The 288,358-nt window shown below is 32.1% G+C and overlaps 1 protein-coding gene across 2 annotated transcripts; it reads right to left on the minus strand.

The window, feature by feature from the left end:
* Positions 1–60,629: 60,629 nt before the first annotated feature.
* LOC101962167 (cadherin-10) lies at positions 60,630–221,652 on the minus strand. 2 transcript variants are annotated; one of them, XM_078016916.1, is made up of 12 exons: positions 221,248–221,652; positions 163,536–163,889; positions 112,083–112,377; positions 109,724–109,843; positions 109,167–109,334; positions 91,356–91,543; positions 89,314–89,567; positions 85,264–85,400; positions 73,281–73,402; positions 68,241–68,349; positions 64,985–65,236; positions 60,630–61,681 (listed from the first exon to the last, which is right to left on the minus strand). In XM_078016916.1, exons 2-12 carry the CDS (start codon positions 163,764–163,766, stop codon positions 61,197–61,199), a joined length of 2,361 nt encoding a protein of 786 aa, XP_077873042.1. In that variant the 5' UTR covers positions 163,767–163,889; positions 221,248–221,652; the 3' UTR covers positions 60,630–61,196. The 2 variants fall into 2 exon arrangements, with proteins under 2 accessions (XP_077873042.1, XP_077873039.1); XM_078016913.1 differs by having other exon boundaries at positions 60,630–61,687; positions 221,248–221,651.
* Between the last annotated feature and the right edge of the window lie 66,706 nt (positions 221,653–288,358).

The raw sequence follows: 288,358 nt of genomic DNA on the forward strand, positions 1-288,358 counted from the left end.
AGATTTTAGTGCCTCCTTGTTATTTATCTTTAAAAAGAATTACAGTAAAGTCCAGTTAATATTAACTTTCACATTGTGAATAAAAATAAAATGTAGATGGCTTCCCACATTTGCAAACAGCAAACCTTACTATTTTTAGGACCAAAGAAAGCATTTCATATAAAGAAGTCTGTTTGCAGTTTTGGCTGACAACTTGACTTGTCTCAAATGCAGAGAAAAAGATAATATAAATGTGAAGTGTTTAAATGCAAGGTTTTGCTTCCCAATTTGTCAGAGCTCCCACTAATAAAAATGCAAGATTCTAGAAAGAAGATGAGACGAATTATTGCTCAAAATTGACCTGCAAATGTATTCTGATATGAAAAGAAAAAAAAAAAAACTCCTTAAAATTTTATCACCTGCACATTCTTTGCCTTAGGTTTATATCAGAGTAACTCATCTTATTTCATTAGATACAGAAACTATCTTCTCTTATTGGTTCAAAAGCATAAAACACATTTGCTTTTCATGGATCATAAAAGGTCAAGATTTTATGAAAATTATTCATGTCAATAAGTCAATGAGCTTTAAAAATAATAAACTCTTTTTCATAGGTAACTTCTTTCTCTGATCCATGATTAAATCCATGGATGTAGCATGCTATATAAATTTCAAATTCAACACATTATTTTTCAAACACACCTCTATTTGTTTAAAATACTGTAAAATAATATGTAGCTAGAGACCAAGATAACTTCAGGGAGTAGATAAAAATTGGTTTTAACACATATTAACCCCAGTTCAAGCATTCAGAGTTTATGATGTTTGTCAAGTGCTGAGATTAAATTACTCCAGGGATTATTAGTTTCAAAGTTGTAAGTGAAGTACATGCATTTTTTTCTTTGTTGATCAAACACAAATATTTATTAAATATTTTCAATAATAAAAATAAAAATAATACAAATATAAATTTGGCTTTGAAGGGGATTGTTTTAATCAGTTTTTTCGATAATGTGACTAAAACACCCCACCCAATCAACACAATTATAGAGGAGGAAGAGTTTATTTGAGTGCTCATGGTTTCAGAGGTCTTAGTCCAAAGAAGGCTGGCTCTGTTCCTCAGGGCTTCAGGTGAAGCTGAACATCATGGTGGAAGAGCGGGGTGGAAGAAAGCAGCTCACATCATGGTGACCAGGAGGCAGAGAGAAACTACACTTGTCAAATACAAATATATACGCAAATATACAAATATATATGCAAAGTCACGCACCAATTCCCACATCCTCCAGCCACACCTGGTAGGTACCACTTAGTTCATCCCTTTTAAGGGGTTAAATCACTGATTGGGTTAAGACCCTTAGAACCATTTCTCCTCTGAACCTTCTTGCTTTGTATAACATGTGAGCTTTTGAAGGCCACCACAGCTAAGGCATAAAAGGGATATTGGAATTCTGGTCCCTCATCTCTCTGCTCTTTGCTTCTTGGCTGTCAAGAGATGAGCAGCTTTGCTCTGCCACCTGTGTCTACATGATATATTGCCTCATCTCAGGCCTCAGAGCAACTGGGCCAAGCAGCCATGTACCAAAAACTTGGAAACCACTATCCAAAATAAATCTTTCTTCCTTTAAGTTAATTTTGTCTGGTATTGTTTTTGAACAGTGATGGAAAACCAACAAACATAATTACAAGTTCTATTTTCCTACCACTGATAGAAGATAGTTCATCCATGATCTCTTCCAGTTTGCAACAAAGATAATCTTTCCTTCAGTTTCCAATAGCATATTCCTTATTCTCATCTTAGATCTCAACAAAAGCAACTTTAATATTCATAGTTTAGGTAATGTACTTATCAGAAAGATTGTTGATAATGGTATAAAGATAAAGAGGATGATGCTATGATTAATTTGCTATTAATTTGATTTTTGTCTTAGGCAGTACTTTGGAATTACAACATTTGAATCAAATGTGTGCCTAGATTTGTAGGTATATGTAATATTTATTAAAGTAAATCCTAACCATGGAGCTTGTCTCTGGGTCCAACACTTCAAGGTGTGAAGACTCTTCAACTGAAAGAAAGCACTGGTTTGCTCTTCTAAATTTCAAGTTACAGTTTGTGAATTCATTCCCCAAGTAACTCAGTGACATCTATCACATAAACATAGAACAACTTTTTCACCATACTTTGTTTGATAAAGTACAATTCTCCCTTTCTGCTAAAGGAAACTGTGCTCCTAGTTGATCATAGGAAAAAAAAAAAAAAGTTTATGATGCCAGTACCTAACTCCTTGCACTAGCAGCAAATGGAAGTCCACACACCAGAATTCAGCATAATACTGATGAATAGCTCTCTACCACTTCATGGTAAACATTAGTCAAATTCAGCAGAGATATTAATACTTAATAACTATTTCATCAGAGGCCCCATCACTCAGAAGAGACGCTACTTCTAATTAACTATATGTCTCTACTAATGCAGATCATCTGGAAGTCCCCTATACATCATACTAACATACAGAAGAATTTTTTAATCTCATGAATCTGGATATGTGTTTTATCGAAATATGGATTTCCTGGACAGATTAATAAGGAAACACATATACTTAATTTTGACACATTTACTGAAATTTTATCATTAAGAAACTATTAGTGATTCTTTTTTTATAGTCTTGTGTTTATATTAGTTGATACTTTTAATTTGTTAGAAATTTTATAATGTATTAAAAAGGAAACTTTGCTATGAAGAATATTTTTAGTTTGATACCATCCCATGTATTGACTCTTAATTTTATCTCTTGTGCTTTAAGAGTCTTATTGAGGAAGTTGATTCCTAAGCTGACATCTTGGAGAGTTGGGCCTACTTTTTCTTCTAGTTAGGCCCAGAGTCTCTGGTCTAATATCTAAGTCCTTGATCCACTTTGAGTTAAGTTTTGCAGGGTGAGAGATAGGGGAGTCATTTCATTTTGCTACATATGGATTTCCAGTTTGCTCAGCACCATTTGTTGAAGATGCTATCTTTTCTCCATAACATGTTTATGGAACTTTTGTCTACTCTAAGATAATGCTATTCTTCACAGAATAGGAAACAATGAAGAATATGAACAGAGAGCCTACAGAATGGGAGATGATCTTTACCACTAACACTTCAGACAGAGCATTAATCTCCAGGATATATGAAAATATCAAAAAACCTTATAACCACACACAAAAAAACCCAAATAACCCGACCCATAAATGTATACTAAGTAACTGAACAGACACTTAACAGAAGAAAAACAAACGGTCAAAAAATATACAAAAAAAGTTCAACATCTCTAACAATTGGAGAAAGACAAATCGAAACTACACTAATATGAAATCTCACCCCACTCACAATGACAATTATCAAGAATACAATTAACAATAAACATTGGAGAGGATATGAGAAAAGAGTTTCACTTATAAATTGCTGCTGGGACCACAAATGGTGCAATCACCCTAGAAAGCAGTATAAGGATTTCTTAGAAAAGTTACAATGGAACCATCATTTGACACTATTATTCTACTCTTCGGTTTATACCAAATAGACTTACTATTAGCATACTTCACAGCCACTTTAACGTTTATAGCAGCTCAATTCCCAATAGCCAACTTTTGGAACCAACCTAAGTGCCCTACAACAGATGAATGGATAAAGAAAATGTGAGATGTATACCTATGTAATATTACCCGCTATAAAGAAGAGTGAAATTATTGCATTTGCCAGTAAATGGATGGAACTGAAGAATATCATGCTAAGTGAAATAAGCTAGTACCAAAAAACCAAAGGCAGAATATTATCTCTGACTCAATGCTAACCCACAACAAGGGACGGGAAGTTTGGAAGTTCATTAAACTAAACAAAGAGGAATGAAGGGAAGGGAGAGAGTATGAGAATAGGAAAGACAGTAGAATGAATCAGACATATCTTTCCTATCCTCATGCATAAATACATGAGCAATGTAAATCTACATCATGAACAACCACAATAATAGGATCCTAGTTGGAACAAGTTATACTTATTCTAGGTGTGTATAATATTTCAAAACATACTTTACTGTCATATAAAAAATAACAAAGTAAAGCAGAAAATTTAATATGTAATTTTAAAGCTACATGAATCTATATGATTTTCTTGGACTTTTCCAAAAAATAATTCTCAGATATTGCTTCAAATTAACTCAATTTTATGTGACCAGTGAAATTTGCATTCTCTTTCATTTGAATATGAAAATATTAATAGGACTGATATACTTTGTTTTCCAAGATGACATTATATTTCTTTAGTTAATTTTACTAAGTCCATTAAATATTTTGCATAGAAAATGTTAGCAATCTACTGTTAGAAGTAGGCAATATTCTTAAGTAAATAAAAGAAAAAAATCTCTTCTTTTTTTATCCTTTGCTCTTTTTAAGTAAGTTATCACACAGCAATGAAGACACAAATGCCATGATATGTTCTAAAAGCAATAAATGAGTTTTTAGGGCAGAAATTGAGTTTTTTTATTGTAAGTAAAGGAATTTATTTGGCCCATTTAATTTGCTTAAAACTCCATGTCAAATTGCAATTTACTAATATAATATACAAATAACACTTAGGTGTTTCTAGCATTTTCTTATTGTTAAAGGCAGAGACACAGAGGACATGTCAAAAATCTGGATTCTAATTTCTATAACACAAAACACCATCTATTTTAAAAATTTATATAAATTACTGTTGTGCTATGGCACTGAATGCTAGTTAAGTGGAATTTGAAAGAATTACACATCTCCCAAAATTTTCCAGAGAGCAATTTGTTCTTAGAATATTCTGTGGTTATTCTACATAATTCTGTTGTACTCTAGCATGTAACAAATATGTGGCATTTATGCAATGTGTAGAACTTTTTTTCTTCTTCAATAATTCTAACAGTGCTTTGGTGCGTTTCTGCTCTTGTCACTGCTAGTGTCCTTCCAGGATGTTTTTATTTTATTTTATTATTTTTGCAGTATTGGAGACTGAACCTGGTGGTACTCTACTGCTGGTTTACATACTCAGCCCCTACCTTATTATATTTTATCATTATTATTTTTACTTTTAATTTGAGACAAGGCCTTGCTAAGTTGCTCAGGTTATCCTTCAACTTTCTGTCCCCCTGACTATCCTCCCAGGTAGGTGGGATGACAGGCATGTGCTAAGACACCTGGCCCAAGAAGTTTTCACCCACTTGAAACATTTTAAAGTTAAGAGCAGCCTGTTCACAGGAGAGTTTTATTCCACCCATCCAAGGTTAGTTGAACATCCCAGAATCTACAAATTTTCTGCCAGAGGAGATGGAGGAAGGGAGAAAGTGGGCAGGAAAGATAGTGAAATAAGATAGTCATTATTACCCTAGATACAAGTATAACTGCACATTTGGTGCAAGGCTACATCAAGTACAATCGGAAACATGAAAAGTTGTGCTATAATTGTGTACAATGAATCAAAATGCATTCTGCTGTCATATATACCTACTTTAAAAACAAAGTATAATTAATTTATAAGTTGGTATGTGTTCCTCTCATTCTGCTAAATTTAGGTTCTTTTCGTTACATTGTATGTTTCTACAGATTTTTTCCAAAAATATTAATTGAAAAAGTTTTCATTTTTATTTCTAATTTTATGGCCTTTAATTTCTTATTTATCTTTTTATTGCAAAGGCTAATGATATCCAAAGCCATGCTGATTAGAAATGATAAAAATATGCTTTCCTAACTTGTTCCTAAGATAAGATTATAATTTTATTTAAATTGGTGTTAGCTACAGATGTTTTTAATACATCATAATTTTTTTCTGTATTTCTAGTTTTCTATGAGTTTTAATTATGAAAAACATTTAAATTTTTTTCAAATGCTATTTCTGCATTATTTTTAAATGGTGTTGTTTCTGTTGATGCCTAATTGGTTTAATAAATTTGTTGTGAATTTTCAAAAATAAAAAAAGGGATCATGACATTTTTCTGTATGAATTTTTAAAATATGTTAGTACATGTTGATGTGTTTGAAACTTTCTTGGCTAATGCAAATTTATCACTCAAAGATACTATGGTATAATCATTATTTTGCTTACTGTGCATGCCTTTTCCTGTTTCTAAATAAATTTTTAATGTCATTCAGGAATATTATTTGGTTTCCCAAGTATAATTTAATATACTTTAGCATGATCTTTCAAGGTGACAATAATTAAAATTGATTGATTTTGTCAATGGAGTCAAATGATCAATTCTTAAATGATTTAAGGTCAGCACCAGTCCTGCCCATGAGCCTACACTGGGAAACCCAAAGTCATAAAAAGCTAAGACTGACATTATCTCAGAAAAATATTTCCTCAGCATCTCTGCCACCTGTCTTTGTGTCTTGTTATCCACTTTACCCTTCTACCATCTGTCTTGCCACCTATGTGACCTATAATTAAGAACTTTGAAGAAAATCCGTCTAAGTTATGATTGGACACAGTCTTTTCTGGCCTTCAAAATGTAAGATTGTTTGTCTTTATGCTATTAGTCAAGATTTCTCCTGCAGGGGAGCATGAAGAAGACTGTCATGTGCACAGAATAACCCTACCTACTTGATGACCACTAATTATACATTTCGTTTTTTAAGAGCCACAGTTTAATGACAGCCAAACATCTGCTTCATTAAGAAAGATGAAAACATGTTTTACCAAATGAATAATCTAGTGGAGCTATTTCCGTAAGTATATTCGCCTACTGGGGATATGACATAATTTTGAATATTTTTCCACATGATTTTCTTAGAGGATAAAAATCTTATTTTATTTAAAAATACACAATGCATTGTTTTATTAGTATATTTTAATGTACAATAAATATTCAGGTCATACAAATGTGTATTTTGGAAGTTAAACAAGAATGAGTCATTTAAAACTCTGCTAAAGAAGATCAATTTTACATTGTGAATAATATAGTAAAATTTCATAGATTTTATTTTGATATCTGTATTCCAAATGCCAGATGTTTGATAATGATAAATCCTGTGAGAGAAAGAACTTTTCTCACTTTATTTTTAATAATTTCAAAATTTATTCAACTCACAGATTTGTTCAAAATATTGCAAATAGCTTCTTGAATTTCCATATTTTCTGCTTCTTAAGACAACACATGGCTACTTGGAGTACATTTATGCCAAATCATACTATATCATATGGAAGCATAAAGTTGAACATCACATAGTAAAAGGGAGATAATTTTTTTTATATTATTTCTAAAATTTTGAGTAAGCTCACACTTCATAAAGTCCTGCCATCTTTAGAAATGGCATGCTGTTTTTAATAGACTACCATCTGAAGGGGGAGAAAACTTAAGTAAAAGTACTTAAGAGCTGCTGAAAGTCTCAGCAGTTCTCAGCCTTGTCCTTGAACACTTGTGTAGACAGGAAACACTCAGGAATAGTTGTCATTGTTAGAAGGATTTTACCAAGCAGGTAATCAAAATTTTTCTCAGCTCCCATTGTAATGCAAAAGTTTCAAATTCTCCTTCAGATTACAGTTCAGCAATGTGAATAGCAATGTTACTTCCCAGAATATGTGTTTCTCTTTCTACAACCCCTGAAATGACAAGAATTATTTAACCCCTTTAACCTCCTTGTAATATTCTCAGACCTTTATTTTTATCATAATATATTGGCTTGCATATTATATGAAATAAAAAATATATACCACTGTAAGTCTTTACTACTGAGCATCAGAGTGGAGAAAATTTTCTGAGAAACAGACATTCAGATATGGTTTGATTATTTAACTGTCTGTGCCTAATTCTTCTGTTTTTATTTTATTTTTAATACACTGGCATTATTATAATTATATTAATCGTGTCATTTGTGCATATAATTAAGCTATATAATCCTAATATATATTCAAGGTGTACAGTAAATTATTTGTTTAATACAAGATTTTTATTTGTCAAGTTAACTATAACTTCTTATGACATTTATGTATGTACACATACAAGCATGAACATAAGCATATACATGCATGCACACATACGCATATATACAAAGATACATGCAGTGCACGTGATCTGTAATCACATTTAAGCTGGATAATTCTTGAATGACCAAAACCAATTAAATGTATTCCCTTTCACTAGAAGGAAACAAGCATAATGATATGTGCATCTTCTTTATTGTTTATGATTTCTCACTCCCTTTGGATAGACCAAGTAGCAAAAATGAAATGGGCATTTGAGACTTTCAAAGGCCAGCTGCTGCTGTTGGCATGTATTTGAAGCCAATGGCTAATCTTCAAGTACAGTGCTGGTTTTGCTAAATCCTGAATCCGATTTTATCCTGACAACCTAAGTTTCTGAGCCAAATTCAGGGAGAAGCTCTTCAATTCCTGAATCTCTTATTTGAGAGCAATGTTAGGACAAACAGATGCAATGTAGAATGGGGGGGAAAAAATCATTTACCCTTCAATTCTGAAGGATACATTATGGTTTGATCATGTCAATAATTTTAAAGGAAAAATATGGATATAAAGTTATGTTGTATATTAGGATAAGTTATGTTTTTACTCTTATTATTTTTATAAAGGAGCCATAAATACTTGAAATCAAATATACTATAACATTACTTTAAAACATTTCCTCTATATACTTCCTGATGACTTGGCATTTATTACACTTTGTTTTTGTTGTTTGTGTCATTTTATATTAGCTTTCAAATGGAATAATTCAATACCTGTAATGTAAAGTTTTATCATAGATAGTGAAAAAAGGTATTTATACAGTTATGAACTAACATGTTCAATTTTAGTCATAATTATAATTAGACTTTACTTCATAATTTTTCTGAATTTTGGAAAACATACATTTATCAATGTCCAAATGAAAGCTACAAATTGGACAATTTACTGACTATTTAATGAAATAAACTGTTCAAACTGATGGCTTTGGGAATTGAACAGCAATCAATGTGGTGATTATGTTAGATGGGTTCACAAAATACCTGCCAATTCACTTCTTTTGAGGATTGACTGTTGTTGCCAAAACAGATTAAGGAATGTGATTTGTGTATTATGACCAGTATATGTGTGTTTGTGCATGCCACATGAAGTGTGTATGCATATGAATACACTATACATATATGCAAATTTATGTCCATTTTAGTGTCTATTGTAAAACTCTACCTATATAATTGTTCCATATGTAAGAGTTTAGACTGCATCTGAGTGGAGGGGAAGGATCTAAGACATATAAAACATACAATGTGTGTGTGTGTGTATGTGTATTTCACAATATGTATGACTTTATATGATGAACATATAACAAAAATCTGTGCTCATTTTTTAATATTAATATCTCAATGCATCTGATTATAATATTAAATTTTTATTTCTCACATGAGAATATATTGTGAAATAAATTTGTATAAATAAATCTGAATAAATGTTTTCTTTATTGATTATGGTTTAAAACATAATAGAATAGAAATAAGAGTACTTAAGCTTCATGACCATTATAGTAGAAGTATTTCATTTAGTAGCACAAAGCATATACAGGTTAAGTATTTTTTATTCACAATGTTTAAATTAGTAGTAGTTCAGATTTCATATTCCTTTTTCTCCCCTTAATTTTGAAATTGGATTAGTGTTAGGGTTAGGGTCAGCCTTTACCAGTGAAATATTCCTAATCTAAAAATCTGAAATCCAATACATTTTGAATGTCATGTAGGTGTTCAGAAATTGTCAATTTGGGGAGCAATTTGGATTTTTGATTTTCAGATTAGGGATGCTCAGTCTGTAATTATGATGATTGATGATGATATCGCTATTTTTAGTACAATTTACCCATAACCATATAGAACATAAATGGAAAGAAAGACATAATATATCATTATTTCATCTGATTTAATTTGATGTATGTAATTCCTGTACAGATTCATGAAGAGAGTTAGAAATTTCATGAACTATCCTTCCCAAATCCTGCCATCATTCTTAGCAGCTATATTATTCACATGTTCGAATCAACCAAAATCATGGACAGTCACTTCCCTAATCTGCTTATTTATTTTCACTCAATCTCCTTGGCCTCTCCTAATGGTACATTACAAAACCACCCTTAGAATTGGCTCACGCTCTCTTTTTCTTTCAAATGAAGAACAATCAGAAATTATTTGCCCTTTTGAGAGTTGAGTACATCATAATGTTCTAGTTTTCTTTTTCTTTACATAATTAATTCTATTGTTTATAATTAATACATGTTACTTAATATGTTTGAGCTCTTTTTTCTCCTTGATTTGTCTCAGACATTTATTTGGCAAATCATCAACTTTGGCTCTATCCTCCATGATTTATGCTTGTCTACACGCAAATTTTGGGGAAAAATAACCAGATGAACTGAATTAATGAAGTTATTTTAAAATAAAGAGTACCTAAGTCCAACACTCATAATTTAAAAGAATACAAATGCAGAAAATTTTCTATTTAAAAATCACAATAATAATATACTTCATAGGGATATATGAGATTCACATTAGATAATTGTATCTAAATTGAGTATGATCATTAGATCAAAACAGCAGCAGGCAGTATACAAGTTTAAGAGTAAGCCATAGAAGTTATTCATGAGTGCTAGGAAGACACACATAACACCTTAAAAAATAGCATGAAAACATTGAATACAAAGTGTTCATGCATGGAAGTACCCAACAATTCAAAATCACTAATGTTTGCTCTTTTATCTACAAATTCTGTGTAATGTCAGTCACCGAATGTTTATATTTTTACGAAAATTAACATATAAATTCAAAAAGGTTTTGTTTTAGAACAGTGGAAAATTGTTGGATTATCCTAGGGGTTAAAAACTTCAGAAAGTCACATTTTGAACAATTAACATAGTCTCAAAATGTGTTACTGGTAAGGAAATAAGCTAAATAAAGATAAACAGAATCTAATACAGAGGCTAATACAACATAATATTCAGTCAAGCCCTCATTAATTTGCATTCTAATTTATCATGCAGGTACTGTTTCTTTACCATAGCACATTATCACTGGATAGAAAACGGACCATGTACTTCTTTCTTTTTGCCCACTTTATATCTAATCCCTTGTTGTTCCCCTAATGCAGTGGATATCATGTCCTTGATTGTGTATGAAAACTTCAGTCATATTTCATAGCTGGTGCATGTGTGCTTCATTTACAAAAAAACCTTGCCACATTGCTTGCTGATTCTTGACCTTTCTCTCTATTCATTATCAGTGTTTAATTTGATGTGCATTGCTGTGTGTCGATTTAGTTCAGTGCTGCTGCTCACTACATTCCATGCATTGGTCCTGCTAGTAATGTAGTGATGTAATTATAAGTGGTTCTCAAATCCTCATGTTTACCAAAACTTACTATAGTTACTTTTTTAATCAGTATTTTCACTGCTGTGACCAAAAGACCTGAGAAGAATAATTTTACAGAAGAAAAAGTTCATTTGACATTCATGGTTTTAGAGTTCTCAGCACAGAGGAAACCCACTCCATTACTGTGCCCCAGTGAGGCAGAGGATTCAGGTAGAATGACTAGACAGAGGAAAACATTCAGAAAATGGCACCCAGATGGAGTTCTGTTTATCGAAAAATATAAACCTCAATATCATGCCCCCAGTGACCTACCTCCTGCAGCCACACCCTGGCTGTTTACAGTTCTCTCCATTAAGGAATTAATGCACTCATTATGTTAAAGCTCTCATAATCCAGTCATTCATTTTGCCTTCTTGAATTTTATCTCACACATGAGCATTTGGGGACACCTCATATCTAAACCATAACATTACTAAACTTCACGTCTTCTGTTTCTTCTGTAGAAATTCAACTTATATGTGTATATCGGATATCAATCTAGGCTGAGGTTTGTATTATGCTCATACTTTATTTAAGTACTGCCAAATTACTTCATGGTTCATTGGCAAATTGTATGCTCACCAGAGGTGTGTGATGTTCTCTACTTTCCATATTTCCATCACAGTTTGGTGTTACTTAACTTAATTTTCAGACAATTTTTTTATCATGAAGTTTTTAAAAATTTTTCATTACTTGGATTAATTATGAGTTTAAGCAGTTTTGTGTTCTTTGTAAATGATGTGATCACATCTATTGATCCAACTTATCACTGATGATGTACAATTATGAAATCTGTTAATTACATCATGTTATGCATAGGAAATATAAACTATATCTAATTTGAAATATTAAAATTGTGAAAATAGTAATTTTATTTGTTTAATGGATTGTATATGGTACTAATAAATTATTTATTATGCCACTTATGAATTCTGACCATATTTGTAGTCATATGTCTACTAGTTTAATTTATCCTCTTGAATTGGAAGTTTACATTTGAGAATCTAAATTGTATGACTTTGGTTGTAAAATAACAATTATAAAATTATTATTATAATTTTAATTATAAAATTATAAAACTAATAATAATAGCTTATATTTATTGAACTTACTATATTCCAGACAGTAATCTACTTATTTCCCATGTTAAAAACTTAATAAATCTTCTTAAAAATGCTATAATCAAAATACCTCCAGAACAACATAGTGCTGCATGACATTCAAGAAATACTCCAAGGACTTATAAATAACAGACTGTGAGCCAATGATTAAAGGCTGGCAATCTGATGCAAATCTGTGCCCTTACTTATGTCCTGTATTAGTTATTCTAAAGCATCATATTGATGATGTTTGTTATGGTTTACATATGAGGCATCCCCCCAAAGCACATGTGTGTGGCAATGCAAGAAATTTTGGAGGTGAAATGATTGTTTTATCAAAGGATTAACCTAATCAATGCATTAATCCACTGGGTGGTATCTGTGGGCAGGTGAGGTATGACTGGAGGAAGACTTCACTGTGGGCATCCCTTTAGAGTATTTATTTTGTCCCTGGTGAGCAAAGCTCTCTGTGCTTCCTGAACGGCTTTCCTTCTCTACACCACTCTGCCATGATGTTCTGCCTCACCTTAGGTGGAGAACAATAGGTTATTTATGTATGGACTAAGAACTATGAAATTATGAGCACCAAAGAAATTTTGTTTTTGCTAGCATTTATATGATTAACAACTATTATTCTTAGTAGAATGAGATGGGATCTCAATGTAGTTTTGAGCCAAGAAGCTTTGCATATGTCCTCACAAGTGTTCTCTGAGGCATCTCAGCTTACTTTTAAGAGTAAATAGGAACAAGATTGGTTCTGACTAAATTGTTGTTAAACACCTGGCAGGAGACCGGCAAAGCACAGTCCTACACAGATATTTTTAAGGAAAACAAATAGGTACTTTTTTTTAAAATGCAACTTAAGATGTATACTTGTGGCAGCCCTACCAACAGTAAGTAAAGCTAGAGGTTATATAGGAAAGGTACTTTTGTGGGAGTGCCTATTAATAACAATCACAAAAGACTCTAGAATCACAAGTTTCTCCAGTGAATTTGAACCTGAACTCATAGGCCTATAAATCTTACTAATCTTCTACGTTGATTAAACTTGAGCAATCTTTCACTGATGTGATTTTGAGTTACTATCTTCTTGGTTTTCAGAGACTGGCTTTCTAATTCTAATTGCTTTTTTTGTGAATTGTTTATGAAAAGTGATGTCTTTTTTTTGTCTTTTTTATTGTTGTCTGAGAATAACCACTGCCCTATGTATGCCTTGTCCACCTGCCGTCTGCTACTGTGGACCTCTGGACTGCTATGATGTTGAATACCCTTGGCTATCCGTGCTGCACATGATAGAGAACAAGGACTTTGAGTTATTTCCCCCAACCCCATACTCTTTAAACAGGAAGCCACTTGAAGATAATAACATCGTCCATTTTTTCAAAGAAATAGAATGTAGAAATTGATAGTGGGAAAATGTAACAGAGGTCCACTTTATGCTTTGAATATATAGCCCTTACTGCTCTGCAACTGCAACTTATTTTTTAAATAGACATGATTCTCTCCCGTCCTCTCTCCTGGCTCCTCCCTAATCTCTCTCCTTCCCTAATCTCAGGGGAAATAAGGTTACTTTTTTTTTTTTTTCACATTGTAGGTGGATTTATCCATCCTTGAAAACACACCCACCATAGGAACAAAATAATCCAGACTTTGGGGATGATTCTGATTCGAGAAAAACTCAGCAATGACTATTTCCAAAATTAACAAGTGAATTACAACTCCAACAGAGAATATGTAGACTATCCCCTTATCCCCTTTGAATCATCTCTATAAAAGCCTCCTCTTGATGATGGGGAGAATGATAGCCTCTGGGACCTGAGTCACCACCTGTGTTTCTGTTTTGCTTGCAAAGTAAAAAATCTTCTTTTCTTTTTACTTAAAAAAAAAAAGAAAAAAGAAAAACGTGGGCAGTATAATCTGCACATTATGAAAATATTAAGGATCTTCTCAAGCTAACAGTGATGTTTTTGCTTTATAAGACATTTTTTCTTATTTTAAAACACTAGCAGTGCTCAAGTTGAAAATAGCAATAATGGCAGACATACTTTTATAAATTATTTTTTCCAACTTTAAAAAAAATGTATTTTAAGAATTCTACCAATTTTCATTCTTTAAAACATTGTAGTGTATGTTTAAAGGTTAAACTATCCCTTCTGGATTTATAGTCTTTTTTTAAAATCACACATATGAATTGAAATTTGTTAAAATGCTTTTCTGACTTTATTGAGATTACTTTCTTTATTTTAAAGAGAGAATTTTTTAGTATTCATTTTTTAGTTTTCAGTGGATACAACGTCTTTTATTTTATTTTTATGTGGTGCTGAGGATCGAACCCAGTGCCCTGCGCATGCTAAGTGAGCCCATTACCACTTGAGCCACATCCCCAGCCCTATTGAGATTATTTTCAACCCAATATTCCATTAATGCTACTAAATTCATAACAGATTACAAATGGCATAATGTCATTATGCCATTATGCTCAGGATTAGAACAAAGCTTTGCAGTGCATAGAAAGGTTTCCTCTGATTTACTAGCATCCCAAACACACTCAGGTACCCATGTCTCCTGGAGTGGCATATTTTTCTTTCATGCCTTCTACTTTTGCAGGGTTTGCACCAAGATTTTTTGGCAGTGTTCCCAATCCATGTATGACTTTCATTTCAATAACATCCTTATTTAGGGGGAAAGCAGCCAGCATCTTGATCTAGTTCTTTATTCCCGCCCCACAAATTTGAAATTTGTTAAGTTAGACATTTAAAATCTGTAGGGTAAATAATAGCTTCCTAATAATTGATGCTAAAGGAATTGACACTGAATATTGACTATAAACTTATATCAACTTTCATGATATAAAAAGTTCACAGAAATTAAAAATGGATCATGAAAAACCAAAAAGTATTATAATAAATTAGTACTGCATGTTGTTATAACTGAGAAAGATTTTACAAACAATGCTCCCAAATATTGTCAATATTAGAAATAGTATTCCAGAACAAAGAACATGTATAATGATAAAAATAGATATTGGGAAAAATTACTTGCTATAAATTTTATACTAACAAAGGATTACTAGCTAGATGAAAAGGAAGAAAGAAAATGTGCAATGAGTGATTATTAGTAAATACATAGTCATACTTAGAACCCCTCAAACGATAGATTATAGAAACATTAGATAGACTGAACTAAGTTACCTTGACTTAAATACTTAAAAAATGCCTTAAATATATAAAAACAGCCAAAATATAAGAAAGCAAAGAAGAAAAGTGTCATTTTAAATTATTTAAGTGTGATCTCTGCATTAGTATTAATTTTAAAACTTAGAAACTTATTGGATTTTAATCAACAGATTTAACAAGCCGAAAAGTAGAAACACCTAAAGCTGTGTTGCATATTATACTACAGAGAGAAGGAAATACATTAAAGGAATATACTGAATCAGTATGTTTGATTGGGTACTGGAGTTAACAAGGAAGAGAATGGAAAGAATAAGTAATAGAATACTTAGTCCTAACCATAGCTCACCTGTTCACAGAGTATATTATCAGCCAGTTGGATGTAATATGCAAACTATATATTGTAACCAAAGAGCTATATATAAGAAAACCATTGTATTCCCGTGTATCAGCAACACACACTTGAAATGTGTACTAAAAATACTACTTAGAGTAATTCTCATAAATATATTTAACATAAGTTTGTCGGTGAGCAAACATAGGAAGAGAGGGGTAATTTTTCTATAATTAGAATGAGTTAAAGGCAGCCTGAAGCACTTTTTATATAACTTTCCAGAAGAAATAATGTGTATTCAATGAGGCAAATTGTATGGATAAGAAAATAGAAGTTTAGATGGGAGTCAGGTTTTGAGTGGCTTATTTTAACAGGTTATAGAAATAAATTATTCTCCTGTCAATGCTGCATTAATGAAACTTGGAAAATTGATAATATAACACAAGCAAAGTTATATTTCAGGAAGAAGCATATGCTAGTGGATGGACTGAATCTGAGAGTCTAAAGACAGAGAGACCCATTCAAGCATATCTTCACTGTATCATTTTAAGTTTAATAGATATTAAAGCTTTCCACTAAAATTACTTCTCTAATCCATAACCATTTAAGCAAGGCTGCTCTTAGAATATGTATCATGACAGTGTTTTCCTTTAGCATATTTATTATTAGTGTAGCCTATAAAGTTCTTCATACATCTTCTTAAAATGGCAATAACTACTACAAAAATTCTCTGCATATCTTATTAATTTTGCAATAACCATTAAGACTGTACAACATATATCTGAGTAATATGGCAATAACCGTTAACTTATTTTAATACTAATAAAACATATAAACATGCCACCGTAATATACATTGCTAAATTCATGCACATTCATTGGTTGATGTCTTTAATAGTGTAATGGAAAAGAAGATAAGTGGTAGAGTGGAAAGACATAGTCTGAACTTAATTCCTGTCTCTTCAATTTTCTAATTGGAAACCTGAGTGAGTAATTTCTCCACCTTTGAATTTAGTTTTCAGGTCTTTATAAATATGACTGGTGATGACAACCATACAGTGTATTGAGGGATTAGGTGAGTCATTTACCTGAGATATCTATCCCAGTTATCAGCCTATTATAGGTCTCAAATGATATGAGTTGCCAACTAGTTTTCCTTAACACCACATAATAAAATTAAAGGAGAAAAACATATGATAGAAATGACTCTGATTCTGTCTATGTGTAGCAGGGGTAGTTCTGCAGGCTGAATAATGAAAAATATTAAAATGAGAATTGAAGAAATTAATTATTCATGTCCAATATGTTTAAATAATTGAAAACATACCAATGACTGACTAAAGCTTTTAGCAGTTATTATAAGTCATCACTAATATCATGGCAAGTTAAATGAAATCCCTAAAAGTAAAATCTACAAAATGACACAAACATCAAGAGAAATTGTAATTATTCCTACCTATATTATTCAATAAACTATAAATCAGCTTTGCAAAATATTTGAATTTTGCATTAATTCACTATTTATATTGGGAATTACCTTTGAATTCCACAGAAACTGTAAGAGATTATAATAAAGTGACTTTTAAAAGAAGATATTTTAGATTTTTAAGTCAGGTTAGGTTTCTTCCTTTAATTCACATAATAAATTGACTGACATCTTGTGTGGTGTGTGTGTGTGTGTGTGTGTGTGTGTATGTACATGAATGTGTGTGTGTGTGTGTGCACATTTCCATTCATAAGCTAAGAAGAATGCAATTGGAAGACAAGAAAACTACTACTACTACTGATGAGATATGATGGCATTCTGGAATAGAAACAATGAAAATAATGATAATTGACTTGATACTGATTTGTGCTCTAACCACAAGCTCAGAATAAGGGGAAGGATGTGAGATGAAATCTAGTCCTCAGCTCACCAAGTCCATGTCATTACTGTTGCAGTCTGGAACAAGTTTACATTCCCACAGGCATTTATATGCCAGGAAGTTCTCTGATACTCTTGCAGATTGCAAGACAGACATCATTAACTTTCCTAAAATAAGTGTTACATTGTGTCAGTTGGGTTTCTACAGAAGAAGTCTCCAGGAAAAGACATAGCATTCAGGAGATTTGTTGTTGGAGGGGTGCAGAAAGGGGAAGACAGTTGTGGAAAGTAATCCAGATGGCCTACCATCCTCCTCTGCTTCTCTAAACTTTAGACTGACTTATTTCTTCCTCTTGGCTGTTAGCCATGGCAGAATCAAGATGTTCTAGCCACAGAGTTTACTTTTCTCCCTTACCTTAGAGCATTTACTTTAGAAAATATAATTGGTTATGAAAATGTTCTTTTTTTCTGCCCCTTTGAGATATAAATTGTTTAAATACTCTTTTGCCAGCCAGTTTTATAACCCAGGAATCTTTCAACAAAGGACCTGGGAATCCATCACTTTGAAATGTAAACATAAAAGAATATATTATCTCTGTCTGCTTGTCTAGGTGGCAGGGTAGGAATAAAACTTCTAGTCAGTGTTTGATCCCAAACTACTTCTTTCTCCTTACTTTACCTTTCCTTAAGAGCAATTAACAAACATAGATGACCATGATTTCCTGCCTAAGTTGTCCCTAAGTGAAATCCTGCTTCTCTCAGTATGGAGCTTACCCTAATTGCTCTTGGCATTCTCAGCATGGACAGTTTATAGTGTGATCATGGACCATGGCCCAAACATAACTGTCTAGCAGAGGATCAGCAATCACTACAGATTCCAGATTATGAGACTCGGTACGTAGAGCATTTTTCATGACCTTCAGAGTTCATACTGTTCATGCCTCTATGCAGGTTCAGGAAGCACCTCCCATGTAGCTCCCATGGGCCTTTGTTTTTTTGGAGAGGAAAGTTAGCAGAGGAGGAGGAATTACACAGAACCGTCTTCCCCATTGTATAATTGGTCTTTCCTTGTCACTGGTAAGTATCCTGACTTTCTTGTATTCATTCAAATCCTCCTATACTGAACCTCTTATCTCCCCAGATCTGGATGGATTATCTGGTGTTATAACCTAAGGCTCCACTCCTGAAAGTTAACAATCACACTCTTTGCTGACCAGAGTTGATAAACATGTCCTTTCACCACTATAATGAGACAGAATTAGTATGGAACATGCATGTAGATCATCTGAGAGGTGCATATATTGCTTCTTGCCCCATTATATAAATGCAGTTGAACATTCTCTTTTATTCAAGTGTTTTTGCCTGATGGTCTCTCATCACAAGATTCCAAAGTGCATTGGCCGCAACTACTGTTTGTGGTATAATGGGATCCTTGCTGTTGTCTCCTTTAAAAACAGGATCTCTAATCTTGTAGAGATCAAAGTTCAGATGCAAAAAATGCAAAATACCCCCATGAATCATTTAGATTTATGGTTAATGCAACCACTGATATTTGTACCCTTTTTTTCTAGGACCCATGAGTTCTTAAAGGTGCCACAGTGACATAGTAAAGTTTGTAATTTAACAATTCTACTACATCTTAAAGGATGGCTCCATGTCTTTTTATAGTCTAGAGCTTAAACTGTGCCTTTAGAAGGCTGCTTAATTGCCTATGAGTCAGGTTTCTGCTGATGGTGTTTGAATTGACCAGTGGAAGTTATTCCTTAGTTCCTTTGCTGGGAAGTGATTCCTCAAGTCAGATTCTATTATACATGGTCTTGCATGAGTGGAGATTGGGCGTTTCCTAAGCCCTCAGGCATTGTGGCCACTTTCTGTCCTGTAGGAAGGTTATGCAAACCTATCCTTGTCAGAACAAACCCATGGCTTGTCCAAGTCAGAAGGAGCCCAGTGTAGCTAAGTGTTCAGAACTGGCAGGGAACAGTTCCATGTCAAGGGCTCAGAGTTGTTATCCCTTGTTTTAAAGAGGTGTTATTTTCATGTTTTAATTTTCTTTTTATCTCACACTGATGAGATGACCATATATCTCAAATATAACTCTACTTAATACTTTAGCATGTTAAATTCAGCAATGCAAAAAGCTTACTAAAATGTTTGCTTTAGGGTAGATGCCCATATCAACACAGCAAGATGAATAAAGAGTCCAAAATTAAAAGTGTTACCACTTTGAAACACATTTTTAACATAACACTCTTTTACTTTTTTCCCCTTCAATATTCTATTTCAACCAAATTAGATGTTACATGCTTTCTATTAAAAGATTCACTAATGTTTATCTAAGGAAGAACTGTGCTCTACATACGGAATCATGCTAGAAACTTTGTAATGTGTCAAATATTTTGTTTGTTTTGACTGTAAATTCAACACTTTAACTTAAAAAGATAAAAAAGACATGTTTAGAAATTTTAATATTACAGATTTTAATTGGATATGAGCACCATTATAATAAACAATAGAATATATTTTTTTGTTAAATTAAGCTACAGTAAATGTGAATATGATTTACCTGTTTAGTAAATTTATTAAATTATGAGATATGACCAGAAAAGTGCACTTGTCGTATTATTCTGGCTTTTACAAAATGAACTTCCCTGTAACCAGCACTCAGACCTAGAAACAACATCACCAACCTCCCAGAGCTCTTCTTATTTTTCTTCATGATCACTCTTTTATCCAGAAAACCTTATCATTACTTTTGATTAAATAATATAGTTTAGTTATACATAGTTTTTGAACATCGGAAAAATAAAGTACTATGCTTTATGTATGCTTCAGTGTAGCTTATCTGCTCAATATTATATCTGAGAGATTCTTCTGAGGTTTTGTATATACTTTTTCAAACAGGTAAATGTGCATTTTATTCATTTATTCCATAGTTTATGGACATTGGTTAATGTCCAGTGGGTAGCACTATTAACAATAGGCTAGGACAGATATGGTGGTGCACCTGTAATCCCAGAGACTCTGGAGACTGAGTCAGGAGGATCCCAAGGCCAGTGTGGGTAACTAAGTGATACCCTGTCTCAAAATAAAAAAAAAAATTAGAAGGGCTGGAGATATAGCTAAATGGTAGAGCTTCTCTGGGTTCAATACATAGTACAGAAAAAAAAAAGAAAGGCTACCGTATTTAGAACAAATGTTATTAAGTGAACATATATCCAAAATTTGAATTAGAATTGCTGAAATGTATGTTCAATTTTAGAAGATACTCCCTACTGCTGTATAGGGGATATAAGAAGTTCATTTATATTCTCAAAAAAAAAAAAATGAATTTTTGTTTTTTATGTTTCTCTACTGTACATCTGTTTTCTGCTTATTTCATTAGGTTCTTATATTTAATTATATATTTATACTGTTTTGGAATTAGATTTACTTATTCTACTTTTATGAAAAAGAATATTAGTTCATTGATTTTTAATCTTTCCCCCTTTTTAATATATTCCTTTATAACTATAATCTTTCAAATAAGCACCACTTTAACTGCAACCTCAAACTGTGTTATGTTGTGCAGTTATGATCACACCATTCAAATTATTTTCAAATCTCTTATGATTTATTTTTGAGTTAACAATTACTTAGAACTCACTCACTTTTATTTTTTAAAGTAGCAAATAATTACTAAATGTGTAGTGTTTACATGACATTCTCTAAGTAACTTTACATTTTTGAAGTACATTGAATATTAATCAATGATATGATTGTTCAATATTTCATTTTCACCAGAAAGTAATTGTACTATATAATCTATTTTGTAGTGTTTTATATCAGAAATATAGCTGAAATTTACTAATATTGTTCAAATATTCTTAACAGTTAATGAGGGTTAATGCCTTGTATTATTAATATAGATTAGCTTATTTTCCTTTTTTATGCTATTGAATAGCTTATATTGTTATCCTGTTGTCATATTACTTAATCCAAGTATTTTTCTTATAAATTTAAAATTAATATATCTTTTGGATTGTCCTTTTTATGATTATATGGAAAAAATGAAGGCTCATTTGGTTCAGACTGGTGAAAACTGTTCATTTTAAATATGATGATAATACTACTGATGTAAACTCTAAAAGATTTATTTATGCAAACCCAGTCTTAGATCCAGTATATCACCAGTGTAATTTATAATATTAAAAATTAGAGCAAGTGCTATACCTCAGTTGTCAAACACTTGTCTGGCATGTGTGGAGTTCTAGGTTCAATCTCAACACTACATGCACACACACACACACACACACACACATGCAGCAAAGAAATCCATTATGACATAAAACTTTTTAAGAAAATTTAAAATGAAATAAACTTTGAATATTTTATCATTGAACAGCAAATTAAAGCACTAATTGACTTTCCACCTCCTAAAATATGTCCCAAGTCTACTACTCAATTATTTTGATAACTGGATTCATATCAATTCCCATCAAAACCCTTTATTGGAGGTCCATTGGACCTGATACATATCACAAAAAAGTACTGTTGTCTTATACACAACAGTAATTGAAATATTACTTAAATAATGGTATATATAACTAAAACACAATAGTTCATACGTGATTTGAATACAGTTTTGTAATAGACCATGTTTGTAAATAGGTCAACATGTAATTCTGTGGTAAATTGTACCTTACTTGAAAGGGATTTAAAGGAAGATTTAATAATATATGTTTAAAATAAACTCAAACATATGAAAACAATTTTCAGGTATGAAGTTTGAAAGAAAACTCTAGATTTGAAATTAATGAACATTTGATCTTTCTAATTACCTTAAAAGATGATAATGATATTCTACCAATGTAATAATATTCTGTATAGTCTTCTTAGAAAATTGAGCATTTTATTAATAGAATAGTATTAAAATCAATTGAGGTAACAAGTAAAATTAAAGGAAAAAAATCTATTTGCTTTGTTGCTACTTTAAATAAAAATTTATAATCATATATCAGAATAGCAAAAGTTTCTGTGACAATTTTCATATTTGAAGATGTATTTGAAGAGTTTAACTTTCATATATTTACTTTAGACAGAAGTATAGTCAGATTGCTGTTATGACATTCATTCTTAATATTATTAATTTGAAAACCATTTCTGATATTCCTGTTTGTGTTCTACATGTTGAGAATGATTTAATATTTCAAGAGAATTTTGATTATTGTTTATTCTGCTCACTCAGTTCTTATATTTTCATAGTTGGAAATTAATTGTGTAAGTTGTGTTAGATCAGTTGTGGTTGAGGAACAGAAAAGTTAAGTAGTGGACAGAGGAAAACAATGTAAAACTATAGGGAATAAATGGATCACATATATTTTCTTCAGAGGTATACATTAGTTTTTATTCATATTACAAAATCTCAGTACTTCAATACACTATCACAGGTCTTAAATTTTTGACACTGAACTATAATTTCTTCATCCAATCTTATACAGGAATGGCAGCAAGGTTAGGTTAATAAAGTGATTCAAGACCAATGCCAAGTGCATGTCTTGTGAGACTTATATTCTCCATCAAGAGAATCACAGAAGCATGGAGCATAGTGATATATATAAGGGTGGCGCCAAACTTCTGCAGTTGAATGTAGATATATTGAGTTATGCACTTAAAGCAATTGCCTTCAGTCATCTCTTGGTAAGCAGTCACATATGAGATGTGTGCATTTGAAATGAAAGTGCTTGGTGTAAATTTAAATCAAATCCAAAGTCTGACATTTACCTCATTTTGGTTTAACAGGAAAGGAGTATATTTAAGATTGAGAAACAAATTTAAATACTCAATATAAATTTTAAAAGACTTAAAAATTCTGTCACAGAATTCTCAGTTAGGCTCACTTATAGAAAAATTAGTTGATTATATATATATATACACACACACCACACACACACACACACACACACACACACACACGGGATAATAGAAAACTTGGTTCATGGACTGAGTAAGATTAATATGTGAAGATAAATTACAAGGCAGTAATTTGATTATTTAATTATATGAGACAATCAAGAAAGAGAATCATGATCATAAAGAAATATACTCAATATAATGAGGTCCATCAATATGAATGACACTAAAGACAGAGCAGATGCACAGAGGAGACATAACAATGTGATATATAAATAAATAAAATCATTGAGTCTTACAACTATCAAGTACAAGATGCAGACTGCTGCTCATCATGCATTGCAGAGAATTTAGGATTTGAAAGGGATTTACTAGACTTTAAATTACATATAGTGACTCTTTCCATTTAAAATGTCTCCGGTTTCTTTTGACAGTTAAAGCAGAACAAAGAAGAGCAGCAAGACAGAAGAAATAGAAATAATAATTTAGAATTTCATTTGACTATGGAATGTTTTTGAGGAATGTGGTATGTGAGGAATTTTCCCTAACCCTGAAAATAGGCCAATAGGAGTGATAAATAAAATTCACATTCTGAAAAAACACAGACAGTTGAGATTCTTATTGTGTGCATTGCCTAAAGAAGAAATTACAGTTAACATTCAACAAATGCACACCCAGCTTCTTCAGGGAAAATGCTTTCATGGTAGGGCATTCATCCTCCTGGTGAATGTGGCTGGGGACAAAGGAGATGGTAATGACCAATAGTCAGATTTGGTCAGATTTTTTTACATTTTATTTTTAATTGACATAAAATAATTGACGGTCAACACTAAGATTGCTTCTCTAGTTACTATGTAATGATATAAATTTAATTTTAAGATGTTAATTGATAATACAAGATTTGCAACAATCTGAGAAAATCAACACAGCTTAATTTTATCTGAATTTTCTTTTCTTTTTGTTGGGTTTTTTAGCCCTCATCTCCTCCGGACCAGCTGGAGAAGTGGGAAAAGGAAGCCCCCACCAAGAAGAGCCAAGAAAGGTAAAGGTTGACTGGCCGCCCACACCCAGCCCTCCCTACCTGGAGGACAATCAGAGGTGCCAGGGAGAACAGTCAAAGCAGGATCCTCATTTAATAAGGAAGTACACACAGTTATTTATATACTGCACAGGAGGCAATCAGGGTAAAGGTCAGAGGGGTGGAGCAAGTTCACATGTACCCCCATCCCATAGTCTGTAAGGGAAGGCACAAGCTGTCCACAAGGGTGGGAAGAGTCCTGGACCTATCCTGAGGTGGTCCGCCTCCTTCATCACCACCCACAGTACCGCCTCCTGGCTGATCCCCAGGAGCGGTCCAAGACACTTGTGCAGCCTCAAGACCAGGAAGCTGGCAGCCACGCCCTACATCTTTTCTTTTCTTTCTTTCTTTCTTTCTTTTTTTTTTTTTTCTAAATAGAAAGAACATATTTGCCTTACTACAAAAGTAGAGGTCTGGCCTTCTTTTATTATTGACAAATATTGTCCTACAAAAGTAGGTGGTTAGCTCTGATTACCTTATTTTCCCAAAATAACTATTAGGAACAAAGACATTTCTGGATTGAAAGGGAATTTTTGAAATATTTAAAATAAGATTCTCCTTTTAGTCATCTCCAAAAGGCAATTACTTTGGCTTTCTATCAGTGGCTTTCGAGTCACAAACACAGTGTATATGTGTTTTTCCTTCTGTGATTATTAAAAATGAATAAATGTAAGAACTTATATTAAAAATGTGAGACCTGGGGCGGGGTTGTGGCTCAGTGGTAGAGCACTTGCCTAGCATGAGTGAGGCACTAAGGTTGATCCCCAGCACTACATAAAATTAAATAAATAAAATAAAGATACTGTGGATACCACCTATTAACTTGAAGAATCCTTGCTTCCCAGAAAGCTGAAGTATAACTCCAGAGAAGCACACAGAGGAAAGTGTAGAGCGGAAAGTGAAAAAGCTTTATTAAAGGATAGCAGAAAGGACTTTCCCTGGAGGAAGAAGGGAACCCATAAGGCAAATCTGTGAGATGGGGAGGTCTCATTCCTTTTATGTCTAAGGTCTTCCTTTGTCCTCCTACATTCCTTTCCTTTATCTTGCTTATTTGCTTCTATTCTGCACGTGCTGAGGGATGCCAATGGGAAGGCAAAAGGTGAAAAACCAATGGGCTGATGGGCCCAGGCCTTGGGAACATTAACATTTCAATCTCCCAGGTATAATTTATGAGTTTTCAGGCTCAGATCAGACTCTGTTTTCTTTATTAGATTGGACTCCAGTTTTCTCTATTAGACTCAATATCAGACCCAATTTAGCTAGCTACACTAACTACCTATGTTTAAATCTGGCTTCATTGTGTCCATCTACAACTAAAAAAAATAAAATAAAATAAAAAATAAAAAAAAAGTGAGACCTGATATATAAGAAATCTCACTGATGGATATCAACAGATATCTGCCCCTACCCCAAACCTTTAAGTGAACTCAGGATTAAAATTCTCATGGTACTAAGAGGACATTCAGCATAGAATTTAAGAGGGTAGACAACTTTAACTGTCTTACCATTTACTGTAATATTGATTTTTTTAAAAAATTATCACTGTAAATTGCAGGATAAAGCAAATAAGTAATGCTTATCATAAAGAAACAATATTCTCAGAATAAGAAAAAAAAAGACGTAAATATAACATCAATGAAGTAAAAATCCTGAAATTTTCCAATAAATTTGGAATATCAAAACAAACAAACAAAAATGTGAGACCTGTAAAGTGAGTCTTCCACAGTTTCACAGAATCTGGCAGAGAATGTAAGATTCTGGGTCACAGAAAGGATTTTACTATTCACAGAATAGTAGGCAGCATGATTTTACAGTCCCACTGGGGCAACAGGGAACCAGGCCCAGCTAGATGCTGTGCACACAGTGGGTTTGCAAAACAGCTGAGGAGCTCTAAGCTAAGGAAACAACCTTCTTGTTAGGGAGCTGCAAGCTAATCTACCCACACTTTGCAAAGAGGGTGTTTGGGGGAGATCATCTTTGTAACACTCCTTGGAAAAAGTGTCTGCTCTCTATCTCCCTAAAATGACACAATTTCTTTCTTCCAAGGCTCTTTGTTGTACAGAGGGTATCACAAGACAGGTAAAAATATAATGCAAAATAACTTCCAAAAACAAATATATGTCAACATTTTGAGAATCAACTAAGACAAAGAAAGCAGGAATAAAAAAATATATAAAATAAAATAGAGAAGGAAAGGATAAGACATAAGGTAGTTAGTGTATTCTCACAGCAGGTTTCTTCCTATCATGTGCCTGTTTCTTAAAAGTGCTCTTGCTTCTTCTGTGTCAGCGTGTCTGAGGATGTTTCTTCTGTACTGTTGACTTTATTTATCAAGCATGTTTTCCATAGATAGCACTAATTACCACTGGAATACTTTGCAACTAGTATATGCAAACTACTGGTGCATATATTATAATCTAAGGAAACACTATCAATTGCTTTTCAATGGTCTTTTATTTTCCTTAAAGAAACAGAACACAGCAGCAGGTAGATACCTATATCCATTAAAGGATACACAGAATAAAATGGAAGGCAAATGCAATAAATGCTACAGAAGTTAAGTTTTCATTAAATCACACATTTCATCACTTTTCCAAAAGACTTTACCTTTCACAAAAATCCAAAACAAGCTTCTGTTTGTTTGTTTTACAATCACTGACATTACCTATTTTTATTGGCTTGAGCTGACTATAGATTTGCAGCCTCAAACAAAATATATGTTCTGTTTAACCTTCATCAGTCTTATAGTAACTTTTCCCATGGTGCCCCAAAATAGATTTCCTGAAATTTATAGCCACTATATTTTTGGTATATAGGAACTTGCTCAGTGTATAATATCTCAAACAGTATTTCCTATCACCTAACAGTGCAAATCTAAAGTTAAAACGAAACTGTTGTTCCAATCATGCAAGACCTCTAAGGCAGCTCATGACTATTTGAAATCTCCTCTTCCTAAATGTTTCTCCTCTCCATGGCTAGCATTTCATAATTATAGTCTTCTTGCTTTTTAAAAAATGGACTTCACAGTCAGGAAAAGGTTAAGGTGTCCTTTATATTCTTGAACAAGTTTTGGTGAAGAACATATTGCATTGCATTTATTTTAACATTTGTACTTTTGGCCTTAAGTAAAAATCTATTATATTCAATAAATTCTACTATCCACTAGTATTTCTATATGCATGCTTATTTCTTTCCTTCTGTTAGTAATGAATGGTTCCTATTTTGTCTTCCTCCTTGCTCTCTTGACTCTCATAATAGTTGAAGACAAAGTATTTTGTTTCAATCCTGAAAATAAATATTGATATAATTAATTTTCACTTGATTGACTTCATTATCAATAAAATATCTAATTATATCATTCACATGGTCTATTTGTAAGATATCAGATCTTTTGCTTTCTGCACTCTCAATTTGATTTTTAGTATTATTATTGTTAAAATCAGTATATTATTATATATTATTATTATTTTAGTTTTGTTAGTGGTAGAGTGTGCCAGGTTTTGACACCTCAGGATGGAACCTAAAGACTGAAAAGTAAATTTCCAGGCTCATCCTCTTTTTATCTTTGTCATCATGTAATCCTCCAATTTTACTGTCCATCACTATCAACAAAACGTGCATATTTAAGCCTCTATGATGCAATCAGGAGTTTACCATCACTTTAATTTTATTTAAATATATGTGTGGGTTGCTCATCTATCATTTCACATTTATTAAATTCTTAAAATTTTCAGCAACAGAAAAAAATGCAATTCTTACAATGTGATTGTTTTAAAAATAGTATTTTTATTAAAAATAAAATTTAGTAATAGAAAAAATAGTGATACAAAAACTATTTTAAACTATCATATTGTTTTCTATGGTAGCATTGGCTGATGAGGACCTCACAAACATTCAATGTCATTCACTTAACTGGATGTAACTACACACAAGCAATGTCCAGTGGTCCTTTATTTATGTACCATAAAAGTGCTTTGATACCAATATCAACTGAAACTGGCTTTGCTTTTGATAAATGTCACAGAGAAGTAATGCCTTTCTCTACATATTTTATTTTCTCAAATCACTTTTTTCTTATTATACAAATATGAGATGCTCTTTGGAAAGACTTCAAAAGAAGAGAGAATTTGACACAAAACCTAAGTGTACAAAATACTTCCCATAAAGATAGAATTTTGATATTAGAAACTGCATGTACTTTATATTGCACATATGTTGTGTATATAGATACATATGTATATATATATGTGTGTATTATATATTTGTGTGTATATACATATATATATGATTTATATGTATTCATGTATCTTTTTTTTTTGCAGTTTTTCTATAATTTGACTTAATAGTTGCATGGTATTCCACTTAAGAAATTTTCCACAAAATGTTTTGGCTTTTCAAATATTATTATTATTTCTATTTTTTTCTATTAAAAATATTACCAAAATAAATATTTTGTTGATTAAATACATTAAAAATAAAATTATTTATATTAATTAGTAACATTTAATGCTTTGGTATATATATATATGTATATTATATATATATATAATATATGTATATATTACATATATTGCATAATATTTAAATCAGGTTAGACATATTTCTCTTCAAACATTTATCATTTTTTATGGTGAAAACTTTCAAAATCTATCTTCTAGATTTCTGAAATGCAGAATACATTATCAATATCCACACTATGAAATAATATAGCAGAGAGATTTTACTTTTATCTAACTGTATTTTAGTATCCACTTATCAATGTTTCTTCATCTCTACCTTTTCCTTAAATTCCTGGCTTCTGCTAAACACCATTGTACTCTATTCTTTTATGAGTTTTTTTTTTCTTTTTTTTTTTTTTCCAGTACCACAAAACTGATTTCATACAGTACTTATTTTTCTTTGTCTGGCTGATTTCACTTAATGTAAGGCTCTCCAGTTGCACATGTTGTCCCAAGTGACTGGAATTAATTCTTTTTCATGTCTTAATAGAATCCACTGTGTGTATTGGCCATATATTTTAAAACTATTTTTAATTGTAGATAAACATAATACTTTTATTTCTTTTTATGCAGTGCTGAGGATAGAATTCAGTGCCTCATGTGTGCTAGGCAAGCACTCTACCACTGAGCCACAATACACGCCCCCACATTTTCTTTTTCCATATATATGTTGTTAGTAACTTAGGTTGTTTCCATTTTTTTATCTATTATGGAAAGTGCTGCAATGAACATATAATACAGATGTTTCTTTGTTATACTCCATGTATGTATGATATGTCAAAATGTACTCTGCTCTCATGTATATCTAAAAAGAACAATTTTTTTTTTTAAGAAGTGTGGAGGGAGATGTCTCTTTCACATACTAATTTTGTTTCCTTTGGATGTATAACTAGTAGTATAATTGCTGAAACATATGGAAGCTCCTTTTTAAATTTTTTTGAATACACTTTGTATGATTTTCCATAAAGCCTGTACTAACTTATATTTGCATAAATACACCAATCCTTACCAGCACTTGTTAGTTATTTTTTTTTCTTTTTTTTTACAATAACCATTCTTACTGAAGTGAGGTGATAAGCAATAAATATATCTTTAACTTTAGTCTTTCTTTTACTTTGTTATTACTGAGTGAAACAGTAGAAAATAACTTAAGACTCAATCTTCCAGCCACAGGTTCAAAATTTCCACTTTGGCTGAGAGTGTTGGTAAATGCATGTAATTCCAGTGGCTCAGAAGGCTGAGGCAGGCAGATTGTGAGGACCAATTCAGCTTAAGCAATTTAGCAAGGCTCTAATCAATTTAGTGAGACCCTATGCAACTTAGCAAAACCCTATCTCTAAATAAAATATTAAAAAATGTGTGGGGATATATCTTAGTGGTTAAGCACCCTGGGTTTAATCCCCAGTGCCAAAACAAACAAACAAAAACAAACAAACCAAAAATACTTTTGTGCTCATTTTATTTGTTTGCTTTACTTAGACAAGTTCTTTAATTAACACAAAGAATCTTTCTGCTATTAAGGTAGAACTGTAAGTGTGGTTTTGGTTTGTAGGTTTGTTTTATGGTGCTGAAGATAAAACCCAGAACCTCTGCATTCTGGGAAAGCACTTTACCACTGAACTATGCTCCCAGCACAGAATCCTCAGTTTTAATGTCAGAAATGGAATAAAGATTCTGAATCCTAGATTGGGTCTAGTAATGCTTCAGTGGAGGTCCTGCTTCTTCAAATCACCCAGGTGACAAGCAAGCCATCTCCTCCAGGATGTGCTGTGGTTACACAGTAATAATCATAATCACACTATGATTCTTTTTTTTTTAATTTTTTTTATTGGTTGTTCACAACATTACAAAGCTCTTGACATATCATATTTCATACATTAGATTGAAGTGGGTTATGAACTCCCAATTTTACCCCAAATGCAGATTGCAGAATCACGTCGGTTACACATCCATGATTCTGAAGTCCTCACTGCCAACACACACTTAACAGCTGCATGCATCCCAAGAAAGGTTGTTGCACTGTTTCTAAGAATAACTCCAAAAGAGCATGTGTAGGGAAATGGCCAATTACTTGAGGATACTACTTGTTTTCTGTTAAACAGGTCCATAAGACTCTGATTGAAAAGATCTGAATAACCTGACTCCACATCTTTGTTCTTCAGCTGTATTGAAGAATTGTCTTGAATGTCAAATTTAACACCATCTTTTGTCTCTGAAGCTGGAAATAAAGCTCAGTTGAGACTTTGCCTTTCCCTAAGAAAAAGGACTTTGAGCCTTGTTATCTTATCAGGAATCCTTGAACATTTATTGGTTCAGCCTCAACATCCTGCAGAATCTTTAATGATGTTTCATACATCAACATATCTGAGTAATTTATATTTTATTCTTCATCCAACAAAAGTATTATCTCCTCCAAATATAGTCTTCATATTTTCCTGAAAATCTAGCAGGTTATGTTTTCCCAAACTCAAGTTAAGAAAGTCATTTCTTGGGAATATTCACCACTGCTGTATTTTCCTGAGTTTTCACCATTAATATTTCAATTTATACTCTGGAATAACATATGATTTTATAAAGCCTATAAATAGCATTGTTAATAATGTTAACCACATTAATGTATTTTCCAAGGACTTTGATAAGATTGATAGAGTTAATACCCATGTCAGCTCTTACAATGTGAAAATCTTATTCTCAATTTACATATAGAAAATAGAAATCCAGAAACCATATGTCTTCTGTTACAGAAATTCTAAAGAAAATAAACTGGACCCTGGACTCTTAATTAACACTTAGGGAAAAAAAGAATATTTTCCTGCCAGCACTCCATAGAGCTTCAATTATCAATTATTCCTCAAATTTTTATTTTGACTAATCAGAGGTTAAAAATTATTAGCAGTTTATTTGCTTCAAATCTCAAACTACTATATACATCCATGCAAAATAAATATTGTTTTTCACATATAAAAGTTTCTAGTTTGTAGCACATGGATAAATAAGCAAGGTTGTCATATTTCACATGCTGATATTCCACCTATTAATAATCTGTATTTCATACTTCTATAATTGTTACAGAGTCCCTGCTTTTGTAGAAATTCATTTTCATTTTTCTTTGGAATAATGAAGAATTTACACAGAAGTTCATTAGTTTCAAAATTTCACGCTTATATAATATAATTGAGTCATGGTAATTAATGGGATACTTGTTTTTGCCTGAAGATAGAATTTTCATTTTTTCTTCCTTTTTTGACTCTGGGTCAGAGATATAAAACTAAGTGAAAATTTGTATAATTATGCAGTGGATTTCAAAAGTTCTAAAATGTCTATTGAATTTAAGGTATAAAAGAGGATTTTTCTTTTTCTTTTCTTAAGGAAAATATAAAGCATTTGGGGCTATAATTAATCTAGATATAATTAATCAAGATATTACATTTTATATCATTTAGCTTAACTTACAATTTATTATCAACATTCTTAGCTTGTATTCTATAAAATAATTAAATATTTATTTTAAGAACTATATTTCTGGTATTTAAAAAAAATAAAACAAATTGACATCATCTCTTCTCATTTTATTCATATGTTATTCAGTCAAATAATATTTTTTTTCATCAGATATTCAGCTAGGTAATTGAGTAAAAGGATAAATACGTCATGTCCTTGTATTAAGTTTGTTTAATACAGATTTGGATAAAGAGGCAAAAATAGTCATACTTTAGTAATGCAGAGAAGGAGAACCATTCTCTCTTCAGATGGATTGCTTTTCAGCAGGAACCTAGTGTTTCAAACTGTTTGCAAGATTACTAAGCAGGAGAAATAAGGACAGGAAGGATCACACACAGAGAGACAGATCTGAATGTATGTAAATTATCCAAGCAAATGTGAATACATATATGTATATATATGTATGTGTGTATGTGTGTGTGTGTGTATATATATATATATATATATATATATATATATATATATATATATTTTACTTACGTTTATTCAGCCCCCGCCCTTTCTCCCTTCCTCCCTCAGAGATATAAGGGCAACGTCTTCATGACAAAATCTAAGGTTTAACCCAACAATAGGCTAGCCAAGTTGACCCATATAATGAACCATCACAATAGGGTTGGTGACAGAGATTGGAGATGATTAACTGATATTATGTGAAATGTTGGAGAGGCAGTGGGAAAGGGATCCGGCAGTCAAGCACCTGAGTATCTGAATCCATACTCAATGGGTCACCCATGTGCCAGTTCACCTCCCACTAGAAGCAAATAAGGAGAAGAAAGAACCCCCTGGGGAAGTTATGTCTGTGTGTGAAAGATGAGAAAGAGGAGGGGTATAAAGTTGCTTGCTATAGTATATTCTGAACCAATGGATGGTAGTATTGGTTTAGTTTTGGTGCCACAGGACATGAAGCAAAGGTGAACATGTGGTTTCTTGAAGTAAAAATATTTGATTAAAAAAATCATAGCTTTTTCCAATTCATTCTGCAAGTTTGATATAGACAAGTGCCTTCTTTGGAAGGCAGATTCTGTGAGTTTCCTTGGTTATTTAATTGTGTTTCCCTGTGATTTTATAGGACACACTCTACTAATAGTGTCCCACAGCACAGTGAAACATGTCTTACCTAGGCTTGCACACTCAAGTTAACAAGAGTCCTGCTTCCCAGCACTAGGCAAGAAGTTATTATTATAAATAGAAATTAGTCTTCTCATTTTATTAGTAAGAATCTTGTGCATTAGACTCGCCAGGAGTTTTGAAAAAATTACAGCAGATTTATGTATCCTCTTAAATATCTAGATTGAGGATGAAACAATGAGGTGGACCTCTGTCAGATTCTATTGGATTAAATACAATTGTCTTTATAAAATGTTGCTGTCCCTGGGGCCAGTCATGGGTCTTTTTCACTGACATGACTCACTGTTGACTCTGAAATGTGCTTCATTCTTATGCATATATATTCAGGTGGTTGGATAGGCTAAAGAAAATGGCAACAATACATACTAGTGGTTACAGGGTAATTTGAACCAAACACAAAATCAAGAACTAAAAGAAGGAAAATAATCACTATGTAATACATTGCTAAATAAAGTAATCTTTCCCCCAAAAAACTTTATTTTCTCTCACATTGAAATAGGCAAAGTAATTAGCCTTTTTAATTTCTTTTTACTTGACATCTGGTCCAGGTGTTCTTTCAGTTTCTTTATTCCAGGAAAAACAAGTGACTTACTTATATCATTTTGATATGATTATATTTTTAATAATATAAAATATTATTAATAGAAAAGTGACTCTAATTATAATCACTAAAATGTAATAATACTCTGATTAAACTACAATGTACATGAATTTATGTATTATTTTGAAAGAAAATCAATTTCACATAAAAGTTGATTTATATATTTATTTTTTTCAGTGGGTGTGGATACCAGGGATTGAACTCAGAGACATTCAACCACTAAGCTACATCCTTAGCCCTATTTTGTACTTTCTTTAGAGACTGGGTCTTACTGAGTTGCTTAGCCTCTCACTTTTGCTCAGGTTGACTTTGAACTCACAATCCTGTCTCAGCTTCTGGAGCTGCTGGGATTACAGGACTGCATCATCATGCCCAGTTTACATATTTATTTTTGAGGCTCTGAAATTCCATCTTTGTATCTCCAGGTCACATCATAACTAGATCATATTCTTTCTGGCATACATAGGTGTCCAGTAAAATTGTGGAGGCAGTTTGCATACCTGGTACACACCCTTGTGACAGATCACAAGGTCTCTCCTCTGCTTTAGAGCTGCTTTTGTAGTTGTGTTTGTATCTGTATGAGGTTTCTTCATATCAAAAATAAATATATGAACTGGGAGCCAGAGTAATAAAAAATCATTGGTTTGATTTATAGGATTATCTTCTATAAAGGAATTTATTTTGAATAAGGTCAAATATGGATAATCCAAAAAAGAAAAAGTTCTCCCTAATTTTAGTTAAAAATTTATTCTGCTGTAAATAATAAAAATACACAGATTAATTTGTAATGCTCACCTTAAAAGAAGCATATGAAATAAGAGGGCTTCATTTAGGTGAAAAGGGGTTTTATATTTAAAATAGTATAGAACTAAATAGTATAGAACTAATTCTAATGTTGAAACCTTTATTGATCTATTTACATTTGACCTCATCAAATACAGAAGAAGTGTACATTTCTTTATTCATTTTTCCCTTTAATGATCCTCTGTGCCTCATGAGATTTCTTCATTTTAAATTTCTAATAAAAATAAATTAATTCAATAAGTCTATGAAATATAAAATACATTTATTCACACCAAAACCTCACATTTTGTTTTTTTTTATTTTCTGTAAATTATGTGAATATATTAAAAGTTATAATTGGATTATTTTCTCATTTAATGTTATTGGTATCTTTTATTAAATTATTCTGTTATTAAAATGTATGTGCCTATTTGGAATAGGAGTCTCAGACCGAAACTCCTCTTAGTTTTAGACATTCAGTAAGGTTGTATTAATCTCCAGAGGAATGTTTTCCTTTCAAGTGTGACTTGGAAGCTTCTAAGATGCCAGCCTCTCTTTACACTGCCTAGTAATTTCAGGCAATGTAAGATGATTCATATACTGTGATAATGCTGCCCTCCTTTTCTTTTCTTGTTCTTTGTACATAATTTAACAAGCATTTAGTGAGTGCCCACTAGGTGTCAGGCAATCTCTTAACAATTTCAGAAGAACAATCTGAAACTTTCATATATGTGTAAGAAACTTAACAAGATATAATACAGTATGAGAAACAGGTGATTTTTTTCTATAAATCTTAAAAAGTTTGAATTATCCAGCATTCTGACAACTGTCTTGTTGGAGCTAATTTCACATTCGATTATAACATTATTTTTTAAAATGACTTCAATTAATGAATTTGCATTCATTAATTAATTCAATTAATGAATTTGTTTTGTGGTTTGTTTTGTTCTGGGGTTTGAAACCAGTACTGCAAGCATGCTTGGCAAGCACCCTTCCAATGAGCCAAACCTCCAGCCCCAGTTAATTGCTGTCTTAAGACTCATTTCTAGAATATGTTGCCTTTTGCATACTGAAGAAAATATCTAACACAAGCTTTTAAGCAACTATTCTTTCATTCATTTCTAAGACATTGTCTGAATATCTATTGTATGGTAGTTCCCATGCACCTCTTCTGTGAACAAAACACAAATGAGATGTCTATCCTAGAGGAAATTTGATTAGCTTTTCAAGAAAGAAATTAATCTAAGAAATTAAAGCTAAAATGTGAATGCTATATATTCAATCTTTAAAACAAAATTTAAGTGCCAATATAAAACTTAAAATTCCTTTTTTTCATCTTTGATCAATAGTCACATAAAAATGAACTATGGCAAGACTTTGCTTATTTTAAGTAAGCATATATACTCTTAAAGATTTTAAAATTCAAGAAAATTTTGTTGGAAGTCTTGATATTGTATTGCAAAGGAGGTCCATATTCATGTCTTATATAATTAAAATTATTTTGAAAACACTTAGGCACACCCTTCTCTGAAAAAAATATTACTTAGAAGCTATGAAGTAGAAACAAGTACTTATATTGCGATTTACTAATTCTCTCCACTAGAAGAAGATAATGCTTTCAAACTTAAACAACATAATATTCATAATGAAACTTTCCATAAATTTGGAAATAAAATTTAATCTCCAAGTTCATGGTTTGACTCTTTTTACACATTAAATACCCAAGGACAATTCTCTAAATATTTTTATTGTTTATTCTAAAATTTAATATTGTGTGTCTTGCTTCTATTTAATTCTGTTGGTTTATTGGCTTACTGACATTATAAAAGTTTTTAGTAACTTTTGGTGCTTTTTAAAATTTGCTATAATTATCATTTGGAAATCCTATCCCAGTTCCAATTTGCCTTGTTGTGGTCCATTCCCAAATATTACAGAAAATGATCAGTATGTACTGCTGAGAGTAATTTCTTCTGGGGATGAGATGTTTCCTCCCTCCTTGAAACAGTTAGGGCCAAAGAACATTTCTCTATCTCTTCATTCCAAAAGCTGCCACTTCTCCACCCTAAGATTTAGTGCTGCTACTGGTGGTTTGAGTGTAAATGGGAGCAACTCAAATGGCCTAATTGTTTCAATTTATTTCCTCCATTATTCAACTTGACAACAAATGTTTCCAAATTCAACATTGCATCTTGCATCCCTGGACTCAGCCTGGTACACTCTGATGCTGTTACCTCTTCTGCAGCAAGAATTTTCTCTATGTCTTCTCTGAACTTTTTCTTCTGGCCTGTGATTTCAGCTGTCTGCTGTCCAAATTATCAGGTTCTCCTTACTGTCACCAGAGACTTCACTTTCACTGTGTGTGTGGTATTATCAATTTTTTTTTTTAAAAAATATTGTATTCCATTTGTTAATCCTATGTATTCACACTTTAGTAACTTCTTCCAATTTTAACAATCCACGCTGTACTCTGCACATTACATTTTTATTTTGTTCAGTTTTCAATTTAGTAAAATAATAATTTAGCTTACTTTGAAATATTCCTTCTTTTCTTGAATCTCTGCTTCATTTCTTTGAGGAATGGTAACAAACATTCCCCCAATGTATTCATGTAAAATTTAGTAATCTTTATTCCTCTTTTTCCTCTACTTCTCAAGTTTGCAATATACATTGAAATTTTTATCTTTTTTTAAAATAAAGATAAGAATAGTGTCCTCCATACTACAAAAAGTCTTGAAGACTCTTCAAAAAACCAAGAATGGAACTACCATATGACCTAGCAATCCCTCTTCTTGATATATATTCAAAAGATGTAAAATCATCATACTACATGGATATTGTTCTATTAATGTTCATTTCAGTGCAATTCACAATACTCAAGCCATAGAACCAATCTCCATACCCATCAACACACAAACAGATAAATAAAATGTGGTATAAATTGTGTCATTTGCTGGTAAATGGATACAAATAAAGAACATCATGCTAAGTGAAATAAAATAGAAAGTCAATTCTCTCATATGCAGAAGCTAGACCAGAATAAAGGTGGGGGGTGGAGTGGGTGAGGTCTTAAACATATTTTATAACACCTGTGAAATAGATCCTAAATGAGAACAAATTTAGAAAAAGAAGGTGAAGTGTCCTTCCAAAGGCAGACTCAACCTTGAAATGGCTGTGATACACCAGGTGCTGTAATACATGAAGGACCTCAGAAAGCTGAGAAAAAGGAGAATCAAGTTCAAAACCAGCCTCAGCTGGACTTGTTTAGCAAGTCCCTAAGCAATTTAGCAATACCTTTGTATAATAAATAAATAAATAAACAAACAAATAAATAAATAATAAAAAAGGTACATCTCTGATTTTAATCCTTACTATTAAAAAAAAAAAAAGATGTGAAAAGATATGGTATAAGACGGTGACTAATATCAAATACCAGACCAAGATTATTCAGGAAAAACATGTTACAGGATGGAAAAATGTGGATGTTTCTGCTGTCGCTTGGTATTCTACCACACTAATGTATGCTCTATACCAATGAACCAAAATTATAATTTACAGCGTCCTTTGTGAGAGTCCTCATCACCTTATCATGAAGCTCTTGTCTGACTGCTGTACTGGGAAAAGAGACTTCCTCCCCTCAACACTGAAATATTATTTGGCAGATTGAAACCTGTGGAGGGCCCCAACACACAGTGATTCCTGTGGTACATAGGAATGAAATGATTTTGGAAATCAGCCAGGGTCAGGATTTTGGCCAAAGAAAAAAAGTATCTGGTTTCACTTTTATATTATCTTTGAAAGTCTAAACTCTGAACAAAATTCTTAAGAGAATTGAGAACAGCACATTTTAATGTCCAGGAATCAGTTGATATGGATGTAATCTTTAGTGGTTAGGTATTGACTAGAATTATTCAAGAAGCAGAAATAGTAGAAGACTAAAACCCCAAATAAGTACAATGCATGTGCATTTTGATCGTGGTTAATAGAATAAACATAGAAGAAAATATATTAATTATTGGGATAATTGCTGTGTTTTATCTACCAATATTTTTTAACTTGAAGATCAAGTGAAGTAATGCACATTATTGTACTCTTAAGTAACATATTATACAAGATAATGCATCATCATTCATCTTAGAATACAGTATCTTCTAAATGTACTTTAAAATCAAAAGAAATGTGTTTTTAACTCAGTTAATGTTTCGTGTTGGAAGATATTGATATAGGGAAAAGCCCCAGGAAAGATTTTATTTAGTATGTCAATTCAAATGTAATCATTCACTTGCATTTTATATTTCCCACATTATTCAGGTGTTTTTGGACATTATTGCTATCAAACAAAAGTAATGTTCTTATTACCTCTGTTGATAACTGGCCTTAGGAAATGGAGGATTCAATGAAAATCTTCAAGAGGGCTAACGTGTTACAATTTTTAACTTTCTACTCTGAAAAAATAGTATCATTAAATTTAAAATTGTATTTGCATGTTTAGGTGTTTGACAAGTTAATAGTGAGACTTTAATTATTATTGTGTTTTTCTCATTGAACCCAATAAAATCACCAGGAAAAGGATCTTTGTTAAGAAGGTGCATTATTCATTTCTGTTTTAGCAGGCAAAAGTATTTAGACACCCTGGTTCCTCAAAGACTCAAATTTAGAGTTTGGCCTTTATAGTATTGTGGTATTTATTACTTTAGAATTTCAAATATTTAGATAAATTTATATGGAATGTAGACCTTAATTATATTGATTTTACATCATTTAATCGTGTGTGTGTGTGTGTGTGTGTAACTTATTTTAAAAGATTGTTAAATATAACAGGTAATAGCATAAATTCAGGTGTTAAATTTCTAGTGCCAAATCTTATTTTGACAAATTATTTTCTGTGTGACCTTGGGTAAATAAATCATACCTCTCTCCCTAAGATCTTTTGGAAATTAAATGAATTCACATTTGTAAATTACTTAAAATAGTTCATTCAACTTTCAAAACAATCAGTACAATTCTCTATTTTAGCCAAATGTTGAATACAATCCATTAGATCATCTTTATAAATGTGGAAATAACATTTTACAAAATTCAAAACCCACATATGAAGTAGGTATGAAAAGAAATGCCTTTTATATTATGAATGACATTCTCAAAAAGGCAATGATAGCATCACAGTTGGTAAACCATGAATTCCCAAATACGGCTACAATGCAAGGAAATCTGCTCTCACTACTTCTTTTTGACATTGTGTTAAATTTCCTTAGACAATGCAAAAGAGAAAAAAAAATGCATTCAGATAAGATAATACAAGTGGAAGAAATGATTTACAGTAGAGTGGGTAGAGAGAGAAAAGGGGAGGGGAGGGGAGGGGGGATAGTAGAGAATAGGATAGACAGCAGAATACATCAGTCACTAGAACGGCAATATGTAAATCAATGGAAGGGTAACTGATGTGATACAACAATCTGTATACGGGGTAAAATTGGGAGTTCATAACCCACTTGAATCAAACTGTGAAATATGATATATTAAGAACAATGTAATGTTTTGAGTGACCAACAATAAAAAAAAGAATGAAAGACAATTATCTCTTTTAGATAAAACATTAGTGTTTGTTATCAAACAGTAGTTTCTAAGAAAGCAAACCTAAAGATACTAACTAGTGACTTTAACAAGGTAGTAGATTCAAATCAATATAAATATTAGTCACATTTTAGCATACTATCAATCTGTAATTTAATAGTTCCATTTTTCAAACAATACCATTGTCTTAATAAGCCTTTTCTTCTGCTGACAAGAATAAATTTAGAGGAGGAAAAATGGTTTGGGGCTCATAATTTCAGAAGTAACAGTCCATACAGCCAGCTGCATTCCTTGAGGTCTGAGGAGAGGCAGAACATCATGGCAAAAGTGTGTGGTGAAGGAAAGAAGCTGGGAACACAGAACCCAGGAAGCACAGAACTCTGCTTACCAAGAAGAAAATATGTACTCCAAAGGCATGCTCCTCAATGATCCTGCCTATCTATAGTTACCACTCAGTTAATCCCTATCTTGGGATTAATGCACTGAGAAGGTTAAGGCTCTAACAAATCAATATTTTACCTCTAAACTTTCTTTTTCCATTGCCTCACACAGGAGCTTTTGGAAGCTGCCTATTATCTAAATCAAAACTCCATTCACATCAAACTTAAAAACATATTTACAATAAATGTGGTATGTTCACTCCAATTAAAAATACAAAACAATCAAAGAATTAAAGAAGGTATAAATAAATTGAGATCATGTCAGAGATTACAAATTTTACTCTTGTAAATATATATGTAAAATTTTCCTCCAATAATATACAATGTCATGATTGTCATTGTTTCTTGTAGAGATTGACAAGTTGATCCTCAAATGCACATAGAAATGCAAAGAACCAAGACAGCAGACTTTCAGTACTTGGTTTTAATATTTTAATACTCTAGTTTTATAAATCAACTGTAGGTATATAGGAGTACATGAGTGGACAAGGCAGAATGCAGAGTACATAAACAGACATAAACATACACAATCAAATAATTCTTGACAAAAATATTAGTTGGGAAAGGCTTATTTTCTCCAACAAATGCTGCTAAAACATCTGACTGCCTCTTAGGGGAAAGACCTATCTATATCCTTATCTATGTCTTTATACCTGAAGGTTCTACTAAGAAGTCTTTTGTTCTTGTTTTTAATTATAATAACTATGCTCTCTAAGTAGATAACGACTTCCTAGGTAAAACATAAAAATCATCAAATATCGGGCTGGGGTTGTGGCTCAGTGGTAGAGTGCTTGCCTGGCATGTGTGAGGCACTGGGTTTGATTCTCAGCACCACCCATAATTAAATAAATTAAATAAAGGTCCATCAACAACTAAAAACCTCTTAAAAAATCATAAAATAAGTGAAAACTCAGACTTTATGAATATTGTGCATTTTGCTTCTCAAAATATATTATTGAGAAAAAAGGGCAAGTTACACATCAACAGAAAACACTTAGTAGAAGTACAGTTGTCCAGGTACTTGTAGTCACAATGTGGTGTATATGCAGTACCTGTATACTACTACCCAGCAAAAAGGAGAGCACCAATTATAAAATGTGAAAAGACTTTGAATCACGTGAAAGTATCCTCATAATCATTCATCATCAGAAAAATGTTAATTAAAACTACTAAGAAAAGTTCCTTTATGTTCCCTTTAATAACTAAAATTAAATTTTTAGTAATAAATATTAGCCAGCACATGGAAAAACTGTATCTTATGCAATATTACTGAGAGTATAACAAATTTCAATCACTACAAAACACAAATTGTTAGTTTCTCATAAATTAAAAAGACCTATGTCATGACTCATCAATTCCAAACCAAAGAAAATATAACTCAGTTGACTATACCCTAAGGAATATTCAGAAAACTTTTTTTATTTACAGTAAGCAAAAGTGAAAAATGATATTATGTCATTATGACAAAATGTCCATTAACAAAAAACAGAACAATTTTTTTTTCATATGTATAATTTATATTCAGTGGCAAAAGAAACAAATAAATAACTTGTGCTTGCAATAATATGGATGGATTTCAAAGATTTTTTGGTACATGAGAAAAGCCAGCTACAGGATGATATGTATTTCATGGTTCAATTTATATTAATTGCTAGACAGACAGAACTAATTGATGGTAATAGAAATAAGAAATGTGTTTTGAACTGGGTACTGTGGAATATGAATTACTGAAATGAAATGTTAGGAATACACTGCAGTAAAAAGCTAAGTGGGGCTGGAATTATGTTTTGCACATATTTCATAAAACAAAAGATTCATACCTATATTAAAACTTAAAATATATTCTACTCTAATTTAATCATGTGTGTATGTGTGTGTAACTTATTAAAGTAAAATAACAAATCCAATCTATGCATGCAACTCTATGACAAAAATCTACTGCACATATTACATGTAAAACGATGTACATAGTATCTATATAAATATTTTGATATATAATTACATATGTATATATAATGGTATTTTAAATATATGTGTGTATATAGGCATATTTGTGTGAAATTGTGTATATATATATTCACATATTTTTGTTGATATGTACATGTATGAGACATATATATATCTCACCCTCTAAGGATATATCAATAATTGTTAAAAAAATATGTCATTATTTGCATTTTAAGGCCTGGATATTCTTTCATTATTTAACTGCATGTTGAAGATATTATTTACATATTTAAATATCATACCTGTCTAATATCAGTCCTGTCTAATTATACAATATGTACATATATAATTTTGAGGTTTATTATACTTAAAAATATTATTTTGCAAAGCATTTTCTCTTTGCTTTTAATTATAATGGTAGTATATTGGGAATTTTTCCTTCCTTATATGATAATCCTAAAATATTCTTAGTAATTATAGTTTAATCATAAACTTGTTTAAAAACTTGTTCTTTAGATATATCTTTGCTTGTTTTTAATCTTCTTTATACAAAACAAATATTTGCCCATTTTTCCTCATCATATTATTTTTCTATAATTTTGAATCCAGTTTTGTTAAATAAGCAAAAAGTTATGAGTCAAGACATAAGATAATAGAACTTTAAAGATCTGAGAATTCAATCTTTTGATGAAAAGACAAACACATTTGGCTCCCAGAGGCCACCCTGAACCCACAAGTGGAAGTGCTGAAGGAACAGGTTTTAGCAATTATTAATGAATAGTGAAGTATATATTGGAATGTGCTGTGTGGGGTCCATGGAGGGGGGAAAAAGAGGAATAGGACTCAAAATTAGGGAATTAATGCTTGGAGAGCAAAGATGAGAAAGCACACATTAGCAATAAAGAACAGGTAGGGAAATTACATTATTTGTACCATGCTCCTTTGCATATTGAACAAACATGGCCTTTGCCTACTTGTTGGCTCACTGAGGACCAGGCAGCATAGCTGATATCATTTAGCAAAGAAAACCAGAGAGCACTGGAGGTCATATGGATAAGCAGGAACTTGCAATGTGTAAAGAAAGGCACCTCACTGTGTTCCTTCTGATTACTGCTAATCTGTCTCCTAGCACCATGTATGGGATACTTGTCAATTATGATGGACAACTTCAGGCTAAAGATTTTGTAATGCCTTTGTATTTTGTTTGATTTTGTCTGCATTTTTTCCCGCCTGGCCAAGATCTTACTGCTGTAGCAGCTTGTTCTGTCTCTGCGACCTGCGGTTGCAGCTGTACATCCTGCACTTCCTGGCGTTCTCTTGGGGAGTCTACAGATAGAAAGGGGTTGGTCCGTGGGAGGTGACAAAGCCGCCCACTCCCCGGGGCACCATTCTGTTCCTGGATTGCCCTGTACACCTTGGCTTCCGGGCCCGGGGCAGGCCCCTGTTCCCGTTTCCCGGCTGCTATGGCTATCTGAGCATAAATCCCAGGATCATAATTAATTTGCTGATTTATGACAGCATATTGTCCCGAGCCTGTTAACATTTCTATGTTATGCTGTGGGAAGCCAGCGTCCTGATTGACTCGGGCTAGCTCGTGACACCTCTCTTGATTTTCACTTTTCCACAACAAAAAATCCCCTCCGGACAACACAGCCCTGCAAAGCTGTGGCCAATCACTGTTATTGAGAAAGCCTCCTGTCAGAAACCAAGGACAAGCCTGGGCTATAGTTTCAATGAATTCGGTTGCTGTCTTGGTTTTTATTCCTGTTCCTTGTTTGCTTAACAGTTCTTTAACTTCTCTGGCCAGACGAAGTTTCGCTGTTGAGTTACCCATGGTACGTACCCTGTCTCTTTATCTTTGATCCAATCCTCCCCCTTCTACCTTAGAAGGTGAGCCTCGTCCGCCTACCCCTGCTTTCCGGATCCTGGTGGAGACCTCCAGATGCCGCGTCCGGCTAAGGGGAACCGAGTCCAGCGAGGGACATCGAGGTTAAAAAAAAAAAAAAAAAAGAACACAGGACACCAAGGTTCTTCATCCAGGAGGAGGTGTGTGTGTGCTTTATTATCAAAGTTTGTTCCCTTATATACTTTCTATAACTGCAGTGGAAATTTAGCCAAAACAGGGGAGAAATAACACCTGCTACTCTTGGGTTACCGTGACCGTCCCTTATCAGGAAGCTCCGAGAAGGCCAAAATGTTCCCAAAAAGGCACATATGTCTGAGGCAGATAAGCATGAAACCGCAAGCCTGCATCACGACCCTGTGAGATGGCCACTTTGACATGCAGAACAAGGAACTGGGGGCTGGGCCCCGGGGGCCAGGGAAGGCCTGCTACCAGCAAGAAGTCATTCTGAGTTACCAGTAAACTTGTGCAAGTAAAATCAGTGAGATCATGCTCTTCTTCCATCACAAATAAATAAATAATAAATAAAATATAAAAAAATGTTTTCAGTCTGCTCCATGTAGCTCATTTAAAAGTCAAAAAACACTTTATGGATAATGATGAGCATGTTTAAATAAACTGAAAATAAATTGGATACATTGTGGTGTATAAGTGACAGTTATAGCATGTATTTTTAAATGAAATATTTGTGAGCTAGGCTTTTCAGATAGACATATAGGTAATAAATGTGAAAACGTTAACTCCATGAAGATGTAGATGTCTGATACTCAGACAGTCCTATTGCAGATAGTATATTATATTATAGGTAACCAATAAGCATTTTTAAAATTAACATAGATACATGCTATTTATTAAAATCATAATAGAAAATACATATCACATGATATTTTTTCAGTAAGTTTAAAGAACTTTGAAAGCAGTGCAGTAAATTTATCTAAAAGTTCAAAAGATGAAACTTACACTTATATCCCTCCTTGCACCCTAATTAGACATTATTAGCTGGAATAAGTAGAACCCATGAGCCTAGAAAATGAGCACATGGCATATGAGGAAGAAAATCACAATGAAAAACCTGAAGTAATGTAAACCACCTACAAAAGAGATTCAGAACTAATATGTCGGTGAATATTATGTGTTTGTGTGTATTCAAGTGTCTGTGTATATATGTGTGGAATTATGGAAAGAAAAACTGGTGTTTGGAATATGATGCAAGCAGTTTTAGAAATAAAAAGTAATTGACAATATCAGGTACAAGAGGCAATTGCTCAAATAGAGATCATGTAGTACAAAGCTATGCTACTTAAAGAGCAAAGTGAGACTGGAAACTAAGAAAGAAATAATTATATTTCTGCATGTTATTTTCTTTAATAAATTGAAATATGAATTTCTGTATAAAATATTGTGTTTTCCTAATTGATTGGGTCTGATATATTCTCAGAAAAATTTTATTTCATTCTAAAATAATATATTTTTGTTTCTCTGACATTTTAATTTTAGCTAGTCTTCACTCTTGACAAATACCTAAGAGCAGAAGAAATACACAGTTTCTGTAATAGGCATGGTCACCTAGAAAACATTAATTACCCTATTTATCTGTCTTTATCATTGTATTACAGTATGACGTAAAGAAATCCATGGCAGATATACTTCATCAGAAAGACTTTCAGCTTTTTAATTGTAAAGAATTATATATGTAAAACTTTAAAGGACCATACTTTATGTGCTTGAATCAATCTCTCTCTCTCTCTCTCTCTCTCTCTCTATATATATATATATATATATATATATATATATTTTTTTTTTTTTTTTTTTGAGAAATCATAAAGCCAATGAGTTTTGAAACACATGGGCATACACACACACACACACACACACACACACATACACACACACAAACATACATACAAATTTTATATTTCACCTCTACTAGGAAAGAGATAGTATCTTTGAAATGTTATTAATTACACTGATGAAGATCTGTGGGTATAAACAGCAAAGGTAGATATGTGGAGAAAAAATACTTAAGAGAATCCTTGGGTGGGGAGAAGAAGAAGAAAAGGAAAATTTCAAAAAGTTATAAAATAAATTTTCATTGTATTTTCAGCTAGAGTGATTTCAATACAAAATGTCAAAATACTGGACTCCTACCCAGAATTTGGTAGTTCACAGAATGAAAGATAGGAATGTAGCTTTAAAGAGAATAGGACCAGAATTGGGAGACACTGAGAAACATTTTTTTCGAAGAATGTTCTAGTCAGTTTGTCATTGCTGTGACCAAAATACCTGTCAAGAACAACTTAGAGGATAGAAGAAAAAAAAATGTTTTGGCTCAGTTTCAAAGTTTCACTTCATGATTGGCCAACTTCATTGCTCTGAGCCCGAGATGAGCAGAGCATCATAGCAGAGGGCACTGTAGAGAAAAGCTACTCAGTTTATGGGAAGCAGAGAGAGAGAGAGCGAGCAAGGGGAAAGGGTTAAAGGGAAGATAAACCATTCCAGTGTATTCATTGGTCCACTTTCTCCAGCCATAACTCTGCAGCCTACATTAGCACTCAGTTCATTCAAACTAGGAAGGACTGATTAGATTATAGCTCCCACAATCTAATCCTTTCACCTCGGAATATTCCTGAATTAACATAGTAACTTTTGGGGGGACATATCATATTCAAACCAGAGCAAAGCAAAAAATCTGAAAAGTAAACAAGGGTAAAAAGAAATAAAGAGAGAGGGGATAAAGCATCCTACAGATTAAAAAAAAAAAAGTAAAACAAAACTCACTTAACCCCTCACTTTCACCTTCTGCAGTAAACATCAACAAGATCACCAATTAAATAATATAAAAATCACTTGAATAGCAGAAGTGGGTGTTTTTGGATTTGGATACCTGAGAAGGCAGAATAATGGGCCTGAAAGATATTAACATACTACTTTCTAAAAATTATGCACATTTCCTTATATGATAAAAGTGAGTCAAGGATAAAATGGAGTAAGCACTACAAGTCAGCAGACCTAAACATAGAGATTATGCCAAACTTTCCCATAGGTGTGATCAAGGGTCTTTTGCAATGGAAGAACGAAGCAGAAGAAGAAATATCTGGTGTGAGGTAAGACAGACTCAATGCACCACAGATGGATTTGAAGGGATAGTATGGAGTAATGACTTAAGATTGCAATGCAAATGGAGAGGAAGTATCAGGTATGATATAAGCCAGACTAAGTGCACCACAGATGGATTTGATGGTATAGTAGGGAGTAATGACTAAGAAATGCAAATGGAATATAGAAACAGAACAAAGAATGGCAACAGATTCTCCCCTGAAGCTGCCAAAAAGTAATTTAACTGGTGTTCACCTTGATTTTACCCAGTGAGAGTTGTGTCAGACTTCTGAATTACTGAACTGTAAGTAAATAAGCTTTTACTGTTTTAAGCTAAGGAATTTGTGGTAGACTTCAGCACGAGGCACAGAAAACTAATAAAACTATTTACCTGTTATGCCCAAGGTTAGAAAATATACAAACTTTAAATAGATCTCTGATATAAAAGAAATGAAAAGCAAAGTATTACAGCAGGTAATTATTATATAGAAAATACACAAACACATAAACAAAAAAGTATATTTTATTGGTACTACTTGAAGTAAATATTGAAGATAAATAATTGAAGATTTTAAAAAGTAATAAAAAATTCCATAATGTCAGATATCCAGAAAATAGGAATAAATATCCAAAATAGGAATAAATGCAAATAGATATGATTATACATTGGTAAATAAAGAAAATATCAGGAAAAAAGTATAACATAAAATTGGTAAGTGAAAAGAAATTAGAATTAAATCTGAGAACAGATTTAGTAAATAAGACTAAACAAATGACAACAAAAAACCCCACAAATTTATATAAATAAGGAGAATTTTTAAAAAACAAAGAAAAAGAAAGAATATGTAAAACTCTTACGCTAGAATTTTTTAGAAATGATTTCCAAATATTAAGTAAGTTATTTCCCACCATGTTCCTTGAGAAACTTAGGCTATGTGAGATATAATTTAATTAAAGTTATAGAATTGGAGACAATGAAAAAAATTCTGGAAACTCTAAGCAAAAATCATATTACTTAAAAGTTTGTAAAATTAGGCCAGCTTAAGATTATTCAAATAGTATATACAAAAATAAGAAATCAGGCAATAGTAATTTTTAAAAATTCTGGAAACAGTGGATGCCATGGTTTACTATTTAGCAATATTTTCAATTAAGTCTGAAAGTTTCAAAAATACATTTTGAAAATGGAAAAACCCAAAGACTTCCTGTGAGTGTGTCTTTACTTTTTTAGTAGAATAGAATCTTCATCCAAACATGAGCTAACTGGCAAAAGCTGAAAAAAATTTAAAAGAATAGGAATCAGTATATTTAATAGCATAACTGGGAATAAAACAAGAGTCCACTGCCCATAATTTTCTATCCCTGTCTCTGTCTCTCTCTTTCTCTCTCTATCTAGATAGTAGAAAGACAAAAATATAAAAAGAGGCAGAGTCTCTGAGATTTATTATAAAAACAGCTTTGTTTAATTACATAGGCTGGGAATTCCCACCATCTACCTAATGTAAAAGGATACCCCAGGATGCAATTTATGTAATTTACCTTGAATCTGAAGGTTTAAGAAATAAGAGAAATGTTTGAGGATAAGGGAAAGATGGATATATCAGCTGAAATAAGAACAAATCATCTTTTCTCTGGCTTTTTCTCTTTAGGCCCTCAGTGAGTTGCATAATGCTCACCCACACTGGAGAGAGTGATCTTCACTCATCTTACCCATTAAAATGCTTATCTCTTTTAAAAACTCCTTCAAAGAGGCATCTAGACACAGACTTTACCAGGTCTGTGCATGCCTTAGCCCAGTCAGGTTGACACATAAAATTAAACCACAGCACATACATATTATATTTTTTTGACAACATAGAAAAGTTGGAGGTAAATTATAGAAGTGAAACAAAAGAGGAAGTCAATAAATTTTGTATATGTAGTAGGTGAGGGCCCAAAGATACTGCTAAAGTCAATATTCCAGCAAGTAAAGTGTTCTACAAAACAAACAAAGGTATTCAGTATAACAAAATAATAAACATTTCTAGCTGCTAAGTATATTTTAAATGGAAAACAATACACTGCATGTGAAAATTTAAACCAATGCTTACTATAAACACAGTAACATATGTAACACACATACATTCATATATATATATATATATATATACACATGTATATGCTGTGATATTTATAGAAATACATGTATAATTGTATACATTAATTATAACAATATGATCAGAGACTAAAGAAATATTTCTTATCAATAAATGTGAATGGATGTATTTGGCTCAAATGAATTCATAATTCTTTTGTTTCATTAACAAAATTTTATATTTTTTTCATTCACTGCAGAATAATTTATAAAACTCAAAGAGTTTACTATCATAAAACCATTTTATTACAAGCAAAGGATGCCCTCCTGTAACAACCTAAATCTCAGGTGTAAGATATTTTAGTTTACAAATCCTTGAGAAACTCATTAGATTCATGCCTGAAACAACTGGCTGCATCATACAAAGTTCCTTACCAGGGGACAGACTACTTTCTCATGAGGAGGTCTCTAATGGTGAGCTGGTCATGGACACAATCTAATTCTACAGATGACCTTGATAATTACATCCATCACCCCCCAAACTGCATAGTCTCTCTTGAGATTTGATACAAATCAATAATCTAATTATTTTTCTTAAAAAAAATTGCTAACACAGTGATACCTCCTTCTATGAAACAACTGCCAAAGCATGGTTAAAAAGTACTATTTTTAATTAATAAAGCCCAAGTATTGGTCACTACCTGTTAGCTTTAGGAATGAGCATATCATCAATTCAGACTTGCTAATAGTAACCCACACTAGCAATTCTGTGTATCAAAGACACACTAAATCAAGGTTATTAAGGCTTCCAACAACGTCATAGGAAAAATAGTCCTGTACATGAAAATGATAAGAAAGAAGTTGCCAACTTGATAACAGGAAAATCTGAGTTAAAAATTAAGTGAAAAAAAGTAATATAATACTAAAAGGAATTACAATGCAGATATATCAGCTATGATTGTCTATATAGAAAAGAGTAATTGCTCAATACAAAAAGTATAGGAAATGAAAAGAAAAATACAAACATAATATGATAGAAGACTTTAATATGCCAATAATATACAAGTCTTAATGATAATACAGTTCAAGTATACTAAAAATAAGGATTTAAATCATAGAAAAAAACACAATTTATAAAAATCTTAACTTTAGTGTCTAATTATACAAGATACACAGGAAATAAATATTGTTATTCTAGCATTGTAATTTTTACTCATTTTAATATAAAACTATAAATCAAAAACTATAGGTCAAAAGCAGAACTATAGATTCATAAGAGCAATGTTAATACTTATAAGCTATTAAAAATGGGCATTGGTTGTTATGCAGCATTATTATTGGCAAAGCATAACTAACACTTCCCCCTAAGTCTTGATACACACTGTTGAGAGGTATCTTGAAACACTAAGCATGGACATAAAATCAATCACCATCCTGATGAGATATGAGCCCAGAGAAGTTTGGATATTATTTTAAATAATAAACATGAAACTCCTCATCACATTGTCTGGTCTAAGAATAAAATTTACTACATTGAAATTATTATATTATTGTGTATATTAAAATTCTAAGATACACTCTGGTAAAGGGATGCTTAATTGGTGAGGGGCAAATGTTAACTGCTTAATAAAACAAATAATGAAAATAAAAGCATTATTTGTCAGTATTTTTTCTCATTAATACATAATTACTTTTACTTCAAATTGCCAAAAGTTTCTAAATTTATCCAGACTCATTATGGCTTTTACTTTTTCCAATGAGATGCAATTAAAACTATATTTGGAAAATCACATTTATTCTAATTATACTCATCATATATTTCTGAGAGAAAAGAAATTGTCTAGTAGATTTTTTAAAGCCAGTTGATGATGATTATATTATAGGGGTGTTGGCTCTATGTATGGTTAAAATTCTTTTTTACACAAAAACTTCATTTGCCTTATCAGCACTGCTGATATAAATGTTTTTACTATCACTACTACCATGGATATCTATAAATATATATCTATATATATCTATATTTATCTATAGCTATATAGAGAGAGATATATATTTCAGTCTTTCTACTAGATATTATGAGTGTAAGAGTTTTAGCCTTAAAACTAAGACTTTTGTTTCCCAGCTTTATTTTAAACTAGGAGTAGAACTTTGTATAATTTTATTTAACCTGACTGTTCTTGGATTTTCCCCACAGATAAAAGGCAGAGAACAATAGTGATTACCTCAGAGTCATTTATTACAATTAAATGTATTAATGTATGTGAAATAATTAGTAATCCTGGCATACAGGAGGCAAATAAAAGTCATTATCAGCATCATGTATATCTTCTTATTCTTTTCTAGTATCTTACAAAAGATAGTCATAAAACTCTATATATCAGTTTTCCATGTAAGCACAAAAATATTGTTTTTTATATATGTTATAAATATTTTACTCTACCACTGCAAAGATGCTTTGTTTTGTTCTAAATGATTTGGAGAATATCCTTGTGTTTGTGTGTATTTTTCCTGCATTTTTAACAAAATTGAAATATTTATACTAAAAAACATATCAAAATTGATTGTGCTAAATATTCTATATTAGAAATGGACAAGGATTTCAATGTGATAGGAGAGTGAAGGCATAAAATATTTTTCTTAAAATAACTTAAGTCATCCAGTTTTACACTAAAGATACTCCTAAATTAATGTTAACTATTTCTATTCCTATCCAAAAAATAAAACTTATTAAAGAGTACATCAAGTTTGTGTTTTCTTTCATGCAATCATCTTCATGCTGTCTGCTCAGGCTATCAGTTTTGGGAAGATGATGTAAGAAAGTTTCGATATATAGTTGGCATAATTGTGCATAGATGCTGTCAAGAATTCCTAGTCAGAGACTGTCATCTTAAAAGGTTACTGTGACATTTCTAGAATATGCTTTTTCAAATATGAATGAAACATGCTGCCTTTTTGGTTGAAGGTGGGGAAGGTATGAAACCTGACATTTTCCACAGTGCCAAAATTAGAAAACAAATTTTTTTGGAATGCCAACATTAATCAATCACTCAACAAGAATTTATGTAATACCTATTTAGATGCCCAAGGCACTATGGGAACTATGGTTTTATCAAATTTAAGCACTTAACCAAATGTAACGTAAAAATCTAAGAATTTTCTTAATCTAAATTATATAGACCCATCAACAGAGTGTAACACACATACATTGGAACTACTGATGTCAATAAAGCCTTTGAATGCTCACAGTAACTGCAAATGAAGCCAAGTTATGACTAAAAGAAATGTAGCTCCTTGAGGAAATAGAAATATGAAATTTAATTATGTATTCAAGTGATGATAATTTCTCACTTTTGAATTTACTGTGCTAAAATCCTACTTTTCTAAAAGAAAATTAGAACATTCCAAAAGTAGAAACAATCATTGACTTTGGCTTTTGTTTGTTTGTTTTTGTTTTTTTTAAGATGCACTGATGTTAACAAAATCACTAAGGAGCAATTCATTTAAGATGAATCATTATTTATCAAAATAAAGGCAAATTGTAATAGTGGCACAGATTGTACATATTGTGAACAAAACTCATTTAAAATCCTTTTGATTGTAAAATAGAGACAAAGAATATAACATAGCAAGAGTCTTTGGCTTGCTTCTAATTATTTTACATTGTGTAGGAGGTTTGCTCAGATAAATTCGGGAATGAAGTAGCTGTGTTATCCTTCCTGTGGAGTTGTAAATGTCATGTTCCAAATTGAGGATAATTCCACAGCTGGAAAAAATTTCACAAATGGTCTACCACTTCTGTTGTGCTCTTGTTAATCTTTAATCCTTTCTTATATAAATCCTTTAATTAAAAACTATCCATTGAATTAACTCATGGATGCTTTAGAGTAGTTCTCTTAATGAATGGAAAATATGATTTTTGTTTGCCCCTTTTACTATTTTTTGTTGTTGCTGTTGTCATTCTTATTTCTTATATTTGTGAAAAGTAACTTTTTCCATCTTGGTTTCATTTATCAGTAACAAAATCTGCAAATAATTAGAAAATATGGCAAGGAGGTAAGTACTATATATTAAGACTTAAAGAATTAATGAGATTTTTCAGGAGGTCCATGTGTAAATTGTAATATGCATAAAAAGAGTCTGAAAAGTATGAAATAAATATAATTTTCCAGAATTTACAAAATTTACATAAAATTTTACTTACTTTATAGGAGCTGGAATTCAAAATATATTATTTCATTTTACTTTATTTTTAAATCAACACCATGTCTTTTGGCTTCACGCTCATTCTTATCAATTATCTCACCTCACTTCCTTGATTTTGCTGTAGATTCATGAAGTTAGTCTCCAAAGTTTGTGGATCATGAATTTGAGAACTGCCATTGGATATTAATACTTGGTATATCTTGATAATATCAAAAAGTGAGACTTATTAAAAATGTAAATTTAACCCTTATGACCTGGAAATAATAAGCAAAACACCAATATAAAAAGAAAATAACCTCAAATAGGAAAGTTTTTTCTAGAAAAGTTTTTCTTGTGATCTAACATCATGGCATTATAGTCTTTTTCAAAACTTTCTGTAAGGAATAGTTCCCCTTTAACTCAGTCTTTCCAAAGTATTAGACTATGAAGTTCCCACAAACTGTGACCCAGACTCAAACTTATCAGAACAGAATCTGAAAAGAATTGCTAGTACATATTTTAGCTTATTTTAATTCCTATTACCATAGTCAGTGGCTTTTCACAAATATCCCAAACCTATTTGTAATAAAATTTCATTGAAAATAGTATTTTGTCTTTCTCATAACTTCTCTAAACTAATAAATCAAAATTCTTATTTCCTGATTATTATTTAACGGTGATCTAACACAGCTAGATTCTAGAAGAAAAATTGTTACCAAAAAATAAACAAAGAAATCCTTAAAACACTTCCTATAACTTTTAGCAGTTCACTACCTGAGGATCAAAATATTATAAGCATATAATACATATATGCACATATTTAAAAATAAATATAGTAAATGAATGAGTGAAAGTAAATAAAATGAGTAATGAATCTAATAGTAAATATATTTTAATTTGTCCAAAAAATGTTTATTGAGCACCTAGTCAGATGTAAGTGGGACATAATAATGAAGAAAACTTAGACAACCATGCTATCATGAATTTTACCATTCTGTTTGGGAGAGACAGAAAATATCATAGAATACAATAAGTCATTAAAATGTTAAGAATGTTGAAGTGTTAGGAAGAAAACAAATACATGGTTGAGAGACAGGCTGGGGAAATACTATACATTTAATTTGAAATAAACTGGATCAGGTGACCTCAATAGGAACAAACTTTTTTATTATTATTATTAGTTACACATGACAGTACAATGATCAACCTTTTTGATCAAGAACTTAAAAAAGGCGAGGAAATAAGAGGAGGAAGAAGAAGCTGTCACTGTAAACACACAGAGGTAGGAAATAATTATAGAGCTGCTGGAGTGGAGCAAATGTGAGGAAAAAAAAGAAAAAAAGAAAAAGAGTCACAGGGAAGAATTGAGGCCATTGTTAGAATTTTGTACTCAACTTTGACTAAAATAGTTTATGAGAAAGCAACAGCCACTGAGTACATTCACTGTGAACAAGTCTTCTGACCTCATTTCTGACAGTAGTGTGTACCTGGACCAAAATGAGAGTCCACCTAGCAAGATATTTGATTTGAATATTAGACAACCAAGTTGTTGCCTTGCACCAGGAAGTTGCAAGATTCTTTACATATTCTAATCAGTTTTACTGTCAATGTGACCAAAAGACCTGACAAGGACAATGTAGAGGAGGAAAAGTTTATGTTGGGCCACAGTTTCAGAGGTTCAGTGCATATGCCCAGGGAGGTGAGGCAGAACATCACAGCAGAAGGGCAAGCAAAGGAAAGCAGCTCAGAACATGGCAACCAGGAAGCAGAGAGAGTGCTGAGCTTCCTTCACCAAGGACAAAATATATACTCCAAGGGCACAACCTTCTGACCACACCCTACCAGCCTATAGTTACCATTCAGTTAATCCATATAAGTGGATTAACCCACTATTTAAATCATGCCTGTCATAATACAATCATTCCACCTCTGAAATCTAATAATTTCACATTGTCTTACACATGAACTTTGGATGACACCACATATCTGAACTATTAACAGTGTATTTTAAAAATAAAACAAATCCAACCACGTGAATGTGAGATTTGTCAGAATAGGTAGGATCGAGAATTACTCCAATAACTTGATTGAGCATTTCACTGGAAAAACAACATTGCCAATCACAGGTGAAGCAGACAGCAATTAGAGAAGGTTTGATATGGATTTCATGGGAATTAGATGGCTCATCTCTGAATATGTTAAGTAATTGATGCTACTAATAAGTAGAAATAGTATTTGAAATTTCCAGAAAATTTTAGTCTTGTAAACTAGGTGATTTTGAGCATTAAAATGATGTTTATAAACATAGCAATGAGGGAAAAACCCACAGGTAATTTTAAGTTGAGTTCAAACTGTTTGTTCAAAACAAAAGTGTTTTCAGTTGGGCAAATTTATTAATCTTTTATAGGAATTCAGAATTAAATGTATAGGTAAGGAGGCTTCAGTGAAATCTTTGAGAAACAGAACAATACAAACTTTTTAAAAAAAATTCTTCAGAAAAATCACTGATTTCTTTTTTTACAAGACTGGATGGATTGCTAGGCAAAACTATATTTGAAGGAAGGAAAGAAATTTGGCATGTGTTACCTTGGCAATTGTCCAAGTGTATAATTTCAAGTCCCAACTGCAAGGAGAGCACAGCAGTACTTAGCCAATCTATTAATTCATTTAAAAGGAATAATATGGATATATTCACACTATATAACTTATTGTAATGATTAAACTCTTTTAAGTGTGTGGCAAAAACTAACAAGAGTGATGCTTAATGCTTAGGAATACTGAAAAAAATGGTAACAGACTAAATAAAGTCTATTTACATTTTAAGAGTCTCCAGTAAAAGAATCATTGACACATGTAAGGAAGTTGATTGGATTAAATAAATAAGGCCCCAATTCTACCTTGAATAACCATAATGGATGAGATGCTTTGATAGTGACTAGATATATATTTAGTGAGTAACTATCATGTGCTACATACTCAGCACTATCTACTGAGAGATCAGTTGAGGGGAAGACAGCTACCACCCTTACATTAGAGGTCCTCACAACACATTTATTCATTTTATTTCTTACTTATCATTCTGCATATTGTCTTGTTATTGTGAACATATGTAACATGGTTATACTTACTTGCCTAGAGGCAAGGTCCATAATTCAGCCATTTGTTCTATTAAAAAGTTTTGAAAATTTATTAGCTTTGTATATGATTTTATTCTTCAAATAAACTTCAGAGGTAAGTATTGATCATGATTAATAAAGGAGTTCTGAATGATTGCAGGCATCACTCTATCCTATCATCCCTTTATGTATTCATTGGATCAAAAGACCTATAATAAATGAGAAATGATTCATGTTCTTATAAATATGTCTAGTGAAAATTATTTAATAAATATCTGAGTTTATGTGTTTGTCTATATGTATTTGTAAACTTCACAATGTGAATGAAATCATTGAACATTTTATGGAATTAATTTTATTGTTTTCATAGTTTATATGTACATATCTATGAATATACTATTGATATAAATTACAGACAGTTAAGTACATATATTGATACCTGAACTGAGATAAGAAGACATCCTTAATCCTCAATCCTAAATCTAAATTTATTTTATTTTAGAATATATAGCAAATAGATATATCTGTATATATAGAGAGAAAGAGATAACTCAATCTAAGACTGAATATAAAATTATATAAGTCTTTGGTAATTTGTTGAAAGTAAAAAAATGAGAACTCAGTTATCATTACTAATGATCAAAAGATTTATAAGCCAATATTTTTTTTACTTATCTGAATATTTAATTATGAAAAAGGACAAAATTATTTATTATTATGTGTTTAGAAATTTTGATTATAGGAAAATCTAGGTGTTTTGTCATAAAATCAGAGTTTTTCAATAACAATTTTACCATATTTTCATTTTCATTCATAGAAGAATGTTTATATGAGTTGTTTTTACATATCTAGGAGTTAAAACATTTGTTGATTTTAATAGATGCTCAATAAATAATTGACAAATGAGCATATAAATGGATAAATAAATGAGTATCCCACATTGGTTCAGTGAAATCAATAGTCTGTGATACTGAAGACAGTTGCCCTAATCCCCACCCAAAACAAAATTTGGAAACAGAATAAGCTATACCTTGTGTGTTCCTTTGGTAGCAAATAATTCTAGAAGAACAAATAATTCTAGAAGAACAAATAATTCTAGAAGAACAATAATTCTAGAAGAATAATTCTAGAAGAACAATTAAGAAAAATTAAACAGGTTAATATAGGCATACATTTTGAATTTCAGGGTTACCAAGAAATCTCACACCTTTACCATACTACCTTCATTGCCAACAAATATTAGTTCGGAGAGTATTTTTGGAAAATTGGTTTGGATTGTCACAATCCTTGAATTGTTAAAAAAAAAATGTATGTCAAAATAAATGACAAGTAAATGTCGCTTTTAAATTATTTGAGCATAGATAATTAAATCCTTTAATTAAGAATGTCAATTACCAACATCCAATATTAATAAAAACAACTAATGCTGGAAACATTAAAACTAATGTTTAAACAAAATTGTATTTTGAATCATAATATAAAATGCTCATAAGATTCTTTTCCATTGTTAACCAAATTTTTAAAAATGGATCCACTTCTAACATTTTACTGCTTTACAAGTAGTGCAAGTGCCGTAAGAAGTATTCTTTTTAAAATATATTTTTTAGTTGTTAGTGGAGATAATACTTTTATTTTATTTTATTTTTTATCTGGTGCTGAGGGTGGAACCCGAGTGCCTCATGTATGCTAGGCAAGTACTCTACCACCGTGCCATATCCCCAGCCCCAATTTTATTTTTAATGAACTCTTTTTCTAGGGGGTTTAGAGAATTTTTCTTCCTTTCAGTTCAACATATAAAACTTTTTTTTTGTTGTTGTTGTTTCTTAAACTTTATATTTTTGGTAGCCATCTTCAGTATATCATTAATGGGCTCTAGAACTTGAGGGAGTGTGCCAAATTAGATCTTACTATATAGTGTGATGTGTATTTGGTCTTAAATGTGGCTGTAATTTTAATTAGACCACCTGGCTTGTTTATCTTTCATTATCTTTTCATTATCTTTCATTATTACTATGCAAACCTAAGTATCTGTGGTCAGAGTGATGTGGGGCAACCTGGGAGTTAGAAAATACTAGTGTTCAAAAAGAGTGAAATCACTAATTCTGCACTAAGGACATGTCAATATCATACCTTGACTTACTCCAAAACCATAGCATTTTCACTAATTAACACACAAATCTTTGGTATTGTTTACAGTATACTCAACACGGAACATAACTTTGCTTAGATCCAATAAAGTATTCTACTTATAAATAAATTATGTTGTGGAGATTGAGAAACAAAGAATCAGTTAGTGGTAACTAAACTCCATGATTCTCAGAAACTTTGGATTGGCACTAACTGCCAATGTATTTATCTAAAAAAATCCTCCCTCCCTTTTCTTTGCTATTGAATCATTCATTGACAGAAAAACAGACTTTGTTACACATAAATGTGTAATGCATTTTTGGAAAGTTGACATAATTGCAACGATGTATCTTAATGGAACATTCAGCATTATTACTGTCATTACTAGCCATTTTCAAAGTCACCATGGGAGGTAAATATATTTTCCATTAAAACATGATTTCAGTCTGAGATCTGTCTGAACTATTATTGCCTATAAACCTCAATAGCACAGATGTCATACAAAAATGAGAAAAATGTTTTATTCCTTTCTCAATTATTTCAGGAAATATGAACAAGATGAAATTATTGCATTGCTTGGTGTTTTTAGTACAAGGATGACAATATTTTAAAGTTGTTTGAATGGTACATTGAAATGATATATAAATTAAAATTTTAATATTAAGATTTTTTTCACATATTATAACACAACAAGACTCACTAGGAGAGATAAATCTTGACTAAGTTATATTAAATTGGTTACCATTTTCAATATTAATACTTTGTCTTCTTACCTGTATTTAATATAATTTTCTACCAAGATATTTAGTTCATGGAAAACTTGTTTTCTTCCTAGGGAGGGAAAAAAGAAGCTGGAGACAAAGTAGTTGTAAAAACTGGTTTATTTTTTTAAAAATAAATACAAAAATATAAATATAAAACATTAGCAGATAGAATTTGATGAAATGAAATTGCACAAATGTTTGTATACCAGGTTGCATATCACACCTACTAACACCACATGTACATTTTTTCTCTTTAAATTTAATGTACAGAACAGGATATATCTTAAAATTTGTCTGCACCTTTTCAAAAGCTTCATTTGCGAGGGCAGAACATGTACCTAACAGAAGCGGCTCATTTCTGAGGTTGCTTAAGGGAGAACTATCCTGTTCATGTTTCTGAATTTTTTTTTTTTTTTTTAATTTACTAAGATGGACAACACTGAATTTCCATAGCTTTGGCTCTTGGAAGTGATTAAATAAAATGTCGCATATATTCTATGAGACATCCTACAGGAAAGAATTAATGCAATTAATGAACAAATTAAGAAATAAATGGGAAAGAATTGTGCTGAGTGGCAGGAAACGTCTCCTGGTTATCAAATATGGAGAAGTGGAGACAGTGTCCTTCACGTCGCTTCCTCCTATTGAGCAGAACAGAAATGCAGGTTAGGAGTCTTTGTCACTGTCCCCACCGCCGTACATCTCCGCCAGCTTGTTAAACCTGGGGCCCCACTCCCGGAGGTAATCATAATTCTGGTCTCCTTCGGTGGTGCCTGACTCCAGGGAGCTCAGCGACTCCGCCACCGAGTCGTTGCCCTCATAGGCGTAGGTGGCCAGGGAGTCGTAGGGTGGCGCGGTGGGGTCCAGGTCGTGCTCCTTGAGCCTCTCGGCGATGAAATCCCGCACATCCGTGTTGTCAGGCGCCGTGGGAGTCCTGCGGGGGATAAAGAGCGCTTCTGGCATGATGTCTCGCCGCAGCTTCTTTTCCTCGATCGCTGCAGGATTCCTCAGCGTGCCAATGTCAAAGGCCTGGGTGTCCTCCTCGCCACCACCTTCGTCATTGTAGCTCACGATGTTGTCCCTGATGTCCTCCTTGGATAAGATCAGGGGTTCCTTCTTCCGCTGTCTCTTTAGAGCTGCAAACAGTACTACTATAACTTGAAAAAAAAAAAAGGGGGAGAGACATAAGAAGCCCATTCAGAATGCTATCAAGCAAGTGGGAACAGGAAAAGGGAGCATGCGTTATTTAGATATTTTTTTTTACTTCCCCATTTTTTTTCTTGCACGTTCAATTTTTTTTTTTTTTTTTTTTTGGTTTGGGGAAGCAGAAAAGGGTTTAGTCAAGGTAGGTGATGTTCAAAAGCGGTGTTTCTGACTTATTGTTAAGGCACTGTGGAATCTTCCTTAAGTACAGTGCATATTTTTTTTTTCTGTTTTTCTAAGAAGTGTTAGTTTGTGTAATAAATAGTAAGATAGATGTCATACAAACATTAGAAAAGTTGAACTAAGCTTCATGTAAGATCCAAGTGGCTAAAATATTCATTTTAGCATTTTCACATCCTTACCATTCTTAATAAGGTATAGGATATTGATTCTGTTAAATAACTGTGTTGATTGATTTATATAGCTTTGTGTCTTACATTATTAAAAGAAGGCCTACATTATAGGAAATAAGACCCAGATGTTTAGACATAACATGGGTTTAGAGGTTTATGATGCTTTCCTTAGAAATATATATCTTGTAAGAGAACTTCCCCAAATTGTTAGATGAAAGTACAACAAGTATATTCAAGTCACTACACTGGATTAACTCCAAATCAATGCATGGACCTTGGCCAGATACATTTTTATTTATTGTATCAAGATATTCTATGTTCTGTTTCCTTATTTATTAACATGGAATTCTCAGACTATTGGTCTTCAAATCTGTGACAGGGCAAAAAAGAAACTCTTCTAATTCTACCAAAAGGAGTTTTAATCCACTGCTAAGTAATCTTGGCCTTAAAATTATATATAAAAAAATAGCCCTTGATGAAGACAGAAAGCTGTTTATTATTCAGCTCTTTGGGAAAAATTAATTTTATTTTGCTTAAACTCATGTATTCATGCACCCATAAAATGTATGAAGTAAAGTTTTGAAACTCAGATTGATTATTATGAACAAAATGATTTTACTGAGTTAAAAAGCTTCTAATAATAAAAATTTAGTAATATTGATTCCAAGTCCAAGTTCATTTCCTTGCTTCTTGGAATGTCAGATATAGTGTTTTCAATAAGGTCAGAGGGATACCCAAAACAATAGTTTGAAGCTAATGCATCTGGAGAATAAATTTAATCTCATTCTTAACTCAAAAGCAGTTAAAAAGCAATTTACTCTAGGTTATAAAATCAAGAATCATTATTTTAGAGACAAGTAAATCAAATAAAGGGAGAGTTTTGACATTTTTTCAGTGAACACATAGACAGTGAGGCCTCAACCCAGCCATTATGAGAAAAACACATGGACAAAAACTCCAAATTTCACTGGAAAATTGTACACACAATCACCAAAAAGCAAGGTGCTTTGGTTCAAAGTCTCACAAATTGATGGCCTTGGAGAATACTTTAAATATTTCGAACATTCATTTTTATTGTCTATAAAGTGAAGATAACCATACATACTGCATACATTGTTTCATCAAATGAAAGATAAAAGTGTTTTTCATTATATTGTTGTTTACACTGTTTGATAAGATCAACTCAATAAAAGCTTGCTACTCTTGATGTTATTCTTACTGGAGATTTTATATTTAATACATATTTCAGCAGAATGACTGAATATAATTTACATATAAATTATAAAGTCCTCAAATAAATAGATTATTCATATTTGATTTTTTGATTTAATTAGTATAAAGTCTGCTTCTTGACTTCTCTTAGTATGTTTAGGAATACAGAAAAGTCAAATTATAAAAATAAACTTTTATCAATTCTCCCATATTCTGTTAAGTGAAATCATTTATTATTTTTGTTATATATGAAAATACCTTATAACTAAATATAAAAAAACTTATTTATTTATTTATGTTTTGGCATCGGGGAGTGGGCCTAAGGATGCTTTTTATCACTGAGTTACATCCCCAATCCTTTTCCTTTTCTATTTTGAGACAGGCTCTCACTAAGTTGCCAAGCTTCTCTTTAAATTGCTTAGACTGTCCTGGAATTGTGATTTTATGCTCAACCTTCTTAATTGTTGGGATTATAGGAATGCACCACCATTCCAGTCAATAATACATATTTTTAAATGTGCACATTTTCATTTCCTAAACTACATGTAAATCTAATGTAAAGTCTAATGTGGTGGTACACACCTATAATCCCAGTAAGACACTCGGAGACTTAGTGAGAACCTGTCTGGGGGAGGTGGGGAGAAGTGGGGGATGCGGGGGATGGATCTCATTGTTAGAACACTCCTGGCATCAATTGCCAGTAAAAAACAAAACTAAAAAAAAAAAAAAAAAGAAAGTTATGTAGAATTGATCATTCCATTAATTTAGTGATTTATTTCATATGTATAATTTACCTTTGAGATATTTAATCACAGAGCTCTTGTATATACTATGAAAAAAAGGAAAAAAATGAATCTTCTATGAAGGATTAGCTATATTACGGAATTTACACATATTTTTAATATTCTTTGTGGTTGCAATGTCTTTGTTATTGGTCCTAACTTCACATAAAAAGGTGCTGTCTTTTTATAACAGTAAAAACTGTTACAATAAATTATTGTAAAGATTATTTTAGAATTTGAAATGAAGGCTTAATTATTAAATTAGCTTTAATGTAAGTATGAAAATTTGATAATAAGTATAGTTATACTGGTGAGAAGTCCTATACTAGATCAAATTTGTGAATTGTGTTTCTAACAGAATGTATCTTAAACCTTATCATTGTTGTTTTACTCCTACTGATATTTGCTGATATCTAACTTTCAGAGTTGAGGTTAAAATCTTATCATACTCTTCCAGCTTCTACCCTCCTCCTGAATTAGAGTTTGGCAGATGATCCAAAATGAAACAACACCATAGAGTTACTACAGGGCTCAGGAGAGCAGTGACGGGCCAGCTATAAACTAATTGGAGGTATCAATCATTGATGTTTTTTTTCAAGAATTGCAATCACCTATCTCTCAACTTTCTAAAATCTAACAAAGCTATTCTGCCCTCAACCCTTCTTTTTTTTTTTGTCATTACTTATTTCATATACTGTAATGACAGTATTAAAGCTGCATTTTTTACATTTTGATTCACATCTGAATGATGAAAAGTCTCACTGCTTCTAAATTCTGGCTGGATATCCTAAAACTTTGGTGTAAGTTTGGGCAAGGGACCATTCTGATAGCAATATTCCTTGTTTAAAATCATACTACAGTAAGCATCCTAGAAGATGATTCAATTTTCTTTAAAGTTTCTTACCCAGCAGAATAATGATGCAGAGGAGAATGGCGATCAAGGCCCCAGTGCTGAGACCAGCAGGGAGGAGCAGGGCTTCTGCATTGCAGGACTGCATGTTGCCTTGGCTATCACAGGCACATACTCTGATGGTCAGTGTGCCTGTACTGCTCTGAATTGGGTAATCATTGTCTGAGATCACCACAGGCAAGAGATAGGTACTTATTTCATGTCTATTGAATCCATTTTTTCGAGTTAAAATTCTGGCAGTGTTATCTAAAATAAATTTTAAAACATTACAAATGTTTGTTTCATATAGTAAACTGATAACTCATGGTGATAGCCAGGATTGTATATATAAATAAAACTCTCTTCATAAAAAATATAAAACCATTATAAAGTTTTCTATTACATATGTACAGTGCCATTAAACAAGACAAATAAGATAGTTCAAAGAATCTAACATTATGGATTGATTATTAACTAGCTTTTCAAAAATTATCCCATAGTATTTTCAAAATGGTGAGTTTGTATAAGTAAATATCAAGTTTACATAGATGAGAAGTTTTTTTTACTGTTTTCTGAAAATCTGCTTTAAAACAAAATATTATTTTCTTTCATTTATTCATTTACACAAATACAGCATATCTCAATCCAATATTCATGAAGAAAATAGGATTGGATACATTGTAAGCATTGTTACATTGTTTAAAGCAATAAAATAGTCAAAATCCATGAAGAATCTCAATACATACCCAGCAGCATGCAAATTATTTAACATTTCTGAGCATTGATTTCCACTCATTCAAACAAACACATAACTTAAAGCATGTATATAACTGAAAGTAATAACAGAAAGCCTGAGCTAACTCTTAGAAGTGCCTAATAAAGTTCCAGACTGAAGTAAAGATTTAATAAAGACAAATATCCCACTACCTAGCATATTATACTACTGACTTTTTCTTTACCTGGTAATTCACCTAGTATTCTCACATGGAATTTGTGGAGTTAAAAAGAAAAAAGACTTCTATCCCCAAACAAGTAGTATTTAAAAAATAATTGGTATGATAGTTTCTATCCTGGTTGTTTGCCAGAGAAGTTAGTTTTGTTTAGTCAATCCTGCAGAGTTGTTTAAAATGCCAATATAGGGAGGGAGTTAGTGAGCTGCTAAATCAAACAAACAGGAGAGAAAAAAAAATAGTGGTAATCTGTTGTAGGTACAGTGGTTGAATACAAAATAATCTATTCCTTAATTATGAGTTGGAACTTAATGATACCAGTTAACTACATAAGCTGGGAAAGTAGACTAACAAAAAAACATGCACATAAACAAATTTTAAAATTTATCTTTCAATAACTATTTTTCCCCTGAAATACCCTAAGATAATATGAGCATACATATGGTACTTTTAGAATCTTGCTTGCCTAATTTTTAATTTTTTAAAACAAATGTTTGAACCTTAGTTTTGTAACTGTTTTGACAGGTTGAGGGGCCAAATAAAGTTTGACTCATTTCAAATTATTTTATAGTATATTTAGAAATTCATGATATAATTTTTGACCTATGATAGAATAAATAAAATTAATTTTAAACAGGAATAACATAGAAATAAAGGAGTTTAAGGCAAATATTAATAAATACAAGGCTAGAAAATTAACACTAAGGTGTTATATATGTTATTTCAATTTTTTTAAAAAAAACTTCACCCAGTATCACAGCATCATTAATTTTATATGATTAGGTTAAATATTCTGGTTTATATTCTGTGGGCTTATTTCCTGCTTTGAGTACCGTATATAGATTGAAGAACTCTTGGTAATATTTGTCAAAAATTAATTAAGGCTGGTCTTGTGTGGTTTCCCCAATAACTTTGAAATGTCATGCTAAGACAATACTATTTCATGTCTATATCACTTTTTAATAACCAGTGCTCAGTTTCACTGGAGCAGGGAGAAAATTAAAATACAACTAGAAGCAGGTAGTGTCAATTCAATACTGTAAATTCAGTACTAGGGACAGCTCCAGTCTAAATTCAATGTTTGATTACTGTCATGTATAACAACAACAACAACAAAACTCAATGTATCTGTTGCCAGGTTCAGCAAATTAAAAAGTAGGATGTTGTTTATCTCTAATTCAGACTTAATCTCTAATTCATATTTCATATGAATGTCTACAATTCATATTTAGAAATTAAATATTCATTCTGCATTTTGACTGCCACCTTCATGTTAATTTTTTTTCAACTTGATAACTTTAGGTGTTTGGAGTGATAGAAAACACAAGCATTTTAATAAATTCATATTTAATAAAAAACAGATGTTGACAATAGATACCCCCCTTTTTCATTTGGATTTTGCTAAGATTCTACCAGATGAAATAGCTTGAATAAAGGTTGGTACAACATAAAATGACCTATTATCTTAAATTATTTGCTGGTACTTTGAAAACTACCTAGATTCTGATTCTGCCAACACACATCATGCATTGTGAAGAAAGCACTACATACATGCCAATGTGGTTATGAGGCTTATTTAAAAATACACAAATTTTCAGCCATTCTAAAACTCATGTCTTTTAGCAAACAGAAGCTTGCATAGTTAGCTTAACATAAAATACAATAAGTCAATAAGTCGAGTAGAGATCTGACAACATAATTTTGTTTAACTAGAATGACTCCAATGACATATTTATCAGGGAACAGAGCTGTTCAACTTTTAAACAATCATAACTATTCTGTATAATGTGTTTTATTTTTATGAGACTATGAGAAAAATTAATTTCTGAAAAATAAAATTTGTATACTATAAGGACAACAGCATATCTTGCAATGCCTTTGCACCATGTTTTCTAAAGGTCTAGTGAGGCTACATCAAATTCTTACTCTTCCTTTATGCCTTCTTGGCTTCAATAAACCTGCTGCTATTCAATATCATCAGAGTTTGCATAACACTTTCACTGAGTTACTTATTTCTCCATTCATATTTTCTATACATTTTCTTAGGCAAAGTGATTATTTCTAGCCTTTCTAATCATTTCAACATCAATCTCATTGTTCATATCTACACAGACACTTCTCTCATGTAGTTTATTAAATGAAAGAGAGCTAACATTTTCAAACAAGACATTATCATGAAATATCATTAACTATCAGATAAAAACAAAATTTCATAATGCAGATCAATAAACTGATAGATCACGTATATTATAATGGTTACTTTAGAAGAAATTTTCAGTTAATGTCATGTTATATCATAATGAACAAGTTCTAAAACTTACCTTCATTATCCTGTACTGTGAAGTTTGGATTGACAGCAGCTAAACTGAAGAAAAATTTCTGACCACCTAAAGGGTCATCTTTGTCTACTGCACTTATAGTCTGTATTAGCTGTAGGAGAAAGAAATATTATATAGTCATAAAACATACACATGTATAATCTGCTTTTGTAATACATAATTTTTAAAAATTTGCTTTGTAGAAAAATTTAAAAGAATTTATTTTGTTCATGGTGAATAAATCTTAATGATCATTTTCTTTTTAATGATATTTCTCTTCTACCTCTCAGTCCCACTTATTTCTCTCTCATAAATATTGTCTTTTCCTTCAAAATGGTAAATTGTAAGATATTATATTTTTTTGAGGGTTTGTATATTTAAATGTAAAACCAGTATGTTATTTCACATAAATCTAAACATTGATTGGGAAGAGTTGATCTGATGTAGGAAAAATTGTGGAAATAAAAATATTGCTTTGCTCCTCCCCAAAGTTAGGTGCAACATAATAAAAGAAAATAGATACTTCATACATAATGTTGAATATAAATTTTACAAAGAAAAATTTATATATTATTTTCTACTATAATAGCAATAGTTTGCTTCATTTGCACTTTAAATACAATTATATATTTTTAAATTCAAGATAGGTATTATATGGGGAAATGCTAATTCATTTTAATATAAGAGTTAATAAAAAACTGTGATAACAGTGGAAAATTTAACAGTTTATACATAATCATATCATTGTTTTTGATTGATATGATTGATACTATATAAATATATAATATATGTAACAGTTATGTATTTGGGTCGGTATATGATTTCTTTATTCTTTAAGTTACATATGAAATAATTTTTTGTTTTTAAAAAATATTTAAATTATTATCAGGGTTTCAAAAGTTGCTTCATCTGCATATTGATGTCTATTTATGCCTGTAAAAATCATCAAATATGCTTAATTAAAAGGAATATGCTTTTTAATGCATCAATTCATATTAACTTTGTGTGAATAGTTGGTAGAAATATTTGTTGCTGAAATTTTCTTGATTTAATTAGGGATTTCAAGTTTAAAACATTAAACAAAACAAGAAATAAATGAAGAGATCATTATAACCATTCTTATTTTCTTTCAAAGTTTGCTACATCAACAGAAATGTGAAAATTTCAAGTATTAACTTTTAAAATTGTCATTTTACTCATTTATCAAAAATGACACAAGAATTTAATTAAGACATGCAAAATATGTTTATTATCTAGAAATAAGCAACAAAAATTTTTAAAAACTAAATTAGTTTAAAACAATTTAAAAATATATTTGACTAAATCTTATTTATAATAAGATTAAATAGAAGACAGACTTATAAAATATAAAAATGGTATAGGAGTTAATTAAAGATAAAAATATAAAAAGGTATTAAAACTATTCAAGAATTGTTAATTCATTTACCAAAGAATTTCTTAACTGATTTGTATCTATCAAATATACTTAAAAGATTTATTTTTAAAATTTTGATCCATAAGAGTAAATTGAAGAGAAATAAATGAAATAACATATCTTGAAAGACAGTAGAGTAGTTCAAATTCCAAATCTCAAAGATTTCTATATGAATACACCTATAAACACAAGAAAGAGCTAATTTCTTTAGAATAAAAACTACAATGTCTCAAAATAAACATGATTGTAACTGTTATTACAAATAAAATTGCAGTTCATTTTTATCCTCAAAATAATAAAATAATACCTTTCTGAAGACATATATCCACATCTTTATATATATGTAAACCATAAAGTTTTATATAAAATGCTCAATGATATTTTAATGAAAAAGTCAATTCATTGATTTAAAAGTCAGTGGTTAATTGATATACTTTGTTATGAAAGGAGTAATTCCAATTCATATTAAAGTTACAAAAAACAGAATCACATTTTCCAGAATCCCTATCATTTTATAATAAATTTTATGACTCTAAGACTTCTCTGTTGCAAATAGAGGTACTGCTTCATAAGAATGTTTTTTTTTTTAGACATACTTGGCTTTAGTGTTTAACCCCTTTATTTTCAAAATTTACCTTTCAATTTAACCTCACTTTCTATTCCAATCATACATTCAAAATCACGAAACTATTTTTTGGGTAAGTGTGCCATAAAGACTTGCAATCAATATCAGAAGTTCACAACAAGAAGTAGATAAAACTTTTCTGATGGCTCTCTATATGAAGACTCAATATTTTATTTCTTCTGGAATCCAATTGCAATGAAACAATTTATCACACTTAGGAAACAAATGAACACAAGCTGGTGATATCCAATATTCATTTTGAGCTATGGAAAAGAGTTATAGGTAACTCTTTCTTAGCTTTTCTTCTTGGCAATAATATAATTGTTTATATTATCATTGTATTTTTACATTTGATATAAGCATTAAGAATGTTTCAGGGATCATACTACAACCAAATGTGGAATAATGAGTGGATTTTAATGTATTTAAAATTAAATAAGTAGTTATTATGATTTAATGTTTTAGCTAGGAGTTTTTGTTGACGAAAAAACTTTCTTTTATTCTGGAAAACTTCAATCTTTTAGCTGTTAGGAAGTAACTAAATATTGTCCTATAAAAAATACGTGAAGCGATTTTTGGTTTGATAAAGTCTTGGTTGCTATCTTGTTTGATATTTGCTGTCAGTCGTATTAGCTTTAATAAGGTGCTTAGTGAACAGTAAATATAAACAGCAACCCTCCCTAGAGAGATTCCTTGGGAAAGGTTCTTTGTGATTAACATGTTATTTTCTTCATCTAGACTTGGAAAATTATTAAATACATTTTACCGCCTGCAGGAGTGAAGGTAAGTGAGGGAAACCGAAGGGAAGTAAAAGACCTATTGTTCCTTCCTTCAAGGTCCTGTCTCTCTGAGGTAGAAAGGTGAGAATTTAAGTAACCCTGTTAGGCGGGAGAGGACTAACTTCTAATACTTCATCAGTTGCAAACTGCATCCTATCTAAGAAAGTCTTGTATGCTTACACCAAGGCAGAGCTAAGGCCAGGAAATAAGGAGGAGAAGGGAGTGGCAATTAGTTTTATTTCTGTCTTATCAATTTGTCTGCACACCAAATGAATGGAATTATTCCCCATGTTGTTTTTCTAAGTGCTACTTAAAGAGCACTTAATTCGCAGGAGTATTGGGTGGACTGAGATTCTCTATAAATAACTGCAGCATTCCCAGACATCCTAATCCTCCTTTCCTAGGAGGAGGGGAGGCCAAGCTAATGAGTGATTATCATAAAAGGCACAGAGAAGAAGTTAATCAAATAATCACTTTAAGTTTGCAAGCTTGGATGTCAGAACCTAGAATTCTATCATTTATTATAACATTTTTGTATAAGCAGAACTAGTTTTCAGCCAATGAGAACACGGTGGCATATCACAAACTGGTCATATTAACAATAACTAGTGTGGAAGACTTGTACATGCAGTCAATTAGACAAGAATTATTAATCATGTTCTTTCTACCAGGATAGTCAAGGTAGGCTAACTGCTTTTTATTAAAATCATCTTTCATTGGATTATTTTTCTTCATTATGCCAACTAGGTTTTACACGTACAGAAATTCTGGAGCATTACTGAGCCAACTATAGTTAAAAAGAGAAAAGGCACTGGAAAATAAACACAATTCTTTATTTTGTATATTTTGAATACATTTGTAAGTCTGCATTTATAATAATTGAAATGCTCTGAAAAGATATCTCTTGAAAATCAAAAGGAATAATCATAGAGGGAGCAATGAATGCAGTAGTAGCAAAATGGGTAATTTATCTCTTAGAGAAAATATTTTAACTTATCTCATGCTGAGCCTGCCAAGCAGAGGACTATTTTGAATGGTATTTTAGGGTGGACACTGTTTCATTAAGAAGTTGGAAGTAGCTAAGTTATTTAAATATTCCCAATTAAACACTTCTATAATATTTTAAAGTTTAAAAAAAGGAATCCAATTGCAGCCATTTTACCATTTCTCACAATAGACAGGCTATTGAATTCCTGTTAGTATATTCAAAAGGAAGTATTCGAGTTATTCCACAATATAATTTGCATAAAAATGTAACAAGGACATTGATGTTTATAAAAGCATCAAACGATGTCAAAACACAATACAGAATCATGATGGCTTCTCTTTCTCTAATAAAATACATTGGATTCCCAATTATTATTTATAACATGCAGCTTCCTTCTGTGAAGATAGCACTCAAAGCAATTAAGAACAGTCTTTTCAGCCATATATTCTGGAGCTTTTTAAACAACAAAATGAGTCCACTGAGGAAAAGATTTAAATAATTATAAACAAAGCTGATGTAGGGAGAATGCTTTAAAGGACTAAAACTGAGTCATTAAGCACTTTACATGTTGGTGTAATGATGAAAACCAATGTATAAGCAAATTCTGCTGCCCTACTTCAAAATATATTTGCACATTTATCTGAATATTGATGGAATGCTTCAAAGATTCCATGCATTTGTTTCTGGGTTTTCACAAACTTTCATTCCCATTTCTCTAGCAATTTCAATATTTACCTAATGGTACAGCAGAGGATTCTAGTTTGCTCATGTTTTTGAGGGCTTTAAAAGTTGAAGTTGTGGGGCTGGGGATGTGGCTCAAGCGGTAGCGCGCTCACCTGACAGGCGCGGGGCGCTGAGTTCGATCCTCAGCACCACATAAAAATAAAAAATAAAGACGCTGTGTCCACCGAAAAATAAAAAATAAATAGATATTAAAAAATTCTCTCTCTCTCTTTCTCTCTGAAGTTGTTTCTATACATTTGTGTGCAAATGATAATGTCTTTTCTTTTACACCAGAACTTTAGGAAGGAATTAAGAAACCTGGTACACTGCTATTTTAGATACTCTCAATTTTAAAAACATGTCACCGTTTGAAAATATTGCAGGGAGTATATGTGAGTGTTCCTATCCCTTTTTCATTCATCCCAGTCAAGTTTGTGAAAATAAAACATTTAACACAGAACCGTCCTGTGTTTTCAATCTTCCAGTTGCTCACCTGTCCTGGTCTGGCATTTTCACATACAAAAGTGTCATAGAACACAGCAAATTGTGGGGCATTGTCATTAACATCCAAAATTCTCACAAAAACAGCTACACGAGTTGTCTCTTTGGGATTGTCTAGAAAAAATATAGGAGAATTTTGTTTAGGAATGCATGTTTGTGCACCAGATTTAATTTATATAGGCATCTTATGGATATTTAAGTGCTCACATACCAATAAACATTTCATTCGTTCTCCTAACATAATGAGCAAATGCAATGAAGAAATTTACTGCAGAGCCTAATTAAGTAGTCATGAATTCAGTTAATATTGAGCACAAGGGGATTATTTTTACTTTGTAAAAAAATTAACAGTAAAACCTAGTATAATTAAGCTCATATCTGTCTTTACTGTCCAAATATACAAGATATGAATAAATGTCTTTTACATAATTTTTACATATAACTTATTTAATCTTTAACATTTTTTTGAGATGAAGAACTATTTTTAAATAAATTAGTTACTTACCCAAGATCAATAAATTCTTGTTCTACTAAAAACCTATTTTTTGACCATGATAATTAAAATGTATTCTAATAGCAACATTCAAATTGCTTCTTGGAAATTATAATATATGGCTACTAATTCTACAATGTGATAGAATATTTACCCTGGGATATAAAGTTTCAGACATTTTATTTATATAGTCATGAATGATACCATTTCAAGAGCCATGACTTGATTTTCAATAACAATTTATTGGTTCTAAATTATCTCTACAAACAAATGGCAAGCTAATAATGATGTCATTACTACAAATGCTAAAATAAAAAGCATCAAAATTTCCAAATAAAGTGATACAGTTAAAATATTTTGATTTGTAAAGGAAATAGAAAATGTTCCTTATTTACCTTAGCTTGAGTAACAAACCTATAATAGTCACAATTGCATCATCTTCATTGTAGATTTTTCTAAGCAGTTTTATTGATATCTGAGTGTTTTAACATTTTAAAATCATGTTATAGTTATTCAGACTTCAATACAAATACCACAATCTTTAGATAAAATCCAACTTCTTTGAAAACTTTGACAAAGTAGAGGAACAATATTAGAAAATAGATAGAAATGTTGAAGAAACATCTGCAATTCCATGTCCCTTCCAGCACCACTGAAAACAGTAAAGAAATCGATACAACCTAAGTGTCCGTCAACTGATTAATGGATAAAGAAAATGTGATACATATACACAATGGAATATTATTTGATTCTGAAAAAGAATAAATTGCTGTCTTTGGCAACAATCTGGAAGAAACTGGAGATTGATGCATTTAGTGAAATAAGCCAGACACAAAAAGACAAGTACTTCATGATTTCACTCATATGTAAAATCTCAAAAAGTGGAATGCATAAAAGTTGAGAGCAGAATGATAGTTACCAGAGGCTGTAAAAAGTAGAGAAGTGAGAAAAATAAGAAAAAGTTGATCAATGGATACAAAGTTATAGTTACAAAGTAGTAAGAAATTCTGGTGTGCTTATGTTCAGGAGGGGCAATACAGATAACAACAATGTGCTATATATTTTAGAAACCCAGAAGAAAGGATTTGGGAAGTTTCCATCATAAAGAAATTATAAATATTTGAGGAGAAGCATATGTCTAATCTGATTAAACACCATGCCATATGTGTGTGTATATATGAATATGTATATATTTTGTGTATATAAAATATTAAGTGGAATCCCACTAATATGTACATTTTTTGTTTTTAATGTATCAGTTAAAACTAAATTTAAAAGAAGAAAAGGGAAAACTAGCTTTATAAAAGCCCAAAGAGTATATTTAACAATCTTATTAAGTGATATAAACCAAAAAGAGCTATGGATATTATCAAATGCCCTTACAAAATTTGTCTGACTTCCTAATTTTAACTAAATAATTTTCAGATACAAAAATACTGTTATATGCAAATAGAGTATATATTACTGCTGAAAAGAATTCTTCTTCCAGCTATGTGTAATTGTATTGTTATTAACATAATAATTTCAGCTTTTTAAAAATAATGTGTAAGAACTGATTTCTTAGCAGGCATATTTACAAGACTGAAGTAGTAAAAAGAAAGGCAAATAGTATTCTAAATCTATCTGAAGTATATTCAACTTCTGTTCCTCTTTCCAAGAGGGAATTTAAAAATGCATCTCCTTGACACTCCTCTTAATTCTTAGCTCTGACTTCTTAATCCACATATATTCTGTTGACAGTTTCTAATTTCCTGTTTGTAATATATGGCTGCATGCCCTCCACCTTTTCCTGCATCAGGTGGCTGAGAGTTCATACCCTGGAGGTAAACTGAGCTTCTTTTATATCCAAGTCCACTCATGTTCACACATTGTGACTTTGCCCAATGCCTTATTACTCAGTATGTGTAAAAACACAGGGCTTCTGATCTCACATAGTTATTTGGAAAATTAGGTGTGATAAAGCAGGAAAAGTTCTTGTCAGAGCATCAGTTTGATGACTAGTATTTCAAACATGAACATCATCTTTATTACCAATATAATGTATTCATGGCTATTTTATAAGAGTTTGTGCAATCTTTCTCCATGTAATGCATTCACACATTAAAAACCTGTTAACAAGCTTTCTCACAATTCACATGGGTCTGAAGAGATCCCCACTGGGAAGAAGAAGAGGGAAAAAGAAAATAAACAGAAAAATATTTTCCATTGTATCTGCACTTTTATCTGTCTTATACTATTCATAAGACCCAGAGGCAGAGTACTCACCAAAAATGGACCCCTGACTCCACAGTTACCTGTTGCTATGAAGAAGAGTGAAAATGCACACTTCTTCCATTTTTCTAGAACATGCTCTTTAATCTACTGCTACAGTAAGTGGGCATAAACAAAATGTGTATTTTCAATATAAAGTGTGACATAAAAGTAACTCTTGTTGGTAGCAATTCAGTCACTAGCTATGTCAAAGAAGATAAGAAGAAAAAAGAAAGTTTCAAACCTCAAAAATGGCTTTGTTAGACTTTCCTCTAACACAATATGTAGATTCTTTAGCCTCTTTCCAAATAGCCCAAGGATCTTCAAATCAAAAGCTAAAGCCACAGGGATGAATGTCTTTGTAAAGCATTGAGTCTGGCATCACCTACTAAAAAAGCAATGTGTGTGTGTGTGTGTGTGTGTGTGTGTGTGTGTGTGTATGTATATATATATATATATATATATATATATATATATATATATATTTGCTGGTAAATGCCATGGCTTATGTATAAATAAACAAACAAACAAAGCATTCTGAGAATGCAGAATCATACAGAAGAGCTGCTGGTATATATTTACCACTTGAGTCTCCCTCAGAGTCCTTCAGGGAAGCAGGAGAGTAGTACAATGTACCAGCAACAAAGGATCTTAAAATGTGTGTGCTGAGGTGAGACTATGCCTAGAATTCCAAAAGCTTTTGCAAATCTCTAAATAGAGAAGTCTTCAATTATTGTCTAGATACCCCAGATTTTCAAAAAATGGAACTGTTGCACATGCTTAGGACACAACTTTTTTTTACTAATACAGAATGGAGTCCTTCCTTCCTATACCAAGCTCATTGTCCTCAGAGTGTATTGAAATAATTATAGCTAAATTTTCTTGAAGGAACTCTTTGGCCGCTACATAAATGTGTTCTGAAACTTTAAGTTTATTATTCAGACCCTGACTGTGTCCTTAATTTTAGATTTTTTTTCATTCTCTGCATGGCATTTTAAAATATTTTTTAAAGACAAAAAGGGAAATTATGCCATGGAATAATGCACTAAATAATTACTTGCAGTAGATAGCACTTGCCACATGATGTGATACATTGCACTGGAATGTAGAATTAAACTGTTTGAGGCAGGGCCTGGAAACACATTGGTAAGAAGTACATTTGTATGTCATTCTGTCCTGCTCCAGGCAAGGTGTGTGACACACTTAGCATAAAACCAGTGTTTAAAGTCTCGTAAAAACAATTCTCTATATGCAGTTTCCCTTTCACTCTCATTGCTTAATTTAATTCCCAGAATAGCATAATGGGACCCTGACTGGTGTTAGTTTGGCAGGTAGGTATTTCAAACAGTTGTGCCACAGACTGAATTCATTTAGTGGCAAAAAATAGGTTCAGTTCTTAAGAAGAGGTAATTGGCTTAGCTTTTTACTGAATCATAATTACTTCAACTAGCTTTAGAAGTTAAATTTCTCACAGTATCTGAAATGGAAAGTTCAATTCCAAGCTCATTGGGCCTGAGAAAGTATCTTAAAATGAGCAGAGCACAAGCAACCTTACTTTTGGAATGACCAGAATCATTTTGGACACAATCAACTCTCAGGATGAAGACAGAGAAATGACAGCTTTCATAAAGGAAAACTCCAACAATTGTTAGTATTAACAGGTATCACTCTCTACATCTCATTGTAATGAAACTGGATTTTTTAGGGTTGGTCTGTATTTCAGAGACATATTAGAAAGATAAACTAAATCTATTACTTTAGCTTGAAGCTTTGAATGATTGCTGATGATCTGCCTAGCCTAGTTACATTCTTCAGAGGCACTTGGTGATTCAGACCTGATGTTTTGCCTTCCAAAGTCTGGAATGGTTACTTCAAATAACTTGACCTTGATGCCTATTTGAAGATTCAGCTTAGTATTTCAGATGTGGAAATTACCAGCTTCCTGTCTGACCATGACTTAACTCCTGATGAATATTTATTTTTAAAGCAGTTTGAATCTCTCTGCTTCATGTTTGTCTCAGTATGTAATCAGAAATGGAGCAGGTTTGCGGCACCTGAATATGGGATCTCACCTGTTTACCAGGACCTCCCATCTTAAAGAACCCCATACTAGACTCAAGAAGCTAATGTTGAATTTCTTAATACTTTTTGAATAGGCGATTTGACATTTCAACTTGAAAATGAGTTCCATAAATGATGCTGGCCATCCTGTGTACAGGCAACACCTTTTGCAACTAAAGAAAGAGGGGTTTTGAATCCTTGATCTCTGTTTAGAGTTTGAAGAAATTTTGTAAATTATTTGTAGAATTATTAGAGCTAGAACTGGAATAACCTGTTTTAAGTTCCAAATTACTAACTCTAGCATTATTTCAGAAAGTTTCAAAAATCTCCAGAGTTTTAGTTTCTTCTCATTTAAATGATGCTAATTTAATGTATTAGCAAGATGAAATGTAATTTAAAATTCTTAGAATCATAACCCATACCTGGTTTATCATAGATTCACAATAATAGTGTTGATGAAAATAATTAACATCTCAGTTGTTTCCTCAAAAGAGAAAATTTGCAGTACCCATTTTACTTGAATGTTATTAGTTAATAATAAATGTTAGATTTACAGATACTTTAGAGTAGCAGAATATGCTAACCCAAAATATATCATTTTGCTATAAGGATTACATTGACCTAAAGACATTAAGAAAAAAAAAAGAAAAAAAGTAAGAAAGAAAGAAAAAGAGAAAATCAAGGTTGAGGATATAGCTCAGGGGTAGAGCACTTGCCTAGCATGTGAAAGGCCCTGGATTCAATCCCCAGGACTGTAATATAAGATAACATAAAATACAATAGCATAAATAGAATGTACAAGAAGGATACTCTGAACCTTTCCTTTTTTTTTTTCCCTGAAAGCAGAAGAAGAAACTCTTATATGAAAAGTATTCTTACATATCATGAAGACAGTGACATTCTTAATATTGAGGAGGACAGGCAATTGAAACAGAGAAAATTCTGTACAAAAACAAAGAAAAATAAACACTCTGTAAATATTTAGTTATTTTTTCACTATTGCCTCTTTTTGTTCATCCTAGTTCAAAAGTATTCAGGCTTTGCAACTTTTTTTGGTTCCTCAATTCCTTAAAAATGTTCCTTATTACATAAATCTTAAATAAATGTGTGTGCCTTTCTCCTCTTAATCTGCCATAATATCAATTTAATTTTCAGATGTGGTAAAAAATTCTAAGACAGCATAAATGCAATTTTGCTTCTTTTACAATACCTATAGTCATCCCTCAGCATATATCTAAAAGAAATACTGAAAAAAATAGGTTTTTGAGGAATCAATTTAAGATTTCAATTAAAACTATAACTCGTAGACCTGCCTGTGAGGGACCCAGGCTCACAGGGGAGCCAGTCTACGCCTCCCTTGGCGAGGCAGACACTCACCAGAGCCTAGCCTCTGACTCAGGACTGACCCTTCCCACCGGCAGACTAGTGTGCCTCAGGTGCAGGACCACCCCTTCCAACCAGCTGACTACCATGGGAGGCCAAGCCTAGTGGCCCAGATCCACCCACACCAGCCTTTGAGAGACCCAGGCTCACAGCTGGCCTGGTACTCTCCCCCACACCTTCCAGGCAGGCCAGACACCTGCCAGAGCCTAGCCTCTGGCGTAGGACCTCCTCTTCTGACAAGTAGACTGCTAGGGAGGTTAAGCCCAGAGGCCCAGATTCAACCACTCTAACTTGCACAGATCCAGGATGCAGTAGCATTCATTGAGGGACACCAGCAGGGTCTGGAAGCCCAACATCAAGGTGAGGTACAGACAATCTGCATAGGTACTAAAAGAATATAGGGAACAACTGTCATATCTCAAATCCACACTGCAAGAAAGGAAGACACACAGACAACATGAAAAAAAACAAGTGAGGAAAGTGTCCCAAACAAACCAGACACTATAATAACAGAACTCATGGACAGCAAAGTTAATGAAATGTCAGAGATGGAGTTCAGAAGGTCTATAGTTAAAATATCTGTGAATTAAAGAATAACCTAAATGAGCAAATACAGGAAAAAATCCATCACTCCAACAATGAGATAAGAGAGCAAATACAGGTATCAAAAGATTACTTCTAGAGAAAAATTCTGGAAAAAAAAAACAGTCAAAAATCCTTGAAATGAAGGCTATAATAAATCAAATAAAAAACTCAGTAGAAAGCATAGCCAACAGACTAGATCACTTGGAAGAAAGAATATCAGATAATGGAGACAAATTATACAATCTGGAAAATAAAGTTGATCACACAGTGAAGATAGTTAGAAACCATAAACAGAACATCCAATAATTATGGGACAGCATGAAAAGACCAAATCTAAGAGTTATGGGGATAGAGGAAGGTACAGAGTTTCAAACCAAAGGAATGCACAATCTTGTCAATGAGATAATATCAGAAAATTTTCCAAGCATGAAGATCAAATTTAAAAAACAAATACAAGATGCTTACAGGACACCAAATGAACAAAAATACAATCAATCTACACCAAGGTACATTGTAATGAAAATACCTGGGATATAGAATAAGGATAGAATCTTAAAAGCTGCAAGAGAGAGGAATCAGATCACACACAGTGGGAGACAAATTCGAATATCAGCAAATTTTTCAACCCAGACCCTCAAGGCCAGGAGACCATGGAACAACATATACCAAGCTCTGAAAGAAAATGGATGCCAACCAAGAATCTTATATCTAGCAAAACTAAGCTTTAGAGTGGATGATGAAATAAAAATCTTCCATGATAAACTAAAAGTTAAAAGAGTTTACAACTAGAAAGCCTGCACTACAGAACATCCACAGCAAAATATTCCAAGAAGAGGAAATGAAAAACAATGATGAAAATCAGTAGAGCGAGGGATTACACTAAAGGAAAATCTAATCAGAGGAGATTCCAAGTCGCATTAAATACAAAAAACAAAAATGTTTGGGAATACGAATCATGTGTCAATAATAATACTGAATGTTAATGGCCTAAACTCACCAATCAAAAGACATAGATTAGCAGAGTGGATTAAAAAAAGAAAAAGAAAGACCCGACAATATGCTGCCTCCAAGACACTCATCTCCTAGAAAAAGACATCCACAGACTGAAGTTGAATGGTTGGAGAAAAACAGATCCACAGACTGAAGTTGAATGGTTGGGAAAATCATAACACTTACATGGACCGTGGAAGCAAGCAGGGGTTTCCATCCTTATATCAAATAAAGTAGACTTCAAGCTGAAGTCAATCAAAAAGGATAAAGAAGGACACTATATACTGCTCACGGGAACCATATACCAACAAGAATTAACAATTATAAATATATATGCCCCAAACAATGAAGCATCTACATTCATCGAACAAATTCTTCTCAAGTTTAAAAGTCAAATAGATCACAACACAATAATTTTGGGTGACTTTAACACACCTCTTTCATCACTAGATAGATCTTCCAAACAAAAGCTGAACAAAGAAACTATGGAACTCAATAATACATTCAATAACTTAGACTTAACTGACATATATAGAATATTTCATCCTTCAACGAGAGAATACACTTCTTCTCAGCAGCACACGAATCATTCTCTAAAATAGACCATATACTATGCCACAAAGGAACTCTTAGCAAATATATAAAAGTAGAGCTACTACCCTGCATTTTGTCAGATCATAATGGAATGAAATTAGAAATCAATGATTAAATAAGAAATAAAATCCACTCCAACACCTGGAGACTAAATAATATGCTACTGAATGAACAGTGAGCTACAGAAGACACCAAGGAGGAGATTTAAAAAAATTTAGAGGTGAATGAGAATACAGATACAACATATCAAAATCTCTGGGACACTATGAAAGCAGTTCGAAGAGGAAAGTTCATTGCATGGAGTTCATTTCTTAAAATAAGAAAACGTCAACAAATAAATGACTTAACATACATCTCAAAGCCCTAGAAAAAGAAGAACAAATCAACATCAAAAGCAGCAGAAGATAGGAAATAATTAAAATCAGAGCTGAAATGAATGAAATTGAAACAAAAGAAACAATTGAAAAAATTGACAAGAACAAAAAGTTGGTTGTTTGGAAAAATAAATAAAACTGATACACCCTTAGCCATGCTAACAAAGAGAAGGAGAGAGAAAACCCAAATCAGTAACATACATGATAAAAAAGAAAATATCACAACAGACACTAAAGAAATATAGCAGACAATTAGAAATTATTTTGAAAACTTGCACTCCAATAAAATAGAAAATTTCGAAGGCATTGACAAATTTCTAGAGTCATATAATTTGTCCAAATTGAATCAGGATGATACACAGAATTTAAACAGCTCAATTTCAAGTGATGAAATAGCAGACACCATCACAAGTCTACCAATCAAGAAAAGCCCAAGACTGGACAGATACACAGCCAAGTTCTATATAAGACCTTTAAAGAAAAACTAATACCAATACTCTTCAATTCATTTCAGGAAATAGAAAAAGAGGCAGCACTTCAAAACTTATTGTATGATGGCAATATCACTCTGATTCCAAAACCAGGCAAAGACATATCAACAAAAGAAAACTTCAGACCAATATCTCTAATGAATACAGATGCAAAAATTCTAAATAAAATTCTGGCAAATCGAATTCAAAAACATATCAAAAAGATCATGCACGGTGATCAAGTGGGATTCATCCAGGGATGCAAGGTTAGTTCAACACACGAAAATCAATAAATGTAATTCATCACATCAATAGAATGAAAGATAAGAATCATATGATCATCTCAATAGACTCAGAAAAAGCATTTGACAAAATATAGCACATGTTTATGTTCAAAACAGTAGAAAAACTAGGGATAACAAGAACATATCTCAATATCCTAAAGGCTATCTATGCTAAGCCCCAGGACAACATCATTCTAAATGAAGAGAAATTGAAGGCATTCCCTCTAAAAACTAGAACAAGACAGGGATGCCCCCTTTCATCACTTCTATTTAACATAGTTCTTGAAACACTGGCCAGAGCAATTAAACAGATGAAAGAAATTAAAGGGATACACATAGGAAAAGAAGAACTCAAATTGGCACTATTTGCTGATGATGTGATTCTGTACCTAGAAGACCCTAAAAGTTCAACCAGAAAACTTCTAGAATCAGTAAATGAATTCAACAAAGTATCAGGATATAAAATCAATGCCCATAAATCAAAGTCATTTCTGTATATCAGTGACAAATCCTCAGAAAGGGAAATGAAGAAAACTACTCCATTCTCAGTAGCCTCAAAAACTTGGGAATGAATTTAATGAAAGAGGTAAAAGATCCATATAATGAAAATTATAGAACCCTAAAGAATGAAGTCAAAGAAGACCTTAGAAGATGGAAAGATCTACCTTGCTCTTAGATAGACAGAATTAATATTATCAAGATGACCATCCTTCCAAAAGCACTCTACAGATTTACTGCAATTCTGATCAAAATCCCCAAGACATTCTTCATAGAAATAGAAAAAGCAGTTATAAAATTCATCTGGAAAATAAAAAGCCCAGAATAGCTAAAGCAATCCTTAGCAGGAAGAGTGAAGCAGGTAGCATCACTACCAGACCTTAAACTATATAGGACAGAGAAATAGTAACAAAAACAGCATGGTATTGGCACCAAAACAGACTGGTAGACCAATAGTACAGAATAGAGGACACAGAGACTAACCCACAAAATTACAATTATCTTATATTAGACAAAGGTGCCAACAACATGCATTGGAGAAAAGATAGCCTCTTGAACAAATGGTACTGGGAAAACTGAAAATCCATATGCAACAAAATGAAATTAAACCCCTATCTCACACCATGCACGAAACTCAAGTCAAAATGGATCAAGGATTTAGGAATACAACCAGAGACTCTGCATTTAAGAAAAAGTAGGTCCTAATCTTCATCATGCAGGATTAGGCCCCAGCTTTCTTAATAAGACTGCTGTGGCACAAGAATTAAAATCAAGAATCAATAAATGGGATGGATTCAAACTAAAAGTGTATTCTCGGCAAAAGAAACAATCTGTGAGGTGAATAGAGAGACTACATCTTGGGAGCAAATCTTTATCCCTCACACATCAGATAGATCACTAATCTCTAGGGTATATAAAGAACTCAAAGAGTGAAACATCAAAAAAACCCCAAATAACCCAATCAATAAATGGGCCAAGGAGCTGAATAGACACTTCTCAGAAGAAGATATACAATCAATTAACAAATGTAAGAAAAAATGTTCATCATCTCTAGCAATTAGAGAAATGCAAATCAAAACCACTTTAAGATTTGATCTCACTCCAGTCAGAATGGTAGCTATTATGAAGACACACAACAATTAGTTCTATGAGGATGTGGGAAAAAAATGTACACTCATACACTGCTGGTGGGACTGCAAATTGGTACATATGGAAAGCAGTATGGAGAATCTTTGGACAATTGGAAATGTAACCTCTATTTGACCCAGCTATCCCTCTCCTTGGTCTGTATCCAAAGGACTTAAAAACATCATACTATAGGGACACAGCCACATCAATGTTTACAGCAGCACAATTCACAATAGCTAAACTGTGGAACTAACTAGATGCCCTTTAATAGAGGAATGGATAAAAATGGAATATTATTCAGCAATAAAAGTGAATAAAATCATGGCATTTGCAGGTAAATTGATGGAATTAGAGAAGGTAATGCTAAGTGAAATTTGCCAATCCCAAACAATCAAACACTGAAAGTTTTATTTGATATAAGGAGGCTGATTCATAGTACGGTAGGAAGAGGGAGCATGAGAGGTACAGATGAACTCTAGAGAGGGCAGAGTGGTTGGAAGGGAAGGGAGGGGGCATGGGGTTATAAATGATAGTGCAATGTGATGAACATTATTATCCAAAGTAACATGTATGAAGACATGAATTGGTGTGAATATACTTTGTATACAACCAGAGATATGAAAAATCATGCTATATATGTTTAATAAGAATTATAATGCATTCTGTAGTCATATATAAATAAATTTTAAAAATAAATAAAATAAATATAAATTTCTTAGAATAACAACAAAAACTATAATTTGTATAAGCAATGAATGAATTATTTTAGTATATAATTAAATCTATAAATATGTTAAATATACAAAACTAAATTATACAGAATTATAAACATAAATATGCATTATAGACATAAAAGTCATCTTACTGATTTCAGCAGCTATGACAGTAAGATTGTGCCATTGAGATAGTTCACGGTCAAGTGGTTTTGATGTGTAAAGTGATCCATTTCCAGAATGTATGTTAAAGATTCGATCGAGGTCAGTATGGCGATCCAAAGAAAATCTGAACATAGAGGGCAAAGAAAAGTACAGGGCAGTGTTATTGAAGTGTTACAGGAGAAAATGGTAAAATTCAAAGACACACATATTACTAATAATTATTGGAAGAAACACAGTACTGATCTAAAACATAGTTTCATGAGTTAATCACAGAAAAACACTCACTCTCTCCAAGCATGAATTGGCACTTGGTTCTGCATTGAAATGCTAGTCTTCTAAAATCTCTGCTCTTAAAATCATTGTCTATTTTCATGTGAACTAACATTGATATATTTGACCACAACATAGTATACATTATATGTGGTTACATTGTTTTATTTAGTAGTGGAGAATTACTGTAGGAATCCATTGCAACAGATCAATCCCAGAAGCTCAGATTTTCCTTAATGACAAAATTGGAGATAACAGTAGGTTCATCAAACCGGTTGGGTGTTTTGGAGCTTCAGGGTATGATATATGCATAGCTTCAGTTTCTAACCACATGTATTATAAAATGTATAACTTTAAAATAGTACAATTCCAGATGAGAAATCTTCATACATCTGTATTAAAATAGGCAGCAATTGGTTATTTTGGTATTGTATTGTATATCATTCTGAAACCTAATACCAGGTTTATCAATCTTAATGATGTCATTTTGATAAATCCCATTTTTAAAAAGTCATACTACATGTTTTAGCCTTCACAAATAAAGCAAATAATTTTATCCCTATATCTAGAACAATCCCCAAATTCCACCCAGATTTACAAAATTAATTTACTATTGAAAGACCCAACATAAAATTTATCTCCTCCTTATAGTCTTCCGTGATCACCTAAATTTCAAGCATCTAACTGCTTCCTATGGAAAGTAACTGTACAATTATATCTGTCACTTATTTCATGTATTTGAAATTTGTTTCATTCCAAATCTAAAACAGAAATTTAAACTTGAAAACAATGTGCCTACTGACCACTATCATAATATATCTACTACTGTAACTTGAGTAGGCAGTTAGTGAGTATTATTTGATTCTCATATTCTTCTCCAATAGAATGAAAACTCCTTGAATAATATGTTGATATCTCATATGGTTATCTACAAATATTTATCCAATGTAAGAAAGAATGACAGAATTATTAGGAATTTTGGCAATTAAAAGTTCCCTTATTTATATAGAAATGTGATGTGAAGTTGCAATATGTTCATTAATAGAAACCTTTTGTTATCATGTACCATGATTTTGCCAAACACAGTTTTTGTGTTTTTCTTAATTAGTTTTTTTGCAGTTCAGTTTAAAAAAGTAATAATAAGATTTAGAGTATTATGTGATATTATCTTGAAGATGCAGAGAAACTACAGCCCTTCTTTTTCAAATATTATTCAAAATGTTAAGGTCTATAGACAGAGAAATGTTAGAGTTCGTAAACAAGTCTGGATGGTGCCTGGCAAAATGTCAGAGGGAGTGGTTTGAGAAGTAACAAAAGTGAGCCATTAAGTGTGGAGATTCCTGATTGGTTGACTGATGTATCTAGTTTATGCTAATTAAGATAAGCTGTGCAAAATGTATAAATAGCTTCATTGTCCTACAGTAAACGGCTCCTATTCCTGCTGTATCAACGTGCACAAGTTATTCGTCACCCCCCCGCACAAAATATAATTTTATGTTCTGATTCTTAATCACCAAATTATGTGTTAACTTTCATTTTTATTTTAAAATCATTTCCAAGATACATGTTTTCAGTAAAACTTTTTGATTACTGCATTAGCATTAAGAATATATGACATAATTTGTAACATGTCCAGGATGATACATAAATACATTAAACTTGCAAGGATATTTTATTTCTTTGAATATATTAAATTGTCCTTTTATATCCACTGGGGATTAGAATCAATGGACATTCTCCTTTAAATCATTTCTAGATTGTTTATAATACCTAATATAAGGTAAATGCCATATCCTACACAAGTAATTGTTGTGCTATACTATTTAGGAAATAATGACAAGAAAAATGTCTTCATACTTTCAGTACAAACAATATTTTTTCCAAAAATTTTCCTTTGATTTTGGTTGAATTGGCAGATGCAGAACCTGTAGAATATATAAATGTACTACATATATGTGCATATATATCCACAATATTTCTATTTATTTGATTATTTACATAGTATATCACATGTATACATTGTATCCACTTGTTCTACAAAAATAATAAGATATAAAAGTATGCCTTCCTACTTTCTACAACAAGGTAATATAAAGCCATACCTATTGGCATTGTATATTCTATACATGAATGGACTCTTCCTAATCCTTTGATTTGTGTTTTCATTAAACATTATATTTATTGTGTTTTTAAGTATTTACATATAGATTTTAGTATAAAATAGCCATCAATCTATGTGAGGATGGAATGTATATTTCACTTTGTGGAGATATATCTTTATATCAGTACTTAACAATAGTCAACTTAATTTTGTCTCATCAAAACTCTGATGTATCATTTTTTAAAAGAACCCTTTTGAAATCAAGGGCCCAGAGCAGAGATGACTGATGTTAGTTAGAATTTCTGCCAAGGAAATGCTTGGTAAGTATTTAAGGGGTAAAATTAAACATGTATATTTATTATTTTAAAGCTTAAAAAAATTTCAGGGAATGCAGCCACTTAGATGAAGACAAATGGACTGGAGGGGTGATATTCATAGGGAAGTCCTGCTGGCAGATGGGAGTAATATGTGAATATTATGTACAGTTTTCTTCTGCGGCATGTAAACTGTGATGCTGCACATCAACCCAAGAAATAGTATTTATGCATAATTATATAATTAAGTAAAATAAAACATACATTTGTCACTCTATATAGTATGACTTCACTTGAAAGTTGGCAGAATTTATAGAATTTTCAAAGTAAGTCTGACCAGAGTCAGGTGAATGAGTTATAAGTACATACAGAAATTGTACAGCAAACCTTTAAACTCATACTTTACTAGCTCATGTGGAAGCAAAATCAACCTGCTGAGAATTAAGGAAACAAATGAAATCCAGAACACATGATGGACTAACAGATTAAAGTAAGCGTTCACTTTGATGATGAATATTAGGTATATCTGTGTTTCCTTGCTATATCAGTGCAAATGTCAATGCAAACTTTGAGTCTTTCTCATTTTTATGTGTCTATCACATCTCAGGTGTTTTGATTGCCACAATAAAGAAAAATGTTGAGTGACTGATATTTCTGGAATGTCCTTGCATTTTTTGAGACAGCTAAACAACAACAACAACAAAGCCAAAAACCAAGAACAATGCAAAAATTCCCTTCTTTGATGACTAGAGTATAAGTACAATTTGTAAAAATTATGACAAAACTGAATTATAGCACAATAATATTATTTTTAACTGTTTATATTTATCTCACATACAAATATCATGGCTTGGTTGCATCGTGAATGTGCATCTAAAAAAGTATTCTTGAGCCCAGGCGCAGTGATGTACATTTGTAATCCTAGTGGGAGGCTGACACAGGAAGAGTTCAAAGCCAGCTTCAGCAAAAGTGAGTTACTAAGCAACTCATTGAGACCCTGTCTCTAAATAAAATACAAAATAGGCTGGGGATATGGCAGTGGTTGAGTGCCTCTGAGTACAATCCTCAGTACCTCCTTTCCCCCAGAAAAAAACAAACACTTTAAGGAGACAAACAGATGATTCAAGCCAGACTTCAGTCTATGTGATAAGAATAAGCTATAACCCTTGTGCACACCTGCTCCTAGATATTTAAAGCCAATTTACGTTAAACATTGGGCTCACCAAATTTATGTATAACTTACAGAAAAACTCCTGTAGTATTTTATTGCATTAAATGTTTCAAATAGAATTTCATAATCTCTATGTGAATTTCAATTTCTTCTGTTTCATCTCAAACACAGGCATAATTACCTAATGGGGCTGGAAGCAGAGTCTGGATCCCTTGCCATTACAGTCCCGATTATTGTGCCCACTTCGATATCTTCATGAACCTCAAAGAGGTAGGAGGACCTGCTGAAAACAGGAGGTTCATCTACATCTTCTATAGAGATTTTCACAATTGTGGTATCTTTGAATGGTCCTAGATAATAAAATCGTGGGTCCACATGGGTATTTTCTGCTTCAACCTTCAGAGTGTAAAGTCTCCGGCTCTCATAGTCAAGTGGCTGTAAAAAGACACATGTCATTCAATTAAAGTGAGGGGAATTGTATGACATGCTCATTTCAAGTTACAGAATGATCTTTAAAATCCAGGTTGAATGCATTTGATTTGCTTATTAATAAATTTAGAAAGTAGCACAGATAATTATATAATCCTTAAATATTGTTTAGGATTCAATTTTTACTTTTTATATATTCAAAATGTAACACTTTGGAACTTAAGAAAATGAGATTTTAAACCTTGCAAAAAATTGGGCTAGATGTTCAAACCTATCTCATAGGTAGTGATTCCCTACAAAAAAAAAAAAAATGGACTGGCAGATTATGTATATGTTGGCATGCATACATGTGTGTGTTGAGGTATTGGGTACTAGTAAATTTTTCTAAGCAAAAAAAGTGAAGCTGGGTGTGGTGGCATACACCTCTAATCCCAGAAGCTTAGGAGGCTGAGGCAGGAGGACTGTGAGTTCAAAGTCAGCCTCAGCAAAAGTGAGGTGCTAAGCAACTCAGTGATACCTTATCTCTAAATAAAATACCAAATAAGGCTAGGAGAGGCTGTGGATATAGCTCAGTTAGTGGAGTGCTAGGGTTGTGGCTCAGTGGCTGAGTACCCTTGAGTTCAATCCCCAGTACCAAAAAATTTTTTAAATTTTAAATTTATAAAATCTTGGTGATAAATTTCCATACTTGCTTGAAAGAGTCAAAATAAAGAAAATCTCAGGAATAAGAAAGGACAATATCCTGTACAACCACAAGAATGAGAAGTTATACTTCATGTATATATAACACGTCAAAATACATTCTACTGTCATGTATAAGTAAAAATAACACATAAAAAAAGAGAGCACAGATTTAATAGCAAGTTGGCATGAGGATGCATTAATAAACAAAAAATGGGGCTTTAAATATCAATATAGTTTAACTGTCACAAATAAAGAACTATGTCTCTCACCTCACATTCACTCTGAAAGATAAGTTTTATTAACAGAGAAGACATTGCTGAATCAGACTTCCTCCATTTTCTTTTTCATTTTTAGATGCACAAGATTCTGTTTGCATGAGTGCTACATTCTGGTCATGAAAAATAAGGAAGTTGCTTTGCCCTTTTCTGGTCACTGTTTAATGAAGGTTGTGTACCTCCTGCCTTGCTATGCACTTTCAGGATAGTTTTCTTATTAACCAGTGCCTCAGTGGTTACTTGATGCTTGGCATTTCATTATAATTTTTTTTTTAATTTTCCCTACATTTTCTCACAAGATGGCACTGATCCTACAATAACGTAACTGGTTACCTTTAAATTGTATCACTGAACATATGTTAGCAGAAAAGTTTAATTTACATAGCATAAGGGGAAATGTGAACAATTGAATTATATTCCAATCCATTCTGTTTTTATTAGCATCTCTAGTTATTGCTTCATGAATCTGGATGGTGTACTACATTTTATGCTTCCAACTATAATGATATATTGCTCTTATTAGCTATTAAGCATTTTCTTAAGAAAATAATGTTATTATCGTGGTCTTTTATTAATATGACTTGAAAATATAATCACACATACATTAACTTCTTAAATTTTGTAAAATCTCAAGACTCATGTTTCAATCAATAGAAACACAGTGTACATATCTAAGAAGCTTTTGGCTTTATATCCTTCTTACTTAAGTAAACTATGAATTACATTCAAGCATGGCAGTAATATATCTTTTAATGGATAATGCATGAGTGAAAAGTACATAATGAAACCTCAACTCTCTAAACACACAATGCTTATTTCTGCTGATGTAGAGCACCTTTTTCACGGTTATGATGCCTTCCTGGGTGTCCTTCTCAGTTATAATGTCAAACATATCAGTCCCATCACCATCAATAATTCGGTATTCTACTTCAGCATTTTTTCCAGTGTCAGCATCGGTTGCTTTCACACTTCCAACAGCTGTGCCGACTGGGGAAGATTCAAGAACCCGAAGATGAATGGTGTCTGCAGAGAATAAGAAGAGATGAATAGAGAGATTTCTGAACAGAATTTTCAGAAGTAAAATGTATATGAGAATCCTGTAAATCTTAAACTCTACATTAGATGTTGATTGATTCATTCTTTGAGTATACCAATTATGGTTAACATTCTATTAAAGTCTAGGAGCATGAGGGCTTTGACTTGTGTGTGTGTTAAAATGAATACTGAGAACCAACCTCTAATAGTATCAGGAGTTCTGGTTTTGAAAATAAGCATGTTGTCTTTTTTTTCATTTGCTTTGAGTGCAGTTATATATCTATGTGTGTTTATACAATCACAATAAATCACAGAATATACCAGTGACTATTTTTATTTAATTAATTTTGCTATGTTGTATTTGGTGATTTTCTTCTCTTCCTTTAGCTATAAGTCAGAATGGTCCAAAATTCCAGTGAAATCAGCTGTAACAGGTAGGAATCTTATTTCCATTTGTGACAACAAAAAACAAAGGAAAGTCTATGGCAGAAATATCAAGATGCCCTTCTCAGAGTCAGAGAAAAAAAAAAAAAAAACACTAAAATCTGACAAACTCTCCTTCCTTCCAGAGCAAAACAAGAATTTATCTAAGCCCTTGGTATACCTGGATGTGCTTCCAGCTTGAACAACCTCTACTGCTAATAAGATTTATGTTTAGCACCTGGTCATAAACTACATTTTTCTGACGGGTTAATCGACTGGAAGCACAGTTCTGATTATTGCGCCTTCTTGCTCATAAACCTTAAGTAATTCTCCTTAATATACATAATAAAGTTCAGACCTCTTGTCTAGCCATGTTATTGCCTGCGTATATCTTTCCTAACATATTTGGCTTTTGTTCACTTTCATGAAAGATTTGCATCCAACTAGAGCCTTTAGTTTTTTTCTGACCCCTACTTTCTTTCCAACATCATTCTAGGTATTTTTCTCATGCTATTTCCCTCAAGTAAAATCCTCTCCCCATTACCCAAATATATTTAAAATGCAGTTTGTCAGAAGAAAATAGCACTTTCATGGGCTAAGTGCTTCAGGAATGGTGTTATGCCAAGGGGTCGGGGGCAGGGCGCGGCTCAGAAGAAATAAACCTGCTGACAGCATGATTTTAGAAATCTAGCCTCTAGAGCTGTGAGATGATAAATTTCCTTTTCTTTAGGCCACCCAGTCTATGGAATTTCTGTGGCAGATGTAACCACCTAATACAGGCATATACATTCACTCAGTTTTAAAAGTAATTTTCTAGGAGAACATTGTGAAAACTCAGTTTTCAGTTTTCATCACATACCAGTCGGTCTCAGAGGGTATTTTCTTACTTTTTTCTCTGTCTGTCTCTGGTATCACACTATGGAAAGTCAGTAAACTCATTTCTTGACTACTATCCTACTGCCTCTCCAGACCTTTTTCATCACTTCACTTTGGAACACCTGAGCCCTGGGTATTTGGATGGTTCCCTTGATCATGTCCTTCAAGTACTTGTCCAACTATGACCTTCTCAGAAACATTCCACTAGTAACCTAATTGCAAATAGACTGGTCAGAAGCAGTAATCCCAGTCGTGCTTCTTACCTCTTTCCATTGCCAGGCACTATACTATCTACATATGTACTTATGTATGCCACAAGGACATAAAACAGGCTGGTTGTGTTTTTTCACCAATGTTTTCCCTCTGAATATTGTAAGCACTATATGATGATTGCTCCCATTTTACTTAAGGTACAAAAGATCCATAGGCTGACTTTCCCTAATTTTTCTCTTTCATTCTCTCCCTTAATTTATACTTACCAGTAACATCTGTCTCCTTGAGGTTTTCGGACATGTTTTTCTTACTTCAGTTTAATGCATTTTCCCTCCTCATAAAAAAATTACCCATTTAAATCTGTAGAACTGCTTATTGTTTGTTTGATATATGCCTGTATCATCTATCTTCTAGTGCAGAACTAGAACTCTAGCCTTCTTACTTCAAGAACTTTCTTTAAAAAATTAAATGTCATACAATCAGTACATCAACAAATCAATTTATTAAAATACAGAAAATGTCCTTTCTGAAATGCAAAAATGGTCACAATACAGAAAGAATACAAAAATGATCACTACAATACATAAAGAACTCATTATGAAGGTCAACTATTTAACTTCATTTTTGAAAGCCTAGAATCTGATCTCTGCTAAAAACCTTAGTATTTTTATTATCTATTTTCAAATCTACAGTACATAAGAAATGCAGCCAAGCTAATGTGTTCTCAACTAAGTATCAGTTAACCATACCCCAAATTACAAATATATGATATGTTTAGAAAACAAATATAAATAATATGAATGATTTGACTTATATGTACATAAAACTGAATGACACCCATTTTGAGATTACATATTATTTTTAAGCAGATATGCACTTATTGCAATATGATCAAGGACTAGTTTATTAGGCAAGTTTGAGTAAATTTTTTAAAACAGTATTTATTAAACTCTTTGACTATGCCACACACTAGACATTAGCACAAAATGATAAATTAAAATCTTTATATTCTTGAAAAAAACTTGAAAGAAAAATATCAAAATTAACTTATGAATGTTCAAATTAAGAAGAAAAAACAAGTTGAGGGGAAAATCCTATAATTGAAGAAGTAATGAAGTAAAATGTGGTGCACAGAAAATACTACCAAAAGAAGATAATTTATCAATTTGTATATTTATAAAAAAATAAAGACAAGATGAAATTAAATTAATAGTTTAAGCATGAAACATAGGAAAATGACATAAACACAAAGCTAAAGAAATAGGAGATAGTAAAAAAAATATAGAAACTAATAACGTTGATACATATAAAAGGAAGAGATTAAAAATATAAAACATTGTTTCTTATATTTTAATAAAAACAATGTTTTATATTCCTTTTTATATTTATTTTCTTTTTCTTCCTTTTCCTTATGGAAAAGGAAGAAAAAGAAAAACCTATTATTAAAAATTTAACAGAAAAAGACTACAACTGTAAAAGATTGGAAAATTAGAAAATATTAGAAACATTGATATGTTGAAAAATGAATACAAATAATTTAAACTATACCAAGCCCTACTAATGAAGAAATAAAGGATGATTTTAAAATCATCTACCCTTCACACACAAATAGCTCATTTTTCAAAGAACGGAAAATTCATGGACCAGAAAATTCTAGTTTTATGCAAAGTCTTCCAGAGAACAGAAAGGAAAGACTGTTTTCTAACTCATTATATGAGATCAGTATAACCCTGGTAAAGAAAGCAAATGATAAGTGTTTTGGTGGGTAATATAGTATGGTCAAAATTCCAAGTCTACCAAATGTAAATACTCAGTCCATTTTTTATATTTCATAATCTCAATTTTAAAGTTCAATTTATGCCAAATATTTTTCTAATCACTTTTCCATTGTTATGCCGGATTTGTGGGACCCCGATAGACCTCCAGGAGCTGAATCGGATGCAATCACACAAAAGTCTTTATCCAAAGCTGGAGCCTGGACTCACAACTGTTCCCGATGCAGCGGTCCCAGGGAGTGAGTCCTGGTCCTTTGTTCAGTGAGATTTTATAGGTTTTGGGGGACTACTCTATGCGTCACAACATCACACAGCAAATCATTCCATACTGCGGGAAAATCAAACAACAATTCTTAACATTGATTAGCACATTCAATGGTGGGAACAAATTGGGTAGGGGTGATTGGTTAGTACAATAGGGGGATTCCTTTTAACTGATTGGTTTAGGCCATGAGGGTTGTACCTGCTAAACTACCTGGTTTCCCAACATGTTATCAACCACCATAAACTACTTGGGGGTCATCTGGCATTCCAGGTATTTTCCCTGTCTCATGCTGATTGGAGGTTGCTAGGGGGGGTTGCTATGGGTCCTCACTTAGCTTAATGAGTCAGGGACACCTGGCACCACAGACCTCTCCTGTTATTTACAGACAAACAACTCAGCAGGGTGGGTATGTGCCTAGGAGTGTTCTGTGGGTTTTTCCAAGGACAAGGATCACGCCCCCTTCCTTGGACAGGCTTTGCTCTGAGGTAGAGGCTGGTTTCTCAAAAATGGAGTCACATTAGTTTCTCACTATTAAATTTCTTACTCTTTGAATTTCATCATCTTTTCCATTAGTCTTTAGGAGATCTCATTTTGCTTTTGGTTATCATATCTCCTTACTGATTTCCAGTGTGTGAGTTCAGGCTTTGTTTTCACTCCGTTGATACTTTACAGGAACACTAGTCAGTTCTTTCAGAATATCTTCAAATTGGGTTTGTCTGATATTTTCTCATGAGTAGATTAAGGCTATGCACCTTTGTGAGATACATCACAAAAGGGATGTGTTCTTAGTATGTCATAACTTGTCAGGGAGTACTTGCTGTCGATTTTTCTTAGGACTGATGAAGTTAACCTTGGTCACCTGGCTAAAGTGTTTCTGCCAGGTAATTAATGTCATCAAAATTGATGATAAAATTATTTTTAACCATGACTACTTGCTCTAGCCTCTATGTTTTCTTTTATATTTTCATGTTAGCTTGGATTTCTTTGTATTCTTAGACATATCCTTAGATTCTGAAAGTTGGTCTGCTGTGAACTTGCTGTTATAGCTCTGGTGAAGCATCAAAAATTATTTATCATTTTATTTAATTTCTTGATTTGTACAGGACAATATCCATTACAAGGTGTATATTTCATTTTGATTATAATTAGTGATATTCCTGTTAATTTCTAGTACCTTCTGAGACTTAAATAGGATAATGTACGTGCTCCATTGGTTCACACTAAGGGGAACCCAAGTTTTAGAACTGTATTGTTATAATTGCAATGATGATCTCTCAATATTCTTCCTCAGTAATTTGTTGGAAAGTGTATATGTGCATAAAGGTGTATGCATATATGTGAATACATATATTTGTTTTTTCCTAAGATATTAATTAAAATATTTTCAAGGTGTTCTGTACTTTTCTGAAAAACTACAATTGAGATGGAGCCTTCATCAAAATAAAAACTTTGGTCTTCTGTCAAATAATCTAAATAGACTTATTAAAAATACATATGTTGCTGGGCACAGTGGCACAAGCCTATAGTAGGTCAGGAATTTGAGGCAGAAGGATCGCAAGCCAGCCTCAGCAATTTAACAAGGCCTAAGCAACTTAATGAGACCCTGTCTGAAATAAATAATAAAAAGGGCTCCAGATGTAGCACAGTGGTTAAGTACTCATGGGTTCAATTCCCAGTACCAAAAAGGAAAAAAAAATCATATGTTGTACACACATCACAGTTGGTTTCATGGCACATCAATTTCAGTAGTTAATTCATTCAAAATACTTTTATTCAGTGTCCTACATATATACTTTAATAATGCTTATTTTTTAGAATTACTCAGAAACCATTCTTAGGGCAAGATTTATTGAGTATTTTTCAAAATTAAAAAGTGTTTCTCTATATTTTAAATGCATGGAAGAATGATTTATTCATACTTTATTTATTTGCATGTCCTGTGTGTTGAATACAAGTATCTCAGTTTGTCAAGCTCACTGAAATTGATTTAATTGAGAGCCAGTCTGTTCTCCCTACAAGAGTATTTACCACATACTGCATGCAGCAGAGGAGAGCTGGAAAAGGGGCAAAGATTGTTACTTACACAGTGACTAAGGCAAAGGAGCACCTGTCACCCATCTTAAGTTTAATTTCTCCTTAAAGACATCTATTTGCATGCTTCTTATTTTTTATCTTACAGTTGATGGATCTTTAATTATGTGGTATGCTTTCCTATCAATTCCAATTTATAGTTGTTTTAAATTCATTCTCAGGTGTCAGATTGAATCATCTGCTTCTCTTTTAAAGTTGAGGGCAAATAAATAATTCTTCCTGGTAAGTATGCTCTGGCCAAGGCAAGAATGTGAGGAGACAGGTAATTGCCATTTCTGTAAAGCATACAAAGAATTGTAATAAGCAAGTAAAAATCTAGACAGTGATGTTGCAAAGAAGGTTTCCTGAAAACTGAACAAAATATATGGCTACTTAAATAAACATGCTTTTGCACAGCACCTGAATTGTCATTATTAAAGATTTCAAAAGATTTTGAGTTATTTCTGTGTTGTTGTTTTCTGCTTCTGACATTTGAGACTGATATTTCAAGTCACTTGTTCTACCACACATTTGATCAATAGGACTTTTCACTAGAATATTAAAAACATTACAGATTGGTGCACCAGAATTGAAATCATCGATAGCTCAATGTGGGACAGACATAAGACAGGCAAAGTAAGAAATGTGACACAGACTTCCTTAAGAGCCACACAAGAAGTGGCAGAAATGAGCTAGAGGGAAAGCCAGGCAAATTTTCACCTTCAGTTTTTCAATTTAGCCCCAAATAGCTACTGTTTTGTTTTGTTGATTAAAAAACAATGAGGTTCAAAGATCTGTAATTTGTCTTTATCCTTTGTTCTCTGCCCTTGCTGCTATTCACATTTACATAAGAGTGCTTTGCTTTTCCAGAGTTGAGATAAAAAAGCACCACACATGTGAATCAACAAAATAATTTAACATTAGTTTTATTTTTTATTTGCTTTGTGTGCAATCTTATGGTAACATCTCTGTGCTGCATAATAATCTCAAACAATACTTGCTTTAAGAAAAATGACACAATTATGCATGTTTATAAACCATTCCATTGTATAATGTTTAAAAGATGTTTTTTAATGAGCTTAACAGGAAGAAATTAAAAACTAGATAAAGCTCCTTGGAGGCAACTGCAGAGTAGTTAAGGAAATTACGCAATGCTAAATGGGCATTTAGGAGAAAGCAGAGGAGAATTGAAAGTCACACTAGAGACTGAGGAAGTGCTAAGACTTTGGAATTAAAGATACTCATCAGAGGAAAGAGAGAAACCTATATTTGTGAACCCTGGAGACCTTATCACAAACTTAGCTTTGGGCATTTAAGTTAAATTGGAGCAAATAGAGATTCTTCATAATATCTTAGTTTCCTGTTTATGCCATCGAGGAAAGTAGCATGACAAAGCTTTCAGATAGGCTGCCAGTGATCCCCATAGTTTTTAGAATTTATCTTTATACATTTCTTTGAAATTGTCTCTGAGTTAATTGGCATCAACAGTTATGGAGAATTGCAATGTGTACAAACATAAAAAGTATATAGGTTTGGGGAAGGTTATGATAAACCTTAAGTTAATCATTCATAGATATAGTACTATTCAGTCTTCTGATAATATGTCTCACCTGAAATTTTAAGTGCATTAAAAATTCTTGAACAGGGCTGGGGATGTGGCTCAAGCGGTAGCGCGCTCGCCTGGCATGCGTGCGGCCAGGGTTCGATCCTCAGCACCACATACCAACAAAGATGTTGTGTCCGCCGAGAACTAAAGAATAAATATTAAAAATTCTCTCTCTCTCTCTCTCCTCTCTCTCCTCTCTCACTCTTTCTTTAAAAAAAAAAATTCTTGAACAACAGCATAATTTTGCATACTTCACTTTTTTTTAAATACACACACCACACACACACACACACACACACACACACAATCTTGGGGTATTGTTCAAGTTTGTTCTAGAGAGTATCACAATACAGAAAGATTTTGAATCACAATACACAAAATGCCAAGTTGATTGGTGTAGGTCAAGTTTCCTTTCGAATAACTGGAGCAAGTGAGTTTTTACATATTTCTATATATCTGATTTCTCTTGGACTCATATGATTTTATCACATGTATATTTGGGGAAATAGTATATTTCCCCACGTTTGGTCACCCTAAACCTTTAGCCAAGATTGGTCACCTCTGTGTTCACTTGTGTGTCACATACATAGCTCGGTAGTCATTTTTTACTAGTTATAGATATTTATAACCCACTGTCTTTCTTTAGCTCTCTCAATTCAAAATGTTCAAATTGAATTGAAATCTCTTTCTCTTCAAACAAACTTGTCTGGTAGAAAGCGTGAAAGTATCTTTGTATTGATATTTTACCTTTTATCCCACGAATCTTTTATCGACCTGGTTTCTAAGTCCTGTGGATCAACTCCTTAAATACACTGTAATCTCAAATCCCTCCTCTCCTCAGCATTAGTTCAGACTCTCATCAATTCTTGCCTTTCCTGTCCAAGTAGCATGCTTCACTGCTACCAAAACAATTAGTCAAAAAGAAGAACTATGCCTGATGCTTTGAAAATAGTAAGGATCTCTTAGATAATATATACAGTGCTTTATATCCAGCCCTCCTCCTGATACTAACACTGCTTGCACTTCATTTCTTTCACAATCCCTGCTTTGAACCCTGGGGCCCCACCATGCTAAATCATACACCTTTCACTGAATACCAATGGTGTTCACTCTGTTCTAGCAACAAAACAAAACAAAAAAGAAATATTCTTTGCCTCAGTGCCAATTTTTTTTTGTTGTTGTTTATTTTAGAGGGAGTTTTAGATAATTTTCTCTTTACTGATGGTTTTACATGTGAGAGGGCACATCATTTGTGATACAGCAGTCTTTGATAGCTTGATCTTCATAGAGTTAAATTGGAGCAATCTTCATAGATAATCTCTACTTACATGTTTATTCATGTTTTGTATATATATGTGGTGTATACATTTGTATTTTCACTTATACACATAGTATATATATAATATATGCATGCAAAAGCATCAAGATTGTAAGATAAATTACAAAGTGACATCATAAACTCTGTGTGTGTGTGTGTATGTGTGTGTAAGAGAGAGAGAGAGAGAATCAATCTCTATACTCTATCCAAATGCAGATTATTGTGGGTCTACCCTGCTTCTTAATACTTGCTTTATGATTATTATAAACTATTATTATTTCCCAGCATAGTTCTTGACACACACTAGGAATTTAATCAATGTTTATTAAATCGACAAATTCTTAATAATATTATTTCTGTGTAATTCTTGCAAACTACAGGCATTGGGGTGAAGAGGGAAAAAATCCAACAAATATTTGACATTATTTTCATGGTCGCAGTAAAAAAATCACACTATATCTAACTAAATAAATTATAGAACAGTGCTGTGAAACATGAGTATATTTATTTTTTCTAGAAAATAAGAAGGGCAAAAGAGACATTTTACATTTCATTTTCTTTTCAAGCTGAAGCGTCTTCCTTGGGACATACCTGACAGTTACTCTAGTAGAAAAGTGCTTGCTAACTTTAAAATATGCAGATCAGCCTGGGGCCTACATTATCTTTGGATCCCCAGTAGAGGGGAGGTTGACTCTATTTACAAAGAGAAAACCAGCAGTTATTAAATCAAATCTCTTTTGTACCAGGCAGGGATTATGGTAGTCTCAGAGCTCCCTGAATATACATGCCGTAAATTCCTATGCATATTATATAAAATTTCCTTGAAAGAACTTGTCTAGTGAAAACTTGATTATGCATCTGCCCAAGCAGTATAGAGAACTCAGGAAAAGGACCAGTCATGTTTGGTCTTTAAGTATGATTTCATGCTCTTGTACCAAAATGCTTAGATGTTGAAGAATTCAGTGTGTCCTCCTTGAAGCTGACCCTATAATCCAGATGTGTAAAGTGAATCATATAATTAACTAAAAGTGGAATGCAAGAAGGAGGAACGATTTTTTAATGTACTATTTTCTTTATATACTGCTTAGAAGTACAGAATTGAGAGCCAAATTATGTCAGTCTTCAGGCTGTTCCTTCTATCCCAACTGCATAATTATGAATAAGTGACTTCAGTTTATAAATTTCTATTGTTTTAACTAATAAAAGGAGGGAGAAAATTATAATAGTCTTCCTCATACAGATGTTGTGAAGATTAAATGAGAATGTTTGTGTTATATTTTATACTATTTAGTACATGCTATAAAAATATCTATTATTTTATAATGTTGTTCTATCTTGTTTATTTTGAGCAAAACATATAATCCATACTTACAAGAAACTAATGGGATAATATAAGTCATCAATCAAGAACATCAACATCATACTAAATGGAAAAACTAAAAGCATTTCCTCTAAAATCAAGAACAAGACAATGCTGTCCACTCTCACCATTCCTATTCAATATAGTTCTTGAAACATTAGCCAGAGCATGCAAGAAAGAAAAGGAAATCTTAGGGATAAAACTAAATAAGAAGTCAAACTATCTATGTTTGCCAATGATATGATTCCATAAGATTCAAAAAACTCTACCAGAAGACTTTCACAGTTTATAAATGAGGTTAGCAACATAGCAGGATATAAGATCAATACCCATAAGTCAATAGCTCCCCTATACTCCAATACTGATTGAGTTGAAGAAGAAATCAGAAAAAACATCTCATTCACAATGACCAAAAAAATAATTTAATACTTGGGAATTAACCTAACCAAGGAGAAAAAGTAGCTCTACAATGAAAATTATAGAACACTGAAGAAAGAAAATGGAGACAATCTTAGAAGATAAAAAGACATCCCATGTTTTTGAATAGGCAGGAGCATTATTGTCAAAGTGGTCATTCTGCCAAAAGCATTGTACAGCTTTAATCCAATCCCCATCAATATACCACTGACATTCTTCACAGAATTAGAAGAAACAATTCTTAAATTCATTTGGAAGAATAAGAGATCCAGAATAGCCAAAGCAATACTAAACAGGAAAAGAGAAGCAGGAAGAATCACAATATCTGACCAATATCTAATCTGAAACATACTACAAAGAGGTAGTAACAAAAACAGCATGGTATTGACATCAAAATAAACATAAAGACCAATAGAATAGAATAGAAGACACAGAGACAAATCTACATACCAATAGGTCATCTAATATTTGACCAAGGTGCCAAAAATATAACTTGGAGAAAAGATAGCTTTTTTAACAAATGGTGCTGGGAAAACTGGATAGTTATATGTAGAAAAATAAAACTAGACACTGCAAAAAACTCAGATTGAAATGTATTAGATTAAGAAAATAGCCTGGAAGCTTTAACACTACTAGAAGAAAACATAAGGGTCAACACTATACCATATTGGTGCTGACACCTATCCCTAAAGTGTAAGAAATAAAACCAAGAACCCATAAGTGGGATGTCATTAAATTAAAAAGCTTTACCACAGCAAAGGAAATGATTAATAGTATGAAAAGGGAGACTATAGAGTGGGAGAAAATCTTGGCCAGCTACTCCTCCTCCAGTAGGGGATTAATATCCAGAATATACAATGAACTAAAAAAATGACCCAATCAATAAATGGGCAAAAAAAAAAAAAAAAACTAAACAGAAACTTCTCAAAAGAAGGAACACAAATAGCCGACAAATACATGAAAAAAATGTTCAAGATCTGTAGCAATCATGGAAATGCAAATTAAAAGTACACTAATATTTTGCATCATTCCAGTCAGATTGGCAATAATCAAGACTACAAAGAATAATAAATGCTGATAAGATTTTGGGGGAAAAGACACACTTATTCATTGTGGGTGGGACTGCAGACCAGTACAACCATTCTGGAAAGTAGTATGGACGATCCTTAAAAAATTAGGGATGGAGCCACTATGTGGGACCCAGCTATCCCACTCCTTTGTATTGCCCCCAAAGGTCTAACATTGACATACTGTAGCAAAACAATATTTATAGCAGCACAATTCACAATAGCTAATTTATGAAATCAACCCAGGTGCCCATCAATAGATGAATAGAATAAGAAATTATTTCACACACACACACACACACACACACACACACAGGTTTTTTTCTACCGTAGAAAATAATGAAATTATGTCATTTGCTGGTAAATGGATGGATGGAGACTATCAGGCAAAGTGAAATAAGCCAAAATCAGAAACTGAAAATTGAATGTTCTCTCTCATATGTGAAAGCTAGAGTAAAATAAAGGAAAGAGGGAAGGAAGGACAGGATATTATATAGAACCAATCAAATACAAATTTATACACAAACAAAATGTAAGTCAAGCAGAGAAAGGTGAGTCAGAGAGGGGAGAGAAAATGGGAGGGCAAAAGAGGAGGAAAAAAGTGGGGGATCATAACTGAAATTGATTTCCATGCATTGATAAATTTGTCAGGATTAACCCAACTGCTATGTATAACTATAAAGCTGTAATAAAAAAAAGAACATCCAAATAAAAAGAACAAAAAGCATATATAAATATGAAATTGTTTCCAGACCTCAGTGATTCTGAATTGTTTTTTACTCTTTCTTTTAAATAGCTATAGTTGTGTGTAATCTTTAGTGATAATCGAAGGGAAATATGAAGAGACAGCGTTTTCTTTTTTGTTGTTGTTTTATTGGGTACTAGGGATTGAACTCAGAGGCACTGTGACCACTGAGCCAACTCCCCAACCTTATTTTTTATTTTATTTTGAGACAGGGTCTCGCTAAAGTTGCTCAGGACCTCACTAAGTTGCAGAGGCTGGCTTTGAACTTGCACTCCTCCTGCCTCAGCCTACCAAGCTGATTACAGGCACATGCTACCGTGCCCAGCTAAGGGATGGTTTTGAAATATGCAGAAGATGAGTCTTGTTAAATTAATGTTCAATCCCAAAGCTCATCCATCACCTATAACTTATTTTAACAAAAACTTTCCTGTGAGAAATTTTGCATTAGTTTTCAGGTCATTAATAAATGGTGGACAACAACTGATTTTTGTTACTATTCTCAATAGTTCATGGGAAAAAACATATAACAGACAGTAATAAATTCACTATTCTGAGTACACTTTGGATAGATCTGGATGCTATATAATAAATACCATATCAGATTCTCATTAATTTGACATGTATTTTATATATTATATATATACATATTAATAATATATAATATATCATATTAATTTGACATATATCTAATATACCACAAATGAGGGTTTCTCATTCATTGCATGATCTTTGGTTTATAATTTAAAAGTTTTCCCCTTCATAAAATCTCAGCTAACCTGACATTACATAAATTTACTTGCTATTGGTTTGTGATTTCTCAACCTAAGTTGTACGAAAAAAGTTCTGTGAGTAAATGCTAGGACAGCAGACCCATCCTTAGCTAGGATGTAAAGTAATCTGTTCCCTTTGTATTTTGTTTCAGTGTTGTGTAAATAGCTGTAGCCTCTGAAAATTTTGCAAGGGTTTGCATCCCATTTGTGGGTCAGGTCTGTATGTTTTATCTGAGTCTCAGATGCTAGTCTTGTATACCAAATCGTGTCTCCGGAATCCTATTGCTATCTTGACACTTGCAGTTCCTTCAAAAACTGGAGCCAAATCTTAGACACTAACTAGGTGAATGAAAACCTGACCACCGGTTTAACTGCTTTTGCAAACTCTTTTTCTCTAGAAGAGGGGCTTCCTTTCTGGTGTTTTTGTTTTGTTTTGCTTGAAAGAAATTGACAGTAGAGTCCTGCAGCTGTTCTCTGCAACATTTAAGTAAGGATGCTGGCCCTAGCATGCTCACTATAGATGAGATATCCCTCACATAATGAATGACTCTCGACTCAAAATCGAATTATTTTCCCAGGGATGTTTTTATTAAAAATAAATAAATGAAATGTAATTTTGAAAAAAATCCTGTTGTCCAGTTGCTTTTGCCAAAATATAATGATCTAGTTACAGTAATTTAATATTTGCTTAGATTATTTCCATAAAGCCTATTTGGTTTTATTGTGATTTTAGGAAATACATATAGGAAGTGAACAAAATGGGATGGATAGGCCTAAAATATCCAAATGGGGATGCATTACAGATATATTTAAGGTATGGACATATAATATCTTTCTAACTTTTGCAAAATGAAATAGCAAAACTCATGGAACATTGAATATTTGACTAATTTGCCCTGTAGTCCTCATTAAAGATAGTGTTAAGCAGTTATTTATGAGACAAGCACATTTACTTTATTGTGAAACTCATGATTATATATCTTTCTAGGTTTGAGGTGTTTTTATTTAATATTTGGCCATAAATAAATGGCAGCTTGGCATCAGAACAAGAAAAACACTAAAATTTGAAAACTGAGATATAATCCTTGATATTTACCCTTTTCCTTCTCAAGAGGACATCCATGTATTGAAATACTATTATATGCTATGAGAATTACTGAAGCCATTTTATTTATCTGACCTTATTAATTATTTGCAACATTATTATGAGTAACAAGTGATTTATATACAGGGATTGAGGTTCAGGAAAATCAAATTGCCTAATTTTATGCACTTTCAGTTTTTAAACTTATTGAGGCAACCTTAGAAAAAAATTTTGAGTCACATGAATTAATTGCTATTCATTTAACATATTTTAAAATGTCAACCTAAATATTATTGATAAGTTGGCTTAAATAATTGTCTTTTGTATTATAAGGATTCTTAGCAGCCTTCCCAGCATCCATCCACTAGATGTCAGTAGGACCCACCAGGTAACACAAAAAAAATTTGTCAAGATATTGACAATTGACATCTTGCAGGCAAAATTGCCCTAAACTGAGAACCACTGTTATAAATTCACACAATAAAGTAAACAAACAAATGAGTCAGGATATCTTAGCTTGCATGGGTCCCTGTCCCTTCCAAATGACAGAAGTATTTATGCAGCATATTGAGAAATATTAAATTTGGATGATTCAACTTTATTGAAAGCTTAAGTTTTGATCTACTTTTATAATATTTAAAGATGAAGATGCTAAAAGAGCAGCACTTGCACAGATCAACATTATTAGACACTAAATAAATAAACTAAGTGCTAGACAGTGAGTCAATGCCTCAGTTATTTATTTAGTCTTACATCAGGCCACAAAGTATATACTAGTGTCCAGTGTAACTAATGACACTGGAAAACTGCAGTTCATCAAGGTGAAAATGCTCCTAGAAGTACGAGATCACTGAGTCTCATGCAGGTTGATCACAGGGTCTGCTCCTGAACTGCAAATATGGCAGGTTACAATCAAATCACTCAAACTCTTGTACTATGCATTGAAAATGCAGTTCATCTGAATTAAAATTTGATGACAGTGGAATATATTTGACCCAAGTATAAGACTTGGAGGGGTAAAAGAATGGAAAAATATCTAACTGTGTCCTATATTGATGACATATATAAAGGACAATATTGGGTTAAAAAATATATAGTTAGGGTGGGATTGTGGCTCAGCAGGAGAACGCTCGCCTAGCACAGGTGGGACCCGGGTTCGATCCTCAGCAACACATACAAATAAAATGCATTGTGTTGTGTCCATACACACCAAAAATAAATTTTAAAAAATACATATATATAATTAAAATAAATTCCTCCTGTCTTCCTTATTTTTTTAACATGGCTGATAGAAAATTTACATTTACACATGTAGCACACATTCTACATTTACATTATATTGTTAGTAGACAGCATTGTTTTCTCTCTTTATTATACCCACTCTTAGTTTCAAAGTTAGTATGAGATTTCTATGATACATTACACATGAAAGATTACATAAACAGAACTAACTTTGTGTATCTAATAAAATGATATTAGAAATTAAAATCAAGTTTCTTGAATGTTAGATGATTTAGGCTATCAAATGACATTCTAATTGCCATGACTGAGTGTTCCCAACAGTCAGATACAGTTGCAAATGTTTGTAATATAAAAGATAATTTAGCAAATAAAAATCACTAAATTATGTTTCCATCCATATTTTAAAATAATGAGTCAGGAAGCAGGATGTGCTAAAATCCCTTTAAATATATTGTGCTTCACATTTAGAATTGAACATTGATGTCAACACATCTCTGTCATAACTATCACTTTGGCCTTAACATCTTTAACCACTCATTTTCTTCTCATTTATATAATTGAGATCATAACACTGATCTGAATGAGTTGTTCTGATTAAATAAGGTAGGTCAATAAATAATATGGCACAGTGTCCTATAAAAAGGCCATTTAGAAAATGCAAAAATTATTGCAGTTTTTTCCTTTCATTATTATTAGCATCTTAATGATTATTATTGCCACTATTACTACAGCAGGGTTTATATATTGTGCCTAAGAGATGGCAATCAAAAATTTCAAGTTAATAAAATAAAAGAAAATATTTATTAAATGGATGAATAAAGGACTCACAGCAATTGAAAACATAATCAAGTGTATTTTCATTGATCATTACTGCCTATAAAATGTCTAATTTTCTTCATTTAATTAGAATCTGTATATTTGCTTATCAAATGTGCCATTAGTGAATGGACTGCATTTTAGACTACTGAGAATTTAAGAATATAGTACTAATCCAAATGATTATTAACTACTGATAAAATACATTTTTTTCCAAAATACTTTGCTCATTGTACATTGTGAAATTAATTAGTTATGGCTTATTCTCTTCAATTTGCATGTTCATTCTCCTGGTAAAAGGCTCAAGCTAAGAAGTGGCCAGGAATACATTTGTAATCTAAAATTTGTTTTATTTATTTTTTAATTGGTGCATATTAATTATACAGAATGGTGGGTTTTAATATGGTATGTTCATACATACTTTAAAACAAAATATGATCAATTTCACTCCCCAATACCTTACTCGCCCTCCCCTCCTCCCTCCCTCAGTCCTTCTTTCTCCATCTTAATGATCTTGTATATTTACAGTGTTCTTTTTTTTCCCTGTTATGAAATTTCTTTTAAATTGTTTATATCTTTAAATCTGTTTTATAGAATTATGTGTATTTATTATCAGTTTGCTTTTTCTTGTAAATTGACAAAGATAATGTGGAGATGAAACCTGATTTCTTGAAAATAGAGTACATGGATGCCTTCCTCATTGTTCTGGGCTCAACCTTATGTGTGATGGGCACTTGCATCAAACACCCAGCAAGTAGTCGCCATGGGTACAGAGGCAGACAATTGGTCTTCTGAAGAAGGTTCTATCTGAACTTAACATTCCTTCACATAAGTAATTGTAGGCAATATAATTCAAAAAATACACTACTAATAATCACATTTTGATTTAAAAAAAAACAGACAAAAGAATAAAATGCTTTCAAATCATCAAACAGTGCTGGGGCTATAGCTCAGTAAATAAATAAATAAAATAAAGGCATGCTGTCCATCTAGAACTACAAAAGTAAATAAATAAATAAATAGCAAAAAAAAAACACAGTGAATTCTTACACTATCATTCATTCTGAGTAATAGTCTTCAAAGATACAAATATCAGAAAAAAGCCATTGCATTTTATATTTTAATATTTTATTAGGAAAATATTTAAACCAAAACACTAACTGAAATTGGAGATATATTTAGAAGTAAATATTCGGCAAATGATGAGAAATTAGATTATCGCTAGAATTTGATTTTTACGTCTCATTTCTAACAACATTAAATTCCATCTTGAAGTACAGGCTCTTTTATAATAGAAAAAAATTAATTTGGTCTTAGGTGTGTCCATTGAGACTCATTATAAAATATGCCTGAAATATTTCATTTTATTTTGAATAACAGTGAACTCATCAACATATAGTTTTAGTTCATTTGCATAGGACAATTTCAAGTGTTTCAAATAAAATTGATAGTTCCTTTTTTATTTTTTCTTTTAACTCTATTTTTTTTATTTTTCTAAAACTTTAAAAAAAAATTCTAAAACTTTCTGCAGAATGAACATAAATGACCATTAAAGGCCACTTACTCTGTGGGAAGCGAGGTGGATTGTCATTGACGTCTGTCAGTGTGATGTTCACTGTGGTGGTCCCAGACAAACCTCCCATCTGGCCACCCATGTCTTTGGCTTGGATGACCACCTGGTATTGTTCTCTGTTTTCTCTGTTCATATTTGGTAAAGCAGTTCTGATGATACCTTGAAGAAAATACAAATACTTTCATTATTCTAACAGGATTTTCAGTTATTATTTGATTCAGCTCACAAGTAGTATTTTTAGACTAGTGAAGTTTTAGAAGATATTCTTTTGATATTGATTTCTATTAATTGTAAAAATAATTCCATATAAATATTTTCTAGCAGTACCCTGTGTATTCTAGAGTCATCTGAATCCATGTGTAAAAACACCAAAACAATTACATTTCCATTAGCACATTTGATATTTTAACATTGAGTTTTGTCATCTTTAATTGAGGCATCCTCAGACTTTCCTTAGTATTAATGCTTTGTTCTCATTCTCCCCTCTCTGTACTAATAAAGATCACAAAGATGGTTAAATGAACGAACACTAATTCATTATTCCTGACCTGTTTCCGGCTCCACAGAGAAATAGGGCTGCCCTTGAAGTATGCTGTAAATGACTCTGGCGCTGTTCCCATAGGAAGGGTCATCGGCATCTGTAGCTGTGACTTGCACCACAGAAGTACCTGAAGTATCCAAACTCAGCTTAGTTCTGCACAGTACCAGAAGGAGGAGCAAAAGCACTCGTTTTCATTGAAGACTTCATTGACGTTTGTCTTTAATAATGACCTCTTAATGAAACTTTTACATGTAATTTGGATGAAAATCAAATATATGTGTATGTGTGTGTATTTCATGAACTACTAAAATAAAGTTCATATTTACAAGGGCTTTATAGTAAGGTGATAAAATATAAATATTTGATTTTTATATTTATATGGTGTTACTGCAGTTCAACTTTAAGTTCAACTGCATAATGTATATTTAATCAATAGTATTTTTATGTATGAAATAGATAATGCTGCAGTTTTTCAAATGTCAACAAATATGATCATTTTTCAAATTCTCAGTTTTGATATTTAAATTTATTTTCATATAATAGATTTGTTTTTTTGTAAAGGGCATATCTAAGCACAAAGGAATAAGTCTGTTCTCTTCCTCACCCCTGCACTAATTAACTCTAAAAATAATTAACATCTGATCTAGAATACATCTTTATGAATATATTAAATTCTAAACTTAGAAACAATCTAAGATGATCCTAATTTTCATGAACTACTAAATTCTAATAAAGTTCATGATATTTATAAGGGCTTTAGAGTTAGGTGATTGTCCCAAGCCCTTGGAATTTAGTAAGTAAACATTAAATAACAATCCAGACCAAATCTTTTGAGAATTGCAGTTTAAAACTTTCCTATTTAGATTGTTGCATGTAAAAAAAAAATTCATCATAGCAGTCACATCAGTTTAAAAAATGCACATACATTTGAAAAGTGTGTATTTGTATTAAATTCAAATGTGTGTCTCTCCAAAAATATTATCTGAATTTCGTGGTGCTTTTAATTCTTTGTCATCCTCTATCTAATTAAAAATGACAATATTAGCATTATTCTCCTACAAATATATTTATTTTTATTTAAATTGAAAAAGTAAAATCCACTTTCTTGAATATTACCCTTTTCATGACTTCTGTTTTATAAGTTTCAAAATTCAGCCTTGTAATTCTCTACCAGCAAATGATTAATTGTGTGTTTTCAAGTGGGGGTTTATTTCAATTTGAGATTCATATCAGCAGTTTTAAATATATTGTATATTTTTATATACATGTATATTTTATATATACAAATACATATATGTATGTGTATGTATACATATATGTTATAATAAATGAGTATCCTTATACATAGTAAGAAATAAATCAGTAATTGAATTCCATCATTTGGTATATATAAACTAAATAAACTCTTTTGGTATTCATATCTAATATACATAGCTAAAATTCTATATTGCATTAATAGTAATATTTTTCTTGTGTGTATGTAGTTCTGGAATTAAACTTAAGGCCTTGTGAATGCTAGCCAAATGGTCCTCTACTGTGCCATAAACCCCAATCTTTATATTTATTCTGAGACAGGTTTTCAGTAAGCTACCTAGGCTGGCCTCAGGATTAGAATCCTCTTGCCTCCACCTCTCTAGTGACTGGCTTCACATGTGTGAACCACTGCACCAGGCAATAGTATTCTTAAAATCATTGGCCACCTATATCTGCAGGTTCTTTATTTTAGGACTCAATTTTCCTGGGTTCAAAAATATTTTAAAAAAATGTACATCTACTGAATATGAGTAGAAGTTTTTCCTGTAATAGTCTCTATCCAATGTAGTATAGCTACTATTTCTATAGCATTTTCATTGCTGTAGGTATTATAAATAATCTAGAAATTATTTAAAATACATGTGTGGATGGGCATTCATTGTATGCAAATACTGTGCCATTTTATATGAGGAAATTGAGCATCCAAGAATTTCAGTATCTGTGGGAAGCCCTGAAGCAGCCTTTGTGGAAAGAAAGAGATGACTATAATTATATCCTAGGACAGAATTTTACACAACTGGTATACAAATCCATGTGACAAAAAATTGATATTTTCACATTTTTCTATTGAAAGTCAATTTTTAATTAATTTTTAAAAGAAGATCATATATATATATATATATATATATATATATATAAAAGATTTACAAATTCACAAGCACTGTGAAATGCATTAATTTCTTTTTTCCTTATTTTCTAACTGAAATAATGTTAAACATGTAGTCTTGATAAGGAATATAAAATTTTTTTCAGTTAATTTATCCTAATATTTTAAGTATTTCTTGAAATTTTTCATGTTTTGAATATCTTCATAATGCTGTAAATGAACTTACCTACAACAGACATTTCAGGAACACTAGCTGTGTAAATTTCTTCTGGAAATGTTGGTTCATTGTCATTGATGTCATGGATTTTTATCACAAATTCAGATTCTGGCTCCACTGGCCGCAGAGTTCTTCTGTTAATTGCTTGCGCACGTAGAGTGTAAAAGGCCTTTTCCTCCCTATCAATTCTTCTTGTGGCATGAATATCACCTGTTTTTTCATCAATAATAAAAAGAGTTCCAGCTCCATCTCCAGATAAAATATATTTGAGTGATCCATCTCCTTTATCTTGGTCTGAATGAAGCTATGGGAAATAAAAATGAGCATATCCATGATAACGTTTAAAGGCCAATAATGCTGAAAGAATTCAAAGAAGGTCCTTCAAATCCCATCACAGAATAATGGGGTCAGTAATCTTACTTCTGGAAATGAGAGTTGAATAGGCTTGATAACACTCATTTGTATGCTTTAAGCAACAGGAATGGTCTTTTATGTATCATTGTGATTTTTTTTTATAAATGGGAAAAAGTAATAAAATGAACCAAATCCCTTCTTCCCTTTACTTGGTAAATAACCATTTTCATGGGCAAATAAATCTGATTGAGACAGCAACCATCAATCTTGATGTGTTGTTGTAAACATAGTTCTCTCAATCTTTTGCTGTATGGAAAAGTCTTTAACTCTCATATTTTGCAGGAATTTCACCTTCTACAAACTTATTATCAGTCACTGTATTTCTATCAGGGAATTAGAAATATTTTAGGATTTGTAAGATAGACAAAGCTGAAAAAGCATAGTATATACTTTAGGAAAAAATATACATCATTTTTGGTTCAAACAAAAGACAGTGACTATCTCATAAATGTTTTTAGGTCTCATAGCACAAGTTCAAATAGAAATCTACATAAAACACAGAATATATATGTTGTAAGTCAAATTAAAAATTATTTGATCCTTATTACTGAAAAAAATAGGAAACTATAAAATAAAATATGTTCTGGCTTCTTGCCTTATCAAATCTATCTTCTTAAAATCCTTAAATGACAAGACAATGCAGGGCAAGTCTCTTTCTTGCTCCCTTGCCTATGTCCAAAGAAAAGCACACTCAATCTTTCAAAATTAATTCACATCAAAGAGCTTTGCATGAATCCACATGGACATCCCATTCCAGTGCCATCACAGTGAGTACAAATGCAAACCCAGGAATCTGTGTGTCATGGAAAAGTTCTGTATATACTGCTTTTCACCAGATACCCACTCATAAGATCAGCCCTCAGACTTATGGATACAGGTATCAGTGAGTAAATTTGGTCTTAAGAAGACCTGGAGAGGAGATACCCATAGAACCTAAAGGAAGCCCAAGGATGTTTAAGCAGGTAGTAATGTGTCCCTCATGCATTGTGGATTATAAAAAAGGATATGGATTCTAGTGAGTGTGTCTCTTGCCTTCCACTGGATTTGTGTCCTTAAGGGAGGAGGTTGGCCATAGGAAGGACGAAGTTTGGCTTTGAAAACCACAAGGATTGTAAGGTTTTCTTCAGTTGTAGCACTCAATCAGTAAACATTTTTATGTTAGGATTACAATTTTATTATTTGAAACAAAATATTACAGTTCAAATTTTTATTATTTGCCTTAAGAAATATTTAATAAATTGTAGATTTTTCTTAATTTCTAATATTATCACTATCAACAAAAGTAGTTTGATTTTTAATGATTATCGCTAATTTGTATTTACCTATCAACTCTTGAAAAATATTTTTATTTCTCTTATTTCAGGATTGATAACTCATTATTACAAATATAATGCAAGACAGAAAACCCAAAAGGCATATTCACTGTAGAGACAAAGATAAAGAAATCAGAGAACAAAATTTTAAATACATTTTTAGCTATTCATAAACAGTAAAGTAGGGGTGGAAAACTCAGGAAATATCTACTTTTAACTGAAAAGCTCTCAGAAGTAACATATGATTGTGTTGTCCAGGGAACCACTCTCAAAAAGTCACAAGATTGATGCTTTTTAGTAAATGAAAATGCACATAGTTGCTGGGAAACTTTTCAATTTTACGCATGTACCACACAGTGGCAATTTTCCATATGGCAGATCTAGGCATTGCACATTTCTTTTCTGCCTGGAAATCAAAATAATTCAAGAAAAGAGCATTGATAATATCAATATCCATCATTTGAATGGATAACTTTATGGTTTGCAGTAGAGAGTTCTGATTTTTTTTATTCATTCACTAATTTGAATGGATAAATATTTGTTTATTATCAGAAGAGTCAGGTACATCTAAAAGAAATCAAAAATTTCATTCTAGTTCAATGAAAGATTCAACAAGGTGTGGATGGATATTCACAGGACAGCTACCAAATTAGCCTACAGGAATAATGGAGGATTTGTTAAGTATACACACCCAAACTACCCAATAAAGAATGAGAAGACATTTGAACTGGGAAAAGTTTTTCCATTTTACAAATTTTACATCTTAGAAAAGAGGCTGAATATAGAAGATAGATTTTGGTCAAGGATATAAAGCAAGATACGAAACTGATTAAAATCAGTTCAACTATTCTCATCAACTAAACATATTTATAAAGCTGCTCATATGGTGAGATATCAATTTCTATAATGCTGAATTTTAGAATATAAATCACAGCAGGATTTTTACCTTTACTTATATTATACTACAGAGAGTAAAAATTAGATCCTATAATTGGATCACATACTGTGGGAGTTTCCATTGGATTAGAAAATTGTACATGTAGCAGGGAATCAAAGAGATGAGGATTGTAAGTCAGACTGTGACATTAAAAATTGGAAAATGAAGGATGTCTACTTTCTCCAACAGAAATATAACTAAGATAAGCAAATAGTTATAATTGTAACTGTCTCATTAATTTTCCCTATGTATTTGTGTTTTATTATTAAGAAACTATAGACATAATAATTTTTTAAACTATATGATATTGAAGTAATGATAATTTGTATTTAAAGAAAACTTTGCTTCCAGAGGGACACAAGTAAACTCTATTATATTAGTTAAGAGTAATAAATAATTTTTTTTTTTTAAAAAAAGAGTAAAACATGAACTGGATGTTGTGATGCACAGCTGTAATCCCAGCTACCAGGGAAGTTAAGGCAGGAAGATTTGCAATTTGAGACCACCTTTAACAACTTAGTCAGACACTGTCTCAAAATAAAAATTAAAAAGGGCTGGGGATGTAAATCACTGGAAGAGTGGTGTTCCTGCATTAAATTTCAAGTACCGCAAAAAAAAAAAAAAAAAAAAAAAAAAAAAAAAAAAAAAAAAGAAAAAGAAAGCAAAGAAATTTTTAAAAAAAAGAAACAAAGAAAAGAAAAAGAAAAACAAATATTGGGACTCAGCACATAGCTCAGTGGTAGAGCTTTTGGCTAGCATGTTATGTGTGAGGCACTGGGTTCAAGCATTAGCACCACCTAAAAATAAATAAATAAAATAAAAGTATTGTGTCCATTTACAACTAAAAACAAACAAAAAGAAAATAAAGATTAAAATGACCTTATTTACCGTCTTGATATTAACCTCTGTTTAATGATAGAAGGGTTTTTAAAAAATTGAGAAATGTATAAGAAAAAAACTAAAATTGACATCTGTTATACTGAGTCAGAGAGATGAATTCCTATACTCCCGAGATTGGAGAAAATGCCTCTTCTCAAAGATGAAACCCATGGGTTGTTAAAGGCAACTCCTTGCAGGTACACTGAATGCTGATGCTTTCCTAGCAGATACAGGAAGAGACAAATGGGCAATCCTTCTCCTCTATTTTTACATATCTCCTTAGTTTTCCAATCATCTTTTCTGAGCATACTCTATTCACATGTGCACTGGCATTGTTTCCTTCTGTCATTCTGTGTATGTGTGATACAGTTTATTTCCTGTTCTGCCTCATTTACTAAGTTCAGACAATAATTAATTATTATAATTGTAACCCTGTAATTATTCTTCCCTTTTTTATTTGGATGTGAAGCCTCAGTGCTTGAATTTGTTAAACATTTAATTGAATAAGATCACTTATTTTTATTGCAGAGAAGAGGCATCAATGGAACATGTGTTGAAAAACTTATAGCATCTACTTACAGAGAAATGACTTTTATAAGAACTTGTCTTGTACTATTTTATTATATAAGACTAAGTTTTCTTTAAACAGGGAAAAAATATTAGATTATTATGGCTTTAGTTTCTCAGTAACACCTGTTTTCTGGTGTGAAACATTTGTGCCACAAATCTTTAAGAATTTTATGTTAATACTGACCTTTTCTTTCCTTGAGGAAAGCCTATTAAAAATTCACAACCTGCTGGGTTACTTGTAAATTCACAAGCAGATAAAGGACATGGCAAGATACATGACAACTAATGAAAATAGAACAACTGGTACTGCACTGCACATTTAAAAGTCATCTTCCTATGCCTTAACTTTATGCTTAATATGTTTAATTATAACATCATTATGTTTGTTTATATTGAGTAGTTGTAATATTTAAAACTAAGCAATCCATTTATATTAAAGAATTATTTGAAATATAAATGATTAATAAATGCCCGGTAATTTGAAATATGGCACATTTCTGATACTTTTTATAACATTTATAATAAAACAGTCATTTGAGATATTTACATAAAATAAAGCTTATAAATTAAAGGAACTCTGGATTACCCAGCTTAGGAACTAGAGAGTCAATTGTTTATTGCATTGAAGTTAAATTAAGAGTAAACTCCAGGATGGGTTCATGTTGGAGGATCCTTGTTTCACAGTGTTCAGTCTGCTATAATCAGCACCATAGACACATAGCTTCTATACAACAGGAATTTATATTCACAGTTCTGGAGGCTGGAAAGGGTCAGCAGATTCAGGGTCTGCTGCCACCTTCTCTTAGATACCTTCTGGCTGTGCCCTCCATGGCAGAAGGAACCAGGAGTCTGCCTGAGGTTGCTTTTATAAGAGCACTGTACCGATCTTATTCCTGAAGGCTTTTCCACCTGCACATCCTAACCACCACCCAAAGGCCCATCTGATACCATCACCTTGGAGGTTAGGGATTCAAAATGTGAATTTAGGGTGAAACAAATATTCAGACCATAGCAAATCTTTTACCTCTTGATAGCAGTTCATTTTTTTTCCTGTTCATTCATAAAATAAGGAAATATCACTAAAACAATAAAAGGATCTATCTTCAGAGTACATAGAAGTTTAACATGTTACTAAAAGAATCCATAAAGGCTTTTACCTCATTTTTCCACTTTTGGCTAGAAAAAATATTGAAAAAATTTAAAAGTGAAAATAAATACCAAGCCAGTCATGGTGGCACATGCCAGGGGTTTAGGAAGCTGTGGCAGGAGGATCACAGGTTCAAAGCCAGTCTAATCAGTTTAGAGATGCTATAAGCAATCTGGTTAAACCCTGTATCAAAAATAAAAGGGGATGAGGATGTGGCTCAGTGATTAAGTGTCTTTGAGTTTAATCCTTGGTAGGAAAGAAAAGAAAGACAAGATAAGAAAAGAAAAGAAAAAATTGAGAGAGAGAGAAAGAGAGAGAGTGAGAGGCAGGGGAGGTTGGGAGAGGAAGGGAGGGAGAGGGAAAAGGAAAGGAAAAGAAAAGAAAAAAAATACTAGTACTTCCTGTAAAAGTCAGATGACTAGTTCTGAGAAACTTCTTATATTGTTTATATTGTGAGATTCTTTCTTATTCAGAATATTAAGACCATTTTAGATATTGGTAATTGTTAGTATTTGACTCCAGTCCAAAATCTGAGAAATAATTGTATAGATAAGTAGAATCACATTTGTAATGTTTATAGTACTTCGAAAGATGAATTTTGATAAAAGAATCAAGAGAACTATAACATATGTTCTCTGAATTTAACAATTTCTGTTCATTTTCATGTTCATTGTTGTAAAAATATCAGATATTGTTGAATAGTTTCTGATATACAATGAGCATTTTATGATTGATTTTCTTTCAAATAGCTTAGATATTTTATTGTTGCTGAAAAGAAATCTAGAATGTAGCAGATACCCTTTGTGATTCTGGTGGTATCAACATTAGCATACTGCTCTTACTGGTCCAGTGAATTATATCTTATGAAAAGTAAGGCATTGACTCAAATAATCAGATTCAATAAAAAAATACCAGTGAAGGTAGCCTAGAATCAGGAAGCAGCTGAAAGCACATTAATGCCAGCAAACACAATCTGGTCAAAAGTAAATAAATAGTTAATCTTTTTTGGGAGATGGGGAAGTAAAATATGGGCAGGGTGGTTGGCCTTGCAAATATGAGCCCCTGACCGGTGACCCTAATCTGGATGGTCAAGGAAGTTTGGGAGTTCTTTCTGAAGCCATTAAGAATTCCTCAAGACCCTTCAAGAAATCAGTTTTCATATCAGTGAGTGCTGTACAATTCTAGAAGGTACTACCTTTTAGAAAAGCAGTTAACTAGCCAGGGATGATGCTGCATGCCTGTAATCCCAACAACTTGGGAGGATGAGGGAGGAGTTATCACAAATTCAAAGTCAGCTTTAGCAACTTAGGGAGGCTCTAAGCAACTTAGCAAGACCCTTTCTCAAAATAAAATAAAAAAAATAAAACAAAAGGGCTGTGATGTGGCTCAGTGGTTAAATATACCTGAGGTAAATTCCCAGTACCAAAGAAAAGAAAAGAAAGTTTAGTAAACTTACATCTTGAAGTATATCAATTAGGTTTTTTTTTTCTAGTACAGAAAAACAGTGAGACAACATCAAAAGCATTGATTTTTTTCATAGACATTTATAGGCATTATCTACTTCAGAGGCCCACAATTAAAAAAAAAAAAAACATTTTACAAGGCAAAAACATCAGTGTCATGTATAATATACAGTAGACATATTATTTCTAACTTGTAAGATTATCCTTTGTAAATAGAGTTACAAAGGAAATATCTTAGAGAAAGTTTGTATTATTTAAGAAGTTAGTATCTTCCTTCTTATACTTTTGAAAATGAGCAAATTATGCAAACTATTCCTTTGTGGTCCGAAAATACAGGTGAACATTGATACCTTATTTTCCCACAGTTTAGAAAAGTCATAACAATTGTGGATTTACAATACAAACATAAAATATGTATATATTTGAATATATATGACTTTTTTGTTGGGGGACTGGTACTAGGGAATTAACCCAGAGGCACTTTACCAATGAGTTGCAAGCCCAGCCCTCTTTTTTTTTTTTTTTTTGAGACAGGAGCTCACTAAGTTATCCAAGCCCTTGTTAAGTTGCTGAGGCTGTCCTCAAACCTGCAATCCTCCTGTCTCAGCCTCCCAAGACACTAGGATTACAGATGTGTGTCACTATGCCTGACTTCACTTTTTATTAATTATGTGAAAAGAGATTAAAGAATAATTAGTAAAGGAAGATCATGTCAATTCTATGAACTGTGAAAGCAACTGAGAAATTTTCTGTCCACCTCTTCACAAAAAAATGTGTGATAACAGAAGGTATGAAAGGAAAGTGAGAGCTAGGAATGAATACCAATGGAAGGAGTTTATTTAAATATTTCTTGAACCAAAATGTACTACACCAAATTGAAGATAATGGTGAAAATTCTGCACGTGATATTTTATGATTTCAAGAGAATTGAAGACTTGGCTACAAAGGGTGTTTTGAAGGGGTTGCTAATCCCATAGAGATCCTTCGTCTAGGGAGGAGAACTAGAAAGAGGAGTTTGGATGTTTATATTCATATTTTTAAAATAATTATTGAAATGAGAATTATTTTAAGATTCAATAAATGTTATTGTAGAAAAAGCGTAATTATATGTATGTGGTATGTGTGGGTGAAAAATACAAAAACAATACTGAATGCATTATCTGGTAGGTGCACAGATCCTCTGAAATATAGGGCATTAGGTTAAAAAGGAAAAACTTATTCTAAATTAACTTTCTGTGTTTTCCTAATCAAAAAAATAGAGAGATCAAGTTATGAGGCTGTCATCAATAAAGCAGGCTGCTTCTCTCTGGCTGAGACATCTGCACCATTACCAGATAGGAAGACAAGTTCCCCAGAACTACTAGAAGTCATGTGTCCATAACTTCTCCATTTATCCATTGTGCAAAATTCTTACTCAGCCTTCAAGGTTATAACTGTGATCCTACACAAATTGATTTTTAAAGTATATTTAAAAATTGTGTCTCTTTCCTTCTGCCTGAATTATAATTTTAGTATATATAAATATGCATAAATTCTCTATATTTTATTCATAACTACATATATAAATTATGTGTATACATATATGTATATAAATACATGCAAAAACTTTCAAAACACAAGTGACAATTTTGAGATATTATTTCTGTAAGTCATCCTGAAAGAAAACATATATTTATTTTTAGGACAGAAACCAAGCCTTCTATTCTTTTGGACTCTTAATAATAAATACAGTATAGAATACACCATTACCTCTTACTAGAAGGAAATGAATATTCTAATCAAATGCCACACAAATGTTTCTTTCTTTCTTTTTTTTTTTCAAACTATAAGGGCCCATTTTGTGTAGGGTTTGTTGGTTTGTTTGCTTTTTTGTACTGTGGCTTGAACTCCAAGGTGCTTTACCCTTGAGCTACATCATCAGTCCTTTTATATTTTATTTGGAAGCAGCATCTCACTAGGTTGCTTGGGATCTTGCTAAATGTCTGAGGCTGGCCTTGACTTCTCCTGCCTCAGCCTTCCATGCCACTGGGATTAGAGGTCTGCACAACTACACCTAGACCATTTTGTACTATTTCTTAAAAATCCTCAATATTTTGGATGAGTGGAAAAGTTAGATGTTGAAAAGTGGGGATCAACAATTGCCTTATGATGAAGGTGGATCTGTACAATAAGAAAATCTTATTCTTCATATTGAAGAATATTGAGGTTATAAGTTAGACAGGAGCTCAAATCAACTATGAATATGAATCAATGGGAATATGATAGATACATGGATTACCAAGGAACATATTTAATTTTTGTAGGAATAAAAATGCAAATATAGGGCTGGGAAATATAGCTCAGTTGATAGAGTGCTTGCCTCGAATGCATAAGGCCCTTGGTTCGATCAATCCCCAGAACCACCACACACACACACACACACACACACACACACAAAAGAATGCAAATCTAGCCAGGTGTAGTGGTTCACAACTGTAGTAATCCCAGTAGCTTTCGAGGCTGAGGCAGAAAGATTCAGAGTTTGAAGCCAGCCTCAGCAAAAACAAGGTGCAAAGCAACTGAGACAAACCCTGTCTCTAAACAAAATACAAAAATAGGGCTCTGGATGTTGATCAGTGATTGATTGCCCCTGAATTCAATCCTCAGTGCCACTCCCCACCCCAAAAGGATGCAAATTTAAATTTTCTCTGAAACTGTCAGGGTATCATACACATCTCTGATTTATCTTATGAATAGCATTACTCAGGTTAGTAATAGCAGGCTCACTTTCCCACTGGTGACATGTGCATTAGCCAGATAGATTAAGAAACAATCCTATGCTATGGCCCCATCACTGTATACACAACAAGAACTGGAACCTGAGAGGGGAAAAGTGTGCAGAGGTAACTAGGGATCACCACCAGCTTTCTATACTGGAAAACTGGCCATTCTTGCTATAGGTTTGAAGTGAAGACCTATGGTTGACCAAAGAAGAGGGTATTTCTGGGAATTAGAGACCCAGAGCTTACATAGCATCAAAGGGCAAACACTGTTGAAGCAAGGGACTTCAAGCACATTATCATTCTTCAGCAAAAGACTTAAGATGTGTTGAATTATGAGTCTGGAGGGAGGCTTAAGAATAAGGCTGAAAGCTTCAGAAAGCAGAGCACAACTGTCCATATTGCTAGAGATTAATGGCTATTAGGTTCAAAACAAAACAACATATAAAAGTAGGAAATAGGTGAGAGTGGAGAGTCCTCCAAGGAATGGTAAATTGAACTGACGATTTATATGTTTTTCTCTAAAGGCATTCAATTTCAGTGCTTCTTAAAGTTTAAAAATACAGACTTGGTCCCTTGGCAAATGTACACTGCCAGGAAGAGAAAGCAGGAGATAACACTCTTCATGCAAAGCTGAAATGGCAAAACAGACAGCCGATCTACTTTTGGAGAATTTGTCAATCATTGATGACAATGAGAGCAAGAGAGAGAGAGAAATTGGTTCATGCAATTGTGGGCACAGGCAATTCTGAGATCTGTAAGGAAGGATGGAATTTTTAAAATTCTAGTAAGACTTGATTTTGAAATCTCAAGTCAGAAACCCATAGGACAGGGTAGCAAGATGAAACTCAAGCTGCATTTCTGTTAGAATCTTGAGAAGTCTTCTTTGGGATCCCTCTGTCTTTGATTTTAAGCCCTTTAACTAATTGGATGAGTCCCAGACACATTGTGGAGGTTAATCTACATATGTAATGTTTACTGATTAAAATTGTTAATCCTATTTAAAAATATCTTAACAGCAATAGTAAGACAAATATTTGACCACACAATTGGGCACCCTATCTTTATCAAGATGACACATAAAATTAATGATCACAGGTGATAATCAAATAATTTGAGAAAAACCTTCCCAGTAATAGTACTAATCCTTGTCCTAAAACAAGTGTGTCATTTCCATCCTCTGAACAAATCATGGCTCTCCAATTCAGTTAACTGTGATTATCAAGCTACTCATTCAAACCAAAAACCTAGGGCTGGGGACATAGCTCAGTTGGTAGAGCACTTGTCTCACATGCACAAAGCCTTGGGTTCCATTGCAGCATCCCCCCCACCAAAAAAAAATAAGTCTAAGCAAAGTGAAATCCTAGGAGTCACTGACTCTTCCCCCTTGCTCTACCCTCTTATTCCATAAGCAAAACCCTTCAGTTGCTTCTCATAATCTCTACTGTTGCTATTTGAATGCCAGTCTCCATTGTTTGCCACTGAAGCTCTCCAAACTGGTCACTCCACTTCTATTTTTGTCCTTCCAGGATTACTCTCTACCTCCTAGCCAAAGAGATCATCTTTCAGTGTAAAACAGTGCATGCCACTACTCTGCTCAAAATCCATCAATGGATTTCCAGCATATTTAGAGCATTATCTAAAGCTCATAGCTTAATTTATAATTAATTATAAGTAACTTATAATTATTTATAATTAATTCATAATCATGTAGCCTCTGCCTGTCACTTTGACTTCATACTCCTTTCAACCAACTATACTCAAATTGGCCTGTTTCTTGAATATACCTTTGCTATTTTTATGAATGAGATCACCTCTTCACTTATTTTTTGTACACTATTCAATTTTCTTCTATTGTGCATTCATATCTTCCTTCCCTCTCTGTTCTTCTTGATCTGCTTGACATATTCTCAATTTTAAGGGTTTCTTTATACATTCTGATTTAACAATTTATAGTTATGTCATTAGAAATGACTTCTTCAAGTTTGAGATTTTTATTTTATCATTGATAATAGTTTCCTTTGCCCTAGGATAATGTTTAATTTTAATGCAGTCAAATTTATCAATCATTCATTATATGACTATTATTCTTTGTATCTCTTTAAAGAAATATTTTCCTAACTCAAAATCATATATATTGAGCCATATAATTCTCTCTTTTAATGTTTTATAAGTTTTCCTTTTGACATTGGATTCACTTTTTACCTTCTGAATGTGTGTGTGATGTATGCCTATGATGTTATACATATCACAAAGACCTATTTGTATTTCTAATCAGCATTCAAAAAAGATTTTTCTTAAGCCATTAATTCTTAACTGTAACTAGATCATCAATGTATTTTTGTCTGTTTTAGATCCTTGCATTTTGCTCCATTTGTCCATTGGCACTGCTGTGGTTTGAATGTGTCTCCCCTGCACCACTCCAATAAGCATTTGGTGAGAGCTGAATCACCAGTGCAGCAGTCTTGGCATATGAGGACTAATGAGAGCAGATTAGGCCGTCAGAGCTCTGCCTTAATGAGAAAGTTAATGCTGTTGTTACAAGAGTGGCTTCCTTATCATGGAAATAGGTTTAAATAAAATGACAAGTTTGGTCCTCTCTTGCTTTCTCATCCTCTCATCTTCCACTATGAGACAATGCAGCAAAATTGTTCTTGTCAGATGCCAACTCTTTGTCACTGACCTTGGCATTCTCCAGATACGTGAGAAATATTTTTTTCCCTTACTCAGTTTCTGGTATTTTGATAAAGCAGCACAAAACAAACTAAATTATTACAGGCATGATTATTTCATTAAAAACACTCTCAGTTTGTTTTAATAATTATTGATATCTGTTCAAATAAATAACAATTCCTATCTAGTTTTTAAAAATGTCTTGACATTCATGGTTTATACCATATAGATTTTTAAATCAGTATGTAACATTCTGCTATAATGGCAAAACAATCACTATAGAATAAGAGAGTTATTGCTTACAATTACACTCAACCACAGGCTTTTCTATAACTGCCTATGTTTTTGCCTAGACAGTGAGGTCAACCAGGTTTCATCTTTTTCAAGACACATTCCCCAGAGTCTGCTGACATGATCCAAAAGGGAATTTGTGAGATTCAAACTGTGTTTATCTCTGTCACCCTGTGATAGTTCTTCACCACTGCCCTGTGTCTTTCCAACTCCAGTATGTTATATCCTTATTTTTTTTTTTGCTTATTTTTATTTTTTCATTTTGATGTGATAAATACTGAGTATATGTGCACTTATTCTCTTGGGCAGAAACCTGAAGCCTGGATATTGTTTTTCTTGAATGAACAACTTCTTTATCTTCATTTTCACATTACAGTAAAAAAAAATAAGCTATAGTTACCAGGCGTATGGTCGCACGCCTGTACTCCCAGTGGCTCAGGAGGCTGAGAAGGAAAGATCTCAAGTTCAAAGCCAGCCTCAACAAAAGCAAGGCACTAAGCAACTGAGTGAGAACCTGTCTCTAAACAAAATACAAAATAGGGCTGGGGATGTGGTTCAGTGGTTGACTACCCCTGAGATCAATCCCCTGTACCAAAAAAAAAAAAAAAAGTTATGCTCATTCTGACTTCTCATCTTTTGTATAAAACTCATGGGTTTATTTCCTTCTAAAAGTTTGCAGAAATTTTTGTTTATCCAGATTTCCGAAAGTTTATAGTATTAAAACTGCAACACACTCACCAAGTCCTTTCAGTCAGCAGCCTCACACCTTTCAGTTCTGGGACATTCTAATAAAATTTTTTATTAGTGTCCCTCTCCTACCTTTTTAACATTCAACATATTTGGACATTCTATTTATTCAGACATCAATCTTCATCATTTTTCCTTTAATTCCATTATCCCTTGGCTTCTATTTTTATCTTTGTCTTCATGTTTTATTCCCTTGTCTGTGTTTCTTACATTTCTCTCCAAGTCATATATTGAGAATTTTATTTCCAAAGGCATATTCTTCATCTATGATACTTCATTTTTAATTGCGTATATGTAATGCACAGTATTTTCCATAGGGGTATCCAACAATCTTTTCACCTTATATCCTCTTTTAATAACTTATCACTCCCTAATCAAGAGAAAGGATTTTATATCCTTTCTATGGTTTCCACATCAAGAACACAATTGCTCTCCCTCTGAATCTCTTGTAACGAACAGAATATACCTAAGGGGATGCTTCAAGACTTCTCATGCTGGATGAGAAAAGATGGAGAACCTTTTGCCTTGTGAACTGGATTTCTTGCACTATTACACTGAGCAGTTATTATGTGATTATTTGAGTTGCTCTGATGCCAGCATGCTATGAGGAGCACCAACTAGCTCTTACTGAATCCATATAAGGACAGGGAGCAAGAGCAAGAATGAAGGGGAGAAAAAGAAAAAGAGATAGATATCAGTTATCTGTCAGATACTCCAGCTGCTAGGCCACTCATGGAGTGCACCTTCATGAAAAACTCAGGTTGAATCGTCCAGTCAATTTCTTCCTGTTGTCCTGAATCATAGGCATGATGACAGCTACTAAAATTACTACTGTTGTGCTAAATCATTAAATTTAGTGGGGTTGGTCAACAAATATATATAGTACTTACATTGAATATTTTCATACATGTGGAATTGACCTTTTAATTTTTTTGCATGTTCTCTAATTCCTTCAAATTATTTTTCTCCCCATTTGTTTCCTTTCTTTGATTTTTTGTAATGGTTTTTCTTAAAAATTTTGGGTTGATAGTTTCACTAAGGTAAACAAAGCAATGTTCAAATTTTTATCTTGTAAAATTTTAGAAATTGTTCCAATTTATTCTTTTCTTTTTTCTCATTTTTGTGTACTGAGTATTTTACTTCTTTCTTTTTTAAAAAAAAGTATTACACGTTTTTTAATCATTCTATTGTTGTTGTTTATTTTTTAAAGATTGGGTTCAACAGTAGGTAGTCGCACTTAATATATCACCTCCAGGGAGATATATGATTGACTATTTTGTTTATGTCATTAGTAGATTTGGAAATCTGGGGAGATAGAGATGCAAACCCAATCAATACAGTTGATTACTGTGGAGAAAGTAAATTCAATAAACACTGAGTTCAAATTAAAGGTGAAAATAATGCCACTTCAACCTCAGCATTCTTCTGTAGTACTCTCATCACAGTGCACTTCTGCTGAAGTGATGGGGGTATCTAGCATGCTGACCCTGTATTAATTCCCAATAAATTCTTCATAATTTTTTGTCCGGTTATCATATGTTCCTTGTGCTTCTAATGTATACTTATGTTATTTTCTTCTTTTGTAAATAAGAAAGAAAGAGTTAAGAGTAATTAGGCAACCGTGTTAAAACATACACTTTTGAGAAAAAATAGTGCAATTGTTAAATTGAATCGTAGTCTATAATTGCTCAAAAAATAATTGTGATTTGATTTACAGTAATAAATAATAAATAACTGTATGTTCATTTTTATATTTCACTGTTGAAGCTCCAAAATCTATAAAATATAGTTATTTTATATATTAGTCCCACAAGGCCTTTTTATAAGAATTAATTAAATCAACATTATAGTCTAAATTCCATCCTTCCTGAAAAATTCATTACATGTCCTTTTACCACTAATGATCAGACAAAATTTTTGATTGAACTAACCATTATGTGTAATTACTTGGAAGTTTTTGTAAAAAATTTAGTGACTAGAAAATTACAAGAATTAATACAATTTAATTAAATATTTAATATAACTATTAAAAATTAGCCCATTTCTTTCTTATTCCTGCCATTATGTAATAAAGAAAAATTAATTGAGCATAATTTATTTATAACACTGTGGTAACTCTTACATATTCACTTAGATACTAGAGTTGTTCAGAAATATTTTTACATATACTACCAATCAATTGAAATGATTCAAACCAAATAATTAAATTATGTTCTGAAGATTATTTTCATAATTTTTATTTAAAAAATAATGAGAAAATAAATTTGGAGATATTCTTCTTTTCAAGATTTCCTAAACAATATCACTTCATCTTCCTAAATTCTATGAAAGATGGCTTTCTATTGTTATACCATATTCTGCAACTTTGATCAAAGATAAAAAGATTATTAAAATTAATTTCTTTTTTATTTTGCATTTACTTCCAATTCTTTAGACTCTTTTTTATTTACATCTGACATTACTATAAAAATTTCTAGTTGAAATTTTCTGGGTTTTGTTTCCATTACTTATAATTTACTTTTTTGCCAGTTAAGAAAGTTGTATTGTTTTTCTTTATTTTCATGCTCTTAATTTAAATAATCATCGTTCTTTCCTACTTATTACATTTTCCTGTGTTTTAGTAAAACAGAACCAATTGCTAGCTGAAAAAATGAGTTCAATTCATTTCCATATAATTTCATGCATAATTTGATTGGCGATTCCCAGCCCCTTGCACATAAAAATAAAGACAACACACCATTAAAATTCCATAACTTAATTTCATATTTCAGCTCAATTGTTTGCTTGTATCCTTTAGTCATAGTCAAGGGAACAAAAGTGATATGAATTCATAGTGCTTATTTCTAGTCATTGAAAAAAAAAGGCCTGAGGTTAACAATAAGTATCTCTGTCTAATATGAGAACAAATAACTCCTTTAGCATCTGTGACAATCAATGCTGTTCCAATGAAATCCTCCCTGATGAATTTAACAATTATTTAAAAATTGGTATAGTCACTTAACAAAATAAGATGAATGGAATGGATTAAAGATGCAAGTAATGGTGCATATATATCAGTTCTCTCAAGCAAGAACTAAATTTAATGGTTTTTAACCCCTTTGAGTTATCATCCCAACAATTTTATATTCTGCATAAAACTTTTAACAGCTCCCAGAATTCAAGTTTTTTGAAATGAGAGAAAAAGTAAAAACGTAAAATGTTTTTTTGTGTGTGTTATAAATTTATGTGACATTAAATAAAATAGGAATAGGAAAAAGAGAAAAAGGTGAACTCTATTTTTAAATTGAGTGTAACAGAGTAAGTACAGTGTGCACCAAAGATCATTTAAATGCTGAAAACTTGTAGAACTCTAAGTAGTGTTAAAATTTATTTATATTTCTAGGCAAACTTTCTGTAATTAAGGGCATTTAATGCAATCACTATATTTTTCATTACAGGATGTTTGTCTATAAAATTTTAGTAGTCTATTATTATAAACTACAATCAAGATTCTCAATTTTCTAGGATATTCATAAACTTAAATATTCTCAAACTCTCATTTAGGATAAGAAGCAATCCCACGAATAAAAAGAATTTATAAGAAATTAAAGTAATAGTATCTATTAGGATAAAATTATTAAAGATAATTATTACATTAGTTACTATAATTAGTTATTTTAGAAAACAAGATTTATTTAGATGACCATACTTTTTTTTTACCACACTCTGTTAAACTGACAAAAGGCATATGTATACACTCAAAAGGCAAAAATTTCATTACCCATTCACATGCAAATGAAAAATGTCAGAGTTAAGAAAAGGAGATGTATGACTAAAAATCAAAGATAAAAAGAAACACAGTAGGACAGGTAAATACAAACACACACACATATGAATATATAATAAAGAATAACATCTCTCCAGATTATTACAACGTATTTAAGTCTTGATCAACTGAAACATAAACTAGGTAAGAATCAGTGCATTTCACGTCGTGAAGTCTTACTGTCTGTTTCACATTGACTGCCACCATGAATTCTGGCATCTAAAATCAAAACTTTAATGTGGGTTGGAGTTGTGGCTCAGTAGTAGAGCATTTGCCTCCCATGTGTGAAGCACTGGGTTTAATTCTCAGCAACACATATAAATAAATGAATAAAATAAAGGTTTAACAACAACTAAAAAAACAACAATTAAAAAAACTTTAATGTGCTTCATAATCCATATTATTTTCACAAGAGTCTTATCCAATCTCATTCAGCATACAACTTTTAAAATTTTTATATATTCAGTGACTTTAAAAATCTTATTCTTAAACTCAAACATTTTCCTTGGGTAATGTGATGGTGGTGGGGGGATGTGTAGTTTGAATTATTTATTTTAATGTATCTCTTCAGTAGTATATAATTCTTATCAAAATATGCACACAATTTTGTGTATTTTAAATTAGCACACACAGATAAATATGCTGTTCAAAAATAGGTACCATAGGAATTAATAGGATGCTAACATTTTACTCTTCTGGTAAATGAATCATCCCAACTTTCCTTTTTAGACAATATGCCACAGCCAATTTTAGCCATGTTGAAATTTTAGCATATATTAAAATTTAATACTTATTTCTGACATTAAATCTGTGCAAGCAATGTATATCTAGACACATGGAGAAACATTCTAAATTAATTATCTTTGTTTTTATAAAATAAAAAATGTAGTTTCAATATGTGTAAGTTGAACTTAGATCGATATTCATCAACAGCACTTTGTTCAGACAGTATATTATTGCACTCATTCACAAGGAAGGACTCATTTCATCTTGAGACATCTTTATTTGAGAAGAAAATTCAAAAGTTTTCTGACCACTTGAAAATATATCATGGGTAGGAAAGAGAAAAATAGGCTATTCCAATACAGTGAAGTTTTGGTTAAAATATTATTATCCAAAGTAGCCAGGCTCAGCCCATGCCTATGATCACATGGATTGGGGAGGCTGAAGAAGAAGATTTCCTAGGTTGAAGCTAGCCTGTGTAACTTAGTGAGACCCTGTCTCAAATAAAACAAAAAGAGCACGGACATAGCTCAGTAGTAAAGTACCCCCTGGTTCAATCACTAGTACCACCCCCCAAAAAAATAAATGAATAATTACCCAAAACATGCATTTTTGCAAGGCAATAAAAAAGTAGTATTAGTAACTGATAACTGTGTCATAAAAAAGTGCTTTCCAAATTTATACTTTAAAATCTAAGTCTAGTTATCATAAGAAAGAAATGTTACAGTCTAGTTACCCTATTCAATAAATGGTAAATGTGCATTTTCTTTTGGAAATGTTTAACTAATTAAAGTTCCAAAAAAATCAGTTTATTACACAGGCCAGATTTCAGTTGCTCTGTATTTCTACTGGCTAGAAAACTAATTAAATGTGTGGTCATACTTTCTGTACTTCAATGTGTACTCTTTAATATTTGCTACTTTTATACTGCTTTTAAGTAACATCAGTTTTCAGTATTTTATTTCTAAATCTGTGAATATCTCAATATTTTTGTCTTGCCTTTAACTTCAAAAACTTTAGGTAACATGTCTTTAGCTTTTTTGATTAAATCAAAATGAACTAATGATATTTTGTTCAGAAATATTTCCAGTTCTTTGCATGTGTGTATGTTTTTCAATATTCTATTCATTTCATTCAGTTTGCATATTTCTGGCATATTAAAGATGCTGGCAGGAAAAATATGCTTGGGAAGAAAATCTACCACCAACATAGTACATGCCCAACATATAATTATCACTAATGCTGCCACTTCCAATTCTGACTATGTTTTTAGATTCTTCTTTTCATTTTTATAATTAAAATTGCATTTAATTAAATATGCTGTTTGATAATAATTATTGTATTTTCTCATGGAAGTTTTAATAGGGCTGCACATTTGGGTAGGGCTTGATAAATTCTAAAGAGTTTGCATATTGATCACCTAATTTTGATTTCTGGAATTATGATTTGCATGAATGGATACCATTATTTCATTTATAAACATGGAAACTGAGACTCTGAAAGATTAGGTCATATTTTCAAGAAATTCCATGCTGGAGTTAAAACTCCAGGGTTTTTTTCCCCTATAAATGTCTGTCTGTACATTTTTTGAGTAAAACAATTTCAGTCTGAGAAATTATTGCTGATGGATTTTTGTACTCAATCAGAACCCTGCCCACAAAACAAAACAAAATAATGCAGTAACTCTGTGATGCTTTGCATATAAGTATTAATATGTTCTTACACTATAGAGGCATATATAATTCAAGTTTCTAAATTATGTAGTTTTGATTTGATTCCTAGCTGTGTTGTTTATTAACTAAATGGCTAGATATGATAACTGACTTTCCTAAGTTAGTTTCCTCCTGTGGAATGACAATATCTATCTTGCAATAGTGTTGAGAAGATTTAAACACAGCACCTAAATAGTAACTGGCACAGATGAAGGGAACAGAATGTGGTCCCTTGTATTATTTTAATTATGTTATAAAATATCACATATTTTATTTTTAAGTATAATGCCCAAATATCAATGTGTATTATACATAGAAAAAAATGTGAATGGTACAGCATGTGTATGAGGTTTGAAAGCAGTAAAATCTAGGAGATTAACAGAAATTTCATATTCTGTATTAATTTCTGCAGAAACATGCTTGGTATGAATTTTTAATTATTTCATAATCAAGATAAATTAAAAAATTAAAAACAATCATATGAGGATATGACTATACACATTTCTAACTGTGTTACCGTTAAACTACTCTGGACTTAATTCAAAGGTCATTTTCCTTGTGATTAGCTCAAAATGAGCCATCATTTGTGATCCATTTGCATTCATCCATTCCCTTATTACTCTCTGTAGTAACTCTTCAAGTCTCCTCCAAACTTTAGAAGTACTCAATTTCCTACAGTTAGGTGAACATTACGGACTGTGCCTATGCTCTTAAAGAAAATGTCCCTGTAGTGTATAAGAACAGATGCCATAAGTTGACTAAAAATTACCACATTTGAAGATTAAATGTATATTATTTGGAATCATGAGAATTAAAATAAACATAAAATTACAGCATAAAGCAATAGTAAAATCAGATCATTTCCAAGACATTCTGAAAAAGCTAAAGCTTGGAGAAAAACCACAATTTTATAAAGGAGCCATGAGACAATGATCCTAGAAATTAATTAGAGATAGCAATTCATAATGTTAGATAAGGCCACCCCCTATTTCTATTCCAATGTGGATCATGCAAAGAAACTAAAATTATAAAGCAAAAAACAAACAAATGATCCTGGTCTAACATATCAGAATCTTTCTAAGTAGAGCCAATAATATATATATATACACACACACACATTAGCACCAGTAGTAATCCAATGTTATAAAAAGAGGAAATGGAAAACAGAAACCCAGAAGAGATCATGTGAGGACATGACAAAAACTAGCTACCTGTACGCCAATGAGAGATCACAGAAGAAACCCATCCTTCTGACAGACATCTTGATCTTGGACTTGTGGCCATCAGAACTGGGAGAAATAAAGTTCTGTTCTTTAAGCCTCCCCATCTGTTGTATTTTGTTATGGCAGCCCTAGAAAACTCACACAATGAGAACACGTTTCTCTATAAAATGCTATGACCCAGGAAAGAAGCTACATGCAAATCCATCCTTAGGGAATTTTTGATGGCTTTGTCTATCTCAAGTCACCTCATCTCAGTTACTGAAAAAAATACATTCATAATATGCATCTATAGTTTTATCCAATCCCAACTCTTCCATAATACCAATCATAACGCACTTTTGAACACATTTTCCTTTGCTAGTGAAATCATCAAGATCTGTTGCCATTCTCTGTCATTTCAACTTTAATATTTTCAGGACCATATGCTACAAACCATATCCTGGGGCTCCAGTGTAGACGGAAAAGTTAAAATACCAATGCTTTCCTCAAAATTTCTTCACAAAGTGATATTTTGACATTATTTTTAAATTTTTTTAAGTTGTTGATGGACCTTTATTTTATTTTTCTTTATATGCAGTTTTGAGAGTCGAATTCAATTCCTCGCACATGCCACACAAGAGAGCTACGGCTGAGCCCCAGCCCTAGCCTCAGCCCTTTTTGGTATTCTTATAATTCTGATCAATCTAAAGTCAAAGTTTCACTACTGTAGGTCTCTGAAGACATCATGAAGCTTCACATTCTACATGTATGCATGAACAATCACCTTCTGATCATCTATAAAACTCCTAATAGTCCTTTGAAAATCAAAAGAAGCTTTACCTCCTCCATGAAGTCCTTTGAAAAACATTTTCACCCCTAATGTTGACTGGCCCGAAATGCTGTAATTATTTACAAAAGCGCCTGTCTCCTTCATTAGACTATAATATTCTGATACCAAGATTTGTACTCATATTTGAACTGCAAATGCCCTTGCAGAGCCCGCAGTATATGATATTTGTAAATATATACTGAATAAAGGAATGCCACCAGTAAATCCATGTGGTATAAATCAGTTATTACTATGGGTCACTCCTGGAACTGTAGCTAAATAACCAGTGCTCCCCAACAATTTGAATGAATCTCACAGACAATACATTTGCACATATGAATATGTAACAATGGGGCTGGGGTAGAACACTTGCAATGTGAGGTGCTGGGTTTGATCCTCAGCACCACATATAAATAAATAAATTAAATAAAGTTATTGTGTTCATCTACAACTAATTTTTAAAAATGTAACAATAAATTTTAATGTTTTATAAAACCATAATATACCAATAAAAATAAAAAAAAACTAAAAGAAACTAGGATATTATATATATATATTACATTATATATTTATCAACTATAATATATATATTATAGTTGATAAAAAGAAGAGCAAGATTAATGAAAACTTAGAAAAAAGAGAAAAAAACAAGAAAATACAATACATAGAAGTTAAAAAATATGCTTATCAAACTATATTCACAAATTTTATATAACCATGATAAATGCAAATTATCACTCCATAATTTGAAAACACTGCTCTTTAGATACTGATTTACAAAATTTAAATAGAGATACATTATCATTCAGTCTGATGGTTATTATCTTTTATATAGCTTATGTTTTTCATTCTTTATTTTTGTCATCTATGTTAATATCATTTTGGAAGAGGACCACCATTTGACCCAGTTATCCCACTCCTTGCTATATACCCAATGGACTGGAAATTAGTATACAATAGTGAAACAGCCACATCAAGTTTTATAACAGCACAATTCACAATTGCTAAGCTATGGAACTATCATAAGTGTCCTTCAAATGATGAATGAATAAATAAATTATGTTATATATAAAAAATAAAATATTACTCATCCATTAAAAAAAGAATGACTTTGTGATATTTGCCAGTAAATGGATAGATCTGGAAACTGTCATGTTAATGAAATAAGCCAGTCTCAAAAAACTAAAGGCTGAATGTTCTCTCCGATATGTGGATGCTAAACCTAACAAGGTCAAGGAGGGGAAGAATAGAAGTATAGGAAATTAGACAAAGGGGAAGGAAGGGAAAGGAAAAGGATAGGAATAAGAAAGACAGTACAATGTATCTGATATAACTTTCTTATGTACATATATAAATATACCATAGTGAAACTCCATGTTATGTACAACTATAAGAATTGGATCCTAATTAGAATAAGTTACACTCCATGTGTATATGTTAAAATACACTCTTTGTGTGTATCTAAAAAAAAGAACAAATGAAAAAGAAAAAAATAGCAGAAGTAATGATGTTTTTAATTTAATCTTATTCAAATGCACCATTTGATTCATGACTAAACCAGAACCCAAAAAATTAAATGATTTTTTCCATTTCCATTCATATAATTGATGGCAGAGAATGGCATGCAAGAGTGTTATTATATAACTCACAAAAAAAGCATCTGCAAGGATGTTGAATTTGTATATTTATAAGCAATTTTAAAACATGAGTTTGCATTTATTCTATAAAGATTTCTGTAGTTAACATCATATGTGATTTAGAAAGAAAAAAGGGGTTTCCTCCACACTCAAAATCAAAGCCAAAAGACAAACTCATCTATCTCACCATTTTCTTTAACACAGTACCCCAAATACTCATACTTTCAATGAGTACATACAAATATACTATCAAGCATACTAACTGAAAAGAAAACAAAAGGAAAATCTTTTAAAATATATTTGAAAGTCAAAATAATAGGATGTTGTAATGAAGTAAAAACCCATTTTATCCTAAACGATTTGACTCTCAAATAATCTGCCCATTTAGTTGGTATGTTTGTTTAGGATATTTGAGTCTGGAACTGTTTGTCAGTATTCCTTAATGAAGATTTAGACAATCGTAGTAATTACAGATGAACTAAACTTCAAGATCTGCCTCGATTTTGTTCTCATGTTTCCTTATATTTAAATATGGGGTGGGCATTTTGGTGGGATTATCAAAAAAGTGGTGTTATGTTCTTTTTTCACCTTGATAATGAGCACTAAGTATCATTTTCTGTCTTTACATATTATATTCATTTTCATCAACATAAATCTTCTCCACTGGAAAGTTTTGTGTCTTCCCCCTTGTAATTAATACATATTTTCATAGGAAACAAACAATGTAAGCATTGCACTTCTTATTTTTTTATTCCATTAATGAATAAATAATTTATATCTTCATGAATTGTTTCTTAACTTCTTCAATGTGTTATGATTCATGACTAATATTATTTATTTTGATGTTCAAACACTATAGAGTTGCTTTTGAGTACAAAGTTGCCTTCATTCTTTGAGAACCTATTTGCTTTCTGGTAAAGATGAATGAGATTTGTATAAACCCCAATCTTCTTATGGACTCATCCTCAAAAATCAAGCTACTAGGGACACTTATAAAAGATCAAGATTCTAGTTTAGCTCATTGCTATCAGGATATTGCTTTCCCTAAGCACTCTCATTAAATAGAACTAAGGTTTATTTTTGTGAACATATACTATACATGGGTATTATATATATATATATATATATATATATATATATATATATATATATATATATATATATAAACTGTGTTATTGAACAACAATTAAATGAATTCATTCTAGTGCCTCTAATTGTTGTTCAATAACACAGTTTTATTCATTTCCTTACTTATATCTTCCTTCTGTGACAAAAAGAATATTTGCTGAAATGATCTTTACTTAGTGTACTTTTTGATTTGTCCTCCTTTCTGTAACAAATCTCCCCTCTCTGCCACCATCATCTCTCAGGTGACCGCATCTACCTCCCTGCTTCAGTGCCTCATACTAAGCCCCCCTGTGCATGAATTCCCTCATCATTCTGCTTACTTTTACTCTCACACTGCCACTGTACAGTGCATATGACCACCTTCTTCCACATCTTATTGTGCCTACAGCAATCCTACTCTCTAAACTATAACTTCATCCATCTCTGACATGCCACATCTGACTGCCATCTCTAAAAGTGACTACTTACTCAGATTTGGTTCTGAAACCTTATTCTATAGAATGGAGGTCCTTTGAGCACTGAAAATGTCTAGATTAATTTGCCCTTAATATACTTAAAATGTAACACTCAGGAAAGAAAGGAGAAAAGGAAAGAAGAGATTGTGGAATTATTCAGAAAACATGATTACCTATGTAGAAAAAAATATATGTATAAAATTTAAAAGATTATAGATAATTGAATCAAGGTCACATTATGCAAGGTCAGACACAAAATAATTATATATTTCCATGGACTAGTATCACATACTTGAAAATTGTCTCAAAACTATAGAACCTTTGACTATAGCACTAATAACACAAAATACTTTGGGAAACTGTATTGAGATACATATAAGATCCTTACACTAAAATCTAAAAATATTGTTAAATAGATGCAAACATATAATCTGTTCAGTGATTTGAAAACTTGATGTTAAGATATGGTGTGGACTTAACTTGTATTCACCCCGCAAAAGTTTATGTTGATACTCTAGTTGCATTAGGAGATGGGCCCTCTGAGGAAATGATTAAGGCCAAATGAGACCATAAGAGTGGGACCCTGACCCTAAGGATTTATGTCATTATAAGCAGAGTCACTTTTCTTTTTCTCTCTTTCTTACAGTTCCACATCCTTTTATCCATTCACTCACAAGAAAAGAAAAGACACGTAAGTACTTGTTTGCAAGTCAGGAAGAGAGCCTTCACCAGAAACCAACCTTGCATAGCTATGTCTAAGACTTCTAGCCTTCAGAACAATGAGAAAATAAAATTCTGTTTTTTAAACAACTTAGTCCATGATAGTTTCATTTTAGGAGTCCAAGCACGGTACCTGAATATGCTAGTTCTCTCCAACCTCACTTATAAATAAAACCTCAATAAAATAAAAATAAAAATAATATCCCTGAATGTTTATATATATATATATATATATATATATATATATAATTTATATGAAATTGCAAAGAACATAGAATTTAAAAAAAACTTAGGGGAAAATTACATTTGGTGTACTTATTGGATTTTAAAACTTAGTTTGAAGCTATAGTAATCAGGGTAATGTGATATTGGCATAACAATCTATAAATAAATCAATGAACCAGAATTTATCACTCATAATTAGACCTCAGTGTACATGGACAATGGATATGTGACTGATGCATGACAACATCTCAATATGAACAGAAAAGATTTTTTTTTACAAATTATGCTAGAACAGCTGACTCTATATAGAAAAATATTCATATATTATACACAAAAATATTCAAATATTTATTTGGGATATGTAAAACTGTAAATTTGCTTAGAAGCAAATATAGGTAATTAAAGATTTATAAGATAACTCCCCAAAAGACAAAAATGCACCAATCATAAAAAGTACAAAAATAATACACTGGACTTCATTGAAATGTAAACCATTTCCTCGAACATAAAGAAAATGAATTTGCCAGTGAAAGATTAAAGAAAAAGCCACTAACAATAACTTTACATCTGACACAGATCTTATATCCAGAATAAGCAAATTCCTGTGACTAGATGATAAATTTCCTGCAACATAGAACAATATTTGCCCTGATCTTAGAGAAACATTGTATAAAATAATATATACAATTGGTAACTAAGCCATTTTCTCGGGCCTATTTTATATTTTGAATGCCTTTAGTTATAAGGGAAATGAAAATTAAACAATATTGAAATATCAATACACACCTCTTGGATCAACTCAATCTAATATAAAAAAAAACACCAGTGAATTCTCTGCTTCCTGATGGCCATGTCCTGAGCTACTTTCCTCTACCATGTCCTTCCACCATGATGTTCTGCCTCATCTCAGGCCAAGAGTAAGTCAGTTGTCTATAGATTGAGACCTCGGAAGCTGAGATTTTAGCAACAGTGTCTTCCTATGTACCTTCTCTTCTTTTGGATCAAGGCAAGAGCACATGCTCAGGAAAGGAAATCATGCTGCAGACATACCTTCATTCCTGTGTTATTGTTGCAACTGTTCAGTGTCCACATTATGAAATCATCTAAGTGTCCATCAGTGGATGAGCAGATGAAGGAAATGTACATATGCACAATGGATTATTATTTAGACATAAAAAAGATAAAATACTGTCATTTGTGATAACGTGGGTGAAAATAGAAAATTTCAAGTTTAGTGAAAGAAGTCAGGGATAGGAAGACTAAATACCACACATGGAAGATTTTCAAAAAGCAGATCTCGTAGAAAAAGAGAGTATAAATGTGGATGTGTAACCAATGTGAATCTGCAATCTGTACACTTGGTAAAAATTGGAGTTAATAACCCACTTGAATCAAATGTATGAAAAATGATAATTCAAGAGCATTGTAATATTTTGAACAACCATTAAAAAAAAGAAAAAGAGAGTAGAATAGTAGTCACTAGAGGTTGAAGAAGGCTGGAGGCAGGTGAGAAAGGGAAGAGTTTGATCAAGAGATACAAAGTTACAATTGCAGAAATAATTTCTGATATTCTATTGCAGAATACGGTGGCTGTACTTAACAATAAGAGGTCATGTATTTCAATACAAGTAGGAGAGAAGATTTCAAATGTTTTCTGACAAAGAAATAATCAATGTACAAGCTGACAGATATGTTGAAGCTCCTGATTTGATCAATATATAACGGATACATGTTCAGATGCTCTATATTGAAACCCATAAGTTTGTACAATTATTATATGTCAATTAAAAATTAAAAGAATTTAAAAATTTTAAAAGTCAGTGAAATTCATTGCATTAAGCCATAGGCATTCTCATACATTAATAAAGATCATGTAAAATTTTATATTCATCTATTTCAGAAAATTAGAATTTTTTCATTAAGATAATTATATATCTTGTCCAAGATGAAAAATTTGACTTCTAGTAATTTGGGGAAAAAGGAAAATATATAGACACAAAACGACATAGAATGTACATCAATGGAGTTGGGATAATACACTATAGCTGCTCTCCACAATAAATAGAAATGACCACTGACAAATGTAATAGATATCCTCAAAATATGATGCTGTGAAGAAGAAGCCATATAAGAAATAGTAGGTGCTTCATAAATCTTTTGATAGAAAATGATAAAGAAATTATATTAATTTTTTGACTTTTAAATTTTGATTTTAAAATTTTATTCTATATACTGGTAATGTATATGCAAATTTGGAGTAACTATAACTTTTAAAATTTGTTCTAATTAGCTATACATGATAGTAGAGTGCATTTTTTGACACCTTATACACTTATGGAGCATAACTTCTCATTCCTCTAGCTGTACATGGAAGAAGTCACACCAGTAGTGTAAACATACATGTATGTAGGGTAATAATGTCTGCCTCATTCTACCATCCTTCCCATCCCTAACACTCCATCCTTTCCCTCACTCCCCTCGGCATAATCCAAAGTTTTTTTAATTATTCCTACCACTCCCCCAACTATGGATCAGTATCCACTCAACAGAGAAAACAATTCACCTTTGGTGTTTGGGGATTGGCTTATTTCACATAACATTGCATTCTCTAGCTCTATACATTTACTTGCAAATGCCATAATTTCATTCTTCTCTAAGGTTGAGTACTTCATTGTACTTTTCTTTATCCATTTACCTGTTGAAGGGCATCTAGGTTGGTTCCACAGTTTAGCTATTGTGAATTGGGCTGCTATAAACATTGATGTGGCTATGTCACTGTATTGTGCTAATTTAAAGTCCTTTGGGTATAAAGGAATGAGTGGGATAGCTGGGTCAAATGGTGGTTCCCTCCTTCCCAGTTTTCTGAGGAATCTCCATACTGCTCTCCAGAGTGGTTGCACCAATTTACAGTCCCACCAGCAATGTATGAATGTACCTTTTTCCATGACATCCTCACCAACTCTTATTATGGCTTGTATACTTGATAATTGTCATTCTGATTGTAGTGAGATGAAATTTTAGAGTAGTTTTGATTTGCACTTCTCTAATCACTAGAGATAATAAACATTTTTTCATGTGTTTGTTGATAAATTGTATGTCTTCTTTTTTGAAGAGCCTGTTTATTTCCTTATCCCATTTATTGATTGGTTTATTTGTTTTGTTGTTGTTATTGTTGTCAAATTTTTGAGTTCTTTATATATCCTGGAGATTAGTGATCTATCTGATGTTCTTGTGGTAAAAATTTGTTCCCATTCTGTAGGCTTTCTCTTTACATTATTGATTGTTTCCTTTGCTGAGAAGTAACTTTCTGAATCAATCCCATTTATTGATTCTTAATTTTACTTCTTGTGTATTAGGAGTATTGTTAAGGAAGTCAGGTCATAAGCCAAATTAGTGCAGATTTGGGCTTACTTCTTCTTCTATTAGGCACAGAGTCTTTGTTCTAGTGCCTAAGTCTTTGATCCACTCTGAGTTGATTTTTGTGCAGGGTGGGAGATAGAGGTTTAATTTCATTTTTCTATATACATATTTCCAGTTTTACCAGCACCATTTGTTGAATAGGCTCTTTTCTATAATGTATGTTTTCAGCACCTTTGTCCAGTATCAGATAACTATATTTATGTGTTTGTCTCTGCATCTTCTATTTTGTACCACTGGTCTACAGGTCTATTTTGGTGCCAATACCATGTCATTTTCGTTACCATACTACTATACTATGTAGTTAATTTAAGGTATGGTATTGTAATGCTTCCTGCTTCACTCTTTTTGCTAAGAATTACTTTGGCTATTCTGGGTCTCTTATTTTTCCAAATCAATTTCATGATTGCTTTTTCTAGTTCTATGAAGAATGTCATTGAGATTTTAATAAGAATTGCATTAAACTGTACCCTTGATAAAAACAGATACAATAAAATTCTGGCTAATTGAATACAAAAACATATTAAAAGATTGTGAACCATGATCAAGCGGGGTTTATCCCAGAGATGCAAGATTGATTCAACATACAGAAATCAATAAACATAATTCATCACATCAGTAAACTTAAAGATAACAATCATATGATCATTTCAGTAGATGCAGAAAAAGATTTTGACAAACTACACCATGACTTCATGTTCAAAACACTAGAAAATCTAAAGATAGTACAAATGTACCTCTACATTGTAGAAGCTTTTTATGCTAAACTCAAGGAAAACAACTTTCTAAATGGAGAAAAATTAAAAGTATTCTCTATAAAAACTGGAACAAGTCAGGGATGCCCTCTTTCACCACTTGTATTCAACATATTCCTTGAAACTCTAGCCAGAGCAATCAGACAGATGAAAGAAATTAAAAGGATACAAAAAGGAAAAGAAGAACTCAAACTAGCACTATTTGCGGACAACAATATTCTATATTTAGAAGATCCAAAAAAAATTCCACCAGAAAACTTCTAGAATAAATGAATTCATCAAAGTAGCAGGATATAAAATCAACACCCACTTATCAAATGCATTTCTATACATAAGTTATGAAGCCACTGCAAGAGAAATTAGGAAAACTACCCCATTGATAACAGCCTCAAAAAAATTAAAATAGTTGGGAATCAATCTAACAAAAGAGGTGAAAGACCTCTACAATTCTAACTACAGAACACTAAAGAAAGAAATTGAAGAAGATCTTAGAAAATGGAAAGATTTCCCATTCTCTTGGATAGACAGAATTAATATTGTGAAAATGACCATACTGCCAAAACTGTTTTATAGATTTAATGCAATTTCTATTAGAATATTGGTTTATGTCAAGAGAAATCAGAGAAATTATCATGGAGATAGGAAACATGCAGGGAAATTACCATGTAATTCAAATTCAAATGATCTATATCTTCATATGATAACAACAGTATATGCATTTTTTTAAAACTTATATGCAGCTATACTCAAAATCACTGTATTTTGCTACATAAAACCAAACTGCTCATGAGGATTATAGGTAAAGTTTAAATAAGCCAACAAGTCTTAGTCCTGTCCTGTTATTGTGTGCGGACTCTTTCTTTCCTTTTGTTAATAATGTTCATATATAATTAAATAATGTATTTTTATTGCAATGTTTATTATTTTATATCCTTATATTTCTTTCTGTGTTGTGTTGCAGAAATGGTGTATATGTTAACATTCCTATATAGATTGATAATATATAATCTATTAATTTATCACAAAAGGTGTCAAGGTATACATAGGTATATAATGTATTTTTTGTGGTGTCTCAATTTCATGGGGTGGTCTCAATTTGTGGTGTCTCAATTTTAATCTCACCCAAAAACCTTTCAAAGTTAAATTGTTTCCCACAATCAGTTCAAGAGCAGCAGGGCAGTCAGTTGAACAAAACCTCATGCTCTACACTCCAGAAAAATATCTAGGAGATATTGCCATAACTAAATTTGTACATTTATATTTTAAGACAAGCAACTTTGAAACTGTGTCAAGGTAAGATTGTTACAAAGATAATAAAAAACATATAACAGAAATAAGAAGGCAATTATTAATATAGTGCTATATTGCCTCCAAAAAGAAATGTTGGGCATAAAGAACATGTTCTTAAATCACAAAAAGATCAAAATGATAGAATTTTAACTAAGGAGTCAATTAAAAACTGATCTAAGGACTTCAACATATGTTTCTCCAAGGAAGACATTCCAAGACAAATAAATTCATGAAGAAATAGAAAGCATCACTAGTCATTAGAAAAATGCAAATTGAACCACAAAGAGGTCTTGCTTCATGCCCAATTAGGATGGTGGTTTTCAACAGTGGAGAAAAACAAAAACAAAATTAGTGTTGATGAGGATGTAGTGAAACTGAACCCCATGTACACTGCTGCTGGGAATGAAGAATAGTACAAACACTGCCCTAAAGAGCATAATTGTTCTGCAGGAAATTCTATGTAGAATGGACTTATAACCTAGCACTTCCATTTACAGGTGTGTATACAGAGACATGAAAGCAGGGACTTCAACAGTTATTTGTATTCCAATGTTCAGAGCAGCATATTTCAGATTTGCCAAAGGAAAGAAATCATCCAAATGTTCATCTTCAGAGGAATGAATAAACAAAATATAGTGTACATGAAAAATTGATATTATTCAATCTTTAAAAAGAATAGAATTCTGAGACCTGATACAAGGTGAAAAATCCATGAGAGAAATACAGTAAGTAAAACAGCAGAGACACAATAAGACAAATAATGTATCATTCCTTTACATAAAAGAACACATAATGTATCATTCCTTTATACTTCATATAGAGGTAACCAGAAGAGCCAAATTAATACACTTAAAATAGCATACTGATTGCAAGAAGATGAGCAGGGCAATATTTGGAATTTGGAATCATGGTTTAATGGGAAAAACGTCCACTGAGAAGGGTAAAAATGTTATGGAGATGGGCATTGATGTTTGTACAAGTCTGTGAATCTAATTGATCTCACTGAATTGCACACTTATAAATGGTTAAAATGGTGGCACTTTATATTTTACAACAAAAAATAAAAGAATTGTAGGAATTTTATCAGTGTACTAATTTCAATAAGCTTCAAATGTGATGGCTTTTATCTGAATATAAAATACATACTATATATGTATTCCTCATTAAGATATATCAAAAATAACTTTCGTCAAAAAATAGGTTACCCACAAAATCATTAATGTAATCATACAATAATTTGTGCAAAATTGTTATTTAAAATTGCTTCATTCTTTTCACTCAAATAATTTATGCTTCTCAAAATTTTAGAAGGCTTGATATACTTATATCAAACATATACATATTTATCTTTAAATTTTTATTATTTATTAGGACATTCATTGTCATCACTGTGCATATTTAAATGAACAAATGAATGTTTTATGTAAGATTTATTTTCGTCTGAAATTGTTACAGTTTCCTGTCCCATCTGGGAATATTCTCTTAGCAATATTAATTTTTAGAAACTTTTACATAAAATTTTAACACTAATGAAGTATTTCTATTAATTGAAAACTACAGGTCAATATATGCATTGGGAATTTATGCAGAGTTGATAGTTCCACTTTTGCCTTGAAGGATTGAATTTTGCTCTGGCTGTGTGAAATCACTTTAAAGTATTCTGTTGGTTTCAGAAAACAGGTCACCATCTCAGATGGCACCTACATTCAGAGTCTGACAGATGTGGAAGTGTGAAGGACTGCCTTCAATTCCATCTCTCTTTGCCTGATTCTGTTCTTTACCTCTCCCTTCCATAGGTGTCTATAGCAAGACACTTCTTAATGGATATTCCAAAAGGCTTCATTGTAAGATGCAACATGTATACAACGTAATTGTTATTTGATTACTGCAAAGAATGTGTACTAGTAAAATGTTCTCTACCTTTCTGTCTAGTCAGATATCATTTTTAAAAAGTCTCTGTAGAATATATAAAAAATGCTTATGATAATTTGTTGCTTCCTACTTTTAACCTACTTTGCTCAACCTCATTTACATTTTTGCACTTAGTAGTAAGGTCTTTTGTGAATGATTGGAAATCATTTTTTCCTTTTTTCAAAGGAATTTACATGATGGCTAGACTGATGATCATATGTAGTGTGAATGTTTTATTGCCTCTGAATTTCAAATCCTATTGGCTTTCTATTTTAATAAGACTTGTCTCTGATGTCTTAAGATTTAATCCAAATGAAGAAGAAAAACTCATCACTTTGCTTGAAGGTTTCACATTACTTAAAATGGAGTTTTGTATCAGTAAAAATGCAGTTGAAGAGATTTAGGCCAAAGTAGAGACTGATTAATACTGAAAGCCACAGGGGTCAGGAGTAAGAAAATGCCTCAGAGAAAGGAATAATTGATGAGTCATATGACAGGAAAATAAATTAGTTTATATCAGAAGCCAAGAAAGCATTACCCATCTTGAGTCAAGGTCAATGTAAGAACAATGAATGAATTCAGAAGACGTTCCAACGTGGCCTCAAGACCTGTACTAAAGATACTGGTTATACCAGAGAAGCAACAAGGCAGGAAGTAGATATAGAAGGTTTACTGAGTATTTTTAATATGCCAGGAAAAATGTATCATAGGCCCCAAAGTCGATTGAATTCTAACATTAGTTCTATAAAATAAATTAAAGATGATATTATATGGTGCTGGGCTACAAGTCTTTGACAAATAACTTTCTGGAGACATAGTGTCCTCGAATTTCTGTGATATAAAAGTACCCTATGGCATCAGCTAACATAAAAACATTCTGAAAAATTAACAAAGTACTCTCATGAGCTGACTCAAGCAGAGCACTGCTATGTATACTTCACAAGTGATCATTCTTATGGATCATAAAGCCACAAAAGGTGAACTCAATTTCATTTAAAACATTTCATTATTCAAAAATCTATATTTTTATACAATCATAGTCTTCATGACATAACCAGAAGATGCCCCCGAAAAAACAAAACTTGTCTACATGGCTATGGTAAAATCAATATTATATTGAAATTCACACTGGACTTGAAATCACAGACGGAGCTTAAAAGGATTTGAGAAGCTGAAAGACCAGATATGTGTAATGAAGTCAACCATTCTCTAGGTGCCCTATATGGTACCTTTGAAACATTCCTTATTAGTTCCTGTATAGAGAATGTCCAAAGTATCTCCACAAACTACAAATGAAACCATCATTCCTTGTTCTCTAACAAAATAAAATCAGGACACCAAAAAGATTTCTGCATGCCTATGTTTGTTGTAGCACTATTCACAATGTGTTAGATGTGAAATAAATCTAAGTGCCTTTCAAGAGATAAAGGGGTACAAAATGTGATATATGTGCAATGGAATATGATACATGCAGAAAGAATAAGGAATAAGTTTATTTCCAAGTATTTTATTTTAATTATTATTTTGAGGCTATTGTGAATGGGGTAGTTTTCCGAATTTCTCTTTCAGTGGATTAATTACTAATGTATCCAAATGCATTTGATTTATGGTTATTGATTATATATCCTGCAACTTTGATGAGTTCATTAATTAATTCAAGAAATTTTCTGGTGGAGTTTTTTGGATCCTCTAAGTATAGAATCATGTCATCAGCAAATAATGATAGTTTGAGTTCATCTTTTCCTATATATCCCTTTAATTTGTTTTGTCTAATTATTCTGGCTACAATTTCAAGAATTGTGTTGAATAAAAGTGGGGGAAGAGGACATCCCTGTCTTGCTCCAGTTTTTAGAGGGAATGTTTCCAATTTTTCACCATTTAGAATGATATTGGCCTTGGGTTTAGCATAGACAGCTTTTATAATATTGAGGTATGTCCCTACTATTTCTAGTTTTTTGAGTGTTTTTAACATGAACGGATGCTGTATTTTGTCAAATGATTTATCTGCATCAATTGATGTAATCATATGATTCTTAAAAAGTAGACCCAAATCTTCATCATGTCGATTAGGTCCCGACTTCCTTAACAAGACTCCTATAGCACAAGAAATAAAATTAAGAATTAATGAATGAGACAGGCGCAGACTAAAAAGCTTCTTCTCAGCAAAAGAAACAATCAATGAGGTAAAAAGAGAGCCTATATTTTGGGAGCAAATTTTTTTCTCACACACATCAGATAGAGCATTAATCTCCAGGATATATAAAGAACGCAAAAATAAGAATAGTAGTATGGTGATTAGAAAACATGCAATGGAACTATCATTTGACTCATCTGTCTCACTCCTCGGTCTATACCCAAAGGACTTAAAGTCAGCATACTATAGCAATGCAGCCACAACAATGTTCATAGCAGCTCAGTTCACAAAAGATAAAATGTGGAAGCAACCTAGATGCCCTTCAATAGGTAAATAGGTAAAGAAACTATGGTATATATACACAATGGAATATTACTCAGCAATAAAATCACGGCATTTGCAGGTAAATGGATTGAGTTGGAGAATATCATGCTAAGTGAAGCAAGCCAATCATACACACACACACACACACACACACACACACACACACACACACACAAAGGCTGAAATGGGGTAAAGGGAGGCATGGGAAAAATGAAGCAACTTTGACTGGGCAAAGGGGAGCGAGGGTGAGGAAGGGGCAGGGGGCAGGAAAGATGGTGGAATGAAACGGACATCATTAACCTATGTACATGTAAGACTGCACATAGGATGTGGTGCTACATCATGTACAATCAGAGAAATAAAAAGTTGTGCTACAACTGTGTACAATGAATTAAAAACCATTTTGCTGTTATATATTCCTAGTTAAAATAAATTTTAAAGATATTTTTTAATATGAATTTTCAACTGCACATATTGGTTCCCAAACTCTCACATTGCTTAAGGATTGAGTAAAATCGGTATTAAAGGGCAAGAAAAAAATCAGCACCATCTTATTTAGAAGAAAATAAATAGTTATGTGAACTGATGGCAGAAGTGTAGGGGATCAGTTTTGGCACAAGAATTTTAGGATAAAATGAATCAAAGAGAAGACTTTATTTGCAAGAAGTTATACATGTATGAGACTGAGAGTTGAGACTCATTCTACATATTGAACAGCCTTAGAAACACCAATTTTAATGAGTGTAAAGAAATAACAGCCAATGTATACAAGTTTCATGTCTGATATCATATTCACATATAAAGAGAAAATTCCTGCATTCTTGCATGTTTCACACAATATCTACCTGTATTTACTACTACCTATATAAGACTTATTTGAATCAGTAATGAGGGGGAAAAACAGCTAAGATACTGTAAAATTTACTAGAAGAAGAAAAAGAATGGGCAGAAGAACACAATAGAAAGATATACAAATCAATAAGTAAATAAATAAATAAATAACACCAGAAAATTATGAAGAAAATTGGTTTCTTTGAAAAAAGACTATAAAGAATTTATGGGAAATAATTGATGCAAAAATTGATAGAAGATATTTTACTAAAAAAGACAACAAAGAGAGCTCAGGCAAAAATGTGAAGAGTTAAACAGTTACAAAAACATAAATACCTCAGAACAAATTTTAAAAATACAGAAATTGCTCTGAATATAGTTGACAAAAGAAAATTTAAGACCAAAAATATTTGTGAAACATTTAGAAAGATAGACAATTTTTATTTCTTGCATGTATGATTATGTCAACGAACCCAATATTATGTATAACTATAATGAAATAATAAAAACATCAAAAACAAAATAATGTAGAAACAAAAGAATGAAGAGTGTTAGCTCTAAGAAGTCAATCAGAAAAATGAAGGAAAAAACTTAGAAAAGGGAAACAAATAAATAATTTGGCTTCATAAAAATAGTCCAGTGTGTTTAACAAGCTATGCAAATGATTAAAATACAACATATAGTGAAAATATGTGTGTAGCTCCTATCAAATTCTTAGAGACAGTCTACCACTTTCAGATATGAGCAAAGAAGTTATTTTGGAAAATAATTATGGTAAAAATTCTGGAAACAATATAAAACAATAGATCCATAAAAATAAAAAAGAAGAAATATGAATGAAACCAAATATATTAAAAAAAGTTCAATATGTCTAGAAATTAGAGAAATGGAAAACTACACTGATATTTTATCTTACTTCTACCAGAATGGCAAGAATACAAATAACACATGTTGGCAAGGATGGGGGCAAACGGTTCATTCATACATTGTGATGGGACTGCAATTTTTTCTACCCCTCTGAAAAGCGATATGGAGATTCCTCAAAAAAAAAAAAAAAACAGGAATTGAGCCATCATTTGACCCATTTATCCCACTCTTCAGCATCTATCCCAAAGGACTTAAAATCAGCATACTACTGTGACACAGCCACATTAATGTTTATAGCAGTACAATTCACAATAGCTAAGCTATGGAACCAACCTTTACCCCCATCAACAGAAGAATAGATAAAGATATTGTGGTGTAGATTCACAATGGAATATAATTCAGCCATAAAGAAGAATGAGATTATGGAATTTGCCAGTAAATAACTTGAATGGGAAACTCTCCTGTTATGTGAAATAAGCCAATCCCCAAAAACTAAAGGTCAAATATTTTTGCATATATGTGGAAGCTAAACCATAATAAAGGGAAGGAGGAGAAGAGAGTTTCAGTTGATCAGACAAAGGAGAGTGAAAAGAATGGAGGGGGAATAGGAATAGGAAAGAAAATAGAATCGATCTAACATAATTTGGTTATCACACCAACTCACAAGAAGGGGGTCCTAATTAGAATTAGATATTTTCTATGATTGTATAATTTTGGCAAAATAGATCATACTGTCATGTATAACTGAAAAGAATTAATAAAAAAGGAGATTGGTAAAATGTTCAATTATTAAATAGTTAAAAACAGATAATTAACCTATATAAATGAAATAAAGACAGAAAAATAAAGGAAAGATGATGCATAAGTAACCACATGTAAAGTAACAATATTGCTCCTATGAAGCTATGGCCACAGTGTGGCTCTCACCAAAAGCTCTAGCAGATTTAAATGTGTAAGTTAAATAGAGAACCTTAAGGCTAATGCTTAAAAGCAGTAGAAAAAAATAAAAATTAAAAAAAAGGCAAGTGGTAAAGTGGTGTTCAATATGAGAGGCAGACCATCTGCTAATTTTTCAAAAACAAGAATCCAATAATACCAAAAGAGAGAGAAATATCTGTCATTCTCAAATTCTATACCCACAAAAATCAATATTTTCACATGAAGTCCAAGATCTCTTCAAATTCAGTATTATCATTAATAACAAATATACTAAAGAAAATTCTTATTTCCTAACAAAGACAAGTGATTTCCTACTGAATATGAGATGTAAGAAGCAATCGTGATGAGAATAAAAAAAATGTGCGATTTTAAACAGATGAGGAACGCACAAGACAATGAGAATTGCAATAACGTGATCTGTGTCACGTTAACAGCAGCTTCTGTATAACACTAAAGCTGGATTTAAGTTGGATATTGATAAACTAATTTTGTACAATGTTTTTTGTAAGTTAAACCATAAATAGCCAATAGAAACTAAACTCATTCTGGCTAAAATAAGTTAGTGAGTGGATAGTATAGAAAACTAAGTGAAAAAAATCTTCAATTTAAAAGAGAATTTGTTTTTTAACCTCTTTGTTTGAGTTGGGTAATTTCTATTGCTTTATCTTCACCTTCCTTAGTCTTTATTTCTGCAATATCTAACCTAATCATAATTATACCTTCTGTATCTTCCATTATATACATTTTACTTTACAACTAAAAAGGATTGAATTATATACCTTTTGTATATTCAATGGCCCCAATTTTTATTTTATTAAAAGGAATACATGCATTGTAAGTATTTTCATATCCTTGCTAATTATAACATGTTTAATTTCTGGGTTAATTTCAATTGATTGGCTTATCTGTTTATTAGTGTTCACTTTCCTGCTTCTTTGCACAACTTATAATTTTATCATTCATTACACAGAAGAATTCATTTTGGGATTCTGTATATTTTTAATATACTTTATTCTGGATCTGTTTGTGTTTTGAATATTATTTTTTAAGATTTTTGTTTTTTTCTAAATGAAGAATTGTGATAATTCTTAGGTTAATTGTTTTCTACTGGAGTCAAGGTATTCGTTTTTAATCAATAACACATAGTTCCTTTATTTTTATTTTTTTCCCTGTTTGGTTGATAAAAACGTTGCTATTCTCAGCTCTCTGTGAACAGGGGACAGTGTTTTCTTCTAATGTCTGCATGTGGTTCTTCCCCTAGCCTCAGGTAGTTTTCACACATGATGAATAATTGAGGGTTGTGCTATTAATATTTATGGAGTTCTCTCACTCTATAGATTTCTCATCTCTGGTACTCTGTCCTGAGTTATTGAGGCATGTGATCATGGGCCAATTCAGTTTTCCTGGAATCTCGAAACTTGGTCATTAGCATTAGGGTCAGCCCGGGTTCTTCTATTTCACTTGTGTCTCAAGGCAGTGAGCTGAGAAAAATAAAGTTTTTATTCTAATTTGCTTCCTATCTCTTAGGAAACACTGCTTTTATTGCCCAAAGGGAAGACATGTAAAATTTTCAAGTTTTACTTGATGCATATTGTGATAAAATGTTTTAAAACTTTGATTTTTCTATTCATTTATAAAAGATAGCTAAAGAGTTTTAAAGCTTTGACAAACACATCTGAAAGTAGTAGAACTATTAAGGTCATTTTGATTGGTTTAATCTAGCACCAATATTTTTAAGGGCTTCACACTATCATACAGAAAGAGGAATTTCCATAAAGTAATTTCCAAAGAAGGCACTAAACAGGTTCATTCTTTTTTCTTTTTTCTTTATTTGTAAAGATGGAGACAAGAAATAGTAAATACTTTAGTTTGTAGGACCACTTTTAACCTTTATATCATGTTCTTTTCCTTTATTTCTTTGTTAAACCTAGCTTTAAAAAATGCAAAAAATCATTGGGCATGGTAGTACACACCTGTAATCCAAGCTGCTTGATTGCCTGAAACAGGAGGATCACAAGTTCAAAGCCAGCCTCAGCAATGGGGAGGCACTCAGCAACTCAGTGAGATCCTGTCTCTAATAAAATACAAAATTGTGCTGGGGATGTGGCTTGCTGGTTGAGTGCCCCTGAGTTCAATCCCCGGCACCAAAAAAAAAAAAAAAAAAAAAAAAAATCATTCTTGGATCACAGGCCTTCTGTATCTAGCCACTACCCACAGCATACCAAATCCTGAACACACATACACACACACACAAAAAAAAAAAAAAAAAAATTACTAGCATGGTTACAACCAAATTCAGTTACTTTAACAGACAATAGAAAAAGAGAAAAGAAAAAAAGCAGCAAAAGCAAACGAAAAAAAGAACAAGATGATAGGCTTAAGTCCATACTAACCCATAGATTAAACGAAATATAGCTCATGTATATGAGTTAGGGATTAATTATGAGTTAGTATACTAATTATTACAGAAGAGCTTCTCTTCAAGTGAATTTTTCATAGTCATCCAAACCTTTCTGAGACCAGGAGGTCGACTCTGTCCTCCAAATGTCTCCTGAATCCTCATCTACAATTTTAGTCTATTGCCTTCAATATTTTATGAATTAAGATATTTAACTCTCAAAAGAACTTAATGATGACAGAATTCTATTTATATTTTCAAATGTTTTTGAGATTTTGTCAAAATACAAGTTTTAAAATTTATTCTACACCCTTAGCTTCTGATGCATCATAGGTGATCAAAGAATTACTGAATAACTATACATAAATGAATGTAAATGAACAAACCTGAACATTTATTTGATTCACTTAGTGTGAAGAATACATACTTTTAATTTTCTATCTGTTGTTTCCAGTAGTAGAGATGTTCCTTTCTAATAATATTCCCATAAGCTTTTATGGTCTGTATATTTACCTTAAGAACTGTGCAAGCTTTATTTTGCAAGTCATCTTGATTATTTAACCATTATCCTATTGTTGGAAGTTTGAACATGTTTCATTTTATTTTTTTATAACTAGCATTTCTGTAAAACATTTTTTTTCTTTTAGGGTTAATAACATCTATATTTTTCAATGTGGAATTATGAGATTAAAATATATAAACCTATCGAATTGTTTCACTGTGTCTGAAAATATTGATTCCTGATGTTTTTAATCAAATCATAAAGCTATTTGTCATGAGTCAGTTTCTAACTCCCCAACAATAACTTTTTACTTATTTTTTGTAACTCTAATTATTGTTTTGAGTGATTTTTCTGTGATGACTTGCCATCAGAATTTCCTCAATTGTATCATTGCTAATTGAAATTTGATCTCCTAGATTGTTATCCAGTAGTTACAAAAGCAATTAAATGAGGCTGACTTGTCCATACTGAGTTTTCCTGATATTTATTACATTGAAATCTCCTGATACCCTACATTATCTTTCAGTATTTAATTTATTAGGTATTTAAATGTTTGCTTCAACTCAGAACTATGTGCTTTCTGCATTACAACATAAGATCACTTGAATTCTGGAAAGTTAAACTTCCTCACATCTTTCTATTTAAAATGTCTTCCTTGTGAAATGTCTTATTCCAGCACTTAGCTGGCAAATATGCAAGATAGTTCCAGAAAGTAAGAAAGTGCTCAGGGAGTAAAATGATTGGCTAGACTTCCCGATGGTCAAATTTGGATCAATTTAAGCAATAAAGTAAGTCATGGAGTTTATATTACAATCAAAAGCAAAAACAACAACAAATAGTGAGTAACTAAATCAATGAATAGGGTAGAAAATAAAATTCTCCTCTACAGGAAACTTTAAAATAACATTGTAAATCTACCCTTAACGGAGTTGGAGAATAACCACCAGTGCATTCATTATTTGCTATGATCAGTGACTGGGAAAGCAGTGTTTCATTGGAAACTTTACCAGAATTGAAAGTTAACATCATCAGTAATAAGTAATGCTGAAGTATGTGCCCAACGCATGATATGTCAACAATGGCACTACACCTCTGGGTCAGCCACCAAAAAGCCCACAACCATACTGTACACATGAGAAAAAAAATCAGAAAAAAAATTCAGACACATGCTGAAAATATTTCATGTGTATATCTCAAAAATATCAAAGTAATCAAAACCAAAAAAATCTGTAAAGCTTCCTGAGCTCAAAGAAGTCTAAGGATGCATGAGAACTAATGGCATTGTGGTGTCCTGGTTGGATCCCAGAAGTGAAAAACGTTAAGAGAAGATATGGACTCTGAGCAATGTATAGAACCGAGTTAATAAAGCATATATAGTGGGTCATTACTTATGACGAATGCACTAAGGTAATTAACATGTTAACGATATGGGAAACTGAGTGAGTGTTTTACAGACGCTTTTTGTATCACTACGACAAGTGTTATACTAAAATAAACATTTTAAAAAATAAAATGATTCATATCACTTTGGGGTTCTTTTATGAGACATAATTATACTTTTTCCAATTAAAATTTAATAAACGTTTAAAGTGCTGTTTACTACAAGGAAGAAAAATAATTTAGTTATCCTTATCATCATTAGAGAAAATAAATCAATGGTTCAAATTTCCCTACAATAAAATTGTGGTGCCATAGGGTTTCTTTTCTGAATTCTGTCCAACATTCATGAAAAAAAAAAAAATCCAAACTATTTAACAGACTAGGAAATGTGGTATTACTGCTTACCTCTTTCATGTCACAAGTAGAAAGTTCATATCTAAACTCAACAGGAAAATTTTAGAAAATTTAGTGTACAGGGTCACATCTTACCTAAATGCTTACTTGGGAACCTTAGCCTTACATGATCAGTAATAAGTAATGCTAAAGCCTGAGCCCATGGCATCATCATTTCACCTCTGTAGTCTTCCCTGTGAAAACCCAAAACCATACTCTGTGTAAAAAAATATATATATCAGAAAAGCCCAAATTGAGAGATAAATCAAAGCATTAAAAAATAAAAAAAAACAATAAGATTAAAAAGTTAAATATTTAAAAATATACAAAGTAAATGGATTAAAATATACAAATAATTAACAATGTGTACTTTTCCAGAACTTCAAAGTTTAGTTCAGACAAGAAAAAATAAAGTATCTCTCAAATTAATTTTAAAAAGGGAGAAATAAACAGTATTCAATGGGAACATAAGTATATTGGGAAATATTTCATACTTCTTTATGAATAAAAAAAAAGCATTAGGTATTAGAATTAAAAGTTCTTTATCCTGAAAAAGAAATTATTTAAAATAGTCTTAGGAAACTTTGGAATTAATGGTAAAATATTAAACATTTTCTCTGAAATAAAGAAAAATAAGAATTCTTCCTATCATATAGTCTATGGATTATTGTACTGCAGTTTTTAATCAATGAGGAAAGACAAAAAACAAAAAGGATTTTCTCTTGATTGCTTTAATACTGCTTCCCACCTTCTTCAGTACTGCTGAATATATGGGCTTATCTCAGGCAAGATACTCAGAAGTTTGCCACATGTGTTTCTCCAATTTATCTTTCTGCATTCCCATTTAAATACACTGCAGTAAGAATTCGGCACATATCAAATCACTGAAATTTTTGTGCCTTCCTACTAGGGAATTTATTGATTCTAGCTGATATTTGATATCTTCTTTAGGGTTTTCTTTCTATAAGATAATGTCATAAGTGAGCAGACAAAACTTCATTCTTCCTAGTCTATTGAAATGTCTTTTATTCACTTTTCTTTTTTAATGATTGTTGCTAGAACTTCCAGTACCATGTGAAATAGAATTTATGAGCATCTTTGTCTTGTTCCTGATCTTAGATGAAAAACTTGCAACTTTTCTCCAGTGTGATGCTAACCATGGAATTTTCATATATGATCCTTAGTGTGTTGATATCATTCCTTCTATGCCACATTTATTGAGAGATTTTAATAATGAAATGATGTTGAATTTTGTCAAATGCTTACTGTGCATCTACTTAAATGATCATTTTTTTGTTTTTTTATTTCTATGAATATAGTGTACCTCATTTATTGATTTTCATATGTTGACCCCTCCTTTCAGCTAAAAGGTAAAACTAATTTGATCATGGTGAATTATAGTTTCTGTATTGTTCAGTTGGTTTGTGAGTATTTTGTCGAGGATTTTAGTATCGATGTTCTTCAAAAATACTGAATTTCCTATAATTTTCTTTCTTTCTATTTTTTTTGTAGTATCTATCTGGATTTGTTAGTAGGGTAATACTGGCTTCATAACTGAGTTTGGAAATATTTGTTCCATATCAATTTTCAAATGATTTGGAAAGGACTGGCATTAGTTCTTTTGATGGGGATTTCCACTGTGAATCCGTCTGATACTAGACTTTATTTGATGATATTTTTATGGATTTAATTTTATTATTCCCTACTTGTCAGTTCAGATTTTGTTCTTCTTGATTCAACTTTACAATGTCATCCATTTCTATGAAATATTTCTAGTTTATCCAATTTGTCATAGAATAAATACTCAGTGATTTTTTTGACCCTTTTGTATTTCTGTGTTAATTATAATTACTTCACTTTTTGTCTATGACTTATTTATTAGATTCTTCTCCCTTATTTATTCAGGCTAAAAAGTTGTCCATTTTGTTTATCATTTCAAGGAGACAACTCTTGATTTTCCTCAGAGTTTCTATTGTTTTCTTAATTTATTTTTTTTCTCTGATCTTTTTAAAAATTTTATTCCCTCTATTGATTTTTGGTTTGGTTTGTTCTTATTTTTCCAAATCATTGAGTTGTAATGATGTTATTTGAGTTTTTCTTCTTTTTTTGATGTAGGCATTTATTGTTATAAACTGCTCTCTTTGAACTATTATTGCCTTACAAAACTTTTGATATATTGTGTGTTGATTTTCATTAATTTCAAGATATTTTTTAATTTAACTTTTAATATTTTGTTGAGTCAATAGGTTGTTCAAGAACATATTGTTTCCATGCATTTGCAATTTTTCTAAAATTTCTACTTTTATTACTTTCTAGACTTAATTCCATTATAGCTAGAAAAATTACTGGATATGATTACAACCATCTTTTTTTTAAGAGAGAGAGAGAGAGAGTTTTTTATTTTATTTTTCAGTTTTGGTGGACACAACATCTTTATTTTTTATTTTTTATGTAGTGCTGAGGATCGAACCCAGCACCCCGCACATGCCAGGCAATCGCATTACCACTTGAGCCACATCCCCAGCCCAATTATAACCAACTTAACTTTGTTAAGCTTTGTTCCTTATCCAACTTGATCTATCCTAGAGAATGCTTCATTTGTGCTTAGAAGAATGGGTATTCTGCTAGTATTGGACAAAATGTGTAATATGCCTATTAGGTTCATTTCATCTAAAATGTTTTTCAAGCCTCCTATTTCCCAATTGATTTTGTGCCTGAATGATTTTATTTTTCACATTTCACATTTGACATTTCATATTCTGTTTGAAAGTGATGACAATTATTTTAAATGGAATAAGGTAAAATGTTTTACATAAACCAAACTTCAAAGTCAATTTCTTAGAATGTCACTAAGACACAATAAAACTTCTGTATAGGATAATGTGTAAAGTAAATATGTAAAATGGTTAAAGTAGTCTTTCCGAATGACTTAAAATGAATCTCCATGTCTTCTCTGTGTGTTTACAAATCTTAGCTGCACATACTTTTTGATATCATTTTTAATCTTCAAAATAATTATGGAGGCTTTCAAGCTCTGCCAAGTATAGCTGGAGTGCTACTCAAGATCATCTTGAATACTTACTTCTTTTTTACATTATAGTGAGATTTGTGAACACAAGCATGCTTTCTCTATATAATTTCTGGTTAAAATATTATTTAAGTTATATATATATATTAGTGACTTAAGAACCAATAGGTGGCTTGCTTGGAAAACATTATTGGATTCTGCAGGGCATCCTCTTAAAATACTTTTATTGATTCCAGCTTGATTATTAGTATATTTGTATAAAATTCACCAGAGAATCTATCATATATTCACTTTGCAATGCTATCAGGGAATAACTTATTACATATAAGGGGAACAATGTCTCTTTTTATCCAAATGCCCACCCAATAGGAAGAAATGTAATTTAAAAGAGTCTTTGTCAATGATACCACATAATGATTTCTTCCAGAGCTTTTTTTCACTAATATTTCCTACTCCATTTACCTTTTTTTAGATTCTATTTATTTTGTATCTGTATTTGGTACTGTTCAAATAGAAAATAAATGTATTCCAGAAACCCCCACCTTCCATTCCTAGCCTATCAATAGTTTATAATTAGTAATCATTTTATTTTTATATAAGTTTGATTTCAGTAATTAAAAAGTATTTCTTACTCTCCAAACTACCATATATTATGAAGTTTTTTAAATTGCCCATTTTAGACATGCTTCACTTTGACTTCTAACCACTCCTTTCAGAGTTGACCATGACTATGCCCATATAATTAAAAGTAACATGGAAACAGGAACACAGTCCAATATAGTGGACATCATTGATATTTCTGAACACAGTAGTGTTTAAAAATGAGTTTGTCTTTCATGTATCACTTGTAAGGTTTCTGGGAGAAAAAAAAAAGAGTTTCTGAGAGACACTTCCTTTAGAAATTCTGAGTGACCGTTTCATTATGAGGCTTTACGCATGAACAACTCTTTCTAAAAACAAAAAGATAAATATAAAAGCAGGTTCTTTGACTGTCTAGTCTTAACATTTAATAACAGTGATTCATGAAACACAAATTCCAAAACTGTGTTATTTCAGTTTTAGTTTTCAGTATTGCAAAAATGAAACATGGTGATATTTCCTAACTATTGTTTTGTTCTTGGCCATACCTGAGACATAAAGAAAAAAAAGCCTCATAATTTTCTCACACCCTTAAATATTATTTGTAATAATATATAAGATAATCAGTGAGCAGAGAATTTTAATTTTTATTGCCATATGCTTAACAACAAAGTAGCACCTGGAAGGCCTTCTAGATATTTATTGACATAATGAATAATTAATTCATTCATAGTGGTATTTGGTGCCCACAATTCTACAGCTAGAGATGACTGGCAGGTTTGTGCCACTACAAGTCTTAAGATAGGAGTTCAGGTCTTGGTAGAAGTAGAAGCTGGGGAGAACAAGTATGACTGGCAACTCTCAAGGGAAAATATATGATTGTAATTAAAGTAGATTCAGAAGTAAGAACTCGTGAAGAATTTAAAATTAAGATTGAAGCATTTAAGAAAAGAAAAGGAAAAAACCCTCTAGCAAACTCTAGAAAGGTGTTTTTCAATCTTAGCACTACTGACATTGACAACTGTAAACTCCTTGGAGGGTCAGTTCTATGCATTGTGAATGGTTAGTAGTAGTCCTGGCCACTGACAGCAAGAACTAAGAATCACATGCCAAGTTGTAAAAACCTAAAATGCTTCCATACACATGTAAATGCCCCAGGGGAGGCAAAATCACTCACAGTTAGAACCACTAATCTAGGGTAATTTGAGCTCATCACAGTCATTCAGAAGGTGCAGGCAAATGAGAAAGTTCTGAAAACATGAAGTTGAGAAGAACTGACAAAATACATGACTCATTCCTCTTTGATCATGGGAAAGTTTAGAGTCAGAAAATGTAAACTAAAATAATGAAATGTCAAATGACCAGCAAGAGGTTTGTGCAAACAAAAGCAGCTGTTTCCAAACTGTTACAAATGCATTAGGAGCGGTATTTCTATTGACTATTCAAGAGGGAGAATGATTGTTCATCTTAGGTTTATAGAGTGTATAAGCAGCAGCAATGCATTAAAGATTTGATGTACCTCATGGTTGGAAGGGAATCTCAGGTAAATTATCACTGGGAATAACAGCTTCAACTATATTCTTAATCTATTAAAATGGAAAGCAGGCATTATCGATCCAGTCTGATAAGGTAACAATGTTTCAGGGCAAAGGGATATGATTTTAAGAAATAGTTGAACATGGTTTCTGTTTTTCAAGAATGTTCAAAAATTGGGACCTAATTCTGTATTTAGAAAAGGATATTAATAATATCTGTTGGTTCAGAATTGCTAGGAGGCCCCTTAATCTTTTATGACTCTGGATACTGTATGATTTTATTATATTAAGAGGATTGAGGGTTATTCTGATTATATAAATGCACAAATATACATGGCCATATATGTATGCTCACAGTTTTATTTCCTGAAGTGAATTATTTTACTATACTGATTCAGAGACAAATCTACTATTATATTTTTATATTATTAATTTTTGTAGGTTTGGATTTGTCTCTATATCTGATTTTTACGAAAATCTATTTTAACATGCTTTTCATCACTTCAGACTATTATATAAGATATAAAGTTTGTACAGTAAATAATATTAGTAATTTACTTAGCGTTGTCTGTTATTACCAAAATTAAATTCAAGAATACAAGTTTTAGTTTCTTTATTTATTTTAGATTTGAAAATAGGAAGCTGAGAAATTGGAAATTATGATAACACAGGACAACTCTTACAGGCAACAAGACTCTGTGACTAGAAACTACATATAAAAAAATCAAATTGATAAAAAGTTCAAAATTATAATGTTTCTCAAATCAAATTAGGAAATTTGAAAATAGTTAGAGGTTTGCAATACAAAGGCTACATGGTTTAAAGTATATTTCTTGAAGTTCAACTCTTGAAGACTATGCTTTCAAAGTTGAAGAAATTGGACCCAGTACATGAAAACTTCCCCCAAATGCTATCAATTTTTGTATATAGAAAATACCTTAAAGGGCAACATTCTTACTAACTCTTTGAAGAAAAAAGGTTTTATGATAGATATTTCTTTTTGCTTGGAAATCCATTTGATTGAATGATTTATTAGAATAGCCTTCTTAGTCATTGAAAACTTGGCAAAGAAATTTTTTAAGTTCATTATGGTTGATTTTATTTCTTTAAAAATATATATGCATATTATAGATGAAATACCTTTATTTAATTTATATATTTCTATATGGTCCTGAGGATTGAACCCAGTGCCTCACACACGCTAGGTAAGTGCTCTACCACTGAGCTACAGCCCCAGTCCAACTCTATTTCTTATAACATAGTAGCTGTGGTGGTGAAATTCAGCCACTGACTTCTCTTTCTCTCTCCCCACTGCCCGATGCTCTCTTTATTTCTTTATCTCTTTTTAAAATAGATATTAAAATACACTTTACATTAGTAATATAATAGTACTTTAAAAAGTGAATGTGCATAAATGTTCACTGGTATAATCATTATTTTTGATTTCATAGATGAGAAAATGAAGACCAAGAGAACACAATTAAACATTGAAAAAGAAATGTTGGCAGAAAAAAACATATATATATGCTAGGTGATCTGTGGCCAACTGTATGATTTTCCTGTGTTTCCCTCAACTTTAACACTATAAGCAAAAATTTTTATCTGATGAATTAAATGCACTCCCAGTTGTTTGAATATTTAAAAAATGTCCTTCCTCTTTGCATTCTTATGCTCATCGCACATTAAGATCACATGCTTATCTTAAAGGAAGTGAAAACTTAAGGGGAAATTTCCATGGCTGTAATAAACTTATTATAAATAATATTAGTGAGAATATATAGGATATTTTAAGTTTTCATATTTCCTGAAGAAAATATATCTTATTCGGAATTTACATTCATCATAAGGCACATTTATTAAATTATTGTAAGTTTAGCATTGCCTTTTTGACATATATAAATGTGTATGTTTCCATTTAAAATAAGATTTTAAATTATATAGGCAATTAATGCAATATAACTAATACAATACTGTAATATAGACAAAAATAACAAAATTCCTGTTTCACAGACTATGAAATGAATAATCCACAGTAACTTGAAAGTGCTCTACCACTTGAAACATACAGTATAAAATGGACACTGTGGCTGTAATACAGATTCAGAATCTAGTTGTATCTCAGAGGTAAAGCATTTACTAAACTTTTGTTCATCCAGGAGCTCAGAATATAGATTACAGAAAGTAACTACCTTAAATTCTCTGTGCCCATCCCATTAAATGATTTTCTGATTTGCTTTCATAGAGCAGAATAGAGAGACTATAATTTGACTGCATATCAAGATGCATATATCTTAAGTGGTTACTCACTTTAATTGTCCTCAGTGATTTAAAATTCTAGACTAGTTTTATCTGCTGAAGAGCCAAGTGGTACCAGATGGCTGAGGGAATTAAATTCAATAAGGCTCAAGTTAATTCAATCAGCTAAGTAGTTATTAAGCTCTATTCCAAGACTACGTACGGACAAAGATATGAAGTATAGTTCTTGATTTTAAAGTATTGACATTCTATGGAAAATGCAAAAAGAAAGAAAACAAGAAGCATCTTGACTCTGTGGAGAGAGTATATAATGTAATAATTTAATTTCTCAACATTTATTAAATCCTCATTAAGAACTAGATGAAGGGAAATAGATGCCAAATGATCCCTATGTCCAGGAAAAACCAAACAAAACTATTTATAGTTTCTATGGGCAAGATTACCATTATCACATCTTTATGTGGTTGATTTCATGTTTTAAAAGTTTTCTATAATGACATCCATAAAAATTACCTTCACTCTGTGCTCTTAAGCATGCAACCATTGGGTCTATGACAAGTCTGTTAATTCTTGCTTTATGCTAATATGGGTTGCTATTTGTTTTCCTTCTCAATATAACATTTCACCTTTAATATCATCTTTCTTACATTATCGGATGTTTAAGGACTGATATAATTGAATATGATAAAACATATATGATAAAACATCATAAAATATGATAAATATGATAAAATATGATAAAACATCATAAAATTTTTTTAAATGAATGAAAATATATTTTATCAAAAATAGTGTTACTTAGAAGATAAAAACTTAACAAAGTTTAATGCAAGACTTGTATGCCCCCCTCATACTGTAGTAAGTAAATTGTTTCTACCTGCTGATCTTCTTAGTTGTTTTTCTTTTATACAAATACTCTCAAATTTTGATTTAAGAAAACTAAAAAATACACATGCATATACACACAAATATATACACAAACACATATGCATATAGTCATTTAAATGACTATATTAACATATATCTATCATTGTTTTGTAGTTAAAATTTTAAGTGATTTTTTTTTTACATCTTGAGTCCATGAGTTGGTGGAAAAAAAATTAATTCAATGAATTCCTACATTTATTAATTTCCTAGTTTTTCAAAATAGAATAGTATTTCATAAATAATGCTTTTGGGATACTTTGGGAATCAAAGTTATACAGATCATCATCTCTACAACCTTTCATTTTCCATACATAGTAAGACTTGTAAAGTATGAAGGTAAATATTTGTCATTTCAGTATGGACTTACCTTGCCTACATATTGATAATCAGATCCTGTATATTCCTCCAGTAAGAAAAACTGATTCCACATCCAACCACGTTTTTGACGATGCAGAATTTTGCCATCACTTCTTGACACTCGTGCACCTAAAATCCTTTGTTGAGGCACAGGAGTCCTTCTGAATGTTATCTCTGGAGAACAGAAATGTGGCAGGCATACGCAGAGTAGAATCAGTCTCAAAAACTGGTGTATTGTCATAGTTCACTTGTTGACAAATCCCAAAGTGGATGAAGAAAAAGTAGTCCTATTTTACTGGATTGGATTTTACTGCATTTCAACTGGTTTCCAACATTTCATTAATGTTTGGTACGTTTCCAAAATCTTTAAGCAAACAGATAAAAAAAAAAAAAGTCAGTTGACAACATCATGACTGTTACTTGTCATTTTAAATTTAAAATTATAAAAATGTATTAAAATATTTAGTGTAACTATTTTTCATAGAATAGTGATTGGTTTGGGGAAGCATTGTGTCATAAAATATGCATGGCTTAAGAAAATATAAGTATGGGTGTTTTCTTTCAAACAAAGTATAAAGAAGAGACATCATGAAGTTCATTTATCTCTTTTGGTGATTTAATAGTATTTAGAATTTATAATTCCTGTAGGTTGGAGGTGTATTTTATCTTGTGTATCATTATTTTCTGGAATAAATTTTACTTAAAAACAGTGATTTAAATAAACTTCAGGAATTGTGCATTACTTGTGAAATATAATAATAACTAAATAGGGCTGGGGATGTGGCTCAAGCGGTAGCGCGCTCGCCTCGCATGCGTGTGGCCCAAGTTCGATCCTCAGCACCACATACAAACAAAGATGTTGTGTCTGCTGAAAGCTTAAAAATAAATAAATAAATAAATAAATAAATAATTTTCTCTCTCTCTCTTTAAAAAAAATAATAATACCTAAATATTTTTCAAACAGTGCACAATTTTTTTCCAATTTAGTCTAGATGCAAAAGTAAAGGCAAAAAACAAGCAAACAAACATATAAACAAAAGAGGATTACACTGAGTTAAAATATTTCCTCTCTTTTCTTTGGTGTGTGAAACATCTGTGTTTTCCCAGATGCAGAAAAAAAAATCCCACTTCAGAGAATCATTTCTAAAACAATGAATACTAGTGGGTAAGAGGATATAATCAAGTCACAGCTCTACCTGTGCTATGTTTACCCAAACTGTGCAGTTCTAATGGGCCCTACTGCCACCAAGTTTGTCCCAAATTGCATGGCATCTCTGCTGGACTGTGCCAATAGTCTATTCCCCACTCTCCACATTGTACCTGTCATTATTTTCACAACAAAATCTCCAAAGTAACCCCATTCAAAAGTAAGTTACACCATTTCACTGCTGTGCACAGAATATTCAACTGGCTTTTCATCTAACTTTGAGTGAAATCTAAAATTTATGCACAGTTACCGCATTCCCTTCATCACTGTCACTCTTCTGACCTGCTTCACTTCAACCCTCCAGCTGCCCTCCTGACCAATTCCTTTCCAGTTACAAGGACCTTCTTCTTCACCCTGCAACAGAGTTCATCTGCTTCTTTCCTCAAGTCTTTCTGCTTGTTCCCTGTGCTTGGAATGCCTTTTCCCAAGATAGCAACTTACATAGGCCCTTTGGTTCCTTCAGGTTTTGCTTTGAAATCTCTTCTGATATTTTACATATCCCAACACATGACATGCATTTTATTTATCTGTTATGCATAAATTCTGCCAACCAGTTATAATCTCTTTCAGTAAGGATTTTTTTCTCTGTTTTCTTTACTGCTTTAGTAACAATACATACAACAGGATCTTGCACGAAGTAGATGCTGAATAAATAGTTTGAATGAATGAATAAATGCCTGCATAAATTGTAAGTGGATGCAAACATCTGAATATGATTCATTACCTGCTGTGTGTTGTTATGCTAAAGTATTCATCTATGGAAATGCATAGTTTAAATAAAATTCTTAATCCTCATTTATCTTATCATTAGAATATTCTTATTAAAAAAAAATTTTTTGTAGTTGTAAATGGCCAGAGTGCCTTGTTTTGTTTTGTTTTGTTTTGTTTTATTTATTTTTACATGGTACTCAGGGTGGAACCCAGTGCCTCACACATGCTAGGCAAGCACTCTGCTACTGAGCTACAAACCCAGTCCCAGAACATTATTTTTATTTTAAAATTTTGTGTGGATTTTAAAATTTTTCCAATAGAAATAAATTATGTGCCAAGGATGATAAGACATTTGTTTTAAAAAGTGGCTGGAGAATGAAATGATTGAGTTCTACTTCTTTTATACAGCATGCATTCTAAGTATTCTGGAGTTTACATTTGTGTTTCCGTCTATGATTATTCGCTAGCAATCTGTTTACTTTTTGTTTTGTTATTTAAAATATTGACAAGCTAATATAAATGTGCTTTAGAAATAATACTAATGGTGAAGCAGTAAATCTCCTGAGTGTACTAAATGTCACTGAAACCTCCATAGTGTGTGAAGTCATTCAACATGATTGATACAAACTCTACTAAAATACTATATGTGATACTTTACTTGGAGTTTAGTAATTACCTGGTGCACAAAATAGTTGTACATCCTAAAGTAATGACTTTATAGAAACTCATATTGTTTGGATTCTAAGTAGCAAAAACATTTAATAAAATGATGTTTGTCTTTTTGTATCTCAGGGTGTGCTCAATGGTATATCCGGAAAGTCACTTTTCCTAAGGGAAGGAAAAGTTCATGTAATGAATGGTTTCTACCCTTTTCCACCAAGGCACAAAATTTCATTGAAGCAACAGTCATTCTCAGTTCATCTATTTTAAGTACATTTTACACAATGATCATTGGAAAAAACTATTCCACTGACAAGAATACATAAATGTAGACACTTTTAGTAAACCATCATTTAATTTGTCCAAAGTTAATTTTCCCTAGGATGTTCTATGTGGCTCAGAGTCTATATGTAGACATGTCAAAGCATTGCTCATTTATTATTAATACCACAATAATGATTTTTGCCCGTAACCTGCCTCAAATTATAGAATAATTTTGATTTTAGATTCAACCAATAGACTTTTTTAAGAGAGAGAGAGAAAGAGAGAGAGAGAGAGAGAGAGAGAGAGAGAGAGAGAGAGAGAGAGAGAACTTTTTAATATTTATTTTTTTAGTTTTTTCGGCAGACACATCTTTCTTTGTATGTGGTGCTGAGGTTCGAATCGGGCCGCAAGCATGCCAGGTGAGCACGCTATCACTTGAGCCACATCCCCAGCCCCTCAACCAATAGACTTTTGATATGGTAAATTAATATATTTTATTGTTTTATTTAGTATTTCATGACTCACAACTGTGCTCCCCACCAACTCTGTGTTCTATGTGCCACTACCCAACATTAAATGATCATTTCATGAATAAGAGCTTACCTGTTCATAGCTACTGCCAGGTTTTCTAAACCTCAACTTTTCTTATTTAAAAGTTATCCTACAGGGTATTAGCTAAATTAATTTTCCAAAACTCACTTCACTAAGATTCAAATCAATTAGAAATTTTGAGTGTATCTCCTACTGGGAACATAACATCTACCTTTCATAAATCATTTCAATATCTGAAATCAGATAATTTTAAAATGTTTATTTCACATGATTTTCAATTGTTTTTCATTTCAGTTTTGATATGCAGCTTCTTATGTGTATAAACTACTTCCTCATGAATATATAAATCAGAGTACTGTTTAGGTGATTAGACTCTATTGAATTTTCCCCACTAGTGAACTCCATTTTGTAAGCTAGATGTAGATATACCAGCAGATGTTTCTAAAATTAAGTAATACATGTTTTTAAAAACTCTTTCTGGATGGGTATGGTGAGGCATGTCTGTAATCCCAGAGGCTTGGGAGGCTGAATCAAGAGGATTGTGAGTTCAAACCAGCCTCAACAAAAGTGATTTAAATCCCTGGTACCCACTTCCCTGCTCAACAAAAGTGAGGTACTAATCAACTTAGATCCTGTTTCTAAATAAGACACAAAATAGGGCTGAGGATGTGTACCCCCTTCCCTGCTCAAAGAACTCTTTCTAAATAGGTTGGACTACCTGTGATGAAAAATAAAAGTTGCATTTTAGAATATAACAATACTATTCAGTGGAACTATTGTACTTGTTGGAAATTATAAACTATTAAAAGTGTCAACAGGATTAAGATAAAAGTAAACTGCTTAAATTAACGGAATTTTATAATGTAACTTCCAATTAATAAATTTAATTTTTGAGTAGTCCATTTAAAATCATATTTTCATCATAAAACTAACATAAATATCATGCAAATTAAGAATCATTAAACCACCCTTTAGCATGTGCATTCTCATATTTCTTTAAATTAGTGCTTTCAATTTTTGACATACACTCTGGATTCTTAGGACCTTTGGTAAGTGTCTGTTCCCACTCAGCATATCTGAGACAGCACGCATGATTCTCCATTGCCAACTAGCTCCCATATCATGCCAACACAGCTTGGTCCCATGCTTTCAACAGAAAATCTGTAGACCAACTCAAACCTAAATTCACCTCTAAAATATTATTATGACTTTTTTCCCCATTTAGTGCTTCAGAAAACAGGTACACATTTTACTGTGATAATGATTGCTGCTGGAAGATTAGAACATTATTTCTCAATATTCAAAGTCATTTTGGACACTTTTTTAACCAGAAAGTTTTTACTCAAGTCAGCATACACTAAAACAATTTCCCTTCTAATCAGAAACATAAATATATAAACTATGATTTCTTGTATAAGCACATTTTAGATAATTTGTCTCACTGGGCTTCTATAATTTTTATAATCACGAGATTTCATTATTCTCTGTAAATACTTATCACACATATTAATTCCTCTAAAATCTTCAAATTTTATCATTAAAACAGTCAAAAAAAGCAGATCACGGGATACAATAGTGGGTATTTTGGCAAAACTCAATTACTAATTAAGTCTTCATAAATCACAGATGATTACTTAAGCTACAATCCATCTTTGGCTAATAAAAAGAATTAATCATTATTCAGTCAATTGTCTATGTTGATTAGAATCCTAAAGTATTAGTTTTTTTAACCATCATTTATAATAGTAACAAAAATGCTAAAGATTATTGAGAACAAATTGAAGCCTGTGTAGTTGTATAACTTTAATGCTTTTAGTATTTCATACAACAAATACTGTCTAATGAAATTCAAGAATGAAAAATAAAGGAACACTTTTCAGGTGTATTTGTATAATTAAAATGAATTGATGCATACTAAATACTTCCTTTTTATTCAAATGGTGTCATTTTATGCATCTTGGATAAAGCACAATGTGAGATAATCAAATCAAAGCATTACACAAAGGACACAAATAAAATGAGTCCATATGTTTGATCATATTTTCCAAGACTTCATTATACATTACTTAATGTGTTTTAATGCCTTAGAAAATATATAGTTCTATACTGAATATTTATCACTCTATTTTAAATATTCTGCATATGTACTACTGTTTAAATTGTAAAGCATGCATACCTTGCATGCAAATTTAGTAATATAGGGATTAATGCAAAGTGTTCAATGAATATTATTGTTGAAATTGACTGAATATTGTTATTCTGTCTAAAATATTTTAATAAGAAGGAAACTTGTCTCCCTTCCCTAAAACAAAACAAAAACATTGTATGCATAATCCTATTTGTATGTAACATGACAGAACTCACATAAGACATTATTCAAACTAGCAATCAATACATCTTTGTTGAGTAAAAAAATATAAAACACAAGTTTCTTAATCTCAGATAAGTTATCAAACATTTTTGATTGCTACGTTTGCTATCAATGCAGAAAGAATTCCAAAAAGCTCCAGTTCTTGCTATTCTCAGTTTAAAATTCCCCTTCAAGCAAAACTGTTTGAAATTAGTTTTATTCCTGGGAATGTGACCTGCACACAAACTGGCAAAACACTTCTCCAGCTGTACTATGAACTAACATCTTCATATTGTAATTTTCCAGCCATGTACAACCCACATAAATTTGCAGCAGTGAGTAGATAAAGCATATGGCAGGGGTGAAGAGGAGCCTTGGTGAATGAAGCACATAACTTGGTGTGGTCATTATCTCTAAGATTCCTGCTAATAGGCTTAGGAACAGCATCCAAAAGTTCTTCTTGCTCTCTGCACAACCTTTTTAACTCAGCAGCAAATGTGACAGTCCCAGATGTAACTTGATCCACGACCATGTTAGCAGTGCCAATACAGCTGTGACATTACACCTGCTCCTTTCAGGAAGCCTCATTTTACTGTAGCTGGGATTTATTTCATTACGTGGAAATTGGTAGCAAGAATGCTCTCAGGGTAACTTAAAGATGCTCAGATAAAAGCCATCTGGTACCCAATTTTCTTTGATCCAGGACTTGAATGATTGTGTAAAACAATGAATAAAGAAACAAAGACAGAGAATTTCAGAGTTCTTTTGGAGTTTGCACCCAGAATGAATTATTTCTTATTGAAAACATTAATATTAGAACACCAAGGAAAAGATAAACAAAATTGGAAGCCACTACTAAGGATCTTTTCTAAGTCACTTCAATGAAGACCTTTTGTATATGTTCTAAACTATATACTTTAATATGTTCTACTGTGGAAATGTATAGAATATGCACTAATTTGGAATTAACCGTATTTTAAGATGTTTTAACTGTTAAACTAAAAGTGCAAAATATTTTGACATTAATTTGTGAAAATGAGTAAAAAATACAAATATACAAAGATAAACAAATGTTCATTAAAATCTACTTAAATTAAAAGGATACATGTTGCTGTCAACATGGGGATAAACACAATAATCATCAGACAGACCTTGTGGCATGGATTTGTGATAAAATTGGGCTTAAGCAAAAAAAACCCAAAAAATATATTAAATATATTAGCACTATTTTTTAATTCTAATTATGCTTTAGGATATGCCCACTACTAAACTGAACTACTCATTAGTTGATCACATGTCCTTTCCCTATATGGAATCCCATTCCATAGACAAGAATTATCTACTAAATGACATTCTGTGGTTGAAATATAAAATTGTAAAAATACCATGTCAGCTGAAGTTCATTTTCTTCATGGAAGACAGGATTAGCTTATAAAGTACTTCTTATTTATTATAATGTTTATCTCAATGCTGAATTATAATTTCATCATATTTTTTCAAGTAAACAAACAATTCAAGGTTTATTTCCTTTTTCTAATATTCGTTTATTTATTTATTTTAATTTTTAAAGTTATCAATGCCTAGATATAGACACTAGACTCCAAAAACTGTTATTAGGTACATAAATATTTTAAGTATTAACCTATAGTATGTTGTACAAATCAATGAACCATTCTTTTAAAATTTTTGTTCTTGTCTTTTGCATCTCAGTGGGATGTGTTCAGAATTTCCATTCTATAGATGTGTCATCAATACTCAGAATGGTTCTTTCAGCAGTGTCTATGGAGTACTGTTTCTTGTGCCATCAAGCCTGCCCTAGAGGAGCTGTCAAATGTAAACAAAAGTGAAATGTCTTTTACCACCTAAGAATTAACAATGTAAAAACATGAAGGAGTACCTACTTTAAACATCAGTGGTCTAAGGAATTATTTTGATGGAATTTATATCCAAAATGATCCAAAGGAAAGAAAAATAGAGTGCCAATATGTGTGAACTGTATGTGTGTTAGGTTTGCCAACAACTGTAAGAGTTAAATTCAGCTATGACAACACAATGGAGTGAAACTGTGGTTCATGAATGGGAATAATGTGGCAGATACAGGTACAGAGACATGAATAGAGGAAGGACATTACAGAGCCCCAAAAAGAAAATGCAGCCTGTGCACTAATTTAATGAAATTCACTTTTCTAAGATAAATAAGCTCAAATATAAATTTAGGTCCAGGCCTGAAACAATGTGGAACCCAAATATAATAATAATTAAGCCAAAAATTTTCTCTTACTCAAGGTTGTGTTATGCTTTTCATGGACACTAGGTATTTAGCTTTTGTGGGCTTTAAAACAAAATGTATATTACAATTGCATTCATATAAATACATATGCATTAATAGTTATATGTATATAGTCATATAACTTATATATGACTATATGTGTTTATTTTACTTAGAGGTTTGCTTAGTTCTTGGATTTTAAAAGAAATTAAAACATTTTCATGGGTCCCTAAAAGTATTGCAAGCACTCAGGTCTATGCCTAAATGGGGAAGTTGACCCTGATTTTTAGTAGCAAACTTTATCATGGATTTTGAGCTGTCTTCAAAACAGCGTAAGATATTTTTCTTCTATGGGATAATATGAAGGGTATGGAAAGTTTCAAGAGTAATGTTATCTGAGGTGTTCAATTCAAAGAGTGTTATAACTAGAAATATACTTGGGTCACCAAATGCATCTGCACTCTTTATAAATTCTCTACATAATTTAGTAATGAACAGATGTTTCTATGATTAAAGCTTATCTAGAAGACACTCCAGCTAGCTCCAGGTTGGCTCAACAGGAGGATCATGGATCAATTGGGAGAGGAAGATTTCTTTCTAATGTGGTGGGAGGCATAAGAACTACTAACTGTGGAAGGACATGTTTGGATAACAGCATGATTCTGGATCTAGAATATTTTCTCAAAACAATAAAAGCATTTTGCATATCTAAATTCAATAGATTTCTTTTTATTTTAAATATATTGACATGTCAAATTTTAAGTATATATTTGCTATTTAATTACTCTTGAGAACAAAGATTCAATAGCTAATTTTTCCTTTTTAAGAATAGTTTCAGTGGAAAGTTTGATGAATTAACATTGTAACTTGCTTAATAAAAAGAAATGTCTTAAACATCCTTTAAATTGTGGATACACTGAGCGGTTTCTGGCTTAGCTTTACAGTCTGATCTTCACCATATCATTACTAATTCCCAACTTCCCCTATTGAAATTCCATCTGATACACAGCTTACAGTCTTTCATGTGATGAGGTTCATTATCAACAATCTTTCCTTTTTATACAGGTGTGTCTAAGTTTTGTTTTTCTTGCTGTTGGTTGTTGGTTGATTTTTGTAGCACAAACATCAATGGGGAAATCATTACTTTTAATTTTTAAACAGTAGAAAATATTAGAATTTAAAATTCTGATTCAGGGCATCATTTTGTGCCTGAATCCAGTATAATACTAATCATTACAACAAAAATCTAAACTTATGAAAGGTAGTAAAATTTTTTAAGCTTTTAGACAATAAAAGAGATTATGCATTGGCCTGTGCAGCAATTATATTCTTGACCTATATTCAGTCACAATTACTGTGAGACCCAGAGAGGCTCATCATTTCAGTAAGAATTTAGAATGCTAAGACCAGTGCCAGAAACAAAACAGTACATCTAAATTCTGGACCATTAAGCCACACTCTATAAAGTGCCATTTGGTCACTTAATTGCAATTTACTATTTCAAGCAGAGTGCTGTCCAGCACTTCCTCTTTCTCTCTCTCCTGGATAGTTGACACGCCTTATATATTCACTTCTCTCTATCTTCAAATGACATTTTGTGAAATTCTACTTATTTAATTGTCATATACCTTACTTTTAACCTATTTGCCCAAAGTGACCTGCTGCATCTTGGGGAAAGTGTGTATCATTTTATGCAGGTGATGGGGTACACATCCTAATGACCTTCAATGGACTGAGCTCATCAAAGAAAATATTTCAAGGTCACTTTAATTTAAGCTCCTGTATTTTCCCATAACCAGGAACATGTAGTAGTATATACTTGCAGTTGACAAATACAAGATGAAACAAAAAACATTAATTATAATGTCAAGTAATCGAAATCTCACAATTGTAAACTGAAATAAGAATAAAAGTATAATTTACCTGAGACCAAAAAGACACGAAATATTTAAGATGGAATACAAGAAAATATATGCAAGATCTTTATGCTGAAATTTTCAAGCCCCTACAGGAAAGTAAAAATTTAACGAAGAGATGTTTTATTTTTAAAATATTTATAATTGGGAAAGCTTAATATGTCAGTTTCAAAAGACTAAAGTAAAATTCAAATTTTAATAATTTTAGAAAAAGACTCATTTTTGGTTTTTAATTGGTAAAAGTTTCTTAGATATGATTCTTAAAAAGTATTTCTAAAATTTAAAAAAAAATGACAAATTTGACCATCAAAATTAAACGCTAAATGCCTTTTGGGCTGAGATTGTGGCTCAGCTATAGAGTGCTCACCTAGCATGTGTGAGGCCCTGGTTTCGGTCCTTGGCACCACATATACATAAATAAAAAAAGATATTTCGTCCACCTACAACTACATATATATATATATATATAGAGAGAGAGAGAGAGATAGATAGATATTAATATCTATATAGATATAGATAAAATATATATATAATATTTGTTTTTTATAAAAGCTAAATGCCTTTAAAATACTTTAATAAAATGAGAATACAATTCATAAACTTGTAGAAAACAATTGCAAAATACTATTCTGTGAAAGCATTTATCCACATTGCATAAAGAAAACACAAAAGCCAATAATTTAAAAAAAATAAAAACATGCAAAAGACTTGAACAGACATTTCAACAGATAATGCAGATGACAAACAAGCACATAAGTAGATGCTCAACAGCATTCATTATTGTGAGTAAAAATTAAAAGTACAATGCATACCAATAAAATAGCTAAAGCAAAAATTTAAAAAAGACATTATTAAATATTGGCAAAAATATAGAGCAATTGATACTACTATACCTTGTGGGTAGGAACAATATATCATAGCTACTTCTGAAAACAAATTTGCTTTGTTCTGTTTATCATGCTACATATGTACCAATCACCCAATATTATCAGGCTACATATTTTTAAAAAAGAATTATTAAAATAAAACTCTATGCAAGAAAAGTGTACCTACTTAGAATCATAAAACAATGAAAACAATCAAAATATTTTCAAATGGATGAATGGATAAACAATTGTAGTGTATCCACACTACAGTAAAGTGAATGAACTACTGATACATGCAACCACATGCAAGAATCTTAAATACATTACACTAAAAGAAGACATCAAACTCAAAGTTATATATAGTATATGATTGCATTCATATAACATGCTTGAAAAGGCAAAAGTATAGATACAACACAAATCTGTAATTTCCCTCCGAGTCTAGTAAACTTAAAATACTACAAGGGAATTTGGGAGGGGGATATGGAAATATTCTCTTTCTTAACTGTACTAATAAGAAAATAGGAACTTGTCAAAATTCATAGAACTTTATCTTAGGAAGGATACATTTTATTCTATTTAAATTTTATACTGATATGAATGGCCAACAGGTGTATGATATGCTTTTCAATATCAACCAACATCAGAGAAATCAAATCAAAACCACAATGAGGCAACATCTCCCATCTGTTAGGATGGCTATTCCATAAAAGGATATAAAAATTTTTAAAAATGTATTTACCTTCACTGCATTCTCCTTTATCAAATATTGAATATTTGAATAATTTAAAACTTTAAGAATATGCAATTTGATAAATTATACAGAACACAAGACCTACTAAATATTAATTACATATCTAAATTAGTAGTCTGCAGAAAAAGTAGTCATTTTAAATTTTATTTTGATCAATGCTTCCTTTATTCTACCCCGAGAAACTGTTGTTCAGAAGAAAAAATTAAATTGCCTTAAACTTATACTCTGTCTTGTTTCTTGAAATTCTTTGATTCTAGTTATCACTTGTCAAAACAATGGACTACACTTAACACCTAACAGCATGCCAACTATCTTGTTTAATTTTTTTTTTCCATAACCTCATTAGAACTTTATATACTTAGCGAGGCCTGAACAACCTGAGCTTCAGCAAACAAGGAGTCAGTGCAGTAGTGCATAAAATATTAGGCTCTGAAAGCCCATGCCTGCTTAGGGGAGTGTGTAATTTAATAAAGTGTTCATTGATGTCAGCACACTGGCTCATCAGACTTGTGTTGATGTCAATGCCTGAAGCACAGAGACTCCTACTCCTAATTAGATGACTGAAGTAAGATTACATTCTCCCTTGGAAACAGACACAAGGATGGGAGAGTTATTCTCAAAGTGCCTTAGATTTACAAGTATCTGATGGAACAAACAAAAATAGGAAAAGGCAAGTCAACAAAGGAAATGAACTTGACAGGGTTGCATTATTCATTTTAAAAAAAAGTTATGAAAGATACCACCAGGCTTCTATTGTTCCCACTTTATTCACACACAAATTTTCTAGCATAAATTATAAATAAGGAATAATATTTTTATGACATATTGACTAAGTTTTCTAACAACTAACAACCTTCTGTAAATCCCAAAGAAGTTTAAGCAATATGGGTAAAAATTCCATACAGAATAAATTTTACTTTATTGTCTAGGGATGAACATTAGTTGTTCTTTTTTAGATTATTCTGAAAAAGTGAAATGAGAGATTTCTCAAGAGAAGTTGAATTATATGTCATCGAAAAAGAACTTCTCATCTTAGACTATCAAATTAAAGGTTTTGTTTCACATTAAATAAATGAACCAAATATTCTGTAATTTCCATAAAATTGTTTTATTAATACTTTGAATATTTTATATCCTAGCCTGATATAAATATTAAAGATTATCTGGTGATAAATAGCTATTAACTATATTATTATAAAGATAATTTTATATTTTTAGGGGGCCTTCTATTATTTTTATTTGATAGTATCAAGCCTGACTGAATTTTCCTAATCCTTTACAGTTTGCTATTGAAATACCTTTGATATAAAATTTTACTATTAGGAGAAATAACATGAAAGTGTATGTAAGATAATATTTTTTATTTTTAATAGTAGTTTGACCATATTCTTATGAGACACACTAAATTGAGTGAGCTTATATCTCATTAAAATTTTGATTTGCAATTCCCTGATTGCTAACTATAACGAACACTTTTTCATATAACTATTGGTCAGTTATATTTCTTCTTTTGAGACCAGTCTATTCAAATTATTGGGCATTTTTAAACAGGATTATTGATTTTCTGCTTTTGTTAATTTTTTTGAGTTCTTTAAATGTTTTTACTATTAATCCTCTGTGAGATAAATAATGGACAAATATTTTCTCCTATTCTGTAGGTTGTTTCTGCACTCTTGATTTCTTAACTGTGCAAAGGCTTTTAGGTTTGACATAATCCCATTTGTCAACTGTTACTCTTGTTTTCTGTGCTTTTGGAAGAAAATGGTTGCCTGTGCCAACATCTTAAAGTGTTTCCCCTTCTTTATAGCAGTTTCAAAGCTCCAGGTCTTATATTAAGGCCTTTGATATGTTTTGAATTGATTGTTATACAGGATAAGAGAAAGCAGCCAAGTTTCAATCTTCTCCATGTGAATATCCTGTTTCCCAAGCACCATTTGTTAAACAGCCTGCTTTCTCCAATATATGTTTTTGATTCATTTGTTAAGAAACCGTTGGCTGTAGATGCATGGGTTTATTTCTGGATTCTTTATTCTGTTCCATTGGTCTGTGCATCAACTTTTATGTAAATGACATTCTTTTTTGGTTACAATAGCTGTATAGTATGTCTTGAAGTCAGGTATTATAATGCCTCCACTTTGTTCTTTATTTTCAAGATTGCTTTGTCTATTTGGAATTTTTGCGCTTCCTTGGGAATTTTAGAATTTTCTGTTTTGTGAAGAATGTCATTGAGATTCTAATGAAGAGTGCATTGCATCTGTAGATAACATGGGGAGTTTTTAAGAATATTAAATCTTTCAGTCTATGAACACAGAAGATCTTTCCAAATCTGAATTTCTTCAGTGTTTATAATTTTCATTGTACAAATTTTCTACCTTAATTAATTTTGTTCCAAACATTTTGGTTGTTGATTCCTATATTTGTTTATATTCTAGCTATCATAAATGGGAAGCTTTTGTGATTTCTTTCTCAGCAAACTAATTATAGATGTATAGAAAACTACTGATTTCCCATGAGGGACATTTTATCCTGCTACTTTACTGAATTCATTTGTTGTGATGGCGGAGTGTTTAGGTATTTCTATGTATAGAATCATATCATCTGCAAATAATAACTTGATTTTTTCTTTTCTATTTGTATGCCTTTTATATCTTTCTCTTGCCTCATTGCTCAGACTAAAATGTCTACTTCTATATTGAGTAGCAGCAGTGAGAATGGACATCCTTGTCTTACTCCTTTCTTAGTGGGAATGAGTTCATATTTTTTTTATCATGCACTGTGATATTTTTATGGGCTTGTCATATATAGCCTTTATTAGGTTGAGAGGTATTATATTTCAATATTGAATTTGTTCTTAGCTTTTATGATAAATGTAGTTGAATTTTATCAAATTTTTTAAAAAATATCTATTTACATGATCATATGATTTCTATACTTTATTCATGTCATTATTACATTTATTGATTTGAATATGTTAAACAAACCTTGCATCCCTGGAATGATTTTTTAATCATTAATCATGCTGTATGATTTTTTGGAGGTACAATATTTTTAAAGTTATTAAAGTTTGCGCATTTTAAAATTTCCCATAATGTGTGGGTGGCTATGACCCATTTATAATAACGTTATTCTTTGGGTGGGAGGCTCCAAGTGTGTGCACAGAAGAAAGGGTGAGGACATGACCCTGAGTTTCAAATTGTATTCTCTTTGGCTTATTTATAGAATAAATGTCTTGAAAGTCATAATTACTAAATTTGTAATGCTTTACTAAAAACTTTGGTGTGGAGATAACTGAGGACAAAAGGTAGGAAAATTCCCTTCCTGCAATAAGGAAAGGGGGAAAAAAAAGGATAAGTGTTTGTTATGGTTTGGATGTGAGGTGTCTCCAAAAAGCTCATGTGTGAGAAAATGCAAGAAGGTTCAGAAGAGAAATAATTGGGTTGTAAGAGTCTTAACCCAATCAGTGATTTAATACCCCAATAAGGATCAAGTGAGTGGTATCTGAAGTTGTAGAGTATGGCTGGAGGAGGTGGAAATTTGGGTGTGGTTGTGGGTATATATTTATAACTGGCAAATGGAGAATCTCTCTCTCTCTGCTTCCTGATCACCATTTGAGCTGGTTCCCTCTGCCATACTTCTCTGCCATGTTCTTCCTGCCTCACCTGCATGCCTGAGGAATGAAGTCACTGTCTGTGGACAGAGATCACTGAAACTGTGAGCCCTCAAATAAAATTTTCCTCCTTACAATTGTTCTGGTCAGATACTTTAGTCATAGCAGCAAAAAAAGCTGACTAAAACCATGCTGAAGAATCATCCACAGAAAAGCAATAATATGCAGATGATCCAACAGTGTCAGCCCACTGAGTCTTGACTCTTTATTACTCCTCTGTTTCTCTACTTTCCTGAGGTTTGGTTAAAGGTGAGGAGAAAAAGATGCTCAGATTGGGTAGAGATAAGAAGTGATTGATGCAGGTGTCCAGGTGGATGATTTGAAGGGCAGCCTCAAGAGTGCTATGCCAGCTTTTCATTCCAACAAGAACAACTTAGAAGCAGAAAGATTTCTGTTCAGCCAGCTCCATTCCTCTGGGATTGAGGTAGGACAAAAAATCATGTCAGAGTCATGTGGTGCCAGACAGCTGCTAAGCTCACAGAATCCAGGAAGCAGAGAGAGAGCACAAGACAGAGAATGAGAGGAAAAGGTTGGAAGGAAGACATTCCTTTCCAGGACATGCCCTCAATGACCTGCTTCCTCCAAAGAGAATTTACCTCCTAGTGAATCTTTGAGACTGACGCTAAGAATGGGACATGATATGGACTTCGTGATGAGGCCAGAGCCCTTGTGATCAAGTCCTTTCATCTCTGAATTGCTGCATCTACTAACCCAGGAGGTCTTGGGAGTCATTCCAGATCCAAATCATAGCAAGCCTTGTGCAACCCAGTGTGTGCTGAATATGTAACTCATAAGCCAGAACAAAAATTGGAAGGGAGCGACATGAAGACAAAGACAGTAGAAACCACATATTTCAACCTCAGATGATAAAAGGGTAGGTCTACAACTTATTGAGCATATCACTCTACATCAAAAGCCAACAGAATTCTGAAGGAATTTGTCAAAATGTTCACCCCCAAATTATGGCAGTACAAGTGTATAAAGAGATGAGACACTGTGAAGCAGAGACCAACAGGAACTCAAGGTAGCATGTGCCATCACTGCAAAGCTAATGCTAACTTTTCTTTGAAGTTTTGATTTCTGGTTTTCCCCATCATCCTTTTCCTTGTATACACATTTGCCATCCTGGCTTCAGTCACCCCCAACCATGATTGAAAGTCTCCTAATTATCTTGTCAGCTGACTTTACCAATGTTCAGATGCCCACCAGAATCACTGATTGTTTAGTTACAGCCTGTCAGACATCCATTCACTTCTTTCCCCACCAACCCCAGAGGTTAGGATATAACATCTGGTAAGTGTTACAGTATTGGCCAGAAGAGCAGGGAGGGGAACCCTGCTGGGGTTACCAGTACCCCCATAGAACTGTGAATCAGCTCAGAAAAAAACTTTTTTAAAAAAATAATCACTGAGGAATAAAAGACAAAGACAGAAATTAGTTTTAGAATTGGGATCCCTGTTAAATCTTCCATCTCTGATAGGAGCTGGAACTGAAAAAAGTAAAAAGGACCCAATGCTTTATATAAGGGAAAAAACATCAAAATATTGCAGGCTTCTTGAGGAAAGCAGGATAAGGATAGGAAAATAAGACTGTTCAGGGCTTGGCCGGTTTTGTCCATCTCTGAGCAGCTACATTTGAACCTAGGACTGTGAGCTAATGCAGGTACCACTATGATCTGGGCTTTCTCCAACTGGAGAATTTCACCCATGAGTTCTCAGAAAAGTAGCTTCATTGCCTTATGTTGGCTCAAACAAAGCCATAATTTATACATGGCTTCCAACAGAACCCAGTACAAGTCATTTAGTGACATATTTTAAAGGCGTCCTGGAAGCAGAAATGTTCCATATTATCCACAGATACACTGGAGACTTTTTGCAAGTCAGTCCTTTTTTGAGGACTTAATTGTATTTTGAGACAGTTTTTAAAAAACAAAATTTTATACGTGAGTAATTATTACCTGTCAATTATTGAGCCAGGAACTTTAAAAAATGCTAAGTTAATTTTTATAATACTGTGAAGTAGATTATTAAATACTTATAAAGGGGAAAGTAAGAAAAAGAATTCTAACTATTCACGTGTTGGACTATAGCAAAGAATATCATATTAAATAGCTTCTTAAATATAAATTGAATTTTTAAAACTTAATTCCAATAAACAGTAGTTTTAGAGTCCATTTGAAAATTGTATTGACTAAGATCATCTGTATTTTGGCTTTCATTATGCTAATTATATTTGATTAAATTTAGAGACAGATATTTAAATATTAATATGGGATTTTTTCATATTATAAATATGAATGTTTGGCCTCTATTTAAAAATAACACATGAATAAAACATCAGGTTTCCTATGAATGGCAATGTTAAACAGCTCTACCAAATGGAATTATGATCCCTGAATAAAGAGATTATGTATTGATTTAATTTATTTCTAGTGAAATCTTTTTAATAACATCAATAAATATTTTCTGGAAATATTCTCATGCTGAGTTTTATTTTCCTGAGTCCAAACTCTCAAGAAGGTTTTAAGTGCCTGTACTTATGTGCATTTGGGGATTTGGGGAAAATGTTTTAAAATCTGAAATATGTAGAGAAATGAAAACTAACAAGTTATTATGCTGAAGAAAAAAAATCCCTGCACCTGTACTTGATTTTCTGTTAATACTGTAAGAACTGGTCATTTACAGTCACTGATGGGCAGAAGGTAGAAGGTATTGTGAGGCTCAGAAATTAGAATTTAGAAAAAGAAAATTTAATAAAGAGCAAATCCTTTTTTAGACATCATTTGCTTGGTGCTTACTACAGAATAGATATATTTCATATTTTAATAATTAATACTCTGAGAGAGGCCTATTTATTTCCCAGATTTTTATGCTAATGTTCTAAATTTCTGGCATGGATCCTTATATACATAATTGCTCAATTAATTAGTGGTAAGTAAATTATTATTATACACACATATATGCATATATATAATTATTATTCATATGTATTATGCACACATACTTATAATTGTTATTACCTTAATTCATATCCATAACTAGATCATATTAATACTACTTAATTGATTAACCAAACAGGGTTAACCAAACAAAAATTAAATAACATGATAATACAATTCAGCAAGTAAATGGCTATACTGCGATTTTAAGTTTTTCTTCTATATTCAAAGTATAAACAGTTCAAGAATTAAAACCAAGAAACATAAAGGCAAGAATAAAACAGCATCATTAGAAAACTTGTTAAAGAATTTCTGCCTTGTATTTTTCAAAATAGATTTTTCCTAATAATTGGCTTTAATAGGGTATTCAGAGAACCCTTCCTCCTAGTATGAACACCCTATATAATCTTATCTTCTTTAATGTGGAATTGCTTAGAATTTGCTTCTAATCAATAGAATACTGCAAAGGTGAAAATATATCACTTCCAGGATTAAATTAGAAAAGACTGCTACTTATATCTGGCTAACAGATCCCTCTCCTGCCTTCTTGACTTGCAGGCTTGGATGAACTAGCTACCCTATTAGAGAGGATTTGTGGTAAAAGACTGACTGGAACCATAGTGAACACCTATATTCCAGCGAATTGGGAGGCTCAGATAAGGGGATTGTATATTCGAGGCCAGCCTGGGCAATGTAGAGAGATCTTGTCTCAAAATCAAAAAAATAAATGACTGGGGATACAGCTTAGCAGTGGAGCACTCTAAGAAGGACAAAGCCCAACAACCAGCAAGAAACTCAGGACTGTAGTCTAACTGGAACTCAATACTTGATTTTAACCTGTAAGAGACCCTAAAACCAGGCCTGGATTCCTGACCTACATAACCTGACATAATAAATGTTGTTTGAAATAGTTAAATTTTGTGGAAATGTGTTACACATTACTAAATATCAAATAAAATAATTAAATTGATTTAGATTTTAAAAATTGTTGTATATTTTCTATGAAAATATCAGTGGCTTATGATTATACAAATGAATTTATAAAAGGGATACAGTGTTCTAATGGATCAATGGAAAAAATAAGAGTTTCTTAAACTGTAATAAAATGGCATAATTGATTTGATTTCAACTGCAATAAAGTATCCTAAAAAGGAAATCCTTAAAAATTTTATAATTTGTGGATAATCCTATTGGCAATCTTCTCTGGAATCCATAACACACTTTTGTTTTTCAAAATCATATTATCATTTGTGAATACAGAAAATATCTTCCAATTGATTGAAAGTTGAATTGGAATCAGTTTACTCTTCATATCACAAAAATAACTTTGCTTATATAATAGAAAAACTACAAAAATACTTGTTAAATGTATTAATACTATAAATTTTTAATGCTTTTTTTGTGTTCTTCATTATTTGGGGAAATTTTTTAAAAATTCTCATGTACACACTGTTTCTTAGAAAGCCAAAAGGTAATTTCGATAATATAGAGCTTTCATGTTTATACACATTTTATAAAGAGGTTTTAAAGTTATTTTTTCATTCAGTTAAATTCATTGATGCCTCCTAATAATTAATAAAATGATGAAATTGCTATGTTGAATTTTAAGAATGTAATGTCATTATTTAATCTATCATAAAATGCATGTGGAACTGGGCGGAGTGGTGAACACCAGTAATGCCAAGGCTCAGGAGGCTGAGGTGGGAAGATTGTAAATTGAGAGCCAACCTCAGTAATGGCAAGGCAGCTAAGCAACTCAGTGAGACCCTGTCTCTAAATAAAATACAAACTAGGTCTGGGGATGTGGCTTAGTGGTCGGGTGCCTCTGAGTTCAATCCCCAGTACCCCCTGCCCCCCCAAAAAAAAATAAAAATCAATACATGTGGAAATTGTAGCATTTGACAGAATATTACTATTAAATATTTAAAATTTTAATAATGTTTTTACTTATTTATTAAGATTATATCGTATCTTATTTGGAAAAGCTGAGGACATGGTCTTCTAAGAAGTGTAACCCACATCTACTGCCTCTGAGACAAATTATCAATAACTGATTTGTGATGTCATTATCATTATCTAGAATAATCTAAGAGCATATCTGTAGAGAAAAACGAAATTAAAGAGTGCAATGCAATGGTTTCCTTTACATGCATCCTGCAGCTTCAGTTTCTTACAACTGAAAGTAGATGACTGAGGTACAAATGGGAAGTATAGACTGTGTGGAAGTTAGCTTATTTATCACCACTGAAGTGCTACATTTTCACTTATTATTCCACTATACCTGAAGTGAGCAAAAGTATATTTAAAAAAAAACTCAGGAGAAACAATGTGTTTGTGCTCTCTGCAGTTAATATGCCTATAAGCAAATATTTTCATAGCAATATGATTCACTTCTATAGCCTTTCTAGCAAAAAGAAGATTAAAATCATCTTTATGTCTTCACTTTCTACCCTGTGTGGTACTTTTACAATTTTTGTTCACCATTTTCCTTATATCCTTCCTGTATTGTTTGACTTGCAAATATACTCTTCATTAAGTGAATGAAGAAATGAATGAATGATAGCCTTCATTTACCACAAGAGTGAAAGAATGTCCTTAAAGGTACTGGCAGCAGCTGCTGAAGGCATTCTCAATAAGCTTAAGTAGGGACAGTGTTGCTACTGAGAACAGGGCCACATGTGTCCCAATTTTAAACAAAATTTTGGGCTCATGCTTTCTTTTTTAAAAATATTTATCTTTTAGTTGTAGTTGGACACAATATCTTTATTTTATTTATTTTTATGTGGTGCTGAAGATTGAACCCAAGCCTCACATGTGCTAAACAGAAGCTCTACTGCTGAGCCACAATCCCAGCTCCACACATGCTTTCTTGATCATCAAAGAATCACTCTCCCAGCACCAAACAATACATAGATTAATTGAAAATAATTCATTATTATTTTTTAAGTAGAAGGACTTTTAGCAAAAAGGCCTGATTTAAAAGTAGATAGTCATTTCCATCTCAACCCACTGAAGATTACTTTCAATATGTAAATATTTATTGAATGAAGTCTTTTAGATAAAAATGACAAATTCAACTTTGAATCTGAAAAATTATCTATTTGGAATAACAGAAATGATTTTGTGAATCTTTTTGACAAGTGTGTATACTAGTCCTATTGTATAGTCAGTGTTGTTATTCATGTACACTGTGTACATGGTGGGTTTAAAAATGTCAAGAAACAATTACTCTAAGTGATTGGCTGAACTCTGTGAGATCTAAGGATAGGCCATATCTTTGTGGTAAGAATTTATGAAGTGGGAAAATGAAAACAAGTGAGGATGAATGGCATATTTGGAAGATGGGCTCTGTGGTAATGCTGCATGCAATATGTACTCCTTATTACTTTTAAACCTAAAGATACATAGAAAATATATCATCACCATAAAAATAATTCTAGGGCTTGTACTCTAGTAGCTAAACTTCCTCCTGATCCAAAATAAGGAATTTGGACAAGAGTAATTGGGAATAGAAAGAGTACGAGTTATGAAATTGTAGATGGAAATCTCATTAGAGTTGCAGATGTGGATATCAAAATTTTAAACTCTAACAGACTTTCAATGCATTAAATATTCAGCAAAAATGACCATCATGACATTGCAAAACCAACTGAAATGAGATCAGGGAACATTGTCACCTGTTTTCTCTAATACTGATTTTCACAACATTCTAATTGTATCCACCATCTGATGAAGCTTGATCTGGCAAGCACAGAAAGATCTAGGCATCTCCATTATGCTAGTGGAGCCTGTAATAAATTCCTTCTGCCAACTACATTAAAATTGATATTTGGAGGCAAAACCTGGGTACCTGGGTACCTGTTCAAACTGTATAATAAGATCCATGTTTACCTAGGATCTTATTCTCATTTTGACACAAGCTTGTTCTGTGCAAATCCCAAAGGGATAGGTCAAATTTTTAAGTAATTTCCCCTGCATCCTCTTGCCTCTATAGCCAGATGATGAAGCTGAACAAACTGGCCTCAGCCATCGTGCCACCTCCAACCGCAGGAGTTCTGGTGTCACTGAGAAGTATGGCCATCTTCCCCACATTTCTGCATGAACTCTAAGCCAAGCTTTCTTCTCCTCGGCCAAGTGACACATGCATGATACTACTGCTGTCAATTTCTCTAAACTCTTCTCTCATCTGTTTCTCTTGATCAATGCTTTTCTGGCCCCATGGCATCTATTCATTTCCACCATTAGATCCAGTCAACTTCCACACCAGGAGCTGTGTGCTTATTTGTCCTCCTACACGGAAAGCTCTTTCCCTGTATCTCATATATTTTATTTATTAAATGCTTCAGTTTCAAAGCAAATGTCATCTCCTTATCACCATGTGACTGTCCTACTTAAAACTGTACCTCAAAGACATTCTCATTCACTTCACCTCATTTATTTTTTCATGAAATTTATCACAATGTTATATGATTATTAATTTTATATATTGTTTAACTGTTTATCATCAGTCACTAAAATACATTTTATATGTATACAGGATACTAGTTCTTATTTTTCTCTTGTGAAGCTACTGAGCATAAGGCATAGTGTGGCATACTGTAGGTATGCAACAAATGGAAGGTAACATTGAGTAAATGAGTACCTTACATTCTAAAAATAAGTAGCACCTCTAAACGTCCTATATTTCTCATGGAATTTTCTCTCTGAAAATTCAATTTCTGGGGAATGTAATATCTTAAATAATACAGTGAGGTCTCTAATTTTTACTTGATTGTTATTTACCTTTGGACTCTTACTGCCAGCTTACCCATTAGAATGGCTCTGTTTGTGTAAATTAATTTATATAAATTAAGCACAGTTATTATAATTGACAGCCATTATAATATTACATCTACTATAATAATAGATGTACATTACCCCATTCTCTTGGCTATTAGAGGTAGTGAACTTGGTCATTGTGTATTCCATCTACTCTTTCATGTTGCCAAGGTTTTAGCATGCCTTGTGTTTAATAACTTCAAATTATATCAATGTGAGCCATTTCCTTTTTAGGCAATATTGTCATTTTTTTGTATTTATACTTTTTCAACAACAACAAAAAAGGTATATATCCCACTGCACTGCATGGATTTAGTTATTTTCTGCAAGTTAAATTTTTTAAAAAGAAGAAGGTATATGTGTAGTAATTTTTAGAAGGAGGAATTTATTTTGGCAAACAAAATGGATATCGGGTACCTTAGTTTTCTGTTGCAAGGATCACATGATGTTTAATCATTCACTACTTAAGACAATCTTTGTTTTTCAAGACTATGAGAATCAGAAGTTTTTCTCAATGAAATAAATTTGTATTATAATTAGCATTATGATTTTTAAGACCTTTTTCATTTTAGGGAAGAAAACTAAACAAGGATACCATACTTAGGGAGGTATTTGTTTGCTTGTTTGTTTCTGTACAGGAAATCGAGCTCAGGGATATTTAACCACTGAACCATATCCCCAGTATTCCTTATATTTTATTTAGATTCATGGTTTCAATGAGTTGCTTAGGGCCTCACTAAGTTGCTGAAGCTGGCTTTGAACTCATGATCCTCCTGCCTTAGCTACCCAAGCCACTGGAATTACTGGCATGAGACAATGTGCCTGACTACTTAGGGAGTTTTTTTTAAAAGCCAAAAAGAAAGGAATAAAGTGTAAAATACATAGAAAAAACAAATTGTAGAGGTGATAAACGTGAACGAAGTTCACAAAGTAGGTGTTATTACTAGGTTAGAATTAATTTGCAAAATCTGGCATACCTATTTTTTTCCATGTTCTAAAAAAGTATTCCATAGTTAATTGTTTCTATTTTGTAAGCAGTTAGATGTGGAACAAAATTTTAGATTGTTTTCCAGCATATTTTGGTAAGTCTTCCAATGCTTTCACTGTTTCCAGATGGACAGGAATGTCAAATCATATTAGACCCCTGAACTGGGGCCAAGTGTTGTGCTTATCAATTTGCATGAATGCTAAGTTCACTTTGTGGTATGGTCATAAAATACATTGGTTCTCAAAGTGCATATATAATTTTTTCCTCTAACAGCCATCTTAGATCTCATTATATTCAAGGACATCTAGGTATGATAGTGATTTTGGAAAAGTATAAATCTCTCATTATTATGATTCAATTGACTTTAACATCTCATCTCTTTAAAATACATATCCATTTTTAAATAAGAAAGACTTTAAATCAGTTATTGCTGGAAAAGAAATGTTAATCCAATCCCTTGAAAATTCATAGCATTCTATTTAGAATGAATTTATATAAGATTTTCAACAGTAGCATTTCCAATACTTTGTAGGACTTAATGGTTTGTTGCTTGATGAGGTGTACAATCCTGTACATTATTCATCCCATGACAGTAGCAATGTTCTCCCTGCCCCTAACTCCAGACAATTAAAAAAAAGTCTCCAAATATTGCCAAATGTTACCTAGGAGAAGAGGAAAGAAATTTCCCTTAATTGAGAACCACAGAATTAGAACATCACCTAGAATATTCATATGTAGATGAATTACTTAATTAAGCTCTGCAAGAAAACTCTATAAACAAAATGTGAAAATTTTAAGAAAAAAAAAAAAGACTGAAACTATGTGACCAAAATCCCAAGGAGTGAGAAATCTATTAGCCAATTAATCTCTATGCAAACATACAATGTAAGCCAAGTTTTTAGAAGATATTATTTCTTTTTAAAATTTTATTTTATTTTTTTTGATTTTTTATATATATGACAGCGGAATTCATTACAATTAATATTATACATATAGAGCGCATTTTTTCATATCTCTGGTTATATATAAAGTATATTTATAGTTCATACAATTTGTGTCTTCATACATGTACTTTGGATAATGATGTTCATCACATTCCACCATCATTTCTAAACCCTGTATCCTCTGTTTCCCTCCCCCAACTTCCCTATCTAGAGTTCATCTATTCCTCCCATGACCCCATTCCACCTCACTATGAATCAGACTCCTTATATCAGAGAAAAGATTCAGCATTTGTTTTTGTTGGGATTGTCTAACTTCACTTAGCATTATGTTCTCCAATGCCATAATTTTATTCTCTTTTATTGCTGAGTAATATTCCATTATTTTCCCACTTCTAAGCTATTCTTGCTACAACTTATAGTTTAAAGTGACCTCAGATTCAATATCACTCAAATGAGTAATTGTATAAAAGCAAAAAATCAATTTTCATAGTAGTAAATTACTTTTTCAAAGGTTTTTTTTTTTATTGATATAGCTGATCTAAAACCCCAAGTTTCAGAACTCTATCTCACAACAAATTCCTTAAAACATTTTGTACACTTTCAAGCATACATTTAGGCTGTCTTTCACTGCATTTTACTATACTAAAATTCAGGAAACAATCAAAATGTTTATTTACACTAGCACGTGTACTTGATTGATAAAGCTTAGTATGTCCCATTTTAATAACTGGCCAAGAGGTTAGGTACAAAGGTGGGTCCTTGAGGAAATTGGGAGAAGGTCCAGCAGAACTGCTTAGGATTAAAGAAGCTCAGCTACTCTGAAAAAGCAACAGTGCACAACATATTCACTGTAGTACTCAAAAGTTATGTTATCCAAAATGTTCATCTATCTCAATATTTTCACATTAGTTTTCAATAAAATGAGTTAACTAAAAGGCCTGAAAGAATGCTTCCATTTTTGTTTGGCAAATAATTACAATATAATGACATCTGTGGTATTTTTGACAAGTTAGTAATCTTTGCTTGCGTGATATTTTCCAACATTCACAATAATTTCCCTTATTAACAAAGAAATTGTAGCCACTAATTCATAAGATGAAAATTTAATTTCAAAATTAAAGTTTTCTGATATGATTTGATAATAAATTAACTGATTTTGAAAATAGAACTGAATCCTCACAGCCTAAGCATGCTGACAGAAATTTTAGAAAGTTTCATGAGTAAGTACAACACTGAATTTGTTTTTTAAAAGCTTTAAGAAAATGCTGTTTATTTATTTATTTATTTAATTTTGGTCTTACAGTGACAATAGAAAAAAATAGAAAATTATGTAAAAACAAATTAATGACATATATCAAAGGAATGATTTTTAAAGCCTATTTTAACACTTCACTTGCTCCTTTTGTTGGGATTACATATCATAGTCTTTGCCATGCACCCTTCCAAAACCTCCTTGTAAAATGGGCAAAGTCCACATTCTCACTGCAAAGCATTTGGTCCTGGCCATGTGACCTGTGCAGGAAAGCAGATTGGCCGGCTCAGGAACAAGAAAACTACTAAAATTTTGTTTTGTTTTAGTTTAATACAACAATATTAATGCACTAGATGACCAATATAAATTTTGATGACATTAAATCCAAAGAGACATAAACGTCATATCAATGGGAAAAAGACAATTTCAGTAATCTCAGGAAGACATTTTAGGCAAATCAAAACAAAGAAAAATTTGGGATCTAACAGAATATAATTAAAAGGACCATGATATAATTAGAAAAATATATAAAACCACAATTACAGTTATGACAATATTAAAAGTCTTTAAAATTTTAATGTACTTTAATAAAAAAGATGGCAGAGATCAGAGAAGTAGAGGAAATGGACTGAGGGGAAGGGAGGAAGGATGGGAAATGGGAAGAATGGAGAAATGAATCTGCTCAAACTTCCCTATGACCATAGATGAATATAAAGAAAAAAGTGAAGGGGAAAGGAAGGGAAGAGGGAAGTACTAGGAACTGAATTGGAGCAAATTATTTTCCACACTTGTATAATTATGTCAAAATGAACCCTATTATTATATACATCCAAAATGAACTAATAAGCTTCTAAAAAATAAAAAAGATAATACATATAAAAGTTATAATACAATAAGAAGCCTACAGATTTTGAAGATATATTTGGAAATAAATACATGTGACATATTTGGTAAAGAACTTAATTCTTCTAAGGGATAAAGTGCTTTGACAATTTAATAAGAAAAAAAATGAGACTCACAATGGAAAAATATAAAATAAATAGACTGTGCCCAAAGGAAAGTTAAGAATTGCTATATATTATCATTATTCTTCTGTCAAGTATATTTGAAATAACTTTTTAATGCCTAGTGAATGCCGTGCTTCATAACTCATAATTACTAAGGAAGAATCCCAAAAAGATAGCTTTCTTTAGTTCCTTTGCAGTTAGGAACACCAAATATGAATCGGGCACCACAAACTTTAAGCGTCACAATTCTGAATCATACAGAATTGGGTAGAAGAGTTTAGAGACAATAAAACCTCAGAGCAGTACAAGAAATGATGTTTATCATCAGTTTTTGTAGAGCTAAGTCTCCCTTCTCCCATAATAAAATTCATATGAAATTAAAAGGAAGTTACCACCCATTCTTTGCAGTTTGGCAAAACAGTTCATCAAACGACAACCTCAGTACAATATCCTCTTAGCACTAAGGTTTTGAAGGATCTGGCAGTTGTTCCACAACAAGAAAATAAAAGAATATGCAGAAGAATGTACTGTGAAGGTGAGTGGGCTGTTGCAAACTGAACAGATGTCTTGAAGGGGAAAAAAAAATAAGCACAAATGCCTAAAATCTTGGCTCAAGGCACAGAGAATAACAATGGAAATTTTATAACTCAACATTTCAAGGTTATTTATGTGTACAGCCTTATCACAACCTCAGTATGAAAGCCAGTGAACTGATTGAGAAAATGTAAAATTCTGAAAACTGGAGCAAGATCCACATGGCTCCACATATTTCAACCATTCAAATGTCTCAGGGTATATCATTTGCAGAAAGAATGGGCCTTTCAATGACACACTTTTTTCTCTTGCTTAAAACTATTAACAACTTCATCCGATTGACCTTATCAGGGAAAACCATCCCATGTTATTTTTAATTATCTCCAGTTCTAAATTAGAAACAGACTTCAACGTGTGGTGGGAAAATCATTACAAACTCAAACCGTAAAAGATATTAAACATGCAAACATTGCTAAAATTTTAGGATTTGTATCAGTAACAATCTAGAAAACATTTGTAGGAATGAATTCTGAAAGTATCCAACAAAGGGTTACAGAACATAATTTTATCTATCTATAATTATCAGTATTGTTCCCAAAGTTTAGCATTAGTATTCAAACCTAAGCAAATTAGAGAGTGGTTTGCTCTACTGGTGGTCATCTAACCCAAATAAAGTTCTTAATGAAGATCTGAAATGACTGATTCATTACCTATAAACATTAATTAATTAAATAAATGAGAATAATATAATGGTTTGTCATATGTGATTTATTCAACCTACTCCATGCATCTCTTTTTATTGGTGCATATTCGTTATATGGAATGGTGAGTTTCATTGTGACCTATTCATGAATACTTAAAAACAATTTTTATCAATTTCAGGGTAAAAGATGCCTTCATCTTTCAAGAAATACATGAATAGTAAAATATCAGCATCTTTGAAGAATATCATATAATCTGCTCTTTTTTAGTCAGTAGTGCTAGTCAGAGATGTTGTAGTTGAAATAGGTTATTTCCTTAAGAATGATGGCATCCATAGGTACTGAAACCAAATAATATCAATGAGTCATAAGATATGAGGTATAGTTTATGCAATTAATAGTGATGCTTCAGGGAAGCATTTTCCAGTGACAAATTGATCACAACGTCTCTGGGACTGAAACAGAAATGCAATGATCTCTACACTCTATCAACTGAAAATTGAAAAAAAAACTGTCTGTTGGTCTATCAGAGATATACGGCTCTTGAGCAAAATTCCAGAAGTCAGTCACTTCAAGATTAAGAATCCCTAAAATGATTAGGTATTTAGGTACACTTGAGTAATGACTCTAAAAACCATTTAAATACATTTTCACAAAGAAAACTTGCATATTTTCTAGGCTGACTAAACTGTAGGGAGTGATATATCCAGAGATACTGAGAATTGCTGAAAAAAATCTACTGAAAATATTTAGAAGTTGAATTGATTTTATGACCTACTTCCCAGAATGGGGTGGAAATGTGCATCAAAATGGATTTTTTGATGCAATTTCATCTCATGATGAAGTCAGTAGAGGCACAAACCTGTTCAATAATAAACTTTAGGGCTTATAAATGTATCAGTGAAATACCTAGATTTGGAATGTATTAGCTAACTAGCATTGCTTTCTTTGTTTTCCTTCCTAAGTTATCTAAGATCTCAAATAACACACTCATCTTGTCAGTTTATATGCCTCAAGGGAAGATTCACTATATCTAGTTTTGCAAATTCTAATAGTATTTTTGCAAATTCTAGTAGTAGCCATGTGGATTTTGCTCCAGTTTTCAGAATTTTACATTTTCTCAATCAGATCACCCCCAAGAGGGCTTGACTGATGTTCTCTATCCCTAGCCCTTTTCATTTTTTATTTTGAGACAGGGTCTTGCCAAGTTGCCCAGGCTGGACTCAAACTTACCATCCTCCTGCCTCAGCTTCCTGAGTTGCGAGGACAACAGGCATACACCAACATGGCAAGCAAATTCTAGGAACTTCATCCCTTTTTCCCTGATTGACTCAAGATAGGATTTCCTAAGTCCTTACCCATGATACACCTCTCTCTCTCTCTCTCTCTCTCTCTCTCTCTCTCTCTCTCTCTCTCCCCCCCCCTCTCCCTCTCCCTCTCTTTCTTTCTAGTGCAGTGGCTAGTAATACACAAGAAAGCAAGAAACTTGGATCTCTACTTTACAACCATGATTAGTCTCAATAGAAGTCAAAACCATGTATTGGCAAGAAAGAAAACAAAAGGAGTCTGGATCATTCTGTATATCAAGATACTTCCCATATTCTAATGTTATTTTACCAATGCAGAATTTATATTTTCTGATATACATGGTAATACCAATTTAACTTTATTCTCTTTTATAGGCATGTAGCATGATATAATTCTCAAATAAGTAGAAGATTTTTGCTTATGAAAAATTCTTGATGTTTCAAATATTATTTTAGGAAATGTTCTTAGGGGCCTGGGGTTAAAATCAATAGCAAAAGAAAACTATATACTTTCCATTTGGTGAAATTTATTTTCAATCAGATATATTCAGTGTTGATATGTAGAAGGAAGTAAAAATGTCAAAGGTGTTTTGAATATATATGAAAATTGTTCTAAACTATATTTCAAAGCTCTCATGCAATACATTATTTTCTTCTTTCTTTTAAGGAGTCAATTCTAATGTTCAGTGAGATGAGACAATCAATCCATAATCATTTTTGTCTTATGTGGGTGGTAGGTGAAGAAGTGGATTAAAAATAAGAAATAACAACAAATTTATAATATAAATAGGAATTTTAAAAACCATATTCAGTATAAGGGGGTGTAGTCAATCATAGAGCCCTTTCATCTCATGACGGACAGCAAGGGTTCAATTCTCAGTACTGAAAATAAATAAAAGACAAAAAAAGGTTATCATATATGATTATATAAAAAAATTATACAGCAGGGTACCAAATGTATGCCTAAATTCACAGGAAGATTTAGAACTTTTTAATAATTTAAGTCACTGCACTATTATTATTTTTTTTTGAGAGAGAGAGAGAGAGAGATAATTTTTTTTAATATTTATTTTTTAGTTTTCAGCGGTCACAATATCTTTGTTTGTATGTGGTGCTGAGGATCGAACCCGGGCCACACGCATGCCAGGCGAGCGCGCTACCATTTGAGCCACATCCTCAGCCCTCACTGCATTATTTTATCATCATCAATGTGCATGTAAACCCAGTTGGACACCTTTTACAGGGGTTGCTGATTGTAGAACTACACAGTTTAAAAATTACTTTGAGTCTAAGTAGTCTGCTTACTCCATTTTACATAATGGCTTCAAAAATATTTTGTGATTTCATCTGTATTACATATGATAGTTTAAAGGGCAGATTATACCCTGATTCACTACTGTATAATCTCAATGTTTGTTTAGAGGTTTCTTTTTGGATTTAGAATTTTCCCCCATTATAAATAAAACATAAGGTAGCTCATCATCTATTTGTACAAGAAGTCATCTCAGAGAAATGCACTATAATTGTAAGCATAATTATGGATAAAAATAATTCAACACGGATATGATAGTGATAATTTCTATGTGTGGAAACTGCACTCACGGATGTGATTGAAGGCTGATAGGTTACAAAGCAGAAGTCAATACCAGGTTAGCAGACAACCGATCCTAAAAATCAAACCTTGTAAAGGTGGCTGCTAAGTGCTTCATTAAAATGATTTTTAAAATGATTTTACTTAACAGTATATGTATTTAATAATTTAAATATCTATGGAATCTCATATTGTACTAATTTTCATATTAATTATGTAGACAAACATTAAACCTTTTATTTTGCTATATTTTATATTTTTGTTATAGTTCTAATTTTTATCAATTATTTCATTTAAATTGTAGCTCCTTTATTTCATTTTAAATAGTGATTTCAAGCAATTACTGGTTACAGTTAACTCATAATTATGTAACTGATTAAATAAGTAGTTCATTAACTACTACTGGCCACTTTTTGGAATCATGGAAAAGAAAAAATGTTTTATTGCATAATTACCTAAACAATGCTTGAACTCACTGATCAAATGTTCATTCATGACCATGAAATTCCATATTTACAGAGACATTTACTTTTTTTAATAATTTGAGTTATCTTTTCTTTGAGGAGATTATTTTATTCTGGATTAAGTAAATAGTAGAAGCATTGAGAGATAGTGTGGAGTGTAAGGGATAAATTTGGCATTTTGTTAATCATCCTTAATAAACATTTTATATGACAATTACTTGATTGTTTAATTTTGAGATTTAACAAACTTGAACATTCTCTGTACCACTTTATTTTTGTAATTGTCATTTTTAGTATTTTAGTGTGTTCTATAAGATTGTTGAGTAATAGTACTATGTAAAAGGTTAAATTTACAAAACCTCAAAACATAAACTTGTGAATTAGTCAGATCAATTACACAGTACTAACATGAATTTGATAACCCTGAACTACTGTATGTAATTAACCCTGACCCCAGACTAGAATAGCCACTGGAATCGTACTACAGTTCGAAGGAGCCAAAGGTGAGTGATTCAGGCACAGTCACCCTGGAGGCAAAGCCAACACAAGGAAGAACCCCAGGGCAGTGTTCCCAAAGCCATGGGGGCTAGTCTACCATCCCAGTGTCTCTGGAAGGAAGGAGGATCTTCTGTCCTGGCAGCACTAAAGGACAGAACGTGGAGCCAATAAGTCCATTCTAGCCCCTGAACGACCTACTATTCTCTTCTTCTTTCTTCTTTCTCCCTTTGGAAATTGAATACTTATATCATGCCTATTACAAGATTATACTTTGGGAGCTCAGAACACATTTGATTTCACAGCTGAATGGTAATTTACTTCAAGATGAATCACTGAGTTTCACCTATATCAAATTTAGGTGTTATTGAGATGACATCTTGAACTTATATTTTAAAGTTAATGATGGAACAAGTTAAGATTTTGAAAAATATTTAAATAGAAAAAAAATGTTTTGCATGCAACAAAGACTTGATTTGGGAGTAGCAAGGATAGAATGTTGTCATTTGAATATTTATTTCTCTATAAAATTCAAATACTGGAAGCCTAACCTCCAAGATGACAGAATTATGACGTGAAGGCTGGAGGAAGTCAAGGCTTGATAAGGTGATAACATCACTACTGGGATAGTGTAAAACCTTATGAATGAGATTAGTACCTTTGTAAGAGACTCCAGAGACCCTCCACCATGTGAGGACACAGTGAGAAGTGAGAAGCCAAAACCTTTGAGCCAGAATGTGGTCCTCATCAGATAATGAATCTGTTGGCACCTTGTTTTATAATCCCCCAACCTTCAGAACTGAGAGATAAAGTTCTAATGTTTATAAGCTACCTAGCATATGCCATTTGGTACTAGCTGCCAGCACAGACTAAGAACATTGAAGTATGCTCATAACAAGGAGCACTTTGTAGCAGTAAAATGTAGTTTATAAATTTAATGTATCAGCATCTGTATCTCTCAAATCATCTGCCCTAACTGCCTTTCTTGGAAATATTATGTTAGAGACTTCAGATCACCAAACTCCTATTTTTGGGGGGCACAGTTGTAATGTTTATACCTACAGTACACATAGCAATAGCTTTTCTGATGCAACTGACTTAGATTACTCCCTAATGTGCTTTTGTCAGACTGATGGAAAAACAATAGTTACTTATTTTTATCCATTATATTTTCAAATAATCCATATTCTTTATAAGATGTACATAGTCTTCTTCAGTAGCCAAGAGTCTAAATAGCTACTGAAAGAATGTTATAAAAAAGCAAAGTTCTAATTTTGTTGAAAAAAAAAAACATTCTTTTTAGTATGTTAAGATATATACATGTGATTGCTTCCTTTTTCCTTTGTCAAAATGTGGCCAATGAATTAAAAAATTTATTAAAAAAGACACATTAATATTGCGTTATTTAAAATCATACAAGTCCAGGGGCTGCGGATGTGGCTCAAGAGGTAACATGTTCGCCTGGCATGCGTGGGGCGCTGAGTTCAATCCTCAACACCACATAAAATAAAAAATAAAGATGTTGTGTCCACTGAAAACTGAAAAATAAATATTAAAAAATTCTCTCTCTCTCTCTCTCTCTCTCTCTCTTTAAAAAGATAAAATAAAATCATACAAGTCCAACTATTTTCCCAGGAATGTACTAAGGACAGGACATATACTTATTAAAGTTGTACTTTCTGACCTTTACATATTGTTCCGAATCATGCTAGGCAATCAACTCTCTATGCCAGTTATATATTACCACTGTTATGGGACAGGATAATTTTTTTCTTCTTTTTTTCATTGTTACTATTTTATAAGTGATGCCTGTACCCATCGGTGTTCATATTAGACATAAAAAATGTTGACAGAGGAGGGACAGACAAAATATACAAATTCCTTAAAGCAGCAATCAATTTAGCTGACTGACTTGCTCTGGACAGTTTGTTTCAACTTTTGAAGGTTTATGGAAAACTCTTTTTTAGTTTAATCTTATCATCAAGGTCTAACTGCCAGTATAATATACAAGACCCTTGGCATAACAGCATTTGACTTAATATTTTGATATTGAAACTGGGATATATCTGCCAGCACACAGCAAATATTGCTAAGTCTGATGCAGTCTAATTCAGGAGGGAGCCTCCACCAGCTCTCTCCTCAAAAGTGGTGTAAGTGCCAGGTCATGAGAGCCCTTAGAGTGTCCACACATGCTCTTTCCCTGAATACACAATACTGATGAGTGTGTCTCTACAGTAGTAGGAGAAAGAAGAATCAAAGAAGATATCTAGTCTCTCTGTAATCTCTGGATCTGGAGACTATCCAGAAAACCAATGGAGTCCCCATACCCATTGGTTTACTCATGAATTTAAACAATTCATCAATTGAGAACACAGAGATCTAAACAAATCAAGGAGTCTTCTCAGCCACCATCAATATTAAATTTCAGTGGAAAGATTTAGCCAAAAATTACAATAAGACAGTCACACAGCAGAAAAAAAAATAATCAAGACCTCTATCTATAAGAAGTTTTATTTCATTGAAAGGATATTTATAATAAACAAATGCGATAAGTAAAAATCTGCAATATGCTACATGAGATAAGAGTTTGCAAAACACCTAAATAGGAAAATGGCATTTGGAGTGTTAGTGTACTTCAATTTTAAATAGTGAAGTCAAAGGAAGCCTTCCTGAATAGATCATTCTGTCTAAAGACCTGAAAAAAAAAGAATGTAACTTGAGATGTGTATATGTGTATGTGCACACACGAATATTTAGATTCTTATGTAATACATGTAGTGTACATACACACACACACACACGAATGAAAAAGAAATGTTTCCATGTATAAGTGATAGCCAAATTCTAAACCATCTTGACAGTTCTTGCTATTTCTTTGGCGATTACCTCAAGTACGATTCTTTTTTTCCACAAAACAGTGGCATAATCTTGCTAGCTTGGGTTGAGAGAGATGGCGATAAGGCCACTACAGAAATAAGGATCCCCATTTGAAGCCCACTCAATTCATTTAGGATGAATTTTCCAGAAAATATCAACAAGAATTCAAATTCACTGGAATTCTATTTTGAAAAAATCATATTAATTTGATAAGGTGAATAATTGTTGATCATATTGTTCATCTTATAAAAGTGTGGGAAAGTACACAGTATGCATCAAGAATTGATTTAATTGACTCAAGGTGGCAGTCAGTGGTAGAGTGCTTGCCTACCATGTGCAGAGCCCTGGATTTGATTCCAGCTACACACACACAAACACACACACACAATTACAAATGGGTTGTGAGAATTTGCAAAGAAGATTGAGAGTCCTGAGAGAAGAAGAAAATTTTCCTAACCAGGCATACTAAACTCATTCTGTGGATATGAAAGACCTGTGATTACAGGCTACAGAATTTGGAATACAGTAGGATATATGACAATTTGCAGGAGCAGATATGTGCTTTAGGTGAACCACTACAACTTCTGATTAGAGAATCTATCATCATTCTAAAATCCTGTTGGTTACAGTGTTAATAATGATGCACTTTAAATGTGCTAATAGAAGCTTTTGAATATAGACTATGTGTAACTCTTCATTAGGTCCCCAGGACTTAATAAAATTTGAAGACAGAGGAGCTATTTATTGGTTGTAGTAGTAAAGTGGCTTTCAGTATTCATTAGATAACAAACATTGATTCATGCATTTTAATTACAAACAAATAAAACCATAGGTAATTAAGGGGGGAAATCAACCTCTAATGTCACATATTTCCACCTACATATTTTTAATAAAATATTTATTTAAAACCATTCAATTTTGTAAAAGAGATCAAGATTTTAGAAATCATATAATTTTATTCTTTCATTTCCCAAAGGTGATTCTGACACCAAATATATATGTGAATTGCATATTTAACCATAGTTCTGGCACATTTTAAGACACCAAAATATGTGGTTGCTTCAAAGAGGGCTGTGCTTAAAATGTTACATAAACTGCAATTGAAAAAAAATGGTATGCTTCTGCCAGAAATTAATATTAGTTCACCTTTCCACTCTGCCCCTCTGAAGGCAGAGGATTGAAAGGTGGAGTTACTGTATCAAGCAGCCTGGTATTGTTCTTTCTGCAGCCAGTTCTAAGCCAGCAGTCCTGGGGAGCCAGGGAAACTAGTCAGGCACATTATTAGTAGGGGTACAAGTTTAATTTAACAGTCCCAAACAGCTGAAAAGCATAAAGTTAATGACCACTTAGGCATGAAAATGCCTGATAATTGCAAATAAAATATGACATGTAATGAGAAGAAAAGGTAACAACAATATACTAATGTGCACCGATAGTTCACAACGTGTAAACTGCACAACAGATTTTAAAAGAGAACTAACATTGTAATGTGTGTCCTCAGAGGGGAGTATTTATTGAGTAAATCAAAAATCATTTAAATAATCAGATAATTCTCTATTTTCAACCACCTTGGCCTGTGTGAATAGAAAAAAAAAAATGCAGCTAACAAGAGAAAAATAAGAAAACACCAAACAGAGAGATTGTCGGGTTTGGCAGGAGAACTTCAACTGCAGTTAAGCATCATGTGAATAAAAATATTTATGAATTGAAATAACCCTGTGGTCAGAGTATCTCTTACCTTGCAGAAAAGGAAAGCTATCAGAATCAAAGCAAGTAGAAAGCAATTCTGAATTCCAAATGCAACTGCAGGGTGAGCTGTGCTTTTAAATAACCACATATGTGTTTTTTAGGGATTTGTCTCACAGCATGTCTTTTGTTTTTTTTCTCTACAGAACTGTCAACTATATCAGTGATGAAAATGAAAAATGTATCACTCAAAACTGTTGGGTTTTTTGCATTTTCTGAACTGTACCTTACCTAATAAGAAATGAAAGTTCTCTTTCTCTCTTTTCCCCTAAGAAATACATTTCTGTTACATTTCCACACTATCAAAGCATAACACCAGGTTGAAGGAAAAAAAAACAGGATATAAGCAGATACACAACAGAGAATTTTTTTTTTTAAGCTTTGGCACATGCTCTGGGGTACAGTAGGAGAAAAAAAAAAGCCCTATCATCAAGAAACAGTGTCCTATTATGAGGAAAAACAATTTTACAAATCAGTACTCTCTGGATTCTTTGCTTTGCTTCCTTCATAGCGCTTTTTACAATTAGGCATAAAAAATAGTTTTGTTAAATTTTATTTTCTGTTTCCCCTCCAAGAATACAAACTTCTTGAGATCATAGATATTTTTAATCAATATTTAAATGTATTTTTAAAACGCTGCAAATATTGCTACAAATTATACAATCAAACTCTGGGTAAGCAATACACAGAGAGACGAAAACATAATTGCTACTGAGGCACTTAGAGAAAGCCATGATGAAGTGACCGACACAGGTTGGACATGGTGATCACCACATGTCAAGGCTTCCATGTCAGTGTGTAAAATTGCAAGACTATTTCCATATTTCTCATTACACAGGTGAAGTCTAAGACACTTCATTTCATTCTTTTTCTCATTAACCCCTGCTAAAGTACTTTTTCTGTTCATGTTTTTCAAAATTACTTATTTTTTTCTATAAGTTCTGTTAGTCATACTTAACATTTGGATTCATTTTGACATAATTATAAATGCATGGCATTTAATTTGCTCTAATTTAGTCCCCAGGACTTTGCCTTTCTTTTTCCTCTTTCCTGCCCTGTTCCCTTCCCTCTATTCTACAAATCTTTCTGCTATTTACTTTCAGTTTTTTTTAATTACTATATTGTAGATGTACCTGATGGTGTGATTAACTGTGATATACCCATATATGTACAAATGAAAGTTAGGTCAGGTTTATTCTACTGTTTTTAAGAATAATAATTGTAGTTTCGTTTTTCAGATCTAGATTCAGCGTGGAACTTAAGAACTTATTCAAAATGCCTGATTTTGATGAACATGGACTAAAAAAATCAAGAGATATTAAGGCACAGGATAAAGTCCCTTAATAGGTGTAAAAGACAGGATAGAAACCCATATAGTAAAATGCTTTTCCTATTATTGAATTCTATGAACCATGCTCATGATAAAATGCTCTAACACAAGCTAAAAGTGTTACTTGAAAGAAATATAATAGAGCCAGAAAATGCTCACAGAAAGACAACCAAACTATCATTAAAGAAATGGAGTCACTTGGTATGGGAAGACCTTAGAGATTAGGATCTTCAATCTAGAAACTCTGACATCTATTAAATCATGAAGAAGGTAGACAGCATGAAAGCCAAGCTCTCCACAAACCTCAATTATACAAGGTCTAAGGGTACCGTGTGAAGTTTAAAAGAGATAAATTTAGGACAAATAATGGGAAGTGCCATACTATTTTATTTATTAGGTAGAGTGCTTGTAGAAGTTACAAAGGCTGAAAATATAATAGGTTCATAAAAGGTTTAGATAAAAAACATACAATAAATCAATTCTAGACTATTAAAGGGAATTGGTCTAATATACCATTAATACTGCTTTTATCTTTGTCAAAGTACAGAGCTCTCCTTGCTCCTTAGTTATATCTTAAGAGACCAAGCTTGAACAATTTTACACTGATTAAAAAAAAAAAAAAAAGTCTCAGAAACACAGGCCAAATGGCAGGAGTTGGTGTGGTGTATAACTCAATAGCTAGCTGTTGAATGAGTTGATTTTCAGCAGCCAAGGTGAAATTCCCAAATGACAATTATTAAAATATGATTTCACAAATTGAACCATCTCTTAGGATGCATTCTCCTCAAGACTATGAATTAATTCTTTACATTTAGAGGTAATATCTGACTGGAATATATCCAAAAATACACATAAATTCATAAATTGACAAAGATAAAAATGAACCAAAGGCCATTTCCCTACTAGATATGAACTTCAGATTTTGGTGCACAGAAAGAATTATTTGAAGTATCTTGGGCTCCTGGTGTTGAGGATCTATACAGGTTGCTTATATCATGGGGTTTGTCACATTTTGAAATGTTAATCTTTGCTGCAGAATAAAACATGTTCTTTCTATAATACACTCTCTCTTGGTAATTATGATTTGTAACATTTTTATTTAACATTGAGAGAGATAACTTTAGATTTATTTGGGGTTTTATGGCAAATTCTTGTTTGCTTATAACACTTGCTGCTACACTGACGTGAATTATTTGCAGAATAATGTTATTAGAACTTGTACACTAAATGTGAAAGCTTTACAGGTATTTTAGCTAAACGATAAAAAAACCTATGTTTATAAAATTTTAATTGTCAATGGACAGAGGTAAAAATGATTGCAAATAAAAATCATAGAACCAATAGGCATTCAAATTAAAATTAATTTCATGGAGCAGATTCTTTTGGTATATGGCACTGAGAGATAATATGGAGATTTTTCAAAGATTTAAAAGTATGTAATGCATTCCACTGTCGTATATATATTATTTAAAATTATGGCCAAAGTAAATTCAATGATCCACTTTTCGCTATATAGAAAAAACATTCCCATAATTCACATAATTTACCACGATATAATTTGAAGATTATTTGACAAAAATCCATAAAATAAATCCACCTTGGTTCCTATTTCAGAAACTTACAAGCAGGCATGAAAAACAATTATCACAGTAGAAAAAGTGAGTCCTGAAATACCATAAGTAATTTATTATAAGACAGTCATCGTCTTTAAGTATATGGTTATATTAAATATATTCCTATTATCACAAAAAAGCCCACAGTTTCAAAATCCATACCACCTGAATTTTTCAAACACTAGCCTACATTACAACTTCAATGCAGTTTTCTAAATATACATTTTTGTAAAAATATTTTTATAAAAATATAAAATATTTTAAAGCTTAGAGCCACAAGAGAAGAAATGTTATTCAAGTTTTCCTGGTAATAACCAGTTTGCCAAAATTTAAGAAGGTGTGTGTGTATGTGAGTGTACCTGAGAAGGCTTAGAGACAGTGAGTGGGTCAGTTTAGAAATATGGATGTAGAGTGTGGAATCTTTCGGGTTTTTTTTTCCATGTACAGTAGTTCCATGAAAATTTATAAGGTTTTGAAAATTAACTAATTCCATACAAAAGTTAATCCATATACATAACTTACCACTGTGATTCTTTTCCTATATACTTTGAAAATATTCTGTGTTAATTATACTTGTGGTATAAGTCTTATTTATCCAAGTGAGAACATTTAAATAAACTATAATGCTAAGAACAACATGAGGCTTACTAAGGAATTTATGGCTATCTTTTTGTAAATTGTTTTAGTGACACATTTATCGTCTAAATTCTTATCTTCTCACTCCTTACTGTTCAATAATTTTGACAACTCTATTTTATATATTAATAAAACAAAGGATGTTTAAAGTATAGTACATTTGCTATGCTTTTAAAGCTTAATTTCTAATTGCTTTTAGAATGACTTTTCTCTCATTGGGAAAGAATAACAATTATAAATCCCTAGTAAATAGAAATTTGTAAGAAAAGAATATAAGACTGGAACAAACTGAATACTTCTCTCAGGAATACAAGTATAGTCAGAAACAGAGTAGAGGTTAAGAATATAGGAACAGGCTAATATGTCAAAGACAGACCAAAGGAAGGAAAAAAATAAATATAAAAATGGGGGAGGGGAATTCCATTAAAATAGAACAAAGCTCAGTGGAATAGAGGAAGGGAACTGAGTGGGAAGGAGAAGGAATAGGAAGAGGAAGGAACAGTAGAATGAATCTGATCAAGCTCTCCTAGGTACATATTTGAATATACCATAGTGTATTTATTTATAAGGTACTAATTTTAAAAACTATAAATAAATAGAAGAAAGGTCATTAAAGCAGAGGGAAGTAAATCACGAGAAAGAAGGGGTAGGAAAGAAGAGATAATGGGGACTGAACTGGAGCAATTATATTTCATGATTGTATAATTATGTCAAAATGAAACCTAATATTATATATAACTAAAACTAATTTTAAAAATTAAAAAAACAACAACAACAAAAGAATAGAGGAGCAGGGGTCATATTATCAAGAGTATAATTCCGACCATGTCACATAACAGCATTTTGATTTGTGAAAGTTATCTAACCTGTCTTTCTCAGTGTTCTCCTTTGAAGATGGGAATAAATAGTATTGCCTGCTTTCTTTAAGGAGATGATAAGAAGAATACCAAATTCAAATCACTCAATATAGTGTCTACCATATAGAAGCTTGTCAGTAAGTGATCACTATAATTATTATGTGTATTATCAATATTAATCAGTTGTTTCAAGTCTGTTCCATAATAAATCTAGAATGTTCTATCTATAATCAGTATTGTTGCAAACAAAATGGTAGCTTTAATTACATAATGTTATTTAGTGTACAAAACACAATGAAAAATTTTACACAAGTATTATATACTGTATATCACATGTTAGGAATTATCACAATCAATTATAAAAATAAACTCATGATATTGATATTGTCTAAGTTTTTACTTTATACTGAAGACAAATTTGCCTCCTTTTGTAACATGGACGTAATAACATAGGGATGGTAGTTCCATGTCTACATTATATTTTTTAAGTGGCTAACTATGAATTTAGAAGCAATATTTTTAATAAAATGGAGATTTAAATAAATTACCCCTGTCCTGATCACAGTAACTAAACCTAAAGTGAAGAAGGGTTTGAACAAAACAATCTGACACATCAAAATGCCACCTCATATGAACATCAGCAGTTTTACAGGGTTTGAAATGCCAGAACACTATTGCCAAACACTAACTAAAGAAATTATGCATCAGTAAGATTCCTCTCCATCAATAAGAGAGGAAGCTACACAGCTATCAAGATGTCAGGAGCAGGAAGCAGAGTCAGGGAACAGCACAAACACCAAAATAATAACTCAGAATGTATGGGAAAATTGCTAGGGGTATAGAATGGGCAGACAAGTAGACATTTATGATTAATGGTATAACTCCATTGTCACCTCCAGGTAAGCTTATATAAAGAAATATTAGTACAGTTTTGAATTGGAAAGCATTTGAGTGTACTTTATTACTACAAGTTCATGCATATAAAATACCAAATATAGCATAAAAAATACCAAATACTATATTTGATTATATTATTACCTTATTCAACACTTGTTTCTTTAATAAGTACTTTCAAAATAGTACCTATTGTATAAACTTTTAATCATGTCAAAAGCCATTAGCCTAATATATAAGTCTCTTAATAAATGTAATTTTCTCCACAACAACCAAGCTGGGATCCTGAAGAACCAACCAACTTTCACATTCCTTCCTGCCTTTGCTCACAAGGATACATATTTGAGAATGCCAATTCCCTGCAGCCTTCTATCCATTCTCCAAGCCAGGGTTCATTAAGAATGCCATCTCTCCTACTACTTCAGCTTTCTGACTTATACTAATGATCCCTCATACTTAACGGGTTTATTATAGTCATTTTGGTACCTAATAATATTCCAATAAATACTTCTATGTACTACTTTGATTCTCAAAGACAAAGTGTCTCTTACTATTTAAATTACATTCATCTTTGTGTATAATGCAAAACTCTTCTCAGAGTATGTACCTAAAACAATAAATGGCTATAAATCAACATACAACAAAACAAGTAATTTATCTCAAGGTCCCCTTTAATAAATCTACTTCAATGAATAAATGCTTGTCATTTTAGATGTATTTAGAAGACTCTTTCTTTTTAAAAATAATTTGTAGTCAGTTCATGAGCTTACACTAAAACAATTCAGTATTACAATTTATTAAGGTTTGGCTCTCCAAAAAGCTCTTGTTTTAAAAGCATGATTCCCAGGGAGCAAGGTTCAAAGATTAAACTTTAGGCCTTGATTAGGACTATAACTTCATCAGTGGATTAATCCACTTGATGGATTAATAATCCAAATGGACTACTGAGTGGTAACTGTAGTCAGGTGGAGAATGGTTGGAAGCATTAAGTCTCCAGGTATGTTCAAGTGGGGGAAAAAAAAACTGCTTTGAGTTTCTTCTTTTAAAAACAAAAATTGCTTAAAGAAGGAGAAAGTGTATTTTTCCCAGTGGAACAACAACAAAAGCAAAACAGTTTTTTTGTGTGTTTCGTGGGTCATATAATCTCTAAATTACTCAATGATATTGTATCTTTTCATAAAAAACAAATCATCATGCATTTTCTACTTATATGATGAATGAATTTTCTTATCATACATTTGCTGATACATGGGAGATGATGAGCCAAGTGTTTGAGTTATAGGTAAGAACCAGAATGCTCCTGTTTTTAAGAGCACAATAATATGCAAAAGAAATAAGACAGATACAAAAGTAACTCTAGGTGGATGCTGACTTATGTAAAGGTAGTTATAAATACATAGTCAGGAGTTTTCCAAAGCTAGAAAGACATTTTATCTGTTGAGCTCACAGAATGTCTTTTGAAAATAGCATTTGAGGCCTATCTGAATTAGGTATGAGTTTTAGCAGGCATACCTGGGGTCAGAGTGGCCAAAATAAACACAACTGAAGAGATTAAAATAATAAAAATAAGATACTAAAATAAGGAGAATCTAGGAAGAACTGAGAACTAGTCTATTTTTCTGCAATATGAAGTGAATTATAGGAGAGCCAGCGGACCTACTTGTAGATCAGATTAGTGAAGACATGTGACTTTGACCTAGTAAGTTGTACTGATGTTGGTAAGATACACCAGAGTTTTATAATTGCAGAAAACAAAAATAGAAAACAACAACAACAAAAAAAAAGACTGAGCTCTTCACAAATATATCTTCATGTAAGTCTTACGGCAGAAAGGTTAGGAGACAGCCATGATATTATATAATCTAGACAAGAAAATAGGATTTGTTGAATAGAATCCTTAGCCAAGACCTTCATTTTGCTGCATTAGTAGCAGATGTAGGACTCTGTACATGTGACCACCTCTGGGGTGGGAGTAGCTTACTGGTCTGCAGTAGTGACTCTCAAACAAAATAGGGTCCTATGGGAGAAATGTTGAGTTAGTGATAGGTAAAACCATCACATCTTTACAGGCTCAGCTTAAGCTCATCACTCAAATAAGACTTTCCTAGATCCTAACATTGTCAAATACTTCATCTTTAACTCTTCTGATATCCTGTGCTTATGTTATTCTATGAAAGTATCAGCCTGTCCTGTCATGTCTACTTTTATTGTCTTCTGGACAAGAGCAAAAGTCATTTGAGATTAGAAGTTTAAATATGGTTAATTTTCATCACATCATCTTCCTAACATGCTGCTTTCTGCATAATGGAAAATCAATATATTTTAGTAAATGGTTAATTGTAGTAGAAATAGATTAAGAAAACATACTTAGGAAGGCTTAGGGGGGAAGAGATGCAAACATGAAGGTCAGCTGGGAGGTATCTCTATCTGCTATTATGTCAGAATTTTACTTTTTAATGACCAAAGACAGAGTTTGCACCTCCCAGTCCCTTGTCTGCTTCTCTAGGCTTACATGACCATACTCCCTACTCCACATTCCTCTGAGACTTCATTCAAATTACAAGCAAATCACTAAATGACTTGCAGTGTATTGGTCTTTATGTTTTTATCTCAGTGAGGAAGATTTAATATCTCACCTACACACCTTTCCCAAGTTCCTTGCAAATTCGATAATATATACCGAGAATTCTAAAGTGTGGCTGAATTGCAAAGGAAATTCTTTGTTCTCTAAATCTTTTCTGTAGTGTGGAATTGAAATTTTAAAAAAAAAAACCTATCATTTTTAATAAAAGATAGAACTAAAATGATTAATCAAATAATCATATTTTAGGAGGAAAGAGTTAAAAGCTAAAGTCAAAGCATTTTTAGCTGTAAGTTGCTGAAAAAGCAATAAAAGGTAGGCAAAAAAAAAAAAAAAAAAACTATCTGATATAGGTGACCATGAAAATTTCTTTATCACTTAAGAATAAGTGGATCAAATAAGTGGACAAATGAGCATGCTATATTTTAGACAAAAATTAAGAAGAAAGTGAAAGTTTCATAGCTCAAGTTTTGAGTGGTTTCTTGATTTTTGCTCACTTGTAGAGGTGTTTTTATGTTTATTTCTTTTATTTATGATTATTCACTTATTATTCATTTTAAAAAATTCTTTGTTTCCACCAGTTTCACTAAATGTGAATATGACATCATCAAAAGTTTGCATCTGGATTTTGGACACTTCTAAATTCTTAAATACATCATTTCTATTTCTGTCTTGTTTTTGTAGCTGATATAAATACTTTATATGTTCATTTGAAATCATACCTGGTGTGCAACATTGCAAAAAAAAAATCTAGCTGTTTTTTGAGAATAAAGCAAATCAATAGTGATATCTCTTAGAATAGAAGCACTTTTGTTGACAGAAAGAGCATGGTTTAACAGGAAGCAAAGTAATCTGTGCTTTCTTTCCATCAGGCTATTGGGCTATGCATGAGAAACAACATGCTCTGACCACTTGTTTTATATTAAAAGGCAGTCTAGCCTACTCAAAGCAGTGAGAGAAAACAACTTTCTGACATCAGTGAAAAAATCCTGGCTTTAATACATAGCATGTGTATAATCTTACGAGTTCATTCTAATTTTAAAAACCATGAGTGCTTATTGAGCTCTATTCTGTTAATTAAATCAAATCATTTCTTTGCCCTCCAAAACAGGCATTACAAACTGTTTCATTGCAGCCTGAGAGAGACTAAGAGACTAAACTATTCCATGTCCCATCTTGGAACTGAAATTCTGTTCAGGCTTTGATGTTGATGATGTTGATGATGTTGATGGGAATGACAATGATGACAAAAAATATTTTAGGATGTAGCATAAGCATGTTTAAAAATAGCTATGAATACACATATATTATAGAAATAAAATAAGGAACATTTTTATGTTCATCTATTGCTACAGATGAGGTAAAAGGAAAATTGTTTTTCATGAAATTTCTATCTTTTTACATTTAGAAAATAAAGTAAATAATGAGGCATAAGTCCATATGAGCAATCAATGATTTTTCTAGATTCAAATATCTAGGTCAGTATTTATTTCCAGTTTCTAGAAAGTTATTTATTCCTTTTTTTACAAAAATGTAGCACTTATTTATAAGATATAAGAGAACACTACAAATTTCCCTTCCATGAAAAATAAGTAAAAGATGCTTTATATTTAGTGAATTTGTACACTATAATCTAAGTAAATATCATTTACTTTAGTATTTATTGAAAAGTAAAACAAAAATATTTCTCTCTGAATTTCCAATGAGTCCACTGTAAAATATTCAATGACCAGAATTTACTGGCATCAGATCTTTCCTTTAAAGTTATATAAAATGCAGAATAACCATACCAGAGAATTCGGGAAGGGAGTTTTCCTTGGAAAAGTTAAATATTTAAGGAGTTCCTTGATTTTGTTTGCAACTGAATGGTAAAATTGTATCTTGTTTCAAAAAGTTGCTTAAAATATTTTACATTTTTCTAATTCAATGTTTGTTTTAATTCATATAAATAAGTAACAATTAAATGGAATTCATCTATGATACATTTTTAATGTGATTTTTAATGTGATTCAAAGTTTTGAAATACAATGTTCTCTTGGAGAACCTGAATCCAGAGAACATTCTCTAATTACAATGACATGGCCACAAGATGGCTCCAAACACCGAATTAAGTTACCTTCCCTCTGGGCAAGTGAATAGAATGTAGCCAGAAATATTAGCAGTGATTTTCCCTATAAATGGGTCAACACTTCAAAAAAAAAAAAAATTCATTTCAATCCTCTGATGAACTCCAAAGAATAAGTTATGTCATTTTTAAACTGAAAACATTTAAAACAACACATAAAGTTGAAAGGTTTTAAAAATTTGAAGGATTTTTAAAGGACATGATAATTTTAGAAGTCTGCACAATTAATAATTCAATAACATGTATTTTCTCAGATTTTTAAATTAATTTACAACTAATATTACACATTTTCCCCTTATTTCCAAATAAATGAAATAAAAATAAATGCAAGTAAGTGATCTTTGTCTTTAGTATGATAAAAGAATTTTAAAACCAAACAAAAAATATCTGATATTTAGCCCTTAAAATTTTTAAAAGTAAGGTAGACAAAGATAATAAAATATACTGCATTTTATTTTATTTTTTATGCCTTTATACATATACTTTGTTGGCATTTTAAAATGTAGACAATGTTAATAGAACATAGTAAATTAGCTTTCCCTATCAATCAGCTATAGGGTTAAATCATTTAGCCAAATATTACAGTGAGGCTGTGAAAAACAACATGCTACTAAATAGCCACTGCCACTGCATTAATAAAAATGACAAAAAGGACTATAATTTTGATTAACAGATAAATGAATGATTAAATAGGTAATAAATATAAAATATAGTATGACCAAATAAAAATCTCTATCCTATGTTTAGAAAATTTTATTTGTTGGCTAGTTTTAATGCTCTCTACTATGGTGACCTTACCTTCACAAGTTGGTGCATAGGATAAAGTACCAAGTGTGTCCTTTTATATGTGAACTTCTAAAATAAATACATTAATTTGTCCAGAGTTATAAATAAAAATGAAAGATAAAATAGCTGATATAATTCTTAATCTTTATAATTAAGTTTCATAAAGACAGATACCTATGGAATCATAAATGTGTATATCGTAAACGAAACTATGTTTTGGTCTGTTTATGTAATCTATAGAAATTATTCCAGAAGTGTTTTTAATTACAATATAGAGTCCAAAAGGGAAGAAAGAAAATACAGAAACAGTGATTTTAAATTGATCTTCCCATCACCTTGAATGTGAACTATGAAAAGAATGAATTATCAAACTAAAACCTGTTAAACTTTCCACATTTTACAGGTGGTTCTATATCTTCATCAGTTTCAGGCAACTCGTCTAAGAAATTGGTAGCCCCCTGACCTTTCAGCTTATAATATAGACTGTAGAATTATTCGTGAGATTTATAGGTATCAAATGTTAATGGGATTATTTCTGGAATGTTCTACCTCTATTCATCATTCTTTTTCTGTACTCATTACTCTGACCTCAAGAAGGAAAATTTGTGAATGAACCATTATTAGAGTATAATCAGAAATGGCTCAGGTTTCACCTGAGTGAGTTCATGTGGCTTATGGAACTCACAACACTTAGTCTCGATCTTTCTAATGCCCTTTCCTCCTCTTTGCCTGATTCATGTACTTTATATCATTTCAAAATTCATGCCCATAAAGTCCATAGTTCATGGCTATCTGAGAATGCATTTTAAGTTTTCGGTTTGCAGTCAACTCATTCAACTCTAGATAATTGACAGATTCTCAATCTTTAGGAAATTAATATATTTATAACTTTTATATACAAAGAACTTACCAAATACACTAATAGGTTATATCAGAATTTTCCAATTGCATTAATAGATAAATGGACCACGTTCTTAGAATCATTTTATTCAAACTCCCTCCTCCCCCCAAAAAAAAATACAATGAAGAATTTATGATCTTCCCTAATAGAATTGGTGAGAGCATCAGACTTAAAACACCAAGAACTTACAAAATGGGACAAGTTAAAATAGTCAACAAGTGTAAAGTTGTAGTCCAACCAAAATCATATGATATGGTTAAAAGAAAACAACATTTTAAAAAATACCACAAATCACATCAATTTACATAAATTAATAATTATATCAATGAAAATAACATCAATATGCAATACTAGGACACCAATTGTGTGTTAGAAATTGTTAGATTTCTTCTAATCATGCTTCTTTTAATCATGACAATTGCCCTATTATGTAAGTACCATCATTAATCCCATTTAACAGATCAGAAAACCAGCAGTGGTATTGAATATTAATAAAATGGTAAGTGGCACAGCTAGGGGTTTAATCAGTCAGACTGCTGCCATGGTTCATGCTTTTATCCATTAAACATCCTTATGAGAGCATTTAGGTTAGGTTCATTACATTTTCTAAAAAAATAATTTCAATGTTTCTGGCATGCAGCTTTAATATTGTACAGTCTCCTTAAATATAAAAAAGCAACCTGAAATTTTATGTAAGAGAGTCTTCTTTTACTGAGTGACTAAGTTTGAAATTCAGGGGCTTTTATGGAGTGCAGATTTTCATCACTTGACATGAGGAAGCTCCTATTTATAACAATTTTTAGTGATAGAACTTTGGAAAATACTTGGCCTTCAAATATGTATTTTTTTCTGTACACTTCTTGTCTTGGATGGGCATAGTAGTCTTGAATTTTGATACTTGTTTCAGTCTATATAGTTCCCTGCATCTGCAAGATGAAAATTGGCTATTGCAATATTTGAAGTGCACCAAAGATCACCTACCAAAAGGCTGCTCTTACTGAAGCAGCAATTCACAGTGCACTCTTGGGGCTACATTGAATGAATCTGAAGCTACACACACACACACACACACACACACACAATATATATATATATATATATTGAATCAAACAGCTAACTCACTTTGATATTTTTTGAAAGATGTCAGTTGGCTTCTTGAAAGATGTCAGTTGGCTTTGAATATGTTAGTGTAACTTCAGTAGTAAACATGAATTTAGATACCTGTATTATGCACTTTAAAAAACATAGTAAAATCATTAAATGTATCAAAACTGAAATATGATAAGTCACGTGATTATTCATTTAGTGCCTCATGGAAAGTACATTTCAGTTTTTTTAATTGTTCATTTTCTCTCTCATATATATGTGTGTGTGTGTGTGTGTGTGTGTGTGTGTGTGTGTGTGTATGTGTGTGTGTATTTCTAGCTATCTCACAGTGCCTGGCATATGATATTTAAAGAATAAATGAAAGAAAGTAGGAATGAGTGAAACAATATTCTAAGAGTGTTCTCTAATTGTATATATAATACATGGCCAAAACTGAAGACTGTTGGGTGGAGGAATAAGTGATTGCCCAATGATGTTCTCTTGTCTGACTTTACTATCTTGAGAAAATGGAAACAGAACATAACTAATGATTTTCTATTATAAATAATAAGGTACTAATATCTCACATTATCATGAATATCTCACATTAGACTCTTCCTCCCTCCAAGGACAAAATTTGTATTGAATTCTTCTTTATATTTCCTGGTGTGACAAGAAGAAATGGTCGAGGTTACTTTCCTCAAAATGAAAGAAATTAATAGGAACTAAGGAAAAATTGAGAAAGCCATCAGTATGCTATTTATGTTTATAATAGAAAATGCAAGAGAAAAATTCCAATATGTCATAGAATAAACTGAAATATATGAAAGACCAAAATTAAAAGACAATTAACTTAATGAGTGTAGATTTTTACCTTATACTACTGAAGCTCTTTGTACTACTAAAAACATTAAATTTCCATAAAGAGACTTTAGGAACAGTGGTTTTTTTTTTATGTAAAGTCATTAATTTACTTCATTAATTTACTTCAATGAAGTAGAAGTCTTCTCTCATTCATTCTTTTTTTTCTTCCTGAACCTACCTAGATATAGGTATCTACCTAGCTGATGATTGATCAATCTAGCTTCTACCTACAAAGTAAAGTGAATTAATGTCTTTGCTCTGTACACATCGCCATTGGGCTTAAATTCGGATTTCAATTCTATGACAGTAAGTGATCTAAATACAAGAAGAAAAAAAAGCATATTAACGAAAGTATTTCTTAGATTTTAAAGATATTTCATTTATGTATTTAAAAATTACACATATTGACCTGAATTTGTTTTCAATACTAAATGTGTATTAAAAGAAGTGAGTGAAGATTTAATAAAACATATGTGAAACTATCTAGTTATTAACTACTGAAAATATAATACATATATTATAAAAGGCATAATTATTAGAAGAGATTTTTTTTCTTTTTTTTCTTTTTCTTTTCTTTTTTTTTTTTTGCACCAAGAATTGAACTCAAGGGATCTCCACCACTAAGCCACATCCCCAACCCTATTTTGTATTTTATTTAGAGACAGGGTCTCACTGAGTTGCATAGCACCTTGCTAAGTTGCTGAGGCTGACTTTGAACTTGTGATCCTCCTGCCTCAGCTTCCCCAGACTTTGGGATTAATTACAGGCATGAGCCACCATGCCCTGCTAGTTCTCACTGCATCCATACAAAAAGCTTTATGTCAGCTTGGAGGGTGGTCACTTATTTAGTGCAGAAATTCTACAGAAAATCTACACTTCTCATTCAGAAGTGAAGAGAAAAGAAAACTTAAGAAAGAGGGAAGAGTGTTTCTAAGTATATATCTAGGTTCAGGATTCAATTTTTAATTCACCTCTAAAAGAATAATAAGCCTTGGCTGAGGGGGAGATAAAAAAATAAAGAGTTGCTCAAAGTTCCTGTTGCTGAAGAAATACTTAAATTTAGAAGAATATACAGAAATTTAGAAGACTCTATAGAGACAGATGACATCCATATATTAGTGATTTATGCTGTATGGTGACTATATGTTTAAAAATTCCTATAATGACCACATATGGTTGAAGTAAACCCACAAAGCAGAAAAAACTCTCAACTTACACTTTAGAAAACAGTAAAACATTATATATATACATATATATGTATATATGTGTATGCGTGTATATATATATAAACTTTATACTCGACTAAGGTAATGGTTAATCAATGTTTACTCAGTTCTCTTATTTGATGAATAAGTTGACATACATTTAATTTTACCCCAATAGTTTCTTTCCTTCTTTTATCATAACTAAAGTCAATGAATGAAACAATGCTGACTTTAAAAACATTCAATTTATATTCTTAATTTTATTGACAATTGTTTTAAACCAACCAAGTTAGTGGTTGCAAACTATAAGTTTTTGTTTGTGTAAAGAAAATTATTTAGGGGCTGGGGTTTTGGCTCAGTGGTAGAATGCTAGCACTTATAACAAGGCACTGGGTTCAATCCTCAGCACCACATAAAAATAAATAAATAAATAAAATTATGAAAAAAGAAAATGTTTTATTAAAATATTTTATGAATATAATTTATGGGTTGAAGAGTTACATGTTAAAAAAACACTTAAAATTTTCAGATAATTCAAATATTTCAATCTACCTAAATATAAGCATATTAACTTGAAGTTTATCATTAGAAATTAAATCACCATGGAAACATTATGACTCCTTATTTAAACTTAAAATTTTATTCAAGAACTATGGAAATATTTATTTATTTTTTTAAATCCCAGAAGTTACAATGACTTCAAAGGAAGTTTAACTGGTTTCATTTGGAATGAAAAAGGAAATTCATCTACATGAAAAAGGAAATTGTTTACTTTTAAAAGCTGTATTAGTATTATGCCTAGAAATGTATTCAAAATTTTCTGATTACTCAGGCAAATATGTTGATTGGCTTTGATCTATTCAGATAACTATCTGAATCTGAACTTTAATTCTTGTATTTACACATCTTGTGGAAAGACGGAAGAGAATTACCTGAATAATTCAAGTTAAAATATTTACTTTATTCAGCCTGTTGATTATTTTAATTTGCAACAAGTTCTACTTAACCTGATTATTGTTCCAACTCATTTCCCAAGTTTTTAATTGGAAATCAGGAGCCAGTTCTTTACTCCACAATACTAAGAGTAGACATCTTTCCCTACATATCAGGTTTTTTTCTTATATTAAAAACTGGTGTATTTCTTTTTCACAATAAAGAAAAATCCACATGTCTAATGAACCACTGCTTTCTGAAAATATGAAATTTATATTTGATTTATATTTAAAATCAAGGCTCTATCAAACTACTTAAATACTTTCTCATACAGCAAATCAACACAGATCCACAATCAATAACTGATGCACTGAGTATAATAATTCATGCCTATGCAGTCTACAGTCTGATTATTTGCAGAAGAAATTCCATTAATAAATGCTGGATTCCATATTTCCTTGCTAGTACAATCAACTACGTTGGTGCCAATTTCAACTTCTCAGAAGCCTCAATGTTATAAATAAGAATCGCTTTCATTTTTAAAGACACACTTTAGCCAACTGAACTGTCAAATACTTTATGCTATGATGCAAAGCATAATGCAATAAATACAGTGTATAATGTGGCAGACGTTAGAATACTGGTCATAAAAACACAAGATTTACAGAAATATTATTGATATAGGGCAATATAAAAAAGCACATGAAATATTTATTTAAGTACTTTTGTAATTGTCACAAATGAGGAAGCAAAGGAAAGAGGGAGAGAGGGAGGAGGAAGAAAAAGGAGAAGGGAGAGAGAAAAAAAAATCTTACTGTTCCATTTATGAAGACAAATAGGATTCTGAAGAGTTTAGACATGTCATTTAATGCTGAATTTCCTGTTGTGAGAAAGTATTGTATTCTATCTTATGGCCTATTGCTTAATCTTGTCCTGAAGCTTAAAATGTCATTTAACTTTAATTTACATAACTGCATCATACAGAGTTTGTAGAATCAAGCCTGCTTTCTAAAAAAAAAAAAAAAAAAAGGTATTGAAATTGAGATCACATGATTTGGTAAAGTGCTTTAAAACGTACTGATAAACTCTTGAAGGATATGGATCTCTTTGCTGAGAGGGATTGTCACATGAAGGTATTTCAACCTCCCACAAGCAAGCATTTTCAAGGAACCTTACAAGCTAAAATGATGTAAAAAGTGATTTTATTTTACCCATTTTCATTCAATTAGAAGTTTCTTTCTCTTTTTCTTAATCCTACTTCCAATATGGTTAGTATGTTTGACAAGTGTTTCTTAGTCATAAAGAGGTATAGAGATTAAGACATCACACTGCAGCAAAAAAACAAAACAAAACAAAAAAAACAATTGGTTTTTAAAAAAGCATTTTATTCTTAAATTTTACGTTACTTTTTGCAAGAAGTCACATTGATACTAAAGTGTTAAGCAAAAGTTGACTCTAAAACAATGTTTAAAAACCTGACCTGTCAGATTATTTTAACTGATCAGTATTAATATTTCATTAAAGATCATACATTCCCAGAAATCTACAACTTTAATGTGATTGATCTGATCATCTTACAATGCTCATGTCTTATTTTAGTTGGATTGGAGGTTATCGGGAAGGTAAGGAAAAAACAAAATGGCCTTACATGTTTCAGGCACCATCCAGTTAAACAAGAAAACACAACTAGACTGTCAAGGGCTCAAGGGCTCATACTAAAATGTCAAGTGAGGTAAGGCTACAGTAGAGTCAGAAAGTAAGGACAGAGGTGACCCTGAATTGATAGCATTGCTTCTTGTTTGAAAATTTTCTCATTATATACATAAAAGAAATCTCTAATTTTTGAGTGTTGAATTCATTGGATTAAAAGCAAAATGTGTCATATTAATGTTCTCTGAACATGATCCAAATATTTTAAGTAAGAACAACAACAACAAAAAAAGGCAGATTTAAAACATTTAACTTTAGGATATTTTCTCTATATGTGTTTCAGGTTACTATGACAAAACAAAATTTTCTGGATGAACCCATTGGTCTAAATAAGAATTATCAAAAGAAAATCAAATTTTTGTACATTATATTTCATTTTTCATCTATATGTTTAAATTGTCATTCTTTGGAATTTGGTTTCTTCCCCCAAACATTCATAATAAGTATCATAAATTATCATTATAGCAATGATTAGTCAATTTTACATTTGTTCAATATAAATCTAACAAGAATAAGGGAGTCTTTCTTGCTACTTGATTTTTCATTTCAGTCTCTTTCAGACAGAACTATTAAATCTAATGTAGTTAGTAAATTGACATTTCTAAAGTCCTGTTCCAAAATAATATTTTGGGTAAATCAACAATAGTATTCAAAACCTACACCTGAAATTCAGATGAAATATCTGAATGAAATTAGTGATGATTGGCATAATTACTTTTTACATTTCTCTCTACATACTTTGTTTCAGTAATTTCTAAGCAATTCTAATGTGGCAATAGTATTAGAATGCAAATTACATAGCAAAAATAAGAATAAACTGTGGCTAATATTTTTGAAGCCCCAAAACTAGAATATAGTTGAATTATATCCATGATTTGTACTAATTGCTTACTGTGCAACATTGTTACTGATAATAACACTTAACAAAAATATAGTTCACTTTGCTGCTGAATCAGCATCATCATAGTCACTGCTATTCCTGTGCTGCAGCCTAGTGGAATGATTCGGTATAAAAAGGAAATATTCCAGGAGGACATGGTGCTATCACTTGCTGCAAAGTAGGTTAAAAAACATAGGAAATAAGTCATATGGCAAGAAATCCCCCAGATAACAAATACTTTGCTTTAGTTATTTGTTTCAATGTGGAATTCAGTAGAGGTCAACACTTTCACCCTTTATTTTCATCAGAGTTCATAAATTTTGCAAATTACATTTTCAGTTTCAAACATTTTACTTTTAACATGAAAAAAATCATTTGTTGTTTTTTTAAATGAACTTTCTTAATAATTTGCCAAAAATGTGTATCTGCCTAGGCAGAAAATCATTCATTTATTTTTTTTTAAAGAAAACCTCAGGGTAGGTAAAACCTAACAGTGAAATGTTAAACTGAAACCTGTATAGTACTATTTTTTTTCATAATAAACAGGTTTTTTTTTTTTTAATAAGTATCAGGGAATATCACCTGGAACCTTAATCAGGTAACAGGTAATTTAACCATTACCCAAACATATATGCACACATGCATGGGTTCTCATACAGTTTACATTCTGTTTTCCCATTTCCTTGGTTCTCTCCACCCCCCAACATCAAGTAAATGGAATTCTATTATTTGACTGGAGTCAGAGAAGGCAAAGGCATTCACCAGGGAAGTCAATTTGTTAGCAGCAAGTATTTGAAACCAAAGAAGTATCTGATTTAATGAAAGCAGACATTGACTCATACTTTATAAACACAGCCAAGAAAAAAAGAAAAAAAAAAAAGACAGCATATCAAAGGAGCATTTCTTTATATTTTTATCATCAGAGTGGCTTTTCATTTGATGTGTCCCTCAACCAGACACAGGCTGTTTATATTTGTTCATTTACCCATCCCTGCACTCCTCCCTTCCCACAGAAGCCCCTATTTCCTTATGCACTGCACATTGAATACATATGTGCCACATTTACTACACTGGGTGCAAAAGGGCAGAGATTATCCGGGCAACTTATTTACCCATTTTTCTAGGCTGTAACTAACCTCTTCCTTTTTTCATCACCTTAACTAAAAATGAACATGCAGCTCTGTCAATGACATAATGTTTTCATGAAAGTTCTACTAATTAAAAATCCTCACCATACCAGACCTAAAAAATGAGCACACTCTTGCCAAGTGTTATTCACCACAGAGAAGCTCTTGTAGCTATGTTTTAAAGAAATATAGAGAGGGGGATGGTGTGCAGAGAGAAAGTCTACTAACATATGCATTGAAGTATAACAGCTGTCAGCATCAGAGGGACAGATTATTTTTAATATAGATCCTTCAAGAGAAAAAAATAAGAAAAAATAATGCACCTCTAAAAACCTGAGAAGAAATGGATGTGCAGATTTGGATAATAAAAGCTTTTACTGGAATAAAGGAAATTAAGTAAACAGATCTGCTTTTTTGAAAGCAAAAGATGATAGGTTGGTACTAAAATGATGTTTGTCTTTGAGTGTACCTATAGTCTCCCCTTTTTTAATGATAAAGAGATAGCAGGTTTTTATTTGGAGGCATAAAAACACTTGCAGACTCCTGTTTTTACCCATACTTATAATGCTATCAATAGTTACTTGTTGGGGACAGGCATTTAGACTTGCAATATGCTGCATTAATTTAACACCACATAAAATATGGATTTTATTGCAGCACAGACAATAAATGCTGCAACTGCTGACTACATGCATTTAATTCCCTCTTCTTAATCTATCCCCCCTCATACTTCTGACTCAGATTTAAAATGTGAATATAGGCATTATGCCTATTTTATTTCTAATGAATGTCAATCTACTGTATATATAGATGCTTAGTGACCATTGACAGCTTCAAGGAATCTCTCTTCTGCCTGTCATCTCTCTTTATACTGAAGATACAATGAACTATGACTATGAAGAAGTACAGAGTGAATCCATTCATATGGAATGCAAAGTAATGTTAGGTGATGTTAGAGTTCACAGCAACAATGTTGCTTCTTAAACTGATTTTTAAAATAAACAAATATGAGCATGACAAATTACACTCCACAATAAAATTTTAGCGTTTGTTCAGAGTGAATGAATTTGCAAACTCTAATAACATGATCTACTGTTGAGCATAATATATAATTTATCCAGTTTTGCATTACCTATATAGATATTCCCAGTATTTTCTGGAATCTGCTATAAAGAGTTGTATCCTTATTTGTTTATTAAACATAATTATTTTGAAATAATTGTTAAATACAACTTAAAAAACAAACATATCTCCCCCAAGGGAAGAAAAGAAAAAGACCTTAAGGGAGTTAAAGAAAAGAGGTGAAGGCTTCCTACCTTTTTTTTTATCAGCTTCTGGATAGCGGAAGTTGGTTCCAGCCAAAATAACCCTGGAGAAACTGTCACTAGGTCCCCTTTTTGTTTGTTTTCTGCTATTATTTTCTATCACTGATTCTACTTCAATCTAACTCAAGCTTTCTCTCAGCATCACTTTTAACTCTGGACGGCAGGGAACCGAAGAAAACGGGGGCGAGCTCTCTCTCTGATTGGCTTTCATTCAGTGCTTCTGATTAAGGAGGAAAAAAAAGAAGAAGAAGAAAGAAAGAAAGAAAGGAAAGGGGGGGAAAAGCCCTTGCTCGCACGGAGAGAAAGGTTCTGCTGATGGAGCTGCAGCACTCGCCATGGGAAGGTTAGAGACTGGGGAAGTGCTTGCTTCTGCGAGCACACAGCGATTTGCAAGTGAATGCAAGGGGAGGGCGCATCCGAGAGGAGGGCTCTGCTTGAAAGGAGTCCCCTCCCCCGCAGGGCAGAAAGACTCTCTGTTTCAAGCTAAGGTAATCAGCCCAATCTAATCCGCCTGCGTCCGTAATACAATCCCAGGAACAGGATTCTGCAATTGTTTCTTGCAATTCTTCTTCTTTTTTTTTTCTAAATAGATACTTCTTTTTTTTTTTTCTTCTAGCATATATTTTTCTTTACCATGCTGTCACCACACTCCCAAGTATTAATGGGAGCGCCAAGTCAAATTGCCATCAGACCTGATGTGTTACCAGAGTAATAGTTGTTGCGGTTTCAAATGTTTATTTGTTTGTTTTTTTAGTAAACTTTCTCTCCTTGATTCTCCATTTACGTTTCTGTTGTTATTGTTGTTGTGTATTGTCATAAGGAGAAAATACCGTGTTCATAATTTGCAAGTTTTATCTGCTTAATCTTACCAGCTTTGTACTTCAATATTTTAGAGATAAAATGTTTTATTAGTAATTAATATGTAGTTAGTATTATCAAAATATTTAGATTTTAGACTTGATCTAGTTTCTTTTTGTCTTGACTTTTATTTATCATAAATATGAATTTCATACCCAAATTAGTCTATAGACAGATTTAAATGGATTTGAAGGTTTTTATCTACTTATCAGCCATGTAATTGTTTGACTCTGTATTTATCTTTCACTATATTAAATTATAATCAACCAAAACCTTACCAAAGGATGTCAGTATAGCTCCATAAAATAATTACCACCTACATATTTTTTCTGGCTACACACAGATTTCTTTTTAAAGTGCCTACATAAAAAAAATTGTATATATATATATATATATATATATATATATATATATAGTTTAGTACATTCATATACAATATACTTAACTTACAAGATGTAATTATATAGAGAAAGAGAAATTATGAACATCATCTTCTCTAAGATCTTTTAAAGAGATAACAATGCTCAGCCAGATGCCCTAGAGCACACCTATAATCCTGGGGGCTTGGGAGGCTGACTCAGGATCATGACAATTTCAAGACCACCTTTAAAAATTTAATGAGGTCAATACCCTTTCTCAAAATTTAAAAATTTTAAAAGGAGTTGGGGGTGGGGGTGTGGCTCAGTGGTAGAGAGCCCCTGGGTTCAATCCCCAGTTCTATTACTAGTACTATAACTACTACTACTAGTAATAATAATAATAATAATAATACTTAGACTGTTAAATGTTTTGCTAACTAGGGACAGAATCAAAATTAAATATTCATATTCCTACTTCTAGTCTAGCACTGTTTGGGGGATGACATACTACCTCTTCAGTATTTATTTGATCTTTCTAAACATCAGGAGGCCCCTCATAAAATCACAAACTGCAAAAGAAACTCAAACCCGGGTTCATTGGGGAGAATGACGTTCTAAATTCAGTTTCAAAGAACCTTCAATGTGTCACAGGTTATTATATGACCAGTGTTGGTAACTAGTATTATATTCAAGCATACTAAATATTTTCCCTCAGCTGGATAATATTTATTATAGTTAGAAGTTTAAAATTATTGGAAATTTTAAACATAAGGAAATTAGGATATGTAAAATTGTTTCATAATAATAGCTCCAGAATTCTGTGAATCATGTGACCATACATTTTCAACAAAGTCCTTTTATTTCAGAGCCCCTATATATGTCAATAGGTTGTGTTTGTGTCTTGTATATAATTGTAGTATTTATACATTAAAGTTGGCTTCCAAGAGAAATTTCAAACACTCAGACACTATTAGTAAATTATATAGCATTTAATTAAATGTAGTTGATGAGGTACATACATAAAAGTTAATTGTTCTCTTATTAATTATTTTTGCATGTTTGTTGCTAATATCAGAATAAATGAAGGTATAATATGAAAAAAAATTTGGATTATATTTAAGTGACTAACTAAGAAAATAATCAAAGGCTGAGATCTGAAGTAAAATTCAATTTTCTTAATTGGAATATATACAGCAATGATGTATTATCAAAGCAAGCTTTTTAAAAATAAATTTCTGTTTCTATGATAGTTCTGTTTTAATAGTCATCAGAAACTTAAGTTCTTTGTCTGGATTCTCAGTGTTTTTAAAGAGTTGAATTCATTTATATGCTATGAGAGAAATCACTCCAAATCTATATTCTGAAAGAGGAATAAAATGGAGAGGAATGCTTCCTTCCATTGAAAGATAAGACCCAGGTATACACATCATTTCTATGATTGCATTGCTGGAAATGAGACACTTGGTAGCAAATTGTTGATAGGGAGACTTGGAGAAGTAATATTTACTCTGGAAAAATATTTGCCCCCATAACTTCACTCCTGCTCCTAGAAAAGGCAGTAGCAGAATTGGATACAAATAAGAGTTCCTGTTACATCTGTGTATCATATGGTAGTATATTATATATACTACACTTTTGTAGAAAAGTGTAAACTTTTGTTCTTGTTTCAAATTAAAATTTTGTCAATGTTAGTGATTAATATGCATGTAAAAATAATTATAATTAAATTTTAAAAATTTGAAGTGCAAAAAATAATTTACCAATTTTTGTATTATCTTTTACAATTAGATGACACTTAACAAATGCTAAGCAAAACCGATGTATTCTAACTTTAAAAAATATATAGAAATAGGAGAGAAAGAGATAGGAACAGCACTTGAAAAATGAATGTATTAATAGTCATCACAAGTTTCTTAAGGACCTCCTCATAAAAGATCTCCATACTCTATATCTGAGAACATATGTCATCCTGTTGACAGTGTGGCTTAGACATCAAGGCTAAAATAAAGAATAAAGAGAACATTGGTTAGAAATTAAACATTTGAGAATGGATTTTGTTTTATTAGACAATATTATTTTTCAGTTCTTTCTATATTTTACTTTACCAATAAGTTAACTTAAGATTCTGCAGGTTTTCATATTTCTTTTGAGTTTTGCTTGTAAATCCTATGTAAATCAATCTTGTAAATTAGATAAAACTTCCCCATAGTCACCCCCATCACTAGGAAATGGTAAGGCATGAAAATTCAAATGAATGAATGAAACTGCAAAAATTATAGGAAACTCTTTATGAATGGAATAAATAAATCTGTACCTCAAAAAAACAATGTCCTTTGATGTGAAGAAAAACTATATTCTACTAAAAGCAAATAAATCCTGGTAAAAAACATTAAAATGGTAGTTCAGCATAGGATTTTTAAAACTACATCTAAAGGTACACAAAAATTATCTTCTAGTTATCATAAAGCACTAAAAATTGAAGAGCATACTTTCATTCTATAATAATTGTACCTATGAAGGTGGACCTTTCTACAAAAAAAGGAAACTTTAATAAAATCAATTAAATAAAAAATCTTTCATTCCATGTGGAATTATTATATGTCTAAATGTTGTCAAGCAGTAGCCAAATGATAAAAATAACTCTGTAAGGAGTAACTTGATAAAAAGTTTATTTTTTAAAAAAATAACTGCTCAGAGAAATAGAAATAGCCAACAAATATGTGAAAAAAATGTTCAACATCTCTAGCAATCAGGGAAAAGCATATCAAAAGTAGGTTGAGATTCCATCTAACTTTAATCAGAATGACAATCATCAAGAATACAAATAATAAAAGCTGGTGAAGATGTGGGGAAAAATTACACATGTATTTTGGGTAGGACTGCGTATTAGTACAAACACTATGGAAAGCAATGTACAATTTTTCAAAAGACTAGGAGTGGAATCACCATATGACCCAGCTGTGCTGCTTTTCAGTTTTTATCCAAAAGAACCAAAATCAGCATACTACAGTGATATAGGCATACCAATGTTTATAGGAGCACAATTCACAATAGCCAAGTTATTGAAGCAGCCCAGGTGCTCAGATGCCTGTGGACAGATGAATGGATGAAGTAAACACACACACACACACACACACACACACACACACAGAGAGAGAGAGAGAGAGAGAGAGAGAGAGAGAGAGAGAGAGAGAGAGAGAGAGATTCAGTTATAAAGAGCGAAATTATGGCACTTGCTGGTAAATAGATGGAATTGGAGAACATCATATCAAGTGAAATAAGCCAGGTCCAAAGTCAATGGTCTAATGGTTTATTAGAAGCTAAAACAAAATAAAGGGGGAAAAAGAGGGTGGGACAATAGAAAAACTGTGAAAATGGAAGAGAGATTAGTGGAATGGGACTTTCTATGGGTATGAGATAAGAGTATAAGAGTAGAAAATGTCCACAATGCTTCACTCTCCAAAAATATGATAGAAACTGCAAAATATGATGATAGAGAGCACAGTTTGTTTGATCCAGCCATCTCCCGGCCCCCACCCCAATCTCCTCTTCATCTACCTTATGGTAGAGTTTTGGAAGACTAAAAATTACATTCTCATTGTCAACTTGTGATCAGGCTGAGAGTAGAGGGTGATCCAAATCTTTTTTTTTTTTCTCAGTTGCCCTCATCATTCTTAATTATAAACTGAACTGAGCAAGGAGAAAGACATAATGCAAGACATTTAATTTGTTCTGTAGACAAGCTAAGCAAACATGATTTTGCAGTCTACATTACTTGAGGCAATGGTGGAAGCATTTGAGAAAACAGTATTGGAGATGTTATTCTGGGAACTGGAAGTGCTCTTCATTGAGGCCTAGTTCTTATGATTTATGTTGTTAAACATCACCTTCCAAAATTATATTATTATTATTTCCTAAAGTAGCTAAAGTACTTTCTGTTGTATAAGACTGACCTGTTACTGACATTTCTACTAATTAAATATATCTCAACATTTCTTTGCTCCAGGAAATTGGAAGTGGAAAGAGAAAAGATGGAATCAGAGAAAAATAAGGTTGAAAAATTCAACTAATCAGTGATGTTTAAAAAAAATGCATTTATTTTGCAAAACAATCAAGAGAAAGAAAATGTGGTCTTAAATTTATTTATTTATTTTTCTTGCTCCCTTCCAGTTGTAAATCATCATGTTCTGTGCACTTAAGGTATGAAGGTTACCATGTGTTTTCTTGACTTTTCTAGAATAAACCTGAATTACATTGCTTGATCTTATTTTTATAATTTGTAATGTAAAAATTTTTGTTACATTTGAAAAGATTTACAAGTAAATTGATTCCTATCTTCATATTAAAATAGAAAAAAATAGATTGAATAATTCTCATGTTGATTGAAAACTAAATTCTTACTCAAAAAGACTGCTTCCGACTATACCTGAATAATAAGTTTAGTGGCATATTTAAAATTTTGAAACACTGATGAAGTGAAAATAGTAAAAATTTAATTTTATATTTTCTAGTTAAGATTTATCTTTATGCTTGAGGAAGTGAATGAAAGAAATATCTTTGGAATTAAATAGAATGGTAGAAGAAAAACAAATCACAAATCTAATGTGCTTGCAATTGCATTTAATGAGCATAAATATAATATTTTATGTTTATGTTGTATTCTAGGTTGCATTTTTAGTTCAGAGACTAGGTCTGATAGCTAAAAGCAGCTTTTAAATCAATATTGTCATTTTGAAAAGGCATTCTAAGAATTCTTAGAAGAGTTTTAAGAAAAAGGCAGTATTTTAAAATGCATTTCCTGTTTATTCTGTTAAAAAATAGACAAACCACAAATTGTATTTTTATTTAGTCACTTTAAAAAATATCATTGCTTTCTTCCTACTTTCCTTCCTTTATTATTACTAAGAGCAGTTAGTTGTATGATATCTACCCTACCCAACAAATTAGCCTTGTCAGCTTCATGGACACTTTCAGAAAACACAAGATTCCTGATTCAGAGACAAAGGGGACAGGAGGCAATATGGCTGTTTTAGTCAGCTTTTTCACCACTGAGACTTAAAAGACCTGACAAGAACAATTAGAGGAGAAAACTTTTATTTGGAGCTTTATGGTTTCAGCAGTCTCAGTCTATAGACGTTTGACTCCATTCTTTGGGACCCTAAGCAAGGCATAAAATCATGGCAGAAGTGTGTGGTGGAGGAAAGCAGCTCAGGACACAGCACCATGAAGCAGAGACAGAGTTCTGCTTAGCAAGGACAGAATATGTGCTCCAAAGACACGTCCCTCCCAATAACTTACTTGCTCCAGCCACTCACTACCTGCTGACAGTTACCACTAAGGGATTAATAAGTCATTAGGTTAAGGCTTTGACAACTCAATCAGTTCATCTATAAAACTTTTTGCACAAACTTTTGGGGAACACCTAATTGTGAAAGCATAACAATGACCACATGTTTGGATCACCTTTTTCCCCCTTACCTTCGCAGAGTAAAAGCTGGGATGAGCACAAGTGAACATTGTATATGCAGTGAATTTTCATCTTAGCTAAAGAACCCCATCTTAAGGAAAATTACTGGTTTTTTTTTTCTTTGATTGGGCTGTGAGAAAAATGTCCTCAATTTTGCTCCAAAGGGAAACATTTTGTTTTATTGTATAATGTGTTAATCTTTACTTTGGTACGACACTATCTCTCTCACCCAAGTTTTTCCAAATACAAATGTCCTTAAGAGATAGGTCAGAGAGAAAGGAAATCAGTAGAGAAATATGAGAGAGCTAGGAAGTTGTCTCTCAAGACTATTGTTTACAAATCCAATGATTTCTATGTAAACTAACTTCAATCAAATGTAAGGGAGTAGCAAGTGCAGTGATGATTCATATCATTTGCCATAATACTGTGTAAGTACAGATGATGTTTGTTTTAGAATGTTAGCAGAGCTGTGACTTATGTAATTTAAGTAGACCATGAACTTTAGTTACTCAGTGGAAACTCTGAACCTCCCCACCATGTTTTAGGTGATGTAGGAATCAGCTGCCTCATTAACAAGTATATTTCTCTTTTCTTGTGACTGTTTCTCATACACTCATATCATGGGACCTTTATATTTCATCCTTCTTCCAACCAGATATTGACCATGACATGAACTAAACATAGCAAAATCTACAGTAGTGCCTGACTTATTTTACTTAGTACAGTTATCATCATGTCATCACTAATATTTCTATTTCCTCGGTTTTAAAGACTGCATAATATTCCACTGCATATTCTATCCACATTTTTAAATGCATTAATCTCTTGATGGATACATATATTGCTTTCAAATCTTAGCTATTGTGTGAATAAAGCTAAAATAAATATGGATGTATAGATATCCCTTCAACACATTGATTTTAACTCTTTGAGATATACGCCTAGCAATTAGATTGGTAGATTATATTATAATTCTATTCTTTGTTTTTTTTCAGGGGGGGGATTCCATATTATTTTAAAAATCTTTGTACCAATACTATGTGTTTTCATGTATATGTGGAACCCAAAAAGTCAATTTTATGAAAAAAAGTAGAGAAGTAGTTACCCGAGGTAGATCCAGGATTGGGGATGAACAAGGAAGGAATGGGAAAGGGGATATGCTGATCAGAGGAAATGAACTCAGTAAGATAGGAGGAGTAAGTTTTGGTGACCTACAGCATTGGACAGTAGCTATAGTTCATAATAATGTATTTTAGTTTCAAAATTGTATTTAGTTGTAAAAATTTGTACATTTTAAAAATATTCTTACCACAACAACAAAGGATAAATTGAAGTAAGATATGTTAATTAGCTTGATGTGATCTTTCAACAATGTGTACATAGATGAGAACATCACACCTTGTTGCACGAATACACAGAATTTCTGTCAATTAAAAAAAAAAAAAAAAGAAAAGCCACTGCTTTTCTCAAGTCATTATATTCACATCCACCACCCCAACAACATGTGGCTAGAGAGGCTACAGATCCAACACAGCCTTGGAGGCCAAAGGTGAAAATATTGCCTAATGAGCATGTTTTTCAGAAAGGCTGTGAAGTTAGCCTATCATAATAGTCTATAAAGAAAATTTAATAAAGCTACTCCAATGTAATTATTTTCATGATTTTTTTTTTCTGAATTCACTTTGACCCAGCAGAAAGGTACCAAACAGTGTCATTCTTTTTATAATTTTATGTGTGCACAAGACATTAAATATGTAAAGATGTTGTTTCTTAGACAGTGCTTTTTACTCTTGAAGCTACTTCCACTATTCTAATTCAAATGTTGAGAAAAAGGGAAAGACGAATTTTGTTTTACAAAGTTATCAACTCTGATCTCTTTTTTGATCCTTCCTAACCTTTTCACTCTTTTCCCCCATTCTAAAAGCATGTCACAGCCCTTACACTCAGTTTGAGCTCTGGCAGAAATATCCCAGGAAGTACATGACAGCTCAGTGGAATGCCACTCAAGTTTTCCAGTTCTATGACTTTCTGAATGTGTCCACGGGGGAACTCACCTACACCAACCACATGTCTACCCTGTCTCTTAGGAAAACTTTGCAGAGGAGTAGACTTTATCCCTCCATAAGCAGTTTTATGAGTCATAAAAATGGCTCTCAAAATAGAGTCTAGCCACAAATAGCATTAGCTTAAAAATTCTAAGGGCTCATCTCAAACTTACTAAATCACAAACAACGGGAGTGCTGTCGTTGTTTTGTTTTCAGAAGTATCAAGGTGATTCTGAGAATTAAGATCAGGAAAAGTTTTTCCCACATTGCTTTAAGGCAATGAAAAAAAAAAGAGAAAAAAAATGAATTAAGACTTAAAATTTGTAAATGAGAAATTTGTTTATTCATCACTTATTATTTTAACAATTATATATCGTATGCAGAATCATTTTAAAACATTATGCTATTTATGAGATTGTGAAGGAGCGCTATAATCATAATTCTGTCTAAATAAGAATTTAATTATCTAATGAAAGAAACAGAAATTAAGACAAATGAAGAGGATAAAAGAAGGAATTTTGTCAAGTGGGTGATGAATGTGGAAGTAGTGACTCTCGAGGTTCCAAAATAGAGTGTTACAACTCTGATGAATGTCAGCTTTGGTTTTCATTTCAGCGTCAACATTCTAGGGGAAGAATGGCAGTGAAAATTCCAGAGTTGTGATGCTCCACTCAAACAGCCTGTTGACAATACAAAGGCTCTTAACTCCTTTCTTTTTTGATTTCCAATGATGATGATTGCTTGTTTTCCATACAAGTATCTGTCCTTTCCCCAGTTCCTCTGCCAATAATACTTGCCCTATATAATCTTCAGAGTGTGACATTATGGAAGAGAAAGAGGAGAAGGTGAGAGGACACAAAGAAAAAGGATAATTTTTATAAAATTCTATTGTAAAAATAAAATAAACCAAGAGTCTTATTCCTTATCCATAGGGAGTGCTTTATGGGTAAGTATTCCACGTAGATAAACAGGGCCACTGTTTTGGTTTACTTCTGTTGTATACTTAAATTTCATAATGATTTTTCTGAACAAAGGGCTTCACATTGCCATTCAGCATTGCAACACACAATTTTGTAGCTGAACTACTTATTTTCTCATAATAATGTTGAAGTAGTGTGATAGCACCTGTGGATTAGAGAGGTCTCATCACAGGTCAATGTTTGAACAGTAATCAATATTGACATTTAACAGACAAACACATTGATAAATCTGCTAGTCATTAGTAAACAAGGATGATAAATGGCACTTGACTTCTACTGAGGAGGCCTCGTTCTCTGTAACATTCAATTTCTAATGTCAAGTCACTGGAAGCTTCGATTAAATCAGAATGCAAAATTTCGTAATTCCTTATATTTAGTTACTCATTCCCCAATTATGTATGGAACAGTTGAAATGTGCCTAATGTTTCACTTAATAGTGGGTATCTGATGATATTCAATTGACTCACCGAGTCCTCAATTTCATGGAACTCATGCTCTGGCAAGGAAAATAATAATTGGATTATATAAGTAATTTTACCAATATTTATGGTGGTAAGTGCTCCAAAAGATGGTTCTGTTGTAGGGACAGACAGGCAAGGCACTAAAGATAGCAGGAAACAGCTTTATTTGGCTGCAGCGATGTTCAGAAGGCACAACTTTTGCTGTAATCAATCAATCCTCTGAACACGGAGTTCAGGTAGTTTCAGAATTTTATACCCAGCATGTAAGGGGAGGAGCTCAGAAGTTCACAGTCTGCAGAAGTTCACATAAAAGCAGTTTTTTGTTTGTATGTTTGTTTGTTTCATTGTTCTTGGCAAATTAACCCTTTAAAGACAACACCTGAGAAGTGGAGAGCTTCTTCTCTCCTTTCTTTCCTCTCCCTGCCAGCTATTACCATGGAGCCTAATTGGTAACTTCTCTTATCTTAAAAATGAGACATCTCTGTGAAGCCCAGCTCAAGGCCAGAGGCCGGGTTTGCATATTTCTACAAACTACTATACTGGATATGTTTGTGAAAAACTAGTAAGTGGGTGTCCAGCACCTGGAGTGATGATATTTTCCCAGCCAGTGGCCAAGTAAAACAGGGCGACACAAAAATAGGAAGTTTATCTACATTGAACTCTTTTGCAGAGACTCTTTTGCTGATAGTCCCAAAATCAGCCATGGTGAAGATTTCTGGAGAAGCCCAGGTAAGACTTTTCTGTGGAGAAAGGGGGTTCCACTACAGTTCTTGATTCTACTGCTGCTCATAAGTGTCTTGATTTAACTGGGAGTGATGATAGAATTGAGTATCTGAAAAGGGGATTAGAGACATCTCCTTGATGTTCTTGATGTAGTGAGTTCTTTTTGTTTTTCTTTTTCTTTTTTTAGTTGTAGATGGACACAACACCTTCATTATTTATTTACTTATTTGTAAGTGATACTGAGGATGGAACCCAGTGCCTCACATGTGCTAGGCAAGTGCTCTACTACTGAGCTAAAACCCCAGCCTGATGTAGTGGGGTTTTGAGTGAATTATAAGTGTGATGGAATGCCTTTTCTCCTAGGTATTTATAAATTTGTGTTTTTGCCTGGTAGCACTTACATACCACCGTTTTAATATACAATTGGCCAAGAAGATTCATTACTGCCAAAATCTGGAACCATTATCATAATGGATAGATAACTAATTTATCAGATATATTATGTATATAAATACTGTTGTGGTTATCCTATATACCTCTTACTTATATGATGTGTATAAGTGGAGTAAAGAAAAACAGACTTCAACTATTACTACCATGTGTCAAATGTCACATCTATCAAGCCCCTGGGGAAGTACTTAATCTTTGCCAGCTTTTCAGCACTATAAAAATGAAATAATAACAAGAGGAAAAAAAAACTGTTGAATCATTTGTTAATTGTATAATATCCGATCACATTTAAAGGAAAACAGAGGAAAAAAGATCTGTGTTGGAACAATTTGTTTATACAGTGAGATTTGGTGATTTTTTTTGTGAAGATCTGTTTTTATTATTATTTTATACCATGATCCCTGCAACAAAGTACCCTTTGACTGTAAAAGCACCAAGATTGAACAAATATTTTGATAATAAGTATTAATAGTCAATATTCCACTGAATACAGTTTCTTAAATTAAGTATATTTGCTTAACACTTTGTGTTTCTTATTAAATCAATTAAAGAGAATGGATAAAACATTTCTGGAAAATATACAGTCAAAGAGAATTTATTTGTTAAAATCACTAAAGGTTTAATCATTCCCTAATTAAAATATTAAATTCAAATTTAAAAACAATAAATCAAGATGTAAGGACTTATCATTTGTAATGGTTTCTATAAATTCTACTCCATGATTTGAAAAATTTTTAGGTGCACCTGTTTATCAATGTTATTTTGTAACTTGCAATCACGATATTAGAGTTAAATTTTCTTTATCCAAAATAGGAAGAAAATGATAAGTGTTAAAAGAGAGAGGGAGCACAACACTATTTATCAAAATGAGTAGTGATAAACAGAATTATAAATGGTGGGAATGACTTATGGTCTTTTGATGTTAATTCATCTCAAGTAGCAAAATAGTTGTAAAACTGCTAAATATATTTGGATAAACATAGTCACAGTATTGCAGTTATCAAATGTATTTGAAAATTGCTAATGTATATTTTTTTAATATAAAAGAATCTGTTTCTCCAACTTCATCCTGAGTTGCCTTTCTCTTTTGTTCATACTTCCTTTGATAAACACTTGAGATTTTATCTCTTTTTTGAGGAGTCCATGCTCATTCTAATGTTAATTAATTTAGATTTTGGGATACTGGTATGTTCACTGGGATCTAGTGTCGAGGTGAGCATAGCAAGGAGAGTCAGGAAGGAGGTACAGAGGGCCTAGAACATAGCAGAAGAAAACACATTCAAATTGGAAGCCCAGTATAGGGAACTTTGCACATTTGGACTTATCCCTGTAGGACTGTAGTCCTGAGTTGGGAGGGGTCATAGTCACCATCAATAGTGGGCTCTTTCCTTTTGTAGAACATGGATAGAGAATAAGGTGAAGTATACTAAAATAAAAGTTTATGATCCACTATCTCATCAATTGATCCTAAAATCCTGCATATATTTCTAAGTGCATCTACCATTATCTCTATAATCAGTATAATCTATAAGTATATTAATTAAAAAATTTCTTCTAATCTGTGTTAAAGACAATTGTACAAAAATATAAACCACTGATGAAATTTTAAAAATTAATAATGCAACTACACTCAGATCAGATTCTTTAAATATTTGTTTTTTTTTTTAAGAATCAATACAGCTATGTAATATATGAACTTATTTAGTTTGACAAAATACATATTCACATGTAAATGACCATGTGGTATCATGAATGGAAATGATTGCAAGTATTAGTCATCAGGGCTTTGGAAATATTTGTCAGGATTTTTAGCATTTTATCTTTTGTGTTCACCTTAATGCTTTATGCTGTTTGGTATAGGCAAGGTTTAAGAGCCAATAGAAAGAAAGAATTAATTGTTGTTTGCATGGAATTTCTGAAAAATAATAGAGTCAAGTTAAATGATAAAAGTGAGGATAGATCTATGAATAAAAAAAGTAATGCATTCAGATGATAATTTAATTATTTAATGAGTGTTAACACTTTCTTTCCTCTTTCTTATACACTAGACTCTTGAGAGCAATCCATTTTAGAGCTAATATACTGCTGTGGTAGTGAAGTGATTTTTACAAATATAAATTTCATCTGGTTGAAAACTCCTAGTTAAAAAAGTGTGTTCATTTGGGGGGCTGGGGCTGCAGCTCAGTGGCAAACCACTTGCTTAGCATGTGTAAAGCACTAGGTTTAATCCTTAGCACCATATAAAAATGAAACAAATAAAGTAAAGGCATGCTGTCCATCTATAACTACAAAAAATAAATTTTAAAAATTGTTGATTTTATTTGTATTTACTTAACATATCATTACGTGAGTGGTTACAGGAGACAGGGTAACTTGCGAATAGATTGTTATAAAGAAAAATATATAACATATGTTATTTTACTACACTTACTTTAATTTTAGTCTTATTCAAATGAAATCATACATGTCTTGAGTAATATTTACTGATTTCAATATTGAGTATAATATCCCTGGTCATAAATATTCATTTTACTTATTAAATATACTTGACTTATATATTTACTTAACAAATACTTCTTTTTAAATTTAAATTTATATCTAATTCATACATAAAATCATTAAAAGTGAACATATTTGAGGTAACTTGTGACATTCCAATATGTTTATGTTCTGTAATGTTCCAGCCAGTTTAATCATATCAAACTTCTCAATCATGTATAATTTATTTTTGGTAAATGCATTTAAAATCCAAGACTTTTAGAATACCTACTACATTATCATCATCAATAGTCATCATACTGTGCAACCGCACATCAGAAACAGAACCTCCTACTCCTAACTATAAATACTAGCCACTGACCAACCTTTCCTAAGCCTCTGGTAGGTAACCAACAGTCTACACTCAACTTCCATGAGATCATCATTTCCAGACTATACATGACTCCTCAGATCCTGTACTTGAATTTCTGTGCCTGGCTTAGCATAATGATCACAGGTTCTGTTTGAGTTATCACAAATAATAGGATTTCACATCTTTAAAGGGTTGAATAGTATACAACATGGTATTATATGTACTACATGTGTTTTTTTATTGACTCAATTGACAAATTATTTCCATTTCTTGACTATTGTGAATAGTGCTGCATTCAGTATAGGCATTCAGATGTCTCTTCTACATACTGATTTCACTTCCTTTGGATGGGCAAACAGGACAGGATTTCTAGATCATATAATAGTTCTATTCTTAATTTTTGGAGACTTTCATATTGTTTTCCATAATGGCTACACTAATTTACATAGCCACCGAAAGTGTATGTATCAGTTAGGGTTCCCTAGAGGAACAGAATCAACAGGAAGTATAATTATAAAAAGGAAGTTATTAGGTTGGCTTACACGACCAGAAGCTGGATAGTTCACAATGGCCATCTGCAGACTGGAGAACAGCAGCTGCCTCAGAACAAGAGGAATGAAAGGTGATAGCCTTGTCCAACACAGGAAGGCTTCTGGAAACTCTCTAGAGAATCAGGGCAGAGGGAAAAAAACATGAGAGTCCAATATTCTCAGATGATAGCAGTAGTAATCAAGACCCCATTCAAGAAAAATGGAGCTTGCATCTTCTGCTGCTTCCTTGTCCTTCCAATTTTTATTCCATCCAAACTATCACCCTATTGGATGGTGCAACCCATACTTAGGGAGAGTCTCCATTTCAGTCGGCTATCCCACATGCCAATCATCCCTAAACTCACTCTCTTTGATACACCCAGAAGCCTCTTAATTTTTGGCATCTCCTTTGACAATTTGTATTAATCATTACAATTGTACAAGTGCCCCTTGCGGAAATATATTCTCTCAGATTTTGTTTGCCTGGAAATATATTTATCCCTCTTCATTTCTAAATATAAGTTTGATGGATAAAATATTTTTGCTTGACAGCTTAAAACTTTTTTTTTTTTTTACCTTTAGTGCTATGAAAATCTCATGCTGAAAAGTCTTCTGAGAGATGAATTGTGACACTCCTGTGTGTTATTTCTTTTCACTTATTGCCTTGAGAATCTTTTCTTTATCTCTTACCTTTAAGGGCTTGATTATAAAACATGTTAGTATAGACCTGATTGGATTAAATCTCACTGGTAACCTTTGATCTTCCTGTAGCTGGATATTTGTATCCTTTCTAGGTTTTGGAATGTCACTGCTATTATTTCTTTAAATAAGCTTTATAGCCTTTTGGCATTCTCAACTACCTCTTCAATCCCAATAACCTGCATATTTACTGTTTTAATACTGTCAAAGGTCCTGTAAGCTTTTCTTATTCCTTTCCATTCTCTTTACAATTTTTTTCCTTTTGTGCATTTTCAAATGGCCTATCTTTGAGCACACAAATTCTCTTTTCTGCTTGATGTATTCTTTATTAATTCTTCTGTTGTGTTTTTAGTTTTGCTTCAGATATTTGTTCACCTCAATAATTTATGCTAGTTTGTTTTATATTTCTTCCATCTCTCTGATAATTTCCTCTGTTAAAGTGTTGAATTTTTTCACTGTTTTCTCTTCAAACTCATTAAGTTTCCTTAAAAATTTTTAAATTTTCTATCTGACAATGTTTCCATATTGGTTATCATCTGGTTAGTTTCTAGCACCTTATTTTAACAGTCGTGAGTGGTCAGGGTTCCTTGAAAGTTCTTCATATTTGGTGTATTATATACTCTGGTTATTGAATGATAAGCTACTTATTCCAGTCTTTTTAACTGACTCTTTTTGTGCCTATCTTTTAAGCACACTTCTTATTTTTGGAGTTCTTAGTTGCTTTACTGTGTCAGCACCAGATGGCACCGAAAGTCCAGATTTGATGTGGATCAATGTGTTGTCATTGTTTCAGCACTAAAGGATAATCCAATCCCAGGTTGGTCTCAAATCTACCTTGTTTTGTTTAGCATGAACTTGGAAAGCATCTGAAAAGAGCAAATGAAAAGTTCCCCAAAGTCTGTCTTTGTGTTCAGGGTAGTCCCAAATGCCTTACCCATGGCCACCATCCTTTCATTTGGCCCTGCAGGATCCTGTCTAGTTCTTAACAGAATCATGGTGGAAGGACCAGTTCCTGTGCCACACATGTAGCCATAAACACCACAACACTGTCAAAACTTGAGTCCATCGTCCCTGAGATAACCATTGGGTAGTACCAAAGACCATATTGCTGTTGGCTATTGGCTGCCTACTACTGAAGAGATCCAAGATTTCAACAACCAGCCACACATGCTGCTGGCTTGAATAGAAGTCTTTTAGACTGGGTCTACATGCCTCTGTTGATACTGATGCTGATCCAGAGGCTCCACGCATAAGCCCCAACCATAATATGGGGGCAAATAGAATTTGAACTGTGCCAAATTTCACAAGTCCAGTGCTGAGTTTCAAGACAGAATCTTGGGCTTATGACTTTGCCTTACACTTACTGAATGGAGTCTTGGTCCAGACTTATTTGCCTGAGATTAGAAGGGTTTTGGTGAGGATAGTCCCTTGGCTCAAGACTGAAGCTAAAGCCTTGTGATGCCTGAATTTTACAGTCACAATAAGCCACCTAGTCTCAGGGTTGCATCCAATGGTGATGCATAACATAACACATATTGGGATAGAGGTAGTATAGATAGTTCCTTGGCTACAAAAGCTGATGCTAAGTTGCAATGTGCCTAAGTTTCACAGTCTCTAGTATTCATGCCATCCATGGGCAGATGTTCCCCAATTCCATTCCAAGTCTATCAGTGGTGCAGACCCAAACTCTATTTAGTTCCACCATTATACAGGTCACTACCTGAATGTTAGAGCAGGCTTACAGTCTCCTCATGTATGGTCTGGCCTGAGTATAACTTCCTTTGCTTTCTCTCTGGTTCTGTGTCTCACCTGGAAGGGAAGGCAGTCCATCGTTGAGCTCCAAGGCAAGGTCCTGTGCCCTACTTCACAGTGTGCTGGGAATATTGCTCTCCTTTCTACTTCCTGAGGTTTCAGGGGGGTGTAAGAAGGATTCCCTTGGCCACTTGGCTAACACAGTAACAGACGCTCATTCTGTAGGTACAGGACTAGGACAAAAGTCATGGGACACTAGTCAGCACTGGGTTTCGTCATGATAGGTCCAATACTGAGTTTCAAACTTGAAGCCTGACCTAGGTACACTCTCCTTTCCTGAAGCAGAAGTAGTATATGTCCACACTGCTTGGAGTTGGGGGAAGGATGAAGTGGGACAATGTGTCCTTCTCAACACACTTTTCAACATGATTCTTACTATATGATAATTAATGAGTGTGGCCTGTCACCTGGCTTGCTTAGCTTTGTGAAGGTAGTTTGGCACATGAGTAACTGTTCATTTGGTGTGCAGGGACAACAATGATTATTGCAGGGTCTTAGTTGCCATTCTGCTCTACCTCCATTCTCCCGATCTTGATTTGGGTTCCTACACACATTCTTCCTGTCCTGGACAAATATTTATTTAGTGTTTCCTAGATTTCAAGTATTATTCTAAGCTGTGGGGATAGAGCAGTAAACAAAATATGCAAAGACTATTATTACAAAACGTGCCTTCAATTAAAAGAGAGACAAAAAAACTAAGCAGATGGTGATAAGTCCTATAAATAAAAACGAAGAAGGATAAGGTAAGCAAAATATTAGCTTCTAAATATGTCCAAACCCTTCCTCCTTAAAACCTGTGAATATAATAACATACATAACAAAAGTGGCTTTGCAGATGTGATTAAGTTGAGGATCTTGGGTTGGGGAGTTTATCCCACATGATCTTGTCAATCACATTATAATCACTTGAGTCCTTAAAAGCAAAGAGCATTGCTTAGCTCAGAAACAGAAGTGAAAATAGAAAAGAACTAGTTGTATGAGAGCAAGAAAAGAGTTTGACCCACTGATGCCAGCTTCAAAGATGGAGGATTAAAAGAATATGGTCATTCTTTAAGAACTGGGTAAACATGGAGATAGATTCTTCCTAGAGCCCCCCTCAAAAGGAAAGCCGTGCTACTGACACTGTTATTATCTGGGTAGGACTTACGGCCCATGGAACTGTTGATCATAATTTGTATTGCTTATGGCACCAAATTTAAGATGCTTGCGAAAGCAAGAATAAGAAACAAATAGCAGAGATCATAGAGACTGGAAATTATGTTCCTTTTTATAAATTTGGTCAGGCCTGGAGTGGTCGCCCACACTTGCATTCCCAGCAGCCAGAGAGGCTGAGGCGTGGGTATCATAAAGTTAGCCAATTTAGTGAAGCCCTAAGCAACTCAGTGAGACCCTGTTTCTAAAGAAAACATATTAAAAAAAAAAAGTCTGGGAATGTGGCTCAGTGGCCAAGTACCTCTGGGTTCAATTCCTGGTACAAGTAAAATAAAATGAAATAAAATGAAGTTACAAAGCCTGCTGTCTATACACACAGGGAAAGTGCTCTGGGGAGAGGGAAGAGTAAGTGCAAACATCTTGAGGCAGAGAAATTCTTCATCCTTAATACTTTGAGGCATAGCAAGGAGACCACAGTGACTCGAAAATCAGTAAATCTGAGTCAGATGATAAGGTTGTGAGGTGAGTGTTGTGGTCAAAGTGCCAGACATGATAGGACCTGTTATGTCATGTCATTTTATTCTGAGGGGGATAGGGAGCTCCTGGCGATTTGGGGAAGAGGAAAAACATTATCTCATTTAAATTTGGGAAGTAATATTTCTGTTACCTAGTGGCAACCACATCATAGAAAGAACAGGAGTAAGGGAGGTAAAATTCTGTTACCAACCAAGAGCTTTGTCCAACTAGAATATAATGGGCTCTTGAGTAAGTTGAAGAGATTTGGGGGATGCACTTGGAAGTTAAATATGATAGGATTTGATAATGAATTAATTATTAGTGTTAGGAGAAAAATGAGATGAGAAATGACTCCAGCTGCAAAATGTAGTTGTGTTACTGAAATAAGAACTAAGGAACAATGGGTTAGGAATAGCTAAACTATTTGCAAAGTTGTTTTATGATTTTAACTATTTCTCATTTTTCCACATCTCACATATGCTGCATTTATCTTTCTTGTACTTTCCCTTCAACATCACATATGGATATTATTATTAGCATTAATTTAAAAATTTCAGATGAATACTTTAGAAGAGACCATCAGGAATTTCATGCCTGAATCACTGCTATGCTGCTCACTCAGAAGTTCCTATTTCACTGTTTGCTACTTAACTACCTTGCAAACTACACATTTTTCACTCGAGTAGTTTCTAGCCAATGCTTTTTTCGCTAAAACCTAATTTGAAAATCTAAATAAGAATGATATTTGAAAGTATATGCAAATTCATTGAGATGAGAATTTCCGCTTTTGAATTTCCTTACCAAGAGCAGTCGATTCTTATGACACACTATGTGGAAATGAGCAATTTTTTTTTCCATTTCGGTGATAAGTTTCAAACATCAAATACAAGTTATATTTCTTTCATTAAATAAAAAATATCAGTATTATATATTTGAAAAACAAAATAATAGTTTGAGAAGGCCTACATTGCATGCTTACTTTTTAAGATTAAAAAGTAAATTTGAATAAAAGTAAAGGTTGTTTTATTTAATTAAAATATTTATAGGAATTGCCATTCAGTTAACAAAGTAAATTTCAGTAATAAACTATCTTTAAACCCACAGGAATTATCTAAACATAGACATATATTTTAAAATTATATTTAAAATAATTAGGTTAATGTCACTTAAATGTGTATATCTCATGTTTTACCAAAGCAGAGTAATATTTTAAATAATATGTAAATCCCATTAAGTCATCTTCTGAGAAAATAATTTCAATGGTTTTAATAAAATTATTTTGATTATATATTCTGTGGACTATTGCCAAATATCTGAAGTATTACCAAGAACTTAGAAAATCTTTGTAAAAGTCTTCTTCCCTGTCTGGGCACGTGAGCTCTCTACAAACAAATCAGTGTTCCTACAAGACTCATCAAGCTACTAATGATCATTTTTACTGTCATGTAGGTATACATATCTAGGTGAATTCTTCTAAGGACATAGAGTGAAGATCATCATATTGGTAGAAAACTATAAAGTCCTGTCAAATAGTTAATGAATATTAGTACCAATGTAGACACAACCCACTTATACACTTAATAATATAGTTATTAAATATACTTATTAATTGTTTAAGCATAAAATTCACTCATACCAAAAATTTACTATGTTCTGTTTTACAATAAAAAGTGGAGATGACATAAAATTTTGAAATTGAATAAAAGTATTAAATAGTCTGTAAATTTGTGGAAATCATCTAACATTTATTGATGCAGAATAAGTTCTATGAATATCACTGCTTTTAAAAGAAAAAAATATGTGATTACATCAACAGCCATTCTGGAGAGAGCACAAGGTTATTATATTGAGATAATAATTAAACAAATACTTAGAAAATTTTAAAAATGATAAGTATTAACCAACAGTTGTTGTCATTCTTTATCTAGTACATGACATTTAATAAGATATTAAAAATGTTCTATTTTGCTTCCCAAATATTTAGTTGATATAATAATTTAATTCTAAAAGGTAGGTTCATTTTTCTCACCAAATTGATTTGGGATATTATTAATTTTAATTAATGTCACACATTTGTTACAAGATGTTTCAGCTATAGGTTAACTCACCAGGTTTTATATCTGGGTATTTGTCTCTTACTTTAGTTCAAAATTTTTCTGATATACAGCAATCATTTGTGAAATGCTTAATTGTGGTGTTCAATGTGTTCTCTGATTATGCTTGGTAATATTTTCTTTCAATTTTTTTATCTGTGACTACATAAGATGACATTTGTAACATATTGATTGTTAATTAACTCATTGAATCATAACTTATCAGGTCTCATTGGAAACTTAGGAGTAAACTTCTCCAAAATCACTGTTAAAAAATTTAGTAAACTGAGTCAGTAAAATATTATTCCTTATTCAATATCCAAATGCAGATTTTCAGCAAAATTGGGACATATACAATAACTGAATAATCAAGGACTCATTAATTTTTGTGCATGCTTTAACAGATTTAGAAGTACACAGAATCTTCTTTACTTTGGTGTTTAAGGTACTTCCTTATAGGAGTTGGATGAAATAGTTGAAAATACCTGTGTATACATAAAAGACACAGTTTATAGAATCCTTGGTGGATACTCCTTGTGGCAGTTTTATTTATATATATATAAATGAAAGTCTTTTTTAAAAAAATATTTTTTAGTTATACATGAACACAATATCTTTATTTTGTTTATTTATTTTTATGTGGTGCTGAGGATCGAATCTAGGGTCTCACTTGCAAGGCGAACACTCTACCACTGAGCCACAACCCCAGCCCATAAATGAAAGTCTTTTACTCAGTTTTTTACTACTGTTACCAAAGGATCTAACAAAAAACAATATAAAAGAAGGAAAAGTGTTTTGGAGCTCACAGTCTCAGAGATCTCAGTTTATGAATGGCTGACTCCATTTCTCTGGGCCCAAAGTGAGACAGAACATCATGGTGGTAGGTGTGAAAGAGGAAAGCAGCCCAGGACCCAGCAATCAAGAAGCATAGATAGTGCTCTACTCACCAGGGACAAAATATAAAACCCAAAGACATGTCCTCAGTGACCTACCTCCTCCAGTTACATCCTACCTGTTGACAATTAGCCCTCAGTGGATTAATCCAGTGAGTAGGTTAAAACTCTTATAATTCAATTGGTTTATCCCTGAGTATTCTTGCATTGTGTCATGCATGAACTTTTGGGGGACATATCATAACTAAACCATAACAGAAATATTGGTGTTTTTATTTCCATATTTCTATTTACACTCTTGCTACATGTTCTAAATTTAAGAAAAAAAATATTTAAAAAAAATCATTTTCTAAGGTTAGGATACCAATCTATGGCTGATGGAAGGGACTAAGGGTACAGTGGAAAATAAACCAATGACCTTAGCCATTTTGTTTTGATTTACTATGACCTTCTTGATTGAGAAACTAGTTTTTATGTACAATGCAGAATTGTTGTGCCTCTGTAGGCTATAACTTACTTGACAAAGGTTAAGGCACATGGGTCAATGTAGACCAGAAAGAAGCTTTTATCATGATAATTTTTCCCTGAAATAGAGTTCTGAAATATTATCATTTTTGATTCAGCATGTTTCAGTTCCCCAAAGAAATTTTTATCTCTTATCTACAAAAAGCACTGTACAGCACAGAATAATAAGTCCATAAAGAAGCTAAAATAATACAGAGTTTTAGCTTAAGCTAATGTATATACTATTTTTTTTTCAAAAAACTAATTCACATAAAACAACAAAAGCGAATTAAGACTTTACGAGGCTAGTGGCCTTTATTTTTCATCTACAATCTGGAAAGCAGCAGAGGGAATTCATTCTACTTCCTTTACTTTCATGGATTCCCAAGAAAAAATGCACCAGCTCCTTCAATTCTGAGTTCTGGAAATTTCTAACATGTGATTTTGAATAAAGTTGGAAATATAATGAAACCCCATGGGAGATTATTAACCCAAGCTTTAAAGATTCAGATGTTTGTTTTTGTTTATTTATGTTGCCTATGTTTCTATTTTTAAAATCCACAGTTAAGAATCAAATTTATATCATGGAAACACCTATTCAGTTTCTTACTCTCATAGCAGAACCATATTTAAGCACAGAATTACTTCAAGACAGTTTGCCTACTCAATGTTATTATCATAATAAAAGTTTTTCTCAATCTTTAAAGAGTTAATGTTAGTAAAATTTTAAAAATTACTTGTTTTCAACAAAGTTCTAATACAGGCAGTTTGTATCAATCTCCATATGCATGCCTTCAGGAAGACTTTCTTTGAGACAATTTCTTTTAAATATTATTTTAATTATACAACATTATATGGCATAATTCTAGTATAAATTGATAATCATCTGACAATATCTGGCATTTTCCCCATCATTTTCATTTTCATTACTGGCCAATTATAAGTGTAAATCTTCCAAACAATCATTCACACATTCAATGACACTTGTAGGAAATGAAAGAAAATATATACAATAACTCAGTATGTCTAAAGTACTATGCAACATGAAGCAACACTTTGCTACTTGAATATGTGTCTGCTTTTGTGCTTTCTAGTTATAGCAACAAAACAACTACTTGAATTTTTAAAAAATGCTTTCAACTTGTTTTCAAAGTGCTAAATAATATCTTTTGACAGTTTTTGGAAAAGTTCCACTGATTTTCAGTCCTGATTTAAGCAAATATTGATTAATGAAGACACTTACTGGGTTTATCCAGAGAAATCAGCATGATTTCCTTTAGAAAGGCATATTCTACACGAAGCATGTATGTGTCTTTGGCGCTTAGTTGATAGTGTATAAATTGAGATATCTTTGTTTATAAGATACTGCACGGTCTCATACTCAGAGCTAAATCAGTATCAGTACAGCCCTATATGTTATATTTTTCTTATCTGTTTTTTTTCTCTCTTGAGGTCAATAGCAGTGATATAATGCTGGTAATTAGAATTTGTTTCACTGAGGTAAAAAACAGGTAAATACTTTATCATATTTTGCATTAGAGAAAGTGTGCAGTTATTCTTGTGTTAGCCAGACCACTGTGATATTTAGTTGCAAAATGACATTGTAAAAGTGACTAAAATTCTGCCTTTCTCTGTTTTCTCATCTACAAAATGCAGAAAAAAACTACTCTGTTTCTTTCCATGTTACTTTCCATGGTTCTTTCAATACTTTAAAATTAAAACAACCTGAAAATGTATTTGAAACTTTTAAGCTTTGTGGGAATGACCCCAGTTTATCTTCTTTATTAATAAAAAAACAATATTCCTTTAATAATGTGTTTGCCAATCTTTAACTTTCTTGAAAACCATCTGGTTAAAAGAAATAGTAGAAAAACCTTGCTATTGTTAAGGCTTACTTTAAAAACTGTTATTTTCATTTCAAAATAAGTTGAAAATCAAAGTCAGCATATTAATGTCCTTGAAAACACATGTCTCTTTTTCATTTTTGATTTAAAAAATGAATATATGAATATTTATTGTCAGTAAAACAGCTTTATTAAAAATGAGATATTGTTAGTTTTTTAAAAACATTTTATTTTTTAATTTAAATATTTTTCAATGTACAATTTTTATTTTTCTAACTTTCAATTATTTTCCTTATATTTTTGGTGCATTACAATTATACACAGTAGTGTGATTTATTGTTTCATATTGATACACACATAAAATATAATAACATAATTTGCCAATGTCACTGTCTAGTAGTTTGCCTTTGCCTCCCCTCCTCCTTCTCCCTGGTCCCTTTCTTTTACACTACTGATGTCAGTTTGAATTTTATGAGATGCCTCCATCTTCGTTTTGCTTTTTCCCCTCTAGCTCCTACATATAGAAGAAAAAAATACATGACATGATTTTCTTGAGTTTGGCTTATTTTGCTTAACATAATGTTCTTTAGTTCCATCCTCTTGCCTGCAAATGACATCCTTTCATTCTTCTTCATGGCTGAATCAAAATGCATTGTGTTAATGTTATAAACATTTTTTTGCGTGTATTGTTATAGTATGGGGACCTTAGTTCTTTAGGATAAATGCTGAAGAATGTTAAGCTCTGTCATACCATCCCATTTCTAGTCTTTTGAGGATCTTCATATTGATTTCTGTAGTGGTTGTACTAGTATATAAAACCAACAAAAGAATAAAAGTGTAACTAAAAAAAGTAAAAAAAAAACAAAGGAATTACAGTTGTAAAGAATAAAAACAATAATAAATGCTGGAGAAGATGTGGAGAAAAATCATTTTTTATTTGCTTTGTTTTATAAATAATATGTACACAATTCAGAAAGGTAAGCATTTCACTTCAAAATAATCAAAGATTTAGAAGAGATATCTAAACATAAAATTTTGTTTCTTAGGGTTATCAGAGAAAAAAACCTTTTAAATAGAATAATATTATTTGAACTAGTAAAATATAGATATTTTTCCTTGAAAATCAATACATAGATATATATTCATTATGTATACATGACTATTGTAAGTCCAAAAGTTACCTTAAAAGCTTTAAGAGCTGGAGATAGCCCAGTTGTAGAATACTTAACTAGCATGCTATCTCCAGGACTACAAAAATAATTAAGGTAAAATAAAATAAAAATAGTTCATAGTAGTTTATAGTTCCTTCTTCCAAAGAAGCAGGTAATTTCATTAGATGGTTATCATTATAAAAGAACTCACAGAAGCCTCTAATCTAGTGATTTGAATGGTGCAGAGAAGGAAATAACTTGAACAGGAGCTAACTTGCTCTACCTAAAAAAAAAAAAAAAAAAAAAAATATGTGAAGAAGTAGGACCATTAACTCTTTGACGGGAATTCTCTAGACTGAATGATATAAACAACTGATAGGAATTTTGATGATCATTGAATCTTTTCCCTCCATTTCATTTAGCTGCCCTCAAAATCTATAGGTACCTCACATGTCATAATTAGCCCCTTGGTGCACTTCTACCCAATAATACAATCCGAAATCTTTATATCTAGGGGTTTTTATAATACATTCCTTTTTTCACCTTCTTTAGGATGTAAACTGTGCAAGTTTTTTCATCTTAACCTCAGTTATTACATGTTAAAATCATACATGTTAAAATTGGGAAGAAACTTATACCCTGAGAATTAACAGATTTTCAGTCTTTATTTTCCTTTGATCAAATCAGCATCTAAGAAGTCCCTCAGGGCCCAGTTGGAGCAGGAAAAGAGGATATTGTGCAACACCCACATCATGGCCACCTCGGTGTTCATCTTCTTGTCTATCCATGCTTAGCAACCTGTGCATTTTTGAAGCTACTTTTCTATGAAAGGCCCACAAACTGTTAGGAAGCTTGGTGAAGTGAATGAAAACAGCTAATGCAGCCAAATTTTCAGGCTCCAAATATAGATTCTGTCACCAAGTAGGTGTGAGATGCTGGGAAAGTCATTTATTCTTTATGAAACTCATTTTTCTCACCTGTAAAATGGGGAAAATACTCTTCCTCACTTCACAGCTATGAGAGTTAAGTAATTTAATTTATAATCAGGTTTGAGCTAATTAATTGAAATAAAAGGGGTATATGCTATTCCATTTTCACCACACACAAAATGTGAAATTTACTTGTATTATAGAATTAAACCCAGCATACGTGCAATCAAATTTATTTATTTATTTAAAGAGAGAGAGAGAAAATTTTTTAATATTTATTTTTTATTTTCGGTGGACACAACATCTTTATTTTATTTATATGTGGTGCTGAGGATTGAACCCAGAGTCCTACGCATGCCAGGCGAGCGCGTTACTGCTTGAGCCACCTCCCCAGTCCTGCAATCAAATTTAAATGTTGTAATTTATTATTTTTTAAATAATGCCAGTGACTTTTTTTCTTCTTCTTTTTACAGATGCAGATATTCAGGCTGCCTGTTGTCCACAAAACAATACAGCTATAGGGAAAATGATCTTTTATTTACTTGAAGATTTTCAGAGATAGAACATCAGATCATGTAACATTTCTCAAATAACCTCGCTGATAAAAATCACATTTGTCATCAGCATCCTTAGAGTAATATGAGTTTAGAAGAGAGAAAAATGAGAACAAAATATAAGGAGATAAGAAAAGGTCCAGTCAACATTTCATGTTCATTAGCAAAATATACCTTTTTTCTCCTTGGAATTAAAAAGAAAATCAAGATAAAATTTCTATTTTTAACAACTTCAAATTAAAACTGGCCTTCGCTTTCTCACTTATCCCCAACATAGTTTTTCACCAACTAAAAACACATTGATGATCAGAACCTGGTGTATCTCCCTGACGATTTCAAATAATTATAATCTGGATCTCTGAAAATCCATGTGTTTGATTTAAAATTTCAGAATTTAAAATGTGCTAATCAAAAAAATGCGATTTTAGTATCCCATTATAAAAAGCACAAACATATCTACCCCAAATAATTTTTATTTCTATAATTCTCAAGACAGGGCCTACACACTTTTCCAGATTTGTTTTTACCTAATATAGATTGAAAAATGGCTGCTGTGAGCAGAAAGTTATATGATAAAGCATAGGCATTTAGGGCAACAACTTAACTAAATCAAATGAATGATTTCAACTTATCTAAATCACCAGTCTAACTTAATATGGTGTTAGTACAAATTATTTCACACTTTTATGAATGCTGAGAAAAGCAGTGTATAAAAATAAAATATATGATATATAAGCTTATTTGTTATGCAAGACTAAATAAAGCACTATCCCATTTCTCTCTGATCATAATCTAATTATTAAAATGCAAAAGTTCATTTTTTGAAAGGTTTGTATAAGACTTCTTTGGGGGGGAAAAGCTGATTTTCTTTTCTTTCCAATAATTAAAAAAAATTCCCTCTAATGTTTCTACTTATTAAAAGATGGACATTTCATCTACATAGTTGAGGCAATCACAAAACTTATAAAGTACTTATTTATAACAGAAAGCTTCTCAAATCAAGCTTAAAGTTTTAGAAATACTTTCTCATCACTCTACTCATTTTACATTAAAAATTTCAGCCACAGTCTTATTATAGTCAATCTGATATCCTGTGTCCTAAAATATCAATTCATTCTCCATTATTTATATTTTGGATGTATCATTTAGGATTACTATTAAAAAGTACTAAAATTGGTTGGCAAATGTGCTGAAATAAACAGAAGAACACAGATCAAATTCAATTTTAGTACACAGAGGACACTGGATAAAGAAGATAATAGAGTTATCACTCAATTAGGTAATGATTATTGAAAACAGAACATTTAGAACATTTATATGATCCAAGAAAAAATAACAACACAAAATAGACTAGCTTATAACCTATAGAATTTGCTCAAATACAGTTTTTCAAAGGACAAATTTAGATCAAATTAGAAAATGTATCAGAGTCATACATTAGGCCACAAGTATAACATATCTATTTGAGTGTTCAAGATTTTAGCTCTTTCCCTTCCACTATGAACAGTTTAAAAAATGCATTACATTTTGTAGTTATCTTAAAGAATTTTTCTTTTAACTTGAGGTGGTATGAGTAATATATGTGACTCAAAAAGCGAGAAAGCAAAGTAAGTATGAAATGTAGTGTTAAATCCTGTTTTAAATATCAGTGAGTGTTAACAGTCATAGAATAGAAATTTAATTAGGTCTAACAGGAATAAATAATTTGGATAGTTTAGGAAGCATGATTAGCAAAGACCATTTGTACTTATTTTGAATAATGGAAATTAAAAGACCCTATGATACCTTCTTTACAGTGCAGTTTAAACAAATTTCATTTTTATTAAAAATATTTGTTTACATGTGTCTGTGTCTATATATATGCATGTATATAAACATGAAAATTGTGAGTATAATATGAAAATTGGGTAAATTTCAAGTTTGGGTACAAATTATGATAAAATTATAATTAATATTATCTGCTTCATCTAAATATTTTGTTAGTAAATTCAATTAAATATCATTGGGAGGTCTCATTTGATTATAGCAACATGGCTTATGATCCGCTAGTTTGAGACACATCTTACAGAGACATTCTAACTTCAGACAAAATGTAAAATCAAAGAAATGAAAAAAAAAAGTGAAACATGTGAAAGACATGGAAAGTTACTGGAAACAATGCAGTTGAAAGAAAAAAGAATCAGAAAAATTTGGTGAATGTCATCCTTGACAAAAAGAGAATAGCACTAGATGAAATTTCTTTCGATAATTTTAAATCGGATTGAAAACTCCAGTAGATGGGTCATAAGTTGCTAGAACTCAATCAGAAAGATACTGTTTTATTGATGTATGTTGTTGGAAGAAAGGGTTCTGGTTTGCCAAAGGGGTTGAAAATTGAAGAAGGAAATCCCATGGAGAAGAAAGCTACCCTCGGGGGCAAGTTCCATACTTCACTCCATCACATTTGTACTGGCACTTACTTCCTCAACAAGAACCCAAAGCTCTAGAAATAAAACTAAGAATCAATAAGTGGGATGCCATCAAATTAAAAAGCTTCTGCGCAGCAAAGAAAATAATTAAGAGAGTGAATAGAGATCCTATGGAATGAGAGAAAATCATTGCTAGCTACTCCTCTGATAGGGGATTAATATCTAGAATATATAAAGAACTCAAAATACTCAATGCCCACAAACCAAATAAGCCAATCAAGGAAAGGGCAAAAGGAAAAAACAGAAACTTCTCATAAAAAGGAACATAATGACCAAGAAATATATGAAAAAAACTCTCTCATAATTAAGGAAATGCAAATCAAAATACACCAAGATTTCATCTCACTCCAAACAGATTAGCAATTAATAAGAACAGGAACTACAACATATGTTTTCAAGGATGTGGTGATAAAGGTACACTTACATCTTTGGTTGGACTATAACTTAGCATCACCACTCTAGAAAGCAGTATGAAAAAATAGAAATGATCATCATATAACCCAGCTCTATCACTCTGTGGTATTTAATAATGAATTTCATAATTTCATATAAATTCTGTCCTACTCCTATGAAAAGAGACTTATCCCAATAGAAAGCAACAACTGGAAGGCAAAAGGAGCTGAGCTGTAGGAGAGTCAAGGAGAGACTGAGTATCAAGTTTCAGTCCCTAACCTTTAGAAGTTACGTGGTAAGAATCTCACATAGTTTTTCCCATCTACATATATGAAAACAATACAGTGAATCTCACCACCATGTATATCCACAAGATTGGACTCTAACAAGAACAAGATAAATTCCAAGCTTGTATAATTGTATCAAAATGGATTTTGCTGTAATATGTAACAAAAAAGAACCAATAAAAGTAAGTAAGTAAATAAATAAATAAATAAAACATTGTAGATGTTATAGTAGGAATAAATTTTAAAAATAAAAGTCATTTGGTAAGAAGTCAGATTTTTATTTAAGACCTAGTGTAGCCATGCCTTCAAATTATGACTACACTGATGGACAAAAGGACTTTCCCCAAACAGGGAACAAAGGATAATACCAAATTTCCATGTATTCAAAATGACTTCTAGTGATCCATTATATACTAGAGCAGAAATAAACATTTCAAATAATATTTGAAATAATCAATGATGCAAATAATCAATCCAAGTCTCTATAACATACCATTCACAGTTTATAGTGAAAAGTAACTAGACTGAAGCAAAAGGAAATATCATCAATAAAAAGAAAAAGTAGTTAAAATATATTAGAATAGAGACAACATAGATGCTAGAAAAAAATGAAATAGAGATGACATGATATTAGAGTTAACAGAAAACAACTTTAAATCATGTGGTATACACAAATCTAAAAATGTCTATCAAGATATTCTGTTCTAAGTCCCAGGTTTGTGATGTAAAGAGATATCACACTAAAGATTGTTATGTAACATTGCTTAAGAGATTTAGCAAATACAATTGAAATTCATGTTATGGTGGTTAATTTCTGTGACGTATTGGAGAATATTTTTGGATGAGATTAAATTTTAAATTGATTACTTGACAAATTTGAATTCAAAAGTAAAAAATAATAACAATAATATTAGATATTTATATAAGAATCCCATTTCTTTAAGATGAATTAGCAATCCTAATCACTTATGAAACAAAAAAAAAAAAAACAGAACATCAAAATACATTTAAACTAATAGGACTGGTATAGAAATAAAGACAGTCACTACTATAATAAGGAGCCTAAACAGACTTCTGTCAGAGGTGAGAACGTAGAGACAACATCAGCAAAGATACAGTTGACCTCAACAGCACTATCACTCAATTGACTCAATTGACAATTGTATAATACTTTATCCCAAAACAGCAGGCACATGCTCTACTTGCAAATTATGGTGTATTACTACAGTTTCATAGTTTTTGGTAATAAGAATTGAACTATCAAGCCATAGAAGACTTGGATGAATCTTAACTATCTATGGATAAATGAAAGAAGTCATTTATGATAGGGGATTAATATCTAGAATATGGATATGTGTTGTAATCTGCGTGACAACTCTGCAATATTCTGAAACATGGTAAATTACAGAGAAAGTTAAATAGCAATTGTTAGGAGGAGAGTAGGTGGCAAGATTGGTGGGAGGAATAATTGAAGCATGGAGAGTGATGTTACTATATGAGAGTGGTGATAAGACACTTAGCATTTGTTAAAATCCATAAAAAATACAAGATTGAAAGTAAAATGTTTATATACAGGAACTTCTAAATTTCTTTATCAGGTCAAAGAATCTGAGAATAGGATCCATTCTATAGAATGACTGAACAATCTAACTGTATTACCAATATATGAAACAACCTCACTGAAGGAAATAAGGATAGAAGTTCTGATTTAAGCAATTTAGAAATCAGTGGAGTCTATATGACTAAGGAGAAAATAAGTTGTGCATAAGCATTGTATTCTAGTTGATACATTTATTTTCTATGGGAATAAATAATAATAAACTTGTTATTCCTCTACCTGTATGATGCAATTGAATAAATAGATATGTTGTCAATGGATTGTGGGATCTCAGTTTCTTAATGATCAGGTAGGAAGTTCAACTTGAGAATGTCAATATGACTCATGTGGTAGTGGATGAGAGTAGAAAGCATCAATATTCACTCATGTTTAGCTTAATATATGTATAGAAAACTATATATTAGAATTTGTGTGTGTGTGTGTGTGTGTGTGTATGATGTGTGTTGGTATAGTTTGAATGTTCACTCCAAATATTATGTTGAAATTTAATTGCCATTGCAATAGTGTTGAGAGGTGGAACATTTAAGAGGTGATTATGTTATTAGGACTCTGTACTCAATAAATGAATGTCATTATGGGAAAGGGCTTCAAATAAAAGAATACACTTGCCCTGTTCTCTGTCTCATGAGTGATCTCCTGCCCTTTCACTATCTATGATGTAGCCTGAGGGCTCTTGAAAAATACCTTTTGGTATTCTTGGATTTTATAATGTCCAGAGCTTTGAATCAAATAAACATCTATTGCATATAAATACCCAATTTCTAATACTCTGTTATGGTGGGAGATAATGGACTAAGGCATGGAAATACATGATTTGGCATATACATCAACTTTCCTTGCTCTGTCTGTAAAAATGGCTTAGAAATTAGTGAATCTTTATTGTAAACAATAATGCCCAACACAGAGATCTTGGTTTCCAAAACCACCTTTAAATGAAGAATTCATTGGCAAAATGCCTGATTCTAATATTGGAACAGGTAATATATACAAAGAAGATAAAGTATCCTATATAGTGAGAAAGTAAAGAAGTACTTAGAGATAGACAAGACAGACACATAAATCTAGTATGCATATGTGTGTATGTGTGTGTGTGCATATTAAAATTTGCTAAATATAATGCTATTACAAAATTGAAAACTAAAGGATCATTGAAATGCTAGTGCAAATCTGATACAACAGCTGAAATACAAACCACACATTAAATGTTTGTAAAGATATGCAACTATAGGAGTTCTCCTTCATTGTTGATTGGAAAGTAAAATTCCAGTCACTTTGGAAGGCAGCTTACAGTTTCTCACAGACCTAAACACAACACAGTCTTAACACATGATCTAGCAATTGTTCTTCTAGGTATTTACCCACATAATTTGAATATTTATGTCTACACAAAAAACTTACATGGAAATCATACAAAACTTATTTATAACCATAAACTGCCAAAATTCGAAGCAATGGAAATGTTTTTCAATAGGTGTAAGAATAAGATAATTATGGTATGCCCATACAGTTGAATGCTCTGAGTTGTCAAGTCATAAAAGAGTTATGGATGAAATGTAAATACATATTGTTAGGTGAAACAAACAGTCTGAAAGCATCATTTAAAATATATTCAGGAAAAGAGAAAACTATATAGGCAGGAGAATAATTAATGGTTTCCAAAAATTTGATGCAAATAGAGTAAAATGCAAATAGATGGAGCACAAAAGATGTTTGGGGCAGTGAAATTATTCTGGACCAGACTATAATCGCAGACACATTACATTATGTACTTTTCAGCAGCCAGATATCTGCATAACACAATGAATGAATTCTAATATATGCTATGGGCTCAGTAATAATACATCAGTACCTACTAATCAAATGTAATAGATACACAAAACTAATGCAAAATGTTAGTACATTCTATATAAAAAGCTAAAGAAGAAATATTGGAAGTCTTCTTATGAGTTGCAAAACTGCTCCAAAAGTAAAGCCTATTTGTGGTATATTAATAAATAAGTCACACATACCAACTAAATACTGGGTTATATCAAAGGAACACATGGAACCAACTGAAAGAATTCCCAGTAGCCAAAGGTATATCTCGATCAACAAATTACAAAAAAAAAAAAACAAAACCATTACTGTCTTATAATCCAAAGTATTAATAACATGTCCATTAGTCCATCATGATAAGCTGTTGAACAAATAAATAATGTCAAGGAATTTCAAATAATTTGCATAGATTCTCTGCCTTCCTGTGGTGTGCCATTTCTCTACTCCTTAAGTTTGGACTATGCATATTGTTTCTCTTCCAAAAAAAAATGTTATAGACTGTGTGGATCAGGGGAGCTTGAGGTGAATAAATTTATAGTGGAGGAACTATGTAACTGATTACATCAGACAGGCCCTCAAGGTCAATATCAAGTAATAAGTCCTGTTGAAGTATGTACTCAATGATTTGGTGAAAGTGGAACATTGGCTCTATACTTAATATATATACATTTTATCTAATAACCACAAAAATCTTAAATACTATTTGGAGGAGATTCTACAAAATCCTGAACCAGCATTTTTTAAAAAAAAAAAACAGTCATAGTCATTAAATATACCTATGAATCTATCACAACCAAAGGGAGCCTAAGGATACACAGCAGCTAAAGACAATACAGAATCACTGATGGGACCCTAAAACAGAAAATTATGTTAGGTGAGAAGAAAGGAAACCTGAAAAAAAGTGACTCTTAATTAAGATTAGTTTACTGATATTGGTTCATTAGTTACAACAAATAACAATAGTGCTCTAATGTGTTGATAGTCGGGAAACTGAGCGTGAATTTCTTGGGAGCATTTGTACTATTGTTTCCATTCTATATATCCCAAATTGTTGAACAGTAAAATCTTATTTGAGAAAATTATTCACTGCTATTTAAAAGACTCATTTAAGTAAATGAACAAATAAACCAAGATATATACAAAGTTACCTGTGTTCAAGTTATGTAAAGATTCTCTATAAACCAATAATAACAATAATAATAACACACAATAAAATTGGTCAAAAGGAGGAAACTGACAGTTTCCAGAGAAGAGTATATGAAAGCCAATAAGCAGCTGAATGAGTTCTCAAAATAATCAGATGTCAGAAACATGCAAATCAAGCTAATTCATAGCCAGTGAAAAAAGTTAATTTAAAAACACTCTGAACACCAAAGACTTTGAGGACTGGTGCTGCTGGATTTCACATGGGTTGCTGAAGCATACGTGGAACACTGTGACAACTTTAGAGAAGTGCTTGGCAATACTTTATCAAATAAAATGTTAACCTTACTTATAATGAAGTAAACACATCTAGGAATTTAACTAAGCAGAAGCCGGTATCTACCAAAAGGCTTGTATATGAATAGACATATGAGCTTTATCAATAACAGACAAAACCTAAAAACTCAATCTCAGTTAGTAGGACAATGAATTAACTAGTTGTGGTATATTCATTACCACTATTTATACAATGAAATGATCCTTTGCAATGAAAACGAATGGAACTCTTTATGCATATACAAAAGGCATTAATTTAAAAGATAATATAATAGCAATAAGATCATTAGAGTATGTGAAGAGAACATAGTAAGTGATTCCATTTGTATGAAGTTCAGGAGCAAGATAAGTAATATAAATGGAGTTAGAAATTAAAATAGTGCTTACTTAAAAGCGATCAAGGACTAATAACAGATAGATACAATAAAGTGTTTTTCAGGGGTTGATATGTTTTGTTTTAAATGTAGTATTCCTCATAAAAATGCTTGCATTTATAGACACTTATCAAATTTAGATCTGCATTTTTATTGTATGTTAAGTTTATTTTAATGTAGCATTTGTCATGTTGAGATTATGCATTATTTATAAACATCTGTGGTAAATTTTAGGAAACAACTTATTTTTGCTATACTTTATTTGAGGTTCTTGAGTGCCTTCATGAAGTTCCTTTTTTTTTATCCTCACTTAGTTTTGTAAATTTTGCATGCAAGAGAATGTGATTTAAAATACTTATATGCACATATATAATAGGTGCTACCTTATTACTCTTTAAGTATATAACATCAGTAAATAGAATGCACAAGTTTTTTTAAAAAAAAATCTCATAATTTACACTGAGAAACTGAAGGCACGAGGAATTAATGGTTAAGGTGTTCTGTTTCCCATTCAGAAGACTAGTGGAGGTTGTTTTCCAGGGGAAGTGATGTCAAAATGTATATAATGGGAGAAAAGTGTATTAAAAATGAAGCATGGAATTGAGGGCAGCAAAAGGACAGAGGGTCTAGAATGGCAATCAGAATTTGTAGGTGGCTGTACAATTTCTACATTCATAGGAGCTTACCTGGGTGAAACAGTTATGTCCCTCAGGCAAAAGCTCCTTATCGAGGGCAGATGGTGTGCTATTTTCCTGGTGTCAGAATCTAGGAATGTCTGCTTTACTCAGTTTATTTTAAATAAAATTTCTCCTTCTATTGAAATATTATACTGTGCATTTCAGAAAGCAGAAGGCATGATGATGCAGCATAAAAATTTGAAACAGTAATAAGAAGCCAGGGCAGCAGGTGCACTTGGCTAACGAATGAAAAAGGCACAGTGTGGCACCGACAGCAGGAGATTAGAAGAAATGTACAGGCAGTTTATAGGGAGGAAAAGTTGGTACCAAACAGATTTGAGAAGAGAAAACAACAATATGATTCTGGATTGAGTGCTGGAAAAAAAATGTGTTCATGTAGAGTAGAAAGTTAAGCACTCAGAAACAAAAGCAAAGCAAAAGGTGGAAGAGTTGGTGTTAGCATCTCATGCATTGCAGTCGCACAAATCATGAAAACTACCAGTATGCTCTTGCAGAGGTCAGCAAAGCATGACTCACAGGACACATCTGGCTGATAATCTGAATGACTATAAAAAGATCAACAGGCAGACACATAGACAAAGAACAAAATCCAAAAAAATATGTCACGGAAACTGTGTGGCTGCAAAGTCTAAAATATTTACTATCTAGCCTTTTATTTAGGAAGTTTGCTCCCTCTATGTGAATCAGCTATTAGATATTTAGTTAATCCATTTGTTTCTTTTCCCTGCTTTCTCTGACTCCTTAGTGCATACTTTTAATGTCACATACCTTGTGCCAGATAACAAGTCATATCCTGGAGTAGCAGTATGGAGGATGGCAATCTAGGATGCTGTCCTCCTGAAGGTTAAAGAGATCCAAAGTCCACAAATGTTTAGAAAGCAAGTAATTAAAATAATGAAAAATTTGAAAAGAAGCACATACATTTTCTTAAGGGAGCAATGTATCTATGGGTTTTCACAAACCTAGGAAGTCATTGCTAAACGGAAGGCTGCTTGCTGAATATGAACTCACCAGGATGAAGAGGAAAGAAGGAAGGGTAGCCCAGAGAGAGAAAAGCATGCAGTAATGCCTTCAGGAGTGAACAAGCTCTGATATATTTGAGGGGAAAAAATAAGGGTAATTTAGTTTTAAGACAAGAGAATGAAGAACTGGAGAGGAAAGGATATGGGATGTCACATGAGAATAAACAGAGATGAAAATTTGTGGGACTGCAGGTACTAAGTGGTTGGCAATATTTTGTTGTCATCCAAGCTTGTGGGTGGAGCTGACTTTTCCTCAACTGTTGGCCTTCAGCCCAAAGATCTGAAAGAGACCCTGGTTAGCAGTCTGGTGTTTGGCTCTGGGATACATACTGAAACTGCATTAAGACCTGCTATTATTTCCTAGGGACATTTAGTAGAGTGGTGTATAGGAAGCATGCTTGTTCTTCCAGTGGAACTGAATCCATAATGACATCCAAGTTTGGAGATGCCAGTGGACATCTTAAATCCATATGCAGAAGTTTGTCTGAGACAAAAAAATCCATACCCTAAGGTCATGAGCAGAGAGCACCTAGTCAGCCATGGCTGAAAAATATATCACACTTTATTTTCAGCTTTATAAAATAATAGTTTTGTTGTTATTTAGTTTCTCAGTTGAACTTTTGTTAATAGTGTCTAAAATAATTCTTAAGCAATCTGGATTTTATAAACTCAGAAAGTTGGTTGTTTTACCCTATATTTCCTCAAGCATTCTTCCTAATCTTCTCATTTTTCGGTAAGTGGAAAAAAATGAAAGAAAGTGGAAACCAATGTGAAAAAACAAATATCCTCAGAAGGTTATGATTTATCTCTAATGAAATAAAAACAGAAAATATATTTATGTGTATATTTATTCATTCAATGTACTTTGATCATTCACCTGGCATGTGACTGGTATTTTTCTGAGGGTGAAAAGACAAATAAAACAACAACAACAAATTCTTGTCCTCACAACACTACCACTTACAAACTAAAACAATTTTTGAGAACATTTTAACTTAAAATGCAAAATAAGACTAGGATTACACAGTATTTTCTTCATCAGTTGGATAGGAAACCTTAATAGTTTTTCAACTTCACCTTCATGATTCCATTCTAATTACATCACAAGGGCCTAGAGAGAAATAAGCCAAAATAAATGTGCTCTGGCTTTTGATAAAACTCCCTTTTCAAGACATAAACACTGAAGTAGTCATCATGCCCTAATTTTCAAAATATTGAACTCCTACAGCTTATAAAATATTTTTTTAGCTTATAAAATATAGTAAGACTTAAATGTATTGTTCTGATTCTGTTCAGATTTAAAAAAAAAAAAAAGCAAAATTCTGTCTGGCTGAGGCATCTGTCTCAGAGGAGCCAATAGCCAGTCTACCATTAGAGACCTCCCTTCTAGAACAGCCACTGCCCTGGTTGATAACATAGTAGTACACAGTTGGGGTCACTTCTTTCTTTATTTACAGGATTCTTCACAGTGATCAGTGTGGAATCTCACGTTTTAGTGGTGAACTAGTGTTCCAATTCATGGCACTTGAGCTAATAGAAAGGTTATGGAGAAAAATAAATCTAGATTGAAGAGATACTTTGGAGTCTGACTTGGCTCTAGGCTGTAATTTATTGATCATACTTGGGCATCAAGAGAGAAATGGTGAGTCTAAGCTTTTTGACCCGCTTAATAGGATAGCTTTCCACAGAAGAATTTCTGTGCATGTTCATGGTAAAATAAGAACTAATATTCAACTATTCATATCAATATTTATAATGAGATATAAATGAGTTAGAAACACTAGAATTGTCATTCTTTATTGTGTCTATTTTTGTATGCCTTTATTCTCTACCCTTAAATTCACCTTCAAAAGGTTGTAAGTCTCAGGAGGGAGGGAACTATAATTTGCTCACTAAATTATGTCTGTGTATCAAAACTGCTGAAGTTAACAATGCATTTAATCCAAAATAAATATACTTTTAGATGTCAGTTGGGATATTCCTAGATTGCCCAAGAAGTGTGTGTGTTTCCAAGTAGAGCAGCATCAGAAGCAACAGTCTCAGGAGAGATTTGTCCTAGATCTTCCTCTGCTGATCCTTTAAAAGATCCACAGCATCAATGAGCACATGCATTGGAGGAATGGGTTGTCTTGGGAGTTAGGCCTGTGATTAAAGCCTTAGTGTCATGCTCAGAATGGGCTGGGCATCCATAGGAACCGCTGCCAGTGGCTAAGTTATCTTTCTATTTACTTCACATGAGCAAGCTAATGATGTATTCAATAATAGGGTATAAATGTAGGATACAACTCCCAGGAGATGATAATTGTCCTGCTTCAGGGTAAGCTGGAATATATATCCCCACTAATTTGAAAAAAAAATTGCATTCTATGGCTGTGCAAAATAGTACAAATAAACAGATGCTGAGTATCACATACAAAACCTAAAAATATTTAAGCATAAGAGACTCAATGCAAAGACCATGTAACTCTTGCTCTTGACATGCTATCAAAACATCACTTGCCAGAAGAACATGGACTGCTGAGTGCTTTTTCCTCCAGAGTTTATATTATATTTTCACACTGAGAATCATCACAGCAACCATTTTACTGTTTTCTTAGCTCTTATTCTGCCTCTCTCTTTTCCTTATCGTCTTTCTCCTTCCATTTGTGAATCTGATTAGTTAAAGGGAACCCATGCCCTTCACAGTTAAAGAGGCTGAAAATTTATTCATTAAAAACAGCACAATTATTATGCAACTAACTTAAACACATGAAATATATTCCTCTATGACAAAGATTAAATTAATAGTACCTAGTTTAAGTATAATGTGACCCTTGTGCATTGCAAATAATACTACATAAGGGAAAATATCAGTTTTTTTGCATTCTATCCTCTGCTAGTGAGAACAAACCAATTAAAAACAGGAACTGGTGAATATATTGTCTTGATATTCCAGGCTAAAGGATGTGTCTCTGAACATTTTTTTTTCTTGTATTAGCTCAGCTGAACTTTCTGTTTCCCCAGACACCCTGGTGACTTCCAGCATATGCATGTGCAATTATGAGTGTGTGACCTTCCACTGTTTGTCACTTAAATATCTGTTCCCTTGCCTTTTGCCAGCTGTACTAAGTGATGTTCCCAGGTATATTTTTGGTACTGTCAGCATTTTAGGGATCAGAAAAAAACATAGCTGTGGGTTCCTTAGAAATTCTCTTTTCCTGTTGAGTTCCCTCTCCACCCTTAAATATAATTGTTTACAAATCTGATGTATAATCTTTTGTTTGTAATTTTAAAATTTTTCTTCAATTTGGTTTCAGCATCTAAAGTATGTATCTTCCAAGGTGATATATCAATGCAAACAAAGATGAAAGTTTTGATTTACAATACATATTTAATACAAAGTATTTTAAGATAGTCACTTGATTCGTTTTCTGCCTTTTTTTCCCTTACTTCCTCCCCTTGCCAAACATTGCACAATCTGAACTGCCTATAATATTAGAAGGGAATGAAACACTAATGGATTTTTTTTTTCTATCACAAGGATAGAAAAGAAAATCAAAGGCTCTTGCAGCCTTTAGTACTGTCTTCTGTGAGGCTGATTTCCTTGGGAACTTTTATTAAATTCCTTAGGCCACATGAGCATTATTTACTCTTGGTTACTGCTATCTTTATAAACATCCTTCTGGTGGCTCTAAATAGTGATTAAAGTTTTACAGTATGCTTAAATCACTCAAGTATAAAAAAGGGTTATTTAGATGTATGAAGAGTGTGGCTTGACAAATTACCACAAACATGTTTTATTTTTTTTTTTTCCTAGCAGACTCAACTTTTTTATTTTTTTATTTTTTATTTATTTTTTATCCAAACTACATTTTCCTCTTCCTTGAACAGGATAAATTTCAACTGGCAGGGCCACTAATAGTCTCACTTTCACTATCTAATGATAACTGTATTCAGATGAAATGGTCTTTGACAAATTGAATTATAATGTCTAACGTATTTGGAATCTGTTTGTTCTGAAAGTGAGAAGATGGAATTTGCTGTTTGAAGCAGTTAGCAGAATAGGTTGCAGCAGCAGTGATTATACTCTCAGCACATCTTATGAAATCTGATCTACCTCCACATTAAAGAAAAGGATTTAATACTTGTGATACATGTCTGAGATATTTTGATACTTCTGAAACAATAATTTTAAAACTTCCCCATTGACTCAATCTAGAACTCAGAAAGTATAAGATTGGCTCTTCAATTCGAGGATTCATTTTCTGAATTCTAAAATTTTATGGTCATTTCTGCTGCAATATCTCTACTCTCACTGTTCCGTCTACTAAATTCTTATCATATTTATCTTAGCTCTCCCAGTTTTCTTTTAAACACACACATTGTATAGCTCTAACCTCGCTATGGTGTCTGAATTCATTTAAAATGTTGTATATTTTATGTCTTTCATTTCTTTTGTGTTTTCATTTTATAATATCATTTTATTCATATTATGCTTTCTTGAGCTTGTTCAACCATTTTAAAGATTTAACAATTATATATTAATGAAAATAGATTTTGTTTCATTCTAATTTTGATTTCACTGGGTGTAAACTCTATATTTAGAATTTCTTTCATTGCCCATAATTCATGTGTTTCAGAATATGTAGCTGTGAGCTAGGCAAGGTGACACATTCCTATAATCCCAGCAGCCAGAGAATCCGAGGCAGGTTTGTGAGTTCAAAACCAGCATCAGCAATTCAGCAAGGGCCTAAGTAGCTTAGTGAGAACCTGCCTCAAAATTAAAAATGAATAAATAAATAAGTAAAAAGGTCCGAGGATGTATCTCGGTGGTTAAGCATCCCTGGGTTCAATCTCTGGTACCACTCCCCCCCCCCAAAAAAATGTGGCTGTGATTTATTGTAGAGGTAAATTAATTGTCCCGTTTGCATCTATGTTTCTTTGTGTTTTTCTATCTGTCTAGAAATCTTGGCAATGGCTTCAAGCAACCCGTGTGTCTAACGCTCCAAAATTGTCTTGGGAACTTTGTCACTTATAAATATTGTATATCGATAGTTTTTGTTTGTTTGTTTATTGATTCTTTTAAGTTATTCAAGACAATATAATTTATTTTTACATAATTTTAAAAGCATGGAATAATATTTGTTCTCATCTAATCTCTAGTACTTCCTCTTCCTGTTCCTGTTCCATCTCTCTGTTTCCTTCCCTCTACTGATTTTTCTGCTGTTTACTTATATATATTTTTTTTAATTAGTGCCTTGTGGATGTACATGATGGTGAGATTCACTGTGGTAAATTCATATATGTATAAAGGAAAGTTATGTCAGATTCATTCCACTGTCTTTCCTTATCCTGCTCCTGCCTTCCCTTCACCCTTTGTCTACTCCATTGATTCTTCTTCAATTCTTTTCTTATCCTCTTTCCACTTATTTTGAGTTAGCTTCCATATATCAGAGAAAACACTGGATCTTTGTATATCTGTAGTTGTGATCACCAAGCCCTCATAGTGGTTTGTCTCAGGCTCCATATTTCCCAAGAGGCCAAATAATTAAAAGTCTCAGAGAGTCATGAGCAAATAGTGCTGTTTCAAATTTCTTCTCAATAATAATGCTTGCTCTTGATGCCAGTTTAGAATAGGGATTTTTGTTTTGCTTTGTGCTTGAAATGGAATTATTTACCATTATTTCACATGGAATCTTTTCTTTGTTCTCTATTTTCTGCCAGCTGGGGGGTCAGAAGTTTTGAAACCTTACCCCCTTGCTCTGATTTATGCTTAAGTATTGGTGATCTATTATAAAAATCTTTACCTTATAGATGAATTCAGCAAGTTATCTTCTAAATCATTAAGTATTTATTGAAACTATCAGGATGTGGTGTGTGTGTGTGTGTGTGTGTGTGTGTGTGTGTGTGTGTGTGTTTGGTATGTGTACCTAAATACACTCTTAGAGCATCATCTTGATTAACAGTAATGTGGACTACTATTATTTATCTGTTATTTGCAATTATTACTGTTATAATGAAACATCATACAGTTCTGCCATAGTATATATGAATAATGCTACTTTTGAAATGGATAAAAATTAAATTATATATCAAGAACATTGTATTCTATGATATTTTTACAGAAAATGTGTTTATTTTTTCTCTGTGAAACTTATGTTGACAACATAATAACATCATTCACAAACTGATTCTATAAACAATTATCTTAGAAAATCAGTGAAATTCAAGTTTGGCTATTCTTATAAAGTTTCTTAATAATAAGACTCAGGGAATGGCCATTTTGTCATGCATGGGATTAAAATGATTTCTACAAAATCAGATTCATAATCCAAACAAGAAAATGAAAAAGAAAAGAAAGCTTTGGAGTATGTTCATTAATGTTCATTTGACATATTTAATTTTAACTGTTTTTTAACCAGTTGAGTGATCCTTTATTAATTGAAATAATATTTATGTATCCAGTTAAATAGACCTGTATTTTCAATGAACTATGCAAACATGAAACCATGTTAAAATATTATTGTGTAAATAGCACCATGTGTATGTGATATTACAGGAAGAAATCATAGTTTACTTCTAGCTTGAGCCATTTCATTCACAGATAATGACATGATCATTGCTTTTATTTAAGTTGTATAGTAAATGCATTTTGAAATAACACAAATATGGAAGCTGGATATTTCAAAGACTCAGTGTATTTGAAGAGCATTCATTAATATTAACTGAGTGTTTCATAAGTGTTGGGTAAAGCACCCTCTTCTCATTACTTATTATATATAAAACTAGTGACATTATGCAGATAATTATTTCTAATATTTTCTCAGCTAGAAATTAGCACTAATTAAAGCACGAGTCTTATGTGTTGATTACGCTTTTTAAAACACTGTAGATAACACAAAAAAACCTTAAAACCATTTATCCAGTGTAGTGCTCTTATCTATGTTTCTTACTAAGAGAAGTGGATGTGTGATGTTTACTAGTCATATTGAGACCTCTTAAAACTTGCTCTCAGTAATATTAGGAAAGATCAGATACAGTACATATTATTTTTGCCAACACTCATACACACTTTTTTTTCTATTCTAAGTAATTAATCTTGAAGTTTTCTTCCTGTTTTTACCATTTCTATTTAATTAAATGAATTACCAATGTTCCTAGTTGGGTAGCAGGCATGATCAGCTTTAATCATTTTTTTTGCCACAAATATTATTTAATAGAGTCTTCTACAATACTGGCTGGAAGGGACAAATTACTCTGGTTTACTCTCTGTCTCTAATTTCTATAATAAATTATAAATATGAGCTTTTTATTGAAAATGATGTAATAATCAGGTAATAAGAAATCAGTAACTTTAGGAATATTATTTATATATGAAGAATTATAAGTATTTAATATAATTTGTTTTACAATTAAAATGTTTAAGTTTTCTCTTCTCTAAGATCATAAAAATTAGCAAATATCAACAATAAAATATATATTGTCATTGCAATTAGAACATTTACTATTCATTTATATATATATATATATATTTCTAAATTCTTATGGAAAAATTAGATGAGTGTTAATAACAGCAAAGACAATTTAGAATGGAAGAGCAAATTGTAATACATTGTCCTGTCTCACATAAAAACATAGATGTGAGTCAAATTAAAATAGTGTGGCCCTGTGAAAATGAGTCATCAGGGATTAGTGTTTATATATGTCTCCTAATATTTATGTGTTAATTCCAAGTTCAACACTTTTGGAAAGTGACACCTTTTGGGAAGTATTTCAGTCATGAAGACTCTAGCTCCATGAAAGATTCAATGCTATTATAAGAAGAGCTTTGTGGGAATTGGTTCTCTTTCTTCTTTGCTGCCATGTGAGAAACAGTACTCAAGACATCATTGAAAGCCAACATCTGACCCTTAACAAACACCTGATGGCATATTGATATTTGACTTTCCAGCCTTCAAAACAGTGAGTAAATGAATTTTTGTTCTGTATAAATTACCTACTTCATGGCATTTTGTTACACTATTACAAAATGTACCCAACCAAAAAAGATGCAACAACTGATATAAGTTAGAAATAATCACAAATAAATAAAATAAAGACTCATTCTTAAATGAGTAGTTGTTATTAAACTGACAGTTTGTCATACAATTTTCTATTAAGTCTTACCCAGCTCAGGCTGCAAAAACAAAATGCCATAGACTGAGAAGACACAAACAACTTGTACTTTTCATGGTTCTGGAGACTGGAAGATGATGTCTCATTCAATTATAATCACCCTAGTTAACTATTGGTTAATGTTGTCCGTCTTCCTGTGACTAGTTTATAAATTAAAATTACCACAGGAACACAGATATAGGAAACAACATAGTATATCTACTTTGATACTATGCCAGGTTTATGTCATCCACTGACGTCATGGAATGTAGCCTCTGTAGATAAAATGAAACTAGTGTGTATATATATATATATATATATATATATATATATATATATATATATATATATGACTTTTAAAAACATCAGCCATTTAGATTATGCTATTTCATTTAAAGAAATCTCTACTAAGGAAGTAAGCATCAATAGAGACAACATATTATGCACATGATTGTAGTTGGCCATCATGAATGCAATAAGATAGAAACAATTCAAATAGTTAAACAATAGAAATATCAACTCCAAAGGGCTGGGGTTGTGGCTAGGGGAGTGGTAGAGCACTTGCCTAGCATGTTCAAGGTGCTGGATTTGATCCTCAGCACCACATGAAAATAAATAAATAAATAAATAAAATAAAGTTATTGTGTCCAACTAAAAATAGATATTTTAAAAATTACCAACTCCAAATATTGGCTAGAATATACCTACTGAAATTAGTTGTTCAAAGGCTATTTAATGATATGCATATTTTAAACATTTTCTATATATGTGCATTTTTAGGGAGAAAATGATGAAAATAAGCACACAAAAAATTTTGGCACTTTTTAATATCAATACATGTATATGATATATAATGATATAATATTTTTTTCTAACTTGTTTTGGAGATATGATCTAGGAAACAAGAGTTATTACTAGGAATGACAATATGCCAAAAAGAAAATATAAATAATGAGAAGTATAAACTAAAATAATAAAATTTTATCTCTTCTCATATAATGGACATCTCAAGGCAATTGGGTTGGTCCACTGAGTCCCTAAATTAGAGCACATTTGGATGTTTCTGACAGTGTTCAGATTTTGTTTTCATCCTCTGAGATACTGAGATTCACTAGGGAAGCCTAGCATTCCAAATGTGTTAGAAAATACATAATGTGTCAACACATTGTGACATGGGAGTGATACTAGTAAAAGCTGTTTGAATCTATTAATAACTCAAAACTAGCTTTTTCTAATAACAGAAAAGTGAGTAAAGTCTAGAATTAGTCTTTCTTTCTTTCTTTCTTTCTTTCTTTCTTTCTTTCTTTCTTTCTTTCTTTCTTTCTTTCTTGGCTTGTGTCATATTTTATAAATTAGCAAAATTAATATAATTGCTTAAGGACATGATACTTTATGTGGAAGTGTCTCCTTCTTTTGAAGGTGTTTGTTTCCAAATTATACACATAACCATTTTATATATTAATAATGTTTTTTCCTTTATATTACCTCTTTTTTCTCTCTTTGTTGCATCATTCTTTATCCTTTTTTAAAATTTTTGTTTGTTTATTTATTTAATAACAAACATGCATGGTTTTCATGCATGGTAGGCAAGTAGCTATCTTCCCAGTACCACCAATGCATCATTCTTGGTGCTACCTTTTAAGTGACAAAGAGAGAAAACTATCTTGCAAAATTCATGAATGGGCATAATGTTAGTTCATGAAATTTGCTTACTAACATGGATTTTTTTTTCAGTTGTAGATGGACACAATATCATTGTTTTGTTTATTTATGTGGTGCTGAGGATCAAACCAGTGCCTCACACAAGCAAGGCAAGCATTCAACCACTGAGCTACAACCCCAGCTCCTAACATGCTGATTTTTACCACCTTTTCCCAAGTGTTAGATAAAAGAGAGAACAGCAGAAACAGATTAGTGAATTTGACCTTACCAAAATATATCCACAGTTGGAAAATGTCCGAAGGTGCCATGAATCAGTGGGCATCTTTTTTCATTCACATGTAAAATCATGAAACAGCCTCACTTCCACTACCTATACGGACAAGTTGTACAGAAGATGTGTTTAATGTTTATCAGCATCACTAGTTATTAGTAGTCACTTTCATGGCTATTGCTTAGATCTAAAGTAATCTTGAATAATGAAAGAATAAAATTTGATTAGTAATATCAAGTATGTCTTTTTTTAAAAAAATCTTATTGATAGAACTCTGAAGATTCTAATCCTGGCTCATATATTGCATTGCTTCCATCTTATCAATAGACATTTTGGAGAGATGACATTGAAACTTGTCTGGCTGTATACTGATTATTGCAATTTCTACAGAAATGTGTGTAACTAATGTGATGTATGACAAGGTGACCCAGTGATAGTGATGATAGTGATAACAAGTGAAATGGAAATCCTAGCACAGTTGTCACCTCAATTTAGTGAGAAAAAGGAAAGCTCTGCAGGATTTTTCCCCTTGGGTAGCTTGTTTTTCACTTAGTTTGCTCTGTCATTATTATTATAAATTGAAATTAACTTATTTCCTCAATCTCATCTTTAATATGCTAAGATATGTCAAATGTGTCCAATTGCATTGAACAATTTGAACACATTCTATTTTAATCTTATTGACTATATTGATCTCATTCTACTCTTCAAACAACACAGCCAAAAATATGCCATCCATTTCAGCAAATGAAACCTCTGGGTGAAGGTTAATTACAAGGCTTCTAAATGAAACAACTGAAAAGAGACAATGATCAATTGAAAATAGACCCTAATAGAGTATGTGCATTTTCCTTTACACCATAAGGGTTGGAATTATAAGCCACAGATGCCAGTTCCCAGTTACCCATGCCAGCTGGGGGTACATTTGCTCCTACTCTTTCCCATTGGATTCAAAAACTGTTTAATTATCCTTGATTTCTGAGGGCTGTTTTGTAGTGGGCTCTGAGATCTAAATCCTTTCTCAGATACTGAGATGGGTTCAGTTTATCTGTCTAAAGAGAGGATTATTTTTCTCATGTACATATATATTTAAATTTCATATAGTAAGAAGAAGAGAACATTATACCCATCAAACTAAAAAGAATGTGCTGTAAGTCTGCTCGTTATAATGTGCAGGGGAGGTTGCGAGAGAGAAGAAAACTGGCACTTTTTCAGGGACAGTCTAGCTATTTGCTATTCCACAGTTGCTTCAGGAGTCTGCGGTGGCAGCTGGTAGTGCTTCTCTGATGGCCATGCTTCCAGGAAACAGCAGAGCTAAGACTTAACCTAAAACAATAAACTCAATCGTATTAACACATTACTGCCCCTCCTGCTTTACACCCATTCCTTCCCAGAAAACATCTGTCTTTCTGGTCTCTATTTTGCAAGCATAAAGTCACTTTTAAAGTTCACAGCTTCCTGAGTAGTTTTCTATTCTTTACTTTAAAATGTGTTTTTCACATAAGCATCTGACAACCTCTCAGCATTGTGCCTACTATTTACAGTATTCCTCCCTTATTCACAGGGGATTTGGTCCAAGACCCTCAGCGGATGCCTGAAACTACGGGTATACTAAACCAACTCTCTATATATTATGCTGGTTCCTATACATACATATCAATGATCAATTTAAGTTGACAAATTAAGCACAGTAAAACATTAACCACTTTAATGATAAAACAAAGAAAAATATCTTTTAAAAATATTTTATTGTGCCATTCTCATCCTTCTTGTGAGGATGTGAGAAGACTAAGTGATGAGGTGAGGGGAGGAGGCTGATGCAGGCACTGTGATGTAGCTTTGGGCTATTACATCAATAGGTACTGGAACACAAGCATTGTTTTCTGTGAGTGTCAATCCAGCAACTAAGTTGGCCACTAAGTGACTTACAGGCAGATGTAGCTTATACAGTGCAGTTACACTAGACTAATGGCAAGATTCCCTTTCCAGGTAGTACAGAGTAGGTTCACATGAAAATTCATCATGCTAATCATAACATCATGCAATTTAAAACCTGTGCATAATTTATTTCCAAAGGGGATGCTACTGCATTGTTTCAGTTGAGGGTCCTCTGCTCCCATACAAGGCAGTGAAGAACATGCATGACTAATAGGACCAAAAATCACTGTGGGCAATGATAATGAAATAAGATAACCCCTTAGAGATATTTAGCTTTAATCATCTCTTTCAAACCCTAGAACCCATGCTGGGATAATTCTTTTTCTTGTTGTTGCAGGATAATACTAGTCCTTTCTGTGTGCTAGTTCTGTGACAAGCATCTTGCCTCCCATTCCCACTGCATACTCACCCTGATCTCTGTTGTTTTTAAGAACAGAGATCATCACCACTTTAGTTTCAAATAAACGTTTTTCTTAAGTTATTTTAATTAAGCATTTCTTTCGTATAGATACATAAAATATAATCTTTTATTTCTTTTGTTAAATTAAATTGTCTTCTTTTTGTTTGGCACATGTTTGATATGTTGCTTGTAGATATGATAGTCTTAAATTATCTGTATTCTAGTCTTAAATTATCTGTAGCCTATAGATGATTTTCTAACATGTTCCATTTTTTGTTAATCAAGATGAGAAGTCTAGACCCTTGATTTTAATTATAGTTTATGGGTAATCTATTGTGATTGCCTGGAAGAGTATTCTTTTTTTTTTTTTTTTCAATTCATGGAAGTTATGTTTCTGCTAAGACGTTGCCTCTCTTATTACTCTTTTAATTTCCCAGGGACAATTTGACACATTGTAGGTATACAAGGAATACTCGACCTGTGAACAACTATTTGTTGAGTGCCTGTGAGTGCTAAGTGTTCCAACAGCCAGACAGGCATCCTGGTCCCAGGATCATTAAGTCTGCAGTATAAGAAGGAGAGTGGGCAGTTAAGCATTTCATTATAACAAGGTGTACTAACTTTGAACTGTTTAGATATTTAACACAGTTCTTTATATGAAAGTAAGGAAAAGATTTATTTCAATGGATCACATGAAAGTCCTATGGCTTCCCAACTAAACTTCCTATTCTGTTTACCTGAATTTCTTCATCCACTACACGTCTGAAGCTCTTTGCTAAGTAGAAGAAAGAGCCTGAGGGCCTGAGGTGCTGTCTTCTGATTTTGTGTTTTTGTTTTCTTTTTTGTCATTATGTATGTATATATATATATATATATATATATATATATATATATATATATATATATAGAGAGAGAGAGAGAGAGAGAGAGAGAGACTATCTAGTTGGATAGATAGTATTAAAACACAAAAACAGCAAGTTCATCTTGAAATTGAGTCAATATTTACATCAGTCTCCAGTCCTGACCAGATTTTAGGGCATGGGCAAACTCAGAATGAGAAACCAGAGAGTCTTGGGTGTAGGGGTGGGGAGGAATTGGATTCTTCTGGACAAAGAAAAGAACATATTCAGTAGATTGCAATCAAGAAAAAGTGTGAAATTCAGGTAAGATATAACAAAATACTTGGCACCATAGTAATACATGAACCTGAGTGCAGCAGAGCAGATCTCAATTAAAGGCAGATTCATGATGCAAACTGACCTGAAAAATCATTTTTCAAGGTTCTCCAGACAAGCCTAGGGGCATGCTGTCACATGCATATAATCCCAGCATTTTGGTAGGCTGAGGCAGGGAGATCCCGAGTTCAAGGTCAGCCTATGAAGTTTAGTGAGACTCTGTCTCAAAATAATTTAAAAATTGGGGAGGAACTGGGGGGTGTAGTTCAGTGGTTGAACGTCCCTGGGTTTCAATCCTCAGTACCAAGACTAAAAAAAGAAAAAAAGTCTCTCCAGACAAAGTGATGATGAACTGATGTAAGAGTTACACAATAAAGAGACAGATAAACATAATTGCTGTTTTTCCAAAATGCTTTTCGTTTCAACCAACAATATTGAGAAAAACATATCTAAGAAAGAATCTAATAGACATAATAAAGCCACTGAAGTTTTTGAAAGAAAGAGAATTACTATCCTCTGAGTTTTTGTTTGATTTATACCATGGTCAGCATAAAACACATTAGCCTTTGTTGAAGATCTGGTTGCTTTTTCACTTTTGTAAGAAGCTCCTTTGAAAGCTGTCAGTGGGTGTGGGTGGTTCCCAGAGACTTGCAGGGCATCTGCTGGAGTCATAACTGAGAAGATTGTCTTAAAAAAAGAAAATAAACCATGAGAACATTGGTCTGACCAAAATGGACAAAAGTTCCTGTCAAAACATAACAGTGGCTCTGTTTATTGATATTCTTTAGTGAAAATTGACTAGGAAGAAGATCATATCCAAAATGCATTGTGAAGATTTGGGGCCTTTGGAAAAGCTAACATTTTCATGTTATTTAGAATTATATTTGAATTAGAGTTGTAATGTTTGCAATTCAAATATTTTAATGATGTGATACAGCAATCTGTATACGGGGTAAAGTTGGGAGTTCATAACCCGCTTGAATCAAACTGTGAAATATGATGTATTAAGAAATATGTAATGTTTTGAACGACCAACAATAAAAAAAAATAAAAATAAAAAATTAATTAATTAATTAATTAATGTTAGAATCTATACATTTAAAATATGTAGTTGTCTAACAGAGTTTTGGGGTTCTCTTCTGGGCATTGAGAAGATCACTGTCATTAGCTATTGCAACACATCTGGTTGCAATGAAATGTTGTTTTCTTAGAAGTAATAAAGTAGCTTCAAGTTGCATGTATTTTTTATACATATGTGTATGTTAGCACTTGTCTTGCTGGGTTATGTTTCAGGTTTCTTCAATAAATAATTCAACATAATTTCTTATTGTTTTATGTTTAATGTAGAATCATGAAAATAATGGATAGCTGCTACTGTCATGATTAATTAGTTGGTAGATATTTATATGTCTTAGTTTTAGTATCATTCTGCATTTTTTCAATTGTATTGGAATCCCATTTTATTATATTTTTTTCATTTTTAAACTAATATATGCACCTTTTCAATCAAGAAATGTTGACTATCTTAAAATAACATAAAATCATTTCAAATGTCTGTCTTCAAACACACCAAAACTTCTCAATAAGCAAACATATTCAACAATTAGTTTTTAACTCTTATTGATGTTATTTTAATCACTTGGCATTAATTTTAGGCACTATTTCTTAGCAGGTTATATTTCTTAGCATCTCCTATATGATTCAAAACAATATTATTTCTTGTTTTTTTAAATGCAAGGTTCTATTTTAACTTTATTATTAATAGATACAGAATGATTATATTTATGAGATATAATGTGATTTTTATGATACATGTATGTAATATGAAAAAATAAATCATTCTAATTAACATATCCATCACCTCACATTCTGATTATTTTTCCATAATAAGAATATTTAAAGTGTACTGTTAGTAATTTAACAATATGCAACGCATTATTATTCACTATGGTCATCATGCTGTGTTACATAGATCACTTGCACTCACTCTTTCTGCCTCCGAGAAACTATGCTCTTTGAACCAAATCTTTCCTTTACCCATCCACAGCCCCTCTCAGCACCTTTCCTACCCATCTTGACAGCTCCAGATTCTAATATCTATATTCTAATCTCTTCTTTTATTAAGATAGTTTCTGTTGAATTTAGACTATGTAAGATAAGAGAATTTGTCACCTGGATTTCACATTACTTTCTTCCCCTGAACTTTGAAACTTTTATCAGGTATAACTTCAATTTTATCTTTCTTTAAAGTTTCTTGTACGTCTACTCAGACCTATGTGTTCTACTTGTACAGAGACTGTTGTCCTCAAAATCTGTGCAGGGTTGCTTTAAATTTTACTGAATTGCTGTTATCTACATTATTCCATCAGACCAATTCAGTTCTTTTCCTGTCATAGCCAACAATATTTGTCATTATAATGCATGTGATTATAATTTGTCTGTTTTTTTTTTCCTTTTTTTGGTGCTAGAGATCAAATCCAGGCCTCAAACCAGTAAACACTTGCCCTACCACTGAAATTTCACTCCCAGTCCCTTGTCCTATGATTTTCATACAAGAGTAATACTATACCTCTATGATTAGTTCTGAAGAATTACATCCTTTTTTACTTTCTCATAATATTTGCATAGGACTTATAGTATTCCTTCTCTAAATGATGCAAGGAATTTATCAGCAAAATCATGTACTGAACACCACACACATTTTTCCTTTGTAGAAAAGTGCTTTATCATCATATTTTTAATTGATAAATGACTTCTCTGATTTACTCTTTCCTGGAGTCAATTTTAATATTATTCATATTATTTAAATATTATATAAATGATAATTCAAATGTTATGTAAATATAATATAAAAATAATTTAATATTTTAATATCAATTTCTTCTAAGATTTGAATTTGTTGCCATTTCTCATAACATTTCTTTTAAAAATATTATTATGTTTTGTGAAAATATCTCCTTTCCTTTTCACTTGTGATATCTTTGCAATTTTCTTTTTGCCCTAGATTATACCTACAGACATGTTAAAACTATACTTTAAAATATTTAGCATGATTGTTTATTGATTTTATTTATTGTTTTGTATTGCATTATTTTTTGCTCATGTCTTTATTATTTCTTTTGGTATTATTTTGTGTTTAATTTGATTTCCAAATAGTTTTCTTCACGTGCATGTTGGTTTGTAAAAAGTTTTGAGCTTTAGCTCATCTTAAATATGAACAATTCTAAAGTTAAATATTGTGTGATACAGAATTTTTGCTTTACTTTTGTCTGCTTTTTGCACTTAAAGATATTATCCTGTTGTCTTCTGTCCTTATAATCTGTTTCTGATGAAAATGATAAGAATAAATTATTTTTCTGTTAAAAATATACCTATTGTTACTATTACTGTTACCATATATTTAATATGGCTTATTAGTTGATTATCTTTTCTTTTTTATGTACAGATATTTTCAAATATGCTAACTATAAAGTTCCTAAGGACTTTAGGAAAATATCCTGCTGGTTCCAGTGGTGCACTCCGGTAATGCCAGTGGCTCAGGAGGCTGAGGCAGGAGGATCAAGAACTGAAAGTCAGACTTGGAAACTTAGTGAGGCACTAAGCATCTTAGCATAGACCCTGTCTCTAAATAAAATATACAAAAGGACTGAGGATTTGGTTCAGTTGTTGAGCATTTTGGGGTTTAATTCCTGGTACAAAAAACAAAAAAAGTTTCATTCTTATCATTAGTCAAATATCTGAATATATAGGTTTATTTAAAAAAAATTGTGAAATTTCCAGTAATATTTATTCCAACATTTGCTACATAATTCTGTCTTTGAATTCATTTGCACTTATATAATAATGTATGATATTGTCCAAAATGAGATATTGTTCATTGTTTGCACATATTTTATTTTTCTGATTATTTTTCAAATATTATCATTTTTATCTATCTGTCTTTAAGTTTACCTTCCTTTTTTTATAACTTCCATTTTGCTATTATTGTAATTTAGAAAATTTCATATTCTAAATTTTGATCTCCAGTTATGAAATTTCCACTTTGTTGATTCATACTGATTCAATTATTTTTCAAGATTAATTTCACTTCAATTATCAGGTGAAATATTTTTTTCATAAAATAGCACAAAAACCTTTAAAAGCTGGCAGCTAATTTCAACATCTAGATCATTTCATGTGTTTTAAATTGATTACCACTATTTTTTGCTTTTCATATCTTTTTATGTTGTAGTGGTTTTCCAATTAGGTGACAGATATTTTTACGTTATTTTTAAATTTTTATTTTATTTACTTCATTCTATTTATCTATTTATTTTAAAGAAATGAGGTCTTGTTTTTGCCCAGGCTGGCTTTATATTCCTGGGCTGAAGTTAGTCCCATGCCCCAGCTGCAGAAATAACTGGTACCACAGGTGCAAACCCAAGGCCCTGCCCGACACTTCTGATGACATGTTGAATCATTTGGTATTCTTTTAAAGGTTGGAAAGTTTTGCTCTGGTAGCATTAAGTTACGGGTGAACTGTTTTATTTACAACAATGTTGATTCTCTCATTTGTTTGTAAATGCTATTTCTTTTTGGCCTTTATTCTGGAGAACTAGTCTTTATATTATAGTCCTTGTTTCAAAGGCATGGCTTTACTATGGTGCAAATTACTGTCTTTGGTGCCATGATTGCAAAATCCACCAGAACTGTGGAACATTTGGTATCTCTATGCAGTACATAGTCCCAATAGCATTCTACCGTAAGCCTTAGGCAAAAACTCATAGAAATCTCCATATGTATATCTGATATTCACTCTGTGTATTTTCTTTTTCTCTTTCCTCAGAGTATTCTGCCTTGGAAATTTCTAATACTTCAGTACTCTGAATTCTGAGCTCTTCCTGTTCTCCTCTGTGTCCTATTGTGGGAATTGCACCCAAGAAGTATTCAACTGGAATACTTCTCTTCTGTCAAGGATCACATCTTTCTTCCATTGTCTAAAACTCTTTTTTTTTGCTTATCTTGAGAAAGCTGGCACCAATTACACTATCATTTCTGAACATGGAATTTGAGCTTTTGTTGGATACTTATAGCATGTGAGTTCAAAGTAAAGAGAGCTAGAATCATGACTATAACTGATCTTTTATGTCAAGTTTTTTTGCATGTGTTTTAACTTTTGCCCTTCAAATCTGACAATCCTGAAAGATATCTAAAGATATTTCTTTATTGTTTCTGCTTAAAGCATGAATATAAGTTTGCCATATTTTAATTACTTTTTTAATTTCAATGCCCTTTATTTGATTCTCTCCCTCTGAACTAGCACCACCAGGCTTCATACCACCCTTAAGTAAGGCTTTCTCTTAACTGTAATTTTCCTTTGTTAAAGTTGCCTGTTTGGCCAGGCTAATTTACCTATAATGTATTCTTTACACTATAGTTGCAGTGATTGTTTAAAATGTGCATACAATTATAAATGTGCCCCCCTTCTAATTCATTTGATAATTATCTACTATTTGGAAAATATCGTTAGAAGTCCTCACATAGCACAAGAAATTGCTAAGGTAAATATCTATGTCTTCAACTCCATCTCCTCTTATCATTCTTTTAGTCCCCGGCCTCTGATAATTTATGTAACACATGTGCTCGAGTACCTGACAGTGCTGCTTAAGACCCTATTCTTTCCTAATATTAAACTGTAATTTATCCTAAATAGCTTTATATCAGCAACATTTCCTTGCTTTAAATGTTTATCTACTCACATTTCTTCATTCATTGCATTTTAGGCTATTTGAGGAAGAGGAGAGCACATATTGCCATGGTTTTAGAGTCAATACATTTTGATCAATGAGTGAAATCAAGGAGAATCATCAAATAATATTATGTTAGGCTTCTTGAATACGTACAAGTACATTGTGTTAATAAAAGATGAATATTTAACAATATTTACATATTTTAGATCTCTAATAGAGCAAAAACACCTTTAAAATACAAATAATAAAAAAGAAAACAATACAAATAATAAAAAGAAAGTCATTAGCCTTTAAGCACTGCATTAAATAGTTTAATAAAATCATTAGAAACAAACTGGTATCAACATCCTGGTGAACTAATTTGAAAGAAATAAATGGATGCTTCCATAGTGAAATATATTTCTTAGCAGATCATAGCTTTTATCTTTAGAATGCATGAGGAGAGAGCACACAAAGAATCCATGAACATTGATGCTTAATTACAAAAAATTAAGAGAAAGATAAGTGAATCATTTATCTTTGCAGATAAACACATTTTTGAAAGAACAATAAGCTACAAACTGATAACTATATGTATTATAGTATTTTGTGGTACAACTCAGAAAATATACCAATGCATAAATATAAGAATTTTCTGATATGAATTTCTTGACAAGTGTACATGAGAAATGATTTCTTAAAAACAAATTTTATTTAGTATATTTGAGGTAACAACATGATATTATGGGATGTATATATAGGGAGTAAAATTGTTACCATACTGAAGCATATTAACATATCTATCATTCAATTACTGTTTTGACACAAATGTAGGTAAAATCTACTTAAAATAAAAATCCCTACTATAATACAGCTCTATTAAATTTGGTTCTCATGCTCTACATTAAATCTCCAAGATTGTTCATCCTACATATCTGCTGTGCTGTATCCTTTGACCTAAATCTGAAACACAGATAATTTGGAGTGGCAATTTACAAGTGCTGTTTTCAAAAGGGACTCAGAGAAATACTGTTCAATTTGAGATCCAGGAAATATAGATTCTGATGAAACCAATAAAGTGACCTTCAATCAACACTATCTTTGTTTTCCTGACTGATACTGTCAAAAATGTTGTGAACAATAAAGGGAGATGATCACAGAGATAGATAAGAAATAGTAAGGTCTTAAAATAAATAACCATATGCTCCAGTTTCTGAGAAAGGAAGTGAGCTTTTCCAATAGAATGGAAGAAATCTTTAAAGAAGTAGGCCAGAACAGAAAGAAAAAAGAAATAAGTATAAGGATAAAAAACATGGTTTTTAAGAAGCTTGATAAAAATAGTGGCATAATGAAGGAGAGGAAAAAAACTGCATTATTGTACAATTATATAAATTTATTTCAACCTACACAGTGGAAAGAACAGAATTATTGATGTTTCCTTATAAAATAAAGACATTAGTTCATTTTATTTGCAATCACTCCCATATTTTTATCATCAAATACTATCCATTTATCTGCAAATTAATTATTATAGATAAGCACACAAAAGCTGGCTGAATAATTGACTTGTTTATATATGACCACATATTTTGAAGAATTAATCTTACATTAATTGCAGAGTTTGTTGACCACCCCCCCTCCCCATAATTTTCATTAACTTTGAGCAAATCTATTGATTTTTGCAGAAATAAATGATGTATTATAAAATATATTTAGAGTAAGCCAGACTCTGAGGCACATGCTTATAACCCCAGTGACTGGGGTGGCTAAGGCAGGCAGATCATAATCAAAGCCAGCCTCAACAGCTTAGCAAGGCCCTGAGCAACTTTCTTAAAATAAAAAATAACAGGCTTGGGATGTGGTTCAGTAGTTAACTGCCCCTGGGTTCAATCTCTGATACAAAATAAATAAATAATATATATATATATATATATATATATATATATATATATAATAATTTTAATTTGTGGAGAATATAAAGTGAGAATTGATATTCCAATTATGAATCATTGCAAGAGTTAAAGTTGCATGACTGCCGACAAAACCTGAGTTCATAGACTTATCACTTGCAATTTCAGGTGTTTGCATTGATTCCATTTTGCTATACTCTGGATTTCCAAGACCAATGCACAAGAAAAAGTAATGGAATAAGTGAAATCAAAGTCTTTCAACCGAGCTTTTCCCAAAACTTCTCTCATTTTCTGTGGCACAAAAGCAAGTGTTTCAAAAATCTCACCCTTTTTTTCTTGTGAAAAAATATAATTAAGCAAAGGGTGAAGGCTTTAAGAAACCAGATTTAAGCATAAAAAATGAAGACATAGTTTAAATACGATTTTAGGAGAAAATATCAAAATGAAATTCTCATATTCTCCTCAATAAGTATTTCTATACTGAATATTAAAAATAATAAAGTATTGAGTGAGAAAATATGGAAGAAGGATCGGTGAGGTAGAGAACAGTTACAAAGGGCCCTAAGAAGAAATGTGCTTTTCTCATTTAGGGCAAAGTCATGAGGCAGATGTAGCTGTTGAAGAAATGTTTAAGGAAAGAGAGAGAGGAGGAACAAGATATCTGTGGGCTCTAGGACTTAAGACTTTAGAAAAAGTGTTTATGGAAATATTAAATTCAACACTGTCTGGGATAGAAGTAATATTGGGAAAGGGTCCTCAAACTAAGGGTGAAAGTCTTCAAGAAAGAAAAACAAGTGTAGATGATTCGAACAAGACTGAGTGAAGGATAGAATAATTTGATAGCATTAGCATTTGGCTTTTATGTTATTTTATATTACATGATAGCATTTGGCTTTTATATTATGTATCACTGATGCTGCAGTTTCACAATCAGGCATCTTACTCTGAGCACTTATCATATAGAAATGGCCCAGAGAAGTGCACAGTATAACACAATGTACCTGGAGATGTTCCTTTCATTAAGTTAACATATCCTCAGGGAGAACAACTACGTATAAAGGATCAAAGTCAGAAGGCAAACATCATCTCTCAATATTCAACATTTTCAACACTGATTTAGTTTTTTAAAAAAATGAACCACAAGTAACTGAATGTTCAAGCAAAGTCTGCAAGACCATCTGCCAAGGATTCTGTGGAGGCGATTAGTTATTTCATAGAAGGTTTTTTTATTTCCCTACGCTAGCACTTTACTCTTGTTATAGGAATATAGTAGGAAAATAACATATTAATCAAATAAATTCTTCTGTTCTTTCTCTCTCCTTTATCCTCTTTTCCTCCTCCTTTTCATCTCCCTTCAATCTTTTTCTCTTCTCTCCATTCCTCCTTCCCTTTTCTTGGATCCTTTCTGTCCTTCATCAAGTTGCAGGCACTGTGCTTGTCACAGTGAATAAAGAGTTGTAAAAATTCATTGTTTTTAGGTAGTGTAATTCTAGGGTAGAGGCAGGAACTGAAAACCAGGTGTATAAATCTTCAAACATATGTGGTCATAGCACACATGAAAACAGAGGAGGGCAAAACACAGCTTCACCAAGGAGAAAATGCTAGAATCTACACTGTTTTTATGTGGATTCTGATAGTTTGAGATAAGGGAAAGCAGATTTTAGAGGGAAAAAGAAACATTTGCATGGTCTTGGAGCCACAAAAATGCTAACTCTAGGAAAATGCCATGTTAACTTCATGTTGGAGGCATGAAGCCAGTAGGATGAGAAAGAAGAAGAGGACAATAAACAAGAACATGGTCATGAAGATTCTTCCTTTATATTCTGCAGCCAGACAGTTATGTGGTTTTTTTGTCCATTGTTTTTCTTACAATGGAAATGTGAGCATGTAATTTCTTCATTAAGAGTATAGTTTTCACCAATCTCTTATCCCCAAATTCCTCTTAAATTTTATCTGTATCTACTCTTCTTCACTTTTTCAATGGAGGTAAAATTCTGTCTCTGTCACTAACAAACTCATCCAAAGCTCTATGTTCTCTTTTGCCTGAGAACCTTATAAAATTGTACCTCATATTTAGGCACATCCAACATCATCCTCCAATACACACTGTCTCTTGTTCCTAAGTTCACCTGAGAAATGCATATGCAAATTTAATTTAATCACAAATCTCTAGCTTACCCAAATTCATTGCCATTCCTCTGCTTAGAGTTCCTTCTTTGTGTTATTGATCACTAAACTTAAATGTTCCATTTTTGACTGTGAACTTCATGAGACTAGGAGCTTCATGTTCACTTCTATTGCCAAGAATTAGGTGAGTGAGTAGATTTATGAAAGGATGACTAAAAATATGCATAGATGCTGTAGGCTCTTTTCTGCCAGAGATTAAAACAGAATGAATGAAAAAGGCAAATAATTTTACCCAACACATGTTTTAGAAAAATTTTCATTGTTTAACCTGGAGAGGAAACTTTGGAAGAGATTAGATGAAAAGACGACTATCAGGATATGAATTAGGAAGATATTTCAATAGTTTGGGAAAGAGAACATTATGGAGGAATATCAGAAGTTATAAAATGAAAGTGACATATTACAGAGATATTTAGATAGTATAGAACAACTAGTTGGGTGTTTATGATGAGAGAAGGATGTTGGTGAGAGTGGTGGTAAAGATGACATGATTCTGGCTGATTAAGTAGGTGATATTTCATACCATACCAAGAAATGGAGTGTGATTAGCAGGTCTTCAGATGAGGTAATAGGTCAAGTTCTGAACAACTATTCATGCAGAGAGAAAATGGTCTTTCTGCTGTATCTATTACCATATATAGGTTTGAACTAGAAATCTCAATTATGTAAGGAATCAGTATGTAGGAGGTTTATTTTAAGTAATTAAAATGAATTAGCTTTCAGAGAAAAAATGTATGAGAAGAGGATACAACATTACCTTGACTTCAACTTAAAAGGATGGCAGAAAAATTCTCTCTCTCTCTCTCTCTCTCTCTCTCTCTCTCTCTCTCTCTCTCTCTCTCTCTCTCTCTCTCTCTCTCTCCCTTCCATCACAGCAAAGTTGTGAGACAATGAAGAGACACTTTTTACTTGGAAACCAAGGGAAAATAAAAGTTTCTGCAGAAAGTGATCAAAAAATATCAAATGTGGCACAGAAGACAAGTAAGACAGAGATTGAAAAGAGTTGTTAAATTTCATCACACACAAGATATTGGTGCCTACATGTGGAGAGGTTTCAGTCAAGTGGAATGGATGGCAGGCAGACCACAAAAGTAATTGGAAGAAAAACAGTTATAAAGGGGCAGGTTCTCTATGGGGAAACTAGCTTGTGGAGAAAGAGAAGAAAAGAGCTATGAGCATTCATGCAAGTGGAGGGGGTTTTTTAAAAAGGAATTTAATTCAAATGCAGTGGTATTTCAGAGGAATAATACTTGTTTTGCATAATGAAACAATATCCCTTAAATGATTTTATTACCTACTCAATGCAAAGTTCTCACTCTAAAAATATCCATGCTTATTCTGCCAAAATTTGAAACATTCAGACTTTTATTTCAGTGGGAGTCCTCCAGAGCTGGTGCCTAATGTTATAAACTGAATTTTAAGGTGATAAAAATGCTTTAATAAGCCCTTAAAAGTACTTTGTGAATCTGAATGAATGTTTAAATCTAAAGCATATCTATTATTCTTTCAGCAACAACTGGTTCGGGGTAAGGAATAAGGTAGCTCAACATGTCTAGGGGAGATGGCTTTTGAGATTCTACATGCCATCAGCAGACATGATTTCTGTCCCACTCCTCCAGCAGACAATTAATCATTGACAGTCACTTTCATTAAGACCACAGTCTAATTTTTAAGCACTCTTTTCCTCACCTTCAACTACTTACAATGTCACTCTATGTATTAAGTCATAAATATTTCATGTTGAAAATTTGTCAAGAGAAGAAGAAAAGCAATATGTAATGGTTATTCCCTTAGGTGTATTCTCTAAGAGCTGAAGTATCTTACAATAAGGAAATTAAGTAAATTATAGTGCATTAACTTTATAGCATATTATTCTGCCTTTAAAATGAGAAGAAAAAAATTATGACTTATAAATATGATGATTTAAAATTCCATTAAAAAGTAGACTATAGAATGATTTGGTCATTACCATTTGTACCATAAAAGGGTACATTCATATTGATAATATTTGCAAGATATTATGCAAATATGAAAATGAAAATTTTCATGTTTGAAATATTAACCTGAAATATGTTTTTTGGCTTATATAATATTTTATTTTTTTCAAAATTCACTTTGTTTTTTCAATAACATGAGCCTACATCATAGGCATTGTTGCTGTTCTCCAGGTGGATCCAAATGCATATAAGAAAAACAGTAAAAGAAAAAAAGTCAGATCTTAAATCTCTGATACCATAATAAAAAGACACCTTGGATTTTTGTAAATGAGATTAAGATAACATTTTAATATTATTTTCACTTCACTATATTTATCAATGATTCAATGAACCAAATGCTGCTAAGTAAATGGGCCATATAAGCCTCCTTCTATAGGATTCCATGAATGATCTCAGCAATTCCTGATCTAACAGAGAAAATCCAGACATAGTATGGATATTGGATGATCACATTATACTCTTAGGTGAAAGTAATTTTCAAGCACAAAGTTCCAATTTCACAGATGGTTATTGGACTTGATTTGCCCTGAGATGACATTGTTGTGTTGTTTTGTGTTAATTTTTATTATTGGAAACTAGTTGCATTTTCACCCCAACAAAAAGTTCAAACACGTACAATTAGAAACAGAGCATAATTGTTTCCTTTGATCTAACTAGAACCATAAGTCATGGATTTTATTGTTGTTACTTGCTTGCTTTTAAAAATATATTGTTTAGTGTATGGGTCTGTGTCATCCATCATCCAGCTCTCTCCCACAGTATAGAGATTCTGAGGAGGACTGGAGACTGGTTTGGGAGACTTTAGTTGAAAGGTGACTCTTTGGTGCTGCTGATACCTACCCATGCACATGCTTTTCTCTGAGCCCTTACTCTTTTCACCTCCATACTATTGGGAGACAGTCTCAGAGCTGATAGATGTCTTTCAATGTAGTAAAATATCCACTTTACCCATTCTAGATACAGAGACTGAACTAATCTTTGGATGAACATGTTTACCCTTTTTGACTCATCACAAACAATCTAAAGGAAAGGGCTGTAGCAGTGAGACAGGCTCATCCCATCTAAGAGAATCCCAAGTTTACTACATCAGTCTCATTCTTGGATGATCAACCATTGCTTGCTAAGTTTCTAAAGGAATAACTGAAATAAGTTTTATGATCCTCTTCTTGAATATAAATTTATATAAAATCATAGAATCATTCTATTTTTAAAGTTAGAAGAGGCTAAGATGTCACTTACCTTAAACCTTTCTTTTTACAAATGAAGAGGTGATGATTTACAGATAAAATATCTTCCCTAGAAAGCTGAGATATATAAAGGATGATTTTGTTCCCTGATCCTCAGTTTCATTATTTCCTTGATTCCTTTTCCTTATATATTGCAAGTCTTTATAATTTTAATAATGCCCCCACTGTCATTCTGCAGTAAGTATGATTATGTTTTTTATTTGGTAAGAGCTTTTGACTATATTTTTAAAAGAATCCAAATTCATACGTTTGATACATAGTTCATTATGTTGTAGCTTCAACAGCTTTCTATAGTATCTTAAAAATTCTTTCTTATGCCATAATTAGATTATATAGTCATATAAGATGGATGGCTTGAATTTTAAAGTAGGTATAAAATTTTAAACATATGCAGTGGTTTTAAGGAAAGGTACTGCCTCCCCCCCCCTTTAAAACTGTTCTTCATGGTGATATGTGATCAGGACAGCAAAAATCTCAATTTTCTAAACAGTGTTTATGTACAAGAGGTCACAGTTAAGGTTACCTTGGGAGTTCTAATTCTGAATTTCCTGACTTCTGTGGGTTTAAATCATAACTTTAATGTTCCATTAATGCAGGGTATTTTTTTACACTGAATTGTTTTATGTCTTTTATTCTGCACTAATGGATATTGTGTTGATTTCTGTGAATATCAAAGAAAGCTCAATATTCTGGTAAACTCTTCTTAGTCCATATTATATTTTGTGAATCCTTTTATTTGAGTATGACTAAATCAATTTAAAAACTGTTCTATCAATAATAATTTTATAAAATTTTACAGAAAATAATGAAACACTCTTCTTTTAAAATATAACATTAAGATGTACCTTCTGAAAACAGATTTTTTGGTCATTTTTATTCTTTCTAGTAGCTTTAAAAGGTCATAAAATTACTAGGCATTATCATTGTCATCTTTAACTTAACCACACATATACTATGGTGCAACTTTTAAATTCTGAGATAATTTGTGATTTTTTTATGAGAGTGATCGTGTTGTATTTTTTTTTTGAGTAATCAGAATTCTCAGTTGAATGATTAATAAAGTTTTATTAAATTAAAAATTTCTCATTTTTAAAAATTTACTATTTATTTTTTATGTTAAAGTGTTTGTTTATCTTGAGATGTGACACACATCTGACCATGTATTCATAGTCCTTAAGCTGATAACTCTTCTGGGAAAATTATAAGAATTATATGGCTTGGTAGTATGAAGACAAACTCTAAATGACATGAGCAAAGAAGGTGTTTGGTTATTCCTCAGAGACAGTAGCTATAGCGAAATGGTTCCCTAGATCTTACATGGTGTACTTGCTATTTTAGTAGTACGTTGTCATCTTCATAATATAGCAAGTTAAAAGTAATTCTTTTAGACATTTTACATATATTTTTTGAAGGAAATACTCTCTGGACATATTAAGTATGTAAATTTTTAAAACATTAGAATTAGTACCATCATATAAATTATTTGAAATAATTGATCTTGTTTTATTAAAAAAAGGGGGGGGGAATCCATATAGGGAAGTTACTAAAACTTGCTCAAATAATTCCAGTGAGACCAAAATAGATGATTCCTGATTTTCTAGAGGATTGAATTCTCATACCATTACCAAAAAGGCTGTTCTTATTTTTAATTGTGAAGATTTATATTTAGATTGGTGAAATATCTTGGTAGAGGGCAAAGTAGGGGATTCTGGACATAGCAGGACAAGAAACTTAAACTAAAAAGACCCTAAATAGATGTTTTGAAAACATTTGTCAGTATTGGGGGGCATTATCTGTATACTCTTTAAACCACAATTCCATTCCTTGGTATATATTCAACAACATATGTTCTAATATTCACCAAAATTCATGCACAAATGTTCATTTTCTTAACTGTAAAATAAAAAGCTGAATATAACTACAAGATATATGTATACACTTCTGCCCAGTTATATATGCATATTTTTTTCTGCAGGTATTTAACTGGATAGTTTCATACCAGATATCAAGTAATGACAATGATCAAAGTGCAATTTCATATAGCAAGAAAAACAGCTGTCAGAAATAATGTTACACTAGAAAAGGCAAACAATTTATAGCACATTACTTCATTTGTGTATAGTGTTTACAACTTGTATTTCAAAATCAGAGAAAAGTATGATGTGCTTTTGAAGTTAGGCTAAAGATTAGGATTGCTAGAGAATACAGTGGAAGGTTTTGGAAGCAGATGATTTTTTGCTTCTAGATCTGAGTTGTGGGTATAAAAATGTGATCAGTTTGTAAAATTTTATTGGACTGTACTTTCATTGTTTATGTACTTTTTTTCTTACAAAGAGCTTCACTAAAATTTCAGCCAACTAAAAATTCCTGAAATCAAAATATATTTTAAAGCCATATACATTTGTGTGTAAATGCCTCACTAATATTTGGTTTAAATAACTTTGTGGTTTTAGGTAGGGAAATGGCATGGGACACCTACATTTAAAAAATTGTGTTGGTGAACTCAGAGAACTGATATTTAGATAATGACCATAAAGCTTTTATTTTTAATTTTTTAAAGTTCCAATTCCTAATAAGCCCTGAGTTGGAAATAAAGTTTGATTCTAAAAGTCACCATTTTTTCTTTAGACTTCATTTTGTGCCACTCCCACTGACTTTTTGAAAGGAAGAATTACACATTACTGCAATGAGCAAAAACTATTACATGATGGCATATTAAAATCACGATTAGAAAATATCAACTATTATTAATCAGTCTTAGACCGAATCTGTTTTTTAGCCAGGAATAAGGGGAAAATATTTCAAATTTTAATTCATTTGAACTCTCAGTGGCCTCAAAACAACTTGCCATGCCAGTACCAGATGTTCTCAACATCGATTTTGATTTACCGGTTGATATTTATTTCATGAGAGATAATAATCTGATGCATCGAAACTTAACAAAAAAAAAAAGAAAGAAAGAAAGAAAAAAGAAAAGCAAAAGTGAGAACAAGAGAGAGAGAGAGAGAACGGTCTATATGGATCCTTTCATAACCCTGTCATCCTGTCACTGAACTCCCAGGTAACACCAAATTCTCCTGCATAACACCTTGTATATTCCTCTCCTTCTGACAAAACAGAAAGATATTGGCATTTTTTTTAGGATAATCTTTCTCATCTGTAAAAAATACCATAATTTGTAGGTTTACTCCCTAGGTTCCTTGCAGGTGGTATTTGAATCAGTCTAATTCCCCTAACAATTAATTTATAGAAATTGAATATAATCAATATATTTTTAAGCTGGGATAATGGTTATTTACTGCACCATATTCTCAGAAATTATAGATTGATTTTTTCCTTATTGATTTAACACACACAAGTGTGACTTCATGCCAATGTGGGAAAACAGGACAAAACCAGGCTAGAACCTGGAATAAGACCTGCCTTCTGTTATCCTGCAGGTTTTGAAG

The sequence above is a fragment of the Ictidomys tridecemlineatus genome, chromosome 1 (genome assembly GCF_052094955.1).
Source record: "Ictidomys tridecemlineatus isolate mIctTri1 chromosome 1, mIctTri1.hap1, whole genome shotgun sequence".
In the NCBI taxonomy this organism is placed as follows: domain Eukaryota; kingdom Metazoa; phylum Chordata; class Mammalia; order Rodentia; family Sciuridae; genus Ictidomys; species Ictidomys tridecemlineatus.

What these genes read in the sequence shown, in the direction of transcription:
- LOC101962167 (XM_078016913.1), bottom strand. Translation starts at nt 163,766, where the DNA reads ATGACAATACACCAGTTTTTGAGACTGATTCTACTCTGCGTATGCCTG. An exon ending in ATTATCAATATGTAGGCAAG is followed by an intron (nt 112,378 to 163,535) that starts GTAAGTCCATAC and finishes TATTTCCCATAG; the next exon opens with CTTCATTCAGACCAAGATAA. An exon ending in CTCTGTGGAGCCGGAAACAG is followed by an intron (nt 109,335 to 109,723) that starts GTCAGGAATAAT and finishes ATTTTCTTCAAG; the next exon opens with GTATCATCAGAACTGCTTTA.